The 211,727-nt window shown below is 26.1% G+C and overlaps 5 protein-coding genes across 6 annotated transcripts; 2 read left to right on the top strand and 3 right to left on the bottom strand.

Annotated features, from left to right (window-relative positions):
* Positions 1-13,753: 13,753 nt before the first annotated feature.
* LOC145837867 (lysosomal protective protein-like) lies at positions 13,754-30,238 on the bottom strand. Its single transcript, XM_082945347.1, has 11 exons — positions 30,124-30,238; positions 29,786-29,897; positions 27,732-27,866; positions 25,171-25,338; positions 19,974-20,144; positions 18,622-18,780; positions 18,271-18,395; positions 15,704-15,779; positions 15,020-15,109; positions 13,929-14,030; positions 13,754-13,759 (listed from the first exon to the last, which is right to left on the bottom strand). The coding sequence occupies exons 1-11, from the start codon at positions 30,171-30,173 to the stop codon at positions 13,754-13,756; spliced, it is 1,194 nt and encodes a 397-aa protein (XP_082801473.1). The 5' UTR covers positions 30,174-30,238.
* Positions 30,239-54,464: 24,226 nt separating this feature from the next.
* LOC145849237 (rab-like protein 3) lies at positions 54,465-66,871 on the bottom strand. Its single transcript, XM_082954379.1, has 6 exons — positions 66,616-66,871; positions 65,836-65,927; positions 62,294-62,464; positions 57,694-57,850; positions 57,471-57,542; positions 54,465-54,939 (listed from the first exon to the last, which is right to left on the bottom strand). The coding sequence occupies exons 1-6, from the start codon at positions 66,763-66,765 to the stop codon at positions 54,796-54,798; spliced, it is 786 nt and encodes a 261-aa protein (XP_082810505.1). The 5' UTR covers positions 66,766-66,871; the 3' UTR covers positions 54,465-54,795.
* A 129-nt stretch (positions 66,872-67,000) lies between these two features.
* LOC145849236 (uncharacterized) lies at positions 67,001-104,429 on the bottom strand. Of its 2 annotated transcripts, none has more exons than XM_082954377.1 (7): positions 104,229-104,429; positions 94,611-94,651; positions 86,056-86,195; positions 82,251-82,323; positions 73,325-73,451; positions 70,766-71,413; positions 67,001-68,462 (listed from the first exon to the last, which is right to left on the bottom strand). In XM_082954377.1, exons 1-7 carry the CDS (start codon positions 104,358-104,360, stop codon positions 68,388-68,390), a joined length of 1,236 nt encoding a protein of 411 aa, XP_082810503.1. In that variant the 5' UTR covers positions 104,361-104,429; the 3' UTR covers positions 67,001-68,387. The 2 variants fall into 2 exon arrangements, with proteins under 2 accessions (XP_082810503.1, XP_082810504.1); XM_082954378.1 differs by having other exon boundaries at positions 86,098-86,195.
* A 16,431-nt stretch (positions 104,430-120,860) lies between these two features.
* On the top strand, positions 120,861-137,340 carry LOC145846425 (cobalamin trafficking protein CblD-like). Its single transcript, XM_082953220.1, has 5 exons — positions 120,861-121,134; positions 126,124-126,290; positions 133,312-133,479; positions 134,106-134,230; positions 136,503-137,340. The coding sequence occupies exons 1-5, from the start codon at positions 120,879-120,881 to the stop codon at positions 136,762-136,764; spliced, it is 978 nt and encodes a 325-aa protein (XP_082809346.1). The 5' UTR covers positions 120,861-120,878; the 3' UTR covers positions 136,765-137,340.
* An 11-nt stretch (positions 137,341-137,351) lies between these two features.
* On the top strand, positions 137,352-195,628 carry LOC145846409 (methylcrotonoyl-CoA carboxylase subunit alpha, mitochondrial-like). Its single transcript, XM_082953219.1, has 13 exons — positions 137,352-137,520; positions 145,100-145,235; positions 154,409-154,601; positions 157,626-157,727; positions 160,036-160,172; positions 162,692-162,810; positions 162,993-163,119; positions 164,909-165,001; positions 175,087-175,245; positions 177,085-177,268; positions 185,235-185,578; positions 193,711-193,968; positions 195,229-195,628. The coding sequence occupies exons 1-13, from the start codon at positions 137,375-137,377 to the stop codon at positions 195,403-195,405; spliced, it is 2,175 nt and encodes a 724-aa protein (XP_082809345.1). The 5' UTR covers positions 137,352-137,374; the 3' UTR covers positions 195,406-195,628.
* The last annotated feature ends 16,099 nt before the right edge of the window (positions 195,629-211,727 follow it).

The following is a 211,727-nucleotide window of genomic DNA, read 5'->3' as shown; positions in this document are numbered from 1 at the left end:
CTGATAGAGTAACAACCTTTGATTTGTTTATTATCTTAATATAAAAAGAAACTACTTTTACTAAGAATTTCAATTTTACAGATTTATAAAAAAAAAAATTCTACAGTGAGATTGAAACTGTAATCATAGTATGAACTGTTTATTTACTATTTCTTTTATTATATTTACATATTTTTATAATAAATATATTTAGCTTTTTGCAATTTATTCTATTTAATTATGTTATTAATAATTTATTAATAACTTATTTTCACTTTATTAGTAGGTATTTATTGCTACTTTTATTACAATTTTTTTCCTCTTAAATCATTATCACTATAAGATAGGTTTAGCTTCAAGGTTTGTTAACAAAATATTAGCATTTGTCCTAGAAAAGTCAATCATAACTGTTATACTACTGCGGTGCACTACATTAGGTGCGTTCTTTATGAGTCTAAGTTCTTATGTAGTTTATGAAGTAAAACAGTTTTCTTTATGGAGTTTTTCATCACAGCTGGTACACAATTATCTCCACGCACCGGAACCCGACTATGAATACTTGGTATTCGAAAATTCGTTTAACTTTTCGAATACAACATTAAAATAGTTAAAAAAAACAAATTCAGCAGGGATATTAAATAATTAAACGATAAAAGTAAAACATTATTTTTAGGTGGCACGCATGCGCCAGTGTCCCTCCCCACGCTACGCCCCTGAATACACATAAAAAAGGTAAACTTTTAGAGGTCGTATTTAACAAACTACATCAAAGTAAAAAAAAAACATTAAATAAAATAAAATCTTTGATATTTGAGTTATAATTTGGCAAACAAATAGTGTTGTCATAAGTGCTGCCAAAAAAAAACATATTTTTGCCTAGATCTTTAATTTTAAATAGAAATTAAAAAATATATAACATGGATAAAATATTTAACTTTAATTTAAGAAAACAAATTTTAATTTTTTTTTGGTATTTGTTTGACAAAGATAAAAATAATACTACAATGACCATTCACTTGTAAAATTATTAATAATTAGTTTTTTGTAAAGTTGAGGGCTAGCATAATACAGGTTGGAAGTTTTGTCAGATTTGACAATTACCATTTTAGTGTTTAACAGTTTTTTTATATCCTTTGACAGTTTTATTTGGTATTTTGATTTAAGTTATTAAATTTTTAATCATGTCAAATAAATCATCCTCAAAAGCTTTTAAATTTTTTGACAATATGTATCAATCCTATATGTAACAAAAAGTATTTCATGACAAAAATTTTTGACCAAAAATCCAAATTTATTAATAGACTCAGATGGAAAGCATTTTTTTTCGATTTACAAGACCCCCATGATTATCTAGACCAGGGTTTCCCAAACTTTTTTGCTAATGGCCCCCTTTAAAGAGTTTGAAAAAGTAATGGCCCCCTTCAACATATAGATTACTCATAAACTACAATAAAATACACATAAGACCTTTTTTTTTTTTTTTTTTGCTCTTCATCTGAAACTCGAGAATATCTAGTGTAAGTTTCTAAACTGCCATAAAATACACATAAGACCTTTTTTTTTTTTGCTCTTCATCTGCAACTCAAGAATATCTAGTGTAAGTTTCAAGTTATGGCCTCATGGCCCCCCTGTGGCTCCTTTACTGCTCATGGCCCCCCCTCTTCCTCCTTTGCTGCTCATGGCCCCCTGAGTATCTGTCATGGCCCCCTAGGGGGCCACTTGGCCCACTTTGGGAAACCCTGATCTAGACACTCCCACACAAGAAGACATTAACAAAATATTTGCCTCTAGAAGATCAGCCCCTGAAATAAAAGATTTAAAAGCTTTTGAGGATGATTTATTTGACATGATTAAAAATTATTAACTTTAAATCAAAATACCAAATAAAACTGTCAAAGGATATAAAAAAACTGTTAAACACTAAAATGGTAATTGTCAAATCTGACAAAACTTCCAACCTGTATTATGCTAGCCCTCAACTTTACAAAAAACTAATTATTAATAATTTAACAAGTGAATATTCAATAAAACCTAATGATCCAACAATTAAAATTAATGAAGAAGCTACTAAAATATTATCCAACTATAATACAAAAAATAGAAAGATTCCCAAGTTCCTTAAAGCTGAAGCATTCATAACTGTCAAGGACCACAAACTTAGTTTCCCCCATAACATTAGTTGCAGAACAATTAATCCATCAAAATCTTTTCTTGGTAAAATTGCTAAAATAAATTTACAAACCCACATTGACAAAATAAGATCAAAATCAAATCTTACCCAATGATTAAATTCTGAAGAAGTTATAAAGTGGTTCAATAATTTCAATGATAAATCCCATAAATGCTTCATTAACTTTGATATAAAAAATTTTTACCCTTCAATAAAAAAAGAATACCTCACCAAAGCTATTAAATTTGCAGAAAAATACACAACCTTCAACAAACAAGAAATAGACACCCTTATGCACACTTGCCAAACCATTATATTTTATGACAACAGAATCTGGACCAAAAAAACAAATAACAATAACTTTGATATAGCTATGGGTTCATTCCAGGGCGCCGAGGTCTGCGATTTAATAGGCTTATACATCCTAAGCGAAATATCCCCAATCACAGGTCCATCAAATATAGGCTTATATAGAGATGATGGTCTTGCAATTATAAAACAATCCTCTGGAACCACCCTTGAAAAAATTAAAAAGTCCCTTATAAAAAAAATGTCTTCAATAGGCTTTGAAATTACAATTGATATTAGCAACACTAGCACAGAATTTCTCGATGTCTCCCTGGACCTATCCCTAAACACCTACAGTCCCTACCGTAAACCTAATTCCAAAACTAGCTACATCAACAACAATTCCAACCATCCCAAAAATATACGTAACAATATACCAAAAATGATTGAAAAAAGATTATGCAAACTATCTAAAAATGAAGAAGTTTTTAATAACATCAAAGGCTTATACCAAAATGCACTAAACAAAAGTAATTTTAAATATAATTTAGCCTACAAACAATTTTATAGTACAAACATTAACAAAATTAGAAAAAGAAATTGCATTTATTACAATCCCCCCTTTTGTAAATCTGTACAGACTAAAATTGGCAAACTTTTCCTGGATTTAATAGATAAACATTTTAAGAAAGACAGCATCTATCACAAAATAATCAACAGAAATTCTATAAAAATATCATACTGCTGCACACCAAATATTATGGCCCTTATAAACTCACACAACAAAAAACTCACGAAAAAAGCAGATAAAAACGAAAAACTTTGTAACTGTAGAACAAAAACAAACTGCCCTGTGGATAACAAGTGTTGCCTAAGTAATGTCATGTATCAAGCTAAAGTTTCCACATCCGTAAATGACCACAAAATTTATATTGGTTCAACCAAAATAACATTTAAGTCTAGATATAATGAACACAAAACCTCTTTCCAAAAACCTTTTAAAAGCAAACCCAAAAATTGTACCCAACTTGCAAACCACCTATGGGATCTATACAGTAACCATATAAAATACTCAATTGAATGGAAAATAGTAGAATCAGTAAAATCTAACACAAACCATACTAACATGTGCCCTTTATGTAACCTAGAAAGACTCCATATAGCCCTAGCAGACAAAAGAAAAACCTTAAACAAAAGAAACGAACTGATAACCCAATGCCCACATTACTTAAATGAATATTTATAATTTATGTCTCACATAGCTATCAATTTTATTAAGATATTTTATTATTTGTGCATGTATTATAATATTATCCCCATTCTCAGTCTTAAACTGTTAAAACTTTTATTTTTTTGTTTTTTCTCTTTTTCAAGTCTGTTTATTAGTTAAATATATTTCATTAAGATATAAGATAAATTGTGCATGCCTTATAATATACCCATTTCCAGTTGTAAATCACATCATAATTATTAGAGAATTAGTATAATTTTTTTTTTGAGTTGATTATTAGTAGTTTATACTCTCTTCGATTATCTCTCAACTAAATATATTTAATTTTTTATCTTATTTTTTAAATTTAACATCTGAAATCTAACCCTCACTCTATTTTTCGCTTATCTAATATTTTCACAAAAAGCCATTTTATTCTTTGTCATCATAATACAACTGTGTTAACAACAACAACAACAATGCTTTCATAAAATTTTTAATGTTTACTCCCTGGTTTTATTTTAAACATTATTACATTATTAATTTATTATTAGAACTGTGAATAGAATTTTCTTGACAGTTTAATTTTTATTAAATAGTTTTTTTTTAAAGCAGTGAGTGTGAGTAAGATTTTATTTTACACTTAATATTTTTTAGGTACTTTTTATTTGGTTTTGAAACATAATAAAGTTTAATTTTTGCTTTGTGTTTTCTTATTTAATGTAGTAATGTAGAATATTGGGCTAGAGAAAACGAGAGAATTTAAAAAAAGCTGACTCTCTCGTTTTTTCTACAGTAATTTTGCATTAGCAAAATTATACAGAAAAGTGTAAACAGAATTATTATTAGAAAAACAACAGTTTACAATTTTCTGTGTACACTTTGAGAAGGTTTTTGTCCCCACTGTACACTATGGTTTTATTGTATTGTTTGTAGACTATAATTTGATAGCTTTTAAATTAAAGGTTGTTTTGCATTAATATAATTTTTAATTTATTTATTTTTTTGTATATAAACTTAACTCAAACCAATTTTTAATTATTTGTCATTGTTAACATTATTATTTTACTACAGATTTACAATTTGAAAATCCGCTCTGCGGTGAAACTGAGTAATTGTTTATTCTCAAAAATAATAAATCATTAATTATCAATCTCCTATTAGTTGATAGATTACTGTGTCCTATTTATTTGTTCTAAACTCTATAGTTAAATTAAATCTAATACATATTTTGGAGTTAGAAAACGTTTTAAATCATTCTTAAAAAATTGTATATTGTATTTATTCATCCTAAGTTGGAATACAAAACGCAAATCAATCATATTAAGAAAAAACTATGTAAGCTATCTAAATTCATTTCAAAGAAAGTATACCTGAATAAAATTTAACCGCTGCAATTCTCTTACACTTCCTACCTAGATAGACTATCAAAACTTAATACTAAATCTCTAGAGTAAAGAATACTTGAGCTTGATCTCACTACTTTTTTCTAAACAAGTTAAAGGTGAAACTACAACTAATTTACAGACAACTTTAAACCTTATGAGCAGTAAAGTGGTCACAGGGGGCCATGTGGTGGTAAATTGAAACTTACTCTAGAAATTCTGGAGTTGCTAATAAAGATCAAAAAAAATATAAAAAAAAGTTTTATGCGTTTTTAATGGTAGTTTTGAAACTTTTACTAGATATTATTTAAAAAATTGGGTAATTTAGGGGGCTACAAGCCGTAAAAGGGAAATTTTTGGGAGCCACAAGGCCATAATTTGAAACGAAACTTACACAAGATATTATGGAGTTGATGATGAAGAGAAAAAATGGACCTTTTCAACGGTTTTTTTTTGAAAAATCTTGTGGAGGGGCCATAGCTTTTTTAAAATCTTTAAAGGGGCCCTTTTGTAAAAAAATTTTGGAAACCCTGGTCTACACCAAAATAATGTTTTTACTTTTATTGATAAACGTCCTTTTAAAGGTAAATATTAACAATTGAATATTTTAACTTATATCAAATTAAACAGAGCTAATACTTTTTTATATTTTTTTTTTCTATGTTGATGAAAGTCTATTTTTAACTTTTTATATGTATAGAAAACTAATGTTTGTGTTGTATGGTATTGTTTTACGTTCATAAATATTTTAGTAACCAAAACTACTTTTTTTAGTGTTTTTTTTTTAACATTTGTGCATTCATATATATTTTTATGTAACAGTAAACGAAATTAATAAATAAACTTTTTTCGAAAATGAGTCAGTTATGTTTAAACTTTTTAATTAAAACCAGTACCAAAACCAAACTATTTTTTGTTAGACTTTTCAAATTCATTATATATAACTAAAATTACTCTACAATATTCATAGTTTTTAGCATTGTTATTCTGAAGAGAGCTAAACGAAATTAATAAATAAACTTTTTTCGAAAATGAGTCAGTTATGTTTAAACTTTTTAAGTAACAGTAAACATAATACATGTTTAATTAAAGTTAAATCTCTTAAAAATGATTATTTCAAAATAAATCAACTTTTTTATTTTTCAAACAAACAATTTTTTAAGTATATAATTTACAAACAAACTTTATTTAAATAAAAAATCTAGTTTAGCTTTACAGGTATTCCTTTTTTGAATAACTGAATAACTACGAAGTTTTGTTTTATTTAATTCATGCTTAAAGAATTTATAAATATTTATTTTATTCTTTTTGATTCAATAAATCTTCGTACAATAGTAAACACTTCTTCTGGTTTTTCTATTGAAGGCTTTAACCCGGTGTTCTAAAACATTTCTAAGTTTTATATTCAAATGTACTCATAGTAAGTTATTGAAAAATGTCTGAAAAGAAATTTACTACTATTTTAGCTATGATTAAGAGTTCTAATACTTTTTGATAAAGTTATTTAAATATTTTATGTTTATGTAATCAATAACAATGTTCTAAGTTTTATACCAAATAAAAATTAAAACTTTTAACTATTCAAAATATAAATTTAAGCATTTGTTAACAAAAGATCCTAGCTAAACAAGTTCACTGAAATATATAATAATAATAATAACAAATTATAAATTATCCTTTTTTTATTACACTGACATTTGTTTCTGTGTGTTAAACGAGTTAACACTCTTCAACGGAGCTCTGTAAAAGAATAAATACTGTAATAAAAGAACAGAAGCTAAAGTAGGTATATACATGTGTCCCTTAAAAATTAAAAATAATTGCTATAGATTTTATATGTAAATGCTATGTAACGTTGTATTATAATTCAAGTTCATAAAAGTACAAAATAGCTAAAACATCTAAGCACGCCGAATTCGTTACATATGACGTAATAATTAATAAGTTTTGTTATTTTTGAAGACATATTTATGTCTTGAGAGTAACTGAAAGTAACTTAAAAAGATGAACTGTTTTTGAAAACAAATTGTTAGTGCTATTAATTCTATCTGTACTCTTGATTTTCCTTGTTTGCAACTTTATAATTTTAATTTGTTTAATAATAAAATTTATTACTTTAATAGTTATTTATAATCTATTAGTGATTTTTATTAATATTTTAGTGGTAGATTAATTTTTTTGTATTTATATCTTATTATTTAAAATTATCAAATTATTTTCATAACATTATTAATATTTGTTATTGATATCCATATTGGTCTTAAAATTGATATTCACATTGATATTTATAATGTTATTTATAATTGTTATTGATATTTGTGGTTGGATATGAGTGAGAGACAAATAAGTACACGTGGTAAAGAGAATGGTTCTAGCCAGAGCCTTGCAATTATTAGAGGCAATACCTGTTCCGCCGGTGCTAGGAGGTTCTCCGAGCGGACAGCTGTATTATAACTTAGATTTGACCATACAGTTTTAAATTAACCCTTTTTTCAATACATTAATCTATTTTGTTGTTTTACTCCTTTTGAAACATTTTATAACAGTCGGATTTAATAACATACGTTGTACTCAATATTAGCTGTTAATACTGTTTATTGAACGACAAAAAAGCGCTAAAAATATTTGGTCCAAAGATCTGGTGTACGAAGGAACCTTTCGGTTATACTTTACTACAAAATTAATAACTAAGACTATAGTCTAAGACCAGTGCTTCTGAAATGGGTTCCGCGAAGCCTTTCGAAATTTAATAAAGAAATTTGAAAGAAAAAAAAACATAAATCATAAAACTTCAAAAAAAACGGAACACATAAAATTGAAAATATATTTAGTTATTGCATTCATTGATCTGCTTAGTGTGTATCTAGCGGTAGGACTTTTAATGGGTATTCATTATTAATATTTTTATAATGCAAGGAAAGATTTTTATGACGTTGCGACTAATCATGTTTGTTTTCGTTTATTTATTATTGAATCATAAAATTCATATTGCCTCTGGCGCTTTTTGAGTTTGACTCGACTTAATACTACTACAACTGGTATGATTTCTAACAATGATATAGTTTTGCTAAAAAAATCATTTTTCACTGGAAACATTTTGTTTTTTGCAGGAAGTATTAAATTAAACATTTTATGTAAAATTAAATTAGGAGTTCCGCAGAAAAGTTGAACTTTGGAAAAGAGTTCCGCCATTAGAAAGAAATGCCAGAAGCACTGGTCTAAGACTATACAGAACAATGGTGGATTAACAAAACTAAGGCCAAAATTAATTTAAACAGTGTTTTTAAAGAACAGTTTTAACACAAAATTCAAAATGTCATCAAAATTTTTTCTTTATCAAGCACGATATTAGGGGATTTTTTTATAATTATTTGTTGTTTATAGAAATAGTTTTTTTTTAGTTACAGTAAACAAAAATAATTTTCTAAAGTGTCGTTTTCTCAGTTTCTCAAATTGAAAAAACTACATCAAACCTTACTGACTAATCTCAAGTATAAGTGTTCTATTAATTTTGTAGTAAAAGAATAAAATATAGTGTTTTAGTAAAATGGTAATTTCTGTTTTTTTATTTTACAAAATATATTTAATTTTCTCTAGTTGCTAGTATATATTTTTGTTTTCTACAGAATTGAAAATGTTTGTTTTTTAATAAACGAAAGATTTCTTCAAAGCGTTTGTATAAAACTGAGACTGATTTTTTAGATGGTTCTGACCATTTTTTATTTTTAAATGCTTAACAGTTTACGTTGGTAATTGATCATTAGGATTCAAAAAACGTATATCATCTATATTTTAAAGACACAAATTGTAACTACACCAGCATAAAAGTCTCTGACTACATTTGAAGCAAATGCTCGGAAATGTTTGACGCGAAGGTAACTAATAGATATACCTGCTCTGCAGATCATAGCATCTCCTATATTGGAAAAGTTCAAAACATGCTAAAAAGCGTTTTTTAGAATTCCTTACAGTTTTAATGATTTTTGCATTTAAAAAATATTTTTTTTTGGACTTAACAAGTATATCCATAATGATAAAAAACTTTTAAAAAAATTCTTAACTTAAATAGTTAACTCTTATACTTGTCTTTTTTCAGCTCAAGTATAAAAGTTGTTTAAAGGTAATGTTTTATTTTGTCATTTTGTTTTTGTAATCGATACAATAAAAATAAAGTTTCGATAAAATAAATAGTTTTGAAAACGACTTATTTTTCTATCAAAAAATTTCTTTTCTTTCAAATGCTACTGTAACAAAACATTCTTAATTGCAAGATTAAACAAAAATTGCTTAAATTGCTGAATAATTTTTTATATCTTTTGGCTGTGACTTAAAAAAACTTCATCTTTGTATATCAACAAAGCAAGAGTTCGACAAGTTACGGCACAAAATCATTTTTAGTTTAAACATCCGTACAAAAAAATAAGAAAACTATTACAGAATTTATTTTAACTCTAACATGCAGTTAAGCAAAAAGTTAGTGAGCAATTATAAAAAATTACAGAATATTTGATAACATCTTTTTAGTAGATCTTTTTTTACACATAAAACGTTATCATTAACAAAAACACGACAACTTGCTTGCTTTTGAAAAGACTTTGGTTTTAAAACAATCCCGTCACTTATAAAAAGCTCTGACCTATGGTAAAAATAAAAAAAGTTTATAGTGCCAACAAAAAGTTCTGGACAAGACGTTAAAAGGTTTCAAAGTGGTGTGCGACTCGATAACCGAAAAGTTTTTCGTGCACCAGGTTCTAGAACCAAAAATTTTGAGCGCATTTTTTGTCGTTTAATAAACTTAATGTGTTGGCCGAAATTTGTTTTTTTTTACTTGATTGTTTATTTCATATCAGGAATTTTATTTAAGATTGCAGGTCTAGTTGTAACTTTTTATATGAAGAATAATCTAAAAATTAATAAAGTCATAAAAATTTTCTATTAAAATTCTTTCAAGACTTTTCAAAAATTAATACCAAAAAACTTATAGCAGATGCTTCCCTTATTTTGAGCATACATGAAACTAACAAATTAATTCAATCTGATATTTCTATTGATACAAAGTTTAATAACTTTTAAGAAAAATAAAGAAATAACTTACAAAAATGTTCAAAATACAATATTATCTAAAGCTAAAAGTTCAATAAAAACCTTGGATAACTAAAGCAATATTAAAATCCATTAAACAAAAAATAAATTATACAATAATATCAGCAAAAATAATTTTAATAATTCAAGAATACAAAGTATATAAAAACAAACTTACAAAAATTAAAAATTTTTTAATCATATCATAAAAAGCCTACTCTGAAAAAATGCTTAAAACCTCCGATAAAAATACATTTAAAATTTGAGAATAACAAAAAACATAACCAATTCCAAAACCAACATATAAATAAAATTCTTATACCAAACCAATTGAAATAGTTAATGAACTCAATATTCACTTTACTAATATTGGGTTACAGACCTGTACAAAAAAAGTGATACTCTAAACTCAGCTAGTAAAATAAAAAAATATCACTAATAGTTTTTTTTCTGGCTAGATGTAACAGAACTAGAAATATTTAACACTATAAAAAACTTAGATTCAAACAAGGCCAATGGCTATGATAGTATTTCAGTTAAAATTCTTTTAAACATTAAGAGTACTGTCTCTAAAGTTTTATGTGAATTGATTAATCAAGCATATTATGGAAGTAAATATCCAAATAGTTTAAAAGTAGCAAAAGTAATTCCGATATTTAAATCAGGATCAAAAAAACTACCAGGTAACTATAGACCAATCTCAATATTATCCAACTTAAATAAAGTAATTAAATTAATACAACGGTTTACATAGTTATTTCACTAGAAATAAATTTTAAACAATTCACAATTTGGTTTTCGAGAAAACCACTCCACTTTCATGGCTTTGTCTGAGTTTGTAGAAGGGGTTTTGAACAGGTTTGATAAGGGAGAAGCAAAATGTGTGGTTTTATTTGATTTAAGTACAGCATTTGACAGTGATAATAGAAAAATTTTGCTAAACAACTTAGAATTTAATGGTGTAAGAGGGAAAATGCAATTGTTAATTAGATCTTACTTGGCTGAAAGGGAACAGTATGTTAGTTTTTGTGGGTATGAATCAACAGGTGAAAAAATGACGTAGGAGTACCACAAAATTCAGTCCTAGGACCTTTTTTATTTCTTATATACATTAATGACCTACAAAAAATACTAGCTAAAAGTATTAAATTTTGCAGACAATACCTTACTGTATAGAACATTTAATAAAAACGCATATTTACAAACAGTGACAACCTTAATTTTTAACTTCAAAAAGTCTTAAATTGGCTAAAAGAAAATAAACTTAAATTAATTATAGATAAAACTTAAAATGTTCTATTTCCTCCAGTTAAAACAACTTTTCGAAAAAATATTTTTTTTTGTGTCAAAATAGCTAAAATATTTGTAAAAATGGTAAAAAGTTACAAGTCCTTAGGAGTAAAAATAGATAATAATTTAAGTTGGGCAGAACACATTACAATGGTAAAAGGTAAATAATTAAAGGCAATTGGTGTTCTTTATAAAACAAGGTACTTTAAATGAAAAATATTTATACTTAATTTTCTAATTTACTTTTTATGAGCCATATAAGGTATAGTCTGTTATGCTGGGGCAGAACTAACAAAAACAAAGTTAATGAAGTCAATGTACTCATAAATAAAGCACTCAGGTGCATTCACTATAAAAAGTACAACGAGAGTGTAAGTAATTTGAAATTATTAGAAAAATATTAAATGTTGAAAACTTATTCAAATATGAATTGTGAGTTTTTATGTTCAAGTTTGTAAATAATTTTTACCAGTAAGTTAAAGTGTTACTTTAAAAGTATAACTAAATTTAATAGCCTTTCAACAAGGTACTTAAAAACAAAATTTTCCCTAACAAGATTTAAACAGTAATGGTCATAAATCACTGGCTTACCAAGAAATAAGCTTTGGACAGACCTACCTATTAGTTTAAAAGACCAAAGCCATTTTGGAAGGTTCCAGGTTGAACTGAAGGATAATTTATTAAATGATCAACTAGTTAAATAGAGTTTACATAAGATGAACAGAATTTTTTTTAAATAAACAGTAGACTAGTACTCATTTTTCATCTGAGTAGGTATTTATATTTTTTTGAGTATATAAATTGGGTTTCAATAGCATTGGTCCAGTCTAGTTTGTAGAAAGTTGTAACATGTATTTTTTCTTTATACTTTGTTAGTGTATTAGTTAACAATTTCATAAAATGGTCTACATTTTATCTGTGTAAATAAACTTATTAATCTCTATATAAACGTGGTGTACGACTCAATAACCGAAAGGTTCCTTTGTATATCAGAGCACTTTTTTATCGTTCAATAAACAACATATATATACATATATTTTTTTTTGTCAATAAAAGTTAAATACTTAAATCATAAGCTAAAATTACAGATAACATTTAAAATTAGTAATAGGTAACTTTTTTGTGATCATTATGGTTTATAAATCAAAATTTTTACAGAGAAAACTTAGTTACTATTTTAAATGTTTTCTGTGCTTGTTTACATTATTATTTTGTTCGTTTAAACCAGGGTTTCCTAAATCTTTTTTCAAATGGCCGCCTTTAAAGAAATTAAAAAGGCCCCCTCCAACAAGACTACTCAAAAAACTACCATTTATAAACACATAAGACCTTTTTTTGTTTTTGCTCTTCATCTGCAACTGAAGAACATCTAGTGTAAATTTCTAAGTTTTATGACTGCCAAAAATTTTTAAATTGCCCCTCCCCCTTCAGACCCTTTACTACTTATTGTCCCCGACTTACTAAAATCGCCCCCAGCGGGTGATATGATACCGCCTACTTTTTTGGGAAACCCTGGTTTAAACTCTTATACTTATATATCTATTCAAATTTGTAATAACTGATAGTTTTAGTTTTAAGGATATATTTGTTTTATTCTTTTTATTTAGTTTAAGCATAGTTTTTTTTTGGATACAGCTTTATTAAACTATATATATTTTTATATTGCAGCTGTATATAGTTTTATTTTAAAAGTTTTAGCTTTATTATATTATTACATATTTTTAGATCAAAATAAGTTCATAGTAGAATCCAAACTCTTAAACATACTTTTTAAATTTAATTTTTCTTAAATTTAATTTTCAATCATATAAAATGTATAAAAGGTTAAATTATTTGGCAGAATTATTGATAAATTTTAGAATTTAAAAATTTCAGATAGAAACTTTACCTTCTAACGTAGAGTTCAATATGTATTTTATGTGTCTTTAATGTTTAATATTATTATATGAAATTTTTTTGATTTTTTTGTTTTGGAAAATATTTTACTTTTGTAAAGTTTAATAGTCTTTTTTTTCATAGAGTTTTTCGTTCTAGAGTTTTATTTTAACTGTTATGTTTTTTATTTCATGTTCTGGCTCATCATTAATTTTGACTGAGGTTGGATATGCAACTCAATGACCGAGAGATCTTTTTGTGTACTTAGGTCCTTGAGCCAAAAACTTTTGAGTAATTTTTCGTTTTTTTCGTTTGTTCAATTAACTATTATTAGTTAAAGTTTAAGTATCGAAATAAATTTAAATATTGTAATTTGTTTTAAATCAAACAATTCAAAGTTATCGACTTAAACAGCTTTAAGGAGATTTTTATTTATTACTTGTTTTTACAGTTTATTATTAACAAAACTATGTTTCATTCCTATATGACAAAATATTGTAAAAATAAATGATAGGTAATAAATTTTATAAAGTTATTTGACATGTTTCAAACTGTTATACAATCAACATATTGTTTTACTAATTTAAAGCAGGACTGTTTGTCCAAGTCTACCAATTTTTACTTTTTTATTTGCAACTTGACGACTAACTAGAATTGTCGCTAGCTTTAATCGTCCAAAATTCTCAGAAAATCCTCCAACTGTTTCAAGCTGTTTGTTACGTACCATCCAGACTTTTCGTTGTCTAGTTCTCTGAAAGCAGAATGTTTAGTATTTTCACAATTAAAATGTCTAATTGTTACTTTATTTAGTTAACAACTTGTCTAAGACTAATATGTTTTAGTTAAAAAAAGTTTTATTAGCCACAATAGCGGGGAAAGAGCTAGTAAATCTACATCAAAGTATGATACACTAGCTTAAAATACTGTATACAGTTTAACTTTTTAGCTTAGAAAGATTTTTATTTATTTCTTTTGGCATAAAACAAAATGTTAAAGTTTTTTTTATCATTTTTTCGAACTACGTAAGGTTAAACCTCTTTATAGAACGTAAGCTTTAGTTATCTCTAAGTGATTTAATAAAAAGTGTTTTTGTAATTTTACTAATACTAATTTTAAGTGTTTTTTGTTAAAGCAATAACTTAAGATAGTTCAATAGTTAAAACTTTATAATAGTAAAGAAAAATATAGTTGAGAAAGCTTAGAGAGAATTAAGTAAAGCATTATTTTAAAATAAAATCTTAAATTACTAAAAGTTATATCGTTCAGTATTATATTATTATACTAATACAGTATTTTATTGTTCTCTTTATCAATTATTAAGACCTTAAATTGTTGTCTTTTAAGATAAAAGTTTATAAAAATAAAGTATAGAAGCCAGCTACAGAAAAGAAAATGGAGTAAAATAAAATAAAACTTTTCTAGAAAATTTTTTTCGACTTTATTAACCTTTTCTTATATAAAAATCAAATTACAGCTTTTTAAATGAAAATTTTTAAAATTAACTACATTATCTCAGCCTCAATGCTTTCAGCCAAATCTATCAGCCAAATTTTAAGTATTTCATGCTGTAAATTATAATTGTGTAACATTTACATAATAATATGTGAAAAATAATAATTGAACTGTTGGTGTAATACTTGTTTTAATGAGCTAGGCCGCTTAATAAATTTAGAATTTTTTTAAGGCTGTTTTTCAAAGTTGTCTCCTTTATCTTTTTCTTACTAACATAAAAAAACAAACTTTTAATTTCAATTTTATAGCAAGGTCCTGCCCTTCGAAGAAGTTAAACTGCAAGTTTTTATCTCCGTGATACATAAGAATTGGCGTTTTCTAGATTTTTAAACATAAAATAAGTTATGTACTCTGGAAATATATATTTTTTAATGTTAGCTACATTTCAAAAATGTTTATGGTAATTTTTTAATAAAAAAATTCTTAAACTAATTTATTTTAAATATTTTGTAAAAGTATTTTGAACAAAACAATACTTTTATAGTTTTAAGATAGAGATAAGAAAAATTTTTACTCAAGGGGTCATTTTTAACCAAAAAAAGTTTTATCGTTTGCTGTACTTGTAAACCATTATTTTGCTTATTGCGTAAAGAAAGAAAACACGCTAAAAAATTAAAAATCTTTTTAAAAGTAAGATTTTAATAAACTAATCATTAACCAGGCACTATTTTATACTGAAATCATATCAAAAGCAAACTTAAAAAAATTTAATATAAAGAGCTTTTTTTAATTTTATTGTAAAAATTAGTTCCGAAATAAAAATATCGCAGGCATAGGTTTCTGCTTAGCAGGCCGGATCCGGCCCATGAACCGTACGCTGCCCACTATAATTCCAAAATCTTGTAGTTAAAATAAAAACTAATCATTAATGTTTTTTTTACAATAGAACTCAGATTTAACAATAATGCTAACATATTTCTTGAGTAATTCGTTCAAAATAGTACTTATTTCCTTCTTACTCTTTTCAAATTCTTTCGTCAAGTTATATCTATAAGACATATTGTTACAACTAGTATTTAACTATTGAGTTCAAAACAAACAAATAAGATACAGTAATCTATCCACAAGGAAGATTGACAATTAATAATTTATTACACTTGAGAAAAACAATTACTAAGTTTCACCGCAGTGCGGATTTTTAAATTGCAGATCTGTGGAAAATAATAATAGTAAAAATGACAAAAAATTTAAAATTGATGTGAACTTAGTTAGTAGTTGAAAAAAATAAAACTAAAAAAAGAATCATTTAGAATTATATTAATGTTAAAAAACCTTTAATTAAAAAATAATTAAATTATAATCTATAGACAAAAACTATTGAACCATGGTATATAGTGAGGTATTGATACCTTATGGATTTAAAAAACAAAACTTTATAAAGTTAGAAACTATAGAGTTGTTAATTAAGATTAAACACATTGTTCACATGGTTAATTTGTAATGCAATAATGTTTAAAATCTATGTTTTAAATTTAATATTTTAAATCTAATCCTCATTCTATCTTTTGCTTAACAAATATTTTTTACAAAAACCCATTTTATTCTATATCGTAATATAACTGAGTTACAAACGTGAACTTGGCTTGAATGGCTTTTTTTTGTAATTTTTTTTAACCAAACTTTAAAATCGAATATTTTCAATTTCTTAAATGCTAACTTGGAACTTTTTTTTTCATTCTAAAGAACGTTCTTTTGCTTTGCTTTTCACAAAATTTCCATCGAATTGGTTTTTTCTTTTGTAGTGAGGCTGGGGCCCCTTTAAGAACTTATCGTTTTTTAGCGTTTTTTTATTTAACAATTATTTTCTCTAAATTTTTTTTTTTTTTAACATATGCCTAAATAAATTTTTCAGAAAATCTCCAAATTTGCACGATTTTATTTTTTTTTGGTGCATGGTTTTATTGCAATTATATAGTATTTCGATAGTAATTTTTATGTTTAACGGATTTATATATTTAAGTTTTATGACGTTATTATATTTTCTTCCTAATTTATTATTAATTTTTGAATATATGACCTATACAAGTTTTACCTAAAATCTTAGCACTTTAGCAAGAAATCCCTCAAATTACGTAAGCAAAGTTCTAAGAATTTGGGTAAAACTTGTATGGGTCATATATTCAAAAATTAATAATAAGTTAGGAAAAAAATATAATAAGGTCAAAAATCTTAAACATATAATTCCGTTATAAATAAAAATTATTATCGAAATATTATATTTTTGCAATAAAACCATGCACCGAAAAAACGAAAATCGTGCAAATTTGGAATTTTACTGAAAAACTTATTTAGGCATATGTTATGAAAAAACAATTGCAAAAAAAATAAAGTCTTTAAACTCAGTTTAATAAAATGTTTAAAAAAAAAATCAGAGAAAATAGGTGTTAGGTAAAAAAACGCAAAAAAAACGATAACTTTTTTAAGGGGCCCACTACAAAAGTAAAACCTCTATTCGGTGGAAATTTTGTGAAAAGCAAAGCAGAAGAACGTTCTTTAGAATAAAAATAAAATTCTAAGTTAGCATTAAAGAAATTAAAAATAGTAAGTTTTAAAGTTTGGTTATAACAAAAATTACAAAAAAAAGCCATTCAAGCCAAGTTCTCGCTCGTAACTGAGTTAACAACAACAACAACAACAACATTAATGGTTTCAAATTTTTTTTAAGTTTACCCCCCGGTTTTATTTTGAACATTATAAATTAATCATAGGAACAATGTGTTTAACATTAATTTACAACTCTATAATTGCTAACTTTATAAAGTTTTGTTTTTTAAATCCATTAATTAAGAATACCTCACTATATACCATAATTCAATTGTTTTTGTTTATAGATTATATTTTAATAGTTTTTAAAATAAACGTTTTTTAACATTAATATAACTTTAAACATTTTTTTTTTACTTTTAATTTTGTGAACAAAAAACTTAATTAAAACCAATTTTAAGTTATTTGTCATTTTTACGACTGATATTGACTTATTTCTCAGATTATGAGCTATAAACTAAGAAAAATCACTTATATTTATTTTTGTTAAAATAAAGTTTTAAGTATTAATAATATTTAATCGTCAATAAAATCATTAGTTAACAACTTTTTATTTTGCTTAAAAAGATAAAGATCAAAATAAGTAGTTTTTTAACGTTTATTGAACTCGTAATATATTTTTCAATTTTTTCGAAGTAAAATTATTCCATGTAACAATTAAAACAGAAACTTTATACTAGTTTAAGAAAAATACTTTACTTTTCAAAGATCTAAAAGCGTTTATAATTTGTTAATAAAGTTTTTACTAAAATAAAATTTGCTTTTAAATTAAGAAAATTAGCTTGGTATGTTAATGAACATAAAAATAAGCCAATATATAGATAATATTTTTTTAATAGTTACGAGTGCTTGTGTTTTAAAAAAGTCTCTTTTGGTAACTACTTCTAATTTTAAAACAGACAAGTATGCTGTAATTTTGATTTGTTTTATCTTACTTGCAGGGTTGCCAGTTCTTGTTTTTGAAATTTCCATCACTAAAAACGTTTATGCTTTTTTGCACGTTATTGCTGTTTAGATAGTCTTTTAGTAAATGCTTTGCTATTCCGCAAGTCCCTACCTGCTGTTGTTTTATTAATTTATAATTAAGTTCCTCAACAAAAAAGTTTTGTAAAGACTTTTAAAACAACAACTAAAAACTTTATTACGCTATTTAAAGTTAATTAAGTTAGTATAGTTTTATGATATTTAGTTTTTGTTTCTTATTCTTATAAGTAGTGTAATATATTTTATAGTAATTCTAATCGTTACACAATACATTTAAATGAAACAAATAATCAGACACTTACGTCTTTATTTTCAATTTCTTCAGAAAAATCATCAAACATATTTTTCTCTTTTTTAATTGTACTATAGTTCCTATTTTTCTCATGTCTTTTCAACCAACATTTTTGACCTCTACTATTAATAAAACTCGCAAGACTGAATAAGTCATTAAATGTTTTGCGCTGTTAATTTATTGTTTGTTTTTGTAATAATAGATATTTTATTACTAATTTATAACATATTATATTTTGTTGAACGACAAAAAAAGACGCTCAAAACAGCTTATCTTAGGACTTAGTGCAAAAAGAACCTTTCAGTTATCGAGCACAACACGAATACCTTTTAACGTATTGTCCAGGAATAATAAATGTTGAAATTTAAACCTAAAAGACTTGAAATAAGAAGTTGCCAAAAAATTTATAACTTGAAAACAGCTAAGACCAGTTTTTAATACTAATATAAATTACTATGATATTATAAAAGGTTTCTAATTTTATTACTGAGAGCCTGTTTGAAAAAGGAAATCCTGAACTAGTTTAAATAAGTTTTCTACTTAAAAATGTTAGTATGAGTATATAAGTTAAGATGATGCACTATAACTAAACGAGATAGTGCAATTTTTTTTAATGTTTAATATTTTCTACAGAGCAGAAAAGTTTAAATAGCATCTTTTAGATTACTTTTTCCGAAAAACCAAACAAATTCTCTAACTTTTGTTGTGCATAGCTTTAAAAATAATATTGTTATGAAATTACTGTTAAAAGCAACTTATAGCTTAGATAAAGTTCTACACAATAAAGCTAATTATGAAAGAAATGAAAATAACTACCCCCTACTCTGTTAAACTTCTAAAATAAAAGGAAGCAATTTTTTTAAATGTTGTTTGCCGAAATAAATTTATTAACACCTAGAAAGTTTTATTTTTGTGCTGCTAAAGTTTAAAATGCTTAGGCACGATGTTATTGATTCGGCTTGAACCTATAATTAGTATTTGAAAAAGAACTTTCAAAAATTTGGATCTTACATTAAAAAGTAGTTAAGTTGAAAGAAAACAAACTTATTGAATGTACGTTGAATTTTGAAGAGTTGTATATCTATTTAAATAGTATAAACCATTCAAATTATCTTTTTGCTTAAATAAGATAAAGCATATATTTTAAATAAAACTTTAAAAATTACTCTTAAGTCTTTATAAGTTTAAAACATTGTAAAATACTTATTATTTAGTTTTAAAGAGTTTTTCTCTTTTTATATTAAATTTTAAGTAACTTAGAAATCAGTTTTTGATGTTTTTAAATGCTACAAATGTATTTTATAACTTTTTAACTATTTATTATACAAAAAAGCAACTTAGTATCATTTGTTCAAAACTAACAGCTTTTGAACATTTTTTACTATACTTTGTTAGTGGTAAAGCTTGTTTCATGCAGTTACGACTTAGCAGCTTGAAATTGTCCATACCTAAAAAACCATGATGATATGCAAATTCTAACGAGCTGTCTGAGATATGATTAGATTTCAGCAAAGGATTTTCCAAGATAATTCCCTTTAAAATATTAAACATTTGTATTTGTCAAACTTAGTACGAATAAAAAACATGATATTTGCTTTTTGTAACTACACTATCGAAGAAATAAGTAAGTTTAAAATAAGTGTAGATTAATAACTTAATAAATGTTCTTTTTTTATTTAAAATTGCATTACACTATACAATCAGTACGTACTTTATATCTCATATAACAGTTTATTTCGATGCAAAAGTAAGTGTTTTTTAATATTATAAGCTAAATAAAAATAAATGATTTATCCTTTAATATGTTTAAATGTAGCGTAATTGCGTATCTTATTTTATAGATTTTAAAAGAATGTAAAAATAATGAAATGTTTGTGACAAATTTGGAGATAGCTACTGCCGTTGTATATGCAATCAACAAGTTTTTAGAAATATAAAATGCGAATTTGAACAAATTATAAGATTATTAAAAAATAATAAATTGTCTTGCCGACATACAAAAAAATCTTCATTTAAAGAACAACAAATTTAAAGGTCATTTATTTGAGTTTTAGTAGCTTTTATTCAAAGACCGAGTAGTTATTTTTTGGAAAAAATTTCTGAATTTAGGATATCCTTAAGAGACCGACCCAGAATATTGTGGTTGTTTATATATCCGTTAAAAACTTATTTCAAAATATTAAAATGTTGTTATCTATCTATTGATTCTATTATGAAAAAAATCTAACTTTATACAAATTTGTGATAAGTCCTCATTTTATCAAAAAAACAATATTTTGTGACTAAAATAAAAAGAGAATGAATAAAAAAGAGATTTAGACTTTACAAGTAGTTTTTTAATAAGTCAACAAGGGATTTTTATCATTTCTAATTCACAATCATTTTAAAGTTTATTATATTAACCCGATAATATTAGACTCGATTATATCAAACTTAATCATATCAAACTCGACCATATCAAACTCGATTATATCAAACTCGATCATATTATAATAGTTTTTATAAGTATATAAGTCTATTTTTAAACGACACTAGCCCAAAAATTCTGTCTTGGTTATTTAAAGATAGTTCAACTTATATATTTCTTGTTATAAATTTTATGTGTAAAGACCTGTATAAAGTGTTTAAACAAAATGTATTTTACTTTTTTCAAACTTTTTGTTTACCATCAAAAAAAAACAACCTTCCAAAAACCACAGTGCACAGAACGTTTTGGGAACTAGACTTTATAGAGAATACTGAGCAAATCATTTACCTAGATTAAGTTCAATAAGTTAACTTATTGGTAAAGGGTATAAATTATTTTGATAGAAGTATAAAAAATATATTCATTAACTTATCGTTTTTTAGTATTTTTACAAATAATAAAAGCTTACGTTCATAAGCTTGATAAAAACGATGACTTGTTATTTATTATTAGTTAGTGGTTTTGTTTGGTTTTTATTACAAACTAGAACATTTTTAGTAAAATAAAGTATAATAAATTAAAAATTAAGTTGAATGATCAAAATTAATCAGTTTTGTCTTTAAGTTAACTATAAGATCAAAGATAAACAAATTATTTGTTACAAAGTTGCCAAAATGTATTGCATTAACTTTTTTTGTAATTTTCTCCTGAGCTTTTTTCAAACAAAGCCGTATTAAAAGAAACTCAATTTAAGTCTAGCTGTTTTTTAAATTCAACTTTTTTGTAGTTACTTCATCAAGTCTAGATGCTGCCTTAAATTTAAGAAATTATGTAAATTAAATTTACACTTATGCCAATCTCAAATTCTGGCGTCTATGAACTATATCAGCACAGTATTAAAAATTACGAAAAAAATTCTTTTAAACTGAAAACAAATTAGAAACGAGAAAATAATTTAAAGTTGTATCAAATTTTTTGTTGTTAATAAAAATGTTCATTCTTTTCTTAACTAATAACCTGTTATTTATGTTAATTGCATTGAACATAAAAATTAGTTGATTTTTTTTTCATATGTGCGAAAATATGTAAAGAATACTTATTAGTTTTTGATATTTAAAAATTAGTATTGTGATATTATTTAGTTTGTTAACGTTATTTTTAGTATAAATTATATGTAAGAAATTAAATTGAATCAGTCAAAATTATACAATATTGTATTATATTGAACTCTAAAATCAAAGAGTATTTAATTATTAGAAAGTTTCTAAAACAAGTTGTAATAAGTTTCTTATGTATCTTTCTTCTAGCTTTTTTTGAAAGTAAAGCCGTAATAAATGAAGCTTTAAAATATCTCTCAGATCTTATATTTCCACTTTTTTGTCTTTTGTTCGTCAAGTTTTGACGATAGCTAGACAACTAGTTTTAGATATTATGTTATTTAAAACCGCTATACTTACGCAATGCTCGAATTCTAGCATCTATAAGTTATATTTGTGTATAGTAATGTAAATTACAAAAAAACTAAAAACGAACAAAAAGCAAGCAAACAGTGTTGAATAGTATCTAATAAATTTTTCTAATATAAAAACATAATTTAATTTCTTAATTAAAAAACATTTGCATTATGAAATGTATCACGCATAATTTGTTGTCTTCAAAACTTAAAGCTTTCTCGAATCAACTGTTTTTAAATTTTAAAATAGCATAAGTTACTTTTTTAACAACTTAATTTTGTTTTTAGTTATGTAAAGGGTTGTCAAAACAACTGGAACTTGAAAATTTAGGAAAAAAAAACTGAAGTTTGAGAAATTTTTTAAAACCTTGAGTTTTAAACTTTTTTTACATGTATTGAAACTTAGATTAGATACACAAAATCTATTATATACAAAAAGCTGTTTGTGTTAACAAGAGTTTATATTAAAAAGCTTATTTAAAAAGTAGTCTAGGGTAGGGTAGCAGTAAAGTGTCTTTCAATATTTTTATACTATTTTAGACAGTTTTTTACCTTAAATTTAATTTTATACTAAAAATGAACAAAAAACTTGTAATTTTTAAAAACCTGAAAGATGTTCAAAAAAATCCTATAACACCCTGTATATACCTTAGCTTATTATATAAAAAACTATATATTACAGTTCATAGATAAAGCACTTTGTTAATGAGCAATAGTTGTGGACTATAATAGTTATTAGATTTTTAATTAAAACATAAAAAAATACTTATGATGGTTATTTTAGTACACCATTAATAAAATCGAAAATTTGTTAAAAACGTAGATAAAAAGTTTTGTATCTAGTAATGATACATGTTGGTGGTATATTTGAATTTAAATATTTAAACAAACTTTTTCTTATCGTAATCAGTTGGTAAACAAATTCAGAATCAGACACTTTTTTTAAGTATTTTTCTTTGTAGGCAGACATATATTTTCATATATTCTAATAAAACATCATTAAAATAAGCAGGAAAATATAAACGTTAAAAACATTTTTTCTTTATTACCAGAAAAACTAATAGTGTTAAAAAAACAAGTATATACTTGTTTTTTTTTGCATGGTTGACAGTGTACTGTAACTTTAAGTCCGCTAATTTTTTTTTAGGTTGGGTAACATAAACTTCGTTAGTTATAAAGCATTAAATAGCTTTTAATAAAAAGCTTTATAAAAATATTAAAAGTTTACTGTGTAGATATAGAATCTGTTTACTATATTATAAACATACTAAAATGTTTTAAAAATAGAAGTTGAGTTAATAAATACATTTATTTATTCAAATATTTATGTTTTATTTCAGTAATATAAATAAATCCGTAGTTAATAAAGATTAACGTAGTTAATGATTTTAAAATTGGTAGTATTGAAGTGTTAGAAAAATAAAGCAATATAGATTTTAAACTAGATGTCAAATTTAAAGAAAAGTTGAAATGTCATTCTAGTAATGTCATGTATGAGTGACTGAAATGAGGTGGTCAGTATAAAAACAAAAGTATAAATTTAATGCTAAGAAACGTCACAATTTTCAAAACAGCACAATTTTAAAAACAAAAAGCGCTACTTGTTTACACCCTGTAATTTTAATATTTATAATTTCAAAAACTAGCTATTAACCAGAAGAAATGTGTGAACATATATAAAATTTTAATAATACAGAAAATAGTTTAAAATGATCAAGTTTAATATGATGGAGTTTGATATGATCAATTTTGATAAGATTGAGATTAGTATGATCAAGCTAAATGTGATCGATGTAATATAATATGGTCGAGTTTAATATGTTCGAATTTAAAATGATCAATTATTATATGACCGAATTAAGAATGATCGAATGTAATAAAATCGAGTTTAATATGATCGAGTTTGATATGGTCGAGTTTGGTCGGATCCAGTTTAATAGGATCGAGTTTGATAAGATCAAGTTTAATTTGATCAGTTTAATATAATTGATTTTAGTATGATGGAGATTTATATAATCAATTCTGATATCAACAAGTTTAATATGAACTTGTTAATTATGATTAAGTTATAAAAGTAAAAGTTTAAAATTATCAAGTTTAAAATAATTGCGAGTTAGAAATGATAGACTCCCGTCGACAAGACGATACTAATCCTCTTCTTTTATTTAAACAACCTTCTTGGTTCATCGCATATATAAAATCTTTTTATATTGCTACTTTATCGTTTATCCTCATAAAGATTGCTTTGCATGAAACATATGAACCATTTTTGAATTTCAAAATATACTTTTGAATGTATAGACATTTCAAAAATATATACATATTTTAGTATTTTAAAAAGCATAAAAAATAAGAACTCTATGTCTTTGTAAAAGCTTAATTTTTTACAATTTATGAGATATTACTGAAAGTATACTTTCTAACACAATCAATGATTTTTATGAATATTGATTCAAAAAAATAGTATCCAAATGTTTCTTTATTTTAAGTTCAACAAGTTATATACTTAAAAAGTGTAGAACTGTTGTACTAAATTTTATTTTAAACTAAAATTATTTTTAGCCTAAAGAAATAAGAATTAATAAATAAACAGAAACAAAACTGTAATTAACTTTTATTTTATAAAACAATAGTTGTTTAACTTTTGCTTACTTCCAAATTTTAAACTAAATTTCTAGACAACTTAACCAAACTCATACTTTTAAATTTTTATGAAAAACGCTGTATTTTTCTTTTGCGATCTCTGTGGCAAGCAGACTGATAAAAATGCTACCAAATTGCTGACCAGCTAAAAACATTTTGTACTTTTTATATTTTGGATGAAGCCAGAGGAAGTATTCCAATGACTTGTGTAATTGAAGTACAGTCTGTTGAATTTTTTATCCCAAAATTTTTATTAAATTTCATAAATGTTTACTACAACAACACTCTGTGAAATCAATCAACTTTGTTAAAATTTGTTTCAATTACTTAACTTTTTGTAATTTTAATTAATTGGTGTTAACGTAATTAAGCTTTAAATCCTTTAGATCAAGAAAAAATATTTTGCAATCAATTTATTCTACTAGAAACGTTTTGTGCCAAATGTATTTAGTGTATCCTTACCAACTTAAATATTTATAATTATAAACAGGATGCAGTTATCTACAATTAAGCTATCTAAATTTAAAACTAAAAGTATATAATAACCACACAAAAAATCTATATCATTTACTAGCCTATTATGTTGAAAACTAAACAATGTTTGTTGTCTAAAGTAAGGGTCTTCACGGTTTGTAAAAAAATTATTTTGGGATGCTTGAAAATATTAGGATGTACGAAACTCATATATCAGTAAGTTATGAAATTTGCACTAACTTATTCTGTATTTTTAAAGTTTATAATGAATAGCAACAGGAAAATATATTTAAGGGGAGTTTTGAAATACAGCTAGAAGTTAGAGGAAAATTATAAATGGTTATTACAACTTTAAGGAGTTTTGAGCTTGGTGTAAACATATTTTTTAAATTCTAGTTTAGTATGCACATAGTTCAATCACCAGTGACACTGATCTCAAATATAATATATCAAACTAGTACTGTAAAGTAACTTTTGAAATTATTTTTATTATAGTTTGCTTTTAACTAAACAATAGAATGTTTTCAAGTTAAGTAGCTTTAAGGAGACGAGCTATATTTAATTTTCACTGATTATTACAAACAATATAATGTATAACTGTTGTAACAAATTATAAGAGATCATCAGTAATAATTGTAATAAGTTTTCATGTTGGTCTTATTAAGGGGTCGGCAGCCTTTCTTAAGTCACTGGCCAATTTTCTTGAAAAAAGTTGCTTGCGGGCCGCACTTTATAAAAAAAAGTCTACTGCGGGCCGCAGTTATTTCAAAATATTTTTAGTAATCAACATAAAATACTAATTAAAACAAAAAGTGTTCAAAATAAGCACTAGTAGAGCACTAGTGCTGGATAATTATTAAGTTAAGAGCCTAATTGTGAGCTTTTACCGCTAAAACTTTTCTTTTCACTGTTTTTAAAAAGTATGTGTCAAGTTAAAAAGTACCGTGCAAGCCGCATATATTGACTCTAAAGGGCCGCTTTTAGCCTGCGGGCCGCAGTTTGCCGACCCCTGGTCTATTTTTAAAGATTACAGTAGTAGAAAAATGTTTATAATTTTGTATTTTTAGAAACATTTTACAAAAGCTATAAATTTTAGAATTTGAATTGTTGAGCATTTCTTTTCAATCGGACAGTGAATTAAACTTTGCATGACAACTAGACAAAGCCATCACTGATCATACTAGCAAACGATAGCTTTGATGTAAAGCCTTATAAAGTGTTTGTAGTTTGATGACTGCTAGTTTTTGGGTTACGATTTATTGAAAACTTAAATAAAATGAAAACCGGATATCAGTATACATAGAGCTTGTGGTATGGTTAAGACTTTATGTATTAAAGTTAATCTAGACTTTTTTTTTTATTTTGGTTGAGGCTGTACAGTTTCCAATTATTTTAGCGATTACCAAACTTAGGCATATTTATATTAACATTTTTGAACAACTTTTTCGCGATGCATACATAATTGAAAAATTATAACAAAATGCATTTCATTATTTTCATTTGAGTACTATTGACCATTACTCATAAAATACTGTAAAATTAAAAAAACAACTTTGTAATTTAAATTGAAATGAAAGTGTGTTGTAGTGAAAACGTTTATAAGTTTATAAAACAAAATGACGTAATAATCGAGTAAAGTTAGAACTTGAAAATTAACTAACGTTCAAAGCTATTATTTGCTATCAAAAACTACTAGATTTAAAGTCATGCTAAAAAGAACCAGCGATAAAACTTACAATGATAAAATTAATAATTATTTATTTTTCAAAGTTAAAATTTATTATTGTTATTTTTATCGATAGTAGTTACTAGTATGATTTTAAACCTAGTAATTTTTAAGGTAAACAGTAATGTTTTTTAGCTTAAACATTTAGATTTTTGAGTTCTAACTTTACACTTGATTATTACTTCGCTTCATAATTTAAAAACATACAAACGTTTTTACTACAGTAAGCTTCTTATTCAATTTAATTTACTAAGTTTTTTTTTCAATTTTACAGTTTTTGATAAGTTTCGAACGTACTTAAATAAATAGTAATGAAATGTATGGTGTTGTACTTTTTGAATTAAAACTTTATTCATTATTAAAAAACTTGAAAACTTGTAGGCGGATTTAAATGTCTTTTATAGTATTAAAACTAACAGCGTTACCGCTTAAGTTTTCTAGTTCTTCTGTTTGAGAAAATCCTGTTTTTAGTGGAGAATCTATATACAACGTATTGGCAAATTTATTCCATGAAAATTCGTTTGTTGTCAGATTTCCACTAAGTTCACTAAACTGTATAAAATAAACTTCAGTTTTTAATGAAAATTTCAATTTTCTCTGCTTTTTATAAAAGATAAACAACTATATATATATGTATATTTTTTTTTAATTTTTTAATTTTAAAAGTTAAAAAATCTGAATCTCTAAACAAAAGAAACGAATTACAAACTGGCTACATACATTATCAAAAGCAATTTATCTAAAAACTCTGTTAATAATTTTGTCTAAAATCAACTATCTATTATTACGTAATACATAATTTTGTATAATTTTATTGCTGTACTTACAAGTTTACTTTTCATTGAATAAAACTTGGCTGAGGACGCGTATTAAACGCAGAAACAGCTGTACCAAGCAAAAGTTTATTTTGTGTATGTTATTTCTATTTTATATATATATATATATATACACAATTAAGTTATTTAACTTAATAAATTAAATTTTTCACACTGAGCCCACCTTGAGGGCCTTATTATTAAAAAGGTTTATTTAAAGATGCAAAACTCAAAGTACTCGAATTTCGTGACTATTCACTCATCAGCTTCAAAACAAGTTTAAAATAAAGCACAAAACAAAATCACTAATGAAAGTTAAAAAATTTTTGCATAAATAGATTATGACGTACATATATATATCTATATATATCAAAATATACTCCGAATAACGGCATTTGATCTATTTTTGAGAAATTTTTATTAAAGTATTTTGGATTTTATACAAACCGTTATTTGAAATTTATACTTATTTTAACTTAACTACTTGTAATATCTTTTAGGCAAGTTTTTGAATTCTTACTGTATTAACATTTTAGATTATTAGGTTCTTTATTTAATAATAAATATACAGGTCCTTTTCTAGCCGGGATACGGTAAAGCACTACAGTAAACGGACTAAGCATAGAAGATTTGGTATTTTTATCAATTCAAAGGCTAGATAAGAAAGAACTAAATAAATTTAATATTAATATTTTTTCCAAAATAAGTTTTGTCGAGACCTTTTGTGCTAAAGGAATACCCTTTACATTTACCTAAATTATTACTATAGTTAAACACCACTTGCAACTTAACAACAATATATTTTTTATTTACAATAATTTGTAAAACTTAAAGCATTTCGAATCTACTTGAATCCTTTTCAAAAGTTAAATTAAATTTAAAACAGTTTTAAATTTTTTTATAAGACTAAATTCTAAGTTAATTCTGACGTAGTCTTACAAAGTTAAGTTGTAAAAAGCATGTTAATAAAACAATAATTAATAATAGGAATTGACTTTTAAAGTTTTGAACAATAATCTGCTATTGTACTTGATTAAAAACAAACGAGGTCTTTTATTCAACACATATATTTCAACTAATTTTCATCAGTGTGATACAATTGTAACAAAATAAAGATAATTTTAAACTTATATAGCTCTATAATTACATCTGAAATTAGTTAATCAAGCAAAAAACATGACAGATAAGTAATAAAAGTTCTAGATAAACATAGATAAATATAACATGAGATCACTAATTAACTAAAGAAGGATAATGAATAGTCAAAATCTTTCTGCTTACACAACTTTAAGTTTATTTAAATGAACGTATATGACTCCAATTTTGACCAAGTTAAAGCTATTGTTTTAACTTCTTAATATTTTAAATTTCGTTTCATTATATCTTTTTCCACAAATTTAATATTTTTATTGCAATACTAATTGTCTTTGGATGATTTTTAATGTTTTCTCTTACACACTTTGGAATGTGCTATTTAATTCTGGTTTCAAGGTGCCTAGAGGTTTGACCAATATATTTATTTGAGCAACAGCATTCAAATGTGTAAACCACGCAACTTTTATGTTTGTTAGATAAAAATTATTTATCTTTATAAAAAAAAAGAGTAAATAATTATTAGACAACAGTTTTATATAATTATGTTAAGGTAAAACAAACATAATAAGGTCCATGTTCATTAAACAAAGCTTGAAGTGAAGAGCATCCTGGGCCTCCGTGTAACCAAATTATAAGTGACTTCTTTGACTTTGATTTTTCCATTTCATTCAACCTTTGTTGTTTTAAAATGATATTTTGTATGTTTTATACTTAACTGTTTGAAAAAAAAAACATTTCAAGTATAACTAGAATACAAACTAATAGAAAATGATATTTTGAGACAAAATAATTTTATAAAAAGGCAACCTAACTGCTGGCTAAAAATGAATACTATGTATTAGAAAATCATTCAGCTTATATATATAAATATAATTATAGTAATATAGCTGTTTACAAACCAATAGAACAAGTTATTTCCGTTTCCTGCTTTGAGGTATCCTGAATACATATCGAAACTATTTTGGTAAGGTTGACGTGGCAACGAAGCTATACGAAGAGGTCGAGGTCTTCTAATTGAAACAATTTTACCCGATGAGAAAAAAACAAAACCAATCAAGAAAATCAATATACTTTTCATGTTTTTTTTATTTTTATAAAACTAATCTAGAAATTTTTTATTAAATTACTTTCAGACTTAAAGCAAAACTGTATAAATTTAAAGTTTGACGTCATAATGAATGTATAAGGTTGTTTAAATTGTTTAGTACGTAATCTTAAAGATATGCTTGTTTTATAAAACATTTTATCAAAACTTATCTAGCTCATTTTTTAAAGCTTTATCAATAGAAATACTTTAAAATGCTTGACATTTTCATTAATGTTTTGAAACTTTTTGGGTTTATGCAACGAAAGAAAAGTTTGTTTAGTTTATAATTTTGATTGAGAAATAATAGTAAACATAAGTAAAAATAAGTTATAATATAACAATACTTCAAATTAATATTTTATAAAAAAGTAGAACATTACTAGAAAGTTTTTAACTATTTTTTTTTGTCTTTTGAAGTTGTTAAAAAAACTAAGTTATAAATTAAATAAACAATTTAAAAACGCCTTTTAAGATTTCTTTTTTTTAATTAGTTTGTTACAAACTAAGATTAAATTTATTCTTTTTTATGACCTTTTAAGTTTATTTAAACTATACATATATATAGTCTATTTAAAGACAAAAAAACGCTCAAAATATTTGGTCCTAGGACCTGGTGCACGAAAAAACCATTCGGTTATTGAGTCGCACACCACGGATACCTTTTTATGTCTTGTTCAAGACAAGCTAGTTTATATTTAGTGAACGAAAAAACAAATAATCGAAAGTCTGTAAACCTTAACATACTTTAAAGTATCAAAAACTTAACTTTTAAAATTTACAGACGTTTTTTAATTTAAATAGTTTAGTACTGATTTTAACTAAAACAATTAAACATAAATCACTCATTTTAAAAAAGTTTGTTAATTAATTTAATTTAGCGCAATTTACCTATTTTTGATTACATTGAGCTTTACTTCTTTTTTTTTCATATAATGATTTTAGACTACCAGCACTCAACAGTACTGAAATGAATATTTCATCGTTAGTTTTCCAGTCTGGAACTTTTACTTGCAGTAGAGCATTAAATATTTATAGTTTTTACATTGAAAAAATTTACTTTTATTTTTAACTTTTATTTTAAGACCAGTATTTTTAAAGTTACTAATTTTTAAAAAGCCACCACGATTGTCTTACTTGTCAAAAAAGATCTTTTTTTATTTTATAGCAGAACTTCTAGAAGTATAAAAAGGTGCACAACATTTGTCCTGGGCATGACGTTAAACTATTCTGGTGTATGACTCGATAACTGAAAGTTTTTTTTTTACACAAGGTCCTTGGACCAAACCTTTTGAGCGTATTTTTTGTCGTTCAATAAACAATACATTTTTACAACAGTATGCATAGATAGTGTTGTATAAGTCAAAATACTTATGAAACTAGTATATACTGTATTAAGTATTATTTTGAATCAGAGTTTAACAAAATTTATTTTTATAAACGCCCACTTGGAAGACGTTTAATAATTTATCGACCCTATTTATTAGATAGTCGTCCCTTTTCTAACTAATTACCCGGTTACTTTTTTGCTGCAATACTAATAAACGCCTCGTTTTAGAGGCGATAATTCTTACATTGCGAAATCTTGTTTTAAACTGTACTTCTTCGTCAGTTGAAAATGAGTAGAAACATTTTTCGAAAAATAATAACAATTAAATCATAGAATATTTTTTTTATTGTATTAAACATTTCGATTATCTAATGTACACCAAATATTTTGTTTGTCTATTGTCTACTCTTTTTAAAAAGTTTTATAAACAGTACAGTATAGCATAAATTTTTATGAACTTTCACCAAGTTTGGCTGTCCTTTACAAACATACCGTTGGACCAGTTAGTTTGCTGCAAGTAAAAGGTTATGTGAAAGTTACAAAATCGTTTTTTAAAATAATATAGAGAAGCGTAAACGTGACGTTTTTCTTATGAAACTATTTAAATCCTACTAATAATAATTTAATTAATAATATTTTGTTTAAATAAGTAAAGTTTAAAAAACTGTAGTTTTATCTTTCATATTTCTAAATAAATTAATACAGTTGTATTTAAAATGTTGTGTCATGAGATTAAAAGGTACCTAAGAACTAATTAAAAAACCAAAAGTATTAAATATAAATTAAAAACTGAAGTCGTGTTTGTAAAATTAGAACTTTAATAGTCATCACTGTTTTAGTCAACAAATTTTTAGTATGTTAAAACGTTTTTTTCAAAAAATATAACAGAATACATTTCAATTTTCTTAAATTCATTTTAGTACTTTCGTAGTAAGGCTCATCAGAAATAGTATCTTACTAAGGTAGAATTAATACAAATTGAAATAAAATCATACTGTAGTTTAAATTTTTAAAATATAAAATGACGTAATAATCGAATGTTAAAAATTAAGTAAGTACTTATGCTATATACATTTGGTATACTAATAAAACTCATTAGAATTAAAACAATCTAAAATAAACAAGCGATAAAAATTATAACTTTATGTACTTTAAAATAAAATTTTATAAGAAACTAATTACTTTTAAATTCCTTATATAAGGATTTAAAAAGTCTAGTTTGGTATACGGACTTTTTCTGCTTACATAAACTGGGCCTTAAAGATTGAATACATAAGGCTTCAAGAATATGGAGTTAAAAAGAGTTCTCCACTCTCACTAAGACTGAAAAATTCTCCTTTTTATAATTTTTAGCACGCTCAGGATTGTCCAAAAAATGTTGCCCAATCGCCGAGAAGTATTTTTTCGTTTGTTTGTCCGAACGGCTACCAAACCAGCTTTTCAAGACTTTCGGAACATGCTGATCGATTCTTACATGAAACCTTTGAGATATTTTTCCCACGTAGTCACTACCACAGTGACAACTAAATTTATAGATGATGTTACTTTTTTCATGGGTGCGAGAAACATCTTTGTAAATTCCACTTAGAGGTCGATCAGTATACAAAACTGTTCTTAAATGAACAGAGCTGAAAACCTGGTTTATTTACTCTGAAATTTTCTTAGAAAATCTCTCAAAAATATTTCCAAGGTAAAAAAGTTTTAAGTATGCTGGACACTTCTGAGGGCCAATAATTTTTAAAGCTGTTGAACTTCTAGCTCTTGTTATAATTTTCGAAACTAAGTTACCTGGATAACCAAGGAAAAGGAAAGTATTTTAAAGTGTTTTGAACTCGCCTTCAAGAAAGCAAGGAGTACAAAGTCTGGTGAAACGCTTCACCATACCCGTTGAAACTCCTAATTTCTGCTTGACTGGACCAATAGATGCCCACGGAACATATAATGCTTCTGAATTTAATTTACGATAGATGTTAGTTAAAGGTTCCCCCTCAACTGATCATTGGACACAAACATCTAAAAAGACTAATGAATTGTTGTGTTCTTCTTCTTTTGTAAAATTGAGGTTTTTGTGAAGATTATTTAGGTCATTAAAAAAAAAAAACAGTCTAGTTTTAATATTTAAAGCATTTTTATAATGCACATAAATTAAGCATTCAAAACAAAACATTGCATACGTGTTAGAATTATCTTCCGAACACTTTTTACCTAATTTAATTCTAACTTCAAAACTGACCAACAACACTGTATTAAAGTTAAAGTATAAAGTTGTACTAAGCAAATTAACAATACTATAAGCAAAGTTACGATAAGACAAAATAAACATTTTTTTTAGATAAAAAACAATCATTTAGTTAGTGTGGTAATTTTTTTTATTAAACATAATAAAAGTTGTATCCATTCAAATAGGTAGTAGTTATGTTGTACAACTTGTTAGTTAATTTCAAATCTTAAAACTACAAATTAAATACTTTCAAAAGTAATTAATACATCATAGTATTACGCATACTACGGTCAGCAACCTATTACAAGTAAAGGACGAGTTTTTATAGAATAGCTCGCGGGTAGCACTTCTACAAGCTGCAGCTACTAAAAATAATTATATTGGTTAATGAAAATAATATTATTTAAACCAAACATATTATAAAATAAGCAATACTCATTGTTACATAAATTTACATTTTTACTTATTTGTAAAACTTTATCACAAAAACTTTTTAATAATAACAAATTATACAGAATCCTTCTTTTACTATACTGACATATGTTTCTTTGTGTTAAACGAGTCAACACACTTCAACTGAGCTTTGTAAAAAATAAAATACTATAAGGAAAGAAAAGAAGCTAAAGTAGGTATACACATGTGTCCAATAATTATAAAAACAATTGCTGTAAGTTTTTATAAGTTAATAATAGATAAACTACTTAATATTAAATCTGACTGTTATAAAATTATATAATACTTATAATTATTTAGTCTAAATTAAATAAATTAAAGTAAAAACACAAAATAAGGTAAAAAATCATAATATAGACTACTTACATGAAAATGAAGGAAGTACTAATTCTAAAATATTTACTAGTTTCTAATCATTGGAAAAAATGTATCTAATAAGTACGTCACGATATATGAACATAAGGACTAGCTAGTTAATTTATTCTACAAAGTTAGATAAATATTCCTTATGTTTGGAAAAAATAATAAAGCGCTTTAATTTAAAAAAGTAATATGTAATCTATTGTGAAAAAAAACTAAAACAACAAACATTTATTATTTGAATAATAAATTAAACAGTAGTAAAGGCAATAAAAGCCACTGAAACTTGGTATAATATTATTTTTGTTGAATGTTTATAATGGTTGAATCTAAGTTATAACAAAATTAAAGTTAGATATAATTAAAAACCAAATTGAATTTAAATTTAAAAAAATATGTCAGTATAATAAAAGAAGGATGCTGTATAATTTGTTATTACAATATATTCCTGTGAACTTCTTTCGCTAAGATCTTTTGTTAACAAACGCTTAAATTTATATTTCGAATAGTAAAAACTGTTTATATTATATGTTTAAAAAAAGAGTATTTTAACTTCTATTTACATCGCTAAATTTTTATTTGAGGTCTTCATTTGACTGCAGTTTTTCGATCCCTAATTTAAATCTTTAACCATGCTACCATTTCAGTTTGAGCTAGAACTACATCTGCATCATTAAGCTAATTGATTTTAATTGTTTTCAATTTTCTTATGATAAACTAGTAATAGACTAATAAAAATTTTAGTGGTTTTTAAAACTATAAGTATCTATTATAAAGTTCTAGTTTGTAAATATTAAATTTTTTAGTAATACTTTAGTTGAATGTTATTAATAATGTTTGTAACGAAATACTGTATATCACAGAGACATATTGTAGCTGATATAATATTTAATGTTATAAAGTATAAACCATACTTTTTGTGTTTATGTTTTTATAAAAATACAGATTTATATTCTACCCTTAATCTTTTAACTTTAAAGAACTTATATTTTTTAGAACTCCGTAGAACTGAATTATTAGTTTGTTATAGAGAAACAACCATTTTTTTCCAATAAAATTGAGTACCGTGCAAAGTGTTTTTATATATTCTAACGAATTTGTTCCGTTCTATTTTTTATTAGCAAACATTATTAGCTATTATAGTTTTTGGTATTAAAAACATTTAAACATTATGATACTCAAAAAAGTATCAAAAAACAAAGAAATTTTCAAAGATTCAATAACTGAGTACCAAACCGCATTAACTAATTTTAATTTTTAACTCAACTTAAATTCACATATGATCAGGACAATCAATACAAAAAGAAACCAGAACTAACAAGAATAACGATTTATTGTTACACGCCCTAATGCCATTTAGTAAGAACTAATTTAGGCAAACTTTTTCACAACTAATAGACAAACATTCTAAAGTAGATTACAAACTAAGCAAATTAATAAGTAGAACTAATTGCTAAGTATCTTCATGGGTTCATGTTCATAAGGTTCATGTTCATAAAGTTCATGAACAACATTAAAAATATTATCAAAAAAAATAACCAAAAACACTTTAAAAACCAAACCGATGAGAAAATAAAATGCTTTAAAACTGTCAAATAAACAATAAATGTTCCCTCAATAACAATTGCTCGGTCGAAAACGCTCTAAATAAAACAACAGTCAGCTGAGCAAACGAAACCAAAGAGTTAGTCAGGTTCAACAAATGGTGCATTCAAAAAAAATTGGTATAACTGTATCAGTGACTTAGAAAACTTAGAAAAACTTAGAAAACTTAGAAAACTTAGAAAAAAAATGGTAGTTAATTGTAAAGTAGCTCTGGAAACTTAAAGATAACAACATTAACTTTAAAATTGACTAAAAACTATTTGATCATACCAGAAAAACCAAATACCCACACAATATTTGTAGCGGCTGCATATTTGATAAAATTGCGATTGCCAAAGCTGATATAAGAAACAATCTAAATCAGAGTTATCTTAAGTCGGATGGCCCCCTCTTGAACCATTTAAGAAATTTAGGCGACCATAAAGCCATAAAGTGAAACTTTTACTAGATATTCTTGAGTTAATGATGAAAAACAAAAAAATAAAGGTCTTTTAAGAGGTCTCTCGCCCCTTTGCTGGCCAACTGGTTGGTCAGTCAATGAGAGACAGGGTTACTCAACATAAATACAAAACATTAAATATATTGCAGATATTTTGTTGACAGTTTTTAAATTAAAGAACAAATACATCAGTTTGATGAAAAACTCAACAAAATGCACAAAAATATGAAGTTTGTAATTCAAACTTATCAAGAAGGTAAACTACCATATCTTGATACACAAGTAGTAGTCAAAGACAACAAGATCATCACATCTACCTTCAGAAAACCAACAAGCACGGGCGTGCTTTTGAACTTTAAGTCGTGTGTACCGCGGTTGTGGAAAACAATTTTAGTCAAAAATATGTATTACAAATACAAAAATATCGTCTCAGAAGATCTACAAATAACGAGTGGCAAAACGTAAAAGAATTTTTGAAAAAAAAAACTCTTTTCCGACCGAATTTATCGATGACCAGAAACAAAAGAAAAACAACTTTGAGTCAAAACTAATTGAAAATACAGATGATAATAAATACTACATTACAATAACATCTGTCAGAAAAATATATGATAAATTCTCCAAGAACATCAAAGCTATGTTCGAAGAGATCGGAGTAAAAACATGTATTGCGTATAAAACGCAAAAAGTAGGGAAATATTTCACTCTAAAGGGCTCAACAAACTGTGTGTATCAAAGTTGCTTCGTCTACAAGTTTACGTGTCCAGGTGATCTGAACAACCAATTTATTAGTGAGACTGAAAGCCAACTTTTGGTAAGAATTAAAGAGCATGTGAATCTAAGTTATAGTGCAGTATTTAAACATATCGAGAATTGTGCATATTGTATAAATTGTAACAATATTTATAATTGTTTTGAAACCATTAAAACGTGCAGTTCTTATATTGATGCATTATCTACAGAAGCTTAACTAATTAAAAAACTTCAACCATATTTAGATAATCAGGTTGGTCCTGATAAAGGATCAAGATGAGTTTCAAAATATTTAAATAATCCATTTTGTTTTGATTGGTTTTATGTTTGAAATATCCATATTTGTTAATTACTTGTCGTTTTAATTAGTTATGCTTTTTACTAAGTATTTAGTTTCACTCTACTTATATTAATTTTAGTTATTTTGTGAGTCATTAGTATTTTTGACAAGGGAATTTGTGAACTCCAAAGGCGCTTAAATTTTTAACAAAAGTTGTAATGGAAAAAGTATTGTGTCTTGCAATAAAATAGTAATTAAGTTGTTTTAAATGCTTGTAATGTTATCAGTCTGTTTTACAAAAAAGATATCGCTTTAACAGCTTTAAATTCATGATAGACATTTAGACCTGGCAGTAGACAAAAAATGTTTATTGAAGAAAAATAGAAAAATTAGTGTGAAAAAACTAAAATAAAATTTATTTACTTTTTCCCTAAAACGAGCGTATTTAAAAAAGAAAAATATGTGCTTGTTGTAATAATTTTTAATTAGCTTTTAATTGTATTCAGTTTATTTATATTTTTAGTCAAATTTAATTTACATTTTATTTAAGTTTAGTTTTACAATAATTTTACGTTAATTAATTTTTAAATAGGTCAGTTTTAATTATAGTACAATTTGTCACCTGCCTATCAAAGGTATATCACTGGATTGTTTTCATCTTCGCTATTGAACAGAGTTTTTTCTAATATCACATAAAATATGTGGATGACATACTTTGTATTTTTTTAAACATGTTTTATTTGTAAACTTCCACGAAAAGTTAAACAAACAACACTTCAATAAAATTGACTTATGAATTACGTTGAAACAAAATCCTATTCTTAGATATTAAAATCAAAATAACAGCAGACAAAAGAATTAAAAAAACTTATACAGATGTTATTTTGAATTTTAATTCAATGAAACCAGTTAAAAAGAAAAGGGCGTTAATATTGTTGTTTTTGAATAGAGTAAAAACATTAGCTTCTAGTGACACTATTTACCAAGGACGTAGCTAGCTCAAACAAACTACGAATCTGCAAAAATTAAAACATCTGAAATAACACGTCCTAGCGGGAACACAGCAATTTAAACTACTTCTAATGTTACTGAATTTAATCTGAAAATATGCAGTTATGTTAATACATAAAAATGGAATGTTGAAGTACGAGTGATTGTATACATGGCAATTTATTTTGCTCCACACCCTTTATGAATCTATATGTCATGCCATTTGTGTAAACCCAGAAAACATTCATTAAAAATAAGTATAAAAAAATCACAATTTAACTCATTTATATTGTTTTGAAAATCAAACATTTAACGTAGTCTATAGTAACAACAACTTATGCTTATTTACTAACATACCAAGCTACGTCCCTGCTATTTACAAATAAGACATCACAAAGTTAAAAGAAAAGTCCATTGAAATTGGTTATCCAAAGAAACTTGTTGATGACATAATTGAGAGATCTGTTATTAATAAAAAAGAGTGTACTAATGAAAAACCAAACAGTTCAAACATCAGAAACATCCTTAAAATACATTATACAGGAAAACCAACCATCGAATATATTAAAAGTAAATAAAAGAAAACTTAGAACAAGTAAGTGGTAATAGCGCTAAAAGTATAAGTAAAATTTTTAACAATGAAAATATAAATAAATATTCAAAAAGTTCTAAGATTAGGCAAGTTTTTAAAATTAAAATTAAATTGAGTTGTGCAGAAATGTTACGTCATAATAAATTTAAGAAATTGGTCAGTAATTTATGCAGCTTAAAAACATGAAGTATTAAATTTGCAAGTGTTTGTGATTGTAAATGTGAATGATGTGAAATGAATAAGTGCATAAGTAGACAGAGTTATTTAAAGTAAAATCGTCGTTTGTGGGGACAAATATTCGATAAATCTTGCCGCTTATTCAGAAGTAGGTCTTTATCTTCTGCTGCAATTACTGCTCTTTCTGTATTGCAAGTTGGGCAAATTCTACTTACTCCGTTGGATGCATGTTTGATCTTTGAAACAATACTCCACTCCATGTTTGGCCTTTTACCGTGCCTGTGAAAAAAGCTCCAGACATAATCCGATAACGTGTTCTTTGTTTTTATTTATATTTTTAAAAGTATGTTTATGGTTAGCATATCTATCATTGAAACTACCTGCTGTACTTTCGATATAAATTTTATCTGGGCCCTTACTTTCAACTTTAACTTTAAATATTACATTTTTAATTAAACAATTACCTTGTAATGAGCAGTTATCTTTATTTATTTTACGGCAATTACATGTTTTAGGCATATTACTTAACTTATCACTATTAGGCTTAGTTGGTTTTGAATATTTATATATGTTTTTATTCAATCTGTCATATACGTTTAGTTGCTTAACACTAATATTAGCTATTTTGCACAGATTCGTTTTTGATAATGATTAAAATAGAGTCATAACACCGTCATATTAAAATAAGTTATGAAATTGTTATGTGTATGTCTTTAAAATGGTTTGTAAAATATCACCTCTTGTATTTTATTATAAGTAGACAGTTTAAACAGTAAGTTTGAAATACTAGGACGTATGAATATTGAATTTAGTCAAATATAAATTTTAACATGCAGCAAATAAACTTTTGTAAAAATGTGTTAATTTTTAAGTCGTCAGTAGTTTTTTGTTGTTTAATGTTATTTACGTGTTTAACTTAAGCCTATCTTCCTTGATCAATAACTAAATCTAAGGCTTTAGAGTTTTTTCTGCTTCCATCGTTTCAAAACTTTAAAGTTTTTTACGATGTCAGAGTTTTGGCAGTATGTGTAACTAAACATATGGACAAATATTGCGCTGTTTTTGTCGGTTACACAATGGTCTGCAATCCGTCGGAAAATTTATCTCATGAAATTTAGTAGAATTTCGAACACGTTAGTGACAATTTAGAAAAAAAATTATCTTAGTTTGTGTATATTCTCAGTTTAAATAGTATATACATACTTACAAAAACCTTCTTATGATAGTACATAATAAAAAAGTGACTTAATACAGAAATAAAACTAATTTTCACATTTCATATGTTAAGAAAAAAGTTTTAATTTTTAAGAGAAGTTTAATAGCATTACCTTTTAACAGTATGAGTTATAAGAATTTAGAAACTATATAAATTCTACTTAAAACAACATAGAAAAAATAAAAAGAGATTTAAAGAAATTTATTATTTTGTAAGACATATACATTAGACATAATCGTTTTTCAATTTAAAATTTAAACTAAAAAATCAAGTATTTTTTACATTTATATTTTTTTTATTTAGTTGCTGATTTATTTTTTGTTTACATACCTTCTTAAGTTGTATATACTTTTTAAGTAAAATAATTTGAGTTATTTTTTAATCATTCGAGTTTTTAATCATTTACAAAACAATTTATAGGTTCGGTTCGGTTGTTCTTGTTTAACAAATGAAAATGTTATAAACATTTAAAGATTTTATTTATATATCAGTTTAGTTTTTAATGAAATCATATTAAAGTGTTTTAATTTAAAACTAATTTAAGTAACTAACAAAAAAGAGTCAAAAAAAATTATTACCTGAGTATTTTCTTCAATAAGTTTTAAAAAAAGTGAAACTTTACTTAAAACAATATAGAAAAAATAAATAGAAAATTTAGTAAATTAATTATTTTGTAATACATATATTAGATAAAAACAAATTGTACAGTAATCTTCCTTTATTGTACCAACATATATTTCTGGGTGTTAACGAATCAACACACTCCAATTGGGTTCTGAAATAAAATAATTACTGTAATGAAAGAATAGGAGCATAGAATAAAGTAGGTGTATACATGTTTTCATTAAAATAAAATATTTTCTACAGATAATAGTTAATAATAGGTAAAATACTTAATATTTAATCCGACTGTTATAATACTATATAATATTTGTGATTATTAAGTCTAAAATAAAGTAAACTAAACTAAAATAGACAGCAAAACAACAAATAATAATATAAACAAACAACTCACGTTATGGAAAGTTACAAAAAATAAATAAACGATGGTTTAAAAATTTCAACATTTTGTTCAAATTAATTTCGGACAACAGTCCTTCATCAGTAAACTTTAAAACTAGTAAAACTAAACACATTCATGCAACAAAATAAATAAAAGTTAAAAAATACATTATGACGTAGTAGTTCAAAACTGTGTATAAAACTAAAATTTTAAAAGCTAGACGATTTTTTACATTGAAATGATACAGTAGACTACCGCTTAAGTACGCAAATTGAACCCGACCAAAAAGTGCGTACTTAGCACGGGTAGTGCGTACTTTTTGACGACATAGTATAACATGAAATTTAGTTGTTTGTTTTCTTACAACTAGCCACCAACAAATTAAGCAAAATAAACAAGTCTTTTTATTTTAAATAACATTTCATACATAATTCTAATCTGCAAAATTTTTTAAGATTTAGATTTCAAAATGATTTATTTTTTCTATAAACAGTTTCTACACAATTTTAGTCAAGCTAAGTTTAGTTTAGTTAGTACATTTATTATAATTTTCCATTAGCTAAAAAGTGTTTGATTTTTTTTTTTTTTTGAAAGAAAAACGTTTCAGGACTGTTTTTGTAAGAAAGTTTATATCAATAGAAACATTTATAGTATAAGTGCACAATGATAAGATGCTCATTAATTTTTTTTAACTTTAGTTTTTTGTTGTTGTTGCTTCTTTTTATATGTTTATTCTAACTTTATAAAAATTGTAACTAGTTTTTGTGGTTAATTAGTTTTGTATTATGTCACAAAAAAATTAGCTTTTTTTTAGAGATATTCTGAAAGATTTTAAATAAAAAAAATTTAGAAATTTTAGAAAAAAATAGAAAAATGGATGGAAAGCGTCAGAAAATGACTCTATGGAACAAGTCTTTAGAAAAAATCTAAGTTTAAAAAAATTTAGAAATTTTTTGTCGTTCTAGGTAAGTGCGTACTTAAGGCGAGGTGCGTACCAAAAAAGTGCGTACTTAAAGGGTAGTCTACTGTATTTTTGTATGTAAAAGTATATTAAAATGAAATGCGTATAAAAACAAACACTTTACTGATATAAACTTTAAATTAAAACTTTAAGTTAAGGGAAAGAAAACTGATTCAAATTAATAAATGAACAAAACGCATTCATTACATCTAATTATTACGTCACAATATAAATAAGGTTATTTCAACTATTTAATTAGTATTGCAAAGTATGTTAATTTAGTATTTATGTATGTAATCTATTTTGAACAAAATAAAACATTAACCATTAGTTAGTGTATCAATAAAATTTAATAAAACTTAACAATGAAAATCACAGAAACTCGATGTAACATGTATATTATATATTAAGTGTTAGTAATGATTAAATCAAAGTTATATACAATTAGGAAGCAGATTTAGTTCAAATGTAAAAACCAAAATTGAAAAAATTAAAATTAAAGAAAACAAAACACAAAAAAAAAAAACTTGTTATTGAGCTTACAAAGTACTGACCGATAATTAAGTTACAGCGACATACATAAAATCATAATGACTTAAATTACATATATATTGTATTTAATAATTGTTGAAATAATTGATTGATAAAGTAGCAGTCGGGTGTTTAAATTAAATATCCCATACATATGTTTTAAATATTTAATAAGTAAACTGTGTTATATATGAAAGTTAAAATGTAAAACAACGAGGTGGTCATATGCTAAGTATAAACCTGCAGTAAAAAACCTACTAGCTCTCTTGGGCGTAGTAGGTAAAAAAGCACGGTTTATCTGTGATTTGATATTCTACTTAGCATATGACCACCTCGTTGTTTTACATTTTAACTTTCATATATAACACAGTTTACTTATTAAATATTTAAAATTTATGTATGGGATATTTAATTTAAACACCCGACTGCTACTTTATCAATCAATTATTTCAATAGTTATTAAATACAATATATATATGTAATTTAAGTCATTGTGATTTTATGTATGTCGCTGTAACTTAATTATCGGTCAGTACTTTGTAAGCTCAATAACAAGTTTGATTTTTTTGTGTTTTGTTTTCTTAAATTTAAATTTTTTTAATATTGTTTTTTACATCTGAACTAAATCTGCTTCCTAATTGTATATAACTTTGATTTAATCATTACAAACACTTAATATATAATATACATGTTACATCGAGTTTCTGTGACTTTCATTGTTAAGTTTTATTAAATTTTATTGATACACTAACTCAGGGGTCGGCAAACTGCGGCCCGCGAGCACGTTTATTTTTTGAATGGAATGCGGCTCGCGAAAGAAAATTTTGTGGCCCGCGAGCATGTAAATGTGGCCCGCTGAGCAAAAGTATTTTTTAATTTATTTTTTTTTGGTAATCTGGTTTAATTTGATAAATTTCGTTTTAAGTTCCTGTATAAAATTTTAAAATAGTTAATAGACTTTACTGCTATAGCTTAATATGTGAAAAAGACAAATTAGCAGTCTAACAAGGTTTATTTCTCAGTTTCACAATAACTTTTTTCTTACAACAAAAAGTAGTTATCTGAAAAAAAAGTTTAAAGAGTGCTTCGTTTTAGTAAGTTATTTATATAAAACCTATTTAGTAAATAAATTAAATACAAATGATTTCCATTTTGACATAAGTGATGCACAGAAGTTAACAAAAATGTTATTTCTTTACAATTAAGGTATTTTGTTATACATTTATTTTATACCTAAGTTTCTTTTATAGATATCTTATCACTATTAGTTAGTTTTGAGTGTGCATAAAAACATTTAAAATGACAAAATTATAAGAAATAAGGTTTATTTTATTGTAGTCTTGATACATTTTGATCTTTTTAAAGTTTTATTTGCACTTTAAATAAATTCCTATGTACACCAATGAACAAACATGCTCATGTTTATACCTAAGTTAGATTAAATTTAGTGTATAAGTTTGTTTAATTGTGATCATCGCTTTAGCGTGAAATATTTGTTAAGTAATAAACTCAAAATAACTTTTGTCTTAATTGTAAGTTTAGTTTATGCATAACTTTCTAACATTATTGCTTCTACATGTAATGGCTAAGTGTGTACAGACACATGTAAAACAATGTGCATGACATAAATTAAAATAGTTTCTGTTAAGCATGCATTTTTATTTTTCAAACAATGTTTTATGGCAAAGTTAAGTTCTTAATTTAAGTTAAGTTAATTAAGTTAATTTGTTTGCGTTGCATATGCATACTAATATATACAATTTCTGTTTTTTGAAACTACCTGTTTAATAAAAACTAGTTTTAGGGATGGTAATTTATCAAGTTTGTACATTGTTAATAAAAAAAATAAACATTCAAAACTATTTGAAGATTTCAAATCTAAGGCCAATTTAGTCTTTTTTTTAGGAGTTTGGCTTGAATTACTTTTTGTATACGAAAATATCAGACTAGTTTTTTCTCAATCAGGCTGACTTTTTTGCTTTAAAGAGTTACAAATTAAACTTATGATTTATGTTTTGTTCAATTCACTGTGTTGGCTTGAATTATAATATATGTTAAATTAAAAATTTTGAAGCTGATATAATTTGAAATATTATTAACATTATTGTATACATATAAGTAAGTAAAACTTAAATCCCAGAAAAGCTTGGAATTTGAAAATTTGTGCTAAAAAAATCTGGAAAAAGCTTGAATTTGAGAATTTTTGAAAAAACCTGGATTTTTAAACAATTTTTACATTTAAAGTAATGAAATCTCGATATGAAACAAAAATTTACCATAATAATGTTTTTTTATCAAAAAACACACTTAATTAGCTTAACTTTATCTTTTTGATACTGATATATCATATAAGACAGTTATTTTTACTTTTAATTTTATTTTATATTAGAAGCAGTATAATAAAATTCTACTTTTAAAAACTTTATATTGGTGCGTTGCACCTTTGCTTTTAAAATGTATTGTTGTGCTTTGCATTGGAATAAAACCTAGAGATTCTTCTAAATTGTCAAGGTTAGTAAAAACACCTCTATATAAAATTCTCAGATAAGCAATATTTGTTGTATCAGTGCTCTCATCTTAAGAAACTAATTAAAGTCCTAATTTTATTTATGCGGCTTTAAAATCTTCAGAATTTTTCTAAACACGACTTCTTGTTTTCATTGATAACAAACAAAAATATTTCATTACCACCAACATAAATTCTTTAGAAAATAAAGTTCTAAATGGTATATTCTTTTTAGTAAATAGTTTTGCTGCCTCATAGCTTGCCTTAACAGTTTCTTCGATCATTAGTTCTTGATGAAGATAATCATGTGTTTTGTTGGAACTGACTTTAGCGATTTAATTTTTTTTGCTTTCTCGCAATAACTCCTAACTACCGTTTTTCTTATAGCTTGTCTTATATTTATCATGTACGCTTTTGAAATGCAATATTTTTATTACAGAATAATTGCTACAATGCTCAATAAAAATAAGTTTTTCTATTTCATTAATTGCTTAATAAACTTTTATACTTTTGTTAAACCTATTTGTCCATTTAAACTAAACTATAATTTTTATTTGCTATATATATTTTTCACTGTTAATAAGTTCGTTATTTCTTTATTTTAAATAAGATTGACAAACAAACAGGCATGTTTAAAAATTTGAAAAACTCAGAATAGGCTAAATCTGTTTAAGACATTTTTTTAAAACTCAGGTTTGTGTCATACTTTTATTTTAAACACTTTGAATAAGTCTTCGAATTATCAGAATATTTTTATGACTGTAATGTAAGATACTAGTTATAATTTTTTTTTGTCATCTTAAATATTGTGTACTTTATTATAATGATGATAATTTAATTAGGTATTTAAGCTTGATTAACTGCCAGTTTTTAGCTTTTTGATCTTTTAATATAACTTAAATATTTTTGCTTTTAAAGTGACAACCATATAACATACTAGTTTATTACTAACAAGATGTTTTATTAAAGTATTCGAGAATTAGTTATGTTAATATACTTGTTTTAGCTTTCTACAATACAAATAGGTATTATTTTTTTTTAGTTGGCTAATAAATGAGTTTTTTAAAGAGCGTAAGCTATTTAAGACCAAAAGTATACTTTAAAAAAATTTTTAGAAATATGAAAGAAGGGTTAAAAATATAAAAATTGTATAAAAGTACCCATAAATGTTTTTCAAGCTGGCTTTCTATAGAGAGCTAGGTTGTAAGTTAAATTACAAAAAATATTAAGTTTAACTTAATAAGTCCTTAAAAAAGTACATAGTTTATTAAGACTTAGGGATATCAGTCAACGTGAGTTTTATTCTAATAATTTATTATAATTTAAATAGGCATTATATGTATAGCAAAAATTTATTTAGAATAATAAAGTGATTTAAAGTAAAGCTTTCTCTAGTTTTACTAAAACCAAAGTATTATTCAAATGTCACTAAAGCTAAAACTGCGGCCCGCAAAGACTTTGGAAATTTGAAATTTGGCCCGCGAGTACCAGCTACCTGCCGACCCCTGCACTAACTAATGGTTAATGTTTTATTTTGTTCAAAATAGATTACAAACATAAAAACTAAATTAACATACTTTGCAATACTATTCAAATAGTAGAAATAACCTCATTTATATTGTGACGTAATTATTAGATGTAATGAATGTATTTTGTTCAATTATTAATTTGAATCAGTTTTCTTTCCATTAACGTGAGTTGTTTGTTTATATTATTATTTGTTGTTTTGTTGTCTATTTTAGTTTACTTTACTTTGTTTTAGACTTAATAATCACAAATATTATATAGTATTATAACAGTCGGATTTAATATTAAGTATTTTACCTATTATCTGTAGAAAATATTTTATTTTAATGAAAACATGTATACACCTACTTTATTCTATGCTTCTATTCTTTCATTACAGTAATTATTTTTTTACAGAACCCAGTTGAAGAGTGTTGATTCGTTAACACACAGAAACATATGTTGGTACAATAAAGGAAGATTACTGTACAATTTGTTTTTATTTATATTCCAGTGAAGTTACTTCACTAGGATCTTTTGTAAGCAAATGATTAAACCTATAATTTTGAACAGTTAAATATTAGATATAATCGTTTTTCAATTTAAAATAAAAACTAAAATTCAAACATTTTTTACATTTATTAACGTTTTTAATTTAGTAGCTTATTTATTTTTTGTTTACATGATGCATACCTTTTTTAGTTAGTTCGAAAATTAACGATCTTTTGATATTCACTTTCTTTTTTTTTTGTTGCTTAATTGACTTATTAGCTTACATATTGTCTTTAATTAGTTTGAGTTGAACTTTCAAAAATACTACTTATTTGCATATTTTGTGCTTAGTGAATCAGTAAAAACTGGTATATATTTAAAGCAAAAAAGTTCACGTTTGGCAAGACACCCAAAAAACGTTGTGTTCAAATTTATTTTTTTTTTAGTTAAAAAAAAGAATTACTTGAAAGTATTAACAAAAAAACTTGAGTTTTGTAAAGACGAAGAAAGAAACTTAAAAAAAAAATTCTAGTACATCGAAAATTAAAGGAATAAGAAAAAACGTTATGAAATAACAAACTATATAACAAGTCCAACATTTAAAATATACGTCTTATAGTTTATTTATTTAAGATAATAATTAACATTGCAAATGATATTTGCAAGCCCCATTATTCAAACATAGAAATAAAGAGTGTTAAAAAAAATATATTAAAGTTTATTTAGTTAACGAAAATAATAAACAATGCAATAAAATTTATTCAGAACCGGTTAATCTTTAAAACATGTTTTTTAGTTTAGCTTGTCGTTTAGGTCTAGCAAATAGATTTTGTTGTTCGCAAGTTATTTTTCAAAAAATAAAAACTAAAGATTTTTAAAGTTTATTGTAGCTTTCCGTAGTTTTTACCAGTATTTATATGCATTTCTGCTCAAGACAGCTCTCCTTCTAGAACAGGGGTCGGCAAACTGCGGCCCGCGGGCCAAATGCGGCCCTTTAACTCAAAATCTGCGGCCCGCGAGCTCCTTTTCAGCAAAAAATATACATTTCAAAAATAATAAAAATTATATTTTTTGGGATAAAAACTTACGTCAGGCTCTTAATTCAATAAATACTTTTTATTAGTGGTCTAATTTGGCTTAATTTGTTATATTTTTGATGTTAAAAAATATTTTTTACTGATTACTAGAATATTTTTTAAATAAGTGGGGCCCTCAAAGGTTTTTTTCTAAGAAAATTGGCTCGCGAGTCACATAAATCTGCCGACCCCAGTTCTAGAATGACAGACTTTGTGTAAATATTACTTAGAAATTCTGTAGCTTGTTTAATAGTCATTTGTAAACATTAGTGGCTTTTAAAATGTTTTAATTAAGTTTACTATAGGTAAGTAAAGAATATTGCCGGTAGGATACGCACTTTGGCACAGTTTTAAAAGTGTGTTCTCAAGCGGAAAGTTACTTAGTAGAATTTGCCACTAGAAGTGTTATAAATTCGACTTACAATTTAATATAAAGCCTCCCTAAAATTTGGAAAATTTTAACAACTTATACGAGCGTCATTCTATTTACCGATTAACTTTTACGGTTTTTACTAAAGTTCTTCAGTTTTCACACGCACTAGTATCCTTATTATTGATTCTACAAAAATATTTTATATATCTTTTTCGAGTGTAATGTATCTAGCTTCTTAACTATTTACTTTTATAGCATTGGTTATTATGAACACAAATAAAGCCTATAGAAAACGTGGTACATAGTTGCTTTTATCATTATTTTTAGAATCTGACAATAAGCAAACAGTTTTTACTTAAAATTTTTTATACATATAAAATAGCTTACTACGCATTCCTTCAGCTCGATTACTTATAGAATAATTTATTTATGAAAAACCTTCAGTTTACTGTTTTAAGTACATTATGGTAAATATCAATAGATATCAAACAAAAAATAGTTAGTCTTAAAACTACTATAAAACTAAATTATCTGCATTATGCTCACGCACAGTTTTTTTTAACTAAGTACTTTTTGAACTATTGAATTTCTTAGCTTTTAATAACTGTAAGCTACTATGTCCGAATCACAAAACAACTGTCAAACTTAGTTTGTAAAACTTTTCTTGGGTAGCGCTAATAAAACATAAAATCAATTTAATAAATATTAATATGATATATTTTATTAGCATAAGAGCTAAATGAAATCCAAATTAAGGAGAACAAAAAGTTTATATTTTACAAACAAAACCATTTTAGTAAAATTACTACTTAGTTTTAAAATTTGTACTACTTTCTTTTCTAATAAACTAAAAATTTAAAACACGATTTTTACAGTTTGTATTATAGTTCTTTAGTTTTAACACGCACTAGCATGATTATTTTTACTTCTACAATAATCTTTTATACATCATCTTTAAGTTTAAGGCATTTAGTTTCATAACTATTCTTTTTTTCAATTCGGGTTAGTATGAATGGTGCTGTACCCCATAGAAAAATTGTACATTTTGTCTATTTTTCTGTAAATGTTGCAAGTCTGACAAGAAACAAATAGTTTTAATTTGATTTTTTTATATAAACAAAGTTTAACTAACAATAGTTTTTGCTTTTTCCATATTATTCCTTTAAATTTACGACTGTATTGTTTGATAGAGTGACATTTTTTTTTCTGTATTTCCTTGCAGATGTTGGACCTTGATTTTAAATTACTAACTAACGGCAACTAGTTTTTGTCAAGTTATCTCCAGGTTTAGTGAATTTCTTCTAGGTTTTTGAAAGTACTTGTTTTTGGGTCTATTTTTAGTTTAAAATCAAGTTTAAGGTAAAAAAAAACTGTGTTAAATGGTTAAACAACATTAAAAAACAACACAAATCTGTTTATTAACAAAAAAAACTATTGATGACAAAACATTTCTATCTATATGATAGATACATTAGTATCAGAATTTTGTTACATAACTTATAAAATTCCGGTTTTCTCTGTGATTTTTGTTCAAAATTCCAAGTTATTTTCAAAATTTCTCAAACTCAACGTTTTTTTAGCCTAAATTGTCAAATTCCAGGTTTAGTGGCCACCCTAATACATTTTTAAGTTTTTAATTAGTTTATTTTTGCTTGATTCTTAATCTTAAGACTATTTATTCAACTCCTTATTGTTCTTTAAGAAATCACCTTAAACAGTTGTTCCTTATAAAAAGCACCAATTCTCTAAGGCAGCCTGCATTCTTAAATCATGTTTTTATTTTTTACATTGTTTTTTTTAATTGTGCTACTTTATATAGGCTTAAATAGAGTTTTTAAATTTAGTTATTTAATAAAATAGTTTTCTGTAATTATAAAGTTAACATAAATGGTTTTTTATAATTTCTTGTAACAAATGAATTTTTTTTAATTATACGTGAATATAATTAATAATAAATATAATTAAGTGATCCTTTTTCTATGCATAAAAGTTTTATTATTTATCTAATTATATAAAAACTATAATTTAATCAGCTGTTTCACACATTGAAATGTAAAGTTTCATGTGATCATCAGTAAGTTACAGTTTATTATAATAGTGAACAGAAATTTCAATTTTAAAATTTTATAATAATTGTGACGTAGTAATGGTACAGTTTATTGTACGATTAGCTGAATTTGAAATACGCTGTGAATGTTATTTTATGCTTTTTAGGAAAGTTTAAAAAGGTTATTTTGGAAAAATGTTTTAAGCTATTAGAAAAATTTTTTTAGACTGTTGGGAAAAATGTTATAAAATACTCGTGTTTGCCGCTTCGATTTTATTTTGTTTTAATATTTAGTTGGTTTTAATTTTGTTAAAAAAGTATTTTTGATAATGGATGCATATATTTTGTCTTTCGCTTTTCTTGTTTAGTGTTACGTTCTTATCTGATTTTTGATTTCTATTTTTTCTAAGTTACAAAGTTTGCAGCCGAATTTAGTATTGAATTTTAATTTTGTCCTGTTTAATATTTCCCATTTAATTTTGTAGTCTGTATTGTTATCTTTTAAGTTCCATATGTAATTCTAACAGAACTAGCGTATTACATATGGAACTTAAAAGATAACAATACAGAATACAAAATTAAATGGGAAATATTAAACAGGACAAAATTAAAATTCAATACTAAATTCGGCTGCAAACTTTGTAACTTAGAAAAAATAGAAAAATCAGATAAGAACGTAACACTAAACAAGAAAAGCGAAAAACAAAACATATGCATCCATTATCAAAAACACTTTTTTAACAAAATTAAAACCAACTAAATATTAAAACAAAATAAAATCGAAGCGGCAAACACGAGTATTTTATAACATTTTTCCCAACAGTTTAAAAAAAATTTTCTAATAGCTTAAGAAATTTTTCCAAAATAACCTTTTTAAACTTTCCTAAAAAGCATACAATAACATTTACGGCGTATTTCAAATTCAGCTAAACGTACAATAAACTGTACCATTACTACGTCACAATTATTATAAAAATTTTAAAATCGAAATTTCTGTTCACTATTATAATAAACTGTAACTTACTGACAATCACATGAAATTTTACATTTCAATGTGTGAAACAGCTGTTTAAATTATAGTTTTTATATAATTAGATAAAAATTATTATGATATTAATATCATAATATTATTATGATGTTAATGATATTATGTTAATATTATTAATTATCAATCTCCCTTGTGGATAGATTACTGTATCTTATTTATTTGTTCTGAGCTATACAGTTAAATATTAGTTTTGCTTGCTTGTCAATTTTGAACTTAAATATCTATAAAAAAGCTCTAAACCAGCATATTTGATATAAAAAACTAACATGTAGTTAGTTTAAAACATTTTTACTCTAAAAAGACACTTTCGTTTTAATTTGCCATTCTTAGGTTATAAAAATAAAATATACGGATGCCTTACTTTTATATAAACTAGAAAAAAGCAAACGATAGTTTGAAAAATCTACAAATTTATTGCATAATAGTTTAGTACAAAACGCTTTCAGACAAAAGTCCGTCTTTAGTGAACTTATGATATCAAAAACTAATAGAACTGAAACATATTTATGCAACTAAGTAAATATAGTGAAAAAAATCATTAGGACGTAGTAATTCAAAACTGTGTATAAAGTAATTTTTTTTATCTTAGGTTTTATTTCAAAAAAGTTATTTTTAGTCACTTATACTACTATTTCTTTAAGATAAAGTTTGTAAGATACAGTTTCTTATAAATATAGATTTTTATAATTACTCTAAATAATGTTTGGGAAAAGTTTTTTATCTTTACTTCATCGATAACAGTAACTATTTATTAACAATAACTTACACCAAACAGTTCCTTATTAAGATTGTTTTAAATTAAGGTTAATATCGGAAAAAGGTTTGTTTTTATATTAACTTAATTTGGATTAACTTTTACCTTCAAAATTATCATTATAATGTAAAAAATCTTCTAGCCTTAACAAGTTTGGTTTTCTACCTAGTTTTGAATTACTACGTCAAAATATTTTTTTTACTATTATTCATTTAGTTGCATAAATGTGTTTCAGTTCTATTAGTTTATCATAAGTTCACTGAAGACGGACTTTTTTCTGAAAACGTTTTAAATTAACTAATATGCAATAAATTTGTAGATTTTTCAAACTATCGTTTAATTTTTTCTAATTATTATTGATGCAGAAGAAAAATCACAATTAAAAATTGACTGCGTCCTAGACTGATTTGAGAATTTTATATAAATCTTGTCTTTTATAGAAACTGTAATAGCTTATATAAAGGAACAGTTTTATAATTCTTCAATTTATTAAGTATTTCAATCAGCCTAGTTTAAAATCTATTTACTGACTCTTTATAATCTACATAATGCAACAAAATTTTCTTTAGATGTATGACATTAATTTTAGTAGTATTTCATTATGATTTATATTAACAGTTAAAATGGTGCATTGTTGCTTTACTGGGAACAAAAACAAATGGAGCAATGTTTTGAAATGGTTTAAAAGCTATCTGAACACACACAACAGACTATATAAGACTAAATTGCAAAATTACTACCACCTCAAAAAATAATGATAGCCGAAATAAATTCTGGTTAAAACTGATTAAACGAGCGTAGACTTAACTCTAATAAGCTGACAATGTCTTAGACGTTGGGCTGTAAACGATTAGGCTGCGTCAATTTTTTGGACTTTACCCACAAACGGTAGTTTCACTGCATATGCATTTAAGCCTGCTTGGCTTTAATCGCAACAGCAGTTTCTTGCGACTATACCTGCATGATGAGTCCTAGTATAAACGAAAACGGTCATGGGTTGTCTCGGATGCTGTTGTTGATGTTCGTTTGGTGGAGTTCATTGTTTATTAAACCATAAAAAGTAAGTATACCAAACTAATTAGTTTTTATCTATAAGTCAAAATAAAACAGATAATTTTGAGCTGAGAATTAATAATGAAAAATTTAATGCGATTAATAAGAAAATAAAGTAACTTTTTAAAATGTATTCAATTTGAAATGTATTTCTTAACTTTAGTAAAAAACATAAGATTTAATCTTTGTTTGAATCATAATAAACATATTTTTATTTGAAAACTAACAAATGTATTTGGCATCGGTTTAAAATAGTTATAACAAATATAGTTAAAAAAAACATTAAATAGTATAAATTTACTTCACCGCTAACGTTAAGCGCTAACATTACAACAAATACAACATTTTTTATTATGTTTCAAAATTTGTGTACCCTATAAAGAAACAAGAACAAAAAAGTCACTAAGTAAACTTAATTAAGTAAGAAAATACTAAAACAAGTTAATCAAAAATTATTAACACAATTCTTTTAAATACTATCAAACTGTTCGTTTTTAATAAAATGTTTTATGAAAGATATTACCTAAACTTACTAGTAATCACACTAGGTTCTAGTAAGATATATAAGCAGAGGTTACTAATTTTACCAAAGTTGTATTCTAAAAACTATTTATTAAAATTAGACAACAAGTAAAATTTACATACTATATTTATTACAAATAGACCGTACAGTTGTTATATTTCAATAAGTAGATATTGGTAAACTTTATGTTTTTTAACTTTAATCTGTCTTTATTCCGGAATTATTAGAATGTAATGCAGTTAAACTTCTTTTTCTTTCATTAATAGAAAAAAATCTGTTTGTTGAAGGCCCTTCTTGTTTTGTGTTCACTCTTTGCAAAATCATTGTCGCATGCTCTATTGTCTATTTGCAAATAAAGTATTAAAATAGAATACATAATAATTATTTATGGTTTAAATTTAATCCAATATTTATTTTAACAGTTTACTACAAACAAAACAATGTTTCACTCCTATACTTGCATTTATGAGATCCTCAGTTGTTGTAAATAGGTCTTATTCAAATAGAATCTTAGTATTGGATATAAATCTCCTTAAAGACATTTAAGTCGAGAACTTTAAATTGTTTGATTTAAAACAAGTTACATTATTATAGTTTAAATTTAATGGTTAAATGATCAATTTTTTGATACAGTAAAATGCTTTTATTCTGTCATTTTCAAAACATTTTATACAACCAAGTTGTAAACTATTGTTAAATAAAAACTAAAACAATGTTCAAATAATTTTTAAGTGATAAATGATTTTTTATGCTGAACTATTCATAAAGTTGCTCTTATTTTGACCAAATTTAACTCGAATAGTATTAGTCAAAACAAATATAACATGAATAACTATATCTTTATATTATATCTAAAATTAAAACTATACATAGAATACTTTAAAAAGCAAATTAATAATTCATATTTTCAAACTTCTGCTTTTTATTAAACTCTAGTGAATTTAGTCAAAAGAACTAAACCATGAGGTAAAAAGATTAATTTTTACAACAGCTTTGATTAAAAATAAATTATTTGTTTTCTGTAAATCTAGCAATTAAAAACCTCAAAGTAAATTTTCAAACAAAAAACAGCAAACTATTTTATCAAGAGTTTCCATTAAAATAATTATGTGTCGGAAAAATATACTCCGTTTTGTTTTTAAAGCCAAATATCAAAAGTTTTGTTAGCTATCCCATAAAAGACGCTGTTATGCGCTGCTGTTTAAATCAGAAAACCGGCATTTTAATTTGTTCAGTCAGTAGTCGTTTGTTCTAGTGTTCCACAAAATGTTCACAGAATTCTTGATAAGCAGTGATAAAAGTTTTATTATTATTTTTGTATGAGGTATAAACCGAGCATTTTTTAACAAATAATAATAAAAAAAATTTCTAATAGAACTTTTGACTTAACTGAGTTGCAAATATCAAGCTTATCGCATACTTTAAAGTTATTTAATCTCAAATAGATTGAAAAAAAAAAAACAATTTTGTTCATTTTAATAATGGTTTAAACCAAAATTCTAAAAAAACATACAGAACTTTTTTTAGGATTATTAATCTTTTAGCTATAAATTTAGCATCAGTCATCTTGAATTTATACGTTGAAATGTAAAAACTTAATACTAATCAAAGTATCAACAATTGAAATGAAAAAATAACTTTTGTAAATTAAGCTAAGTAGTATAAGGAAAAAAAAGCTAAACAATACAGTATAAAACAAAAATCATAAACTAGTTAAAAAAGTAAATTAACTAAAATGTCCTAACTTTGGGTTTATCAATTTTTCATTTATCTTTAATTACTTTTGAACTGTTTTGAATTAACGCTTTTCTGACATTCTATCTCTAATTGGGCTTTTTGCGTGTGTTTTAGTTTAATACTTGATATTTAATAAGTTTTATAGGGTTTTAATATTTGATTTAAGGGCATAAGGAGTTAACACTTATTTTTAAATTTAGCCAAGTTTGTCAAATTTGCATAATTAGGTAGGCTATTTGTTACTTTTTACCTCCTTTTTAGATTCAAACTTTTTTTTTTGAGATATGAGCGATCAAAGTTAGAGCTTTAAATATGTTCTTTATGGGAGGCGGAAACTAAAAGGGCAAAAATAGACTGTTTCACGAAAAATCTATTTCGAGAATAATCTATTTTAAATAAAGTTTTTTTTTTGGTCTTTTCTTTAATTATTTTTATGGTTTTTTTCTTTCAAAAATCCGATTCCTACAAGTTGTTTGTAATATTTAAAAGTACATTTCTTGAAAATTTGAGTTAAATTGCTTTAAAAATGAAGGTGAAAATTTATTTTTTAGTAAAGTTTTCAAAATTCAAATAAAATTAGCCTTAAAAAGTTTTGCTTCCATATGATTTTTTTTTTACAAAACTTGTTATAGCTCAAAGGTAGTTTAAATTGTTTTGTTCTATAAAAATGCCGTATAGTATACACTTAAACTTTAATATAACAGAGTCAATGATAACTTTTGTAAAAAAACGTTGAACCCCCATTGCTCTTAATTTGAATGCATTTTTAGCTCATCTTTAATATAAGTAGTTAGATAATTTGAGCTGACTTAAAAATTAATAATTTGTGTCTTTAATTATTGCTATTTCCACAATTAATAATAACTGATTAGACATATTTATTAATCAATTATATTTTGTCTTAAATTCTAGTTCTTTAATACTGCTTAATATTTGTTTGTGAGCTCTGAAGAATTTGTTTAAGTGAAACATTTTCAGATAAACAACAATTTAGTCCAAAAGACCACAACTATTCTTGAATATAGTCTTTGTTCTTACTTTAATGATATCAACTAAGTTCCAAAAATTTAATTATACGTAATATACTTAACATATATTTTAATTGTTATTTATTTTATCATTACACAAAATCTAACCTTATCAAAAAATCTACTTAACTTGACACAGTTACCAGAGCCAGCTACAACGTATTTTTTGTTTGATGTATCCTGTTGAGGTAAAAAAAAGTTACCAAAACAGTTTAAGTTTATAAAAACATAGAGTTTAGTAATATTTAATAAATAAAAAAATTATTATATTGTTTCAAGGAGACTTTCTGAAATTTATTTACTAGTTGTATAGCTTAGAACAATAACTCACTAGTAAAACTTCAGAACACTGAAAATATGTAGAAAGATTTTTTCCAGCAAGCATTTTACTGGCCCTAGAACTTTCATGTACATGTTCCAATTTAGTCCCCACCATCAATAGAGGCAGATCATACACATTTTCTTTTATTAATTGTTCCGATGATTTTCTATTATAGAAAAGAAATTGAAGTTTTAACTTATGATAACTTTAAATTATGTAAACTATAAAAAACTATATTTATTAGTTCACTTTACAAGGTGTTATAAATTAAAGCTAGCTTATATACTTGTATTAAACAACATAATAATTATAATATTAAAAGTTGCTACTGTTCAAAGCAAAACATCAGCCTGAATCATCAAAAAACTACCTTAGTAATTAACCGTTAATTAACTAGTAAAACTGTAAACTGAGTAAAACATAAACGACAGAACTATATTTTCAACTAAAACGTCAATGTAATGCTTACTCTTATAAATATTGAGCGACAGGCAAATAATGATAAACCAGGTTGCAAATAATATCATAACCCAAGTAACCACTTAAAAGGCTACGTGAAGCTAAAAGTATTTTTGAAGAAAAGCAGGGAAAGGCGAAAACAAGTATTTTGGTTAAAGCTAGCACTAGTATTTAAGCTGCTGCTGACAGAAGCTACACCAAATTAGTTTATGAAGGAATCAAAAAAGCAGCTTGAACAAAAAACTTAACAACGTCTTTGCAATCCAAAACTGAGAAAAAATATTACATATAGGAATTAAGATTAAAGTATATTGTGAGTTCAATTCTAATTGATCTAATGTGCAAGATAAAGTGACACAAGCAATTCGTGATGCTAAGACCTCTATAATAGCTTTTAAAAATCAAGAGTTTTAGGTCGGATTGCAAAACAAAAAAAAAAGATCTAGTATCTTTTTTACACGTTTGGTTCTTCCTCGACGGGGGTATGTCCCAAGTCACAACGTAGATTTCGGTCTAAACGTTCTACCACTGATACGACTTTCTCTGTACGACAGCTGCAAGGAAAATACAATTAACAAAAAGTGTCCTTGTATATCGCTTTCATTGACCTTTCTTAAGCTTTCAATTAAAAAGTAGGGAAAGACTTGTTTGCGATATTGTGGTAAATTGGATGCCTTCCGAGTCTCCTTATATTGTTAAGTCTTTTCACATAAACACAACCTTTTAAAATGATGTAACCGTTTATAGACTAGCATGATACGTTTATCATTCACCTCTTTCAAAGTTTTTTTCAGTACTGTTAAAGCGCGCTTACGGATTTTCAACTTTTTTAGTTAATACCAGTACAAAATTCATGATCACCTTTTAATTTTTGCACATCTAAGAGCAAAGCGAAAAATGAAAAATCAGTACGGTATAGTTTATCTGTTAATTATGCTACACTTGAAGCTCACTTTGCCCAAGTTCTTGAGACACCCTTGATTTAGTTTTCGTCATCATGCTTAAATTTTAGTCTTACTATTAGCCTTAAAAACTAAAGTTCAAGCCAAGGTACAGATACTCTACCATTAAGGGCATAGGGGTTTAAACTTATTGTATTACATGTTGCTCTTATTTCAAAGATCTTCCTTAGACTTAGCTTACGGTTGCTTTAAAAATTTTTTTTGTAATGAAAAATAGTTTTTGAAATATGAGGAACAAAATCGGAAATTTTAACAGGATACTTATGGAAGGGCTAAGTTAAAAAATCAGATCAGAAAAAAATATATCTTGTTCTATAGTTTTTAAGCTTTCTTTCTCAAACTTAAAGAGTATAATCTTAACTTTATAATAAACAATAAGATACAATTGTTGTAAAAAATTTCAAAAGTTTAAGTAAAATCTAAAAAAAAATATACCTTGGCTCATCTATCAAGAAAATACTGAAAGAAAGAGAAAAACAATACTTTATGAAACCGAAGCAGACGAAGATAATAGAATAAGTTTTTTCTTTTACGTTTTATTTTCAAGTGTGTTGCATTGCTGTGTATGTCTTTTTTTTTAAGTTGTGTAGTTTGCAAATAATTAAAATTTTTATCAGAACACAAATAGCTCACTTAATAGCTGTTATAGTCCTATTGTGCTACAATTTAATACTTTTACTTATAACTAAGCCTTTAAAGGACAAAACCAGGTTGCAAAATTTCGAATGTGCTTTTGTTGATGGTCATGCAGTGCAATCTAGTGCTTATTGAATAATGACTTAAAAACATCTTATCTTTACTGGATGGGAACGGGTCTAAATTGCACAAAGATAAAATTGCACGAGGTTACTAAATTGCACGAAGCTAAATTTGCACGAAGCCAAATTTGCACAAGGGCACAAAATTGCACGAGGGAACATAATTCAACGAAGACGATTTTACACCAAGGGTCAATTTTGCACAATTTATATTTTTTCACGAGAGTAAAAATATACAGAAAAAAAAAAGTAAACAAAAAAAAAATAAAAAAAAAATTAATAAAGAAAAAGTTACTGACCGAGGGTAAGGGTTAGGGGTAACAGTAAAAAAATTACTTAAAAAAATTAAAAAAAACAAAGTATTAAAAAAAAAAGCTACCGACCGAGGGTAAGGGTTAGGGGTAACAGTGATAGTAGGAAAAATAAATTGAAAAAAATTATAAATAAAAAATAAAAATTTAAATTAAAATAATCTTTTTCAAATAAAATTAAAATATAAAAACAAAAATAAATAAACTAACCGGCCAAGGCTAATAGTTAGGGGTAACACTAATAGGAAAAAAAAAGTTAATAAAAAAAATAGTAAAATTAATAAAAATAATATAAAAAATGAATTTAAACCATGCAAAATTGCCTGCTCGTGCAAAAGTGTCTTCGTGCAAAAGTATCTTGGTGCAATTTTGTTCCATCGTGCAACTTTGTACGCTCGTGCAATTTAGACAGCTACCCTTACTGGATATAGCCAAAATAATTACTAATCACTTAAAACTAATATAACATAATTTTCAAGAGAACATAGACTAAAAGTCATAAAAAATGATAATTAAAAAATATTTACAACTAGTTGAGTTTTTAAAAAATTCCGGCTTGCATGAGTATACTAATTGAGTGTGTAATAAATCAAAACAAATCCTCTGTACATAGATTTAAAATTATTTTAAAAAACATAAGTTAGGAAAAACGCCCAAATCTAAATCAATCTGAGCGACGTAAAAAGTATTAACAAACTTCATAAAAGTTATAATATTGCTTGTTACTTCTGATTAGTTTTTAACAGATTTAGTGGGTGTTTTTCTAACGAGTAAAATTAATATTAAGAAAAATCATTGACTGCCAAGATTTTAACATAAGAATTTCAAGTTGAAATTTGATCCAAAGCAAAGCAAATCCATTCATTTTCAGTACCACTGTGTTGGCATTGCATGCTTTAACATAAACCCCTATAAATAAAAGCTAAAATATGATAAAAGCTAAACGGCTTACTAAATACAAAATCACTAGCAAAAATAACTGATCTTCAAAAAATTACTATCTAACAATTTTTAGACTATATGACTTATACTCAAAAAGTTTTAATTTCCAATGATTTTCAATGTCATAGTCTAATTAAAAAGAAACATAAATTTTATTGCTTTCTGTTGGGGCTAGATAGTTTTAATAATTCAAACTTTAAGCCAGGATAAATACCAATGTTCAAGTTTTTCGCTCTATTTTTTTATTAATACCTTGTAGATTAAAATTTCTAATTTAATCAAGTATTTAATATTTCATTAGTATTGCCATTTCTAAAAATCTTATGATTAGCAGTGAATATGTATTATGTGTTGCTAATAAAACTAAATATGTGAAAAAAAAGGCTAAACTCTATTATAGAAACAAGTCATTGGACGTAAAGCTGACAACTTATTTTAATTACATATCAGTATGACTAGATGTCATTTAGACTAAACTTAGAAATCAGCCTGAAGTAGTAAGTTCTGTAAGAGTAATTTACAACTTATGATTTGCTAAATTTTGATATATAATTTTGTTTTAAATTAAACTAATATTATATCTAAAAATTATACTTATTACATTTCTACTGTGCGTAAATTCAATCTTATTTTGAACAGGGTTGCCACTTGTTTTTTCAAAAAAATTTCCAGGTTTTCTAAATTTCTTCCAGGTTTTTAAAAGTACGCATTTTCGGGTCTGTTTTTAGTTTTAAGTTGAGTTTAATGTAAGAAACTGTGTTAAATAGTATAAAAACATTGAAAACATACTGAAAGTTACTTTAAGTGTGTTTATTAATTGAAAAATTTTTTGATGATGACAAAAAAATTTATTAATATGATAGAATTTTTGTATCAAACTAAAATTTTACTACTGAAATTGTTAAAAATTCCAGGTTTTTCCAGATTATTTTAGCCTAAATTGTCAAATTCCAGGTTTTTCTAGGTTTCCAGGTAAGGTGGCAACCCTGTTTAAAGATTTTAAAACATAATGAATTTAGATAGCTTAGAAAGATAAGTAAAATTCAGAAAAGCAAATAATGGTTTTCTTTTAGTCTTAAAAATCTTATTTATACATATTTTCAACACAAATTCAAATAACTAAAATAAATTAAATCAAACAGGTTTTATAAGCATACAAACAACAATTTAAAACTACTTTTTATTTGTAGAACTATTACAAGAAGGAGCAACTTTAACTGAGTTTAGTCCCACCACTGATTCGTGATTGAGAACTTCATGAAGCCATTTATTTAAATTTTGTAGTGATTTGTTGTTTGTTAGATCATGAACTAATATTATCCCATTTACATTATTAAAGAATATAGACCTGTATAAAAAATTTATGAGATAAATAAATTTTATCAAGTTTCATAGAACTAAACTAACTGGAATTTTTTTAACTTTTAAGTTTATAATATAAAAAGCAGTTTACATTAAATTATATAAAAACAGTTAACGTTATTGTTAAAATTTTACATACAACAAGCTTAACATATTATTTTTAATTATTTTTTTATTTAGAACTTAATTCGTAAAATTATAAATAGAACTCAAATAATTTATTTTTTATCTAGTGGAAACAAAATAAGATTGCTTTTTAAATATAAAATACTAACATCTAACTGATGTCTGTTTTAACAGTTTTTTATTTTAATAAAGATGACTTAAAATGATAACTTTCAAGGAACTATTGAAATACACTACACATAAAGATGTTTATGAAGTAATTTGTAAAGTACTTAAACGCTTGTTTGTTTCGTATTAAAACTTTTTTTGCTGCAGATTAAAAATATCGTCATAAATATAAGAGAAACGAAAATAATAAACAGTATTAATAAAACAAATAGTTTGAATTTTTTGAATTTATCAACTTAAAGCTGCTTGGAAATTTTCGGTTTAAAAACGTTTGTCTAAGTATAGTATAAAAATATAAAAAAATCACGTAGCTAAGACGATTTTTTAGGGCATGTATTTAAAATAAAATAAAAATTCTAATAAAATTAAATTTAATTGAAATTTCAAAACTTAATTCGAAAACTTAACTTAATCATTTAAAGTTAAAAAAATTTTATTTATTATCCTTAAGCTCATCAGAATAAAGTTGCTAAAAACTAACATTAATTATGTAAAAATTTAGTATAGTATAAAACTTTTGAAATTTCATTAAATTAACTAATTCACAAAAAGTCTAATGTAAAATAAGTCTGTGTAATGATTTAAATTTTTGATCAAGTGATTTTTTACGGTTTAAACTTAGTTTAATAAATAGTTAATGAAAGAAAAGCATTAATATTATAGAAAATTCTTTAAAATTTAGTTAAACGAAAAGATTAAGAAAATTTACAGCAATATAAAAACACTATAAATATAGTTTTTAATTATACTTATCTCGATGTTAAAAGCTTGTCTAACCAACCTAATGGAGTTTTCACCCATCTAAGGAAGGCGGAGGTAAACTAGACAGAGATGTGGAGTGGACCCAAAAAGGGTAAACTAACCATCCTGTTATGATTTGCCTAATTACCTTCATAACAACTGGTGCGTGGTAACCTTATAAAGATTTTTTTTGTAAATATTATCCATTCTTTATCCAAACAATTAGCTGTGCAGATCCTAATGGCTAAATTTGTAATGGATTAGATAATTTTCAATTTTTGGTTGGACAACAAAAATTTCAAGAAATGTAGCTTTGAGTGATTTTTTTTATACACAAAAGTAGAAAGGCAGTTTTTAAATTCACTTGCTGTCAAACACTTAAGTTTGACATTTCATACGTGTTATGTATAACACCAACCTTCCGCTTAATGGGATAGTTAAAGGGGCTAAACCTACCAACGAATTAACCAGCGTAGTATACGTTTTTAGTTGTCATTGCGGAAATAACTACGTAGGTCATACATATCAACGTTTCTATGTCAGACGAAAGCAGCATGTAACAAAAAAGCTAAAAAGTTCAATTTTAATGGCAACGATAAGTCGAAAGGTGAAATCATCCAGACCACCTCCTCAACAATCCTAGTTGTGCTGAGAACTATATCGGTAGTAAATTCGAAATTTTATCTAGAGCAAGAAACAGAAACCTTCTTTTAGTTCTAGAATTGCTGTTAAAAAAACTTGCAATCCGAAAGTTTGTAAACAACGAGATAAGTTTAATATATTTTAAAGTTATATGAATAGTGTATTTTCTTATTGTTGAGGTTTTTGTAAGCTTTTACTTTTAGTTTTAGATTTTTTAGAAATTTAGAACACTTTTTATTATCTTTTATGTTGTATTCTATTAGTTATATGTTAAACTTGACTTAAAATCTGTAAAAAACTACTAAACATAAAATTAAAAATCTTTATCCACACTTTTTCTATATTATATTTGACTACTCGTGAAGTAACTATTTTTAACATATCTTTAAAAATTTTATAAACTAATATTAGTATTTAGCAACAATTTTCTAATGAAAGCTAAACAAAAACATTAAATAAGCCTTACACTAGTTATTTACGAATAAATTTTATAATAAAAATCAGTACTAAGACTAAACTTTCAAATAATTTAAACTTCAATACTTGTCATACTATTTTTTTTAATCTGAACAATTAAAATAAATAATTTGGTTACATATGCTCCCATTGAAAAAATATGTTACAGAGTGGCCACTGGTTTTGGGCAAATTTACTCCAGGTATTCGAAACTTATTCTAGGTTTTTGAAAACACATATTTTTTCAACCATTCATAGTGGTAAATTAATCTTAAGCTAAAAAAGGTGTTTTTTTGATAGATTTAAACTATATAAACGATACATTTCACTATAATCCAACTTTTGCTTTGCTCTATTGCAACCTATACTATTATTTTGAATCAATATGTTCTTCTTATATGATTTGTCAAAAGCCTTAAAGTTCATAAACAAAATAGATAGTCATATGATGTAGCTAAAACTTGTTAGTTTTAATTTGTTAACTTTTTATTATTATTTATTAACCTATTTAATTTAACAATATTTGAAACAACTAATATAAAGTTAAATAAAAATGAAAATTAAAACAAGAAATAAAAAGAAAACAATAAAGTATGAATTATTAAAGTTTAAATATAATTTACGATTCGTTTTGTATCTCTACTTGTTTCATTTCGCACTAGTCTTTTACAACTGTTTTTTAATTCAATTAAAAAATTATCATTAAAAAACTTTACTTATCTCAGGGTTGCCACTTGTTTTTTCAAAAAAATTTCCAGGTTTTCCAAATTTCTTCTAGGTTTTTAAAAGTACACACTTTTGGGTTTTTTTTTATTTATAGTTAAGTCTAAGGTAAGAAACTGTGTTAAATAGTTTAAAAATAATTGTTTGAGTTAAAAAAAATAATAATAAAACTTAAACTCATAAAATAAAATAAAATTATAAAAAAACCCAATTTTTTTTAAGGGGCCCCACTCAAAAAACGAAACCCCAATAGATTTTTTTTTAGTTTTTAGACAAAAGATCGTTCTCTAGAATAAAAAACAAAGTTTTCAATTAGCTATTAAGATAAGGAAAATAATTAGATCCAAAGTTTGGACATTTTTTGAAAATTTATTCAAGCTAACTTCACACTTGTTGTTAAAATATACTGTTTTCAAAAGTTTATACTTTTTGAATTTTAAGAACTAAGTATTAACTCAAAAATTGTTTAAGCGGTGGCAATTCTGATAATATGACACATACCTACTGTTAGCATGGCTCTTAGAGGCTCCTATATCCCATAGCTCAATGCAGTAAACCTTCTCATCTAATGTACCTTGTTTGAAATCGTGTAGCTGTTGGCGATTAATATATAGTAAATTGTTATATCTAATTATAGAAAAAACTTAATCCTTACATAGTTAAAACTCTTGCTTTTTGATATTTAATAAGTTTTTTCACAAAATGATACTGTGGGTATTGAGAAAAATATTTAAACAAAACAACATTGAAAAAAGATTTTGTAGTAAAAACTTACAGTTAAGCTCTTAATTTAACAAACAGTAACAACTAGTTTTTTTTATTACATATTTATGATTTTAGATAGTATTTTTAATAGAAAACTACAAGCACTGTAAATAACTGCGAACTGCGGAAGATTTTATTTTATAGCGTGTGCCCCGCTAGCTAATTTTTTCAAAAAATTGGCCTGTGACTTATATAAGGCTGTCGACCCCTTATTTAATATATTCGATATTGGACAATCTTTATCATATTTAGTAGCAGAGTGCTAGAAGAAAAATCGTATCAGTTTAAGTCAAAACACTACATAAGATCTACAGTACCCTTTTATGGAAGGCCTGACAAAAGATTACCTTTTTATAGTGTCTTAACTACAATTTAAAACTACTTGTTCAGTATACAGAATACATTTCTACTTGACAATACATACACACCAAATAAAAAAGTTTAAACTTAAATTGTATAACTATCTGATTTAATGTATATAAGTTTGGATTACTAAAATATATTAGAAAAACTAACCTTAACTTGAGTCGAGCAACCAATTGTATATCCAGGATTCTTACTGGTTAGTCTAGGATGAGACAAGAAGTGAGCTAATGATGATTTTCCTACCCCTGGGTCACCAACTATCAAAACCTTTACCTTCAAATCTCTATCTACATTGACCATGAATAATCTTTACAAACCTAAACTACACCAAATTTTGTTATTAAATTTTGTTATAGTAATTATTTCTAAAATAACAATTACTTCATTTCCATAGTTTATGAGCAAATTTTAAAAAGTTTTTTTCATTTAAACATTATTCTTATTAACTGAAGTAATAATAAAATATAACTGTATATGGTAATTAAACACAAAACAATACACATATTAATGATTATAAACAATCAATGTAATATATCTACAGTTATAATTTATCTATGGTATATGAGTATAAATATAAACTTTCAGTAAAAGCAAAGAAAAGTACACTTAAAAAACTATTAAAATTAAGAAATAAAATTAGTTCAAAAAGATAAAAGAATAAAGGCTTTTGATATACTTCTATTGTACAGAAATTAAACGTTAGTCAAAACTGTTAAACTATGTTTGATAGCACTCTCTAAAAAAACTAAAACTATTTAGTACTTAACTCAAGAACTAAACTTTGAATAAAAGTTCTCTTACATAGTTTGGTCATTAAAGACTTTAATCAAAGAAATATTCATGAGAAAGCAGAAAATCTAAATGTAAAATTTTGTAAAGTAATAAAAAGAAATAAACAAGCAATATAATTCTAATAAGAATCAAAATGTCGACACACTTAAAAAAGTTATAGTGCTTCAATTATGGAAATGAGAAAAATTGTTTATAGTAATTTAAATCAACTAAGTTTATAGTAAAATAATTGTCTTGAAATAAACTAAGCTAATAAAGTTGTTTATCAAAAATTGAGCTAAATTTAGAACTTAGTCATTCTGACCTATAATATTGTACAGTATGTTTATTTAAAGTTTTAGTAGAAAATTAACCCCTTATTATACAAAAGGTTAACAAACTCCCTTTCGTTTTATTGTTACTTAACAAATTCGTTTTATTGTGTTAAGAAATGTATAAAAATACTTGTATTTAGCAATCAAAACCTTCTCATTTTGTATTAGTATTTTTATTAACGCGTTTAAAAAGGCAAAAATTTAAAATTTACTTATTACTTTAGCAATTTAATTTAAATACACCGCAAACAAATTACACGACAATTTATTATTTGTATTAACAACCTGCAGCAATACAAGTTAATCAAGCTAAACAAATTACCTTAAATGGTAACGTAATACAATAATTTTATATAGCTTTATAGTTTACAAAAGACTTCTTAATGCAGAACTATGATGTTTTACAAAAGACTTATAACTTTACACTATTTAAAAAATTTTAACAACTTTAAAATTAGTTTTAAGCGAAGTTAAAAAATACTATCCTTTAAATAATTTAAAACTTGTAAAAGTGTTCAAAGAACCTTTCAAATAAAACTAAATTGGTTAAAATATAGATTCTAGAAAGATAAAAGAACTTAAAACTTCTAACCAAGGTTTATATAATTACTATTAGTAAGTCCGGTCACTAGTACTTAAACATATATGTTAATTACAATTATACTAATTAATGGTATTGAGTAAAAATAGTACAGTTTTTACAATTTCAAAACCAAAATCAAACATCAATACATAATTCAACTTTGCAAAAGCTCTTGTTTTTATTGTTGTTATCTAAAAAAAATTTGTTCAATTCATAAACTAATGTAATTTTATTTATTCTTCCTTTTTCCTGTCTTCTGTGTTTCTTTGCCATAGTAAAAACATTTCGTTTCTGAATTGTTCATTTTCCTATAATTATTTAAGAACTAATTATAAATATACTTCTCAAATATAATTTTAAACGAGATAGTTGATGTTTTTTCTTATGTAAAATTGCTAGCTACCATAATTTTAGTAGATAATATCTTATTTAATATAAAAACTTACTATAATAATTGTACTATTGTAATTTGTTTTAAATCAAACAATTCAAAGTTCTCGACTTTACTAGCTTTAAGGATATTTTTATCTATTTTTGATTTTTACAGTTTATTTACAATGATGCATTTATTTTGTTCAAAAACTTTTTTCAGAATTGTTTATAACAACTGATGATCTTCTATAGCATAGTTGCTATAGTTACAACTTATCTCGTTTCAAAGTAAGGCCCTTATAGATAAAACTATCTTAAATCTAGCGGCTATAAAATTTTAGGTTTTTCACGTTAAAACTGTTAACTTTATATGCATAGCAATCTTGAAAGTAAGTAAGCAATGAAATTACAATCAATGCTATGACAAGCCTGCTATAGGTCATAATTACCATAATTTTAAATTTTGCTAATCAATATGTTGTTAATGATATGGCTTTTTACACTTGAATCAACATGAATCTAGTCTATACGACTTAAGTAGAAAAGATTATTAGCTTTAGAACTGCTGGACAAAAGATAACTTTATTTATAACGGGGTTGCTTTTTATTTTGTAAATTTTTTCTAAGTCTTCTGAGTTTCTTCCAGGCTTTTGAAATTTTAAAAATATATGTTAGTTAGTCAACTTCTAGTATAAAATTAAAGTTAAGGTATAAACTGGCTTAAATGCTAAAGAGATAATAAAAAGATACTGTTATGCTACTTTAATTGTGTGTTTAGATAAAAAATTGTGAATCATACAAACACTTTTTTAAGTATTTGATAAATCTTTTGTATCTAATCTAAATTTTTTAATTTTACATGTAAAAATTGTTTACAATTGCAGATTTTTTGATATTTTTTGTTCAAAATTCCTAGGTTCTCCTTTATAGTTATTTTGGCAACCCTGTTATAATGTTTCTGCATTGAAAAAGTTAACACTTGGCTACAAAAATTTGACAAAGTAGAGCATCTTTGGTTAAGAGCATAGTTGCCATAAACATTACTTTTGTAATTTATACCTTAATAATCGTAAGTCACAAAAAAACTTTAGAACAGTAAAACTTTAGAACCACTATACTTAAGAAAGCTTAGTTTGTAACGTATTGGCTTTTAAAGCAAATTGTCTACCTTGCTTTTTACAAGTTGATTATATTTTATAGAATTTTATCTGAGCTATCAGACATTTTTAAACGCTTGAAAATATTCAAAGTAATTTTTGAGATATGAGCGATAACAGTCAGTGACCACAATAGGTTCCTAATGGAAGGCGCAAACCAAAAACGCAAAAAAAGACTATTTCATTAAAAATCTATCTTTTCCTTCATTTTTATAGCCATCTTTCTCAAACTGTCACAGAAAGTCTACAATTAAATTTTAAAAAGATTTAATGCAGGATTTTTTTAATTTTGAAAAAATAAACTATAAAAAAAAAACCACTTTTTTTTATGTCGAATTTTTTTTTAATCATTTTAAAATCAAAACATTCAAAGTTTTTTAAACTATAAAAGACACATTTCCTAAAAGTTTGAGGTCTCTAGCTCAAAAAATGAAGAAGACAGATTTTTAGTGATTTTCTAAAATTCTGAGAAAATTGACCCTGAAAAATTTGCGGTCCATACGTTTGTACCGGAAACTTTTTATACAAATTACAATATCTCAAAAGTTAATTAACATTTTTTTTATTCTATAAAAACTAACTTGTAGTTTGTACTTCAAGCTTTCATATAGGATTCAATGCTATTTTTAGTAAAAAAAATGTCGGACCAGTGGCAACCCTGTCTATGGCTTTATAACCTTATCATTAGTTAGAAGAACTTTCAAGTATATTTTTCTTACAACGTTAGACTTAATATTCAATTAATTCTTTCTTAAAGTTTTAAACAATAAACTGTTTTTTCATTAATGATTAAAACTGTTAGAAAGTATTATAAAGATCATTCTTTTATTCTATTTTTATCTAAAGTTCATAAAAAATCATTGTCAAATTTATAAGGACTATTTTAATTTTAGTACTATTCTATAGCAAATATTTAATACTTTGCTTTTTTATTATTTATCAAAACGTCATAAAATTTAGTTATTACTTACTTAAAGATTGTATTTAATTAGTTAAACTAAAACATTTGCAGTTTTTTATTTTATTGAAAAAAACTATTAAGATATAAAAATTTAACATTTAACTTTATAATTTGAGATAACCTTGAGTAGAGAAATGAAACTATCAGTGAATACTTCAACTCCTTGGTCAGTTATTATTGGTAATTCAAAGAAGTTAAGCATAAATTCATTATTCTTTGAAAAATAACTAGGTGGAAGTAATTTTTTTCTGCTATAGCCCTCAGCCTTTAATTTCATGTCTATTGATAATTCGTTTTGGTTTTGATTTTTGGATGTATTCAAAGTACACGGTGTAGCGATTTCGTTGATAGACATAAATTGTGAATTTTCATTAATTATATTAAAATTTTCTCTTTTTTTACATGGATAAGTTTTTAAAACTTCTTTTTGTAACTTAATCGTCTTTAGATCCTTTTTATCAATTGAATCTAATTTAACTATGCTTTTTTCTTGTTTCAATTTAAATTTTTTTACAGATGCATGTTTACAATACATACTATTAGACCTTGAATTATTGCTAGCTTCAAAATTGAATTCTTCACCAAGTTTACAAGAAGGTGAAAAAAGTACATTTAAATCTATTTTTTCGCCAGTTTTTTTGCATTCATCATAGTTTACGCTTTGTGACTTTTGCACAGTTGGATAATTTTTTTCTGTATGCTGTTTTGGAGAAAAGTTTATAGTTTCTTTAAATTCTGATAATGGTTTCACTGAGCTATCTTTCTGTAGCTGAAAAATTTATTATTTATCAATATTTATTACTCATATTTTTTAAAACAGCTGTTTTTACGCAATAACTTTATTCACTAATAGCGTTTCGCTGCTCATAAAATATATCAGCTATGCGGAGTCTGTAGAAGATTAACGTGCATGCATCATAAATACTTTCAAAATTACATAATTATGTGTTAGATATATTAACATTAACCAAAAATCAGTTACTAAAATACAAACTTAAGACTTTTTCTAACAGTAAATAACAAGTTAAACTTTAAGGTTTAATCAAGAACATTAGTACAGGTTTATGATAAAAACTATAAGGTGTAATTTATTACAGTGTAAGTATTAAAATTTAAGTTAAAAATTACAAAATATTGTGAAACTTGTAAAAACAAATAACCAATAAAAAGCTAAACATCTAACACTATGCAATTTATGTTAACAATACTTTTAATTATAAAAAATTACGATGAAAGTTATGTCATAGTACACTAAAAACCTTTTACAAACGCTTATAAATTGATGTTTTACATACTTATAATATATTAATTAATTAATTGAAACGTTGTTTTATAAATTAGCTCGTTAAATATATTTACATCTCTAACAGCTTGAATTAATCTTTTAATCATTATTAAATATAATTTGTCTCGTTGTAGGTACATAACTTAAGAATTTTATTTTTGTTCAATTCGAAGTAAATAACAATATCATAAGTATGTATACATACAAAAAACATCTATTTCTATGCTTAAATCATGGGGTAGGCGAATTTAAATTACACTTTAAATTACTTTAGTTACTGTTTAACTTTAATATTTAAGTTTTAAATGTTGGATTTAATTCATTATTTGTAAGTTCATGAATTTTTGTCTAGTTCATTAGTTCAAATTTATCTAAATTTAATGCAGTAAAGTTTTTTTTTATATATAATACTTTTTTATTACTACTTTTAGGTTTGTTTTTCTTGTTATAGCAAAAAAATTATTTTGAACACAATGTTTTACGGCTTAAAACTATATATGTTTTACGGCGTATCAATAAATGTGTACCTAAACAGCAGGTTAATGTAGCTCTTTATTTCTGCTGCAATTACTGCTCATTTTAAATTACATTTTTAGCTACACCATTTTCAAAAGAAGTAACCGTAGAGAACTAACATATTTAACAATAACATTACGAACAGCCTTTAAATGTTCTCTCTTGGGTACACGAAAATCATGTTAAGAGAGCGAAGTTCTGCAATAGAAAAAAATTAACTTAAAAATAAATAGTAATAAAACCGTTGCAGAATGAGCAAAATTAAAGTAAAGATTGTGTTATGCTTATATAACCTTTGCACGGTTATTGCAAAAAAAAATTTATCAAGTTGTTGTTGAGCTAATAAATAATTAGCAGTATTTCTTAATACTGAATGACTTTTAAGTATTTGCATATTTTATTTTTTCATTCACTTATTTTAAGTTGTTTTGTTTATTAGTATATGTCAATTAAAATTATGTTTCAAACATTGTACAACTTTAAGCGTGTATACCAAACGTTTTATTCACGAAACTCTTCAACAGATTTGGTATATTATGATATATTAAAAAGTTGATAAAACATATTAAAAAATCTTAAACAACAACAACAAGTAAATTCTAATAGAACTTACACAGAGTTTTTAATTAATAAAAACCGACATCACCCACTATATTGGAATAATTAAAACTCATTTCAAAGTATTTATTTCAATTTTATCAACGTTAAAATTGAGTTTACTGTAAAGAATAAAAACTATATAGTAATACATAATTAGTATTAAAATTTCATTGTACTCGTTCACTACTAAATAAAAACAAACATTATTACTATGTATAGTGAGTCTTGATTCGTTAGTCACAATATTAGTATATAATATTAGTTTTTTACATTAAAAACCTTGGCTTGATGAAGTATATCAACAATATTAAGTTTAGTTTGAGATGTAGGTACTGTACACATTTTTCTACGTTCTCTAATGAACAGTTCAACACCTTCATTGTTATCTTTAGCATACTGAATAAACCTGTTTAAATTTTAATAACTTGCAAAACTAAAGACAACTTGCTCATACTACGACAATAATTTTTTTTAATGTAATTACTTTCTGTACAAAATAACTAAATTAAACATCTTATTAAGTTTCAGCTTTCAATTTCAAGAAATAAACTATAAAGGCATTATAGGAAAATAAAAATAAAAAAGTAAAATGTTAGATTGTGTGATTATCCCAACATTAAGCAATTTTTTTTTAATTTTTTAAATTAGGCTTAATTAAATCAAAGGCTGAAAATGGTAATTCCTAGTGTTTTTTTTTTGCATCATTTATATAACTTTTGGTCTAAAATAGTATTAATTATATTTATTATTACAATTATTTAAAACAACTGAGGCCTGCAGAAAACTTTTTTATACAAAGTGCGGCCCGCGAGCAACTTTTTCAAAGAAAAATGGTCCATTACATATATAATGCTGCCAACTTCTTATATAAAATGAAGACTTTCAAATAAGGGTCATTGTTAATTTTTGTAAAACAAACCTTAAATTAATTTGAACTATTTATACCATAAATTTTTATCAATTCAACATGTATATTGTTTATTTAGCAGACTTCAGACTACTTAACAATCTTTGAAGGTTTATACCCAATGCTGCTATTTTCCTAGAGATAATAAGAGAAAAAGGGATAGGAATGTTACAAGAATTTATTTTATGTCAAAGAATTGCAGATAGTAAACGTGCTGAATACTCAAACCCGTGTTTTCAATCATTTTTTTAAGGTTTACATTTAAATGTAAGTATTTATTTACAATAAACTTCGTTCTAATTGGTCTACGTTATTACTAGCCTCGTTAAAATAACAGTTCTTCAGGTTTTGAGCATATTATCTCTATTTAGCTGATTTAAGCTACTTTATACACTTGTTTACGAACAAATTAGACTTATCAAACGCTTAACTTAACAGCTACTTAAATCTCATACATTGATGAAACATGTTTGCTTTCTCAGCAAACTGCGGCCTGCAACCTACTTTCTATCTAAAAGCTTACTTTTTAAAACAATTAAAAAAAGTTTTGGCTAGTTGTAAGCTGTTTTCTACACCTTTTAATAACAGGTTAAATTTAAGAGAAGTTTAACCTTACAGCTATTTGAATTTGAGGTTTGAAAAAAAAACTTATTGCTCTCCTTAACTGATTTTAAGCTTATATCTAAGCTTGTTTTACGAACAGCATAGAATTATCGAACGCCGAACTTAGCAGCTATTCTATCCTGTAATCTGATTTCAGAACAAGTCCACAATTTAATAAAACGTGTACATTAGTGACTTGTCAGTTTGTTTGTATGTTAGTGTGTTCTTATAATTATTGTTATAATAGTCTAACTTTTCATCAAACAGAGAACTTTTACCTTATCATTGTTTATCCAGAGCGTTATATTTAAATAACCTTAATATATTTACAGCAGAATTAGCACTCTAGAATAGCTATTTTTAACATATTAAATTTTTCCATTCAAATTAATTCACAAATAATTATCTAAATATTTTTAATATTTTAAAATTTAAATTAATAAAATATATTTAATTTTATTATTTTCTAATTGAATTCAGTTTTTTACTTAAATTTTAGTAAATTAAGGCAGTATTTGCAAACTTCAGGATTTGTCAGTTCAAATGTTGTAAATCTTCTGAGTTTCTAAAATTTGAGAATACATTTTTTAAAGAGGTGAGTATATTTATCAGTGAGAAGGGAGTGTCATAAACTGAGTGTATCAGTATTGCTATCGTTAAAGTTGTAAAAAAAATAAAAATTGAGTGAGCCAGCTATTGTTATGTAACCGATGGGGATATTCTTGAAGCCATACAAGAAGAATTTATCGAATAAACTTATCTTTTGCAAAAATTGTTTTTACTCTTGCAACCCTATGGCGTTTTAGATTATAAAATGCAAAGCTGCTATCCACCGCTAGGTATACAGCTCTAAATGTTTTGACTTTTGACTCTTTTTTGTTTAACTTACTTGTGCAAATGCGGCTTCTCTGCATTTATTATTATCAAACCTAAAGCGCGAAACCGATTAGACGTTGAATCAAACATTCGTTGTGCATTACTTATAAAAAAAGGCTTAGTACCACTGCTCTAGACTTTTTTGCTTAATAATTAAGGTAGCAACTATTAACTTATACTAAAGAAGTAGTATTTAGTTGTAAATTTAGAGTAGTAAAATAAGAAAAGAAAAGTCTTTGTCTGCTTTAACCCAAAGTAAAATTAAAATTAAGTACACCACGCGAGCGCAGATACCAGTACGGGATTTTGTTCTAACAACCACAACACTATAAATGAAGCCTAGCTAAGATGGTCGTAGGTTTATAATTAGGGTTTGTTAGACCTTAAACATGGCTATCCTTCGGTGCTACACACCTATTCATATGTAATGAAGTACAATAAAAGCATTCATGGAAATGGTTAATTTAAAGTTAATTCAAACAAATATTACAGAACATAAATCTATAAAAACAACTGCAATAATTAGAAAAATAGAGTGTAATAAAACGGAGTTAATAAAAAAGAAAAATACATATAAACTCAAAACTGCATTTTTTTACAAAAAATCTAACACAAATTTTAATTTGTACAAAAATTATTTAAAAACAAACACTTAATGCAAATTATTGTGTTTAATCCTGAAAGTAGAGAAAGGTAAAAAGTAATTTATTCATCATAAAATATAAAATTAGATTAATATTATGTTTTTACTAAACATAGTTACTTTTCTAGATGCTTTTTTGATAAAAAAACTTGTTTTTCTTATGTCACAATAGACGTTTTACAAACTATGAAAATTTCCTGAAAAATTGAGTAAACAAGGTTTGAAAATAAAGAGGAGGATACACCATTGATGTTTGTTTCATAAAACTTTTCGGTTAAAACATTGCGCTAAACACACCTGTACACAATACTTTTTCAATTTAGAAATACATCAAAATTCATTGAAGAATTTACTTTTTATGAAAAGTTGCTTTTGTTTATATATTTTAAGCATTTATAAAAATTCTAATATTTTATCACCCATTAAGTAAAGGCCATTATAACATTTAATTAACTAGTAACATTTCTATTATCAAATTAGAATTTTTTAGTTTTATATATTTTTTTGATGGGTCATCACCCTATGAATAAAAACTTAACTTCAGTAACAATAAAATACATTAACATTCTGTTTGTATAGTGATAGTAAAGGCAGCCTAATTTCTGCATATTAAAAACCACTTAAATATTGCAAAATATTACATTTTCTCAAACAGTTACATTATATACGGCTGTAACTTTAAAACTTAGTACCTTATACATTCTAAAAAAATTAACTTGCAAACAATTTAACTAATCAATAAAGTTTTTAAATTTTTTTGTTTATCATTTACTTTTATCTAATATTTTTTGATTAATCGTGAAATTATCTTGACGAGCTTTATATGACTGATGACATAACAATTTTATGTCTGTTTTCTTTTATCCAAAATAATTGAAAATTATATTATCCGTAATAGTTTTGATAAAATTATTATCAACTTAATAATAAATCATTTTAGTAAACTTTCAATTTGTCACTTCAAATCATATTTCTAGGAAAAGACTTGGAATAGGCCTAAACTGGGCTGAAGTTGACATAAGAAGTAAATGTTGTATAAAAACAATACTTGTGATGATATTATTCTAATGTAGCTCAAAATTATTTCAATTGAATTTTTGAAATATTTTTTTTTAATTCTAATTTTAAAAAAATTATCAGACTTAATAAAGTTAGCTATCTTAAAAGTTTCTGCTCTATCCAGGGTTGCCACTCGTTTTTTCAACATTTTTTCCAGGTTTTCCAAATTTATTCCAGTTATTTTTTCCAATATTTTTAGTTTTAAGTTAATTTCTATATAAGAAACTGTGTTAAGTAGTATAAAAACATTGAAAAGATACTGTAAAGTTACTTTAAATATGTTTTTTAATAAAGATATTGTTTGATGATGACAAAAAAATCTTATTTATATTATAGATTTTTTGTGTAAAATTGAAATTTTACTACTGAAAAAGTTAAAATTAATAAAAGTTCCAGGTTTTTCCAGGTTATTTTTGCCTAAATTGTCAAATTCCAGGTTTTTCCAGGTTTCCAGGTAAAGTGGCAACCCTGTCTATCCCTTTTTTTTATAAAAAATAAGTTGATTTTAAACAGTCTTATAATGAGGCAAGTTAAATTAATATTTCAATAATATTATAAATATATAATATAATAGAAATAAAATAAAAACTCTCCAGAAAAGATTTTAAAAAATACTGAGTGCATTTTTTAGAATGCTTTTTTAAATTCAATAAAATTTACTATATTTGTAATATATTGAAACATAGATCTTGCAATTCTAAAAGTGCCTAACCCTTCGCAGTAAACTAGGTTAACAACTGAATACGCAAAAAATAATATTTTAGTATAAATACTATTATAGGAAGGTTTTTAAACGTGTTTATACACCATTTGCAACTTATCATTAACAGATTACTCATTTTGTTTTATATTTTATTTCACAAAGCTATTCAAAACTATACAAGTTTTATTTTAAAGTGATAAATGTTAAATGAAATTTGAATAATTTTTAGGTTAGTGAACAGCTCAAAAAATAACTTTAAATTATGACGTATGAATGAATTAAAATAAATACCAAATTTAGAGTTTAAGCAAGTAAAACTAAAGTAAAGGTACATTTATCATTAAATTTTTAATAATTTTGCTTTTCCATTTAATGCTATTTGCGTATTTAACTTAGGTCGCTCTTCTTCAATTAATATTGATTCCAGGCTGTAGAGTTCGCTTTGTTTGCATCGTTTCAAAACTTTAAAGTTAGAGTTTTTACAGAGTGTGCAATTAAAAAGATTTTCAAATATTGCGCTGTTTTTATCTGTTCCGCAGTGGTCTGTGATTTGTCGGAAGATTTGCCGTGATGTTTCTCTAGTGTAAGAGATGCTCTGATCTGCAGAGCAGGTATATTTAGAAATAACATTTGCGTCAAATACTTCCGAGCATTTACTTTTGTTGCTGAAGTAATCAGAAATTTTTTTGCTGGTGTAGGCCGGTTTAATTTTTGTGTTTTTGAAATATGGATGCTTTTCGTTTTTGGAATCTTATTGAACAACTACCTATGTAAACTGTTGTGAAATAAGAGCAGTTTTCGGTTTTTGTTTTCCTTTCATTTTTTGTGTTAATATTTTCATTTTGTTTAAATGTTGAGTTGTCGATTTTGTGAACTTAAAGAATTTGTCGATTTTGGACTCTATAAGGTTTTGTGGATACTGATTCTTAAGCAATAAGTTTTTTTTATTTTTTTAAGTTCATCTTTTAAAGCGGTAAAATTAGAGCATATATTTAGCGCTCTGTTTAGATAAAAGTTTATTAAACCGAGTTTCAAAGATTTTGGACAAATACTAGTGTATTGCATTTTTAGACCTGTGTCTGTTGCTTTTCTGTACACATTTGTGTGTAGTTGGTTTGATACTTGTTTTACTTCAGTGTCGAGAAACAGTAGTTTTCCGTCAACTGATCTTTCTAAAGTTAATTCTAAGTTTAGGTGTAGAGTAATTTCATGATATAAGTTTGTTAATTCAGTTTTGCTTTGTGTGACTACGAATTTATCATCTACATATCTTGTGTAGAATAGAGGTTTTGTTTTTGAATTTGTTTGTAATTGGTAATTTTCTTTTGATGCTACAAACCAATTGGCTAGGATTGGGGCCAATGGGCTGCCCATTGCAACACCGTATTTAGTTTTGAAAAGCTTTGTGAAACAAAATATAAAACAAAATGAGTATTCTGTTAATAATAAGTTGCAAATGGTATATAAATTAGTATAAATACTTTTTAAAATGATAAAAAACTAAATAACAGGGTTCCACTGGTTTTTAAAAATTTTCTCCAAATTTTGTAAAAGTACATGTTTTTGGACATATTTTTAGTTAAAAGTTAAGTTCTCGGTAAATAACTGAGTTAAATAGTATAACAATATTAAAAAATAATGTAAAAGCTACTTTATTTTAAATTGTTTTTCAAATAAAACAAAAATTGATGATGACAAACAATTTTTATCTATATGACAGATTTTTCGTTTCATTTCAAAATTTTACTACTTAACATGTAAAAAATGTTTAAAATTCCAGGTTTTTTGAGAACTCTAGGTTTTGTGGAAATCCTGAAATAAACTTATTAAAGTTAATTTTTAAATTCATATTTTAACCCAAGAAAAAAAAATAGTTTTAAGTATTTATCAGGGTTGCCACTCTTTGAGCCAAAAAATCTTCCCTGAGTGACCAAAAATTTCCCTGAGTAACCTTAAATTTCCCTGAGTTTCCCTGAGTATTTTTCAAATCTTAAAAAAAAAATTTCTCTTCTAACACAAATTATTAATACCTCATTCTCATTTTTCTTCTTTAATAATAAAAGGAAGGTTGTATGTGTATGCTTCGGCATTAAATTTATGAAAAAAACTGTTTTCAAAAACTAAATCTTAAAAGGTTTAAACCAATTAAAAATTAAAAACTAAATTTTTGCACAACTTTGTGTAAACTAGTTAGTTAACTTTCTACATAAAAGAATAAAGTTTAATTTGTTTGACATTTTAATTGACAAAATTTAATTATACTATAATAATAATTTCACATGAAGAACTCACTTAAATGCATACATAATAACTTCATTATGACTTGTATGTCTTTCCTAGCAACTGTTCTGAATGCAGTAAATAAAACTTAAAAGCTTAACATTATTGTAAAAAAAACCTGCAAAAAGAAAGTTTAAAGAAATAGCTAAAGAAATATCTCATATCAAAGTACAACTTAATACCTAACAACTGATACAAAATAATCTAAAATTATATTTTTTTTTATGTCTTTTAGATGTTCATACACAATCTATTTTAAATGACTGAAAACATAATTTTGATTTTAAAACAATTTCACATTACCTAATAATAAAATCTTATTACTGTTTTTTTAAGTATGCAATTTCTAAATCAATAGTTTTAATTTTATTTTCAAGTTTATTTGCGTTGTCCTTAGCAGCTATTCCTCTTGCTAATAATTCTTTCATTGCTTCTAAATCAGACTGTTTGTTGGCATCTGCAGTATATTTGTCATAGTCTTCATTCAAACATTTGAGTTGCTTTGTAAGTTTACTTTTTTGTTCTCCTAACTTGCTCAAAGCATCACCTTTATTTGAAACATTTTTAGCAAAGCGCTGTTGCTCAAGGTCAAGATATGCCAAATATTGGGCCCTAGAAGATTTTACAAATTTTAACAATTCAGAACTTAGTTCAACTGTGCTTGGTTCTAGACTGTTTGCATATAGATGATCTTTGATCATTCTTCTGGACCTTATTGTCATCTCTCCCATATTAGTTGATATTACTTCCTTATTTAAGCTAAAGCCCCGTTCAACACTTGCTACTACTTTTGAAATTATTATTTATAAACAAAAATTTAACCTCTATTTTTTTAACAAAAGTAATACAACACTAATCTGTATTCATTTTATTTTTTTTTACTGAAAACAAGTAGTTGTAAACGAATAACAAATGACTTTATTATTTAAAAAATAAGAACTAATAGTACAACATAGTGTTTTTTAAACTACTCAAGTAACTAAAAATAAAAAGTTTATTAGAAATTTTCAATGAATAGTTAACAACAACTTTCATTTCTCTAAACTGTTTGATTTTACTTAAGTAAATATAAATTTAAAACTTAAAAAAACTACAATGTTAATACTAAGAATATTGAAGAACTAGCCGCAAGGCTAAAAAAATTCTAAATAACCACTAAAATAATAAAAATTACTACTTTTGAACAAAATATTGAAACTGGATTAACTAAACCTCATTCTAGATCTAGAAAAAAATTTCCCTGAGATTTTCAAAAACTTCCCTGAAATTTAGGGAAAAAATCAAAACTTCCCTGAGTTTCCCTGAGTTAAAAGAAAAATGCCAAAATTCCCTGAGTTTCCCTGAGATTCCCTGAGATTTTCTACAGTTTGAAAATTCCCTGAGATTCCCTGAGTTCCCTGAGTGTGTGGCAACCCTGATTTATATACCATTTGTAACTTAATACCAATAGATTATTCATTTTGTTTTATATTTTATTACACAAAGCTTTTCAAAACTACACGAGTTTCATTCTAAAGTGATAAATTTTGAATGAAATTTAAAAAAAATTTTGGTAAGTGAACAGCATAAAAATAACTTTAAATTATGACGTTTGAATAAATTCAAATAAATACAAAATTTAGAGATTTAGTAAGTAAAACTAAAGGTATGTTTATTAATAGATTGTTAATAATTTTGTTTTTCCATCTAATGCTATTTGCGTCCTAATTTAAATACGCAAGTAGCATTAAATGGAAAAAAAAATATTGGATGCTGATTTTATAATTTTTAAAGACATTAAAATTTAATCTATGCAAAAATTCCTCAAAATGCTTTGCGCAAACTGGCATAACTTCTGTATTATACAATTTTATTTTAATATTTAAAACTTTAAATGCGCTAGAACCTTATCTTTCTGGCCGCAAATTTTCGAAGAAAAACTCCGAAAAAAGTTTTTTTTTTTTTTGTACATACAATGGCTGGTCCACTGTTAGACATGCATCAAATTAAAAGCAATATGTAATTTAGTCCAGTTAAGATAGTTTTTGGTAAAAAGTTTACTTAATTACTTTGTATCTTTCTCAGCATTATTCCTATACTAAAATTGAAGCAATAGAGAAGTTAAATATAAAGAGAAGAAATCTAAAAAACTTACTCTAAAACTTGTTGTTTAGTTTCTTCGTGCTCTTCTGACTTCACGAAATGAATCAAGAATAAAAAATCAGAATCTGCAATTATGACTGTTTTATTGGAGTTTCTAGAAGTACATAACTAGAACTAACATAAATATTCAAAACTACTAGCTAATTGTTTGTTTATACATATCCTAACGAAACAAATTCCTTGGAATATACAAAAACAACAACAATTTGTACAGTACTTTTCTTTATTTAGCTGACATATTTAATTATTTAAACAGAGAAACATACGTCATTTGAATAAAGAAAAGTACTGTAAAAAATAATGTTATCATCAATATTGATGTAAAAAGTTTATATATCAAATTTGTTATAACAAAAACATTAACACCATAGGGAAGGGGTCCAACATCTTTTTCTACAATAATTAACATGCCTTTTATTTGAAAGTTTACAGTAAATAAATACCGTAAGATACTTTTATAAAATAAAAAAAACTAATTAATTTTTGAGATATAACCAGTTCTATTAAAAAATCCGTATGGAACACGAAAATTTTAAGATTAATTTTTTCATAATTTTGAAAAATCCAATAAAAATCTATTTCCTCTATTGTTTTTAAAGCAATTTACTTTATACTTTTAGGAAATATTCTTTTTAATATTACCAACAACTTGTAGAGCATTTTTTTTTTTTTAATTATGACCGAAAAAAAAACATCTATTTTGTTAATATTTTAATTAAAAAATAGAGAAAAATTCAAAAATATGCTTCTTACAAGTTGTTTAAAATTAACTAAAGAACAGCCTGAAAAAGTTTTAAAACAATTGCTCAAAAACTGAAAAAGAAGAGAGATTTTTAGTGCAATAGTCTATTTTCACTTTTTTAGTTTGCGCCTCCTATAAAGAACCTATTGACCTCCATAACTTGATCTCTTACATCTCAAAGCTAATATAATTTTTTAACTATGAAAAACAACTAGTAAGTAAGTATTTTATGTAAAAAACAACACCAAGTTTCAAACAAAAAGTGATTTACACCCCACCCTTAAGTTCTTAATAGACTAAATTTAAACTAATTTTTTTTCTACATTCAAGTATAATTTACAATTTAGAATAGTTAAAAATAGTAATTGTCAGTGTGCACCCTAGTTTACCAAAAAAACTATTTCATGTCTAACATAATTTTTTAGGTTTACAAAATTTTTTTTAGTTTTTTTTACATTTATTTCAAGCAATATAGTTTAATGTTAAAGCTGAAGTTAGCCTTGGTAATTTTTTTTTTGTTTTCTATTTATTTCACATTTTGGTACACATTCAACCCTTTAAGTTGTATCAATTAAAACCAGATATCCTTTAGTTTGCAATGAATGGTAAATAAAGTTCTTAGAAGTAACTTGAAATCCTGGCAAAATCAAAGATAACCTTGAATTTTAAAATTTAGGCTAAAAAAACTGGATAACCTGAAGTTTTAAACAAATTTAACATCTAAAATTAAAAAATTGATATTCAATACAAAATATTTACTTTATTCATTAATCTTTTTTGCAGTTTTTAAAATTTTATTTATTAAAAAACACATTAAATGAAGCATTACATTATCTGTTAAATATATTTTGATCATACAAATTAGATTTTACCTTTAATTAAATTTTATACTTTAAATTGACTAGAAAACTTGTACTTTGAAAAACCTAGAAGAAAATCAGAAAATATTGACTAAATTTAACTGAACTTTACACTTAAAGTGAATTAAAATACAATTTTTTTATAGTTTAGGCCAGGAGTCGGCAGGCATTTAGTGGTTTGAGGCCAAATTTAGAAAATAAAAATGGTCATCAAGCCCCAGTTTACGTTTTTACTATTTATAAAAGCTCAAAATATCTAAGAATAAGTTTCGAATTTCCTGTAAATTGTACTTGAAACCTTCTTTTTTTGGCTTTTTTTTAAACAATGGATTATCAAATTTAAGTTTTACATTAGTCTTTTGCAGGCCCTATTTTACCTTTTACGGACCGCAGTTTTACCTTTTATATGCCACATCCCATTTAAAATAAAATATGCCTATTATATGTTAAAAAATGTTGTAAAACAAATATATGCTTATTATATGCTAAAAATATGCTTATTTTAAGTATTAAACGAATAAAAAACTTATTTGAAGTGTAATTAAACATTAAATTTTGAAAATTTCCAATTGATTAGATCCAGATCAAGTAGAATCTTAATTTGAAAAACAGTTCCAGATGCAGTCACATCTATAATTTATGAATGCGGTAGATCACAGCTTGTACTAAGGAATAAAAAAAGTTCTTTGGCATAATTAACAGGAGATTAAAACTTATACTGGGAGCGGGTAATAACTGCACGAGACAAAATTGCACGAAGTTACTTAATTGCACAAAGAAAAATTGCACAAGGAACAAAATTGCACGAAGACAAATTTGCATAAGGAAACAAAATTGCACAAGTTACAATTATGCACAAAGGGTCATTTTGGCACGAGAGTAAAAAAACCGAAAAAAAGAAACCAAAAGATAAATGTAAAAAAAATAAAAATAAAAATAAAGTTACTGACAAGGGTTAGGGGTAACATTGATAGTAAAAATAAAAGTACAAAATTAACTAAAAAATGTTTATAAAAAAAATTAAGAAATAAATAAAAATTAATTAACTAAAAAGAAATAAAGATACCAACCGAGGGTAAGGGTTAGGGGTGACAGTGAAAGTGAAAGTAAAAAAAATAAAAAATAAAAATAACAAAATAATATACAAAAAAAATATAGGTAACAGACCGAAGGGTAAAGATTAGGGGTAAAGTGATAGTAAACAAAAAATTAATTAATTTAAAAAAAATTCAATAAAAAATTAAAAAAACTAAATTCAACCCATGCAAATATGTCCCCTCGTGTAAATGTGTACTTGTGCGATTTTGTGCCCTCGTGCAATTTTGTCCTCTCATGCAGTTTGGGGGGTTAAGGAAATTTGACAGCTACCCACTTACACTAGACATTCTCTGGTTTGTAATGAAGAGTACAAAAACACAACTTCAGCTTTACAGAATTTATCATGCACTTTGATCAGTTGGTACAGTGTAAAAAAAAAACGACAAATTTTATTTAGTTTAAAAGTTATTACAGAATGTCTTAAAAAGGTTTACGGACAGGAAAAAAAAAAAGCTAAATTGACTGTTAGAAGAACTTATTTTTTAAGGAAAAAAATAAATTCTACTTTTATTATTTGATTCTTTATTCACTTTACCTTTAAATTTATTCAAAATACTTTTTATTTCATTATCATTTAGGTTATAAAAACTTTAAGATGTTTAAATACTAAGATTATAAGCTAAATTAAATAAACTAAAACTAAAATGAACCTTTTAATGAAATATTTAGTCTATTAAGCAAAAAAACAAAAGTAAATAAAAAACATACTGATTAAAAAACACCAGTGTATTTTCAGATTAACAAGTTGTATTATTTAAAAATTGTGGTACATTTATTTATATACAAATTCGCTTTAAGAAATGCTATTTTAAAAACTATTTGATGCATAACCATCAGGGATTAAAGTTATTTAAAATCAGTGTTTGTTTTATTATAAACATTTATTTTGTTTTGCTTAAACGAATGTCAAACAAATTAGATGAAGACTGACAGGATTATAAATATATTTGTTGAAATTTAATTTAATATGACAAATGGTTTTTGTAAAACCTTTTAAATTAATTTTACCATGTTTATTTAGTTATGAAACTTTAAAAAAATTAGTAAAGTTATGTTGATCATAACAAAAACTATCTTAAAAATATATGAATTCTAACGTTTATACTTTTCTAAGCTTGTGTGTAAATACATATAATTACCATCAACATGAATTTCAGTTTCTTTAGTTATAAGGTAAACAAAATTCTTCTGATTTAATTTATTGAAGATGAAGATACCGTTTGTTGGTTTTTTTTTTCTGTAATAAAACATGAATAAATAGGGTTCTAAAATTACTAGTCTTTCAAAATTATACTTATTTGTTGAAGCTATTAATTCATACTTATTACTTATATGTTATGTTTTTATTTGTTTATGCACAACTTTAGTTCATCTTGTTTATTTTTTAAAAGTCTAATAAGCAAAAAAATATTAAATTGAATATTGATTTTCGTTTCACATTAATGTAGTATTTCAATTAAACAACTTTATACAAATTATTTAAAAGTGGATTTATGTATCTATATATAACAAAACAACAAAACATAGTACAGTAATCTTCCTTTCTTGTACCAACATATGTTTCTGTGTGTTAACGAATCAACACACTTCAACTGGGTTCTGTAAAAAAATAATTACTGAAATGAAAGAATAGAAGCATAGAATAAAGTAGGTGTATACATGTTCTCATTAAAATAAAATATTTTCTACAGATAATAGTTAATACAGTAACCTCTCGCTTATTTACGCACATTGTGTCCACAGAAAAAGTGCGTGAAGATACGAGAGATCGTAAAGATACGAGAGGTACCAAATATACTTACTATAATAGCTGTTTTTTGATATTGCTTCTAGTTAAAAGCATACTGGGAACTTTCCCACTTTTAACAATTCGTTTACTTTATTTATAAATATAAAAACAAAAGATATAACTATAGATATATTAAAATAAAAGCATTTAAAAAGTTAATGAAGATCATCAGTTTTAATGCGCAGTTGTTTTTTTTTTCCAAATCTGTAACTGGTGCTGGTGAGCATTACGAAAAATTAAGGCAGCGTGCGAAAAATTTTAACGCTCGCTGTGCAAAAAAACCATTTGAGATTTGAGTTAAGTGTAAGCTCTATATTTATTAAGTATCACTTCTACTTTTTGATAGGAAGTTTCATTATATTTCTTTTTTAGATGTTTACTCATATATAGGGCAAGAATGCTGTATTATTTATTTGTGATTTAAACTCTCATTATTTCATTATATTAGTCCTGGACATGACTTTAAACTGTATCCTGGTGTATGACTCAATTACCGAAAGGTTTTTCATACACCAGGCCCTTGGACCAAATGTTTGAGCGCTTTTTGTTTTTTGATCAATAAACAACATATACTTTCATTATTTAACACAGTCATATTTCTGTAAAAATTTTAATTTAATCTCTTATTGTTAACAAAAATTCTGATATACTGAGGTATAACTAAATGTTTATTATTTAGTCAAGGAACATAAGTTTAGAAAGTCTAAAAATATAGAGAGGTGAGTTAGCATTTAAAAGCAAATTTTAAAATTAAAAATATACAATAAACCTAATTTGTGCTATATTAAAATGAATTCAAATTTTGAATTTTTGAATTTTTTAGAATTCTAAAATGCGTAACTAAACGAGAGTGCGTAACGTCACGAGTGCGTAAAGATACGAAAGGTTACTGTAATAGGTAAAATACTTAATATTAAATCCGACTGTTATAAAACTATATAATATTTGTGATTATTAATTCTAAAATAAGTAAATAAACTAAAATACACAACAAAACAACAAATCATAATATAAACAAACAACTCCAGTAATGGAAAGAATAACTGATTCAAATTTTACTGTTGTTAATGAATGAACAAAATACATTCAATACATCTAATAATTATGTCACAATATAAATGAGGTTATTTCAACTATTTAATTTGTATTGTAAAGTTTATCAATTTAGTTTTTATGTTTCTAATCTATTTTAAAGAAAATAAAACTTTAACCATTAGTTAGTGTGTCAATAAAATTTAATAAAACTTAACAACGGTGAAGAAAATAAAAGTCACAGAAACTCGATGTAACATGTATATTATATATTAAGTGTTTGTAATGATTAAATCAAAATTAAATACAATTAGGAAACAGATTTAGTTCAAATGTAAAAATCAAAAACGAAAAAAAAAATTTAAGAAAACAGAACAGAAAAAACGAAACTTGTTATTGAGCTTACAAAGTACTGACCGATAACTAAGTTACAGCGACATACATAAAATCACAATGACTTAAATCACATATATATTGTATTTAACAATTATTAAAATAATTGATTGATAAAGTAGCAGTCGGGTGTTTAAATTAAATATCCCATACAGATATTTCAAATATTCAATAAGTAGGCTGTGTTATATATTAAAGTTAAAATGTAAAACAACAAGGTGGTCATATGCTAAGTATAAACCTGCAGTAAAAAACCTCCTAGCTCTCTTGGGCATAGTAGGTAAAAAAGCACGGTTTATCTGTGATTTGAATACAGGTTTCCAATTAAACTTGGAACTTAACACATAAAGGTGTGAAGAATTATAGTCGGAGGGTAAAGTGAATATATGAAATGTCGGAGAATAGAAAGTGACTTGTGTGAAATAGATATATATATAATAAATGAATAAAACTATATATTACTTAAGATATTTAATTATATTAATACATGTTAAGTGAAAATGTGTGTGTATGTGAAAGGTGAATGAAAAATATGAAAGGTGAGAAAGCGCCAAGGTGTTATTTGAAGAAGAACCGTTGGTTGTGTGCACAGTTGTTCTTTTATTTAGTAATTGTTTACTATCTTCTGCTAAAATTGCCATTCGTTCAAGGTTGCATATTTAGCAGATCTTGCTCACACTACTGATGTTATTGTTGGCTGATGTTTACTGCAGGTTTATACTTAGCATATGACCACTTTGTTGTTTTACATTTTAACTTTCATATATAACACAGTTTACTTATTATATATTGAAAACATCTGTATGGGATATTTAATTTAAACACCCGACTGCTACTTTATCAACCAATTATTTTAATAATCAATAAATACAGTATATATGTAATTTAAGTCATTGTGATTTTATGTATGTTGCTGTAACTTAATTATCGGTCAGTACTTTGTAAGCTCAATAACAAATTTCGTTTTTTTCTGTTCTGTTTTCTTAATTTTTTTTTTCGTTTTTGATTTTTACATTTGAACTAAATCTGTTTCCTAATTGTATTTAATTTTGATTTAATCATTACAAACACTTAATATATAATATACATGTTACATCGAGTTTCTGTGACTTTTATTGTCTTCACCGTTGTTAAGTTTAATTAAATTTTATTGACACACTAACTAATGGTTAATGTTTTATTTTGTTTAAAATAGATTAGAAACATATAAACTAAATTAATAAACTTTACAATACAAATTAAATAGTTGAAATAACCTCATTTATATTGTGACATAATTATTAGATGTATTGAATGTATTTTGTTCATTCATTAACAACAGTAAAATTTAAATCAGTTATTCTTTCCATTACTGGATTTGTTTGTTTATATTATGATTTGTTGTTTTGTTGTGTATTTTAGTTTATTTACTTATTTTAGACTTAATAATCACAAATATTATATAGTTTTATAACGTCGGATTTAATATTAAGTATTTAACCTATTATTAACTATTATCTGTAAAAAATATTTTATTTTAATGAAAACATGTATACACCTACTTTATTCTATGCTTCTATTCTTTCATTACAGTAATTATTTTTTACAGAACCCAGTTGAAGTGTGTTGATTCGTTAACACACAGAAACATATGTTGGTACAATAAAGGAAGATTACTGTACAATTTGTTTTTATTTATATTCCAGTGAAGTTAAGGCCATAGGGGGGATCCACTTTGTTTTTTACAACTTGATCTTATTTTGTAGAATTTAATCTGAGCTATCAGACACTTTTAACCGCTTAAAAAAACTCAAAGTAACTTTTGAGATATAAGCGATCAAAGAAAGGGCGTTCAATAGGTTCCTTATGGAAGGCAAAAACTAAAAATGCGAAAAAAGACTATTTCACTAAAAATCTATCTTCTCCTTCATTTTTTGAGTAATCTTTCTCAAATTTTTACAGAATGTGTATCATTAAACTTTAAAGAGATCTATTGTAGGAATTTTTTTAATTTTGAGTAAAAAAAAATTATTGTCAAAAAACTACCCTTTTTTTTTAGTTTTTTGTGGATAAAATTTTTATTTTTCAAAATTTCAAAAACTCCAACATTCAGATTCTTCAAAATATTAAAAGGAACATTTCCTGAAAATTTGAAGTCTCTAGGTCAAAAAATGAAGGAGGAGATAGGTTTTTAGTGAATTTTAAAATTTCCGAGAAAACTGACCCCAAAAAATTTGCAATCCATACGTTTATATTGGAAAATTTTTACAAAAAATTAAATATCTCAAAAGATAAATGATATTTTTGAATTCTATAAAAACTGGCTTATAGTTTGTACTTTAAGCTTTCATATAAAAGCCAAAGTTAATTTTAGTAAAAAAAAATGTTGGACCCCCCCCCCCCCCTATGGCCTTAATTCACTAAGATCTTTTGTTAGCAAACGATTAAACCTTTATTTTTTAACAGTTATAACAAAACACTAATTTAATTAAAGAAATCAATTTAATTTTTTTTATTATTGAGATCAAAAGAACTATTAGCTAACTTTCATTCATAACTAGATTTAAAAATATATATATCTAAGTAATGTTGCAATGGAACTTGTAAATATGTTAATATATTTCAAAGTAAACTAAAAAAAACTTGTTATTTTATTTTGGAATTTATTTGAAATATAAACAACAGTTAAGAAACAAAAATAAAAAAGGATAGTAAAAAATTAAAATTTGAAAACTTTTACTATAGATGAAAACTACAAGGTCTACAACTAAACTTTCATTAAATTTGGAAAAAAAATCTCTATGATGTCTATATAAAATAAGTTCTGTAAAAAAAAATTAAAACCATCTACTAAAAAAGGTATTATGAACCACTAACTCCTGTATAAAAAACTTAAGGGCATAGGGGGGGGGGGGGGGGGGGGGGGGGGTAAACACCCTTTTTTGGTTTTTGATCTTATCTTATATAGTTTTTACTAAGCTACAAGATGCTTTTTACAGATTTTAAAAATTCAAAATATTTTTTGAGATATAGCCGGTCAAAGTCGGAGCCAACAATAGGTTCCTTATAGGAGGCGCAAACAAAAACGGCAAAAATAGACTATTTTACTAAAAATCTATCTTCTCCTACGTTTTTTGAGATAACTACCTAAAATTTTCAGGAAATGTTCTTTGATATATTTAGAAAATTCTGTCGGAAGGAATTTTGAAAAAAATAAAAATAAAAATTTTATATAAAAAATAAACAAAAAAAACAGTTTTTTTTTTGTTTTTTTGTTATAAAATTTTTATTTTTAATTTTTTAAAATTCTGTTCCGACAGAATTTTCTAAATACTGCAAGGAACATTTCCTAAAAATTTGAGGTAGTTATCTCAAAAAACGTAGGAGGAGATAGATTTTTAGTGATTTCTAGTTATTTGCTGTTTTAGTTTGCGCCTCCCATAAGGATCCTATTGTTGCCTCCGACTTTGACCAGCTATACCTCAAAAGTTATTATGAATTTTTTAAATCTGTAAAAAGCATCTTGTAGCTTAGTAAAAGCTACATAAAATAAGATCAAAAACCAAAAAAGGGTGTTTACCCCCCCCCCCTATGCCCTTAACTGTAAATTTGGTGCTGTTTTAAAACATTATATTTTTATATTCAAACTTTATTAATATTTTATAAAGCATAATCAACTTTTGAACACATATTATCTATAATAACACTTAGCCATAATTTTATTTATAATTTATATGTATTATAATAACACCTAAACAATTTTAATAAAGTACCAGCAGTTGACCTGTTTACATTATTAGCTAATACCTTACAGCTTAATAATGAAATTATATACATATAATAATTCAAAAAGTCTATGACTCAGTGTCACATCAAAAACTAAAACCAAATTTAACTTAGTATAGATTGCATAAAAGCTTAGTTAAATAGTTTAAAGATTTTTTAAGCAATACATCACAAAGAGCTTATATTTAAGATACATTATCAAATTCTTTAACCTTTTATAGTATATACTAATGATATTGCAACAAAGATTGTTATTCAAAGTGGCATAAATTTATTTGCAGATGAAGCAAAAATCTTTAGAAAGTCAAATTACACTTTACAATTAACCCTAGATAATATTTAAGGGTTGCCATTCTATAAGTCAAAAAACTGTCCCAAGTGACTAAAATTTGTCCTGAGTGACCTCAATCTGTCCTGAGTCATCCTGGACATTTTCAAATTCTAAAAATTTTGAGTTATCCTGAACTGTCTTAAGTCATCTTAAGATTTTCATAAACTTAAAATATCCTGAATTATTCTGAGTATTATGAGTGTGAGGCAACCTTGATATTTACTAATGGCTAAAAACAAAAATCTAAAATTAAATTCTAATAAATGTCAAACACAAAATATCCACCTAAAACAAACCTAGCCCCCAGATCTCTCAACATCCCTCAATTACAGTAATATAAAATTTAGGAAGCTGTATATCAGAAAAATTCAAATGGAACATTAGATATATTTTAAAAATTGCAACAGCATTATCTTAAAAAATATTTAAGTTTATAACTTAAATTTTTTACCAAATATCAGTCTAACAAAACAATTTATACTACATGATCAGACTAAGCCGGCATTTAACACCTGAACTTTGCTCCATCTTAAGATAAAAACAAAATTAAGACCGTATGAAGAATTCATAAATTTAGGGCTGAATAAAGTTTTCAAATTATTTTCTGGGTTTTTTTAATTTATTTTGGGTTTTTTAAAGAAAAAGTTTTTGGTCCATTTTTAGTATAAAATAAATTAAAAGTAAAAAACTGTTTTAAAAAAAATAAATACATTATAACAAAACAGTAAAGCTGTTTTAAATGTATTTCTTAATAAAAAAATTCATTAATTTTTTTAAATGATAGATTTTTTGTATCTAGTCAGAATTTCTTTACTTTACAAGTAAAAATTCTTTATAATCACAAGTTTTTTCAGTTTTAGTTTTACCTAAATTATCAAATTCCAGGTTTATCCGCAATTCCATGTTTTTTGATTTATCAAATTCTCTAGTCTGTCCTAATTTTACAAATCTTGTTGTATCTGTTAAACTTGTAAAATTAGGACAGGCTAGTTAACTTGATAATTTAAATAAATCAATACTCAATAAATAATACAAATTAATAATTAAAACAGTTTTAATATCATTTGACATGATGCAGATTAGTAATGTAATCAATCAAGATAAGTAAGTGCTGAGAAACAATATGAAATGAGAAAACCAGACTTTAAAAAAATAATTTTACAAAACTGATGAAAATGGCAACAAGTGACGTACAACTAAGTTTCAATAATAAAATTTATAGACAGATACTTGGCTTGGCCATGGGACTGCCTTTGGATTCAACACTTACAAACATTTTTGTTGGATACTAAGAATCTAAAATTATTGAAGAGTTGTATTAACAGGTTGTCTACATCAAATATATTTATGACCGTCAGTTATATTTAAAACAGAAAAAACACAGCTTTATTTTGAAAATTAAGTTCTCTAACAAAAAGATTTCTTTCACTAACGAAGTGGAAGTTAGCAATTAACTGTCATTTATAGATATTGATTACTAAAGAAAGAACAAAATTCCTATTGAACGTTTATAGGAAAACAACATTCACTGGGCAATATTTTGATAAGCAATCTTTTTGCAGCAAGAAACAAAAAGTAAACTTAAAAAACACTATATCATAGAGCCTAAAAGATCTGCTATTTGGAACTTCTTCACTTTGAGGTAGAAAGAATAAAAAATATCCTGGAAAAAAATAGATACCCTTTAGAATTGATAAAGAAAATGATAAAATCAAATGATAACAACCTAAACAAACCTAAGATATAAATACCTGATAATTTAATTCTCTAACAAAAAGATTTCTTTCACTAACGAAGTGGAAGTTAGCAATTAACTGTCATTTATAGATATATTGATTACTAAAGAAAGAACAAAATTCCTATTGAACGTTTATAGGAAAACAACATTCACTGGGCAATATTTTAATAAGCAATCTTTTTGCAGTAAGAAACAAAAAGTAAACTTAAAAAACACTATATCATAGAGCCTAAAAGATCTGCTATTTGGAACTTCTTCACTTTGAGGTAGAAAGAATAAAAGATATCCTGGAAAAAAATAGATACCCTTTAGAATTGATAAAGAAAATGATAAAATCAAATGATAACAACCTAAACAAACCTAAGATATAAATACCTGATAAATTCTTAAGTTTTGAAACTACAATATATTAAAGCCATATCAAATGTTTTCAAGAACAAAGTAAAATTTTTAACAAAGTCTATGTACAATCAAGTAAATAGTATTTATCTACCATATCCAACCAATCAGAAAATTAAAATTGCTATTTTTTCTACTTTATACACCTGCAAAATGATACATATCGTCTTACAATATACTTGAATAAAATTTGAGTACTAAATACCTTTCAAAGAAAAAAAGTGATCCTCTGCAACCAACTTCTACCTGAAAAAAAATTGTTTTAGCTGGTGAAAACTCTAATTAACTATATTGACAGGATGACCACCAGCTTTTCAGAAACTTCTTCCAGGTATTCTAAATTTCTTCCAGGTTTTTGAAAGTAAACATATTTGGGTCTATTTCTTGTTTAAAATTAAGCTTTAAGTAGAAAACTGTGTTAAAACTAGTGATGTACCGGACTCACTATCCGGGTCCGGGTCCGGCCGGATATTGCCATTTTTGTCTGATATCCGGATCCGGCCGGACTCTAGTTTGAAAAAAAGTCCGGATCCGGTTCCGGCCGGATTCTAATTTGAAAAAAAAGTCCGGGTCCGGTTCCGGCCGGATTTTAATTTGAAAAAAAAGTCCGGATCCGGGTCCGGCCGGATCCTAACTGAGATCCGGCCGGACCCGGAACTTGTTAGTAAAAAAGAGCATACTGAAAAGTATTTTTTCAAAAACAAACCCTGTGTAAATTAATAAGAGTCATTTTCGTCAGTTAAAATTAAACACCTACCATGATTGGCTCATTTTGTACACGTGACTAATTTACATTTGTTTACATTTAAACTATAAATAAATATTTCATGAAATGCAACTCTTTACATATGTTGTAAAATTGAAAACTTTGGAATGAATACTTGCATTATTTATTGTTTAAAGTTGAGCTCAGAGAATATTTAGAGTTAATACGGTTGAATGTACGAGCCAATGAGAATCATATGACGAAATATTTCAAACTAAATACTGATGCAACAAAACATCAGAACATGACAGGCAGTTTATATGTAAGCAGTTAGTTAGTTTGGTGTGTAGCTTGAAGCAACAAAATATCTTGAACGTTTTTGTGAATGCTTATTGTAAGTAGTGTTTTGTCTTAAAAGTGAATATTTCAACAGGTGTTTAATTGTTTAAATGTTTAAGCCAGGTTTATAGTTTAAAAGTTTATTAGAAATTTTACAGTTTCTTGTTTACTAAAAGTTTTATTTAATTTTTAGTTTTTTGTTTTAAGTCTTTTGATATAGATTTAAATAGCTCCCAGTTTTAAAGTGTTACCAAAGTAATTAATAATTTTGTATATGCTAGTATTTCTTGTTGTGTTTTATATAAAAGATTCATCACTCAAAACTGTCGTGTCTGATTATAGAAAGTAGTCTCAGTTAGAATTTAGGGTTTGTTAGATATTAATTAAATAAGGTAGGATTTAATTATGATGGGTAGTACTAATAAGTTAAGTGTACCACAATCAGTCCACAACTTTTCTACCAAATTGTCAACCTTTGCTAGCTATTCTACTGATTATTAGATTAAAGTAATTTTTCAGTTTAAAAACCTCATTCTGACTCAGGCTTGTTTATACTCACTCTAGCTAGTTTTATTGACTTAAACAGTGGCAACCCTGCTAGTTTGAAAATTTTTGGGAATTTTAGAAAATTTTGGACTGCCTCAGGCTAGTTTAGTTTTTTATAAAAACTCAGGCTAGTTTTCTTTCAGATTTTGAATAAGTTTGAGCTGATCCAGTTTTCAATATTTTGTAACTTTCTAGTGTATTTTGTTCAAGAACTTGATTTCAGATTTTTAATTGTAAATAACACTTAAATTTGTAAACCTTGAGGCTAGCTGTTCTACTTATTATTAGATAAAAGTTCTTTTTTTTTCAATTTTAAATCCTCATTCTGACTCAGGCTAGTTTATTCTAGTGATGTACCGGACTCACTATCCGGGTCCGGCCGGATATTACCATTTTTGTCTGATATCCGGATCCGGCCGGATTCTAATTTGAAAAAAAAGTCCGGATCCGGTTCCGGCCGGACTCTTATTTGAAAAAAAAGTCCGGGTCCGGTTCCGGCCGGATTCTAATTTGAAAAAAAAGTCCGGATCCGGTTCCGGCCGGATTCTAGTTTGAAAAAAAAGTCTGGATCCGGGTCCGGCCGGACCCGAAATTGTGGGTCCGGTACATCACTAGTTAAAACAATAACATTGAAAAGATACTGTAGAGCTTCTTTAAATGCGTTTTTTAAATAAATTAAGGGGGGTAAACACTCTTTTTTGGTTTTTGATCTTATTTTATATAGTTTTTACTAAGGTAAAAGATGCTTTTTAAAGATTAAAAAAATTCAAAATAATTTTTGAGATATAGCCGGTCAAAGTTGGAGGCAACAATAGGATCCTTATGGGAGGCGCAAACTTAAACGGCAAATAACTAGAAATTACTAAAAATCTATCTCCTCCTAGGTTTTTTGAGATAACTACCTCAAATTTTCAGGAAATGTTCCTTGCAGTATTTAGAAAATTCTATCGGAACAGAATTTTTAAAAATTAAAAAATAAAAATTTTATATCAAAAAAACAAAAAAAAACTGTTTTTTTTGTTTATTTTTTATATAAAATTTTTATTTTTTATTTTTTTCAAAATTCCTTCCGACAGAATTTTCTAAATATATCAAGGAACATTTCCTGAAAGTTTGAAGTAGTTATCTCAAAAAACGTAGGAGAAGATAGATTTTTAGTGAAATAGTTTATTTTTGTGGTTTTAGTTTGCGCCTCCCATAAGGAACCTATTGTTGGCTCCGACTTTGACCGTCTATATGTCAAAAACTATTTTGAAATTTTTAAATCTGTAAAAAGCATTTTTTAGCTTAGTAAAAACTATATAAAATAAGATCAAAAAACAAAAAAGGGTGTTTACCCCCCCCCTATGCCCTTAAAATTTATGATGATGCAAAAAAATTTTGATCAACATGATAGACTTTTGTGTCAAACCAAAATTTCACTACTTAACATGTTAAATATGTTTAAACTTCCTGGTTTTTCAGTTTAAATTGTTAAATTCCAAGTTTTTCCAGAATTCCAAGTTTAGTGGCAATCCTGTATTAAAAATTGGTTAAGACTCTAAATTGTACTTGAAAATTAAAAAAAAAACTTCATAAACTGAAATGATACTGTAAAAAAAACTTAAGTCATTTTGCAACTTACTACAATTAAGTTCTCAGCTTACCATAGATAAAGAGTTTAAAGGCATAGACAATAAAAATTCTTAATAAAATTTAACAATGGTTCTAATATAAAAGCTCAAATTATTAATTTTAAGCCAGTTTTTATAGAAATACAAAACAAAATATGTAAAAAACAAACAGAATAGTAAAGGTTGCCACTTTTTGAAGCAAAAAACATATTTAGTCACAAAAAATTAGCTTGAGCTAATGGTATAAGCAGCCAATAAATAGTTTAAAAATATTTTTTATATTAGGTGAAGTGTGTTGAATAGAGATAAATATTTTTTTCATTTGAACATATATAACTTACTATACTCTCTCTGATATAGGCAAAAGGGAATTCAAACATTTCTTTAAAAAAAACTAACATAGACCCTTAACAGATTGCTCAAATTAAATATTAAAAAATTCATTTCATAGAAAATTAAAAGATTTTCTTAAACTTATGAGATATAAACAGCTTAACAAAAAAATTCAGTAGTAGATACACAGAAGTAGTTCTAATATAACTACAAAATAGAAATTATGTTCAATATTTAATAGAAATATGTATTTAATATAAAAAATTGTCTAATATTTTTCAATTATTTTATTACCTAAATCTTATTAGTTTTGAATGAAAAAATTACATAAATTGCGCTTTCACTGAACTCTCATTAAAGTCTAAAAGACCTATATAAAAACAACACTAGCTTAAATATTTTATTGAACAAGATATTTGATATTATAAAATTAAGTAAAACTGTAATAGAATTTTTTAATACTTTAATAATTACTTAGAATCTTGATATCTTTTATTTGCATTACTAAAGATCTGTCTTAAATGTCTAGTTTTTACCAATGAACTGTGTTTGTATGACTGATGATGATTCTAATACATATTTAAAAACAGTTTATTTTAAATTTTAATCTTAGGAATAAAGATTTTTTTTAATTTACTATTTAATTCTTATGTGAAAGCTTTAAAGTCAGTTTTTATAGAATATAATTAACTTTTGAGAAAAAGACATCATTATTTAGGTTTCCAATAAGATTTTAGGGATTACAATTTATTAATTGTCAATTTTCTCAGAAATTTAAAAACTTACTAAAAATATATATCTTTTTCTAGGGTAATGGAATACTTGGGTGATGATTACTGGAAACATATAAACATATGATTCAGATGTTTATTGGCTTCATTAGGAATTAGAAGAAAAAAATTTAGCAAAAAAAAGTTTTAACCCCAAAAAAATTATTTTAACTCCAAAACCACATATTTTTTGATATTTTGACTTAAGGCCATAGGGGGTCCAATACTATTTTACAATAATTAACTTTAGCTTTTATATGAAAGCTTTAAGTAGAAACTACAAGTCAGTTTTTAAGGATTTAAAAATATTATTTAGCTTTTGAAATATTTTTTGAAAAATGTTTCTGGTACAAACGTATGGACCACAAATTTTTTACTTATTTTTACTTAAATTTGAAAAGTCCAAAGTAACGTTTTTTTGTCATTTAATAAAGATTAGACTGTAAAAGTTTGAAGAAGATTGCTTGAAAAATGTAGGAGGAGATAGATTTTAAATGAAATAGTCTTTTTTTGCTGTTTGCCAGAACTTGACAGCTTATAATTATAGTCATACATTTAAAGAGATTTTAACTGCTTTTGATATACTATGACGTCATGATCACACTAAATATGCAAACTTTTTATGTATCTTGTTATTTTCACTAATATAAAAAGTAAATACTTCTGCTGTTTTTACTTATGGATTCTTTTATTTTTAATGTCAAATATGTGGAGTCAGTTACCTGAAAGAGTTAACTAATGTAATGGCATTTCAATTTGATGATGTGGAAATATAAAACACCTTCTGAATAAGTTTCAGTTATTAATTATTATGATTATTGAGAGCACCTGACAAAGTGTAAAATAACTAAATATATATCATAAAAATTACATGTAAATTAATTAAAATTAGAGTAATTTTGTTGTTTGAATATAAAGAGTTTTCATCTAATTCAACTTTTTTTTTTAATTTTTAAGTTAGGTTTAGGAATGTTATTGTTTTCACATTACTACTAGTTTAAGTTTTTAAAGTATTTTATATTTAAATTAGTTAAAACTTAATTTGTAAGTTTGTTAAAATGGTTGAACTCTCTAGTTTAAAAGCTTTGTATCAAATAATTTTTACTTTTAAGCTCATAGCAGTTTATTACTGTAATTATTTTAAATAAATGCTATTTACAAGACTTAGCTCTTAGAAAGGTATAAGCTTGTATCTATATAACACTCTTTATGCTAAGAGCTGTTAAAGTAAGTACCTTAACTGCATTTACACATAGCATAATTGTGTTTTACTAGGTATTGAGTTGATATTAAGGGCATAGGGGGTCCGACTTTTTTTTTTCACTCAAAATAACATTGGATCTTATATGAAAGCTTGAAATACAAACTACAAGCCAGTTTTTATAGACTTAAAAAATCTTATTTAACTTTTGAGATATTGCAACTTTTATAAAAAGTTTCCAATACAAAATATGGACCACAAATATTTTGGGGTTAACTTTATAGGAAATTTTAAAAATCACTAAAAATATATCTTCTTCATTTTTTGAGCTAGGAACCTCAAATTTTTAGGAAACATTCCTTTTATAGTTTCAAAGACTTTAAATGTTGGATTATAAAAATGTTTAAAAATAAGAATTTTAGATTAAAAAAATAAAAAAAATTGAATTTTTTTTTTAAATAAAAATTTTATTTTTCAAAATTAAAAAAATTCCTGCATTCAATATTTTTCAAATTTAAAAATACACTTTATGTAAAAATTTGAAGTTGATTAGTTGAAAAATGAAGGAGAAGATAGATTTTTAGTGAAATGGTCTTTTTTTGTGTTTTCAGTTTAACCTAAAAACATAAGAAACCTATTGAGGTCACCAAATTTGATTGCTAATATCTCAAAAATTACTTTGAAATTTTTCAAGCTGTTAAAAATGCCTGATAGCTGAGATAATACTCTATACAATAAGATCAACTTGTAAAATAAAGGTGGACCCCCCATGCCCTTAATTTATTGTTAAAGAATAAAAAATAATAACCTAAATATATTCATAGTAGTAAAATATCATAAAATATCTGAGTATATAGTAGTTGTGATTTAATTTTTTGTTAAAAGAGTACTATATTATTTCTTAGGAAACCTTTTATTTGATTTCTTTCCAAATTGCTCCTACTGCAGGCTAGGGTGCTTATTTTTACAGCTACTTTTAAGTTTCTGGCTGGAAAGTTCTATGCTTTCAAAGTATCTTAAAAACACCTTGTGCAAAATTTTAGATGATTTAAAGAAAATTTCACCATGGCACCAACCAGTTTTCTAAAAACCACCCCAATGCAAAATGTATGGGATCAAAAGAAGAAACCTTAAAAATTTTAGCTGAAAATTTTATTACATGTGGCCAATTATCACACAAAAACATAAACTATTTAAAAGAATTTAAAGAAAGTTATAAGGTGGCATTTCTTGTTTTTATATAATTTTTATCACCTTTTCAAGTTTTTTGAACTTCCAGATATTTTTTTAAAACAAGAAATGCCACCATAAAACTTTCTTAGAATTGCTTTAAATTGTTCACTATGTTTTTTTGTGATAATTGGCCAATTGTAATAAAATTTCAGCTTAAAACTGCAAGGTCACATTTATTGAATCTCATACATTTTGCATTGGGGTGGTTTTAAGAAAATCAATTGGTGCTAAGCTGAAAGTATCTTTAAATAATCTAAAATTTTGCACATGGTGTTTTTATGATATTTTTGAATAATAGTATATTTTCTAGCTGGAAAATCAAAAGTGGCTGTAAAAGTAAGTACCTTAACGTACATTTTATTAAAGAAATAATTTACTGTTAATAACAAGTTTTGTTTTACTTGGGTTTTTGATAGAACATATCCTTCACCAAATATTTTGGTGAAATGTAAATTGAGGGCTTCTGAATATGCAAAAACACAATCTTGCACCTTTTTTGATTTTGGCATACAACAAGTGCTAAATTATTAATAGCAAAGTGGACCACAATTTTTGGTGAAGGATATGTTCTATCAAAAACCCAAGTAAAACCAAACTTGTTATTGATAGTAAATTATTACTTTATAAAGTGTACGTAAAGCAATTCCAAAATTAATCAAAAAGAAAGGTGTCCTAAGAAACAATATAATACTATTTTAACAAAAAAGTAAATCACAACTAGTATCAAATCAGGTATCTTATATATTTTTTTCTAACAAGAATATACTTTAAATTATTTTTTTAATTCTTTAACAATAAATTAAATGATAGTTAAATGATAGAACAACTCAATACATAGTAAAATGTAATTATAGTATGTGTATAATATAGCTCTCAGCAAGGTATATTATATAGGTACAAGTTTATACCTTGCTAAGAGCTAAGTCTTGTAAAAAGCAATTATATAAAATAAATATAGTAATAAACTGCTATGAGTTTAAAACTAAAAATGATTTGATAATAAGCTTTAAAAAGAGAGAATTAAAACATTTAAACAAACTAACTAATTAAGGGCATAGGGACGTAAAACACTTTTTTCACAATTTGATCTTATTTTATAAAGTTTTAACCAAGCTACAAGATGCTTTTTACAGACTTTAAAAATTCAAACTAAATTTTGAGATTTATCCTGTCAAAGTTAGAGGCAACAATAGGTCCCTTATGGGACGCGCAAACTAAAATGGCAAATAACTAGAAATCACTAAAAATCTTTCTCTTACATTTTTTGAGATAACTACCTCAAATTTTGAGAAATGTTCTTTACTATGTTTGGAAAATTAGATCAAAACAAAATTTTGAAAATGAAAATAAAAATTTTATTAAAAAAAAATAAAGATTTTTTTATTGTTAAATTTTATTATAAAATTTTTATTATTTATTTTTAAATTCTTTCCGACAGAATTTTTTAAATATATCAAGGAACACTTCCTAAAATTATGAGGTAGTTATCTCAAAAAACGTAGTAGAAGATAGATTTTTAGTGTAATAGTCAATTTTTGCTGTTTTAGTTTGCGCCTCCCATAAGGAACCTATTGTTGTCTCGGAATTTGACTGGCTATATCTCAAAAATTATTTTGATTTTTTTAAATTTGTAAAAAGCATTTTGTAACTTAGTAGAAACTATATAAAATAAGATCAAAATGTTAAAAAGTGTTTTATTTCCCCTACCCCCCCCTATGCCCTTAAGTTTAAACTTATGTAGATGTAAAATACTTTAAAAACTTAAACTAGTAGTAATGTGAAAACAATAACATACTTAAACATAACTTAAAATAAAAAATATAAATAATTATTTTTTAATTAAATTAAAACTCTTTATATTCCAACTATAAATTTACACTAATTTTAATAAAATTTACATGCAGTCTCTACATATCTCAGTAGTCAATATAGGTCTACTTCTTATACACTTATTCAGGTGCTCTGAATAATCAAAATAATTGTTAACCAAAATTGATGCACACTGCTTTTATATTTTTATAAACATGCAATTGAAATGAAATTACATTAGTAACATCTTTCTGGTTAACTGACTCCACATAATTGACATTAAAAATCAAAGAAACTTAAGGTAAAAACAGATGAATTTGCTTTTTTTATAGGTAAAAAAACAATTTTACAGAAAAAAATTGCAAATTTAGTGTGATCATAACGTCAAAATAAATCAAAAGCAGATAAAATGTCTTTAAATGTATGGCTATAATTATAAGCCTTCATTTAAGATATAAATTATAGTATAAGACATTTATAAGTGACTTTATTACTATTTAAGTCAAAAAATATGTTCAGATATTAGTTATATAGTTTAAAAGACTTGAATGTTTCTTTTTTTTTTATTAGTTACTAGCAAATTTTTAGATAAAATTAACTATAATTTTTTTTTTTTAATAAAAATTTTATTGTTCCAGATCATAATAATTTGTGCATTTAAAATACTTAAAGATTAGTAATGGACTTATTTATAATTTGAAGAAGATTTGTTGAAAAATATAGGAGAAATAGTCTGATTTAAAGTTTTTGGTTTGCTCCTTCCATAAATAACCTGCTGAGTTTACAAACTTTTTAAGCTTATATCAAGTGACTTGGAATTTTGTAAAGTTGTTAAAAATGTCTGATATCTAAGATTAAGCACTACACAATAAGATAAACTTGTAAAAAACAAGGTGGAACAGCTTGAGACTTTTTATTAAAAGCTTGGCCTGATTCAGCCTGGCGGTCACAAACCCTGAACTACTGTTATTCAAGCCTATATAACTAAATATTGAAGAACAAAAGCATTATATTATATATTACCTTTTTGAAAAAATAGATTAATTTAAGTATAATATATTACATGAGATATAGAGAAATCATCAAAATAGTCTGAGTTTAAAAAAAATCAAACTAGCCAGAATGAGCTTAATTAGATTGATTTTAAAATAATTTGAAATTAGCCTAAGTTATACTAAGTCCCCTAAGTGTGTGGCAACCCTGCATAATTAACTAAATTATTTAAAAAGTATTTTTAAAGAATAATTACTTATTTACCATACTACAAACTTACTTTTTCTTTATTCGTAAATTGTTGGCTAATTTCATAAAGAGTTACACATGGGATAATTTTTGTAATTTTTTTGAAGTGAGTCACATTCTCTTGAAGAAGATTATTGTTCAGTTTGTTTTTTAATTGCAACATTACTTCAAGCTAAAAATATGGATTAGATATCATAAACTATATTTTTCATTGGAGTGATATTATCTAACTTTTAATCACCTTATTTTTTACTACTTTTCGGGTGGCTTCGCGTTTAGCCACCAAATCCTTCGCTCTACTGAGCACGAAAAATATCTTTTTTTAAGAGAGTGTTCAACGTTTTCAAAAAGCTAACTGTTATCTAATATAAAAGTTCATTATCGTAAATAGTTAAATAACGATGAAACCAATGAAAGTTGGATAAAATAAATTTAAATATCAATTTTAAACGGGCTAAATTTAAAGTGTTTTTACTGTATTTTATTTATCAAACTGTCGAAATAGGATTTTTTTTACTAATGCATTAATCACTTCCTTAAAATCTAAATTTAATTTATTAAGAAACTAAGAAGACAGAATTTTAGTATTTTTTTTTTAATTTAGAGGAAATCACCAAATTATTCTTCTATATTTCTATTAAGCTTTTTATACAAAAGACTTTATCACAAAAATTAGTTAGCAATTTTTTATTTCTGTGAAAAATACTACCTATGGCTTTCATAAATAATAATAATTTTAGCTTTCATAAATATATTTAAGTCTAACAAAAAAATGGGTAAAAGGTTCAAAAAGCATAAGAGTGGTTTCGGATTCATAAATTATCTTAGTCATCACCTTTTGACTCAAAAAGTTTTGAATCTAATTTTTTTTTTTTTTTTAAGTTTTTTTTTTTTTTAAGTCAGTATAGGAATCATATTAGCTCAGCTGATATAAAACAGGGCTAATTGAAATTACCTTACTGAAATTTTAAGATACTAATTATAATGTATGAGTTCTTCCCAATAAATAATTTTACTTTTATTTATGTGATAAGTCAGAATGTAAGCGTTTACAACAGTGTTTTAAAAGAAAACAAAGTTATAAAAACTACAATCCTGAGTTTCGATGAATTCAAAAAAAAATCTTTCAAAAAAAACAAAATTACAGGTTTTATTAAACTTATAATCTCGTTTGATGTACTTTAAACGATTGAATGAAACATTGTTTTGTTAATAAAATTTATTTTTTTGTTTTGATCATTCTTCTTAACATTAAGTCGAGAAGTGTTATCGTGATTTATAAAGTAAAAAGTACACAATTTGATATAGTATTTAAAAACTAAAAAAAAAAATTTAAGATATTAAGCAAAATGCAATAGATTTAAATAAAAGTTATTTTAAAGTAACTATAAATACTATCTAACTCAAATTTATTAATTCTGTAACAAACATTTGAATATAAATTTACTGAATTTAAATTGTTTAAAATGTATAAAAAAAAAATTAAACAAATATAATTTAAAAAAATTGAACTCCAATTAGCAACTTTGGTTGAATTCTACTTAAAAAGTAATACCGGTTCAAAAATTTGAGCTAAATAATTACTACAAAGATTTTATTACCGACTCACAACTAATTTTGTGATAGCGAACATTTAAGAGACAATAAAATTGATATAACTTAAATTTTAAAACTTTTGTCTTAAAAGATAACAACTAAAGGTTTTAACTTAATAATAAAAACTCAAAAAATTGTTTTTTTTAATAATTTCTATTAATTATTTTTAATTTTATTATCACTGTTACCCCTAACCCTTACCCTAGATCAGTAGCTTTTTTTTTTAGTTTATCTTTTAGTTTTTTTTTTTAATAATTTCAATTAGCTATTTTTTTTATTATCACTGTTACCCCTAACCTTAACCCTCGATCGGTAGCTTTTTTATTAATTTATTTTTAGTCATATATTTTTGTTTTTACCATCACTGTTACCCTTAACCCTTACCTTCGATCGGTAGCTTCTTTTATTAATTTTTCTTTTAGTTACTTTTTTCATTTATTTTGAAATTTATTTATATTTTTTGTCACTCGTGCAATTTCGTCTCTGGCAATTTTGACCCGTTGCTATTTTCATTATATATGTTTCAACTTGAAGTGTAGCTTATCTTGTTCGTACGTTTATATTATAGTGTTTATATCAATTGAATATCAAAACAGAAACAAAAATTTGTTATTTCGAAAATATAAAAGCAGCTTTGTTCTGATTGGCTAAATAAATAAAAACGAGTTTTGAATCCACCCGTCAGACTCAGGAGTCTTGAGTCAGGACTAATCAAATTATTATATATTTTAACAATTATCCTTAAATAAATTTGAATAAACAAAAACTTTACTTTAACTACATAAATAAAACCTTTAAAAATATTAATAAAAAAAAAAACAGTTTTTTAGTTATAATTGTTTCAATTAATTAAACATTCCGAAGATTATAATTAAAATTATGTAGCTTTTCACGTGGGATTTCAAGGCAGAGACGTGAATGGAAATACGATATAAAATAGTTGGCTTGGGACTGCGAGGCCGCAGAGGTTGACTATAAAACGATATAAACAACTTCGAGGCTGAAGACGTAAACTGTGTTACAATTTCAATTGTTAACGTGAGACTGCAAGGCCGCAGACGGGAACTATAGCACGATAGGAATCAATTTCGACAGAACTTATACGTTCAGAAAATCGTCTTTTCCATCTTTATGGATGTTGAAGATCGTATAAGATTAGTGTGTAGAAAACTCAAGCGTCGCGCATTATTTTGTACCTTTTGTTCGTGAAAGTAAAAAATTTTACATAGTTTTTGTAGTTTATTTTATAACTAAATTAAGCTGCTATACCTATTTACAACCTTAAAGATAAAAATAAAATATCCTTTTTTTATTTACGAATTAATAAATACGGTTAGCAATAGGAGGGTTCCACTGATAGTAAATAAAAATTCTATTAAAAATATTAATAAAAGAAAACAATGAGATTAAATTATAAATAAAAACTTTATTCTCAAAAAAAAAAGAGGAAAAAAATTACTACCGAGGGTAAGGGTTAGTAGTAAAAGTGATAGTAAAATTAAGTTAAATGAAGAATTGAAACTCTTTTGATTAAAAACTAAAACTAAAATAAATTTAAGAAAAATTTCAAACCAAGCAAAAGTGACCCTTCGTGCATATTTAACACCTACTCCATAACAACATCGTTCAAAACCCCAAATGAAATAGTTATTGTGAGCTAAAGTTTTAAAATCTGATCATAAAACGCTATTCTATTTTTTTTAATAATTATAAAAAGTATTAAGTCGTATTTTTTAAAATTAAAACAACCTTTAAATAAACTTAGCAGATATTTTTTAAAACATGAGTTTTATAAACATGAAAAATATCTATGATAAGGCAGTATTTTTTTAATTTGTATCTATGCTTTCTTGTAACCAAATGTACCACTCTGCTAAGTTTAGCGGTTGAGAGTCGCCGCCTTTTATTCTCTTCTCTCAGATTATTTCATTTATAAGCAGTTAATGCACTTGAATGAGTTTTTTTTTAGTTTTTACTGTTTTGCAGTTAAATATAAGCTATTGCTTTTGTTGGCGGCTTTTTGGAGCATTTAGTTTGTGAATGGTTTTGATCTCGTATAAGCGAACGATTAGTTCGCTTTTATTTTGTTTCATGAGGTTAGTTTGATTACATAAAAATTCAAATTCGGACAACTCAAAAGACTAGAATACATGAATTAAAGAAGCTGAATACTAAGTGTTCGTTTAAGCTAACTGGGTGCACGATTATTCAAATTCGGACAATTCAAATTTCGACAATTCAAATTCTTAAAAAAATATTTAAAAGACTTTAGCCAAAAAAGTAATATAAATTTGAAAATGATGAAAATTACAAAAGTAGACCTTATTAATATCTACAAGCCACTTTTTGATTTTTGCAAAATCTTAAATAATTTTCAAGATATTTTAAAATTACTAAAAATAACTATGTTTTTTACTTCATTTAACCCATATCTCAAAAAATATTAAATGTTTTGCAAAATGAAAAAATGGATTGTAGATATTTTTACATATATATTTTCATATTTGACAAATATACATCACTTTTTTAGTTGTAGCCTTTTCAATTTTTTTTAAAGAGATTGAGTTGTCCGAATTTGAATAATCATGCACCCGGTTAGTTTAAACGAACACTTAGTATTCAGCTTCTTTAATTCATGTATTTTAGTCTTTTAAAAGAGACGAAAATTTGATTAATTGGTGTTTTATGTTGTATAGTATTTTATAGTCTTTATGTTTCTCAATTTTATTATAAATGCATTTGATCACCACAGACTCGAATTACGTTTAACAGTAGTATAAGCAACTTATGTATAAAACCTTTAGTAAATGGTAAGTAAGTCATATTAGATTACTTATCAAATATAATTTAAGCGTTAGATTGGGACATCTCTTATATAAGTTAAAGCGCAGGTTGAGTTATAAATCAGGCCCTTAACATTATATAAGTAGAATACTCCTTGTTTGCGATATAATTAACATATTTACATCAACAATCAACCACACAAACTTATATTATTTAGACTTTTAGATAGTAAATATGATAGTATATTACAAGCTAGCATAATCATATACATAACTATACTGCTATTATATAGATAATAGTAAACTTGGAATAATTTTACAACTACTTTTTTTTTGTAAAAGAGTCCTATACTATTTACAAACTACAAGTGGTTTACTTTCAAATATTATCATATTGTTTATTGTACATTTTTGGATTTAGGCATCAAAACCTAAGCCACTTTAACAGGACACACAAAAAGTAGAACTAAAATATAATGAGTTTACATTCTACAATTTAGGATAAATTAACATATTTGAAATAATTAAAAATTTTGAGTGATTTTTTTTTATAAATATAAGGCAATAACTTAGTACATGCAAAAAAGAAAAAAATAAACATTTATAAAAACACAAAGTATAAATATTCATAAGTAAATGTTAAATTTTTAATTAAGTTGTGAAATAACAGTTTTAAAAACTTTAAAAAGTTTCTTTATAAAAATTTTAACATATATTTTTTTAAATATTTAATTTTTAATTAATAGCTAAATTTAAGAAATTATAAGAAATTAAAATGTTTTTTTATATAAGCTAGTTTTATCTTTGAAACGGTTAGAATTCGGCACGTCTTGTGCAAACTTATAAAGTCTTATCGTTGGCTATTAAAATTTTATTAGAAGTTTAAATAACATCATATTATATTTTTAAAAAAATTTTGAGGTTGTGCTAAAGTGTATTTATAAAGCAATGGTAGTTTATAATGGTATCAAAACAAATAATTATAAATATTAAAAAAAAATGAGTGCGAAGCGAATCTTTCGTACTTTATTACCTTTAATTGATATTAATTTTTGTTTTTAATATCTAATTTAATCAAAACCGCTAAACAATGTTTAAAAATGTATGTGTGAGACTCGATGACCGGAATCCACAACAATCCATTGACCTTAAATGTGACAATAGTAGTGACCTTTCTTTTTTTCTTCTTTATTAGTTTTTTTTAATGATTAAATTGAAAACTCTTTTTTTTTATTTGGCTTTTTCATACTAAATTTTAAATTACTTTTTCCGAAACTAATTTACTTGGATAACCAAGGGAAAGAAAAGTATATTGAAGTGTTTTCAGCTCCTTCAAGATAGCAAGGAGAACAAAGTCTAGTGAAAAACTTCATAATATCCGTTAAAACTCCTAACTTCTGCTTGACTAGACCAAAAATCCTTACAGAACATATAATGCCTCTAAATTCAACTTTCGATGGATTTTTGTTATATGTACCCCATCAACTGATCGTTTGACACAAAACATTTAAAAGCTTAATGAGTTGTTGTGAACTTTTATTTTGCAAGCTCTAGGATTTTATTAAAGATAGTTTACTTATGTAATCCTGGACAAGACGTACAAAGAGGTGTGCGACCTGATAACCAAAAATTTCTTCGTGCACCAAGTCCCAGGACCAAATATTTTGAGCGTCTTTATTTGTCGTTTAATAAACCAATAACAATTTAGAAATATTTTAGTTTGTTGTTTGTATTCAACTATGACAAAACTGTTCTCTTTGATATCTTGAAGGCGAGTAAAAAACACTTAAAAATATTTTCCTTGCCCTTGGTTATCCAGGTAGTTTAGTTTAAAAAGTTATAACAAGAGCAAGAAGTTCAATAGCTTTAAAAATTACCGGCCTGCAGAAGTGTCCAGTGTACTAAGAACTTCCGTTAATTGGCAATACTTCTGAGAACTTAAAAAAATCTTTGAGGAAGTAAACCAGGTTTAACGGCTTTATTCGTTTAAGAACAATTTTGTATACAGATCGACCTCTAAGCGGAGTTTACAAAGATGTTTCCCCCACCCAAAAAAGTAACATAATCTATAAGTTTAGTTGTCACTGTTGTAGTGACTACGTGGGAAAAACATCGAAGGTTTTTCGTTAGAATCGATCAGCATGTTCCAAAAATATTGAAAAACTGGTATGATGGTCGTCTGGAAAAACCTGCGAAAAAATATTTCTCTGCGATTTGACAACATCAAGTGGACAATCATGAGTATGCGCGAAACATAAGAAAGAGAACTTTTTAGTTTTAAGGAGAGCAGAAGCTCATTTCAGATACATATTCTGAAAGACGAGCGTCATTATATTTACGGTATAACTTTTACGGTTTTTACTAAAGTTCTTGGTTATCCTTAATTTTATGTGCGTACGCTTTGGTTCAATATACAGGAATTTTTCAGCTTTATTTTCACTAGTTTTCAATTTTTTATATAAATTCGCCCTGCTTATGTACTTATATTACTGAATGTTATTTTAGCTAGCAACTTATGTGTCTCTTCAGCTGTAAATAATAGTGTTGTTAAACATCAACGTGAAGGTTTTAATTACTTTCACGTCGATTGTCTTAAAGTCGAACTCATTTTAAGGTTATTTAAAAAAACCTTTGTTTTTTTTGTTAGATCATAAAATTCATTCCTATAAATATAACTTTGATTGAGAATATTAAACAACTGCTAGTTGACGCATCGTGTTAAAAGCAATATAGAATCAACTACCGATCACGCCGGGTTTCATGCTTTAATCAGCATGTTACATCATGCAACCATGTCTTGACCAGGTTCAAGTTATGTAAGAAAGACGTATATAAACAGCCGAGCGACCGAGAAAGCAGAACATTTGGATTTCGACGTTAACAAGAAGCATCAATACGCCAGTTTCCAGTCCGAAGCTTAAGCCGCCATCTTGTAAAAGCTAGCTGACATCTGGGAAAATCTTCTCTTGGCGCTCTGAGTGTAAGTCGCAATCTTGGAAAAGCTAGATTATCTCCGGCAAAACACTCTTATTCAAGTATTTGTTTGTTTATCTGAAACATATACTTTGTACTTAACTTCATAACTTCGTAGTTTTTATATCTTGCTCTGTATACATTTTGTATACCTACTATAGCAACGTCGACAGGGCGTACAACTCGATTTGAAATGTTAATGTGCCATACTCATCATAAGCCTACACATACTGTAGCAGAAAAGCAGCAACAACTTCCAGTTTGGATCAATTTGAACATTGAACTCGACGCATAAGCCCACGCATTCGGTGGCATAAACTTATTACTCTCATCTTTCATTTTCTTTATTTAGATATTGTATCTTTTTGTCTCGCGCGCTCTACATCCGTTGTCTATGAGGAAGTATAAGTCCCTACTTTCTGAACCAGTAAACTATACGAGCAACCATTTTTTACAGCCCAACTAGAATTGTGAACTACATAAAGCCTTCTCAAGTAATTACCTTTCTTTAAGTGTTTATGATTGTATTGTGTAATAAAGCTCATAGATACTTTCTAATCTATATTTGAACTTAAATTATAAGTAAAATAAATCGGGTACTAGCTCTTACACACTCTTGCACTCCGTCGCAACCTTAAACAGGTGTTAAAAATTTTTGAAGATAACATATCAAGAACTAATTTTTTATTATCCAACAGCTTCTTGACTATGTTTTTTTCAAACTACATCTACTAATTAAAAATAAAGTTAGTTAGAAAAAAAGCTATAACATTTTACTTTTTTATACATTTCAAAATTAATGACTATAAGCAGTCCATGGCCCATGTTTCCAATTATGCCTTACACTCTAGTAAATACAGTTTAAAGAGACTCAGGAACTTCATATTTGTGTTTAATAATCTTATAAACTTAAAGTTATCACTTCAGTCTGAACAAATTAAGGTAAAAAAAAAAAGAATTTTAAAGTATCTAGGTTTACTGAACTTTTGTTATTAGTCAAAAAAAAAAGAAGGTTTTTAGACGAACTAATGTTAATTCGGTAAGGCAATATAGTACTGCACTACCGAACACATTTACTGCACTAAATGGAGTATACTTTCCCAGAAATAAAAAATAAATTATGTTTCATTTTAGGTGGTTTTTGTTATAATTACCTTTAGTGCAAAGTAGGATAAATTTAAAAGGATAAATTCTATTAGGAGCATAAAGTTATTGTTATAGGAAAATTTGTTAATTTTTCAAAAAACATAAAACTTTAATGTCAATTATTTTCCTTATCTTAAAAGCTATCTAAAATTTTTTATTTTTATTTTAGAGAACGCACCTTTGCCTTTAATTTAAAAAAAAAATTATTTAATTTGGGGTTGGAATTATTTCATGGGGTCCCTCCAAAAATAAAGGTGTTTTTTCGTTTTTTTTCATCAAATGGTATTAGAACCAAAAATAAATATTTTTTTTCAATTTTTTTTTTTTGATTTCCCTTAGTTTGCATGTTATAAAAACTCGTAAATAGTTATTTTATAAATAATGTTAATATCTTTTACGATTTGGCCCAAAATCAAAATGTAGTATATTACACTATCATTTGCCTTGGCCATTTCCTAGATAAAAAATTGATAAAAGGAAAAAAAAAGTTAATAAGAATGTGAATGACATCAAACTAAACTAAAATAAAATAATTTAATTAAATTTGTTGTATATTCACATTCTTATTAACTTTTTTTTTCCTTTTATCAATTTTTTATCTAGGAAATGGCCAAGGCAAATGATAGTGTAATATACTACATTTTGATTTTGGGCCAAATCGTAAAAGATATTAACATTATTTATAAAATAACTATTTACGAGTTTTTATAACATGCAAACTAAGGGAAATCAAAAAAAAAAAATTGAAAAAAAATATTTATTTTTGGTTCTAATACCATTTGATGAAAAAAAACGAAAAAACACCTTTATTTTTGGAGGGACCCCATGAAATAATTCCAACCCCAAATTAAATAATTTTTTTTTAAATTAAAGGCAAAGGTGCGTTCTCTAAAATAAAAAAAAATAATTTTAGATAGCTTTTAAGATAAGGAAAATAATTGACATTAAAGTTTTATGTTTTTTGAAAAATTAATAAATTTTCCTATAACAATAACTTTATGCTCGTAATTCTATTACATATTTAGGTTTTAAGAAAACAAATAGAGAGATCTCAACTACTTGAGAAGAAATAATGATTTTATTCTTTTAAGAATTAATTTTACAAACTAACTTTCGTTTCGGTCAAAGACTTTGTCAGTGCTTAAAAAAAATCTTATTCTAATAGAATTATTCTATTTGAATAAGATTTATTTAAGCACTGACAAGGTCTTTGACCGAAACTTAGTTTGTAAAATAAATTCTTGAAAGGATAAATTCTATCAATTTGTAGTTTTAAAATTTTAGTGGGACCCCTTAAAAATTTAACCTAATTAATCAACTCATTTTTCTTAAATTAATTAAGAATAATGTGTTATGTTTATGAAAATTTGCTGCTTATTAAAGCAGGGGTTAGCAGAATTATAAAAAAATTGTGTCAGAATTACATGAAACAGGTTCTGTGTGCTAAATTTAAAGAAAAAGGTACTTTGAAAGCTACAGTATTCTTAAAATAAAAAAATAAAGTCATAGAAATAAGTTTTAGTTATATCAAAGCAGTTAGTGTGCATTTTTAATGGTCCAATATAATTTTGATTAAAACTTTTGAGAAAGATTGCTTTAAAACTGTAGTAGAATATAATTAGTTGCTAAATAACTCTTTTGTTTTTTAAATTAACCATTCAAAAAAATGTACAACCCTTATAATCTCTGTTAATTAGAATATAATAATTTTCAAAAATTATTTTGTTTTGTTTTGAAAATATTAAAAAAAACTACAGGGTTGCCACTCGGTCAGGAAAAGTCAGGAAACATTTTAAAAAATGACAAAAGTCAGGAAAAGTCAGGAAAAAATGGGGGGTTTTGAAAAAAAGTCAGGAAGAGTCAAAAAAATTTATAAAAATCAAAAAAAAATCAGATTTTGTCAGTTTAAATTCCTTGTCTTCAAAGCCTTCAAATGGTAAAAAGTCTTTTAAAGTCAGAAAAAAATTCCAAAATTTTCCTAGAATTTTACAAAAATATTTAATTTTATTTCCAATGCTTTCATCTGGTATAAGTTAGTAAAACATCATTTATAAAATTGCAAAAATTTTCTATTAACATTTTGAACAAGTACTCTATTTGAACAAGCAGATTTTGTAAGCTTTTTAGTATTGATGATCTGTAGCAAGGACATTTCCATAGTGAAACTGATATATACACGAAAAATTATCTAGAATAATTTTAGAATCAAAGTGTTTTTTGTTTAAGTAAATAATTGAGATCTTTATAACTAAGCAGTAAGTTTAGTATTTTTTGTAACTTTAGTTAATGTGTATACTTTACCTCTTTAAAATCTTTTCAAAGTTGTTTAAATTTATAAAATTATTTATAAGAGAGGTATATGCCAAGATTAAGTTTACTTACTATTTTAATTTTTTGTAGAGTAACTTAAGTTTTTAAAGTGAATAAGAGTACATTTATTTGTTACAAATTTTATACTAAATGATAAAAGTAAAAATTTTATACAACAGATATACAGTTTACTTTTTTATGTCTTTTTTTACAGTTACTTAAGTATATTCTTTTTAATTGTTTTTTAATTTAAGGATTTTATATTAAATAGTTTGGGTAGTATTTTATTAATCTAAGTGAACAACATGTATAAGTAAAGCATGTTTTAAGTAAATACATAATGTCGTTTCGTTTATTTAGATACATTTATGCTAGGAAATTCTAAAAAATTGTGTTCTTTATTGTTTTATGGTTTCAACTGTAAAAACTTGTTATTGTTTTCAGATTTTAGTTGTGAAAGTTCGTTATTAATTCAAGGTTTTAGTTGTAAAAGTTCCTTACATGTTGCTTGTTTATCTAAATACATTTATGCTAGGAAATGCTAAAAAATTGCGTCTGTTTTTAGACAAGCTGTGTTTATAAGGTAATAATACAAGTATTTTGCTGATAGAGCTGTTTATTACAAACATCAAACATACACAGATGGTTCAATAGATGTACTGGAAGTTTGATGATAGAATTCAGCAAAAAACTGCTGTTTTTAACCTGTATTAAAATTAGATTGAAAGCTTTATACAGTTTTAAGTGTTAGATTATGTATTTTAGAATAGGTTTAATTTAGGAGTTTGATTTAGAAAAGTCAGGAAAAGTTTGGTAAAAAGTTAGGAAAAAGTCAGGAATTTTTTCTCAGCTTGATCAGTGGCAACCATAAAACTAACTTGTGCAAAGTTTTAGCTGATTTTAAGGAACGTACACAATAGAGGTTTTTGATTTTTGTAATCAACCCCAATTTAAAATACAGGATTGCTATAAACCTGGAATCCTGGATAAACCTGGGATTTGAAAATTTAATCCTGGACAAGATGTTAAACTGTATCCAAGTGGTGTATGACTTGATTTTTTTTTGTAGAATAAGTCCTTGGACCAAATTGTTTAAGGACTTTTTTTGCCATTTAATATAATAAACTACTATCTTAAATTATCTTGTAAAAAAAAATTGGAAAATCTAAAATTTGACCTATTTTGAAAATAACAATAACTTTTTAACAAAAATTACTAAAAAACCTCAAATCTAGATTTTTAAACACTTTTTACATGAAAAATTATGAAATTTTGATTAGCTTCAAGAGATCTGTCTCATACAATCATAATTTTTGGTTATTCTAGGTTTTAATAAGGGCATAGGGAAGCAGGGGTCCACTTTGATTTTTACCTGTCTATTTTGTAGAATTTAGTCTGAGCTATCAGAAGTTTTTAACCACATGACAAAATTTAAAGTTACTGTTGAGATATAAGCAATCAAAGTTAGTGACTTTAATAGGTTCCTTATGGAAGGCACAAAAAAAAAACTTTTTTACTATAATTATATTTCCTTCTTTATTTATTAACTAATCTATTCAAGTTTGTGCAGTAAGTCCATTACTATTATGCTACTTAATATAATGTAAAAGTTGAATAATTTAGAAAAAAAAACAAAAAAAAACAATATGCTTTTTTTGTCATTTTATCTAGTTTTTTTATTTCAAAATTAATTGAAAATGAAATTTTTCCTGAAAATTTGAGGTCTCTAGTTAAAAAATTGTAGGAAAAGATAGATTTTTAGCAAATTTTGATATTAATGAGAAAATTAATCCTAAAAAATGTGCGGTCCATTGGTTTGAAATGGAAACTTTTTACAAAAAGTCTATATCACCGAAACTAATTGAAATTTTTATATTCTATAAAAACTAGCTTAAAGTTTATACCAAAAGCTTTAAATAAGAGCAGATGTAAATTTTTGTGAAAAAAATTTCAGAACACTCTATGCTCTTGATGTTTCATTTATTATATAGAACCCATTCAAATTAGCATTGCATTATCTTTCGAATTTTCAATACAATTTAAGAGAGTTTTTAACTTAACTAAAATTTTACTAAAAAATTAGTAGTTCTAAAAACCTAGAAGAAATTAAGACCTTGTAAAATTTTCAATAAATCTTCAACCCTGAAAATTTATAAGACTTCAAAAATGTTACCTAAAATTTTTTAGCTGGAAATTGTTTTATAGGTGGCAATTATCACAAAAATAATGGATTTAAGATGGTTATAAAAAGTTTTAAGGAGGTATTTTTTGATTTTATGTGATCTTTTATCAATTTTTGTTAGTTTTCTTTAACTTATTATTATTTTTATTTATTTATTATTATCAAATCAAGAAAAGTCACTGTGAAACTTTGTTCAAGTTGTCTTCAATTTTGCAAACTGTTTTTTTTTGTGATAATTGCCACACGCAAAACACATTTCAACTTAAAACTCTAAAGTTGCATTTTTAGGTTCCATATGTTTTACATTAAGGTTGTTTTCAGAAAATTTCAAACCTCTGTTGTGAAAGTGTTTTAAAATAAGCTAAAATCTTGCACAAGCTGTTTTTATGATGTTTGCCAAAAGAAAAATCAATCTAAATACTCAATGGTTACATTTTTGTAAGTGCACAATAAAAATATAATGAAAAAGTCTTTTGCACACTACTTTATTAAGTAAATGCATTAAAAGTATTTTTGATAATGCTAATTATTATAAGCTTAAATTTTTCATCTTCTTTATTTCTAAACTTTGATTTTACAAAAATTTTTTGACACAATAATCTACATGCCCTTATTGAATTATTAATTGAATTAAGAGTTAAAAAAACAAGTTTAATACATCATGGTGTATACAAGTAAATTTATACAGATACAAAGTTTTAACTTAATTCTAGTGAACATTAGTTAAGTAAAAATGTGTATTTGATTCAAATAAATATGATTAGTTAAAAATAGATTAAGACTGAATAGTCATTATTCATATAATTAAATACTTTTTTCACCTAAAGAATTTCTTTTGTGCAATACACTGAACTGCATAACCCAGTGTTTTAAAATGTTTGTGCCAAGTGCAAAAGCAATTTTATAATAAACCTAAGCTGACTGAGACTAGTTTATTGTCTCTCAGACTAGGTTTTTGTCTCATAAAGCTGCAACCCTGTTTAATTTAAAAGCATAAAATAGTTAGTCCTTTATAAGTAAATATTTGTATAATTAAACAATAAACAAAAGTTTCTTACAAATGTTTCAAGTATGAGATACTTCTATCTTATATAGTTAACAGAAAAACTTAAGTTAGTTTGACATGTTTTACAAAGTTTTTGAATTTACAAATGTTATAAATATTGTGATGTAGTAATTATGTTGAATATTTTTATACAGTGAGTTTGAATATATGCTGCTTTTTGTTTTGTTATCAATTTAAGAACTTTAGAGTTTAAAATTTTTTTAAATAATTGCTATAAAAGGTTTTTAAATATATGGAAGGGAAGATATTAGAAAAATGTTTTAAACTGTTTGTGTGCACGACTTAAATTTACTTTTAATTTAATTGGGTTTTTATTTTTTTAAAAGGAGTTTTGATAATGTATAAGTATATTATTCCTCTTGCTTTTCTTGTTTAGTGATTTAGTCTTACCTGCTATTTATTTGGAGTTTTTCTAAGCTTCAAAGTTTTTCTAGGCTTCAAAGTCTGCAATCAAATTTAGTATTAAATTTTGAGTACAGTAACCTCTCGCATCTTTACTCACTTATGACAATACACACTCTTGTTTTGTTACGCATTTTAGAATTCTAAAAAATTCAAAAAGAACATTTTTATTTTTTTTTTTAATATTGCACAAATTAGGTTTATTGTATATTTTTAATTTAGAATATGTTTTTAAATGCTAACGCACCTCTCTACATCTTTTGACTTACAAACTTATGTTCCTTGACTAATTGATAAACATTTAGTTATACCTCATTCTATCAGAAATTTTGTTAACAATAAGAGATTAATTTTAATACTGAAAGAAATATGACTGTTATAATAATAAAAGTATATTAAAAGTATAATGAAATAATAAGAGTTTAAAACACAAATAAATAATACAGCACTCTTGCCCTATATATGAATAGACATCTAAAACCTAATGAAACTTCCTAGCAAAAAGTAGCAGTTATAGTTTATAAATATAGAGCTTACAATTAACACAAATCTCATTTGTTTTTTAAGTAAACATATCACTAAATTTCATTTGATGTTTTTATTTTAGTTTAAGTTCTTCTGTAACACTTGTTTTGCACAGCAAGCGTTGAAACTTTCCGCACGTTGCATTTCATTAATTGTAATGCTCACCAGCACAAGTTACAGCTTTGGAAGAATACAACTGCACGTTAAAACTGATGGTCTTCATTAACATTGGTTTAAAACCTTCGAATTCAAATTATTTTTGCTGTGAAAAATATTCTTCTTCTAAAAGATGAAATCAATTACAGCACCAAATGCATATTTTTATAAAATGCTATAGAAACAAGTTTTAATATAGACACCACAAAAATGCTTAATTGTAAATTGAATTTGCTAAGTAGAATAGAATATAACCGATAAGTATCTTTTGTCTTCATATTTATAAATAAAGTAAATAAATTGTTATATTAGAAAGTCCCCAGTCTGATTTTAACTAGAAGCAATATCAAAAAACAGCCATTATAGTTAGTATATTTGGTACCTCTTGTATCTTTACAATCTCTTGTATCTATACGCCTTTTTTTTCTGTGGACACAATGTGCGTTCCTAAGCAATAAGCTACTGTTTGTCGTTTAGTATTTTCCATTTTATTTTTAAATCTGTATAATTGTCTTTTTAATTCCAAATATAGTTTGCCAGTTCTGTTGTATGTCTTTTGTTAAGGTTGTTGAATGAAGATTTATGATTCCTTGTTTAAAACTGTTTCCCGTAGATCCCACGTACTGTTTGGTTGCTTTATTGGATGTTACTGTTGCTCTATAGATTATTTAAGAAGTTAGGCATTGATTGTCTAAAGGACAAGAGTAATATGTCACAAGACCCTTCTATCAAAAAGAGAAACAAAAAGATATATAATATCTTTTTTAGTTTTTTTAGTTTAACTGTAAGTTCTAAAAAGGCAAACAGTTGAAAAATTTCAGTAGTACATTCTTTTACAAAAACCACCTCTAAAAAAATTTTCATATGCAACGCAATTAAGATATCATGCAGTTGTACAAGTAATTTGAGAAACAAAATTTTAGAGGCACATAACAATAAAATTTTAAACAAAAAATAGAAACCATAAAAGTAACACAAAAGATAAATTTTGCAATTGCTATAAGCCCTTTAAACCACCAATGACTGATTTCTAATATTTGTAAATATATATAAATGTATATAAAACCACAGTAACATTCAGTAAAGCAACCAAACAGTAAATATCTCCAATGTAAAAAAATTGTAAATAACTGTTTTTTATTTATTAATTAATTATTTAGCTCCAGTTTTGTTTGTGGAGCACTATTGACCACAACTTTAAAATAAAACTATAACAATAGTTATATATATGTATAAGAACATTAAATTTAGTTTTGTATAAACTTATTTTAAATTGTTTTATGAAAGTTTTTAACAAATTAAACTAAAATATTAATAAATAGAATTTTAAATTTGAGTTTGAGCTCAAACATTTTTATTGTAATTTATTGTAAAGATAATTAAAATTGGTTAAGGTAATATTTTATTGATAAGAAGTGTATTTTTATACTTGTATTTCAGTAAAATCTTAAAATTTTGCTTTGATTTTAAGAGTGATGCAAAACTAATTAGCAAATTTGTTTTATTAAAAAAATATTTAGAAGTAGATAGTATTCACTTGTAATGGCAACAAGTTTAAGAAATTTGTGTAAAAGTTTGGTTTCAAGAAAGTTGTTTAGCTATGGAAAGAAATTACAAGTAGCAACTAAAACTATTGCGTCACTCAATAACAAAAATTGTGTAAGGGCGTTTTCAAGTTCTGAAAGATCAAGTAAAAATAGTTCAGGAAACGAAAAATTCATACATGATATTGAATCTGGATGGCCGGACGAATTATTAGGACCAGTTGCTCCAGCCAATCAAAAGTTTCCATTACCTGGTAATATTTGTTTAAATGTTGGATAATTAATTACCAATTTAGTTAATTATAAAAATGTATGCTTAGTTATAATATCTTTAAATATTTTAGTTAACCGAAGTTTTTATAGATAGATAAAACTTAAAATACTAAACATCTAACACTTTTACTGGAATTATAACCAACTTAACACACTCTGTGTTACTAAAGTTGCTTAGTTTTTTCACATAAAATATGACTCAGAAGTTGGAAATAAAGTACTATTGTATAAAGTTTGATATTACTGATTGTTACAAATTGTTTAAAAATAAAGTTTAAGAATCTTTTTCTGTTTTTGGCTTATCACTTATATTTCTTAGAGTAAGTAAATTGTATGATTAATATAATTTATAGTAAAATAGTGTTGTAGGAAGGGGTCAAACATTTTTATTACAAAAAATAATATTAACTCTCATTTAAAAGCTAAAAGTACAAACTACAAGCCAGTTTTTATAGAATAAAAAAAAAAAATTGAGATATTAAATTTTTAAAAAAGTTTCCAATACAAATGTATGGACTGCAAATTTGGAGTCAATTTCCTTTGAAATTAAAAAAATATTTAAAATCTATCTTCTCCTTGTTTTTTGAGCTAGACACTTCAAACTTTCAGAAACCGTTGTTTTTTAATTTTAAAGACTATAATGTTGCGATTTGAGAAAAATTTAAATTTATAGATAAAAAAAGTGGTTTCGAAATTTAAAAAATCCTGCAATAAATCTATTTAAAAATTAATAATTGAATTTATGTGAAAATTTGAAGATTGGTTGGAAAATGAGGGAGAAGGTAGATCTTAACGTTATAGTCTTTTTTTTTGCAATTTTTGCTTGCACCTTCTGTTTAGAACCTATTGAGGTCACCGACTTGGATTGCTTATATCTCAAAAATTACTTTTAATTATTTAAAGCGGTTAAAAATGTCTGATAGCTCAGATCAACTTGTAAAATTCAAGATGGACACCCCTATTTAACAGTCATTAATATATTATGAGTTTATTTTGTATTTTTACTTGATAAGTATTACAATGTTTCTCAAATGCAAAGAAAGTGATTAATTATTTTTCTAAGCAGTTTAAGTAAGAATTAAGACTTCAAAATAAAATAAGTACTACTTATATAATTAAAAAACAATCTAATTTTGTATACTTCCATTAACAGAGTTTTAGCTTCAGATTTTTGATATTTGTTGACTATAAAGTCTGTAACTCTATGTAATTTCAATTGTATTATTATTCAGGGTTGCCAAAAATTCTGGAATCTTGGAATACTTTAAATTTGATAATTCAGATAAAAATACCTGAATTTTAATAATTTTTACATGAAAAGTTATGCAATTACGATTCAACACTAAAAAGCTAACACTTTTTTACATTAAGTTTAGTTCTAACTACTGAGTTGAAAACAAATTTGACAGAGTAATCTATCCAAGATCCAATTCTATTTGAATTAGATTTACAATTTGATTATCTGCTTTGCGGTGAAACAGTGTAATTTTGTTTTTTGAAATAATAAAACTTTAAGTTTGATTTAATACTAAAATGAACCAAAAATAATTCTTCTTTAAAAAATCTTGAAGAAATTTCGAAAAAAGATTTTGCAACCCTAAGTATTGTTATTTGTTTTATCTTATTCGTTTAATTGTCTATAACAAATTAATGTTAACTTTTAGCTAGAGTATTATAATAATTATTTGTCTTAACTAAAAGAGATTGCTCAATTTACTGTAATGTAAAGAGCTTATTTAAAAAAAGAGATGTTAATTAAATATTTTGTTCACAACTGGGTTTTGGTGACAATAAATTGTGACCTCTTCAAGTTAAATAAAATACTAAACTGAGAGTATTATATAAATACTAGAAACAAACTAACACTTAATAAGTAATTTTATGAAACTTAAAGTAAAATATCACTTAATAAGTTATCAAAATTTGTTTAGATTATATGAAAACACTAGTCCCAATTTTAATAAGTGAAACTGATGATATTAAATATTTAGTAAAAAATACACTCCTTTTTAAAAACCAAATAAAACAAGTTTTGTCTGGTTAATCTAATTTATTAAAACAAACAATAATAAAGGTTTTGAGTTTAAAACTTAAACTAAATTAGTTTAAGGGCATAGAGGGGGAAGTCCACCTTGATTTTTACAAGTTGATCTCATTTTATAGAGTTTTATCTGAACTATTAGACATAGGTATTTTTTAAGATGTGAGCAGTCAAAGTCGGTGACCTCAATAGGTTCCTAATGAAAGGCACAAACTAAAAACGCAAAGTAAGACCATTTCACTAAAAATATATCTTCTCCTTCATTTTTTAAGCAATCTTCTTCAAATTTTCACAGAAAGTGTATTATTAAATTTTAAAACAATTGAATGCAGGATTTTTTTTAATTTTGAAAAATAAAATTTTTGTAAAAAAAAAACACCTATTTTTTTGATTTTTTTATCTTTAGTTTTTGTTTTTGAATATTTTAAAAATTCCAACATTCAAAATCTTTTAAACTATAAAAGGAACGTTTCCTGAAAATTTGAGGTCTCTATCTCAAAAAATAAAGGAGAAGATAGGTTTTTATTGATTTATTAATTTTCCGAGAAAATTGACCCTGAAAAACTTGTGGTCCATACCTTTGTATCGGAAACTTTAAAAAAAATTACAACATCTCAAAAGTTAAATAATATTTTTCAATTCTATAAAAACTGGCTTGTAGTTTGCACTTTTAGGTTTCATATAAGACCCAAAGTTATTTTTAGTAAAAAAAAATGTCGGACACCCCTATACCCTTAATGTCATCACTAACATAATTTATAATAAGGATTTTTTTTCACAAAATTTAACTGACTCTTGTAAAAAAGCAAGTATAAATTTCTAGCCAGTCTTTATAGAATATAAAAAGTTAATTTGGTTTTTGAGATAAAGGTTTTGAGATTAAAAAAAAGTGTCTAATACAAATGGATCACAATTTTTTTATTGTTGGTTTCCTCAAAAATATAAAATTTCACTAAATTTTATATCCTTTTTTAAGACAAAGATCTCAAGTTTTCAGGAAACATTTCTTTATTATTTAAAATGTTTTGAGTAAAGTTTTGAAAGCATTAAAAACCTATCTTCTCCTTCATTTTTTGAGATAGAGACCTCAAATGCTTGGTGGTTAAAAAATTCTGATGGTTAATATAAAAATCTATAAAGAACAAAGAGTTTAAAAACAGGTGGACGGCCCTTTTGCCTTAAAATAGAAAATTAGTTTATTAAATATTTTTTTTTTACTTATAGTAACTACTTTTCAAACACCTGTCCTATAATCTGTTGTAGTCAATGGCATTTTCGAACCATTTTTTCAGGGTTGCCAAAATACGTTGAATTCCGGAAAAACCTGGAATTTGTTAATTTAGGCAAAAAAAAAACTGGAGTTTAGAAAATTAAAAAAATCTGGAAAAACCTACAATTTTAAAACAATTTTTACATGTAAAGTTACAAAAGTTCTATTAGATACAAAAAATCTATCAAAAAGATAATTTTTTTGTATCATTATTTCTTTTTATTTAAAAAATCTATATAAAGTAGCTTTTTTTAGTTGTTCTATTATTTAACACAATTTTTTCAACTTAAGTTTAATGTAACACTAAAACTGGACCAAAACTTGTTTTTATAAACTTGGAAGAATTTCTGAAAACCTGTAAGAAATTTACAAAAAACATTTGGCAACATCTTCTTTTAGTTCGGAATTAAGTCAGCTATTTTTGTTTCTCTTCATTCTCACAACAAAATTTAATCTTTTTCCAAAAATTCTATGTGCAAGTACTAGTTATATGATCAAAAATATTTGACCATGATCAGGGTTGCAGGACACTCAGGACTCAGTACTACTGAGGCTCAGGATGTCTTTTGAAGTTTTTGAAAATCTCAGGATGAATCTTAGGAAAACTCACTATAGTTTTGTTTTTTACAATAAACTCAGTATATTTTAAAGATTAAAAAAATCTCACTACAGTTTTTTTTTATAGATTGTGAATAAGAATTACTTGATATAATTGAAGGATTTTGTTATTTTATAACAAATTTTGTTGAAGATCTTAGTTTTTGTTGATTTTTAAAAGTAAAAAAAGTTTTTAATGAGTTGAAAAACTCAAGATGACTCAGTAAAGTATAAGGTCACTCAGAACAGTTTTTGGTCCCTATGGACTTTTTTTTGGCTCAAAGAGTGGCAACCCTGTTTAACACTATTTAGTTTTCCTTTTAATCTTTTATAAATGTCTTAAAGCTATTGTTAAGTTTAAAGAACTAGGTTTAACAAACTGCAGTATAAGTTTCAGCCATATTTACACCATACTAAAATTGTGGCATTTATGTTGTGAATTATTTAAGAGTAAAATTCCCTCATTTTTTATTTAAACTATACTTGATCATATTAAACTTTACATAACATAACTGAAAATAGTAAGGTCACTAAGAAATAACTTATGCAGTAAAATAAAGTATTATGAAAAATTATGTTTTAAATGATATTTTAATTAAAATATATTAAAACAAATCATTGTAAAAACCTTTACGTATGTATAAATGAAAACTCAATTTTATTAAGTTTAAAAGAAGATGATTAATTTTAAAGGACTTTTAAAACTTAAATCTTAGGTTTAGCACAAAATTTCAATTCATTTTCTAAATCAATCAAAGCCTCATAAACTGGAAGAATATTTTGACTATTTATTAGTTATAACTAAATAAAAAATTAAAGAACCTATTTTAAATAAACTATCAAAAAGCTTCATTTTTAAATAAAAATACTGAATTTTAAAATAAAAAAATTCTCAACAGTTGTTATCCGTACACTAATAGAGCATAAAAGATTCTTTAGTTAGAACTAGATCTAAAGAATATAAAGCTTTTGTTTATTATTTTGTTTATTTTTTTTTAATTTTAAGTCTTGTAAACTAAATTATACTTAAATTAAATTATACTCAGTTTTGTTTTAAAACAGGAAACATCTCTGTATCTTTACCTATTCACTCAGATGAAGTAGGCTATTTAAACAGTCAATCTAATTTTCCTGACAATTCAAGCTGTATCGAAAAGCATTTAGGAGCTTTGGGTCACTTCATCGCAGAATCTAAATTGTTTGAAAATGAAGATGAAATACATATAAATGTTTGTTGACATATTATGGTTAGACTTGTGTCGAGTATCAACTAACATTTTTCCTAAAGATTAAAAAATTATCGCAGTATCAGGGGTAGGGAGTACTTGGGTGATGTTTGCTGGACACATTTAACAAATTGGTTCAAAAAAATTAAGGCCCAAAAACTGATTTGAACCCTAAAAATCATATATTTTTTGATTTATGGAGTTTTCGGCTCAAATGGTTACAAAGTCACATATACATGTCGTAGACTTATAATTTATATCTTAAATTAAAGCTTATACTTATAGACATACATTTAAAGACATTTCAACTGCTTTTGATGTATGATGACGTCATAATTACACAAAGTATGCATATTTAGTCTGTAAAATAGTGTTTTTTGATTAAAGAAAAAAAATCTGCTGTTTTTACAAGCAGTTTTATTAGTTTTGAATGTCAAATGTGTGGAGTCAGTCAACAAGAACTGTATTACTGATGTAGTTTTATTTAAATTTCATTTTAATATAAATATTAAACAAATTCTAAATCACTTTCAGTTACTATATATTAAGATTGAGAGCATCTGAAAAATAGTAATATAATTAGATGTAATTAGTGTATTAATAAATTTTAAAGAGTTTTTGTTTAAGCAATAATCGTTTATTTGTATTAAGTTTTTTTAAAAGTTAGGTTTAAATATGTTATTGTTTTCACATAACTATTAGTTTAAGTTTTCAAAGTATTTTATATTTAAATTAAAACGAAATATTTTAATTTGTTTTAAGGTCATAGGGGGGGGGGTTAGCCATGTTTTTTACATGTTGATCTTATTTTATAAAGTTTTTTCTAAGCTTCAAGATGCTTTTTATTGTTTTAAAAAATTTGAATTATTTTTTGAGATATGACTAGTCAAAGTCGGGCCACATAATAGGTTCCCCATGGTAAGGGAAAACTAAAACAGCATAAAAAGACCATTTTATTCAAAATCTATCTCCTCCTACAATTTTCAAGCAATCTTCAAACTTTCACAGTCTAATCTTTATACAAAAACAAAAAAACGTTATTTGGGCCTGGAAAAAAAAAATAAAAATGTTTTTTTTTTGAAAAAAAAAGACTTTTTTTCAATAATTTTTGTGATAAAGTTTTTATTTTTCTAAATAATTAAAATTTATAAGTAAAGTTTTTTTCTTTTAATATAAGAAACATTTCCTGAAAATTTAAAGAACATTGCTTGAAAAATGAAGGAGGAGATAGATTTTTAGTGAGTTTTAAAATTTCCGAGAAAATTGACCTCGAAAAATTTGCGGTCCATACGTTTGTATCGGAAACTTTTTATAAAAAATGAAATATCTTAAAATTTAATTAATATACCCTATGACCTTAAATGTTATAATTTACTAATTTAAAAGCTTTGTATCAAATGTATTTTAATTTAAATTTGTATCAGTTTTTTATTATATTTACTTTATATTAAATGCTGCTTAAAATTGCATTTAGCAAGATGTAAGCTTTTATCAAAAGGGTGCATCTGTTGCCCCTAAAGATGAAACTTTTGTAAATTTGCTTAGTCCATTTTTTTGTGGGTGGGGAATCACATAAATAGATAGCACAACAAAATTGCTTCCTATTTTTAAGCCTGTTGCATTTAATTACTTTTGAAAATTTTGCTTTATATTGGTATATTATGAATTAAATTGGGATTTTAATTTTTTAAAAAACTTTTTTAAAACGTTATGTTATTAAATAAAAAATAAAATAAATTTTTACTTGTTTAAAAAAAGATTTTTAAACATTTATTAAGATCATAGCTTAAAAAACACAATAACCACAAACATTTGTTGAGAATTGAATTTTTAATTAAACTTGAAAGTAAAACAAATCACAATAATTTCTTTCTTGAACTATTCATAATTCTGAGGTTTAGTACTTGCTTCCTATCTTCCTTGATATATTGTAGATTGTCTTGATACGTGTCTTCATTTCTCGACGAAGTTACAAAATTGCTGGAAAATTTAACACCTCTTTTGGCAGCGTCATTGACTACACTTATGTAATTTACTATTTCTTTTTCCTCCACAAGTAGTCTTTATCGCTAGTCCATTGTTCTAGCGGTTTAATAAGAAATGAATGACTGCAGTCTAGGATAATAAAAACGAGCATGAAATTACTTCTAACAAAGCCTGGTAATTTTCGCTTTTCATTAGACCAAACAGGACAAATAGGCAACTCATTGTTTTTTCTAAATGTTTGGGGCCTTTCCTGATTTATTTGATAATTTAATGTTCTGATTTAAAACTTTAGCTTTGACCGATTGAATGGTATAATCATCAAACAAACTTAAAGGAACAAGTTCTTTAACAAGATACCAGACATGTTTTTTCATACCACTTCACGCAGAGGCTGCACATAACTTATCAGTACTTTTGTATTTTTGAAGTGTGATTAACAGATCCACGTCAATGCCAGGAGCTGCTGAAGCTACAGTACAATTGATCTAATAGGGAAGGTAGCAGTTTATGCAAAAATCAACCAAATGTATCAGTTTTTTTAAACAAGTGGTGTCTAAAATTATTTTTAATGAGTTCTGTTGTTAAAGAAAAACTATTTTAAGAGTGTAAATGACTTTGCTCATCCATCTAGCTTTAGAGACAGCTCCAGGACGTTGAAGAGTGAAACCTTGCAAGGGCTGAAGTCTGATGTAAATTAAGGCTAGTTTGACAACTTCTTTATAATCATCCTGCAGACAAGGTAATCGAAAACTTTGATATTTTTGACAAATTTCAGAAGTAACTTCTAAATTCAAAACATAATTTTCATCAAAGTATTGCAAGATATTTTGCCGATTTTTCGTAAATTTTTTGAAGACTTCTATCTCGGGTGTTTTTGATTTTTCTATGGCTAAAGAATTGAAAACTTTATTTAGTAGTAGCTTTAGTACATGATGCCTGCAACCTAGCCAAAATATTGGCTTACCAAGGCTTTTTAAAAATTTCATACAAGCACCTGAGTATTTCCCTGTATTAGAGTTAGTAGTGTCAAAAACCATACCATTAATGCTATTTACACGGTTCCATTCTTGAAGAAGTTGCATTATTTTATTACAAACTGTTTTGCTGTAAATATTTTTTTTTAATTTTTCCTAAAGAAGGAACTCATAGAAGCTTATGTTGTTTTCCTGTTACAGAAACAGACAAGTGTTTCTCCGCTAAACTACCATCTAATATTTGACTAGTGTTGTCGTCCCAATGCACCAAAAGTTTTTTTTTGGAGCAGTCTAGTTTTGCTTTTGTGGAAGTTTTTTAATTGTTAATTTGTTATACTGTTTTGCAATATATGAGTAACTTAAATTAACAGAATCTTTAATCCCACCACCTATTTCTATTAAAACAGAAGCAATTGTAGATAATTCAGCCGGAGTAACTTTAGTTCTTCTTACAGCTCTAACTAGCCTGTCGTCTGTAAGAAAGTCTTCAGGTAACAAAAGTGATGTACCTTTTTTGACAATACGCGTGTGCGATCGTTTCTTAGGATGCTTGTTAATTGATTCCAATTCTATATTGCAGGAATCATAATCATGGGGAATGACAAAAGTTTCTTGACCTTGCAGCACCACTGATTAGCTTGGCAAGATGGTTATGACATTTTCTTGGCTACATTCTTGCGTTTCTCAATTATATCGATGCTTGGTTTGCCTAAACAACTACACGTAGTTTTTCTGTCAGTTTTTATGCTTGGAAGAAACTGCAAGTCGATTTCAATGTTGTTTTTTTTGTTTTTCAGTTAGTTCTTGCTTAAAAAAAGAATATTACAGCATTTATTTCATTTTATTCTCACAATATTTTGTCCATGAGGGCATGGTTTTGTTAATTTTTATTCATTTCATTTGCCTTTAGTACCTTTAACTAATGATGAGTGTTGTTGTAGTACCTTTTAATGCCATATTACATTAACTTCTATAGAATAAATTATAACTCTTTAATACTTAGCTATTTTGTTGTAATGAAAATTTAATAATTATTCCAGTTTTTTTTCTAAACATTTATAGCTAAATGAATAATGACATCAAAAATTCCTCTAATTTACATACTACATCATTTAAATTCTAAATGTGATTAAATATACCTACAAAGTTTCATTTTACAATAAACATTTTTAATTAGATTAAACAACCAGTTTATGCTTATTAATAATTCAAAAATAACCATTTACAGACAAAATTCCATATTTGGTGTGATTATGACATCATATTATATCAAAAATAGTTGAAATGTGTCAAATATATGCTTACAATTATAAACTTTCATTTAAGATATAAATTATAAGTTTAGGACATGTATAAGTGACTCTATTACTGTTAAAGTCGAAAAATAAAAAAATATGTGGTTTAGGTGTTCAAATTAGTTTTTTGGAGTGCAAACCTTTTTTTTTGCAACCCTTTTTTAAAATTCTTAATGAAGCCAAAACATATCCGAATCATATGTTAAAATGTGGATTTTACATTATGGCCAAAAAATGTGCTGTACTCCCTACCCATTTTTAGTGGTTAGATTTTTTCTTTAGTTTGTTAAAAAGATTGAAACTTATTTTCAATGGTTATATACAAAAAACACGTCATAAAACTCTAGTTATTTTTTAAATTATTAAAATTCATGTTCTTTAGATTTGAACTAAACTATCAGCTGAGTTTTCAGACTATCAATTACTAAGCCTTAAACAAATATTTTTTTTTGTTTTTTTTTAGCCATAAGCTCAGACTAGTTTTTAGAAATTGATGTGATATTTTTTCTTTTTATTAGAGACTAAGAATAAGATCTAATTGTAAAACCCGTTAGAACATTTATTATGAATTAAATTTATATTTAATTTTAATAACTTTATAAAGTTGTTTTTAAAGTACTGATAACAATAAATTATGTCCTAGTTTTAACTTCAGAAATATTTGAACTGATAAAGTTTCTATAACTCTATGAAATCATTGGTTTACTGCGTTATAGGGTATTACAAAATTATTGTTTTCAGTATTATTTTGAAAAAGTTGTTCTGCAGTTTTAAATATCTTTAGAATGATATATTGAGTATGTTCTATATATACCAGGGTTGCCACACACTCAGGGTATTTTGATTTTTTTTTAAACTCAGGGAAACTGAGGGCATTTTTAATTCTTTTATAAAATTACAGGGAAATTTTAAGGATTTTCAAAAAATCTCAGGGAAGATTTTTTTAGATCTAGAATGAGATTTAGTCAATATTTTATTCAAAAAAAAATAATTGTATTTATTTTTTAGTGCTTATTTATAAATTTTTTAACCTTGCGGCTAGTTCTTCACAATTCTTAGAATTAACATTGTAGTTTTTTTTTTTTAATTTTAAAACATATTAGTCATGACTAAAGTTAAACAAAAACAAACAGTTTAGAGATAATAAAGTTGTGGTTAACTAGGCATTGAAAAGTTTTAATAGTATTTTTATTTTTATAAAACTATATGTTGTACTAAAAGTACTTATAAAAAAATTGAGTAAAGATCAGTGTTTCACTTTACATTAGAGGTAAAATGTTTATTTGTAATAAATTACAAAAGTAGCTGTAATGGTAATCAACTTTTTAATGTGAAAATTTTAGTATATTTTACAGTTTTTTTGCATATGACAAAAATTTGCAAATATGAGTAAAAAACAGTTTAAAACCTCAAAAAAAATTGAAGTTGTTATAAATGCTTTTAAACAAAAATAAAAAATGGTTAGAATCATCAAAAAAAATCAGTCACAGTCTTATACAAGCACTTTGAAGAGATCTTTTGTTTACTAAAAAACAAAAAATTTCAATTCTTATTCAAACAGAATAAGAATAATCTTTAAAATCAAAAGAGGAAGACTACCTACATCCCATTTTAATTTCTAAATGCTTTTAAGTGAGTACCTCATATGGAAGTTATTATTATGGAATAATTGTAGTTTGTCAATTAAAATGTCAAAGAAATTAAACTATTTCTATTATGTATAAAGTTAACTAACAAGTTTACACAAAATTGTGCAAAAAATTTGTTTTTTTAATCTCAATTGATTTAACTTCTTAGCATTACAGTTAGCAAAACAGTTTTTTTTTCATAAGTTTAGTAAGCATCTAATGCAGAAGCATACACATACAACCTTCCTTTTATTACCATAGAAGAAAAATGCGCATGAAGTATTAGTATTTTGCGCCAGAAGCGAATTTTTTTTTAGACTTGAAAAAAACTTCGGGAAGTTTAAGGTTACTCCGGGAAGTTTCTAGTCACTCACGATAAACTTTTTGACTCAAAGAGTGGCAACCCTGATATAAAAATCTTTTAGATTATGAAAATTATAGCTCAGTAGTATATTAAAGTGTTTCAAAATATGTTAGTCAAGTTTAACGATAGGTGATAATATTTTCTTCAGTAGAGTTTTAAGTATAGAAACTAACTATAATTGAAAACTAATAAAGTAAATATTGAATAATATTTAAGATAGTTAAGAATATCTATCAAAATATAAGCTACATATTTTTTTCGTTTTTGCTTAATACTTGTTTATGCCAAATGCAAACATAGTTGCTGTAACTAAATTTTTCAAGGTGAATGCATAGTTAATTTATTTACTTTTTAACTACCTTTGAATTTTTATACAGTGTTGCCACACACTGAGGCAACTCAAGATATCTCAGACAAGTCTGAAATTTTTATAAATTTTAGACTAAATCAGGCTAGTTTTAATTTTTTGAAAAGTTCAGGTTGATTAATTTCAAATTGTCTAGGATATTTACCTTAATATCAGGCTCGTTTTTAAGACTTAAATCTTGTTTATGTTTAAGATTATCTTTTTCTATTAATTTGGTGTTTTAATGAATTGAAGCTTGATTAACAGTATTTTTTTTGGTTCTTCGCGCAAATTAATATTCATTTTCAAGTTATTATAAACTTGGCTGTCTCAGGTTAGCCTGCTGTAAGCAAATTTGCTTTTTTTAAAGAGTGGCAACCCTGTTTATATTGTATCACTTTATAAAGTCAAAAATACAAGTTTACCAATAGATGGAACTAGCAGATGATGGAAGTGATGTTTCAGATCAGATAATTAGACAATACTTGAATGACGCATCAGTAGAAATTTGTGCTCAAAAGTGCCCTAAAATACTATTTGAAGATTTTAAGCAAGTTTTTGTTGATATGCCTGCAGCTTCAGTGAACGAAAAAATAACAGTAATTTTTAACTTGAGAATATAAAGTTTGAAGTAATAATAAAAAAAATTAAACAGTACTCTTACTTTACTACACTAACACATGTTTCTGTGTCTTAACAAGTCTTAACAAGTCCGACTGTTATAAAACTATAATAGTTTTTGTAACTATCAAGTCTAAATTATGATAAAGTAAAGTAAAATACAAAATAAAATAACAAACTATAATATTAAGCACTCACATGAAAATTCAAGAAATACTGATTCATTAGATTAAACCGTTGTTAGACATTAAAAAAATATTTAATAATTACTTTACAATATAACGATTTAATACATTAACATTAAAAAGACATTTAACCTGCATTGCAAACTAGATAATTAGTTCTATATGCTTGGAAAAAACAACAGTAAAGCACTTTAACAAATTTTTTTTACAACTATTTTAAATAAAATTTGTAAATAAAAATAAGTAAAACAACAATCATTAATTATTGAATTAATGATTTAATTAATAGTTTAAGGTTATTAATTTGGGGTAATATATATTTATAAAATGTTTATAATGGTTAAATCTGAATGATAACATAAGTAAACATAAGTACATGATAATATTTGAGTAAGTAAAAAAAGAAATTCGTTGTGCAGGTAATTACTATTACGCAAAAAAGCATCAATGACATGTCCACCTGGAGTAGTGAAGTTTCTAATGAGAGAGAACAATTAATGAAAAGTTTTGTACAAACTGCTACAGAAGTTTGCCATCTATTCAGGTATTTGCTAAACAGCAATAAAAAAGATAAAATTAAAAAAAAGAAAAGTTTAAAAATTTTATCTATAAAACTGCACTAGTTTATATAATAAAAGTTTTAAATAAATCGTTCTAGTAAATGTAGATAATTTTTTGATTAGAAATGTTTAACTTTTTGGTATTGAATTGCTTTTTAGTAAATATTAATTTTCATGCTGAATCAGAAATACGTTTTTGGTATTTTTTATTAAAACTATAGTAAACAACCTAAAAAAAAACAATGATGCTTTTGAGCAGGGGTCGGCAAACTGTGATCCGCGAGCATGTTTTTATTTTAAATTGGATGCCCATGAAAGACTTCGACTTGCAAATATGTAAATGTAGCCCACAAAAAAAAACTTTAACTAGACATGCTGAGATTTCAAATTAGCAGCACAAAAGGTCTTAAGGAAAGTTTAAGTTAAATTCGAAATTTTCACTAGACATTTGATGTTTCAAATGAAGCGTAAAACTATAACTGCGGGCCGCTAATATTTTTATTCTCGACAAAAGTCATCTATGTATCTTATATAAACTAGAGTTTTTTTTTAGCTCAAGATTAGCTGCTTGTTTACTATGTAGCCCACAAAATTGTTGTCTAACATTAGACCTAGAGGTGAATAAATTGCTATCTTATCTATTTGTACCCAATTGCTACCTAATGTATTTTACTTATAAAACTTAACTAAACATTTAAAATTAGCATTTCTTAACTTACTAACTCCTGTATTCGAGGATGTCTAAAGTCTTAGTGAATCAGTTTTCATTAAATTTATTCAATATCTTTTGCTACTTTAATGTTGTTAAAAAACATTTTATATCATACGAAACAATGTAGTCAGTATAATTTGCTCATGAAACTGAAATTAATATTTAAGTTAAAAATAAAATTTTTGGTTTGCAAACTGTGAAAATTTAATAAGTTTACAAATTTCCTAATAGAACAACACATTCGATTCCAACCGACCCATGTGGTTTTGTAATTTATCATTGTTTTTTAAAGTTCTATCTAAAACAGAATTTAGAGTTTTAACTTAAAGTTTGTCCGAAATGTTTTGTGATTAATCTGCAATTGATAAAATTGGTTTAATGTATCTTAAGAAGACTGTAAAGTTTTAGAAATCAAGAACCTACCGGTCTAATTAAACTATGAGATGCTTTGTAAATAAATTTGTATTTTCACTAATCTAATGTTTTTCTTTGATATAAAAGTTGGATTTTGCTATAATTTTTTTATTTTGTTCATATGTTTTTACTTTACCTGGAAACCTGGAAAAACCTGAAATTTGACAATTTAGAAAAAAAAAACAGGAAATACTTTGAATTTGAGAAATTTTGAAATTAATAATTATAAACAAAAATAATTAATAAAACCTAGAAAAACCTGGAATTTTAACAACTTTCACATATTCAGTAGTAAAATTTCGATTTCACTCAAAAAATCTATCATATAAACAAAAAAATTTTGCTATCATCAATATTTTTTTTTTAAACATATTTAAAGTAGCTTTACAGTATCTTTTCTATGTTTTTATACTATTTAACACAGTTTCTTACCTTAAACTTAACTTTAAACTAAAAATAGACCCAAAAGTGTGTACTTTTAAAAACCTGGAATAAATTAGGAAAACCTGGATTTTTTTTTGAAAAAACGAGTGGTAACCCTGTTACTAATTGCAATCGCTTAATCTTTTTACCATTTAGCTAAATAATCTACAGCAAAGGTCGACAGACAATTGGTCATTGCGGGCCAAATTTATAGTTTCAAAATTTTGCGGTCCGTAGATTTATTCAGTTTAAAGTTTTTATCGATTTTAGTTTTAACTACACATAGAGTGCCTACTCACCTGAATTTCGCACGAAGTGTATACGTTGCGCTAGTAGTCAGTCTTGAGTAGATAATTTGCTAGTTTACAAATGTTCACTACTCTAGACACAGTCTAAGATTTACAAAAATGCAAAAACGATTAACAAACTTTATTTAAATTTTATTTAATAAAATTAAATATTCAGTGAGCAAATCCATCTGTAAAAGAGGTATTAAAAGTTATGGTTAATTATTTTAGGCTATGACTAAAAATGAATTTAATATTTTCCACATTCAAAAGTACAATATTAATTTCAAGTATTTATTCAAAGGTAACCTACTATTTTTTTTTAGTGTACTTGAACATGTTTTAGTTTTTTTGTGTCAATATTTTATTTAAAGTTGTTAAGTTGTGAATAAAACAAAAATAATTTGGTTTTATCAACAGAGCAAACAACTATTGGTCAGACTTCATCGATCCAGCTTCGGGCCGTGCATATTTTGGTTCTCATTCCAACGCATTTATTACTGAGACATGTGACAATTATGAATCCCTTGGTTTCACAATAGATGACTTGGGTTGTTGTAAAGTAATCACTCATTCACAATGGGGTAGCAGCGTTTTTGTTGGTTCTGTGGTTACCAATGCAACAATAACTGATGATGTTATTGCAAAGCTTTTGAAGGCTGTGAAAATTGAGGAACAGTAAATCTAGTCATCATTTGATCGTTATTTAGTTGAAGACATTTAAAAAATATTATTATTAATATGCGCTAATAATTGTAACAAACTTATTAACAAAACCTAAATAGTTAAATTTTACTTAAAATATAAAATAAGCAGGCATTAAATGTAACTAAATATGTTTAAATTGTAGTGCAATTAGTATTGTTTTGCAAAGACTTTTTGAAAGATGTCGCTTGTATGGATGTCTTAGTAGTTTGGTGTGTTAAATGATTGATTAAATTAAAACACAAACACAGTTATACAAACAATTTTAGTGATCACCAGTTTATTTACTCCTCAACTTCCTGTCAATCTTAAATTTAAATACATAAAAGTTATTTATTTTGAATAAAAAATGCTATAGAATTTATAAATTTATAAATTTCTTTATACTTTAACGTGTTTTAGGTGTTCTCGTACCAAAGTATTGGTGAAAGCAAGTATGTATATTCACTTGAATAAAGTAATTAAAATATTTTCATGAAATTTTTAATATGTTTGATAAATACAGTATAAGCCTAATTGTTAAGGTATAACGAAGATGTTATATTTGTTAAAAATAACAGGTTTAGTTTTTAATTAAGTACGCAAAAATGTTATGGAATTTACAGCATTTTAAGTTTCCTTTGCAAAATGTTAGGAGGTACTCAAACACCAACTTAATAGTTAAACCGATTAATAAATTGCTAATTGCCAACAGAGGAGAAATTGCCTGCAGAATTATGAGAACTACTAATAGGTTTGTTCACAGTTATAACGATTTCTGTTTTTTAGAAAAATAAGCTAAGTTGTTTACTTCAATGTAGATGTTTTCGACTACTTCGTTTTATTGTACTATTAAATAGTCAGATTATAAGTTTTTCATCTAGATATTTTACTCGTTGAGTTTTAAGCTTAATCAACATATGTTTATTAATAGATGTGTAATTTACTATATTGTATATAATATACTTATTTAATATCTTTTCTAAGAATTTAACAAATTTAATTTTAGTCGTATTTCATTTGTTTCTTATTCTTACTCATAATTTTTATTCCGCGATTTTTAAAATTTAAGAAAAAAATAAAAGTTGATGAAAGAGAAACGCAATAAAAAAAAAAGAAATCGTGACTTGAAATATTCTGATGATGATTTTGTTTTTTTTAAAATCTCTATAGTCTGTGTTGAATGCATAATTATCTTATTTTGTGAATTATATTACAGTCAGTCAAGTTTGCAAATGTTAATTGGTTCTAAATAGCTAGTTTCGGTGCGACAAGCTGACCTTGTCAAGTTTAACAAAACAATAACACCACTTATACATAGGCAGTTGTACATGTTTAACAGAAATCAATTTTATAAATTATAATTGATTGTTTTGTCACCTACTGGAGGTAGGTGGTGGTGGTGGTTGTTGTGGTCTTGGAACTATGATTTGGCGATTTGGCGGTTCTTGATCTTGTTTTAGTTAAGATTCCAAGCTTTGGATAGATAAAATTTTAGAACCTACGTAGATGTTAAATTAGTATTTTTACTTAATCATTTTTCTGTAGTGAAATAGTAACGTTTTTAAGTGAATTAAAATGGACTCTATGTCTAAACTACAAAAAGTAAATTTGTAACAAAATTAAATACCATCTGTTCAATTAACAAACAAAATAAAAATGTTCTCACGCAACACAATGCTTATAGTTAATTTTAAGACTATACAATCCAAATAGATATGTACTGATACTGGTTAATGCAACACCTTTAAAAAGCACTAAGTTGACTTGAAGTTAAAGAAGGGATAGAAAAATGTTAAGAGATATGTTTACTAAAAAAAAACAATTGAGATTTATGTTAAGTCTAAATTCTATATTTATTAAGTATCACTGCTACTTTTTGCTAGGAAGTTAAATTAGATTTCTTTTTTAGATGTTTATTCATATATAGGGCAAGTGTGCTGTATTATTTCTTTGTGTTTTAAACTCTCATTATTTCTTTCTACTTTCATTATTTAACACGTCATATTTCTTTTAGAATTTTAATTTGATCTCTTACTGTTAACAAAATTTATTATATACTGAGGTATAACTAAGTATTTATCAATTAGTCAAGGAAAAAAGTCTAAAGTTATAGAGAGGTGACTCAGCATTTAAAAACTTATTTAAATAACAAAATATACAATAAACCTAATTTGTGCAATATTAAAGAAAATTTAAATTTCTTCTTTTTGAACTTTTTACAATTCTCAAATGCGTAACTAAACGAGAGTGCATAACGTCACGAGTGCGTAAAGATGCGAGAGGTTACTGTAGTTAGTAAATGAGTATGATTTTATATAAGTACTGGCGAAGTATTTGACCGAAACTTTTTTTTACTAATTAAAGTCTTGAAAGAATAAACTACATAAATTCTTCTTTAGAAGTAAAGATTTTTGAATATCGTTTTCAATAAATAAAAACATAATATAGTAAATTTGTTTTATATATTTCAGTTTAGATTATATTACCATAACTTTAATAAATTTTTATTTAAATTAGTTTTAATATACCCTCATATTTTTGTTTGATTAATTTTAATTAGAATTTAGTTAATTTTTTTTTTTGCGAGACAATGTGTATATTAATAAACTAGTGTAAATTTATTTATTTTCACATTAAATTAAGTATAAATTAATTTTAATTTAGGTACCAGCTTAAACAGATATAAATAAACTTTTTATTTTACTAAACTTAGTTGACCACCTTCGACACGACATTTGTCATTATCAAAGTATTTGTAATAAATGGAGAAATAGTGTCAAAAACTACCACCTTTATAAGTTAATAAATTTTACCACACGACCAACAACAACAGCATCCGAGACAGACTACGACCGTATTCGTCCTTTTTAGAACTCGTCAGGCAGGCATAGTCGCGAGAAACCGCTGTTGTGATTATAACCAAGAGGGCTTAAGTGCATATGCACTGAAGCGACCGTTTGTGGGTACAGTCGAAAAATTGACGCAGCCAAACTGTTCATAGCCTAACGTCTAAGACATTGTCAGCTCAATTTGAAGTTTTTGTCTTTACGCTCGTTTTTATCAATTTTAGACAGTATTTATTTCGGCCATCATCAACAAAGTTGAGATGTTTTTCGCCGTCGATAATAAACAATGAACTACTTTATAAGTTGTTATAAACAACAAAAACATAAACTTACAACAAAACTATTGCACTAATTAAATAAGTTTAACATTCATAAAAAGGATTAAAATAACACATTAATAAAAAATTAAAAAAATCGTCTAAAATCTCAATGTATGAGTAACTTCTGGTTTAATAACTTTATTTAAAAGTTTTTTGAAAATAATTCTGAAAAAGGATTCGAACGAAACATGTTCGTTGAAATATAACAACAAAAACTTACAAAATACTTTATGTGTAGGTGTGTTTTTGTAACTACAAATACAAATGTACAAAAACTAAACCAACAATAAAAAAATATTATATTCTATTTAAAATTATTATCTATACCTACAAAATATATCAATAAGATTTTTGTTTATAAAAAGTAAATAATTAATAAAAAAATAAGCATGCAAAAATTAAAAAAGTTCAACAATTTTTTGAACATGTAGAGTTTAGATAAATTTTTAAAACATCGCATTATTCAAGTAAATCGCATTATTTAAGTAAAAACAACTAATTTTTAGATTTAAAACGAGTTAGCTTTTTAACAAACTATTTTAAGTTATTAAAAAAACCCTAAAAATCAAGACTCGCTTTAAAGTAGTCATTACATAGTTACAAATTTAAAAAGTCTATTTACCCTGTACCAATATTTTGACAATCTTTAGCAAAAAAAGATGATTTGCCATCATAAGCATTAGACTGTAACGCAGAACAATGTGCAACTGATTCACAGAGGACTAAATCATCCTGAGTTTTAAATAGGAAGTGAAATTTTGCAAAAATTTTTTTTAGTGTATTCAAAAATCTTGTTTCATAGAGCCCAAGATTACACTAACTATCAACTTTTAATTTTATAACCAAATAAAAACTTTAATCAAAATAAAACTTACCTGATTATAGAAGTAGCTTTCTAAAAATTTTTATGCTTTTTGTCATAATTTTAAAACCAAATCTTAAATTATAGTTAAAAAAGCTTTTCAAGATTTAACTACTTGAAATAAAAATGCTATAGTCACTAGAAGTACACCTTTAAGGCTGTTTTTCTGTTGCATTTGAAGATAGTTATAATAACAATAGTTTTACATTAGCTTCTGGTAAATCGGCAGTTATATGCAGAACATGGGTAGCTTAAGAAATAAGCAAATCATTAGCATATAAGAAGCAAATCATATTTGCTGAGTCAGCAAAAATATTTTCATGTTTCTAGAATTTTAATTGTTAAGACTTTATATTAAATTATTTTTTTTATGTTTCAATAAGGTGGGTTAGGGATAGAGGTATAAATAAAAAAAAAACCTTAAAAAAATTTGCTTACTCAGTAAATATGCAAATAATTTGATACTTATATGCGAATTTTTGCAAATTTCTCAAGCTACTCAGGAACATGTAGTCTTGTAGTAGTCTCTTTCACATTTCGTATTACAATCAATAATCCTTTATTAATTACTAAATAAAAACAACTCCATCATAAAGTATTGCTGATAATTATAATAGCTTTTTTAAACAGTTTTTTGTGCATCGGAATAAATAATTAACCTATAAATGAAGTGAATTAAATTGGTATTAAACTTATCGCAAGGTTAATTGTCATGTGTTTTTTAAATTCTAAACAGTACATAATGATCATCATAATATAAGTTAAGTTATATATTTTGTTTTTACAGACTTTTTAACATTATGAAATTAATAAAGTTTGGTTAATAGCTTAAGGTTTTCAAAAAACCGTAAAACCTGGAATTTGAGAAATTTTGAAAAAAATTCTGGAAAAACCAATTTTTTTAACAATTTATACTATTTAACACAGTTTCTTACCATAAACTTAACTTTGAACTAAAAATACACCCAAAAATGTTTACTTTTAAAAGCCTGGAGGAAATTTTGAAAACACTGATAAATTTGCCAAAAACATTTGGCTACCCTGCTTTCTTTACTTAAAATCTTATAACTAATGCATAAATAATGTATTAAACTTCTAAAACATTATCTTAAGTAAATAGCTTTTAAATGTGCTAAAAATAAACTTATTTTTTGTACTTAAACTATTTAAATTTTTCAGAATCCGTAGAACTCTGTGTTTAAATAATCCATAGCTCAATTAAGAAACAAATTTGAACATAAATAGTTTATTTTAAAGATCTTTCGGCTAAGACTATTCAATACAATATGTTAAGAAGAATAAAAATTTATAGAGTATAAAATGTAAAAATAGAATTTACAATTTATGTATATATTTAATCAGTAGGTAGAATAATATTTTTGTTTTCATTTAAATATTTTTAGATTAAAAAAGTTAATTTATACTAAAGCGAATAAATTATAAAAACTTACAATAATAAAATTAACTTTTAAAATATTTAAGCAAACGATTTTTATAACATTGCTTAATGTAAATATTCTAGTCTGATAAACAAACTTCTTCTCTTTACATACATAAAGTGGCCTAACGACTGTACACATAAAGCTTTCAGAGTAATTTAAAAAAAGTTTGCATCCTAGTAGTTATTGACAACTCATTATTGTCAAGTAAGTGTTTGCCAATCGAAAAAAAAAACTCAGATTTTTCTGATATCAGATGATAACAATTTTTTTATTAAACGTGGTTTTCAATTACTTTATTTAAGTTTGTTCTCTATTAACACTACATAAAGCTTAAAATATTTAAGATCCAGATCTGCCCGGATTTTAAATTTCAAAAAATCCGGATCCGGCCGGGTCCTAACTAGTGTATTTAATAGATCATTACTTAAAGCTTAGATTTAGTTCTACAAAATAAAACTAGTTTGTAAAAAACAAGTTTTTTGACCAAGTTATTGCTTTATTGGAATTACAGGTATACTAAAAATTTCAAATGCCATTATTTCTTATTTGTAAACGCTAATAAGAAAGCTAATATTTTTATTCTGATTTTATGTATGTTTTGCCACGCTGAAATATTTTTACAAAGCATAAGTGTTTATATAGGGGTGGGCACGGTATTAATAGGCGGGCCAGAACCGAAAAAATTAGTCCTTGGCGGGTCGGAGCATTTTAAATTATTAATCTCCCGGATACAGTATACGGATCCGGCAGGAAAATCCCTTATTAGATTCGGATCTAGCTGGATGCTAATTAGAAACTATTATTATCCGGTAAAATCCTAACTTTAAAAAACGATTCGGATCCGGCTGTATACTAATTTTATAGGTCTGATAGATCACTATTTCGAAACCATTTAACTAACAAAATTTTCACAAGTATGACATTTAGATTAATGTTTATTAAGTACTCAGATTGCTAAAATAAGCCTGGACAGAACTAATACTTATTTTATAAACACAATAATTTTATTACTAAAAATTACTTGAGACAAACTTTGACTTGTTAATGTTTAACATAAACTTTTTAAATTTGTTTAATTTAGAATTTTTTAAGGGTTTTGTCAAACTGAAGCTCATCATCACACCAAAATCAATGTAAAGTGAAACTATGATATTGATGTACTTTTTTGTTGATATCATTGATTGTTCTGTATTTGATAGTGTTGCAAAATGCGTCAAGTTATTCTTACTGAGATGGCAAGGAAATAGTTTGAATTTTAACCTTAATGCCTTTACTATAAAATTAATTTCATTAACGTGAATGCAAAATCTGAAGAGACAATTCTCATTCTAAAACCTTTATACTCAAATTTCTTTTTAACTAATTTTCAGATTTACGGTTTTAGGTCACAAACGCATTTTAAAACTTTACTTAAACTTTATTAAAATGTAAAGTTCGGTAGTTTGACTGAAAATAGTTGTCAATTACTTGTTGGAAGATAATAAAAAGGTTACTTTATTAATATTGATATTAACAACACTATTTATATTCGGGAAGACTGTCATTTTTGATTCGTCCATGTTAGGGGGATTTGAACTCTACGGGCCAGATCCGGCCCGCCGGCCGTTCAGTGCCCATCCCTACTCTAATACAACATATTCTTTTTGAGGGGCAACAGATACGCTCTATTGTGCACGTTTTAAAACTTACTTAGTTTATTTTTATTTTAAGTATATTATCAAGTTTTAAAACCGTTTACTACAAATAAGCTAGTAATATTAATTTTACCACTTAGGATTAGAAATCATCTACCACTTTAAACAAAATTTCGACTTAGTTTTACAAAGCTGTAGATTGTTATAGTTTATGTCTAATAAGCTTAAATTTTATGCATTAGTTTTATTAAGATAACATGTCGTATAACCTGCAAGCTATGAACCGCTTACCGACTAAGGGTTAGGGGTAACTGTAATAGTAAAAAAAATAACAAAAAAAAATAAAGAATTTCAAGTAAATAAACAAATAAAGAATAAAAAAAAGGGTGGGAGTTGTACGCGGGTGGGAAATGATAGCGGGTGGAGATTGTAAGTATACCTACTGGGGTATAACTTGTGTACTTGTGTCTTTTTAAAGAACTTTTTAAAATACGTATAGTGTTATTGTTTTCTGTATTAGATCACTACTGTTTAGTGCTGGCTTAAGAGTGTAATTAATAATTAATTTATTTATTTACTTTTATATTTTTGTTTTGTAGTGTTAAAGTTTTTTTTTTGTCAATTTTAAATAACATAGTTGGAATCTTGATACTTAACTTAAGTATATTTGAATTTAATTAGATTTATATTATATTGCTGTAAATTAAATTTATATTATAATTAATAGTAACATAACCATCTCTATCAGTTTATTTATTATTTACAAGGTTGCTAAAAAACCTGATATCCTGGAAAAAAACATATCAAATATGGAATTTGATTGTTTGGGAAAAAAAAAATCGAAACATCTTGAATTTGAGAACTTTGAAAAAGCCTGGGATTTTGAACGATTTTTACATATTAAATATTAAAATTTTAATTAGATATAAAAAATCTGTACATTTTTATTTGAATTGTTAACGTTTTATTACAAATCACACATTTTAATTACCATTGTAATATCTTTTAAATTTTTTAATACTATTTGACGCAGTTATTTACGTGAGATTTAATAAAAGAGGACAACAAAATATTATACTTCTAAAAACCTGAAAAACTTTTAGTAAGTTTCGAAATTTTACTACAAAAAACCATTGGCAACCCTTTATTTAAAATTTAGTTACAAACACTAATAATTAAGTAAAATTGAATTACACACAGTAAATTAAGCAAAGTTTAATAAACAGGTTAGGAATTAAAAGTGTAGCTGTGTATAGTGAGCCAGATTTTTCACAAATGCATGTTAAGCAAGCAGACGAAGCGCATTGTATTGGACCTGCATCTTCACAACTTTCGTATCTCAACATGCATAAAATCATAAAGGTTATTTAAAATAAAGCTAAATATACCACGTAGGTGTCAAAAATGCACGAAGGGACACTTTTTCACGGGTTGAAACATTATTTTATTGTTATTATTTTTTTATATTAAATAATTTTTTACTATTGCTGTTATCCCTAACCCTCACCCTTGATCGGTATTTTTTTCTTCTTATTAATTTTTTTAATTTACGTTTGAACTTTCACTGCACTGTGGGCTGGCAAGCGGACATTTACCATTTTAATGACTAAGAAGTTATACCAAAAGCTTTATTTAATTGTTAGAGCTTGGTTTCTTCCTTTAAAAACTGGGTTTAGTATATTCTGCTTTAAGTATATTAAAGATTACGTGAGGTTAAATGTAGCAAATTTTTGCTGCTTTGAAGTTTAAATATAACTCGAAAAGTCCAAAAATTTATGTCAAAATTAAGGCCTACAGCAACTGATAAAAAACACCTTAAAAGCTTTTATACAAATTTGTTTTTAGGCTTTTACTATTTTGGTCTAGTGTTTATTAAAAAAGCCAAAATTCCTTTAAATATTGAATATAAAAATATAATGTTTCTAAATTAATTTTTTTAGTTTTTCTTAAAATTCATTGGTGTTTTAGAGCAATAAAAAGTATTCTTAAGATTTAATTAATTTAAAACATCCATCGTAGACATATTATTTTTGTTTTTTATCTTTTAGCACACATGACAAGGAATCTATATACAAAATTTCTATCGATGGGTATATAACTATTTTTTTTAAGGTTTATATAAGCGATATTTTGATACATATTTACTTATATTAAAAAAAATAATATATAAATTAAAAAACTTTAATTTTTTTTTGTTTTTGTATAGCTTATCTTATTTTTTGAAATAAATTATACCATATTTAAGAAAAATGGTGAAAAAGTTTTTCTAAATAAGTATTTATATAATTTTGAAACCAAATGAATAATAGTGCTCAATCTTGAAATAGAGAGCTAAGTTAATTAATAATTTATTCACAAAAATTGCAACCTTACTAACCCGAATTCACCTGAAAAAGGATCTTCAGAGTTAGGTAGCAATAAAAATGAAGCACACTGATATATATAGAAAAAACAATAAAATTAATTGGCACTAATTAGGCTAATCAGCACTAATTAGACATAAATTAGTAATTAAGTAATTTATAGATATTTTTGAGTGAAAATAATTAATAACTTTATAAAAAATTAACCGCTATGTGTCCCCATTATAGATCTTGTTATTTTTGATTTATTGTTTGCTTGTTGTGTCTTATTTTTACTATTTTTACTATCTTATATGTTAAACTTAATCTTTAATTTTTAGACTTTTATAAATTTTATGATAATTTACTAATTAAGCATAATAAGTTTTTATAAAGTTTTTTATAAAGTTATTAATTATTTTCACTCAAAAATATCTATAAACTACTTAATTACTAATTTATGTCTAATTAGTGCTGATTAGCCTAATTAGTGCCAATTAATTTTATTGTTTTTTCTATATATATCAGTGTGCTTCATTTTTATTGCTACCTAACTCTGAAGATCCTTTTTTAGGTGAAACCGGGTTAGTAAGGTTGCAATTTTTGTCAATAAATTACTAATTAAATAAGTATTTAAGGTATTTTTCTGTAACTTTTTGCAAGCTAATTCTTGACGAAAACTATCAAAATTTCATGTAGTTTTTATTCTGTAAAAGTTAAAAACAGGTTGGATTAAAACTTACATAACTTTTTAAATACTTTAAATAGAACATTAATGAAAACCAATTTGAAACAAAAAAATCAAGTTCTTTTGACAATTTAACACATAGTTTGATTTTCTATTCTATACAATAATTTTTTTAGTCAGGCCGCTTGAACCCCGTTTTCAGCCCACTGTGTATTAATACCCCTTACCCTTGGTTGGTGATTTTTTTTTTAGTTAATTTATTTTAACTGTTGTGCACAACTGTCACTTGTAAAAAAATAATCGTCCGTGCAAAATGTCTTCGTGCCAAACTGACCCGTCTACAAATATACCTGTTTTTTACTTAATAAAAAAGCTCTTGCCAGTTTATTGTCGATTTGTAAATTAATTTTTGCACAAGCCGTTTTACATGATTTTTGATAGTTTAAAAATTACGTCATAATGTATGTATGCTTAATTTTTTAACTTTCATTTGTGTATTTTGTTTTTTGCTTTATTTTGAACTTGTTTTGAAGTTGATGAGTGCATAAGTACGAAACTCGAATTCTTCAAGTTTAACATCTTGAAATAAACCTTTATACATATATATAATATAATTATTTGAAAAAAAAAATTATAAAAATACTGGTACATATGTTTCATAAAGATTTAATGTCTCATAAAACTTTAATCATCAGCCAGTTTGATTTAAAATAAAAAGCATTTAATAAACATAGATGCAAAAGTTATGCATATCTTTTGCATCTGTGTTTAGTAAATGCTTTTTAGTTATTTAAAGTAGAATCGTCGGTTGTGGGGACAAATATTCGATAAATCTTGCCGCTTATTCAGAAGTAGGTCTGTATCTTCTGCTGCAATTACTGCTCTTTCTGTATTGCAAGTTGGAAATAAAAAACAAAGCACGCGTTTATCGGATTATGTCTGGAGATTTTTTCACAAGTACGGTAAAAGTCTAAACATGGGGTGGAGTATTGTTTCATAGATCAAAATGCATCCAACGGAGTAAGTAGAATTCGCCCAACTTGCAATACAGAAAGAGCAGTAATTGCAGCAGAAGGTAAAGACCTACTTCTGAATAAGCGGCAAGATTTATCGAATATTTGTCCCCACAACCGACGATTCTACTTCAAATAACTCTGTCTACTTATGTACTAATTTATTTCACAACACTCACATTACAATCACAAACACTTGCAAGTTTAATACTTCATGTTTTTAAGCTGTATAAATTATTGACCAATTTGTTAAATTTATTATGACATAACATTTCTGTATAACTCAATTTAATTTTAAACTTGCCTATTCTTAGAGCTTTTTGAGGTTAGTGCCTACTTTTATTAAAAATTTGTATTTTTTGTAGATAATTTTATAATTACATGTTTTTATTTCAAACTTTGTTTTTAAACCATAAAGTTCATTTATAGTTACTACGTACATAAACACTCTACATAATTATACATGCTTTTTCTGCTTTTTTTCTAATGTGTGTTAATATTTTATAGACTCCGTAGATCTGTTCTTAAATTTATTTGAGAGTAGTGAAACGCCGTTAGTTGAAATAAAGTTTTAACACAAGAACATCTGTGTTTTTATATATATATATATATATATATATATTTATTTATTTATAATATAAAAAAACAGCTAATTTTTAAGTCGTTTACTTAGTTTCAATGTTTAGCACATATCTTCAGAACTATATATATGTATATATATACTATATAGACAATCGTTCAAGAATCGCTAAACAAAACACAAGTTCAGTTTCAAACATGGAAAGCATAGAAATGTGACAACTTTATCACAGTACATTCGGAAACTGACAAATAACAAAGTTAATTTTTAAATTCACTGGAAAAAATTAACAAGAACGAAAAACAAAAATACTTTAAAAAATGGATGTAAATTATGCAATGCAGAAAAATCTAAATTTTAAACTTTAAAAAATCAAAGTCTCTAAACAAAAGAAATGAATTACAAACTGGCTCTATACATTACCGATAACAATTTATTTAAAAACTCTGTAAATAATTTTGTCTGAAATCAACTAACTATTCTGTAATTACGTAATACCTAGTTTTGTATAATTTTATTGCTGTATCTACAAGCTTGCTTTTCATTGAATAAAATACTTGGCTGAAGACGCGTATTGAACGCAGAAACAGCTGTCCCAAGCAAAAGTTTATTTAGTGTATTTTAATTGCTGATATATATATAATAAAGTAATTATTTAAACTTGAACACCTTCTACACAGCTCACTTGAAGGGCTTTTAAATAATTTATTTGAAAAGTACGATTTTAAAAATACTGGTACATATGTTTCATAAAGCTTTAGTTTTTCATAACGCTCTAATCATCAGTTAGTTCAATATAATTCAAATAACTGTTCAAAAATATAGGTTTAATCGTTTGTTAACAAAAGATCCTAGTGAAGTAACTTCACTGGAATATAAATAAAAACAAATTTTACAGTAATATCTTCCTTTTCTTATTTCAGACTTAATAATCACAAATATTATATAATTTTATAAAAGTCGGATTTAATATTAAGTATTTTACCTATTATTAACTATTTTCTGTAGAAAATATTTTATTTTAATGAAAACATGTATACACCTACTTTATTCTATGCTTCTATTCTCTCATTATAGTAATTATTTTTTTACAGAACCCAGTTGAAGTGTGTTGATTAGTTAACACACAGAAACATATGTTGGTACAATAAAGGAAGATTACTGTATAATTTGTTTTTATATAATTCAAATATATATATATATATATATATATATATATATTAAAAAGTTTAAACATAACTCACTCATTTTCGAAAAAAGTTTATTGATTAATTTCGTTTAGCTCTCTTCGGAATAAAATTGCTAAAAACTATGAATATTATAGAGTAATTTTAATTATATATAATGAATTTGAAAAGTCAAACAAAAAATATTTACGTCATAAAGTATAAAAGTCTGTTTAGAAAAAGTTTGAAAAATAGAATAGAGTTGTACTGAACTAACTTTAAGTAATTTATAAAACAAAATTGCTAAAACAAAATCATTTAAAATAGTACAATTTTTTTTTACCTGAAACTAAATTAAACAAAAAGCACATTAAAAATACGACAATAACGACAACAATAATACTACTAAAGACGCTATTTGTAAAGTTATTTATTGTAAAAATCCATTGTTTGCAAATTTTTGGCTCGCGAGTTCCAATAAAAAAGATTCTAGAACTGAAAGATGGTAGGTGTTTCTAGCTCAGGATAGGATTTCGAACTTATTATCCAGGTAGTTCTCGGCACAAACAGGGTTGTTGACGAGGTGCTGATGAATAGATGACTGTTCACCTTTAGGCTTCACGTCGTCATCAAAAATAAACCTTTTTAGCTTTTTCGTGACATGCTGCTCTCGCCTGACGTGGAAACGTTGAGATGTTCGACCTACGTAGCGGTTGGTGTTGTACACAACACGTAGCGAAACGCTGTTAAAGGTGGATTTTATAGCCAATGAAGCTTGCTTAGCCAGTCTTATTGAGTTTTCACCCATATAAGGAAGGCGGAGGTAGACTGGGCAAGGATGTGGGCCGAAAGAGGGTAATCGATTCATTTTGGACTGAGTTGCCTTAATTGTCTTCTTGATGACTGTTTCGGGGTAACCTAGTGAGAGAAAAATTTTTGTAGATGTTGTCAAATTCTAGATTCAAACAGTCAGCCGTGCAAGTTTTAATAGCTCTGTTGGTTATGCATTGTATGATCTTCAATTTTTGTTTGGTGGGACAAAACGAATTCCAGGAAATGTAGTGTGGACTAAAATTTTCTTTTTTGTACACAGAAGTAGAAAATGTGTTGTTGCTGTTTCTAGTAATGTTAATGTCTGAAAAGTGAATTTTACCGGAAAATTCTTCTTCAACGGTAAAAGCTAGGCATTTGTGCATCTTATTTAGCAAAGGAAAAGAGTTATTGACATTGTTTTTTGAAGTAAAAATAGCAAAAACGTCATCGACATACCTATAATGTACAAGTGGCTTATTGTTATCAAATGAAAGAAGACTATTTTCATAGTAACCGACAAAAATGTTAGCAAGAATAGGGCCTAAAGGGCTTCCCATCGCTACGCCGTCAATTTGACGAAACATAAGATTATTAAAACTAAATTGTACATTTTTCGTGGCCATACATAGCATATCATTGCAAACAGATCTTGGAAAAGGAGGCGGAAGTAAGTCAGAATTGTACAACTGATCTAAACAAATATTTAACACTTCATCAAGTGGAACGTTTGTAAACAAACTTTTAATGTCAAACGAGACCATAAAGTTGTTTTGTTGGGAAAGATTTAAGCTTTTTAGTTTGTTAACAAAACTAAAATAATCAGGTACTGTGTGAGTAGTGAATTTTTCTAATACTGGTTCTAAAACGGAAATTAAAAATGAAGATAAATTTGATTGTGGTGATTTAGTCATACATAAGATGAGTCTAAGTGGAATTTCTTTTTTGTGTGTTTTTGGGAGTCCATACAACTTAGGTCGCTGTGAGCCAATAGGTCTGGTTGATTCATACACTTCTTTTGATATTAGACCTTTTACAAACCAACTTCTCAGTTTTCTCTGAATACTGTTTTCAATTTTACTTGTGTGGTCATATTTGTCGATTTGTCCGAGTTTAAAAAATTTAGAACTATTATTTGAAATTACCATCATTTTTTCTATATAATCAGCCTTATTTAAAATTACAATAATGTTTTCTTTGTCTGCTTAACAAAGTACTATGTTTGGATTATCTTTTAATCGTTTCAAAGCTTCATTATACTTATTACGCATTAGTTTATCGGAATGATTAACTTCAAGTGTAGAATACGTTTGAGAAAGATCATTTAGTTTGGATAAACATTGTTCGAATTTAATTTTATTTAGTAGCTTATGGTGCTGTAATAGTCCCGTAAGAATTTCAAATTCAGAAAAAATAAGTTCTCGTTTAAGTTTATTGGGAGGAACGCAAAACTTTAAACCATACTTTAAGACAAAGTTTTCATCATCGTTGGGTATGTAATCAGAAAGATTATGAATGTGGGTTTTGGCATTTAAACTGCCAAATCTACGTTTTATTAAAAACTTTAGATTTCTGTCATGTTTATTGTTGATTTTGTCATAGTTGAATTTATCTAAGTTTTTTAAAAATCTAACAGAATCTAGAACACTAATTTGATCTAAAGCATATGACAAACTATTTCTATAATTAGTTGAAATTGAACTTACAGTAAAAGAACATCTATGAATTTCATCCTTGATAAATGTTTTCTCTATTAATGGGCTGCATTTCAACTTTGCGTTTACTATACGATGATAAAGAACTTTTGGACAGACTTAATTTTCTAAACAACTGTAAAGACAACATCTACAAAAATTTTCTCTCACTACGTTACCCCGAAACCCTCATCAAGAAGACAATTAAGGCAACTCAGTCCAAAATGAATCGATTACCCTCTTTCGGCCCACATCCTTGCCCAGTCTACCTCCGCCTTCCTTATATGGGTGAAAACTCAATAAGACTGGCTAAGTAAGCTTCATTGGCTATAAAATCCACCTTTAACAGCGTTTCGCTAGGTGTTGTGTACAACACCAACCGCCCGCTTAACGGAATTGTAAAAGATACCACACCTACCCATGATTTGAATAATATAGTATACATATTAAAATGTCATTGCGGAAATGACTACGTAGGTCGAACATCTCAACGTTTCCACGTCAGGCGAGAGCAGCATGTCACGAAAAAGCTAAAAAGGTTTATTTTTAATGACGACGTGAAGCCTAAAGGTGAACAGTCGTCTATTCATTAGCACCTCGTCAACAACCCTGTTTGTGCCGAGAACTACCTCGATAATAGGTTCGAAATCCTATCCCGAGCTAGAAACACCTACCATCTTTAAGTTCTAGGATCTTTGTTTATTAGAATTCGCGAGCCAAAAATTGCAAACAAAGAGATTTTTACATTAAATAACTTTACAAATAGCGTCTTTAGTAGTATTATTGTTGTCGTTATTGTCGTATTTTTAATGTGCTTTTTATTTAATTTAGCTTCAAATAAAAAAAAAATCTACTATTTTAAATGTTTTTGTTTTAGCAATTTTGTCTTATAAATTACTTCAAGTTAGTTCAGTACAACTCTGTTCTATTTTTCAAACTTTTTCTAAACAGACTTTTATACTTTATGACGTAAATATTTTTTGTTAGACTTTTCAAATTCATTATATATAACTAAAATTACTCTATAATATTCATAGTTTTTAGCAATTTTATTCCGAAGAGAGCTAAACGAAATTAATCAATAAACTTTTTTTTGAAAATGAGTGAGTTATGTTTAAACTTTATAATTAAAACCAGTACCAAAATTAAAAAATATATATATATAAAAGATTGTCTTTATAAAACATATGCTCCAGTATTTTTAAAATCGTCATTTCAATAAATTATATATATATATATGTAAATTAAGGTTATTATTTAAACTTGAACACCTTCTACTGGACCCACTTGAAGGGATTTTAAATAATTTATTAGAAAAATAAGATTTTAAAAATACTGGTACACGTGTTTCATAAGACTAGACGCCTTAATCATCAGCCAACTAAATTCAAAATAAAAAGCACTTTGCTAACATAGATGCAAAAGTTATACAAAAAAAAAACAAAAAACTGTATGACGTAATATTGTGCATTACAAAAATTCAGTACAAAAATCGATCTACCATCTAACTTTCAAACATTCTTGTCGACATATGAAAAAGCTCCTCTTAAAATAAATTTTGAAGTATTTTATAGTCACTAAATTGTTATTTTTATTAATTTTAGTTGTTTGAAAGTTAGATGGTAGATCGATTTTTGTACTGAGTTTTTGTAATGCACAATATTACGTCATACTGTTTTTTGTTTTTTTGTATAACTTTTGCATCTATGTCTAGCAAAGTGCTTTTTATTTTGAATTTAGCTGGCTGACGATTAAGGCGTCTAGTCTTATGAAACACGTGTAACAGTATTTTAAAAATCTTATTTTTCTACTAAATTATATATATATATATACAAATAAATAAATATTTAAGGCTCTAAAATAAAATATCTTTTGTTTTTAATGGTAAATGTTTTTAATTTAGGGATTTGACTTTAATATTCTTTTGTAAACTTCAGTGGCTCAATTTTTATTTATTTATTTTAGGCTTAATGCAAATATTTAAAAACCAAAATTCGTAGGTACGAACTGCCAGTTGGGCATGCTCTTTTGCGCTGTGTTCTAAGTGAGTACTTAGGTGGAATTTTACTGTATTTCATATATAAAGCTTGTCTTTTATTATTTTAGGACAAATTAAAGCTTTTATAACCTTAATTGACTTTTTTAAGAATTTTATGTATTTACTTTAATTGCTTGAAACTTAAATCGCAACTTATAGAATTTTTTTATACTTTAACAAATTAATTAAGATTTATATGTTTAGGTTGCTAAAGACACAGGTTGTCAGGCAATTCACCCAGGTTACGGATTTCTTTCTGAAAATGTAGAGTTTGGAGATTTATGCGCCAGTGAAGGAATTATATTTGTTGGACCACCATCTTCGGCTATAAGAGATATGGGCATCAAGAGCACTAGTAAAAAAATTATGCAGTCAGCAAATGTTCCTGTTATCGAAGGTTAATTTTGAATATAGTAAAATAACTTTCAAGTTGATACTATTTTCACATAACTAGAACTGTTTTTGCTGTTGTTAAATACAAGGTGCCAAAAAATCTGGAAACCTGGAAAATCCTGGAATTTGACAGTTTAGGCTATAAAACCAAAAGAGACAAAATCAAAAGAGGCAGACTACCTTCATTCCATCATTTTTAATACTTAATTCTTAATTATTTTTTTCCCATTTCTGGATATTTGCTCATTATAGAGAAAATCTCCCTCAAGGTCTTTAAACACTTTTATTGAGTTATGTATTATTAACTAAAAAACCAGATAAGTTGGGTTTGAATTTGTGGATATTTAGTACAATCTTTGTTGTTATATCATTAAGTGTTTTACCAGCTGATAACTCTGCTAGGTTAATATGTGGATATTTAAAAGTTAAAGGGACTGTCCCAGTTCACGAATTTCTTTTTATTTTTTTTAACTGGTGCAATAAAATGTTTCTCATATAAATTTTGCTTGCTTTATGTTCGAGGCGGAAACCACCCCTTTGTTAGATTAATCCGGCATACTGATTTTAACTTTTAGTTAGCCTAAACCGAGTAGCTTTAATTAACCCGAGTTAAGAAAATAGGTTTAAAAATGTTTTTTATACTATTAAACAATATTCATACTGTTTTTGAAATACATTTAAAAAAAAATAAAGCTTTAAATGTCATAATACGAAGAAATATCTTTTATTTCTACGTTCACGCTTCTTGTAACTTTTTTAAATATTTATTTGTGCTTTTAATTTTATAAATAAACAATTACAAAAGTGTAATTTGAAAATATACTATAATATAAATAAATATTATAATTACAAAAGTTATAAAATAGCAATTCTTAAGTTTTTCTACCTGATTTTTTTTATTACTATCTTAACTTTTTTAGCTTTAAGAAACATATTAGTTTAAAGTATTACCAGTAAAAAACAGGACTGCCACAAGGTCAGGAAAATCAGAAAAAGTCGGGAAAAACTAAAAAGATGACGAAAGTCAGCAAAAGTCGGGAAAAAATAGGGTTTTTTTAAAAAAAGTCAGGAAATTAGACAAAATTTGAAAAAAACGTCAGATTTTGTTAGTTCAATTTTACAAAATTACTTAATTTCCATGCCTTCATCTGGTAAACATTAATAAAGTATCCTTTTTAAAACTTACAAAATTTTTCTATTTAACATATTGAACAACTACCCTACTTGAAGAAGTAGTTTTTGTATACCTTTTAGTATTGATGATCTGTGGCAGGGACACTTCCATAGCGAAACTGTGATATAAATACAAAAGTTTACCTTTTGCAGAATTTTAGAATCAAAATATTTTATGTTTCAGTAAATAATTAAGTTCTTTATAATTAAGCACTAAGTTTAGTATTTTATGTAACAAGTTTATGAGTATACTTTACCTCTTAATAATTTTTTCAAAGTTGCTTAAATAAGAAAGTTAAAGTTAATTATGTTAATAACTTGTAATGAATGTAGTGGAAGTTAGATGATTGATATTCAGCACAAAAACTGTTGTTTTAATCTGTATAAAAATAAATTTGAAAGCTTTATATAGTTTCGAAGACTTTGTATAGTTTCAAGTGTTTGATTATGTATTTTAGAATAAGTTTAAACTATGAGTTAGATTTAGAAAAGTCAGCAAAATTTTTAAAAAAAGTCAGGAAAGTTTTATCAGCTTGATCGATGGCAACTCTGAAAAAAATTATTTAGAAATTTTTTGAGAGATACAGTAGCTATAGTTAATTGTTAAATGGTTTATTGTTAATTTAGAAGTTTATTTAGAAGTTTATTTAGAAGTTTATTTATTAGTTTTTAATATACTGATTTGTACTTAAAATATTAAAAAGTAACCTTTGTAAACCTGTGATAAATTTTCATTAAGTCCTATATGATTGTTTGAAAATTAAATTATAAAAAACGTAATTTTTAGTTACGCGCTTTTGAAAGTGTTCAAAGTGTATACCCAGGAGGAAGATTACTGTCATAAAGTTGTACTTTATTCATGAAGCGTTTAATTATTTTTAAGCAATGTCTTTGATAATTCTAATAAAAGTTTAAATATTCCTTCTTTATTGAACTAATATTTAAACAAAGGTTTTTCATAAGATTCAAGTGATTAATTTTTATAAGCATTCACTCTGTATACATAGCTTAAAGTGTGTAAACAAGATGATTAATGTATTAAGTTTAACTAAAAATAATTGTTTGATATAATCTCAGTTATTATTAAATTTACCAACGAATAAGTATTGATCGTACTAAAATTATGCTTTGCAAAAGTATCTCTCGGTGAAAAAGCGACACTCTGTGCTAAATTGACGCCGTGATAAAGTAAAACTCCGTGCTATTTTGAACCTTATTGCTAAAGTGAAAACACATGCAAAGTATTTCTTTGTGATTCTGATCCCTAGACTAAAAAACAACCTTTTTAAAGTTTTTTTTAACTGAAATTTTAATTTGTGGATTATTACAAAATTCTAACTTGTCATTTATTAGTTGAACTATTTAAGAATTGAATCAAGTAAATTTGAAGTTTTTATCTCAAAAAAAAGATAGAATTTTATTAAAAAATTAAACTTCTTAGGAAATTGACTATAAAAAAATTGCGGTCCATACGTTTGTATCTCAAACTTTTCACAAAAATAATTATTTATCGAAAACTAATTAAAATTAACATAATCTTGTAAAAATAACTTGTATTTATACTTTTGTCAATTATATAGGACCCAGTGCTGTTTTTTGTTAAAAATGTTAACCCTCCTATGCCCTAATAGAATTTTTTTTGTAAACTTAATATGTTATAATAATTAAAGGAATAATGTATTAAAAAATAATGAACATTTTAAGTCAAAATTTGAAAAAAATGTTTTAGAAAGGATGGTTTAAATGAATATTCTTAGTTTTAATGTGTAAACAAATATGATAGCCGTGCCCTGAGTTTCATATAGTAGTAATTTTAACTTAAAATGTGAGTTTAATTTAAAAAACAATTTTCTAGGATACCACGGCGATGACCAATCTGATACGAAATTAATAGAAGAAGCTAGAATACTTGGTTTTCCAGTAATGTTAAAAGCCGTTAGAGGTGGAGGAGGAAAAGGTAGGTTAAAATAAAGTATACAATTGCTAAGTTATGAAGTGATTTAATTTTATGGAGCTAATGTTGTTTTTATAGTAGACTTTTAGCTTTATATTTTGTAGAACTTCTATGCTTATTGATATTATAATCCTCTACTAACACATTTATGTTTTAAAGCATATTGCGATGCTCTGATTTCGCGTTATGGTACTGTGATGACACAATGTGTTTGTCAGATAATGTGTTTAGCTCGGAATTACTTTTTCGAGTGGGTTTACTCGTACCTGAAGTATTTTCAGCTCTTTACGCACGTGCGGAGTGCTTAGTAAACTATCTTAGAGAAACTACTGGCTTAAATTTCTTAGATTTTTTTTGCTATAGCTCCTAGTTTATATCAGGTACTCAGCATGTTTAAAAATCTTATGAAGCTGCAAATTAAAAAAAAAAGCTTTACAACCTTAAGTTACGTTAAAATCTACAATAAAAACCTATAGTACTATTTAAATAAGTCCTTTAAACATGCAAATAAAAAGAATAATGATATTACAATAAAATTAAGTACCAAAAACTTATTATCAAATGCATAAAGTTTTGATTAAATGTTAAGTTATGCAGTAAAAATACAATGTATTAGAAACTTCACCAATCATATGAAAACTGTTCAATAGCCAAAAAAAAGCAATATATATAAAACCTTTAAAGGACAAAAATAAAAGTTTAAGGTTTAAAGTAAAAATTAAGTACCAAAAGTTTACAATTAAATGTGTAAAGTTTTGATTTATTGTTAAAATATACAGTTAAAGTGTTGTAGTATTAGAACCGTCACCACCAGTGGTGAGGTGGGGTATTTCTTTAAAGGTTGTGGTAAATTTAAAAGTATATAAAAAAATCCCTTAAATTGATATTATTTTAAACCGATTTAGTAAGAAAAAAGTACTAAATTTGCCACAAATCGTTTATAAACAAAAGTTTGTTAAAACAATAAAAATTTAACAATTTTTTAAAATTATAATAAGTTTTTAGATTTTTCAAGTTGGAGCTTCTGCTACCAATGCCCATCTCTGTTCACCTGTTTTATAAAAATGGTTTAGTGTCCAAAAAAAAGACCTTAAAGAATCCAAAGAAAACGTTCAAGGTTTTCAGTAAAAACAGTTGTCACAATATAGAGGGGTTGCTTTTGGGTAAGAAGGGGATAGAAGAGGACTAAAACATCTTAGATTAAGGCCATAGGGGATTCTTGATTTTTTACAAGTTGATCTTATTTTGTAAAGTTTAATCTTAGCTATTAGACATTGTTAACTGCTTTAAAAACTCAAAATAACTTTTGAAATATAAGCGATCAAAGTCAGTGAACTTATAGGTTCCTTAATATAGAAGGAGCAAACTAACAACCTGATAGAAGTCTATTTCACTAAAAATATATCTTCTCCTTCATTTTTTAGCATTATTCAATGCAGGTACTTTTTCAATTTTGACAAGTAAAAATTTTAGAAAAAAAAAACAGTTTTATTGTTTTTTGCCTAATATTTTTGTCTTTTTATATTTACAAAAACAAAACTTTAACATTATACTATATACTATATAAGGAGTGTTTCCTGATTTTTTTTATAACTTGTCTAGTTGTATTGAAATTATAATTAAAATTTAGTTTAGTTTCTATTTAACCTTATTTTTATACTATAATGTTTATATTTTTTAATTAAGTGTATCTTATTCATATCAATATTTGACTAAACTTATAAGTTTAAAATGTATATCAAAATATTTTTATGAACTCAATTTATATTAAATCGTGCAAAAGTTACGCTTTGTTTTAAAGTGAATTAGTACAAAATTAATATTCATCTAAAAGTGACCACTCGTGCCTAATTAACTCTGTGCAAAATAGATTAGATGGAAATTAATAGAATTTTTTTTTACCTCACAATTTTTTTGTATAAATATTTCTATGTAATGTTTTTATTACAGATAAATAAAACCTTTGTATGTAGTTGTTAGTTAATATAACTTACTTTAGAAATTGATACTTTTTTTGAAGTCTGTACTTATCAAAGTACATAAACTTATAATATTTATGTTGATAATTTGTTTATTGAACGAAAAAAAGAAGCGCTCAAATATTTGGTCCAAGGACCAGGTGTACGTAAAAACCTTTCGGTTATCGAGTCATACACCAGGATACAGTTTAAAGTCATGTCAAGACAATATATTTATTATATAATATAATAATGTATATGATTAAATGTATTTTAATTAAGATAAGTTTCTATGATAACTATTAGATCCCTTTGATATAGTTTTTTTTAAACCACTGTTTATCGAACATCAGGAATGAGAATAGCAATGAAAGAATCTGAATTTTTCTCACAACTAGAAGCAGCACGTCGGGAGTCAATGGCTTCGTTTGGCGACGATGTTATGCTTGTTGAAAAATACATCGAACGACCTCGACACGTTGAAGTACAAGTATGATATTTTGCCTTGTCAGTATTATTTGTGTATAATAAAAAAGTTAATTTAACGACTAATCATCAATATAGTTATTTTAATAAATAGAAGTGTTAATTAATTTTTTTTATGAACTTTAAAATTCTTTATATATATTTTTAAAGATATTAAGGCCATAGGGGGTAGCCCATGTTTTTTACAAATTGATCTTATTTTATAGAGTTTTTTCTAAGCTTGAAGATGCTTTTTATCGTTTTAAAAATTCAAATTATTTTTTGAGATATGACTAGTCAAAGTCGGGCCGCATAATAGGTTCCCTAAGGGAAGGGAAAACTAAAAAAACGAAAAAAGACCATTTTATTTAAAATCTATCTCTTCCTACATTTTTCAAGCAATCTTCTTCAAAATTTCACAGTATAATATTTATACAATAACAAAAAAAAAACTTTACTTTGGAAATAAAAAAAAACTGTAAAAATGTTTAATGTAATGTACACTTTTTTTTTTAATTTTTGTGATAAATTTTTTATTTTTTAAATTTATTTATTGTGGAAACTTTTTTATTTTAATTTAAATAAACAAAAAAAAAATAATTTGGTGATAATTTTTAAATTCATAAGTAACGTTTTTTCCTTTTAATATAAGGAACATTTCTTGAAAATTTGAAGAAGATTGCTTGAAAAATAAAGGAGGGGATAGATTTTTAGTGAATTTTTAAATTTCCGAGAAAATTGACCCAAAAAATTTGCGGTCCATACATTTGTATCTGAAACTTATAACAAAAAATAGAATATCTCAAAAATTAAATGATATTTTTGAATTCTATAAAAATATGCTTGTAGTTTGTATTTAAAGCTTTCATATAAATACCAAAGTTAATTTTTGTAGAAAAAATATCTAAACCCCCTATGGCCTTAACACTTTTCCATATTTGTAAGTGAAAGTATGAATAACGCTATATTACTTATTAAGTGTTGTTTATTATAAGATTTTGATGTATAGCCTAGATAGTTTGTAGAAAGTTTCCGATACATAAGTATGGAATACTAGTATTAAAAATGTATTTGAGGGAAAGTTTTTTGTGGCAAAGTTTCATCAACATTTAGGAAATTCACTTAAAATCTATCTTCATCTATGGCTTTTAAGCTAGGCACCTTAAATTATTTGAGAATTTTCCTAGCATGGTTTTAAAAAACTTATTGAAGCATTTAAAAGTCATTAAAACTAAGAATTGTAAAAATAAAACTTAAAAGGGTTTATTTACATTATCCACTGTTGGATAAAAATATATTTTACCCCACAATAAAATTTAATCTCCATAGCGATTTTGTTACATTAAATATCATTAGACAAAGTAAATTGAAAATAATTGTTTATAGACAATAGAAACATATTTTTTTAATAATTTAGTCGTTTTTGTGTGCCACTTACATAAGAAACTTAATTAGTTAACTATTCTAACTTTGAATCCTATTTAAACCTATCAAATTTTGATCCGTTATATCTCGAAAATTACTTTAAATTTGAAAAGCAGTAGAATGCTACTTCTAACAAAGTTTAAAATATCTAAATATCAAATAAAAAAAAAGCCATTCCTTACCGTTAATATGTTGTTATTTATAACTATAAGAAACTTTTATTTATGTTTTTTAAGTTATGTTCAAGTATTTTTTTAATGTTGATATTCAATATAAGTATACTACTGATTAAGTTACCTTAAAGCAAAATATTATTTGAACATTTCGAATGCTTTTGTTTTACATAGAAGTTAATAAACTTTTATTATAAAATAAACTGTTGTATTATCGAGTAACTAGCCAGCTAATGTAGTTTGAAAACCATTCTTAATTTTCTGATTTAATAATAGATAGTGTGGTAGCGTTTTATGATAACAGGCCTGGTAAGTCTTTTTGGCTTTTTAGAAGAGCTATAGTTTTGAATAGTTAAAATAATTAAGAAAGTTATCAGCAGCCTTTTTTTTAAGTCACGGGCCTTTTTTTAAGTCTTCCGTTTGCCTCAGTTATTTCAAAAGTTGTACAAATCAATTAAAAATACTATTTTAAAATACAATTTTGATAAATATAACAATATTGGAGCACTAGCAACTACTATTTGTTAAACTAAGAACTTAATTGTAAGTTTTTATAACAAAAACTTTAATTTTAATTATTAAAAATAACAACGCAGACCACAGACTTATACTTTAAAGCCCGCAGTTTACCGACCCCTGATTTAAAATGTACTCAATTTTTTGTTTTAACACGGTATTCTACTGACGAGGTTTTATCGACAGTACCGTATAATAAGTTATATTTTTCATTTATCTTATATATTTATTTATTTTATTATATAAATTTGTTCGTATGAAATCTCGTATATTAAATATTTCATGTATTTAATGAACTGAAAAGTAATAAGTAATGTAAATTAAATGTTAAACAAAAATTTACTTCAACTTATAGAGCTTTTTCTAATTACTTGCTGACCAGATCAAAAAAAAAAAGGTTTACTAACGGCAGTTTTATTGAATTTATAAGGTTTTTGGAGACCATCATGGAAACGCTGTCCACCTATACGAGCGAGACTGTAGTGTTCAGCGAAGACATCAAAAAATTATCGAAGAAGCACCAGCACCTCATATCTCATCAGAAACAAGGTTTGTCATGCATATGTACATAAAAAGTTATTTAAGTTATAAATAGATCGAATGATACAAATATTCATTTTCTTTCAGCCAAAAATATCTTTATCATTTTTACTTAAGATAATTTTTTTACTAAATTTAAGGGTAATTTATAAATTTTGAAAAATTTATGCAGTTTTAGTTTTCTGTTATAGAAGCAGATTAGGTTTAGCAGCAGTAAGAGCAGCTCGTGCGGTGGGATATGTTGGAGCAGGAACTGTTGAGTTTGTAATGGACGTTAATCATAACTTTTATTTTATGGAAATGAACACAAGACTACAGGTTAAAACTGTAGACGAACTAGAATAGAGTTTACTTCTGTTTGAAAATATTAAGTTGTATGTCAATGCTTTCTAATTATCATTATAGTTGCCATTTTATCGGGCAAATTTGGCAGCATTTCAAAACTCAGGCAATCTTTAAGTTTATCTTTTCAAACGTAGGCTAGCATTTATTTACGGTTTAATATGTAATACAAAGTTACCTTATTTTTGACAAAGTTTACGCTACAACCCTATACTGATATTTGATTACTTAAAACATTAATACTACTAGTCATAATTAAATATTTATTATTTGGTTACTATCTTATTAAATTTTATTTTCACAGATTATTACAAACAATATAATATTTCACTCTTATATCAAATTATAAGAGATCATCAGTTTTTAAAATAATTCTGAAAAATGTTTTTGAATAAATAAATGGAAGGTGTAATTAAATAAAATAAGTAAAACAGAACTAAACAAAAATTAAGGATATAAGAAAGAAAATACTGTAAACTTTTGGTTTAAAATCTCATGTTTGAATTTAAAAGTATTCCGAAAAATGGTTACTATTATTGATGTATTAATTTGAAGTACAAAATGTTTGTTATATATAAAAAAAAGAAAAAAAAAACAGTATTAAAAGCTTAAATTTACTATTTTTGTATAATCTTTCTTTTAATATATAACAAACATTTTGTACTTAAATTTAATACAATAATAATAGTAACCATCTTTCGGAATAAATAGTCAGATCTGCTTTATATTTGTTCTTGCCCTTAATTTTCTCTCAGTTTAAGCTCTAATTAAGTAATTTTTTTTAAAATTTATTGTTATTTTAATAATTATATAAGCTACTTGTTACTTTTTACCGCTTATTAAAAATCAAAGTAACTTTTGAGATATAAGCGATCAAAATTAGAGCTTTCAATAGGTTCTTAATGGAGGCGCAAATTAAACGGGCAAAAAATAGACTATTTTACTAAACATATATCTTACCCTTCAGTTTTTGAGCAATAGTTAAAGAATTTTTTCGGAGTAAAATTAAATAATTTTAAACAACTTGCAGGAAACAGATTATATAGTTAAAAAAAATAAATAACTAAAAAATAGGTTTTTTATTTTATTTTGGTCATAAAAACTTTTAATGAATATTTTTTCAAAATCCGTTTCCTACAAGTTGTTTGTAATTTACAAAAATTATTATATCTCAAAATTTAATTGAAATATTTTTGTTCTATAACAAGTGTCTTATAGAATTTACTCTAAGCTCTGAAATAAGTGCCAATGTTAATTTTTGTAAAAAAAAAGTTAGACCCCCATACGCCCTTATTAAATTTACAACTAAATTGAAAAGCTATCAAATTCTAGAAGCTTAAGATGAAAGCCATTTATGTTAAGCCTTTAAACTATATAAGTTATTTATGTTATGCCTCTATCATTTATCATAAAATACAATTTTTAGGCTTTCCCATAAATTTAGGCTGAGTCTGGATAGTTTTTAAATATTATTATTTTATATTATAGTGAACCTGTTTCGCAAGGATCTTTTGTTAACAAACGCTTAAATTTATATTTTGAATACTTAGGTTTTAAATACTAATGTTAATTGTTATTTCAAAAAGTTGCTTTTCGTTACTCTTTTCACTTACTAAAAATACTTTGCTTATAAAGGTTTTTAAGAAAGTGTTTTTAAATTAAAATAGGAAATTAATATATATGTGTTTACATTTCCTCTAGCTTAATTATGATTCATCAAAAGGTATGTTTAGTTTAAATATTATAAGTTGTAGTAATTTTTAAGGTTGAGCACCCAATAACTGAAATGGTTACAAATACGGATCTTGTTGAGTGGCAGTTAATGGTTGCACAGGGAGAAAAAATTCCAAAAAAGCAGGTAATACTTTTTTTAAATAATGTTATAAGATAAAGTTTTAAAATTCTGTTTTAAGTTTTTAGCGTCCTTTAAGTAATTTAAAGTTTATTTAAAATAAAGTTTATAAAACCCATACTAACAGTTTATAAAAACTTTTTGCCTTTGCTTCAGTTCAAGGAATAGTAGATTTTGTTATAAAGTTTGTTTAATAACATGCTATTTTAAGAAGGGTACGGTAAATTAAAAAATGCTTTTTTATTTAACTATGATTAATTATAAGTAACTAAATAATTATTGTTGTTTACATTATTATAATTATTATTATTAATATTATTGTTTTTTTTACTAATATTATTATTTGAGCAATTTTTTTTTTACCACTTTTCCTGTTTTTGTTGATCAAACTGGTGTCCTGATTTCTGTTTCAGACAAATTTCATAGAAAATTAGTAGGCAAACACCCTACTTAAAAAGATATAATTTGTTTTGTTTTAAACTTATTTTATTGAAATCCTTGGGGATTACTTCCCAGGACTAATGGTAACATTATAGCTAATGTTAAACCACGGTGAAGGTTTTCTGCTAGGTAACTTAGCTACATCTAGGCTAGAGGTAGGCTTATAATTAGGGTCCATATTCTAAGTCTATTTTTGAGTTTGAAGTATTTCCAAAATAATAAATACCACCGAAACAAACAAAAAATGTTATGTATTAAGTTTATTTTAGTAAAGTAGCCACAAAAGTTAATAAAAACCCTTAAATAATTGGTAATTAAACAAATATAAAAATCAGCAACACAACAATAACTTAAATTAATGTAAACCCTAAAGAATTTAGAATTAAGCAAATATAAGCAGTTAAAAAAGTTATTTTAGTCCAGCTTGTGTGACCAAAACATAGCTGGGACTGAACTGCAGTTGCACCAACAAGTCAATCCAGATTAAATTTTCAAACAACCTGGTCAGAAACAATAACAAAACTGGTATACAAATTAACAGTATGACTCAATACCAACGGTTGAGAGTCAATGATCAATACAGATTAAATTCCAAAACAAACTGATCAAAACCAATATCAAAACTAGGTGACCAAATTAACAGTAGGACTCAAAGCCAATGGTTGGGAGTCAATAATTAATGAATAATTTTATCAATAAACACACACACACCTTTGTATTTGTAATTTGAAATGCTACTAATTAAGTTCTATGTTGATTTTAATTGTTCATTCAGTTTTATTTGGATTTTCAATTCTTAAGGTCTTTTATGAAGCTGCCCTTTTAACAAGGATGAATTGCATATGCATTACACTAGTATAACTTAATAATATTTTTTTTAACTGTTTTTTAATTAGTTTACAAAGACCACTGTTGTGAAATATTTTATTTTAGTTATTACTAGATACATAGTTAATTGATTTTTTTTTGAAATGTCTAATCCATTTGAAATAGTTGGGAAAATTCTATTATATTGTAGTAGTGCATTGGTAATGTATCCCTAATAATAACTAGTTTCTTTAATATGCACATAAAACTGAACGGCCAATCATTAATCAACAAAATTTCTAATTGCAAATCACTTGTAATTAAGTATAAAATGCATTGTTCCCGATGTAACTTAAATTTGATAAAATAATTTTTTATAACTGGCTTGCAGTCAATTCACTGCTTAATTGGAACACAGGTTGTAGAATTGCCTTTGAGTGGCCCAAGCAGTTCATTTAAAGCTAATTTGTATATGAATTTACTTCTTATTAGTCCACAGGATGTATACTTGGCTTTGGGTAGTTGAAGCAGTTCATTGATAGCTAATTTGTATTTGAATTTACTACTTATTGGAACACAAGTTCTGTATTTGGCTTTGAGTAGTTGAAGCAGTTCACTTATTTGCTGCTTGTTGGAACACAGGTTGTGCATTTGGTTCTGAGTGGTTGAAGCAGTTCACTTAAAACAATTTGTATTTGACTTTGTGCTCATTGGAACACAAGTTGTGTAGTTGACTCTGAATAGTTGAATTGGAACCCAACATTTTGTTTATGGTTTGAACTAAAATAACATTTCTAATTGCTGTTGTATAAAATTTAATTAGGGTTTACATTGATTTAAACTATTACACTGCTAACAGGGTTGACACTTTACCTGGAAAAACCTGGAAATTGAGAAATTTTGAAAAAAACCTGTAATTTTGATCAAAAAACCTGGAATTTTACATAGTTATAACATTTTCAGAAGTAAAATTTCGATTTGACACAGAAAATCTATCATATAAATGAGGTTTTTTTGTCATCTTTAAAAAAATTTTTATTAAAAAACACATTTAAAGTTACTTTACAGTATATTTTCAATGTTTTTATACTGTCTAACACAGTTTCTTATTTAGAAATTAACCTAGAACTAAAAATAGACCAAAAATTTTTAATTTTTTAAAACCTGGAAGAAATTTGGAAAAAACAGGGTTCGTGCGCGTCAGGCTAAATCAGACTAAGTCAGGCTAAATCAGTATTTTTGAAAAACGTTGAAAAACGTCAGGCTAAATCAGTTTTTTTATTTAAAAACTTGAGAATTTCAGTTTTTCTCAGTTCAAATCCTTGAAAATTTTTGATTTTAAATTGAGAAATCTTTTTAAGATCAAATTGAGATGTGAATTTATTTCTAAATAAAGATTTATTTATTAAAGACAAAATCAGTCAGTGTTTGTAAAAATAAATGCTTAAAACCTTTTGTTGAATCTCTGAAAAATTTTTAAGAACATTCAATATTTAGTTTTAAGTAGATTATATACGTCATACTTATGAAAATTTATAAAAAAAAATACAGTTTTAACATAACAGTTTAGTTCAACAACTTAGCTGTTTGTTTGAATTTGTTTACATCAGCTATGTTTTTCAGAGCTTAGTTGGTTAAACTGTTTTAATTTCTAATTTAAAGGCTTTATACCAAATACTTTTTAGATAAAAACTCTTAGCAGTTTATTCATATATTTTACTGTTTGTTCAAAGTCAGGCTGAGATATTATAACACTAAAACTTAGCTTAAATATATAAGTACTTAGTTTTGTGGGAGTACAAATTTTAGGTACAATTCATTTTTCTTTACACGAACAAAATATTAAAGGTTTATTTTAATTTAAGTGTAAGCTTTTTAAATCTGATATGACATCAACAATCACTGTATTAATTAAGAGTATAGGATTTATAATTATGTATAAATTTAAAGTACTAGTCAAAATACTATAATAATTTTTTTTACCTTATTTTAATAATTGTGTAAGCGTTTCATTTTTAATTTTAATAAATCATGACAATGCACGTAGTTTTATTATAAATCTTGTGGTTATAATGTTTTTACTTAGTGCTTAATTAAATTGAACAATTGTGTTTAGTAATATATATTAAATTTTTACACTAGTAGTAGATTAGTTATAACACTTATTTTAAAACTTATTACTGAATTTGTTATGTTAAGGGCATAGGGGAGTCACCTTTTTCACAATTTAGTCTTATTTTATTGAGTTGTAACTAAGCTATGAGTTGCTTTTTGCAGATTTTTAAAGCTCAAATATTTTTGAGATAAAGCTGGTTGAAGTTTGAGATTACAATAGTACTAATCAAGACCCCCCAGTACCTAAAATGACTTCTAAAGGGGAGTTTCCTTACTTTAATAAAATGTCAGGCTAAATTGGTCTCAGTCAGGCTAAATTAAAAAAATTTTGCGCACGAACCCTGTTATGCTTAAATTAGCTGTTCAACTTTTTCAATGTACATGCATTGAAGATATTTAAAAATTGTTATCAATTTTATGAAAAACTCGTAAAACCACAGAATCAGGAAAGTTTTTAGAAGTTTTAACGCTTCGTATGTATAATTGTTTAAGTACAACAGTTATTCGGTATAATTATAAATAAGCTTTACGTACAATTAGTTGATAAGTATTTTGTTTTTTTCAAGTCCTAAAAAATATAAAATTTTATTAAAACATCTTAACAGTTGCACTTAAAAAATTATCTTGGTAGTAAGAACTTGTTTGAAAAAGTACTTTATTTATTTATAAACAGCTATATCTCTCTATGTTAAATTATTAACACATATTGTTAAAATCTATTCAATTAGGCTGTATGACAGGGTACCAGTGTCATTGTTGCAGCTCTTGCGACAATGATGAATCTCAACTGCATATAAATCAAAAAAATATCATATAGATAAAAAAAAATTGTCATCGTCATTTTATTGATTAAAAAACCTATTTAAGTAGCTTTACAATATCTTTTCAGTGTTGTTAACTACATTACACAGTTTTTAACCTTAAACTAGCTAAAAATAGACCTAAAAATGTGTACATTCGAAAACCTGGTAGAAATTAAGAAAACCTGGAAGATATTTCTCAAAAACCAGTGGCAACCCTAGTACAAATATAAATAAACACTAAAACTTAGCTTTAGATATAAGTACTAAGTTTTGTGGGAGTACAAATTTTAGGTACAATTCATTTTTCTATACAAGAACAAAATATTTAAGGTTTTTTTAAATTTAAGTGTAAGCTTTTTAAAAATGATACAACATCAACAATTACTATATTTATTTAGAGTTTAGGATTTATAACTATGAATCAATTTTAAGTACTAGCCAAAATACTATAATAAATATTTATTTACTTATTTTAATACTCTTGCAAGCATTTTGTTTAAAATTTTAATAAAACACGACAATGCACGTTGTTTTACTATAAATCTTCTGTTTATAATGTTTTTACTTAGTGCTTAATTAAATTGAAAAATTGTGTTAAGTAATATATATTAGATTTTTACACTAGTAATAGATTAGATATAACACATATTTTAAAAACTTATCACTGAGTTTGTTATGTTAAGGGCATAGGGGATGGGGTCAATCACCTTTTTCACAATTTAGTCTTATTTTATTGAGTTGTAACTAAGCTATGAGTTGCTTTCAGCAGATTTTTAAAGCTCAAAATACTTTTGAGATAAAGCTGGTTGAAGTCGGAAACTACAATAGTAAAAATCAAGATCCCCCAATACCTAAAATGGCTTCTAAAGGGGATTTTCCTTACTTTGAAAAAATGTCAGGCTAAATTGGTCTTAGTCAGGCTGTCTCATTACAGATATTTTATTAAGGGGTAATAGGGATTATTAAAGTAGATTAGTACAACAATCAAAACAACACTTATATTTTATTTACATAAACTAAACAACACAAAGATACAATTACATCACTCTATACGAGAACTAAAGTTAAACACACAAGAAAACATTAGTTCTTAAATCTAACGTGCTTAAAATGCATCTTAACTTAAAGCACACTTGCCGAATGCTCTGCCGAAACTGCTACTGCTACTGCAAGTAAAATTCCGTTTTATAAGCACTGAAACAAATGTAAGTCCTAACAATAAAAAATGTTTTTGTTTTCAATACTGGAAGTACGTCACGAAATCTGCGTAAAACAGTTTACAACATCCGCTTTTAAATAAATTTGGAAAAGCTTGTTTTGAGAATAATGAAAAATATTTTTATTATTACAAAAAATTACATATTTATTCACGAGCTTTAAAATATTAAAATGAAATGTTAGTTTCATTACAAGGCTAAATGAAAAAAAATTCGCACACGAACCCTGAAAAAACGAATGGCAACCCTGTGCTAAGTTTTATATTTAAATTCAAAATTTTGAATTTTATTAACAATACAATGTTTCACTCGCTTGAACCTAATCAAACGAGATCATCTGTTGAAGAAAATTTGTAAAAATTAAAACTCATAATTTGAACCTATCATTTAGGAAAATCATAATTTTATCAGGTTTCTTTATGTTAATTTTTGATAAATGTAAGCAACTTAATAGTATTATAATTTTAATACTTAAACAATCAAATAAATATACTTACATTCAGCAGGCTTTTAAAATTTGTGAACATTAAAAACAATACTTGCAACTAAAGCATTAGACTGTATTTACTGTTCAAAAAAATATATATCTGTCGTATTGTGACGTAATTATAAAATTATGCTTATAAAATCGAATGGTGTTATGAATTTAAAGTTTGTTTTAATATTTGCTTGTACAAATTAAAATATAGATGAATTTATCAAATGTTCTTAAGTTTTAAAATATAAAGCTTTTTAAATGTACACATGAACATATTAAATCGTTCTTTTTATTTAAAGAAGTTCCCCGTCAGCGTTCGCTACTTCCATCTTCCCATAGGTCCAGGTCATGCAGATTCTCTGCGGATTCCTTATTTGCCCGATGTGATGTAAAATTTCCATTTAATGTTGCAATCAATTTTATTGTGTTTTAGTTTCCAAACATATTTCGACAGTTCGGTGCCGTTTTCCTTGTGGACTTTCATATCTCTTTTGTTGCCCGACTACCTTGTTTTAAAATGTCCCCCGTGCTTGGAAACTAAAACACATGTTTAAGTTTCTTGCATGTTTATGTAAAAATAGTTTACGGGTTTTATTCAACATGATCTCGTTTGATTAGGTTCAAGCGAGTAAAACATTGTATTGTTAATAAAATTTAAAATTATAAAATTATTTTAAAATATAGTTGTTTGCTGGTAGTTTAAATCACGTAAATTATTTATTTCACGATGCAACGAACATGCAACGATCTTAGTAAGTCGTTTACAGCCATTGTATAGTATGATTTAGTTTGAAGTTAAAAAAAGTATATACAGTTCTACCATTAGTAGGCTACGCACAGGGTTGTCAAAAAAATATGAAACTTACAAAAACCTGGAATTTAACAATTAAGGTAAAAAAAAACCTAGAATTTTGATCAATGATCACTCAGAAACCTGGAAAAAACTTAGAATTTTAAAGAAAAAACTGTTGTTTTAACCTAGAGTTGTGTAGTTTCTCGTTCAACGTTTTTCAATCAGCGGGCCGGATCCGGAAATATTTAGTCCTTTGCGGGCCGGAGCATTTTGTATTAGTTATTTACCGGATCCAGCCGAATAATGACTTTTTAGGTCCGAACCCGACTGCATACTAATTTTAAGTCGAGATCCGGATTCGGTCGGATTCTAATTAAAATATAAGTTTTGGATCCAGCCGGAATCTAGTTATATTGATACAGTGGATTCACATTTTTTGAATCCTTAAAATTCACAAATTTTTCTTAAGTCTTTTAATTAAAGATATATATTGAGACATGTCAGGTGTTAAAACAATGTCTATAAGTATAATTGACATTTAATTGACAAAGGTACGTATGTAAAATATCGTACTTAAAAAAACACTTTGCTTGGGGTAATTTGACAAAACGATATTTCAACTAATTTAGAACAACACAAAACATTAGGACAAAATGGTATATTTATTACTACACATTAATTTGCAAAGTCATTTTTTAGCATGTTACTAAAGTCAAATTCTTACAGTTTTTATTTGTAAAAACATGATGCAAAGTTTTATTAAACATTTGTTATATTGAGTTGACCCTTAGTGGGCCTGTCACTCTGCTTGCGGGCCGGTCATTTTCATTTGCGGGCCGTATCCCATTAATGTTTAAAAAACGGTTGGGGGCCGGATCCGGCCCGCGGGCCGTACGTTGCCCACCCCTATTTTAACCTGTATAAATAAAAGACTGAAAACTTTACATTATATAAAGTCTTTGGTTATGTATTTTTTGAATCGGTTTTAATTAAGAACTTGATTTAAAAAAGTCAGGAAACATTTTTCCAGCTAGATCTGTGGCAACCCTGACCTTGTATAGTTAAAGCTTTTTTATTACCGTTTGTAATCTAATATAATCCTCTGCTGTTACAGTTTGATCTGATAACACATTGTGTTTGTCAGGAACTGCATCAAGCTCGGGATTCCCTTTATGAGTTTGCCTACTAGTACCTGTTTTCTTCTCGGCCGGTTGGGCACGCGTAGCGTGCTTAGCAACTAGCTTTGTAAGGCTATTGGCCGAGAGCGCCTTGGGCTTTTTACTGGTAGTACTAATAGCTTACTATAAATAGAATATTTTATTTGTGACTAACTAGATCGTAACTACGTTTAACTAGTTGTCTCGAGATATTCTTAATTAAGCGTTTTATACAACTTTTAATATTAACTATCGTACTTATTTAACTTAGTCTACGAAGATTCTAATACTTACTTAATGTAATTATAATATAGGCTAGAAAGTAAATTCTTAATTTAATTTTAGTGATTTCAACGTATACTTCACTATATAGTTTTGATAGAGAACCAAATACGATACACTAATTAGATTAATACTACAATTACTTAATTACCTTCTACGGTTAATACTAAAAATATAGGTTCGGAACTCTAATTTTTTTCTACAATGTTTAATAACAAGCGATAAAAAATAACACTCACACACATGCAAGTCAGAGCTCGATGGTTTGTTTGCAAGGCAACTTTTACTCAATGTATTAGCGTTTGTTTACAGTCCTCAGCTATTCTTACTGAAGTCAGAGCCACGCTAGGACTTGAAGCGTATGAAACGTCTAAAAGTCCGCTTTGATTGAACTACAATAGAAGTTTCTACTAGAGAAACGGTTTTTAAAATAACAACGAGATAGAAATCAATACAGGTCGAAATATAAACTTGCTTCCGTTTTTCGGCGATTCTTACAGGAATATAATTCACTGTAGAAGTGTAGAGCTCAAAAAACGGTTGTAGCGAACTACGAAAGCTGGAAAGTGTAATGAACTACGTTTGCTTTAGTTTTTCGGCGATTCTTACTGGAAAATAATTCACTGTAGAAGTGTAAAACTCGAAAAACGGTTGTAGCGATCAACGAAAGCTGGAAAGTGTAATGAATTACTCTTGCTTTCGTTTCTCAGTGGTGTTTATTGAAGTCAGTGGACTACAAAATAAGTCCAATGCTGAGCAACAATCGCTAAAAAACAACAAAAGCTAAACGAATATATTCGCTGAAATACAATTTAAGTGACGTTCACAACTAGGTTTAAACACGTTCTGGTAAACGTTTTTGAGGTTCAGTTTGTTACTTAGTCAAACAATATGCGATTCTAACGAAAAATAGTGAAATCTGGTTCACAAAGAATCTGCTAAAACAAAAAAGCGTTTGCTTTAATTGTTACTAATCGTAACTATTCATACCAACAACGATAACTAGCCGAAACAAAAGCGAATGAACCTGCAAATGCCAAGCGCACTCGCTTTAAACAAAAAGCTGCGACGCTTAACTACGACAGAAGTTTTAACATTCTACTCAAGACTATTCAAAAACTGTAAAAAAGACTCCCCTTTCGAGCCGCGCTCGGCTTTATACAGTGTTAAGCTAAAGTAAAAACTCTTTTCTTTATTATAAGTCTCTCGGAACAAGCAGGTAATGCTTACACTAATACTGTGTATGATTAATATGTACTGTGTTCATTTTTAGCTTAAAATTATTTTGCTTGCAAATTATGTTTAGCAAACAAGCTAAGATCTTCTGTTCTTTAAAGTACTTTTTTTTAAAACATTTTGAACTGTGTTGTTAGTTAAACACAGAGAAACGTGCATCAGTTCATTTATTCTTAGCAAACTGTTGTTATTATTTAAGTTCTCTAAACTTTAACGATAAAAAATTACTTTTCAAAAAAAAAAAATTTTAGACCAAAAATTACTGTTTTTTAATGACTTTAAAATCAAAATGATATTAATAATTTAGCTTTTAATAAGAGCCTGGTGTAGAAAAAAGAGGTTAAAACCTCAACAGGGTCAAAGAATACTTTAAAGTACGGTACTATGTAAAAAATGTCAGGTATAAATAAGTCTAACGAGGTTTTGTGATCCGTTAAACATTAACCTTCAATAAATGGAAGCTATATAATCATTTATATATTTTTTGAATTTTCAATATAGAAGCAGGACCCATATTTAATTAAGCTAGACTTATTTTTTCCTAGGCATCAAATTTAAAGTGCGACTTATCTATGTGTTCTTTCTTCGTACAATAATGCAATCATCTTTCGTTGTTTATTTGTATCAACAAGTTTAAACTAGTTAAATACTTAAGTAACCCAGTTAGTAATTTTACGGTAGAAATGTTGAAAATACTGTACAATTATGTATTGAGACATGGAAATTTTTTTTCACATAATTTCAAATTTTTATATATTGCAGTCGGAAATTTTGTTAAGAGGGCATTCGTTTGAAGCCCGTATATATGCTGAAGACCCAGACAATAACTTCATGCCAGGTGCCGGTCCCTTACTCCACCTAAAAACTCCTATTGATGATGCTAATATCAGAGTTGAAACCGGTGTTAGAAAGGGTGATCAGGTTTGTAAAAGTTTATAAATCTCAGTAATCATACTTTATAGTTTATAACGTCAGAAAATTACTGTGTTTATGAAAAAAAGTACAAACGAGCAACAACAACAAAAGTTTGTTGTAATTTAATTACAACTTTTCTATATATTTAGCTTATTAAATTAACGTCGTTTCTTGTATAAAATAAATAATGAAGTACTGAGATTTTTCAATTGATGTTTTATATTGGTATTATATAAGACACCGATTTAAAATTCCATAAAACCGTTGTCATAAACAAAGTTTTCCAAAGACGTTGTTAGTTATTATTACTCATTAATTGTTTTTGTTTTTCATATTTTTACAATTTTTTGGTTTTAGAGCATTTTGGTTATTCTTTACAATAGAGTTTAAGTAATATAATGGAGTTATCATAGTTAATTAAATTTTATTCACGCTTGAATAAAAATGTTACCACTTGCTCTCAGAATAGATTCTTTACAATATTATGACTAAATTGTTTTCTTTTAATTTTTGATCAAATTCGTGTAGCTTAACGTAGCATTTCACAATAATTAAATGTATCTGTATGTTATTCAGTCAAAGTAAGTTTAAAAAATATTTGCATCGGTGATAAACAAAAAAGCAATTTATTAAGCTGTGTTGGTACTACTTATTGACAATACTCAGAATATAATAGTTTTTTAAAGTAAGCTAATCCAAAAAACTTACTGTGTATGCAACAAAAAATATTTAATTTTATTCACCTCTACGGGCAGTAATTGGATACATTTTTTTAACAGTGTCGACTTTTACCTTGTTGTAGCTTTTAAGAGTTATTAAATATTTTATTTTATTATATATAACAACAAGTTATGATCATACCACTTGGAATATAAAACCACAAGACCTAAGTTCTGTTCTTTTTGAAACTCATCAGTCAGTCATAACCGAAGATACTTGCAGTCGTCGTCAATCAACAAATAATTATCATATTTTACCACGAAGCTACTATATTAACTTTATATATGTAAGTACATTTTGTGTATATAATTTAAAAACAAATTGTATTTGTATAAAAACACTTTTATTAAGTGAAAGCTGCCCATAAAATATAAATAGAATAGCTTTACGGAGTCTGTAAAACATTTCTGTACAAAAACAGCTTGTTTTGATTTCTTGTGAGTTTTGACTGTATAGATCTATATGATGTAACGCCTTATTTCGTTATCTTTGGTATTCAAAGATTTTATATGTGTGTTCTATCTTAAACATTTTTTTACTGCCATAAAAAAGTAAGCCAGGTCTTGAATCAGTTAATAACTTTTTTTAACTATATATTAGCAGCTACAATTAATGTAGCAAGCCTCTTTAGTTTCTATTTACTAATTAAAAATTATATTTAGGTACATCGTTTTGTAAACAATAAGACTTCTAAATTTATTTTCAATTTTTAATCTGACTAAGTTACATGCTAAACTAAAATATTCTAGAATTACTTGTTGTAATTTTGCTCTTCTTTTCACTTAAAAGGCAATTTTCGCACGAGGTAAATTACATCTTTATCTATAATAAATAGCTTGAAATAATTGTTTATAGGTGTTTTAAAAAAATAGAAATGTTTAAAAGCTTTTTAAAAAGTTGTTAATTCAATATAATTAAGTTTAAAAAATTATTGGCTAAAGAGATCTAAAAAAAATTCTTTCCATGTTTTTTTTTGTATTACAACCCTAATTCATTTTTGTTTAAGTGTTTTTGTTAATACTTATACCGAAGCAAAGCTTTTCAAATATGTTCATTAGTAACCTAAATTTACAATACCAGTTTAGAGCTTTTATATTTAGTCTTTCAATTTACGTTGCTAAATAGGTGTCTTCGCACTACGATCCCATGATAGCGAAGTTGGTTGTTTGGGCCGAAGATCGAGGTAAGGCACTTTCAAAGTTAAACACATGTCTTTCTAAGTATGAAATTGTTGGACCTGACACCAATATCCAGTTTCTAAGAAGACTTGCAACACATAAGAACTTTATAAATGGAGAAGTTCATACTGGTATGTTTTATGACTTAACAAAAGAAACAAAGTTTAACATACCCTTATTTATTTTTATAAGTTGTTTTTATTACATCACTTAGTCACTATAAGTAAAGAATATATTAATAAAAAAGATTTTTATTTTCAGTGTAGGATTTTAATAGATCTAATTGAGTAAACTTTTTCAACTACAATTTAGGAGTCATATAAAATATTTTGTTTACTATAACTTGTTTCAGCTGGGAGCCGATCATTTATAACCCCCCATCATTTCTAACTCCATCACTTATAACCCGATCATTTCTAACCCGATCGTTTTTAACCCAATCACTTCTAACCCGATCACAGCTAACCCGATCACAGCTAACCCGATCATTTCTATTACTATAATTTCTAACCGAATCAATTCTAACGCAATCAATTTTAACCCGATCATTTCTAACCCGATTTTTTCTACATCAATCAGTAAAAAGTAGTTTATTTTTAATTTTCTTATTAATCAGTATTTGTTTTAAAAACAAACGGAACTTTACAAAATTGTATTTTTCTTGAAATTTAATTTTTCTGTCATAAACAAAACTTAGTGATTATATTGTTCTACTTATGTTAAGTAGAAATTAGTCAATACTTGTTTAAAGAGCAGAGTTCTTAGCGGCAATTTCAAAGTTTATGTTTTGTGTTACTTTCATCAATTATATTATTTTTCTTTATTTTTTTTGTTTTGTGCTATTATTTGCTTCTAACATTTCTTGTACAACTGTACATATAAAATTTTAATTGTGTTGCGACTTGTTTTTCTTTTATATGAATGGTTTTCATCAAAGCATGTGCTAATTAAATTTAAAAAAGTATGTTTTTTGTTTTAGAACTTACAGTTAAACTAAACGGGCAAAACTATTTTTAAATTTAATTAGCACATCCTTTGATGAAACCATCCATATAAAAAAGAATCAATCCTAAGACATTTATAGTATCATACAGTTGCACAAGTAATTTTAAATAATAACTTTTAAAATAATAGCTTGCAACAAAATAAACAATAAAAGTAGCAAAAAAAGATAAACTTTGCAATTTCTGCAACGAACCCTGCCCTTTAAACATCCAATGCCTAATTTCTAACATTATCTATATAGCAGCAGTAACATCAAATAAAGCAACCAAACAGTACGTGAGATCTACGGGAAGCAGATTTAAACAAAGATACAGGAACCACAAATGTTTACTTAAAAACATTAACAAAAGACATACAACCGAACTGGCAAACTATATTTGTAATTCAAAAGATAACAACACAGACTATAAAATTAAACGGAAATACTTAACAGGACAATATCAAAATTTAATACTAAATTCGGCAGTAGACTTTGCAACTTAGAAAAAATCGAAATTGTTAAATCAGACATGACTATAACACTTAACAAGAAAAACGAAAGAGAAAATATATGCATTCCTTACCAAAACTACTTTTTTAGCAAAATTAAACCTGATAATAATTTAAATCAAAGTAAAATTAAGCCGCGCACACGAGCAGTTTAACACATTTTTCTAATACAACCATTCAGTTCCATTCTTTAGAAAGTTTTTTTAATACAACCTTTCCTTTCCATACTTATCATAATTTTTGTAGCAATTACTAAAACTTTTTCAAAATGCACAAATTCTTAAACCAATATTTAATATAAAAACTGAAATAAGCGTATTTTTCAAACTTAACTTACTGCACAAAAACCTTCATTATTACTGCGTCATAATGTTTTTAAATTTTTTTATTCCATATTTCTGCAAAACATGTTTAATAAACTAAAGATTTACTGAGTAATATATGAGCTTGAAATATCTCATATACAAAACAGCTGTATAAAACTGTTGTTTATTATATAGTTAAATAAATATATATACAGAAATAATGTATTGTATGTACTAAATAATGTAGGGTTATCGGGTTAAATATCAATCTTTGTAACCTGTTGGTTATACAGTATAATATAGAAGATTCTGCTAAATAGTTGGATTAAATTTAAACTAAGTGTTGGCAACGTACAACCCGCAGGCAAGATCTTGCCCGCCAAGCAGAATTTGCTTGCTCGCTACGTAGTTTATAGCCTAAAAAACTGCAAAACGAACAAAGTTAGGCTTTTATATAACAATTATATTTAAGTTTGCTAAGTCTAGTTTTTAGTATACAGTAATGCATTTAAATTATAATTTAATTACAATTTGTTTAAAAGATTCTTTTGATGCTTATTTTTTTATATTTATTAATCTCTCCGCTTGCTAAGACTTTTTGTAAAAAGTACGGTCCACAAAAGAATTTTTCAGGTAAATCTGGCCTGCAAACTAGAAAAGTTTCCCATCCCTAATTTAAATTGCTCTATTGTGTGATACTTCTAAATTTTAACTATTACAATTCGTTTAAATTCAGAAAGTATGGACAATAATCTTTAAAAAAACTTAAACTTTGATAAGTTTTACTTTAAAAAATAATTTTAAGTCATTTAAGAGTAGCTTTAATTTTTAATACTAACAACAATAACAATTGACAATGTACTATATTTATTGAAAAATTTCAACGTTTTTGTATGTTAAATTAATAATACAGTTTTACGGAGTTTTCATAAATTGGACAGTAGTACTACTATACTTTAAAGTTCTACGTATCTATCAATAATTGAAAACATTTATTTAATTATGATCTTTTGTATTTACTAGTGTATCTATTTTTATCGTATTAAGATTAAAAAAAGGTTTATTGTGTTTTACAAGCAGTTAATTAAATCTTTTTTTTTTTGTTTGTGTAAATAAAGTGTGTGATCAAAACCTTTTTTAGCAGAGTAATCGTTTCCCGTCATAAGAAACTATTTAGTAAAAGTTTATTTATGCGTTATTCACTTAACAGGGTTGCCACTTTACCTGGAAACCTGTAAAAACCTGGAATTTGAGGAATGTTGAAAAAAACATGGAAAAACCTGGAATTTTGATCAAAAAACCTGTAAAAACCTGGAATTTTTAATAATTTTAACATTTTCAGTTGTAAAACTTTGATTTGATACAAAAAATCTATCATATAATTAAGATTTTTTGTCATCAAAAATTTTCTTTTATTATAAAACACATTTAAAGTAACTTTACAGTATCTTTTCAATATTTCATATTATTTAACACAGTTTCTTAAATAGAAATTAACTTTAAACTAAAAATAGACCCAAAAATGTGTACTTTTAAAAACCTAGAAGAAATTTAGAAAATCTGGAAAAAAATTGAAAAAACGAGTGGCAACCCTGATTAAATAATCTTAAAATAACAAATACAGATTACAATGGCTAATATAGTATATAAACTGTTTACAAACTATTGAAAAATGTATAAAAAGCCTACAAAATATTAAAAAATGTAATAATTAGATTTAGGTTATTTAGTTTAAGGATCTTTAATAGTAGAAAAAATTGTGTACTTATTTTAAAGATTTCACAAATGTTATAAAACATCATAAAAGTACAAGCAATTAACTATAGTTCATTACTTATAAATGTATGTAAGTAATACAGAACTAGTAGGTTTAAAGTTTATGTAAGTAGACTACTAAGCATTTATTAATTATAAATTGCACAACAAACTTTATGGTGTATAACATATATACTTATACTATTTAGAGGGCAAAAATTTTATTTGAAAACAAAATAAACTCAAATCATGCATATAAGTTTAGAATTAAAAGAACATTCAAAATATATGAGGAATTTTAATTAAAATATATTTTCTTCTATTCAGTGCTTTTTTCTGTAATTTGAGGTTTTGAGCTATTTTATTTACATACGAGCATAAATTTAGAGAAATCTATTTGATGTAATGTTTCATAAGTAATTTGTTATTTCTTACTTTCCTTGTCAGTTTCCAAATATTATTTGCAAGATTTGTATTATTTTGTCACTAGGGAATAAATTTTTGTTAGCTAAATATGTTTACATTAGGGATATCGATAAAGTAAGCACCGGAACGAGGGTACACACTGAATTTGGAAAATGAGTGAGATAAGAAAAATAAAAAAAGCTATTGTACAGGGTTGCCAAAAAACCAGGGATTTGACAATTTAGGCTAAAAAAACCTGGAGTTTGAGAAATTTTGAAAAAAAAACCTAGAATTTTGAACAAAAATCATTAACAAACCTGGATTTTGAACAAAAACCACAAAAAATCTGGAATTTTAAACAATTTTAACATGTTAAGCAGTAAAACTTCGATTTGACACAATAAATCTATTGTATAGATAAAAAAATTGTAATCATCAAATTTTTTTAATAAATAACACATGTAAAGAATCTTTAAGATATTTTTTCTATGTATTTTTTCTACTTAACACAGTTTTTTACCTTGAACTCATTTTTAAAATAAAAATAGACCATAAAACTTGTAATTTTAAAACCCTGGAAGAAATTTTTAAAACCTGGAGAAAATTTTCCAAAAACATTTGGCAACCCTGTACTGTATTTAAGGAAAGAAAACATTATCTTAGTATGATTACTATAAGTATGCACAATTACTTTTTTTACCTTGATGATCATGAAATGTTGTATTTTTATTAGTGATCTACCGAATCCTTTATTTAGGATCCGGCCGCAACCGGGTCTTTTTCAATTTAAGATCCGGTCGGAACCAGATCCGGATCTTTTTTTTGAAAGTAATCCGGCTGGATCAGGATCAATTTTTTCAATTTAAGATCTATTTTTAATTCAAGATCTGGCTGGATCCGGATCCTTAATGTTTTAAGTTCTATATAGTTTTAATAGAGAACCTAATAAAACTGTTAATTACTAAAAATAGTTTAATAAAAATATTTTGATTAAAATAACACAATAGTATAGTCTAAATATTTTATTTGAACACTAGGAAAAAATATCTACCTAAACGAAATCTCAGTTTAAATATTAAATTTCAAGATACTTATACGACTAAACTTGAATTTTGTACCTTGTATGACATAAAAGAAAAAAAAATGTTACAATGCTTAAAAAAATAACAAACTTTATTTTTATGATAAACTTTACATTATACTTTTATTTACAAAAGTTCGAACTACAAGATTAACAATAACTTCTTTAGCAACTGTTTAGATATATAAAAGTAAGTTGTATGGTAAATAGAGTTTACTTTTATTGGGTAGCTGTCAAATTTGCACAAGTGCACAAAGTGCACGAAGATGCTTTTGCACGAGAAATAAATTTGCACGAAGGGTCATTTTTGCACGAAGACATTTTTTCACGGGTTATTTTTTTAAGTTTTATTATTAATTTATTTTCTTTCACTGTAACCCCTAATCCTTACCCTTGGTCGGTAACTTTTTTTCTTTCTTACTATCACTGTTACCCCTTACCCTCATTCGGGAGCTTTTTTTTAATCATTGTTTTATTTTTACTATTACTGTTACCCCTAACCATCGGTCAGTGATTTTTTTTTTAGTATAGTTTTTATTTTATGTTTATATTTTATCATATTTTTTTGTTTTTTTACTCTGGTGCCAAATTATATTCGTACGATTTTGTGCCCTTGTGCAAATTTGTCTTTGTGCAAAAACATCTTCGTGCAATTTAGTAACCTCGTAAAATTTTGTCTTCGTGCAAATTTGATCCTTTCCCGTTTTATTATATCAAAGCCATTAAGCTACAAAGAAACCTAATCTTGTTTTTACAAGTTGTGATGAAGAAATAACAGTTTATCGCCGGCTTTCGGAAGCAATAGGTTTCGCTTTTTAATCAGCTTCTGAAAATAACCTTTCCGAATAAACAGAAGATGGTGGTGCCGAAAGATACCTTCATGCAAACCTGGCAATATGTGTGTATAAATTTTATTCAGCCAAATAGAACTTAATTTCTGTCTCAATCTTTGATAAACTGAATCTTGTTGCTCATTTTCGTGAGTGTTTGCACTTCTTTCCGATTTAAGTGTAGAATAGAGCGACAAAAAGTTTTTACGAACATAATTTTTAGGTAGTTGAGCTTTAGGTTTATTAGGTGGTAATGGTGGAACTTAACCACTTTTACCAGTATCACGACTACTATGATTTTTTCTTCTTCTGATTTCAATAAACTTACAACCTTTTGTTTGAGATTAGCAGGGAAAACGTCAAATTGATACCGTAGATCAACGCTGTTGCGAGTAAAAACAAGTCCTTATCATGATAGTTTATTCGTGTGCTGTTTTTAATAGTAAAAACCTTCTTTTGAAAGCCTTTTCTATATTTTCTGCCAAGGTTGTTAAAGTTGTAGAACTACTTTGATCTGGTCGACTATTAGCTTTTTGATTAAAGAACTTTTTAGTACTGCTGCATGCGGTATTACACTTGACAGCAATGCGTTGTTTTTATAACACTACTGCGTTACTATGTAAAAAGGTTTGAGCAGTTCTTTAAGGAGACTAACAAGTTTTCATTCATCAGCTGTAAGAATATTTTCGGGTTTAAATTTGTTGTTAGCCACGTATTTCTGGAGACTTGTTTTTAACTTGTTTAGTCTTTCCACCATAAGGTAGGTTGAGTTTCACCTTGTTTCAACGTGTTGCACAAGTAACAAGGCTTTTTGCATTGACACTGATGGACCTAAAGTGACCTGGATTTTTTTAGTTTTTCACACGCTCTAGAAGAATGATTAAATTGGCCAACAGCTTGACGGGCCTTGGCTATTTAAACACTTATGTTATTTTCTGAAAAAAGTGAATCTTTAATGATCAGTTGAAGCGTGTGAATAAACAGGGTGCTGAAGAGATTCTAACAACAACATACCAGTCTTATGTTAAATGCATTATCGCACAAAAAAACGTGAATGCGATTCATATTAATACCCCAATTTTCAAGCATCTCCTTTATGCTTTCACGAGTATTAAAGCCAATGTGAGAACCTTCTTTTTCCTTACAGTGCAAAGCTCGGTGTTTGTACTCAAAGCTTTCATTTTATCAATGCGCTCTTAAAAAAGTATATGATGTCTTTATCTTCGAATTTGGCTATATGTAACTTGTAAATGACAAAAACGAAGCTTCTGATAACTCAGTTTGCACTTTTATCTTAAACTTTTATAAGTCTGAGGAAGTATTGTATCAATGAAGTACTTAGTACTCGGAATCAAGTAAGTTGGCTCTAAAGAAGCCAACAGGTCTATGAAACCTTGGTCGCTAGTACTTGAAAATGGTTGGTTATCCATAGTAATCATGTTCATATTTTTTTAATGAATATTGATTGCTTTTAGATCGTTTATTTTCCATTGTTTTACAGGGCGGTAACTCTCAATACTAACTTGGTTCATTGCTGTTAGCTTCCTTTTTTTGGAGTTGGGGACGAACTATCGCTGATTGCTTCCTTGCATGATGATGATTTTCTAGCCTCTAAAAATTATCTTTGATAATTTCTATTCAAAAGCTTTAGTAAAGGAGAAGTGCTGTACGATTTACCAGTATCAAAACACAATAATCCAAGTCTATAAAACTGAAAGAAGCTGATTACGGAAAACAAAGTCTTTTCAAACTAATTGGATCCGGATCCGGCCAAATCTTAGCTAGGATCTGACCTGATCCGGATATTTTTGAAAAATTAAAATCCGGCTGGAACCGGATCCAAGCAAAAAATATCCAATTTCGGCCGGATATCTTGGATCCGGTGATCACTAATTTTTATTAAAGTAAGTAGATTGTTATAGAAGACTATAGTAGATATAGAAAATTATATAATATATAAATATAGAAATATTTAGAAAAGACTATTTTTTTGGGATGGGCAACAGTAGGGTCGGATACGACCCGCCAACAGAAGAAGCTGGCATGCAACGTTTAGCTCTGAAACAAAATGTTCAAAAGTAGTATATTTTTGTCAATCATCTATTTAGCTTTTGAAAAATCAATAAGTATTTAAAAAATATAATTATTTAAATTAAGATAGAGTTTTTGTGATATTATATAAATATCAAAAAAAAAATTGTAATTAAATTAGTAATTTTACCAACAGGATTTATACCTCAACACTTTGACTCGCTTTTTCCTGCTAAAAAGCTGCCTGATACAATAGAAAAATCTTTACTCACTTGCTTGTACCTCCTCGCTGACAAACATTTAGTCCGGGTTAATCATAAAAATTCTAGTAGTTTAGGTCCTTTCAATATCAGTACCAACTTCTACCTAAATGTTAATCCTCAAAAAGAAGTGAACTTTTTTGTAGATGGAAATTTAATTACAACTAAAGTAACACCAATTCCTGGTAATAAACTTGACAAAAGTGAAAAGTTTGTAGTTACATCAAAAGATGAATTCAATGAAGATATTTCTATAGAAACGTCCGGTACGATTTATTTGGTTTGTTTCAGAATTGCATTATTTTTTTTTTAAACTTGAAGTTTTTTTTATATAAAATAGTTTTGTAATGATGCTCTTAAATTGTCGAACAAACTAAATTAACTTTTTAATGCTTTATGCACTATAATGTTAGAATACAGTAGTATATGTTTGTTATTTTAAAGCGTTTTTGGAATGTTGTATTAATTTATACCGCATGTAACTTAAACTGAATTATGTTTATTTTTATTTATAGATTTAAGTTAACTCAGTTTTATAAACAAAAACCAAGCATGTATGCTTAATATTCTGTTTTAACTTAGTTTATAAATATTAGTTTCTTTGGCTCAAATGTATCAATTCACCACACTTATTAAAAGTCTTGACCAACATTACTTAAATTTAGCGCGTTTGAATAAAAAACTCTAAGTAGTTGAAAAGTTAGTTATGCTTAAAATTTTTAAGTATCTACAAAAAAAAGTATGAAATAGTTAAATTAAAAAACTTTAAGATTTTTTTACTGATTTTGTACTTACGATTCTGTTAAGTAATCTTTATTTTGAGTACGCTCTGTTTAGGTACGCACTTCCTAGAACGTATTTTAGCTTTGATCAAAATGCGTATGCAAGAAGGATATTAATGTAGTTGAAAATGTTTATATGTGCGTTTTGTTCTTAACGGTTACTCAACATCTTCTTTGACTAATTTCAAATTTAATTTATTTATTCGGAAACTCTTAAGTATATACTGTCCAGTACATATATCTTACAGTAGATCAGTTATCTGCTTTACACGTTTTAAATAAATAGTTTTAAAACTTTGTGCTATATCATTTGAAGTTTCAAAATATTTTTACTTCTGTTACCCTTTTATAACTTTTTAAATTTATTATTATTTTTGTGTTTATATTCTATTTTCACAGATTATTACAAACAATACAATTTTTCATTCTTATATTAAGTATAACAGATCATCAGTTGTTAAGATAGTTCTGAAAAAAGTATTTGAACAAATAAATTGAAGGTATCAATGAATAAAAATAAGTAAAACAAAAATAAGTAAAGTTTAAGTAAGCACAACATCTTTTAAAATCTCATGTTTAAAGTTAAAAATATACTGTAAAATTATTAATGTTATTGTATAAAACATTAGTACTCAAGTAGATTTTATAAAAACAAAGCTTTGTAATATTAAACTTAAATAAGAATCCAAAAAATGTACAAAAGTAAGAATTTAGTATAATTCTGATTTATATATTTGATTATACCAGGGTTCGTGCGCGTCAGGCTAAGTCAGGCTAAATCAGTTTTTTTGAAAAACGTTGAAAAACGTCAGGTTAAATCAGTTTTTTTATTAAAAAATTTGAGAATATCAGTTTTTCTCAGTTCAAATGCTTGAAAATTTGATTAAAAGCAATTGAGAAATCATTTTATAATCAAATTGGGATGTGAGTTTATTTCTAAATAAAGATTAAGTTATTGAAGAAAAAATCAGTCAGTATTTGTAAAAATAAATGCTTAAAACCTTTAGTTGAATTTCTAAAAAAAAATTTAAGAATCTTGATTATTTTGTTGTGAGTAGATTATATATGTCATAATTATGAAAATTCATAAAAAAAATACAGTTTAAACATTACAGTTTAGTTCAACAACTTAGCTGTTTGTTTAAATTTGTTTACATCAGCTGTGTTTTTCAGAGCTTAGTTGGTTGAACTGTTTTAATTTCTAATTTAAAGGCTTTATACCAAATACTTTTTAGATAAAAACTCTTAGCAGTTTATTCATATATTTTACTGTTTGTTCAAAGTCAGGCTGAGATATTATAACACTAAAACTTAGCTTAAATATATAAGTACTTAGTTTTGTGGGAGTACAAATTTTAGGTACAATTCATTTTTCTTTACACGAACAAAATATTAAAGGTTTATTTTAATTTAAGTGTAAGCTTTTTAAATCTGATATGACATCAACAATCACTGTATTAATTAAGAGTATAGGATTTATAATTATGTATAAATTTAAAGTATTAGTCAAAATACTATAATAATTTTTTTTACCTTATTTTAATAATTGTGTAAGCGTTTCATTTTTAATTTTAATAAATCATGACAATGCACGTAGTTTTATTATAAATCTTGTGGTTATAATGTTTTTACTTAGTGCTTAATTAAATTGATCAATTGTGTTTAGTAATATATATTAAATTTTTACACTAGTAGTAGATTAGTTATAACACTTATTTTAAAACTTATTACTGAATTTGTTATGTTAAGGGCATAGGGGAGTCACCTTTTTCACAATTTAGTCTTATTTTATTGAGTTGTAACTAAGCTATGAGTTGCTTTTTGCAGATTTTTAAAGCTCAAATATTTTTGAGATAAAGCTGGTTGAAGTTTGAGATTACAATAGTACTAATCAAGACCCCCCAATACCTAAAATGACTTCTAAAGGGGAGTTTCCTTACTTTAATAAAATGTCAGGCTAAATTGGTCTCAGTCAGGCTAAATTAAAAAAATTTTGCGCACGAACCCTGTTATGCTTTAATTAGCTGTTCAACTTTTTCAATGTACATGCATTGAAGATATTTAAAAATTGTTATCAATTTTATGAAAAACTCGTAAAACCACAGAATCGGGAAAGTTTTTAGAAGTTCTAACGCTTCGTATGTATAATTGTTTAAGTACAACAGTTATTCGGTATATTATAAAATAGCTTATATTATAAATAAGCTTTACGTACAATTAGTTGATAAGTATTTTGTTTTTTTCAAGTCCTAAAAAATATAAAATTTTATTAAAACATCTTAACAGTTGCACTTAAAAAATTATCTTGGTAGTAAGAACTTGTTTGAAAAAGTACTTTATTTATTTATAAACAGCTATATCTCTCTATGTTAAATTATTAACACATATTGTTAAAATCTATTCAATTAGGCTGTATGACAGGGTACCAGTGTCATTGTTGCAGCTCTTGCGACAATGATGAATCTCAACTGCATATAAATCAAAAAAATATCATATTGATAAAAAAAATTGTCATCGTCATTTTTTTTTGATTAAAAAACACATTTAAGTAGCTTTACAATATCTTTTCAGTGTTGTTAACTACATTACACAGTTTTTAACCTTAAACTAGCTAAAAATAGACCTAAAAATGTGTACATTCGAAAACCTGGTAGAAATTAAGAAAACCTGGAAGATATTTCTCAAAAACCAGTGGCAACCCTAGTACAAATATAAATAAATAACTGTAGAAGCATAAAATAAAAATAAACAGTATCGGGTTAGAAAAAAGTTTTTTTTAGTGAACTAAGCTGACTTTGGCATATGGTGATTTAGGCCAGTTTTGGTCACCTAGATAGTTATTTTGCTCCGAAAAGCTTTACTTTGTTTATTTCAACGTGAGAAAAATCATACTTTCTCGTTTGATAAAAAGAATCACAAATACTTACAAAACTATCTACAACCTCATACTTTATCACTCATATCATATGTTAAATAATTAATTTTTCATCGTTTTGTTAACTATTACAAAGTTTTAAACGCCATAAAAACTTATTTATTTAACACAAAATGTATAACTTTTACTTAGGTTGTGATAAGTCTGACTAAAGTCTTATTTAGTTAGGACTTCCCTAATATTTATATATTAGGTAGGTATTATCTTTGTGTAAATAATTTTTTAAAAGCAATTCTTGAAGTCATTTTTAATTGTAAATTCAATTAAGTTTTTATATTTCAAATAAGCTTTCCTACTTCTAAAGTACTTGACTAAAATGTTATTTTAAGTCGAGGGTAAGTCCTCTATTTCCCTATTTCCCCCTGACATGGGTCCCATTTCAAAGACGTTCAGCCCGACTAACAAATCAACAACTGCAACAGCAAGAAAAGTAATCCTCATAGGCTTCAGTATTTATCCTTAATAAATTATAGTGTTCATACTCGTCAGACTGCATAAATTTTTTCATATTTTCATTCGGCAGTATTGGCAAAATGTCAGTTTTTGTCCGTTTATCTGCAAAAAAGAATTGTGAATTATTAAAACACTTTGAATTTTTTTTCATTAGGGTTTCCCAAAGTGGGCCATGACAGATACTCAGGAGGCAATGAGTAGTAAAGGAGCCAAAGGGGGCCCAGAGGTGATAATTTGAAATTTATACTAGATATTCTTGAGTTGCAGATGAAAAGCAAAAAAAAAAGGTCTTAGGTGTATTTTATGGTAGATAAAAAACTTTCACTAGATATTCTTGAGTTGCAGATGAAGAGCAAGAAAAAAAGTTTTTGGTGTTATTTATCGCAGTTTATGAGTAATCTTGTTGAAGGGGGCCATGGCTTTTTCAATTTCTTTAAAGGAGGCCATTTGCAAAAAAGTTTGGGAAACCCTGGTTTAGATTTAGAGAAAACTAAGAGCAAAATAAGAGCAGAACCAAATAAAAACTTGTTTGATTTAATTTTTCAACACAATGTATTTGTAGTAGCTATAATAAATTTCAACTTTGTAGTATTAGTTTTTATTTATTTATTCATACTAAAAAAAATTCTTTTAGTTTCTCATTTATTTCTTGTTTTAATTTTACTTTTAGTTGTTGCAAGTTCTCTAATACTATTTAGTTAAATAGATTGAAAATTTATAAAAAAAGAATTTACAAATTAAAACTAATAACAAATAATAACTAGATTGTTTAGCTATTTATGTTTTAAATCAACATAAAGGCTTTTGAACAATCATATGAGAAGAACTTTAAAGAAATTTATTTAAAATAATAGTACAGGTTGCAATAGAACAAAACAAAAATTGAATAATAGTAATTATGTACCGTTTAAGTAGTTTAAATCTTTCAAAAAACACCTTTTTTAGCCTAAGATTAATTTACCACTAAAAATGGTCAAAAAAAGATGCTATTTCAAAAACCTGGAAGAAATTTGAAAACCTGGAAAACATTTGCCAAAAACGAATGGCCACCCTGACTTTTTCATCTTAAAAAAACCTTTTAAGTATGTTTCCAATATCTTTTGAATGATGTTGTACTAATAAAGACATTTTAACTTTAAACTTAGTTTTATACTAAAATTAAACCTAAAAGCTTGTACACTCGAAAACCTGGAAGAAATATTTAAAAAACCTTTGGCAACCCTGTAAATTGTTAGTTTTTTAGTTATTTCAATGAAAGTTTGATTTTCTAGCCTTACAATTACCAAAATTTTGTCAGTAAAAATGTTTGAATATTTCTGAAAACATATTATAACTTTTAGAGTAAGTTTGTTTTATTTCGAATATATAATTAAACTGAATTTATTTATAAATAAGCATTTGTATATTTTAGCAATCTGTAAGCTAATGCTCTAAAAATAGAATGTATGTATCGGTTACAATAGTATTCGAATTCTGAACTCAAATTCTTGTGATATTTTTCAACGGCTATATCTAATAAAACAATTTGTAATTGAAAACAAGTCTACTAAAAAGTCCTTTCTTAGTAGGCTATGCAACCAAACTTAAAGGCTAAATTTTTTCATCTGGTTATAAGCTCAATAGGGCGTTGACCAACAAGGGTTGGGAAAATGTTGGTCTAAATTAGGGCTGTTAAAAACTGCAAAATTTTGCGTACAAACCCTGAAATTAAATACTATTTGTTTGTTTATATGTACAAAATATTATATGATGTAGTTGCGCTGGTGGTTGAAAGGGGCAATTGCTGTTCGGACAACATTATTTACAAGGCAACAGTTAACTCTGACCTTAAAAGGAAGTTCTACATCGGCTTATGCTCAACTCAGTTTAGATTCTGATATGTTAATCATAAAAAATCTTTTAAAGTTGATGTATATGGAAATGAAACTGACCTTTCAAAGTACGTTTGCAACCTAAAGCGCAAAAACATTCATTTTAGAACAACTTAGGGGTGATAAAAAGAGCACAGCCTATAGCAGATGGTAATGACCCTGTTTGTATGCTTTGCTTAAAATAATCAACGGCCGTTGTGTGTTTGTTGAAAAAAGAGGGTTGCTTAAATAAGAGGAGTTAATTCATATAGTTTTGGCGACACATCAGTAAAGATAAAGTTTATTATCAATGTTTTACAGAAATTTAGAATTTGAATTTTTTTGTAAGTATTATGACGTAGTAATAATAAAGGTTTTTGTACAGCAAGTTAAGTTTGAAAAGTACGCTGATCTTGTTAGTTTAAGAATTTATGCATTTTGAAAAGATTGGAAAAGTTCTTAAACTAACAAGTACAGTGTACTTTTCAAACTTAACTTGCTGTACAAAAACCTTCACTATTACTACGTCATAATACTTATAAAAATTTCTAAATTCTAAATTTCTGTTGAACTAATCGACCAGAGTTGTTACTTAAGTTACGCTGGCCTGGTAATTAACTGGCTTAACGCGTTATAACAATACCGGTGACGGTTACTTTAGCTAATTTTTAGAACTAACATAGCTATATAACTTAGCTAAGTTTATTCATCAAAAGCAAATTAAACTTAAACTATCATTTAAACTTAGACAATTTATGAAGTAATTAGATTGTTAGAATGCTTAAACTACTTATATATCGGAATCGAGATTCAGAAACAAAACGTGTATTTACAAATTAATAAAATCAAGATAAAACAAAATACAATAAACTACTAAAATAAACACCAATTACTACTTTAGCTCAAAAGCCAAAGTGAAAAACATCATTTTTTATTAAAAATGGCCGTTAATGCCAAGCTACAACAACAACCAAAGAGCTCAGCCACTAACTCGCCTAACCAGCACGCTTAATGATTTTAAGGTGTTTGTATAGTTTGAGAGAAAAGAAAGAAAGAAAGCCATTTTCAACTGCTAAAACACTATCAAGTGTTACACTGTTAAACATTGTTAATAAACTTTAACTTTACTGATGAGTATATGAGGTAATTTATCAAAACGGTCGTATAAACCTATTGTTTTTTATACAATCAAATAAATATATATATAAATACAGCACTAAGTTTTACTAATACAAATGTTTCACTATTCTGTTAGACTAAACAGCTCTTCAGTTGAAAAAGAGAAAACGTTTATTACAATAGTATCTTAAGACATAAATCAAAATGTACATGAAACTAAGCAAAAAACTTTAAGGATTGTTACCTAACTAAATAAATCATTAAAAAGTATAAGACACACTAAGTTTGCATAAACGTTCAAATTTATTTAAAATAGAAGCTAGAAAAGTGTTTACAATTATTAAAAAGTTTATTTTGCAAGATTTGAGTTTAATTTTGACTACTCGTATTTTTCCATGTTGTAGAAAGAGCAGCCATTTTTTAAATTGAATTAATGTTTTTGTTCGTGCTAAAATTTCCAACTTAATGCTAAAAATCTTTATTTATATCTTTTAAATCCAAAATATATTTCAAAAGCGTAGTTTTTAGTCTGTATTTACTGTTGTTAAAAGAACTTTTATGCCGTTTGCTTACTTCTAAGCGATAAACCTGTTGACCAAACATACTGCTCACTTTTCTCCGATGTTTTTACCGTCGCTCTTTATATAATTCATTAAGAAAACTCGATTTAAAAAAAAAACAGAACAAACGTTTCATAAAAACAATAAAGTTGTTTTTTATCTTCAGCTATTACGGTTTGAACGAATTCGACTTTTCTTAACATTAATACAAAATAAACAAAAAAACAAAAACAATTATGACGTAGTTATTAAATATTGTAGAGTACAAATATTCAGTGCAAAAATTAATTTTTCATTGAAACAAACAACTAAAATTCACAAAACTACAAATAAAAGACTTAAATACTTAAAAGTTTATTTAATTTTAAGAGATGCTATATCATATGTCGACAAGACAATATGAATTCACTCCTCTTATTTAAGCAACCCTCTTTTTTCAACAAACACACAACGGCCGTTGATTATTTTAAGCAAAGGATACAAACAGGGTCATTACCATCTGCTATAGGCTGTGCTCTTTTTATCACCCCTAAGTTGTTCTAAAATGAATGTTTTTGCGCTTTAGGTTGCAAACGTACTTTAAAAGCTCAATCCTATCTCATTGTCAGCATGTAATCAGTTTTGTATGCGTATATATGGTATATGTATATATCTTAAAACTAAGTTTTAGCCTTTATAAATAATAAGTTTAACTAATTAGTTTTCTAATAAAGGATTCTGCAAGAAGTGGTGAAATTGTTACTTCAATTAATGGTGTTGTGATGTCTCATAGAATAGTTTTTTCCCATGGAGATAGAAAAAAACAAGAAAGCGATCGTTTAATTGTGTATACTGAAGCTTTTCATGGCAACGGCATGGTTATATTGAAGATTCCTCTGAAAAACTATCTTGTTAGTTCATTGGTTGAAGGAATTGGTAAATCGCAAGGATCAAGCTCAATGAAGGCACCTATGACTGGTAATGTTGAAAAAGTAAGTATAATCAATAAATTTGAAACTGATTCGTTTAAATTTAACTATACATGGTTGCCATATTCCTGGAATTTGACAATTTAGGCTCAAAAAACCTGAAAAAAACAGAAAAATAGAGAAAAAAAATCTAGAATTTTAAACAAAAATCACTAAAAAACTTAAATTTATAAACTATTTTTACATGTAGAGTAACGAAACTTCGATCAGATATGAAAAATCTATCATAAAGATAATTTTTTTGTATCATAAAAAACCACAATAAAAATAATTTTACAGTATCTTTTCAATATAGTTATACTATTAAAGACATTTTTTTAAAGTTGTTTTTAATTTTATACTAAAAATGAACCAAAAATCTTGTTTTTTTTAGAAACAATAATTTAGAAATTCGGAAAGAAATTTATAAAAAACCTTTGGCAATCCTGACTATAGATCTATAGATATATTTTTTTATAATAAACGAATTTGATACATACTATAAAAGTGTTTTAAGTTTTGTAATAAACTTTTTAATACGTAACTATTATAAATAATTATATTTAAAATAATCTTGATTGTTTTATAAGTACTTAGAGTAGTAAATTATGTTCTTAAGTGCGTTGTTTGTTGGTGCTAGCCGTGGGTTAGCAAGAGACTCATATAAAGTTTAAAACAGTTTTAGAATAGGGAAAAGATAATAATAACTAGTCAGTAGATAATTTTCTGCTGTGAAGCACCACAAATAGAAGCAAAACTCAACAACGTAAAGTGTGTATACCGGATCATTTAGTCTCCTGTTTAAGGAAAGTATAAAAACATCTAAATTTAGTAGATACTAAAAGTTAATGAAAAATGATTAAATGAAATCTAAAAAAATATGCCATTATAAAACGTGAATGTAAATGTTAAACTATAGTTGTTTAAAATGGTTTTAGTTAAATTGCCTATGATAGAAGTAAACTTTATAGTTTTGCTTAATATGTTTGTTATAGAGATCGAAACAAGTTCGGTTTAATGTAACAATAACAACATTTTAAAAGTGTTTTCTTATTTGAACTGACGTACGTTTCTTTTTGTTAAGCTTAAAACACAGTTTTACAGTGTTTTTCATGAAGCTTTCTAAGTACTTAGTTCAAAATAGTTTCTTGCTGTTTGAACCAAAGTTTCATTTGTTTTATTTTTTCTAATACACTTGTTTGAGTTTTACTTGTTTTTAAGTTTTTGCTTTAAATTTCAATGAATTTAGTGTACTACTTAAGAAATTCTATTACTTTAAACCAGGTGTTAGTGTGTGAAGGTGAACAAGTTAAAGAAGGGCAAACACTGATGATTATGATAGCTATGAAAATGGAACATCAAATAAAATCTCAACGTGACGGTGTCGTTGAACGAGTTTTTTTTTCTGAAGGAGATAGTGCTGAAAGAAATCAAGTACTGATTAAATTAAACGGTGACTAAATCTATCTGGTTGAAGGAAGAAATTTATATATTAACACTGCATTTTAATGTGAAGTATAAATTTAAGTTTATATGACTGTATAGCTTAAAAACCCTTCATCGTGATTAATAATTTTCATCTAGGTTTTTGTGACTATTTAGTTGTTTATTTTTATAGAACGATTTTGTAAGTTGATAGTATAAATTAGTATTGAAGCTAAAAAATAAATTTAGCATATTCGTATTTACAAAAATTTAAAAAGACAACTTTAGTTTTTTTTTACCCACAAGTTGATTAAATGTTAAAACCAGGGTTTTCCAAACTTTATTTAATAACCTCCATCTTGGCAGAATTTCGAAAAAAAATATTGTCTATTTACTAGTGAAATGACCATTTACTTTTGCGCTCCATTACTATTTATTGCCCAATGGTGACAAAAATTACCCTTATAAGGCTAGTACCGCCCACTTTTGGAAACCCTTGTTTAAACCTCTAAACGATTTTTTAATTTATTACTGCGACACGTGATATTAGTTAGTGGAAAAAGTTTATTAGTATCAATAAATTATCTTAACATAAAACTTTTGTTTCGAGATAGTTTATGAGTTTTTTAGTTACTAAAATAGCATTAATTCAATTTTATAGAACATAAAATTGTAAAGATAAAAAATAACAAACCAAATGTAAAAAATCCGGCCGAACCCGAATATAATAACATTTTTTGATAAATATTAATTGATTTTGAATCTTAAATGTCCCAGAGTTTCATAGACTAGTTTGCCTGATAGCTTTAAGCTTTTCTTTGGAGGTTCGGGTGCAGTACAACTTCTATCTTTGTCTAAAAATTCACTTTTAGACTTTTTGTAACTCTAGCTGTGTTGAGTTTTCAAATGCTTGTGCATGGAAGAGAGGTAGTATAGGACTTTTGCTACTTCCTTTTTTTATCTTAACTCCACAGATATTGCATACTGCGATGGAATTATCTTCCTAACTTATAGTAAAATGTTGCTAGGCTATTGAAAACATTATTAATACTAGAAATAAAAAAACTCTAGAAAATAATAACCTAATAGTATTATGCACTAAATCTTAATTTTGGATAGTTTTAATTTATCTGTTGTGTAAACTATACTTTGATAAGGCTGTAAATATAGGTCGTTATAGTTTTTTTCTTAAATTATGTTTTTATTTAGATAAAACATTTTATGGATACGAAAAAATGTTTTTTAAACTACTATGCAAAACATGATCAAACAAAATACAAACCAATGTATTTTTAAGTAATTACTAAGCTTATGCTATTAAAAGACTCAAGCCTTACTTACAAACCTACTGACTTGTGAGTCAAACTTAGTTTGAAAATTTAGTTTTTAGCATTTGCTTGTAAGTATTAACATTCTTAACAGAACAAAAATAATTTAGTATCAGCATAATAATATAGAGCTAAAAGTATGCTGAAAACTGCTTGAATATAATTTATTCTTTTCTTGTTTTAACTGTTAAATTTATTTTCTTGGTATTGATGTTTGACGTTAAATAAAAAACTTTAAATATAAATAACATATTTCTAAACTCTACTAACCTCTAAAATGTAAGTATTAACAAAATAAGCTTTACAACATTGAGATTATATAAAAAAAATATTCATCATAAACAAACTACCAACAATATTAACATTATTCAAGGTTGCCACTCTCAAGTCAAAAAAGCTGCCCTGAGTGACCTTAAACTATCCTGAGTCACCTCGAGAATTTTTAAATCCTTAGAAAAAATTAAACATCAATAAAATTCAAGTTCTTAACAAATTTAGTTATAAAAAAAAAGTTTTGAAACTAAATCTCATTTAAAGTCAATGAAAAACTAGCCTAACATTTTAAAAGTCTTAAAACTACCCAGAGGTATTTATTAAAAATAAAACTACCCTGAGTTTCCCTGTATCTTGAAGAGGTTTTCTAAAATTTTTAAAAGTTTTTACCCTATGTTTCCCTAAGTGTTTGGCAACCCTTGACTGCTACAATTAGTAAAAGATAACAAACAATTTATTTAAAAATGTACAATTTTAAAAAATATAATTTTGCACTAAAAACAGTATAAAATTAACCAAATCATTTATTTAAAGCTGTTGTCTTTAAAGATATATAGCAAATAAAGGTCTCAACTTATTGCTAAAGGCACGTTTGCCAAATGTTTTTGGAAAATTTTTATAAGTTTTTAAAAAATTCCCCCAGGATTTTATAAGTACACATTTTTTGGTCTATTTTAGTTTAAGGTTAAATTGTATAAAAAAAATTAAAAAATACTGTTAAGCTACTTTAAAAGTGTTTTTTAATAAAAAAAAGTTGTGATGAAGCTAAAAAAAATTATCTATATAATTCATTGTGTCAAATCAAAATTTTGCTACTTAGCATGTAAAATTGTCTAATATTCCAGATTTTTTGATGATTTAGGTTAAAATTCCAGTTTTTTTTTTTTTCAAAAATTCAAGGTTTTTTAGTCTAAATTGTCGAATTCCAGGGTTCCAGGTTTTTTGACAACCCTGTAAAGAGCTTGATATAACTTCAATTATTTCAACATTTTGTTTTCATAACAAAATTCACTCCAAAAAATAGAACATTAAATAAATAAAAAAATATTAAAAATTTGTGAGCTTTGGATGTTGGTAAGCCAAAATCCAAAGTCTCAGTTGGGTCTTGTTGACTGTCTGTGGGAAGATTGTCAACCTGACCTTTTAGCCCATAACTTTCCTGTAGACGGGGTGACTTTCTAGCACGTTCTAGCTTGGACCTTCTGCGGGCAGCTTGGTATTTGTGTTACTTAAGTTGGACATAAAAACTTGAAATTATTTAATACTTACTTATTACAATGTGTCCGTTAATTTTATCTATCAATACTATAGACTATATTCTAGGCTACTTTGTATAAACTAGGCAAGATAGTTTGGGTGATGTACCTATTACACAAAAGAACCACGCAACAATATTACAAAACTTCTTACTCAAAAATATAAGCAGCTTTCAAAATTTTTATAAATCACTAGGCAAAAGTTTTTTAATGAAATGTTACATCATTGATTTTAAGCCTTGTTTTTCATAACTGCAAAAGCTTTAAATATTTTCTTAATATTCAGAGTTTAACAATGAACAATGCAAGAAGTTGCAGCAGTTCATTACAAATTAATTAAGATTTTATTGTTAAAAGATTTCTATTTCTTTAGAACATTTTTTTAAATAAAATTTTTAAATGTTTGAAGCTATAACATATATGTCATAAATTTAAATTATAAATTAAATAAATTATAAAATATTAACAAAAAATATTTAGCTAAAAGGGGAACGGGTCTAAATTTCGCGATGACAAAATTGCACGAGGTTACTAAATTGCACGTAGGGATTAAATTGCACGAGAACAAAATTGCAAGAGTGTACAAAATTGCACGAAGACTAGTTTGCACGCAGGCACAAAATTGCACGAAGACTAATTTGCATGGAAGCTCAATTTTGCACGACAGACAGTTTTGCACGGAGGGTCAATTTTGCACAAAATAGTACTAACTAAATAAAAAATATATTAAAACCTTTATATTTTATTAAAAAATAGGGGACAAAATTGCACGAAGATACTTTTGCACAGAAAAAAACGAGCATGCATAGCAGTGAATCAATTAAATAAATTTAGAAAGGAGAAAATCCGTCTGATGAAATTTCTATTGTGCATTGTACAGAAAGTTCTGTTATGGCTGTGTACTTCCATAAATTATACCTAAAATTGTTTTTTTTTTTATAAAACTTTTAAACATAATTTATATATCATTATTTTCTATTTGTCTAAACTTTATCTTAGTTGCATTACTATTTGCACGCGTTTTACTCTAATATATCTTAAGTTTCTCCTGCTCTGTTTTTTCTCTTTATCTAACCCAGACTTGCGCAAAAGCACTGGCAAAAGCAATTTTCTTCTTACTTTTTTAGAAGAAAAAGGAGATACAAGCTTTTGACTAAAATAAAACAACAAAATAATACAACAGCTAGAATTACTTAATTTCTATTTTTAACAAAAAAAAAATATTAGTATAAAAAACTCTTTTTGGTAGTTGTATTTTAATAACGGTTTGAATCTAATTTTATAATCTAGTTTTATTTTTATAGGGTTTTTGATTGATTTTTGTTTATTATTTAATTTTTTCATTTTGAAGTTTTTAAATATTAGTATTTCTTTTAAACTTTTTTAATTATTTATTTCATTTATTTTAACTTTTCAAATAATTTTATTAACTTTTGTTTTGGACTTTTATTTAATGTATTTATTATTTAATTTATTAATTTTTATAAATGTTATTTATTTTTTGATTTCTCAAAATATATTTATTATTTCGTTATTTGATTTTTTAAATTCTGACTTCTTTAATTATTTACTTTAATCTATTTCACATTTAGTATTTTTTTTTTCTTAAAAATAACTTTTTTTTAAATTAAAAATATTATTTTATTTTTTTAGTTACTATTATTTTGTTTTTATTAATTGATTTTTTTTTACTTAATATTTTTACTTATTTTTTATTTTTTTTAATATTATATAGTTTTTCTCGTATTTTTATGTTATTTAGTTATTAAATTTTTTAATTCTGATTTTTTTAAAAATATATTATACACATTTTTTCGTGCAAAAGAGTTTTCTCGTGCAATTTTGTCCCCTCGTGCAAAAATGTCTACGCACAATTTTGACCCGTCCCTGGGTAGGAAACAAAACTCGTGCAAAAATGACCCTTCGTGCATAAGTGTCTGCGTGCATCATTGTCTGCTCGTGCAAAAATGTACCCTCGTGCAAAAGTGTCTTCGTGCAAAAGTGAACCTTCGTGCAATTTTGTCTACGTGTAATTTTATCTTCGTGCAATTTTGTGCTCTCGTGCAAATTAGTCTTCGTGCAAAAGTATATTCGTGCAATTTTGAGTTTTCGTGCAATTTTGTCCCCTCGTGCAATTTTGTACGCTCGCGCAATTTAGACAGCTACCCAGCTAAAAGTAATCAAGCAGCTGCCTTAATGTTACAATCTAAGTTGCATTTTTTTCTTTGTATAAATACAGTACACTACCGCTTAAGTACGCAAATTGAACCTGACCGAAAATTTCGTACTTAGCACGATAGTGCGTACTTTTTGATGACATAGTATAATATGAAATTTAGTTGTTTGTTTTCTTTTTTACAACTAGCCACCAAATAATTAAGCCAAATAAACAAGTCTTTTTATTTTAAATAAAATTTAATACATATATCTAATTTGCAAAATGATTTATTTTAACTATAAAAAGCTTCTACATAATTAATACATATATTTAATATAGAAAGTCAATGTCAGTCAATGATTAAAAAAAAAATATTAAGCTACATTTTGTTTTGTTAGAGGGAAAGTACCAAACTACATTGTGTTAACCAAACATTTTCAAAACATCAATGTATGTACATTTCAATTAAGTTATGACTTAACTATTTTGTATTTGTAGGTTTTTTTAAGTTTGTCATCTAGATTTATTTATTTTATAGCATTACAGCTCAAATATAATTATTTTTTCTTTACTTTTCTGCAACCACTACATAAGTATTTAGTTTTTTAACATTTAATAACAGGACTGTCACAATCTCAGGCCATTAAGACTGCTCAGGATAACTCACCCTAGTTTAAAAGTTGTGAAAATCGCAGGCTAACTCAGTAAGTTTGCCATATTACCTGGAAACATAAAATAATCTGGAAAAACTTGATAATTGAAGATTTAGGCAAAAAAAAACAGGAATTTTTTAGAAGTTCTAGTATAAGATCCTTTACTTTGTCTTTTTGGATAAGTGCGTACTTAAGGCGTTATGCGTACCAAAAAAAGTGCGTACTTAAGCGGTAGTATACTGTAATGCAGAAGTTCATTACAACGAACAAACTAAACATATGAAACATAATAATAAGAGCAGTTATCCAAAAAGCTGAGATTAAACCCCTTAATTATTTACTTAATTTTATTTGAGAGTCTATCAAAAATAAATTATCATAGTTTTTATACTTTGTGCAAAACTCTAAACCAAAATTGATAAGGCTTTTATAAGTGTAAAAACCCATTTTTTTATCCACTCAAGCGTGATTTCATTAACTACTTTCACACTTCATATAACTTTTGACAAACAGTTAAGTAAAACTCAAAAAGTTTAAAGTTGTCTATCAAATCCAAAATCCGAATCTTATTTTGAAATAAGGATTCGGCCGAATCCGAGTCTTATTTTGAAATTTAGGATTTGGCCGAATCCAAGTCTAATTTTTCTATTAGGATTCAGCCGAATCCGAGTCTAAATCTTGGATTCGGTAGATCACTAGTTGTAACATATCCAATACATCATATAATGTAAGATTGGTTAAACTTGGATTGAAATCTCTAGAAGATAGGAATTTGATTTTTTTACTCTTTATAAATTTTTAATGGAAAATATTAGTTAAGAGAAAATAAAATAAAAAAAATATATATACACCGTATTAACAACAGTCAGTAGCAAGGTTCATTTTTTCACATAGAAAAGACTATTTGGAAAAAAAAATTAAACTAAAAATATTTAATTTAAAAACTATAAATATCAGTAAAGTTCAATGACTTCCTGTTAACAACAATATAAATTATATAAATAAAACTTTTATAATATTTATCTCATCTAAATTAACTACTGATCTTTCATTTTTCTGTTTATAATATTAATAGTTTTAATTTCCCTTCGCCTACCCTCTAACAGACTATATATTTATATAACCTTTTATATCAAATAAAAAAGATCAAAATTATAAATTTAACTTTGTTTATTTTAAACTGTTGATCACAAATATATTTTTCTTCTTGCATGTGTTGGACACTTAAGCAAAATTTTATTTGCCCTTAGGTGTCCAAATTTTGATAATTTAAAGAAATTAATGTTTTTTACTTGTTATTATGTTTTTCCTTTTAAAATAACAACAAATAAATATAATAAAAATAATTCCCAAATAAAACTATTTTTCACAAACAAAATAAGTATTAATTTATAATGATTGTGTTTTTGATTTCCTTATTGAATTGAAAATAACTTGTTAGCTAAGGGAAAATGATAGAATTAAAGTGAGAGATCGCGTGGTCTACAAAGTCCAAAGTCCATCGAAAATTCCAGAAAGAGAATCGGAAAACTATATATACGCCCAATCAGAGCGTGAATTAGGTTATTTACCTCGATACAAGCAGGAAGCGACACTCTGCTGCTCGCAAATTTGAGCGTTAGCTGATATCTTGGAAAAGCTAGCTGATTTCCGGGAAAACCTTCTCTTGGCGCTCTGAGCATAAGTCGCCATGTTTGAAAAGCTAGATGATCTCCGGCAAAACTTTCTTATTCAAGTATTTTTTCGTTTATCTGAAACATATACTTAATACTTAACTTCTTAACTTCGTAGTTTTTATATCTTGTTCTATATACATTTTGTATACCTACTTTAGCAACGTAAAATATTCATAAGCCTACGCATACTGTAGCAGACAAGCTGTCCTCCAGCAACAACTTCGAGCTTTGATCAATTTGAACATTGAACTCCACGCATAAGCCCACGCATTCTGTGACAAAAAAATATTACTTTTATCTTTTATTTTCTTTATTTCAATATTGTATCTTTTATCTCGCGCGCTCTACATCCGGTGTCAACGAGAAAGTATAAGTCCCTACTTTTAAGCTAACTTTAATTTTTAGTTTAGTTAAAAGTAGCTGAAATGTTAGATAAAAGCAGTAATCTCAGTTTTAAAACATAATTTAAAAAAATAAAAATTCAGACAGATCAATATCACATAGTTTACAAAAAAAGCAAGTTTTATGTAGGAATTATTTCCAAAATACTAAAATTCATAAAAATTCTTCAAACAGTAAAACCTATTAAACAGAAAATTTTCTAAATTAGCTAAAAATATGTAACTGTCCAACCAAGAAGTTAATCGTAATAGCGTTTTTATATTTATTCTCATTTAAAATAATTTGCAATATTATTACTTCTATTAGCAGTATTAAACTGCTCAAGTCGATGATTTTAGAATATCATAGTATATCATAGAAACAATAAGGTATTTTTGTCTTATCGAAAGAAACTTTTTCAGACGAATAAGGTGGTTGCGTCCCAAAAGAGTAAATGTAATAAATGTTGTTTTTAAAATGAAAAGTATATCAAGAATTTTATAAGGATTGATGTTTATTTGTGTTCTCAAATTAGATGTTTTTGCCTCTGTAATAACAGTTTTTCTAATGTAATCATCAGCATCTTCTCAATTTTTATTAGGATCAGAAATAAAATGGTTACTGTTGGCGGAAGTAAACTGCTGGATGTTTTTGGTTTTAGGACAAACTTTTTTGTTTTCTTTGTAAAATTTGCGTGTCTTCTGTAAGCTTTTATCGCGTAATAAACTCACAGGTTTGTTATTTATATTAAGCCTTGGAGTATTTTTGTTTTTGGAAATTTTTACAGGTTTGGGTAGGTTAGACCGTCTATAACCTTTGTTACAGGTTTTTTGTGTACCATTGAAAGATTTAGTACTAAATTTACTGGCCCTTAATTGTCGCGAATAATTGCTATCGTTTTTATCCCTTCTAGGTAAAACTCTATTCGAATTGGAATCGTTAAAGCAATTATTATAGCTTTTACAAAAATTTCTTGCTTTGTTGTAATAAATACGTTCAAAACTATAAGGTCTACTAACGTAATTTCTATTTTGGTGACGCCAATAGTTATTACTGTTACCATGGTATTGGTAACGATTATTAAAGTCGTACCTATAAATACCACCGTTACCATAATTTTGGTTTCGGTTATTAAAATTTTGCACGAAGTAACTTGAATTGTTAATGTAATTTTGATTTGGATTGTTAAAATTACATTCGTAGTCATTACTATTACCGTAGTTTTGGTAACGGTTTTTAAAGTTCTGTCTACATATACCGCTATTGTTATAACTTTGTTTAACATACCTGTAACTGCCGTTATTGCGACGCCTTTTATGTTGTTGGTGGCCTTGATTTTTTCTTGACTTGTTATAATTGACTGGTGGATCGAATACAGGAGGGTCGTCACTTTAGCGTGACCAGATAGCCTGTACGCGGCGTTTAAATTGTATAAAATCTTCTAAAAAATATTTTTCAATTCTGATTTCCAAAGAACTAGGAGCATGATAGTATAAAAAGAACTTAATACGGTCATCTTCATGGGCTGTTGCTCATTCGGTAGCCTCGGCCAAGTACGCGTTAAACCAAGTAGAGCTCGTATGTATTGGACGTTTGCCGAGAATTGGCGTAAAGGGTCTTTCAAAAAATTCTTTGAACGATTGAAAATTTTGTTTTTCAGGATTGACTATCGTATAGTAATGTGACACCTCGTCGGGAACCCATTTTCCGACTATAATGTTATATTTGGTGTGATCATCTTCGCTCAAATTCACCGTTGAAGTAATTCAGGGTTTGGCGTGGTTTACTAATTTTAGTTAAACGGTGAAACTTATGTTCAAGGTTATCTGCGCTAGTTTCCTTATTAAAAAAATTGCCATCGTTGGCGTAAATCGGGTCACGATGGAGAAGAGCTTTGAGCTCTTTTTTTTTCTCGTTCTAATGTTTTAATAATTTCATTAACATTTTTAGACGGTGTTTGATGACTGTACGCCGATAAATGTGCAAAACTGTTCGGCGCGACATAGTTTTGGCGCATTTTTTGTTTATTAATGGTCTTTGTTTTCGTTCTATATTCGTTACTGTTATCGAAGGTTGGTGTAATCGTGCGATTAAGGATGTCATTAATACCCTCACCTCTTACAATATCTTCTCCTAAATTAATTGGCTCAGGGTTTATAGTTGGTATGTGGTAACCAGCGTCCATACCTTCTTCAGTATCAGTAACTAACCTCGAGCGGTCGTATACTGACACAGGTATGGATTTCTTGCTGCTAGTGCTCATACTCAAATATAGGTGATTAGTGTTACTAATCGTGTTAGTGAGTGTATGTTACAATAAAACGTATTCTACAAAAGGTCTAATATAATCTAGCCTATAATTAATGCTAGATATAAAAGTTACGCTCAACTAGGTTAAATTCTAGTAAGTAACAAATATGAAATAACACTCAATGTTTATTGTACAATTTATGTAAAAATCTACGATCTCAGAAAAAAAACTAAGCGACTCGCTAATTAAAATTAAGAAGATTAGCAAGAATATGAATCAATGCTTAATAACAAAATAGTGCTTAGTAAATGACTCAAAAGTACGTCTTAAATATAATCAAAAGTAGTGCTTGAAAAATAAAGACATACGCCTACCCCTACGATAAAACTAATTAATGCAAACTAATATTAACGCTAAAGCAACCACGCTACGGCTAACACGACTACAACGACTCAACTTCCACGCTTGATCTCTCTCGCGATGATTTTTATACCGTTTTCGCATTTTTTTTTGCGTTTCTTATACTCTCTTCAGAGCGATATGTGCAGATATTGTTACACAATGTTTTGAGAAATTTTTTCCAGGTTTTTAAAAGAAAACATTTTTGGGTCTATTTTTAGTTTAAAGTTAAGTTTAAGGAAAGTAACTGTGTTAAATAGTGTAAAATTATTTAAAAGATACTGTAAAGCTACTTTAAATGTGTTTTTAAATTAAAAAAAATTGATGATGACAAACATTTTTTATCTACACAATAGATTTTTTGTGTCAAATCGAAATTTTACAACTGAACATGTCAAAATTGTTAAAAATCAAGGTTTTTTTAATTTTTTTTCAAAATTTCTCAAATTCCAAGTACTTTAGCTTAAATTGTCAAACTCCAGGTTTTTTGGCAACCCTGAGTTTAGTTTGGAGCACTAAATGTGCTATAATCTTGGATTCCTATCTACAAATTTTGAAAGAGAAATTCCAAAATTTTTTTTTGGCTTTTTCCTGTTGCGCGGGCCCACTGTGAAACTTTTCAAGAAAAATTTTGATATTTACAAATTTAATATTTAAGCTGTTTTTGTGCACTTTTATTTTAAATTTAGTTTTTTAAATTTCATGGTAGTCCAAGTTTATCCCTAAAATTGACAAAACCCAGGGTGATTTTTATTTTTTATTAAGAATAGACATTTCATAAAAATTAATAGTAAAATTTACAAAGTGTATAGTAATACTATTGTTTATTCAACAACAAAAAAAGCGCTGAAAACATTTGTTCGTAGGACCTGGTTCACGTAAAAACCTTTCGGTTATCGAGTCATAAACCACTTTGATACTTTTTAACTTCTAGGACGTATAGTCTTGACACTAGTCACAGTTTCGTTATATGGTTGTATCAGCTTAAAAATAATACTTTAAATTATAGTGTTATAATGTAATTTGAATGGCACAATGTAAATCTCTTCGAAAACTTTTACGAGATTTATGCATCGGTATGTTTTTTTTTTCTCCAAACATGTACTGAGGTTTGCAGAAAATACGCCCGGTTTTGCAAAGAAAAGTTCTACAACCGAAAAAGGTTTTTAGAGAAGGCTAATTTATAAACAAAGCTAAAACGCTTTGTTCTTAAGGTGGATCAACTATTTAAATGTCTCACTTCACACTCTTATTTTAAATAAGTTTGAATATTAAACAATTTTATCATTTCTGCTTAAAAATTTATTAATACATGACGTAGTGTAGCTAGATTACATTTACAGGGTCGGTTTTTTTTTTTTTTTTGGTATTCTAGTTGCAGCAAAAGGATACCCATAAAAAGACCTAACCCCTCGGAATCGATCTTTTTATGGGTATCCTTTTCAAAACTTGTACAATTTTATGTCGACGTGACGTATTTTTTCTACTTTTTTTTCAAGTCTTTTTACGTATACTTTTTCATAAAATTGTTCAATTTCTAAAACTTCAATTAAACTAAAATGGCTTTAAAACTTGTTTTAGATTTCATATTTTAAAAGGACAACCATAAAAAGACTAAACACAGCTGTAAAAAATTCAATGATTGTCCTTTTGAACTTGATCTAAATATCTAATTTTAAACTTTTATTTTACTTGTCTATACTATTTTAGATGTTAAATTTTAAAAGGATACCCATGAAAAGACTAAACACAACTTTAAAACTTTTTATGGGTATCTTTTAAATTTGATCTATTTGATTTATTTATAATTTTAAACTTATATTCTACTTGTATAACTTTAAAAAATTGTTCAAACTGTTTTAAATGTTAATTTTAAAAGGCTACCCATGAAAAGATTAAACACAGCTTAAATACTTGTTATAAGTATCCTTTAACTTTCCTGGAAACAATTTTTAAAATTAATATTAAATTCTGAGTTAAAAAAAATCTGTACAACTAGAGTTTTATAAAAATGAATTTGTTTATGCAAATCATTGTCTTTTACTTAAAAACTGTTTTTAGTTAAATATCTCAGGAGGCAGCTGTCAAATTTGCATGAGATGACAAAATTGCACGAGGGGATAAAACTGCAAGAAGATAAAATTGCACGAAGACACTTTTGCACGGATTGAATTTTTTTTTTCTTTATTAATTTAGATTTTTTATACCATCACTGTTACCCCTAACCCTTACCCTCGGTCGGTAACTTACTTTTTTTGCTATCACTTTTACCCCTAACCCTTACCCTCGGTCGGTAGCTTTTTTTTTTCTTTTTAATTATTTTTTTTTAATAACTCTTATCAGTAATTTTTCAATAATCACTTTTATTATATTTTTTTTTTGTTTTTACTATCACTGTTACCCATAACCCTCGGTCTGTAACTTTTTTTTTATTAATTTTTCTTTTATTTTTTTTTTGTTTTTAATCATTCTCGTGCAAAAATTACCTCCGTGCAAAATTGTCTTCGTGCAATTTTGACCCGTTACCATCTACGAGCGTTACTTTGGTTCGAATAGCGTTTTTCGTATATAAATGTTTCAACCGAACTTTAAAACCTATTACATATTTCCAATTTCTTTAATGCTAACTTGGAACTTTTTATTTTTATTTTAATGAACGTTCTTTTGCTTAGCTTTTCACAATAGTTTTCATCGAATTGGGGTTTTACTTTTGTAATGGAGCCCCTTAAAAATTTAATGTTTTTTTGCATTTTTTCACTTTGCAACGTTTTTCTCCAAATTTATTTACTTATCTATTTATTATTTACAAACTAATTAAATTGAGTTTTAAGACGTTAACTGTTTAAAAACATAGGTTTAATATTTAAGCCGTACAGTAGAACTATAAAGGGTATTGGCGACAATGAAATCCACCCCATAGGGAGCGCTTGCGTTGACCTTAAGCTAGGTAATTTAAAAACCATTAAACATAATTTTTGGGTTACTCAAGAGTATAGGAGTTATGGAATTTTAGGTATGGACATTTTAATGTCAAACAAACTGATAATATGCCTTTTCACGTTAGAATTGACGCATCAATTGTCTAACCAAACGACTAAACTTTTTAGGGCCTCTGACTTGCCTACGTCGGTAGTTGTGTCAATTAATACGGGGAAAGATAGGGATAGTAATAACATAACTATGTTAGAGACCAAGTGTGAAACACTACTGCTGAATTACTCTGAGCTTACAAAAACTCCTGATTATACTGCTCAAAGATAACACAACCCTTTCTAGAGGTTATAGTTGACAACTATAAACCGCGAATGATTAAGGCGCGAAGATGTAATTTAACTTACAGATCCTACAAACCTTAGTTTTGAAACGATATAAGCTGCATGGCTGCCACTGATCAAGCTGAGAAAAATTTCCTGACTTTTTACCAAAATTTTCCTGACTCTTCTAAATCAAACTCTTAAAATACTTATTATAAAATACATAATCTAACACTTGAAACCATATAAAGCTTTCAATCTAATTTTACTACAGGTTAAAAACAGCAGTTTTTTGCTGAATTTTATCATCAAACTTCCAGTGCATCATTTAAACCATCTAAGCATAATTGATGTTTGTAATAAACAGCTCTATCAGCAAAATACTTGTATTATTAACTTATAAACACAGCTTGTCTGAAAAAAGACGCAATTTTTTAGCATTTCCTAGCATAAATGTATCTAAATAAACAAACGACATATAAAAAACTTTTACAATTAAAACCTTAAATCAATAAGGAACTTTCACAACTCCAACCTTAAAACAATAACGAACTTTTACAGTTAAAACATTAAAACAATAATGAACTTAATCAACTACTGTTTTTTTTAATGTATGTAGTAAAATTTATTTTCTCCGTTTTTTTATTAGCACTTCAACTAATGAAGATATGGTTTCTTTCATCTGGTCTGCATTCCGCTCCAGTTTACACATTAGCTTGTTACATAAAATCCTAAACTAACTGCTTAGTTATAAAAAACTCAATTACTTACTTAAACAAAAAACACTTAGATTCTAAAATTATGCTAGATAAACTTTTGTGTATATATCACAGTTTAACTATGGAAATGTCCTTGCTACAGATCATCAATACTAAAAAGCTTACAAAATCTGCTTGTTCAAGTAGGGTACTTGTTCAATATGTTAATAGAAAGTTTTTGCAGTTTTATTAAAGATATTTTACTAATTTATACCAGGCATTGGAAATAAAATTAAATATTTTTGTAAATTTCTAGAAAAAATTTGGAATTTTTTTCTGAATTTTAATAAATTTTTACCATTTGAAGGTTTTGGTAAACAAGGAATTTTGTAAATTTAAACTGAAAAAATCTGACTTTTTTTTTAAATCTTATCAAATTTCTTGACTTTTTTTTAAAACCCCAATTTTTTCCTGACTTTTGTCATTTTTAAAAAATTTTCCTGACCGAGTGGCAACCCTGAAGCTGAGCGAAATCTGCAGCCTGAAATCGAGAAAGAAAGGACTAAGTTAAACACGCAAATAACATTAAATGGAAAAGCAAAATTACTGACAATTTTAACTAACACATCTTTATTCAATATTGTTTTCTACATGTTAAAAATCGTATTTTTTTAATACTATAGTTGTACTTTATAATACTTTGAACTTACTTTTCAACAGTCTACTTAAAATAGTTTTTATATATATCACTCGATAAAGAAACTAAGTATAATTTCTATAACGTTTGTGGAAAAAAAATAGTAACTATATTTATACATTCTAAGTTGCAAATGGTATGTGCTGCTTACGCAGTAGTTGTCTCTTATTTATTTTCTTCTTTTCTCTCAAGCGGAGTATAAATCGAAAAAAAGCGCGTAAAACGGGCTTTTAGTTGTGGCTGCGTAGCAGCAACTTTAAGTCAGTGTGGCTTTTCGCTTCACTTACTTTATGAGTGGTTTCAATCTTGTTTAAGCGAATTTAGTTCGCTTTCTAAGCTTTATAGATTTAGTTAAAACGAACATTTAGTTTTCAGTTTCTTTGATTCAAGTATTTTCGTCTTTTAAAAGAATTGATAATTCGATTTATTAGTTTTATGTTGGGCAGTATTTTATCATCTTTTCGTTTCGCAATTTCATTGTAAATATAATCATTATCACAGACTCGAACTACGTTTAAATTAGTATAAATAATTAATTTATTAAACTTTTAGTAAATAGTAAGTAAGTCATATTAGTTTATTTAGCAACTATAGTTTACTCGTTATATTAGCATCTATTATACAAGTTAAAGCGCACGTTGTGTTATAAACTAGGCCCCTAAATCATATAAGTAGAACGCCCCAGTTAGCGAAAGGTATATAAGAACTAATTTTTTTACACAAATAGTCTTTGAATAATAATTGAACTTAAACAAAAGTTTATAACAAATTAGCACAACATTAGTTTGTTACAATAAAAACACATTGCAAAATACGATATGTATAAAAAGAATAAACACAGGCAAAAAAGGTAATCATTTGTTTAAGATTAAAAGCACAAAAATTAAAGATTAAAAAGGTGTTTTTTAAATTCAAAAACATTCTTTACTAGATACTTATGTATAACAAAAAGTATATAATATATTTTTTTAATTTTATTGAAACTTTAATTAGTTTCTTAATCACTAATAAAGCTGTATTGTTTTATTTAGTTTGAAAAGTATAAGTCAGTATTTAGTGCAGTATTTTAAACATCATTAGATCATAATTTTTTATGAACTTTTTATATCTTGTATAATTTTAGGTATTTATAGTAATCAAAAAATTAAAAAAAATTATACCATTATTGATAATTAAGCTACTGATGAACATTTTGATAATGAACAAAACTTTTCAAATTACTTTTCAAGAGTAACACTTTGTACTAGCCTAATTACAGTGAAAAAAATTATGATAATTTACTTATAGACTGAATATTTTAAAACAAGTTTAAAAAAGAGCTATAAGAGCTGTTG

The sequence above is a fragment of the Thalia democratica genome, chromosome 1 (genome assembly GCF_965202585.1).
Source record: "Thalia democratica chromosome 1, ktThaDemo2.hap1.1, whole genome shotgun sequence".
NCBI classification, from domain to species: Eukaryota; Metazoa; Chordata; class Thaliacea; order Salpida; family Salpidae; genus Thalia; species Thalia democratica.
This window is presented reverse-complemented; position numbering and strand designations above follow the sequence as displayed.

Bases quoted from the DNA above. Each gene is read 5' to 3' on its own strand.
- LOC145837867 (XM_082945347.1), bottom strand. From the start codon at position 30,173: ATGTATTCAGGATACCTCAAAGCAGGAAACGGAAATAACTTGTTCTAT. The intron at 18,781-19,973 runs GTTAGTTTTGAA...ATAAATTAACAG, and splicing joins GTAAAAAATGTTCAAAAGCT to CGCAAAACATTTAATGACTT. The intron at 15,110-15,703 runs GTTAGCATTATT...TTAAAAATCTAG, and splicing joins ACGAATTACTCAAGAAATAT to AAAACGCCAATTCTTATGTA.
- LOC145849237 (XM_082954379.1), bottom strand. From the start codon at position 66,765: ATGGTCAATGTAGATAGAGATTTGAAGGTAAAGGTTTTGATAGTTGGT. The intron at 65,928-66,615 runs GTTAGTTTTTCT...AATCGCCAACAG, and splicing joins GTTGCTCGACTCAAGTTAAG to CTACACGATTTCAAACAAGG. The intron at 54,940-57,470 runs GTTAGATTTTGT...ATTTGCAAATAG, and splicing joins TAAGTAGATTTTTTGATAAG to ACAATAGAGCATGCGACAAT.
- LOC145849236 (XM_082954377.1), bottom strand. From the start codon at position 104,360: ATGTTGCAATTAAAAAACAAACTGAACAATAATCTTCTTCAAGAGAAT. The intron at 82,324-86,055 runs GTTAGAATTCAT...TCATAATTGCAG, and splicing joins AAGCTTAGAAAAGTATAAAC to ATTCTGATTTTTTATTCTTG. The intron at 73,452-82,250 runs GTAAGTTTTTTA...AAATTTAAACAG, and splicing joins ACTAAACAACAAGTTTTAGA to GTTTATTCAGTATGCTAAAG.
- LOC145846425 (XM_082953220.1), top strand. From the start codon at position 120,879: ATGGCAACAAGTTTAAGAAATTTGTGTAAAAGTTTGGTTTCAAGAAAG. The intron at 121,135-126,123 runs GTAATATTTGTT...GTTTTAAAACAG, and splicing joins TCAAAAGTTTCCATTACCTG to GAAACATCTCTGTATCTTTA. The intron at 133,480-134,105 runs GTAATTTTTAAC...TTCGTTGTGCAG, and splicing joins CAGTGAACGAAAAAATAACA to GTAATTACTATTACGCAAAA.
- LOC145846409 (XM_082953219.1), top strand. From the start codon at position 137,375: ATGTTATGGAATTTACAGCATTTTAAGTTTCCTTTGCAAAATGTTAGG. The intron at 163,120-164,908 runs GTTAAAACTGTA...GTAATTTTTAAG, and splicing joins AAATGAACACAAGACTACAG to GTTGAGCACCCAATAACTGA. The intron at 193,969-195,228 runs GTAAGTATAATC...ACTTTAAACCAG, and splicing joins TGACTGGTAATGTTGAAAAA to GTGTTAGTGTGTGAAGGTGA.